The sequence below is a fragment of the Lonchura striata genome, chromosome 4 (assembly GCF_046129695.1).
Source record: "Lonchura striata isolate bLonStr1 chromosome 4, bLonStr1.mat, whole genome shotgun sequence".
In the NCBI taxonomy this organism is placed as follows: domain Eukaryota; kingdom Metazoa; phylum Chordata; class Aves; order Passeriformes; family Estrildidae; genus Lonchura; species Lonchura striata.
Genome location: NC_134606.1, coordinates 32,350,739 through 32,600,766, shown reverse-complemented (window position 1 = coordinate 32,600,766; position 250,028 = coordinate 32,350,739). Strand labels below are relative to the sequence as shown.

The 250,028-nt window shown below is 39.0% G+C and overlaps 4 protein-coding genes, 1 long non-coding RNA gene and 1 pseudogene across 7 annotated transcripts; 2 read left to right on the top strand and 4 right to left on the bottom strand.

Moving 5' to 3' along the window:
- Positions 1–32,064: 32,064 nt before the first annotated feature.
- Positions 32,065–51,459, bottom strand: DCTD (dCMP deaminase). 2 transcript variants are annotated; one of them, XM_021545767.2, is made up of 6 exons: positions 51,377–51,459; positions 47,280–47,385; positions 45,821–45,956; positions 36,948–37,064; positions 35,287–35,383; positions 32,065–33,376 (listed from the first exon to the last, which is right to left on the bottom strand). In XM_021545767.2, the coding sequence occupies exons 1-6, from the start codon at positions 51,409–51,411 to the stop codon at positions 33,298–33,300; spliced, it is 570 nt and encodes a 189-aa protein (XP_021401442.1). In that variant the 5' UTR covers positions 51,412–51,459; the 3' UTR covers positions 32,065–33,297. The 2 variants fall into 2 exon arrangements, with proteins under 2 accessions (XP_021401442.1, XP_021401525.1); XM_021545850.2 differs by having other exon boundaries at positions 47,280–47,382; positions 51,377–51,451.
- Positions 51,460–90,839: 39,380 nt separating this feature from the next.
- On the top strand, positions 90,840–186,411 carry WWC2 (WW and C2 domain containing 2). Its single transcript, XM_021545461.3, has 23 exons — positions 90,840–91,168; positions 125,543–125,652; positions 137,913–138,116; positions 139,106–139,182; positions 143,729–143,808; positions 146,490–146,619; positions 147,287–147,433; positions 148,417–148,490; positions 151,843–152,085; positions 156,770–156,859; positions 157,774–158,381; positions 161,810–161,933; positions 162,751–162,831; positions 162,915–163,001; positions 166,144–166,336; positions 167,921–168,091; positions 168,887–168,999; positions 170,008–170,200; positions 172,181–172,345; positions 174,834–174,926; positions 176,009–176,251; positions 181,667–181,794; positions 183,741–186,411. Exons 1-23 carry the CDS (start codon positions 91,038–91,040, stop codon positions 183,805–183,807), a joined length of 3,552 nt encoding a protein of 1,183 aa, XP_021401136.2. The 5' UTR covers positions 90,840–91,037; the 3' UTR covers positions 183,808–186,411.
- LOC116183618 (uncharacterized) lies at positions 180,993–223,968 on the bottom strand. The gene is made up of 3 exons (XR_004148280.1): positions 223,937–223,968; positions 219,541–219,730; positions 180,993–181,051 (listed from the first exon to the last, which is right to left on the bottom strand). It is a non-coding gene; the product is annotated as an uncharacterized LOC116183618 (long non-coding RNA).
- On the bottom strand, positions 186,971–187,879 carry LOC144246101 (claudin-22-like; annotated as a pseudogene).
- Positions 189,116–189,769, bottom strand: LOC110484931 (claudin-22). The gene has a single exon (XM_021555933.3). The coding sequence runs from the start codon at positions 189,767–189,769 to the stop codon at positions 189,116–189,118; it is 654 nt and encodes a 217-aa protein (XP_021411608.1).
- A 13,217-nt stretch (positions 223,969–237,185) lies between the features above and the next one.
- Positions 237,186–241,997, top strand: CDKN2AIP (CDKN2A interacting protein). 2 transcript variants are annotated; one of them, XM_021545255.2, is made up of 3 exons: positions 237,186–237,430; positions 237,526–237,656; positions 238,373–241,997. In XM_021545255.2, the coding sequence occupies exons 1-3, from the start codon at positions 237,204–237,206 to the stop codon at positions 239,905–239,907; spliced, it is 1,893 nt and encodes a 630-aa protein (XP_021400930.1). In that variant the 5' UTR covers positions 237,186–237,203; the 3' UTR covers positions 239,908–241,997. The 2 variants fall into 2 exon arrangements, with proteins under 2 accessions (XP_021400930.1, XP_021401018.1); XM_021545343.2 differs by having other exon boundaries at positions 237,322–237,430; positions 237,526–237,625.
- Positions 241,998–250,028: the final 8,031 nt, after the last annotated feature.

The window sequence follows — 250,028 nt, the reverse complement described above, 5'->3', positions numbered from 1 at the left end:
AGGTGAGAGATTTGTATTTGACAAGGGGCGGGGGGGGGGGGGGTAATGCCAGTTACCACTGCCACTCTACTGAGGCATTTCTAAAGTGATGGTTGAAAGACTGTAAAAGAAAAAACACTTCATAAAATAACAGTTAAAGTTGTCTATGAGAGAATAGGCAGAGAATCAGACGACAAAATGCTTGAATTCTGTTTTCAGAAAAAAAAGAAGGGAAAAGCTTCTGGAAGTGTTGATAGCTTGGTATACTGCTATGGCCAGAAGGGCAAGCTATGGCTTTACATATGGGCAGCTTGAGAACCTTTATGAAAAAGAGGAAGAAACTCGTGCATAATTCTTTGGGGATGGCAAAGCAGAAGCACTTATTAGAAACAGCTTCTAAGCAGCTTATTAGAAGCTGCTTATTTGACACTTATTAGAAGCTGCCAAGGTTAAAAATAAACCAAAGCACGGAGCATCATCCCACAGCATGAACTGAACAGCACAGACACAGTGATATCATACCCCTAACTGCAAAGCCACATCCAAACCCAGCAAACTAATCAGCTTTTCATCTACAATCAATCAGTCCTAAGGACTAAATAATAAAATACAAGCCTAATAAAATTAAGTTGATCTTTACAAACACAAGTTACTGGGACTCAGTTATACAAAACAAAACAAAAAAAAAAAGCCAAACTAAAACTGATAAAAAAGGAAATGTAAACCAGTTAATTGATGCATATATGCCAATTCTTCCCCCTAAGAAGAAAGGAGCACGTGGTCTATAGCTGTCATGCTGACAGAGCTTAAGACTTCATTTTTTACCTCTGAAGTTTTTAGCTTTGTGACAGACTGACCACATAAAGCAAATTTAACTGTGTGAGTACCTCAGCTAGACCTATTCAAAAAGTCAAAATACTAATAATAGGTACATCCCTGCTCATCTCCCCCCAGCCCATTTTTCAGCAGAAGTAACATAAATAAGGATTCCAAGTCTTAATTAAGTGTACCATGGAAAGCTGAGAAAATGCAGCTTTTCTGTTCACCCATCCCAGAAACATGAGTGCTTGTTATGGACCACTAAAAGTGTCTTAGGCCTTTCAGGGTGAAGAGATGGCGGAAAGGTTTGTTTGTTATGCCATCTCCTAATCACAAGATAGAATAGTGGCAATTGCAGGTGGCACTGTGAGGGACAAGAACATGTCTGGTGCTCTGGCACAATCTGCCCTGCTTTAATAACCAGATGTGCTGGGGACAACAGGGTAGTGAGAGCAAAAGGGAAGTGAGCTGCCCTTACGTGGTCTGAAACACAACAGTGAGAATGAAGTCACCCAGTACCACACAAACAGTGGCATGAGGATTATCAGTTGCAATATTCTTTGCATGCATTTCTTTTTTAAAAAAATTCTTGGCCTGATTTATGGCATCACAAATGTATGCAATTCTGAGCAGTGCAAGCATGACAGAAAATGCAACAATAAGATAAATATGCTAAATATAGGTCCCCACTTCTAAACAAAGCAAGCTAAGCAGTAACACCATCCCTTTCTTTAAGTACATGAGAGACTTATATGCAATTTAAAAGGCAAAGAATAAGTATGATATGATGGCAACTCATTAAAGTGACATGTTGTCACAGAACCTGCTTTATTGCTGGTAGACTCTCTTGCTGTTAATTACTATAACTTTATAGGTAAATTGAGTAAACCTTTTAATTTCCTAAGTTAAAATTCCATCATTGAGGAATATAAATTTCTAGACATGCATGCAAATTTTTCCCTACTACTAAATAAGTCAATGCTATAGTAACATAATTATGCAGCTTAGAGTTAATGGTTCCCACAAAGCTGTCTTAATAAAGCCTTTTGGGATTCAGGAGGAAAAGGAGGAAATTCAGAAACTAAGAACAAGGCTAGAAGGCAACAACATGTTTCAACTGGCTCTAGTTACTCAATCACACTTAAGCTGTCTGAGACAGCAGGGTGAGTGCCATGCATTACAGAGGCACAAGGGAAAATTGTTTTCCCAATGCAATAAAATATTTCCAAATTTCAAGCCCAGGAATAATTTTAAAACCAAAATTATAAGAATGGCTATCTAATGAACAATTAAAGTTACAGCAATAATAAATAAAATTAAAACAGCATAAAGAAAGATAATAGAGAGATCAGTTAAGTAATGCAAATCTGAAAGTAACTCTATAAAGGCATGTTAAAAATGCTGTAAAAAAAAGTATGAAAAAGTTAATCCATTGTTTGCAGCTAAAAACCACTTTGAAAAAATGAGCTGGGGAGGGTGTGGGTGTACAAGCCCATAATGCCAGAACCAGGTATTAGTCACCAGCTTACACAATGATGGGGAAGTACATATTAAAAAAAAATAAAAAAATCAGTCACACCAATATCTGCAGATGACAAAAATCAATGGATTGTTGAATAATGGCTAGGACAGAGCAGTCATACGGAACAATATGGATCACTCACTGAAGTGAGCCCATTCAAACAAAATGCACTTTAATACAGGCAACTCCAAAAGTAAAATATGTCAGAATAAGAAATGCAAATCTTGCTATGAAAGGTACATAGCTGCCTTTGAGAAAGCACTGACTGGAAAGAATGAAGAGTGCATAATAGATAAATAACTCATTGTGAGATTTCAGTACAATAGTAGTGACAGCAAAGAGCTTTTAGGGGTGGAGAAGCTTAATGAGATTACTGGCCTTGTTAAACAAGGGAAATAGGAAGGCAATGGTATCTCTGCATATGGTGAGAGCAATACCACTCTTCCAAACAGTCCTGATGCATTCACCATGAGAGAGAGCACAAGGAGACATCACACATAAATCTGAGTCTTGGAAAGATTAAAAAAAAAAAAAAAAAAAAAAAGGGTGCCATGACAATTGTGTCAATTGTGTCCAAATGCTCTCATTGAAAAAAAAAAACAAAAACAACTACCACGTTGTAGCCAAGTGCTTCCAAACAGGAAGGAGGGAAGAGAAAGTGGGTGGGAATGCAAATCTGGTAACTAACTATAGAAGTAGTTTCCAAAAGCTTTTGGCAAAATAGGAACTATTGGAAGTACATGTAATGGATGCAGGTGGGATGCAGGTGATGTTGAGTTTAAACTAGATTACGGGACTATTCATTTAGCCGCACAGAAGACGTCAAAGTAAAACCTTTAGAACTCTGGTAAATTCCAGGCCAAAGGGTTTGGGTTTATCTTCTCCTTATCATCTCCCCTTTAACAACCCTGAAATATCCAAATTTAGTTGACACAGACCAACGCCAACAAACATTACCCTAAAAGTTTCAGTTCTTTAAACAGCGAGTGCAAGGCTGAGGCATTTAAAAACATCCCTTAGTTTGCTCAGCAGAGATATATTGTTCTATTGCCTTCTATAGCAGCTGATTATTAAAACTAACTAAAACAAACCTCACTCTCTAATAACATAGCCGGAGCAAATATGCCCGCATGTTTATGTTTTCAAGTCATCCAGAGGTAAGTGTTTAGGTTAAAAAAAAAAAAATCAATCAAACAAACAAAAATTTTAGAATAGTAAAATGTTGTCTGCGCCAGCTCTGCCCGCACTCTGCCCTGAGCGCACCTCGCCCTCAATGACCGGCACTCACTGCCCTCCCAGGCGTTTCACGCTCCGCCAGCTCCGGTGCGCTGGGACACCCGGTGCTTTACCGGGAGCTGCAGCAGCCTGCCCGGGAGCAGCACACCGCTCCCTCCGCTGCGAGCCCGCCCCACAGCGCCCGGGCACGGCAGCCGGCACGGCGTCCGCCCGGGACCTGCACCAGCCTCGAGCCCTTCGCCATCAGCGCACTGCCCCTCCGCCCCGAACGCGGCAGCGCGGGCCGGGGCGGCGGCGGGCACGGCTCCTCTCGCTCCTCGGGCCGGGCCGTGCCTTCCCCCGGCTCCTCTCGCTCCTCGGGCCGGGCCGTCCCTTCCCCCGGCTCCTCTCGCTCCTCGGGCCGGGCCGTCCCTTCCCCCGGCTCCTCTCGCTCCTCGGGCCGGGCCGTCCGTTCCCCGGGCCACGGCACCGCCGGCCGGCCGGGGCTCGCGCGGCCCCTGGCGGGCAGGGGAGGCGCGGCAGCGGCCGGCGCGGGGGTCTTCGCCGCCATTTTATCGGCTCGGTGGGGCCGGCGGAGTCCAGCAATGTAAATAAATAACTTATATGTACGTACACACGTAAGTACACACATACTGCCTTAAGGTGCCGTGTCCCCTAGCAGCACCTCGTGCCCACCCGCAGATGGAACCCGGCTGACCCGAGCGGGGCAGGCGCGTCCTGCTGAGGCAGTGCCGCCCCGCTCCCGTCTCCCTGAACGTGCCACTCCCGCGGGCTGGGCGCTGCCGGGGCTCCACAAGGGCAGCACCACAGTGGGCGCTGCCAGCCCCTGCTCCTCCTCAGACCAGAGCCCTCCCCTGGGCAGGTCACCCCATGGCGAGCAGTAGCTCAGATTACCTTGTTCCTTCTCAAAGGTAACAAAAGGGTGCCAGCTTGGCTACTCACACATGCATTTGCTAAAATATATAGGGGTTTTTTTTTCTTTGTTTTTAACTGCACAAAAGGTGTTTTCAGATGGATTTCATCTGCAGCCAGTGAAATGTACCAGTGTAGGGGAAAATTGTTTCAAACGAAGCCCAGCCTGTTTCTCGGCCCGCGGGCAGTGCCACAGCTCCGCACAGTGCTGTGCTGGTAGCTCGGGCAGTGGCTGCGGGCAGGAGCCACCCAGCCAGGACAGAGGGGAAGAGACCGGTCTGGCATTGTGCAGCAAATCATGTGTGCACATGCCTGGAAAGTTAATTTGTAATTTTTGCTCCTTAATAAATCAAGACGGATGCCCCTATAAATCCTGCTCCTCAGGAAGGAAGCAGAAGGGCAGGAACTGCATGGAGTAGAGAACAGGGCTATTTTTCTTTTCACTGCCAAGAGCACATCGCTGACACAGTGCTGTGCTAGGTCAAGCCTTCACCCTCTGCTAAGTTAATACCAACAACTCCTTCGTCTAAAGGGCAGATAGTAGCAGTGAGACCCCCCTTGCACTTTTCTGCCTTTCTTTCCTCTCATTGCAGTAGCAGTAGCCTCTGAAGGAGCTGCACTAATTAGTTGCTATTACACTTCTTGGGTGGCTGGAAGAACATACTGCCTCTGACCTCATGCTTTGCAATGTACCTTAACAGCTTATTACTGCTATTGCATGGCAGCAATGGTTCATTTTATAGTTACTTTGAAAGAGCCATTCCTCCAGTGCTGAAAAATAATCTAAGACTAATGCACAGTCTCTCCAGAAGACTGCTGTTAAACTGTCTATAACCAAGTGTCCAAACGCTGTACAAAGCTGTTTCATTTGCTTAACATCGACTCACTAGCAATTAATATGCCTGACATAACAGCACACTACAAGGCCCATAAAATCTGTAGCAGTAGGGGAGTGAAATGATTATAACTTTTTTTCTTTTTTTCAATAATACCAGACTGCAGTTTGGGCACTGTAATCTTTTCAAAGCAAGAAGCTGAGCTGCATTTGAACAGCTGTTGTTTACTGAAGCAATAATTAGCAAGGAACAACTAAAAATACCTGCTACCTTCCGCAGCAGCTCAGCAGACACTTGTACCCTGTACCTGGAAGCAGAGAGGCTATCAGCTTCGTATGTCGACTATACTTACTAAAAATCTCACCTAACTACTTTAAAAAAGGAAATATTTATAATGGCAGCATCTGCCAGCCTTATGCATACAAGTAATCCCACTGAATTCATCATGAGCTGGGAAGCACAGACCACAGCTCATACCAGATGTCCCTAACACAGTGGTTTGCAGCTGGTGAGGGACAGCACATGCTGCATGTAGAGGGTAGGGCATTCTGCAAATAAGGTGTTGAGCACAGTCCTTCTCAATGTGCTCTAATGGCTCCAGGCAAGGTCAAGCTGCACGCCTGCTCCTGAGACTGAAACCTTTGGGGAAGTATGTCTGCAAAGCTGTTTGCAAGACTCCTGGTCTTACAAGACTTTTTTAGGTTAGCTTGACAGAGCAATGGACCAGCAGTAAGAGAGAGCAAAAGGGCTGCAGAACGCAAGGGAGCAAAGCAGTAGGCACATTGAGAACGGACCTCCTGATTCCACATCTGGATGAAGGCTAGTGATCTCTGTGTTTGCAAGCCATCCAGAAGTAGCACTTTGTTTCTTGATGAGGTCTTGCTGCTGGTACACAAAAGCTTGCAACCAGGAATGGAGCCTGAGTGTTTCATGTTTCCAGCTCTCATGCTTACCACTTATTTACTGGCAATAAGGGTATATGTATACATTCCCCAAGACTGAATGAAAACATCGGTATAACTCCCAGATAAGGCTCTAAAGAGGCTTTAGCTAAGCTATTGTAATTGCCTGCTCCTATCTGAAAGGATAGTCACATCCCTTTCACCCATCTCTTCCCAGCCAAAGTCTTCCATTGCTTGTGCCAGCTCTTACATCAGATCTGAATCTGTTAGATCCTAAAACCCTACTTCCTAGAGATTAATTCTCCATGGGTCTTATCTCTCTGGTATGCCTTCAAGCATGACTCTGGGCCTAAGAAGAGGACAGGAATGTGCAGTCAGGCTTGGTGTGAAAAAGAGACAGAAGCAGAATCTCACTGACCAGAACCAGTTTAAGCAGCTGTTCCGTAACAGTTTCAGTCACCTGCTCCCTCTGTGGCCCAATAAACATTTAATTATTTAGTTGAACACAAAAGTTTGAGTTAGCCATACCTCATACTAGCAGTAGCATTCTGGAGTTCTCCCCATTGGAGCATTAGAGAGAGAAGTTTAAGTCTCCAGTCTGTCAGAGCACTGAAGCAATCTCCAAGGACCCAGGGAGGACTGCCAGCTGAACTAGAGGAAGCGGGACGCTCTGCAGATAGACGTCTGCCCTGCTCCAGAGATTCATTCTCCTGTGTGAGAAGACTCACCTGCCAAAACTGATAGGTACATTTCCACTAACAGTTGTCAAATCAGTGACTCCTGACTAGAGAAAATAAAAACATTTTGACAGAAAATGCCTGACCAGCACTACACAATAAGTCAGAAGCTGACTTAACTCATTACACCTGTAGTGCCTTAGAACTCTGTTTTCTGGCTAGTCAAGGTGTCCTTTTGAGATGGAGTGCTGATGTTAGAGAGAGAGAGAAGTGAGACAGTCAGCCATGAGCTTAAGGAGTTTCAGTTAAATGAAAGAAAATACACTTCAAAGTAAATATTTTGTCAGAATTACTTTTTTTTTCATATTATTAATAAATGATAGCTATCACTTCTGTCATTGGAAGTCCAAATAGAGTCACTGAGTAGAGACCAGATCAAAGACCAGTACAGTTTCACTGAATGAGCTCAGCAAAGTAAGAAATGGCAAACAGTGGTCTTCCAGATTTAGATGATAGGAACCTAACTGTCCTTTCAGTGAACTTTACCACCCTAGAGCTGCAACTGCAGAAGTTCAGTCATTTTAAAATAAACATGGCATAAACATAAATGTAAATAAAATCAAGTCACAGCATGCCATACCTTTCAAGCCTATTAAGACATACCTCATGTGGTGCTGCGAGACACAAGGCCAAATGAGTTGAGCAATCCAAGAAATTAAAAAGTACCCTCAAAGTGGCTGGTGTGCAAATCTGGAAGCAGAAGGAATTTGTATTTCCTCATTCCTGTTGGCATGTACATAAATCACTGCAATTACAAAGAAGCACCACTATTTTTTTCAGAGCCCTATTTCATTTCTCAGTCAGAGCAGACAAGAAACATTGAGCCACAACACTATGGATGTGATGTTAGGTGACAAAGAAAGGGAGATGTGGAGCTGGCAATCCATAGTTCAGAAAGGCTGCTGAGCTTGGGTCTTGCACCCCACACATTGCATCAGATCACATCATGCCTTAGCCCACCAGAACACGCAGCCATATGAGCTCAATTAAAAGCGTATCTTTACACAGGAGGTACAAGCTGTAATGGTGCTGTAAGAATTCAGGTGGTACAAGTCCTATCAAAGGGTTCATACAGGTTCAGCTGCTGTGACTAATGGGATTTATGCAACCTTTGATCAAAACATTTTCATTGCCAAAACATTTGTACTGTACAAAATTTGTAAGACCAATTAGGATCTGACAAGCTATCCACTGAAATTTATGGATAGAGTTGCAAGGTTAGGAGTTAAAAAAAAAAACAACCAAAGTTAACTGCATATTACACTCAAAACCTTCCATTATTTATCAGTTAACATGAACAATACAGTGGTTAATGTTCAGATATATCCCAACTCAATATCCCCACCATGAAACTGCTTGTGTAGTGGATCTTTTTAGTCTTCCAGACCAGAAGACTTACACATAAGGGGAAAAGCCACCCAGCTTAACTCCCTGGCTAGAGTGACTCATAATGCTGGTGCTGGAGGGGAGCAGTTTCTCTGCACCACATTGCAGGCTTGGGACTTCAAAAGACCTTGCTCTGTAAATTTGCTTCAGGGCTTGTCTGGAAAAAGCTAAAATCATTACTCAAGATCATGTTGTGGCATATGCACCAAGCCACGGGTCAGGTGGAAAAGCAAGAGGATGTCCTAAAGCTGGTGACACACACAGCCCAAATAGGAGACCGAAAGCAAAGTGGGAGAAAAACCCAAAAGGAAGTACTAACTAAAGGAAATGCCATTGATTAAACAGAACACCAGTGGCAAGTAAAGGAGCAAGAAGAAATCCTCTGTACTTCAGTGTAGAACACAGGAGGCAATGTTGCAAGGGCTGGAGCAGAGAAGGATGGAGGCCCTGATCTTGCAAGCAGTCATGTTCCAAACAGGACCTCCATCTGCCCCCAGGCACTGCCTGCTCTTCCTAATATATCTCCAGAAGATAAAAGGATAGGCACAGGTTGAAGACCAGGGGTCACTGATCTCCATTACTCTGGCTATAACCAGAGTTACAAACCTCTGTTTGTCATTTCCAAGCAACTTCAAACCTCCATGGAAATAACAGAGGAACAGGGTCCTTTTTTCTAGTCTTCAGACCACCAAGCTTTTCCCTTAAGTGCTTTGCAAATGCCTGAGAAGACCTACATACACTACATGCTCACAGGAGCAGCAAATAAATCTTGTTAATGGTACCTTGATAATCTGCATGCCCAGAAAGAGCACTTATTACTTCCTCAGGCCAAGAAGCACCATCTAACAGCTTTCTTCTAATTTATTTTAGGACATACTCTCTAGCTACTCTTCTGGGGAAAACCAAGGTGAAACCGGTTCCCTCCTACAAACTTCTAATTCAGGCTGTAATAACTCTGGAGCAGTATCTGTCTGTGGCATTACCCTAGGCCTAGGTGGAAAGTTTCCTGGGGTGAAATTATACAATTACCAGCCCACTGCTCCCACTAGGCGAGCTGGCCCCAGAAACAGCAGTGAGAGGCTCCTGGGACTGCCCTAGGTGCCTTCCAAGACCACAGCTCTTGTAGTACTTCATATCACAAAGGCAAGGAGGAGGTGAGAACAGCAGAAGTTCCTAATAAAACTTTGTTCTTTAGAAACATTGCCCTTTGAAGTGCTCATAACCTTGTACAAAAGAAGCCAAGCTTTATCCCTCTTTTACTGAGAGATGATAAGAGTTACAGGCACAGCAGGCCAAAAGCAGAGTCAAGAACCAGATCTCAGGTCTCCCAGTTTCTACAGACCTAATTGTGGGAACAGGCTGTAGTCATGGGAATAATCTCATAAAGACAATATCTCCAAAAAGGCTCAGGTGTTTTAGCACTAATTCCAAAACCATTTCCACCAACAGCAGTGGGACACTTGAATGCTGATGTAATTCTCATGGAACTTAGGTTTGAAACAGGATCCACAGGTCCTTGCAAGAGCCTCAAATGTTAGCTTATATTACAGCTGCCTTTCAATGAGCATTCAAGCCAGTTTCCAAATATCAGTTTAGAAGCTTTCTTAGCAAGACATGTCTTCAGCCAGTCAGCACATGCTCTTGGGAAGTTTTTCACTTATGTGAGATCCTCTGGACAAAGAGGAGATCTTCAAAGGGATAGCAGTGTCTACTTCTGATTAAAAGCCTAGTTTAGTATGATTGAACACCACTGGGTACATCCTGTATAACATACTGCTCAGCAGTGCATTGAACATTCAGAAAAAATAGGGGTTTTGTCCTGTTAGGTTTTATGAAATTTAGTATTTTCAGTGGTTCTTTACTAAAACATAAGCATTTTGCAGTCAGCAGGCAGCCCTGGACTGACTGTTCAGAAACAGCCATTCCTGCTCTATGCCCCTGTCCCAAGCATACAAGGAGTCATGGCAAAGATCCTCCTCTAGTTTTCCATTGTGGTTAGAGTGGTTGGCAGTGGTTAGCTGTCAGCAGCTTTCAGAACTTACAGCAAGTATTTGGGGAAGGCCAAGTCAAATTTTATTGTCAGTGTTGAATTCACTGCTGCATTTACACCTCTACCATTCAGTGCTGCGCCAAAAGCTGTGCCACTGTAGCAAGAGACCACGTTCCTCACATTTCTGAACAAAGTTTTGAAAGTTGACACAAACCACATCATAAAATAAGTGACCTATGCTTCTGTATTTTAAGCATCAGATGTGATTTCCTTGTGAGCTGCCACCAAAGTCTTCCTGGTCTCTTAAGGAACCTGCCTACCTTGTTCTTCCACAGCAGAAGCTTCAGTGCAATACCCTGTGCAAAGGGTGCCTTGTTTCATGTCTCTGTCTGCCCCAAGGTTATCAAGAGTCCAGCCAGATCCCTACATCCCGCAGCAGTGCTGACTTCCTGAGTGATTTGGGGGGCTGTTAGCAGCCTGCCTGCATGTTCATGTAATGGACTGTTAGGAGAGCAAATCTCAGATGAAGTATAGATGTTTGTTTTATTAGCACAGATTTTTGCAACACTTCTCTGGGGAGGAAAGTGGGAAATATCTTCCCTGCAAATGTGTCTACTATACAGACTAAGTTGTAAGAGCACATAAAAGCTGCTGCCACTGCTTAGGCAAAAATAACAATGGTCTAGACATGAGAAGCCAGGAGAGACATTTGGTACACAGTGAGACTTGGGTTAGCTACAGAGCCTGACACCTAATAGAGAAAGGGCCAATGAAGGCAAAAAAAAATTACCTTGGGAATCTCAGTGTTGTTTTTAAACTAGAAATGTTGCCTGTTGCCAGTGGCCTTTGGTGTAGTGTTCACTGTGTTCATATGGTAGCTATTCATTGTTGGGTAATTATCTTGTTTTATTTTTCTACTTATTTATTGAATAAATCAAACTAATACAATTCCAACCCACGATTGCCATGGGAACACTCCAACAAGGACAGATGCAGTCTATAGCTGCAAGGAAAGAAAGCAGACTTCAACATTATTAAATTATCCACGAGACAATCAATACAGTTTAACACAAACAGCCCTTGCAGGCTCTGAACTAACTATCCAGAAGGCTCAGCCAGTTACTTTAGAGCCTCTTGCAATACCAAACCTTAACAACCACCACCTCAAGTTTCTGTAAGGGCAAGTGCTCCAGAATGCAGTCTTTCTTGCCTTTCCCTTGTGTCCTGCTAAAGGGAATCAAAGAAATCATGTAGTCTAGTTTTCCACCCCATAGAAATGACAGGTATTTTTCCCTCCTTAAATCCAGTGGATGTGTTGAATCCTTGTTCTAGCATTTCCAGAACTTTCATTGAAAATTTAGTCCTAGTGAAAATAATGCACTTAGAAAATTTCAAACAGCTTCTGAAAGCAGAAATCAAATCAATTGCAAACAAATCTAAAAGGCTGTTTAGCTTAACTTGGTCACTGTCTCTGCAAAGATTGATGACAAAGGACAAGAAAATAGAAGGCAGAGAGAGGAGAGGAGATTAAAGCGATAAAGCACCTACAAAGCTCATAGCAATTTTTTCCCTTAATTTCCTCGTATTCAAGGTAATGCCACTGAGAGGAAGCCAACAAAAAGAATTACATGCACTGCCCAGACTGTGTTTGTAAAAGTCAGTCTCATCAGTCCTGAGTCTTTCTGTCACTGGCAGTGAGGGCTGTCTTTCTGAACACTGCAGAGAGAGAAGGTGCCAGGCATTTGATTAAACCAGATCACAGTCTCCCTAAGTCCCCCAGCTGGGAGCCATCTGGCAGAAACTCACTCTGTGCAGGTCATCCTTTCTATTGCAATGCCTTCCCACCTGCCAGAGTGCTGTGATTATCCTCCCTGCTTACATCCCCTTAAATTTGTCCCAGCAGTGCTGACAAGACCCCCTCACCCCTCATTTCCAAGTTAGGAATCAGACTCATCTTTCTGCACTGGGAATACTAAGCTCTCTTTCTTTATTTCTAGTCTTCTTTGCATGACAGTTTTTCAGGAATCAGCTGTATGATTGAATAATTCTTATAAAAACTTCACAGAATGAAAGATAACATTCATTTCCTTTGCTCCCTTCACCCAGACTCTGCCTGGTTCTGGGATTCACTATTTCATTTCCAGTACCTGCAAATATCATCTCCAGTCCCTAGTGACTACACTGTTTCTGCATGGCAGAACTGCAGCACCGAATGTGCAGCTTCAGAACAGGCAGACACTGATCTCCCCTATTTTACTAACCTTCCCATTCCTTTCCTCTGCCCATGTTCTGCGGCAGCAATTTGATGATTGTGTGGCAAGATTTACATTTTTATACCAATTTAGCTAAAACCAGTGACTGGCTCGAGGAAGGCAGACTGCCCTGGGAACCCTAGGAAGGTGCTTACTTTCTTCATTGCAATGAAGATATTTAGTTCAAATGAGGTTTGTCAAGTAGATAGAATGCAAAGAGCAGAACAGAGCCAGTAATAAAAAGCACTGTTAAAGGGCTGTGAAATTTGAGGAAGCATTGATCTGGAATGTAACTTTACAAGGACTTCTAGCCTCAGCCTGGAACCAAAACCCAAGCCCTGGAAAGCCTTGAACTCTGCAAGTTCACATCTGGGTCCAATCAGACCACTCAAGCCCTTTTCCATGCAGAGGCAATCTGAAAGGCATGTGGTGTGCTGGGGAGACAAACCACAGATGTTTATTGTACTCTTGTGCCCTTAGCAATTGTTTTAATGGGTTGGAGCTCCTGGGAGGCCATTTGACTTCTGTTCCTTTCTGTGATGTTCTCTTGCAATGCTGACTGTGCAGAAGCCCAAAGCTGTCAACAATCTGCTTCCAGCGTTACTTCAAGCAAAGGAAAGTGAAGTGACATCTGATCTGCTAAGAGAGAATGGGGAGGAGGGGTATTTTTAAAATATAAACCAACAAAAAATCCACATGGAATCAATATTAGAGTCGATGCATTCTATCTCTAGAAAGCACAGCTTAGTATGAAACACAGGTTTCCTTTTTCTCTGTTGCAACAACTATATATTACAAAGACTCATACTTACTTTGCCAAGACCACATTGTCAGTAAGTGTTTTGAAGCTCTGCAATAATGATTTTTGTGCAATATTGCATTTTAATAATTCAAATAAACCGTGGAACATTATGATCTCTACAGCTAAGTAAATACTTTGTTGCAGCTCTAGCCTTGGAAAGCATCATCCATTTCAGTGGAATGGTCTCTTTGCAGAAAGGAGCATTTTGGAACCACTCTTTAGCCTTCACAATGAGCAGCCCAGGCCGCTACTATCTCCTCCAGTCTGTGCAGAGGGGAGAATTTATGTGTGTGAAGATCATAATCATGTGAGAATTTAAGTTTTCTTTTGCTGTCCATTATCCTGCAACACCTGTGCAAGCAAGAGGATCCATCCATACCTGTCAGGCATTTAGCTCCTTTATTTTATTCTTCAATCACCACAATACAGTTTGGAACTAGAACCCAGACAAAGCCTGGCTGTTCAGGCAGGAATAACACCATGGCATTTCATTTTTTAAAGGATGCTACAGGACCTTGGTTTAAAACAGAGAGTGTGAACTGTGGAAGTTTCTGGGGTGAGGTATTAGTTCTAGCCATGAGTTTCCACAGTTCTTCTTACATCCAAGGGTCAAACTGGGCAGAGAAGGAAAGGGCCTTCCTTCCTCTTTAGGACAAAGCACAAATGGTGAGAGACTGAGATACGCTTTTTAAAGGGCACTAGTGAAGGATGAGTGGATCAGGAAGAAAAGAAGGACTCAAGGACAGTGGAGGTGACGAAATGCTACAATTTCACAGGAATAAGGAGAGCCTTCCGGGAAAGAAAAGAACTAGACAAAATTAAAAAATAAAATAGAGGTCAGGACTGTAAAAAGAAGTGTGATTCCTCAAAGGAATTGGTTTCAGGGGGAGAAGAGTTATAGAATATATCGCTTAGGCTAGAAAGTACACTAGGGAAGGCTGTCAAACATGAATGTTAGCTATGTAAAAATATACAGTTGGTATTGTTCATCTGGACTAACATATGGCACACAAATTCCTGGATCTCCCAAGTCACTGTGAATTTGACAGACTGCTTGAAAAGCATGAGGATTTCATTTAGTGTTCACCTTAAACACAACCCTTTGAGGCCACTGAGATTTAGATAGCAATAAAAGTGTAAATTCTCACAAGGTGCACAGAGACTCATTTCTCTATTTGTACTCTAAAAAGTATGTTCTAGTATTATACTACTAAAATTTGGCAAGGCTGTCTGATCTATTTATAATGGAACAGTAAAGACAAAGGACATTTTCTAATCTGCTAAATCATGTAGCCCAAGGATCTCTCTACTGTTCTGTGTGTAGTTTTCTACAACCAACCCTCAAAAGATAAGGTTAGATTAGATGGAATATTATCAAAATCAGAATCACTAATGTATCTCTAGAAAATGAAAGAAGTTGCTGTCTATGAAAGTGTTACAAAACTACTAAACTGGAAATGGGTGGTTGGCTACAATAAATCAAAAATTAATAAGACTTTCAATCTAGATAGTTTTTTATTTATAGCAGAGAACTGAACAGGCTAATATTTCTCATTCAAATTTACATAAAAAGGTTCTTTACTGACTTCTAAGACAAGCAGAGCCCTGGTAGGTGCAGACTTAATTCCCCTGTCTTCTTGGAAGTCAAAATAGCCATGCTTTTGAGGAATGTGTTGCTATGACAAACAGCAGAGTCAAAACTACTCTGACAGGTAGAAAATTTGCATTTCCATTAGCGGGGCCTTTGTCAAATGAAATCCCTAAAGGCAGTGAAGAATGTTTGTGGAAGGAAAATGCAGTGTATTAATTTACCCCCCCACCCCCCCCACACCCTGAATAGTTCAATGAACCATAAGTTAAGATAAAAGGTAGGAGGACAATATTTACATTCCTGATGTTCATGCAATAAAGGGATAGTAATTTATGCATGATTTTGTCACCAGATAGCCCAGAAAAGAAATTATGTAGAATAGCTTGGCTGAGCCACTATTCTCTTCTAAAAAACCTGGCCTACATGCCCAAAAACTTGGAAAAATGAGCCAAATTTTTACCTTTTTTTTAAAGTTTATCAAAATATGGATACACTTCAAAGGATAACACCTAATCTTTTTGGCTGATGTCTTTTAGAAATTAATTAAAATATTATTGATTTTAATGAAATTACTATTCTTTTATGCTCTATGAACTCTGGTTTTCATGGATGAAATGCTTACTAGAAATTAACAAATCATCAATGGAATTACAGATAAAACAAAATACTATTTAATATGAATAAAAATGTCATAAATTTGTTCTAAGTTTAATTTGGCCAGCCTTTAAAACACATCAATACTTTCACAACTAACCCTCATCATTTTAGGATGCCTATATCATCCTGCATTATATAGTTCTTCATTTATATCCAGATATTTATCATCAAAAGTCACTTTCTTTTGGGACCAATGGAATTAAATTCATGGATTTAGCATGAGGAATACCAAAAGAGAAAATATTTTATTAGTTAATGTTTGAGCATTTCAGGATATCTTTGAGCATTTCAGAATAATATATGCATTATTTAAACTAACTTGGGAGCATACAGAATGTATATTTTCAAATCTTACTGGTTTATCAGCATGTTTAGCTCACACAGCCCATCCCATGAAGAATTGGCTCCTTCCTCAGCAATACTTTCCCTTCTGACACCCCTTCCTTTATTCTGGTACACATGGCTGTACAGCATGCTAGCTGAGCTTATTGCAGTCCTTGCCAAAATTTACTTTAGCTTATCTACATTATTGTTATCACGCCATGCTAGCAGTTTGCCTGAACTTCTGCATTCAGATGTGGAAACAGGATCCCAGCTCTGAGTCATTCAGGGAGAATATTTTTCATCTGTGAGCACTGTCACTAGCTATAGGAGAACCTGCAATCTCTTTACCATTTCAGCTAATGAAAGTACATTTCTTTCACCAAGAAGTCTTTTCAGAAACAGCTCAGATATTTACATGCTCCTTTTCATGCAAAACTCCCATAGTGACTCTATTGATCACAGCTCAGAGAAAACAAATGCCAAGTAAAATTATAGTAATTCTTGATCATGCATACTTCTAGCTTATTCCTCCTCCTGTATACAGTCTGTGTTGGCACATGGCCCTATGTGGTGCTTGTAAATCATTCCTTCAAAAGAAAATCCCAAAACTTCATCTCAGTCATATTAGAAAAAAGATTACGAGTTAATGGGCCTCAGAAGCATAAGTCTTAATAATTTCTTCTGCAATTGGATTTCTGCTGTGAAGTCATCTAGGAGCTTTCAAAAAATGCTTTTCTTGGAATAAATGAATATGTTGTTTGACCATCACATCCTTCTCAAAAAATCACAACCCTACCAGAGTGACAGTGCATTTTACAAACTGCAATCAGTATGTCTATGACGAAGCTGTACTTTCTTCATGCTGTATCTGCCTAGATGAATTAAAGAACTGAGAGACCGTGCACACTGGGTAGGGTAGCATCCTATTATCTATTTGTCCAGAAACAGGTGCAAATTGCTTTCATTATGTTTTTATAAAACACTGGGGTTTCTACAGCCTCTACTAAGTATTACTTTCTGCTTTGGGCTCTTTCTGCCTCTGTACTAATTTATTCCTGCCTCACTAACTTTATCGATAGCAAGATTTTTCAGCATTTCTTTCTTAGTTTACTCCCCTTTTCATACAGCAATAAATATTATTCAATTCAACAAATGCATACAAATTATTTCCATTAGAATTTTAATCTACTTTCAAAATGAAAGAAAAGTTTTGTATAAATCTTTTCAAATTACTGGAACATAAATTCAGACAGGGACATCTCCACCTAGGCTGGGGAGTTCACAGCCTGCTGTCCTCATTCATAAATTAATTGAGGTCTCTAGCTGCTGTAAATGAACAGTGCATCCTGCAAAAGATCATATCTGTCAAGATTGCAGATTGGTTTCTATCAGAGTTTGCAAAAGTCAGAGCTCACAATGCTTTCATTATGTCTAGGAGTATGGCTTCCTAACTGGAAAGAAATGTGTTTTGTTCTGTTGGGCCAAGATTTACAGAAAGCAATTTTCCTCCATGCTCCAGTTATGACAAAACTACTGGAAAATGTCATTTTATGATTTCTTTTATTCAGTCACTTTTTTACTGACAAATATGTATTTTTTCTGCTCCATGTGTATGCACCAACTGTGACATTTAATGGCCAAGGAAGGTTAATCACAGGTGGGCACATATCCCCCTTGGATATTGCAAGCTGTACTGCATTCACTGCCACTTATCCATTATAGAGTAAGCATGGCTTTAGCTGACTCACACAACTATCTGTTTTGTATTACAAATTCATACATTTTTTTAAAGGCTCTGTAGGATTCAGAACACCAAACAACACATCCATTAATACCTCTTAGACATCCTAAATTACATTAAGGTCTTGACAGTGTGAAGAGAGTCAAAGGCAAGGTGGATAACACTGAGTCCTTAGTTTCTTTCCCTTTGACTTTGCATTGTTAATCTGGAAGCATGTAAGGGGTGGCGTAAAGAAAAGAGAACATCAGTTCATAGAGTTTGGGAAGCAGAGATTTATTTAGGTTTGGGTCTTTTTTAATCAGTGCCATATTTGAGAATGATGTCAGGGACCCTTTACACATAAATGCCAGTTTGTAAGAGATTGAAAATTAAAAGGAAGGTAAGACTGGCCAAAACAGCTCTTAACACAGGTGAGTAGAAGGAAGGTCTATTTCAATTTACAGGTAAGGTACTAAACCCCAAACACAGCACATGCACATATGTCCTTCCTCACTTCTGTTGGCTGTGCTGGACCTTCTCTCTTCACAGGTGAAGCTGTAGAGGAGGAACCCACAAATTGCCTGTATGTCAACTTTCACTTCTACCTCCCTAGGAGAAGAAAACTTTCCTTGCTGGGGTATGCCGAGTATTGCCCAAAAACTGAGCATGACTATTCTCTGGAAGCAATAGAAAGCCATCAATCCATCATACCAGCTCTTAAAGACAATGGGGAGATTTGCTACAACTACAAACACTGGTCACAAAGAGGTCCTGGTGATCTTGGTACACAAAAGAGTAATGAGGAAGGCCTAGAAGGGGATGCTATGGTATTTTTTTTTAATACACACACAATCTTTTAAAGAATGCAGATTATTTACATGCTAATGTTCACCTACTTGTTAATCTCTGTTTAAAGGCTTCTGCCTTAGCCTGATAGTGCCAACCAGTGAAAGGTGGCTGCCAGCCACAAGAGCTAAATACATACTTGAAATTAATTACTTACTTGGCAGGGTCACCAATCAAAACAATGGGGGAAATCAACTGTTTTATTAAATACTCAGTATTTCTGACCTGTCATACGAGTGACATTTGGTATCCCAATGTCATGATGATGCCCCTTCCTACCACAAGACCACCACATTGTCACACCCTTCTCCAGGGAAAATACTTCCAGGTGGAAACATCAGCAGTTATCCTGGTAATCTAGTTTATAAGGCATTTAAAACAAGTGTTTTAAATGTACAACTGCTTTGCACTGGGACCAAAGAGCAGGAGGAAAATTTCAGGCTAGAAGTTTTATTGCAACAAACTACAGACGCTTGAAGATGTGGATTACAGTGGAAACTGTGGTAGCATGTTCCATAGCAGAGATAATTCAATACAGTGCAAAAAAAAATCTCTCCTAAGCAAACACTCATGGCAACATTTTCTGTTTTATCAGCTCATGTCTGATATACACTAGCATATAGGTATGTACAATGCTCCACTGAACAGCAGCAGGAAAAGGAATAAAGAAAGAAAAAAAGTCAAATCTTCAAGTATCTGTTAGTTTGGAATACAAAATAAAGCTAGAGATTTTTGTGCAACAATGGTTTGGTCCCCAAAGCTGTGTTGCTGCTACAGGTTTGCAGTGACACTCTCAGAATAAAATTCCTCCACATATTTAATTATCCCCCTTTTTTTATTTTACCATACTTAGCCCCATAAAAATCCCTTGTTACAGGCCTCTGAGCCAAGTCATCCCCTTCTATAACTTCAAATATTTGAGAACACCTAGTGCCATTCAGGCAACATTTAAAGGGGTTACCCATTTTGAGTTCTCCCCTCAACCCTGGGTTCTTAATTATCTTTGCACTCTCAGTGTATTACCTGAAGCACAAACTGCCCTAAACAGGACCTTAGCACCAACCAGTGTGCAGGATACCTTGCAGAACAGTCCTGTGAACTTCTTTCTTCTCCATGACATAGTTCTTTTAGCTACTGAATCCCCTTGCAAACTCATCTATTGTGTTCTGTTGGCTAACTCTTACAGTACTTAATAACCTTTTCCTATATTTCTCCTTTACAGAACCTTTCAGTGTTTCAGATGGTTTTTTCCCAGATGCAGTAATTTTCTTCTCTCTTTTATCAGGGTAGAGAAGAGTGGTTATGGAGGCTTGCAGTGAGGCAAGGCAGACTTGAGGACAATTACTTGTGTAATTGCCCTCAATTGCCTGGAGCAAGACCCAATCAGCCCAACTAATCCTCACTCATGCTGGAAGTTTAACACAGCTGAATGTCATACTTTCCACAGACACAGCTGATGAAAGAAAGGATCGCCCTGGCACACTTTGGACACATTAGCCTCATGTACCACTTTGGGTTAGAAGTGTTTGACCTTGATTTGTCCACAACCTAAGAAAAAAGGGGGAAAAGTCAGGGAGATTTAATGACCTTCTTTCCCTCCCTGTCCCCTTTTCCTAACGATTGGCTGTGAATATTTTTGGTATTTACCTTCATGTAACTAAGTTGCATTTTAAATAGACCAAATCAAACTGAAATTTTGAGACAATCAATGGTGATGCAGCATAGTAACCAAATAGTAACTGCTTGAGTTTGCAGGAACATAATCCCAGTAATATGCTTTTATATGTTTGTTCATCAAACTGAGGGGGGAAGTGGGTGTTAACTGATACAATGCTGATCCCCATTAAAGTGTCCACTTAAAGGTACCAGAAGTGTATTTGATTAGATTGCTGACAGTTTTGATGGTCCAGACAACTCCCCTAATGAAGGCTATGCCTACCAAAGGGATCAAGACCCCATCAGCTCTAGACCCTGGCATCAATCCCTTCCTACCTTGTTTTCAGCAACACTCTCATGGTGATACCCATCTTAGTAACTCAGAAGTTCTAATGATCACAATGCAGAGGTAAGTACAGAGTTATACGTAAAGCAAGAAATTAGCTCTATTTTTTTTTAATTCAGAGGTAGTTGATGTGACTACCATGACATTTTTATTAAGTTCTTGCTTAAAAGGCCTTAGAGGAGAGATGTAAGAGGAGAGCTAGCTCACACAACTGGTGTGTGTGTTTTTGTCCTTATAAGCATTCTTTGAAAGTGGCAGAGAAAGGGATTTGAGGATCTTGATCACTAAAACAAAACAAAAAATTAAGGAAGAGTGCTTTATGCATGTGTCTGTATTGGGTTTGTGTGACAAGGCTTTGGTAGTGGGAGGGGGGCTACAGAGGTGGCTTCTGTGAGAAGCTGCCAGCTTCATCTATGTCCAATGGAACCAATGCCAGGCAACTCCAAGATGGACCTACCACTGGCCAAGGCTGAGCCTATCAACAACGGTAGTAGTGTCTCTGGGATAACAGAACTAAGAAGAGAAGGGAAAAACCCAAAATGACAAATTGAAGCCAGAGAGAAGAGGGTGATATGAGCAAGCAGCAGCTCTGCAGACACCAAGGTCAGTGCTGAAGGGGGGAGAGGAGGTGCTACAGGTACCAGTACTAAGATCGCCCTGCAGTCTGTGGGAAAGACTATGGGAGGCACCTGTGCCCCTGCAGCCCATGGATATCCACAGTGTAGCAGGTATCCACCTACAGCCTGTAGGTGACTCCATGCTGGAGCAGGGGAATAGCCAAAGGAGGCTGTAACCCTATGGGAAGGCCATGCTGGAGCAGGGTCCTGACAGAACCAATGCACTCATGGAGAGAGGAGTCCATGCTGGAGCAGGTTTTCTGCCAGGACCCCATGCAGGACTCACACCTGAGCCATAGTGCACCCCATGGAGCAGACCCACACTAGAGCAGTTGTGAAGAACTGCAGCTTGTGGGAAGGACTCACATTGGAGAAGTTCATTGGAGTCTCGCTACTGTGGGAGGGAGCCCATGCTGGAGCAGGGAAGAGTGTGAGGAGTCCTTCCCCTGAGGAGGAAGGAACAACAGAGACAGGGTGTGATGAACTGATCATCACTGCACCGCTGGCAGGGAGGAGGTGGAGACTTGAGAATAAAGCCTGAAGAGAAGGGAGGGGTGGGGGAAGTTGGTTTTAAGATTTATTTTTCTTTCTCCTTATCCTACTGATTTTCCCGAGTCAACTCTCTTTTGCTCATGATGGTGACTGCTCCAGGTGAGTGATCTGTCCCTGTCCTTATCTCAACCCATGAGCCTTTTGTTCCGTTTTCTCTCCCCTATCCACATGGGAAGGGGAGTGGCAAAATGGCTTTGGTAGGCACCTGGTGTCTAGCCAGGTCAACCCACCATGGTACACTAGGAGTATCAGAGGGATTCTTTGTTCAGGAAACTGAATTTCTTTATCGGGCGTTTCCTACTATTGCTATCTCTCTGATAACATCATCATCATAATAACATCCTCTTCACTGAAGCTCCCATCCATAATTTTCAACAGAAATAAGATTCATGAAGCCAAATTTAAGAAATTAATCTACACCCTTGGCTGCAGATAAACAGACTGGGACACCATCCCACTTCAGGAGCCTGTATTAAAATGTCCTAGCAGTAGAACAGAAAGCAAATGTTCACATCAGTGCAGGTAAATTCTACAGTATGGAATAAAATTACAAGAGAAAGAGCAGTTTCTTAAATACTATACTGCACTCATTTAAAAGCAGAGAGGAAGGTGGAATTTTAGTGCTTTATTGAGGGAGCATGTAGACCCAGCTTTCCTGTGACACAGACTACACTAATCACCAATATCCAGCTCCTAGCAAGCAATTAATCTCTCTCACAATCTAGCTTTTAAATGGAAGGTGCTTGCTCCTTCTAAAGTTACTGGATTGTGTTCTCACAATAAAGTTAAATTACATAAGGAGTATCTAGAATACTTCCACACAAAATCAATGTGAATTATTTTATATTTTGCTTTCTCCCTCATAACTTGCATACTCACACACCAGTCTATGAAAGTTTGTGTTCAGTAAGAACACAATTTCAAAAATCTACTTCTGCCTCAAGGAAAATACTGAAATATATTCTAAGACAGAAGGAATTCTATTTATCATTTTTCTTCCTTATCTTTTTGCTATTTAGAATATTTGCATGAAAATGGGATATTTATTTCCCAAGAGTTCATCAGCTGCTCCTGATAAGATATAATTTCCATGGATACCAATTGTATGTGATGTTGCAAGCATATGATGAAAGGATATGGAATAAGGAAGAGAAAAAATCAACTGCTCTACTTTTTGATTATGCTTTTGAGTAACTCCATAAGCAAAACCTAAAACTTTATCTAATCAACTCATCACCCACAAAATAACTTACTCAGTCCCTCTTCCTTCCAAGCCCTCTTGGCAAAAATATCTGCACATATTTAAACATGTTTAGTCTTTTAAATATTATCTGCTACTCAATGAGAACAAAACTTCAGAATTTAGAAGGTGACAGATGAAAAAAAATATTCATTTTTTAAGCTAAATTTTAAAACTTGTTAATTCAGAAATTTAAATGTTAGATGTCTCCATTAAGAAGTCTTGGTAAGATATTGCTTTCAGTAAAATGACTAGTAACAAAGAATTATTGTTACAATAAAAATTGATCAGAAATATCAAAAGGAAACAGCAAGTTTCAAAATATATTTGTTTCATCACTAGGTACAGCTATTTAATGCAATGTGCCTGAACAACAACAGAAGACTGAGTTTCTTCACTGTCTGATGAAGATTTTGATACCCGTGTCTTTTAAAAAATCTTTTGAAGATTATGTTATCTTTTGTTTAAAGCCATTTCTTTTAACAGGTTTTGGATGAACAAGTTTTCTCATTTTGTAACTATACAAAAAACATTATTCAGTTAAGCCTGATCAGACTATGACCCTGGCATTTCAATTTAGCTGAGAAAAGAAATGTCTAGAAGCAAATGGCAGAGTACAACTGTAGTCTCCATTTATCCAAGGAGCCCCGATGTTATTCACAGGCAAGACCCTGCAGTGTTTTGATGTAGTGGTACTGTGTATGACCCATACAGATGCAGGAAGAGAATCATAACTATAAAGCCTTCACCATTTTCTATGATCCCTCTTTCCAATATCTCAAAGGAAAGGAGATGTTTCACAGGGAGGGAAACACATAGATAATGAGGTAAGAAACTTGACCAGAGCCAAAGGCCGGGCTGGAAGCAGAGAGGGGTCCCACCAGAGAACACAAACTGCAGAGGCACAGTCCTGGTCCAAGGGTGGTCAGAGCACTGCAGACAGGAGCACCAGGAATGTCTCAATGTCTTTTTCCAAGCCCTAAAAACATCTCACCCAGCATCTCTCAAGTCACTCCTTAGTTACACTTTGCAAACAGAATCAAAGTTCTCTGTGAGAAGCTAAACTGTCACCAACCCCTCGGAGTTCTCACTAATTTTGATTTTGTCTATCCCAGGCTCAAGCTGAAGGCAACCACAACAAGCCTCCTTGTAGCTTGCAGGGTCCTGCCAGCAAGGCCATGCAGTAGCTGAGAAGACAATGATGTTAACCCTCAGCACTAGCAGAGGGAGAGCTTTCCCCCTCTGGCACAGAAGGTCCTGCTGCTCAGCCCCCAGGGAAGGCATGGTCCTGCAATTTTGTAATTTCCTCCCAGAAATTGAAAGTCAAAGTATGCATGCCCTGCAACACACGGGGACAGGGCTCCAAGTATGCAATTTCTATTCAGTCTACTTCCAGTGGTCTTAAAATCATCTCTGGGTTAGAGATAAACTTTTTTTTTTTTTAACTTTGCTCATCTGTCAAGTCTCATTGCCTGACATCAAGGAGATCAATCTGCCTTCCTTAAACACAACTCCTGGCTCTTTTGAGAGGCTTCCCTTTTTAGATGTTGGCCTCCTAAGTTCCTCTCCACAGCCTGTCTCCCCTGCTGCATCCTTCAACAGAATTTTTTCAAATCAGAACAGACAACCCAATGTAGGCTGACATGCTTTTTGCAGCACTCGCTCCTCACATCTGAATGTTGCTGCCCAATCTGCAGGCATTCCAGGGCAGCACAGCAGAGGACAGCAGGGACCAGAGGTGTCTGCTACATGTGTATAGGCATGCACACTGGAAAGGACTCTTTTTCTGCAGTCAGTAAAAATGACACGGGTGAGGAAGTTCCTAAGCATTACTGCCAGAGATTTTTAAGTACCAGGACCAGACGCCACCTGTGGGTTTAAAAAAAAAAAAAAAAAAAAAAAAAAAAAAAAAAAAAAAAAAAAAGAGAGAGAGAGAGAGAAAAAAAAAAAATTCCTGCAGATGTTATCAGAATCTGCCCTCTGTGTCTTTTGGAGATTTTTCTTTGGAAAGAAAACACATTTGGGTGTGTAAATGCATAACCTGCTCTCCCTTGAATGCCAAATTTTCAGAAACATCATTCCTTTTACTTGATATTCCTCCTCTGCCTGAGGTGAAGTCAGTCAGCTCTGCATGCTTGATATTGGTACTTTTGCCTTAACCTTAAAAAGTGGTTGAATTAAAACAAAAGTGAAGCTCAATTCCACACAGGTATTTTGACTTTATAGGGAGTTTCCCATTAGAGAAAACTGTGACCTGAAACAGCTCTCTTTTGCTCTTCCCCAGTCCATTCCTAGCCCTTCTGGGGATAGGTGAAAGAATACCTTAGTTACTTCAGTCTAAGCTAAAAGTGCATTTAAAATCAATCCTGGTAATGTGTAGCCCCACTTGAGGGCAGAATCTCAAATTGGAATATTTATTACTGAGCTGTAAAGCTCTGTTTTCTCAGACTTGTCAGAAAGGAGATATTTGAATGCCAGTAGGGACATCAGGCTCCATCTCTTTATAGACCTCGGGTCAGGAAGGGATGTAAGTACATCATCAGCTTTAGCCCCTTTAGCCCCACTGACTTAAAGGATAGTTAAGCACATATTTTTTCTATCATGAACAGGAAATGTGTAGTGCTATATTCATCTTAGCTGCAAGGGGACTATCCAAACTCACTTCTACAAGCTACCTAGCTCACAGCAAAGGGTAGGTGCTGCTTTTCTTGCACCGTATAAGCTATGATCAACAGAAAAGGATCTGGCCAGAAGTGAACAGTGAACAGCCTATTGAGATTTTTGTTCAACCCAAATGTATAAAAGTACTATTTTTTTATGCCACAGCAAGAACTATCCCTGGCATTTTTCCTAGTGGAAAAGGACCTGGATGACATCTGGCTGAACATGAGCCAGCAATGTGCATAGGTGGCAAAGAAGGCCAGTGGCATCATGGCTTGTATCAGGAATGGCATGGCCAGCAGGACCAGGGCAATGATTGTCCCTCTGTACTTGGCACTAGTGTGGCCACATCTCAAGCTCTGTCTTCAGTTCTGGGCCCCTCACTGCTAAAAGACACTGAGGTGCTGGAGTGTGTCCAGAGGACAGTGAAGCCGATGAAGGGTCTGGAGCTCAAATTTTATGAGAAGCAGCTGAGGGATCTGGGGATGTTTAATGTGGAGAAAAGGAGGCTCAGAGGAGAACTTCTGGCTCTTTACAACTACCTGAAAGGGGATTGTAGCCAGGTAGTGTTTTGTCTCTTCTCCCAGGTCATAGGTGACAGGACAAGAGGAAATGGCCTCAAGCTGCGCCAGGAAAACAATATATTAAGGAAAGTTACAGAAAGCGTTGTAAACCACTGGAACAGGCTTCCCATGGAAGCGGTAGAGTCACCATTCCTAGAAGTGTTCAAACAATATGTGGATATGGCACTTGAGGACATGATTTAATAGCTAACATAGTGGTGGTAGTTCTAGGCTGGTGGTTGGACTTCATAATCTTAAAGATCTTTCCAACCTTAGAGATTCTATGATCAATGACCTCTAGACTTGTCAGTCCTAGGGTGCCTAGGATTCCAAAGGCACAGGCTCAGGCAGATGTGTCTTGCTGGGGAGTGAGCTGGTTCACCCATGCTCATACAGGAGCATTTCCAACAGGAAAATGAGCCAGCATGAACAATGAGGGGAAGGGCAGTAGGGACATCCTATTTCTAGAGCCATCCCACCTCAACCACGGTGTTGCCCTAGAAGAGGTGTCCCTCAGACGGAAGTGCTCACCATGGCTCCCACTATTCTCAGCACAACATGACCCTGCAGAGGCAGCTGTAGTGCTGCAAGACCCCATATTTCAGGGAAGGGCAATTAAAGGAGCAGAGACCTACAGCCCTGCCAGGTGAATAATGACCCATGGCAATGCCACTTCTGCCACAGTTCCCTCTTGGCCATATTTCTGTAGAAATCCCTGAAAGGAAAGACGCTCTGGAAGAGATGACAGGGTCTGCAGGAAGAGACAATGAGAGGATGTAAGAGAGCAGGGAAGGGAGGAGAAGACTGTAGTCTTCCATACACCTGGAAGTCACCAGGGGCCACTGCACTGTGGAATCCACTGGTCAATTTTATTTTCAGGTTAGAGATGTGGCCCTCAGTGAGATACAGCCACCCTCCTTTGCAGTTCCCAAAGTCACTGTCCATGGGGCTCCCACAGCCTCACAGAGGCTGTAGTCCAGCTGCATCCAGCCTACACAGGAATTTCAGCGTACTCCCACAAACCAACCACACACATGCTCTACAGTGATCTCTTGTTGACCAGACACACTAGGAACACTTATAAAGCCTGTCCAATTGAGAAGAAAATTACTCCAGCTAGCACAAGAGAAACAGGGATTTGTGGCATACATATTCCCTAACCACTTTGAAAACTCCTTCAGTTTAGAACATGATTTTCTGACATACTCAGACTCTCCACCTGCCGTGTTACTCCATTTATTTTTCACCAAATCACAGGGAGATTCTTTTCCCCTACCCTGCTTTCAGACAAGCTTCCTTTGGCCTTGCAGAGCCTGACAGGTAACAGACCTGTGCAACCACACGCTTCTTTTTCTCTCTTCCTTTCACCCCCAGACTTCAACATCCCGTCACAAATTTATTTTGCTGTCTAGGACTTTCCAGTCTCCCTGTCCTTCCCCTCAGGGCAAGTCTCCAAGAACCGACCAACACTCTTTTACAAAGTGTTTCCACACCTAATTAGCGCCTGGTTTTTCTCCTCTGGAAGCTAGATAAGCAATGTTACAGTAACAAGTACAGACTAAAGCATGCATGATATGGCTGTTTGTTACAGTGTGGTCTCCAGTTGTCAAAGAAATATTTATTCTCCATAAGATTAAAAACAAAACAAAACAAACCATATCCAATATAATTAAGTACAGTCAGTCACCCTTGAAAAAAGAGAATACATGGAAAACAAATCCTGGCATCTGAATGTGAAGCTCTTAAGCAAAACTTGTCAGTGCTTCAAGAGATAAATATGAAAGCTGTACCACAAAAACACTAGAGGCATTATTAGTAGTATCTTTAATAACAAGAAAAATATTAAAGTGCCATATTGTTTACAACACAAAATTAAAATTTTAATTTTAATCAGTCCTGTTTACCCAGCAACATTCTGATTAGCAGTCAGAGCTGATTGAACAGTGGAGGAAAGAAAACCCTCTCATAAGAAGATATGCCACATAAAAGTCTTCTGCACGAGTCAACAAGCAGCAACAGCAGTTACACAGCCAGCTAAAGAATGTACCCAGGTCTCTGGCAAACCAAGACACAACTTATGTCTCTGAAGCAGTGATTTGAATATATTTCCTTTCCTCTCCTTTGGTACGGGAAGCCTTCCTGAATATTTGCATGGCAGAATTGACGTACACATTAGCTTGAAACAATAAAGGAGTGGGGAGGTACAGAACTGAGTAAGAAATCCCAGGAAATTGTTAGCAATTTCTTCTTTATTATGCATATTTTGCTGCTGGAGCATATTATGCTCATTCTCCACAGGGCAGGGTTTTTTAAGAGCACAGTATATAATGTCAACAACTAAAAATCCAGCACATCGAGCTTGATTTTCTGTCTTTTGTCTCATATTTATCAGGGGGACTGCCCTGGGAGAGGTAAGATTTTCCAGCACAAATCTTGAAGCATACAAGACAGAAGTAGTAGTTTCCCATTCCAACCCCTATGCCTTAATTCCTCCTAAAAAGAAAAAAAAATCCCAAACAGGTAGACACACAAAACAAATGATGGTAGTTCATGTACCCTGTCACACATATCTAGCTCCGTTTTAGGTATTGCCCTTCTGCTGCTCAGTTCAGAGCAGGATGGTGCCCTTCTCGCTCCTTATCAGAGTGACAGGCAGCAGCCCTCCCACCACAATTATCTGGCGCTGCCTTCCAAGTATGGAGCTGCCCAAGGCACCTTCCTCCTGGGATACTTCCTCAGCAGGGAAGGGGTTCAAAGCTCAGCCTCATCAGTGTCTTTGAAGCACTCAGACGACATAAATCCACTGCTTCTGAAGATGAGCAATGTTAGGAAGCAAGCTGCTGCGATCAAGCTCTTATTCCAGCAGAAAAAAAAAAAAACCAAAAAAATCAAATACTGCAATCTTCCATAGCTTGATTAACCACATGCTTCATTAAAGATTTCACTGCTGTTAAACTAAGCTGTAAATGCCAGGAAGGCACTTTTTTTTTGAAAGAGACAGAAACCATTAATGAATTTTTAGGTTTTTTACCCTCTTTCCCACTCCACCACCCCCCACTTTCCTTCTAACCAGAAAAAGTAAACAGGTGCATTAAGTGTAAAACACAGAACACAGATTTAAAAGTTTCATGTAAGGTTTCTCAGTCAGCACTGTATGTTTTTGTACTGTGCCTTACAGTAGCTCCCAAGTCTAAAACCATGTAGCAGATGCAGACTTGAAACAAGTTTTACCACTCTGTTCTCAAATCAGAGAGTTTTACATTAGCTAAACCTGGATTTTAAAGGGAAGGGAGATAAATCAGCTAAAAGAAGCTATAGTGGTACAAACCCTTTGAGCCAACACCACTGAAGAGAGAAAGAGTTGGTACCTCACAGTTTCAGCCCTCTATTATATAAATCCTTTTCTTACCCACAACTGAGAAGAAACAGCTGCAAATAAATGGCCTTTCAGCTGTGGTCACTTCTGTACTTCCTTCTTAAGTGCTCCCAGTGCAGCAGCAACCTAAACCAACCCTTTGGATTATTAGAGCACTGCTGCTTGCTCCTTTATGAGTCTCATGCTGCTCCACAGCCGTTTCCCGGCTCCCTAAAGCCCACCTGCTCCCCACAGCCCCAGCTGCAGCTCATAAACTTATCCCAGGCACCAGGTGAGAATTAGCCCCAGCCTCCTGCAACTGCTGCTTCAGGGCATCAGGTGAGGCCTCTATGCTAAGCCCTAACTCACTCACTTGCATGAAGACTCCTGTGACCCACCTTCAGAGAGAAAAAACAAGGGTGGCAACCCAGAATTTTAATTCATTTTGCTGGTTGTCAATAGCTTAAAATCCCTGCAAGAGTAATTTTGGTAGCTGATGAACTACTGCAGCTTCTGGAGTTATGTACACGGAGCTTTTAGGCTGAGCTATTGCCAGTGTTATCACAGGCTATCTGAGAAATCAGAGCAACTATACTGGTCATAGCACACTTTTTGTAATAGTTGTAAAAATATTCCTAATATACAAAGCAATAAACTGCAGTCAGCGATAAAAGCTCCAAAGATGCAGATTGTGCTTTTACTCAATATGCCAGGCTATGAAACCCTTTCTTAAATGAAATTTATGTAGATAAGATTGTCAGTTCCTTGGGTTTTCTGACAAGGAAATAGTCTAATACTTATAAGGAAAATCTAGAAGCTGGCAGGATTTCGATTTAACAGTTAATATATTATATTGACCTGGTTAGGATCTCAGCATTGTATTGAATGTGACTTCTTCCAGTTAATGATACCAAGGTAACTACCAAAGTGCTCCCCAGAGTCTCCTTTCAGGTTGCTGCACCAAGTTTTTCAAGCAATCCCTACTGAGGCCTGAGCCTGCAGTCAGCTGCCCTTCCCAGCAGGCTGGGGGATGGCTGCAGTGGGAGTAGTGTTGGCAGCCACAGAAGGACCTGTGCAGTTTCACGTGGGTGAACCATCAGGCTCAAAGGGCCAACAGTTCAAAGTCCAGCTGGAGTAGTGGCTGGAGAAATGAGCTGATGGAAACTTGATGAAGTCCTGCACCAGGAACAGAACAACTCCCAGATGGTTGAGTGGCCACTGGATGGAAGACAGCTTGAGAGGACAGGATCCACCTGCATCCCTGCATGAGTGGATCCTGTTGCAGCGCCTGTGTCACAGAAGAGCAGAATCAGTGAGCATCAAGAACTGGAATGGCTGACCACAAAGGCTGCAGAATCTCTGTTCTTGCAGACACCCACCTGGACAAGGCCTGAGCAACTGGATCTAACCTGTAAGTCAATGGTGCTTTCAGCAAAAGGTAACACTAAATACCCTCTAGAAATCCTTCCACTCCAAATTGTTGTATTCATCTCAAACTTGAGTTTCAGCAGCAGAAATACATTTTATGATATTTTGCCATTTTCTTTGTTTCCTCTACCAAGTGCTCTTTATTTGGAAGTCCTGAACCAATGAAACAAAACAAAACAAAAAAAAACCAGATAAGCGTATAAAGTTCTGGACATGCACAAAGTAAGGATCAAAACTTCTTTAGGATTTTCTCCAAAACATTACCCTCAAACAAAGCGCACAGTATCTCAAGAGTTGTACGTATGCTTTTTCCCTCTACATAAAGTTGCCCTGGAAATTTGAGTCCTCTTACTGAGGACTGAGTCAACTGACCATTACTCTGATATCTTGTACATGCACCTCTATCAGATCAAAACCTGATCAGAACTCTAAAATCCTATCCTTTTCTCAGCGCTGTTTTTTTGTTACACAAGCAGCGGTGTCCTGGGGGAAAAAAAGTTTATAAAATAAAAAATACTTCCCTAAAAACATCTGGACATTGGTTCAAAAAACTTCAAAGTTTTTACGCATGTTACATATTCACAATATCCAAAGCCTAACATGAAACACTACAGTAACTCGAATCACAATGCATATACATTTTAAATCTGAACTTATATTAGCAATTATATATGAAGAAAACAGTAATTTTGCAGCAAAACCCAAAAATTCTGCTTCTTCTCTCCCCTCTGTCCTATTGTCAGACATGGGTAAGTCAAAATGCTTTTACTTACTAATTCAGACCAAAGAAAAAGATGTGTATAAACTGGCTTAGTGACATTTTATTAAAGTAATTTTTCAGATTTCATGCTCCCCCCACACACATATGTGCAAATTTCTTCTTCTGGCACTAAGCCACAGACCAATTTTGACATGGAAAACAGCTGTAGGAAAAAGAAACTCAGACATTATCTTATAAATGGACACATAATACATTACAGTGATCCCTTTAGTAGTCAAATGGTCCATGAACATTATATTTTATGTAATACCACAAATGCACAAAATATGCTTTCCATATGATTGCAAAAACAAGCAGCGCTCTGGAGCCAAGTGCATGACTTAATATTATAATAATGAGTCTACTTCAGTGTAGTGGATTTTAATAAGACTTTAATAATACTGGTATGAAGCCAAATTGCATAATGTCCCAACATATGAAACAAAGCTTTTGTAGAGAAAATAAAAGCTCATTGAAGTATAACCACGTTAAAAAAACCAAAATAAAACCAAAAACAACAAAACAAACAACCACCAATGTTATCTAAACAAAGCCATTAGGCATACTTAATTTTTAAAAATCAAATTAGAGAAAATGAACTCAAATCTATTCCCAGATCTCAAGATAAAATTTTAAAGGATATTATTCTAGGCAACATTTATGAAAATGGAGGTACTATGTCAGCACTGGGAAACAAGCTAACACCATAATTACATCTTTTGGCACAGATATGGATATGGGTTGAATTTCCAATTTCTCTCACAGGACAAAAAATGATTCAGTTACCTTACAGGTGGAGTTTAAGACTGAGCTATGTTGGATTATCTAAGAACATCTTAGACCAATAAATTTATTTTCTTTTACGCATGAAAACAAATTCAGTGTAAAAGTCCCAGAGGTAAAGCACCAAATTATTTGCTCCCTCAAGCCCCTTTAATTCTGGAGTCTTGAGGAAAACAAGGATTTGAAATCACCTGTAAAGCTCACTCAGGCATGGACAATTCTCAGAACAGCTTTCTCTCTCAACCCTCCCCAGGTATGGCAATGTCAGATAGCAATTAAAAGAAAAATCAGCATTTCATTTGCTGGGCAACAAGCAGAATAGCACACATTCCTAAAGCTGTAAAATCTTTAAAATATTTTAGTATTATGCTAGTTGGAAGATTAGAATTTGTATGGATAACATTTTTTGTTCTTTATTAGGGTCAATTGTGAAGACCCAAATATCCAACAGAGAGATCAACATCTATTAGCATATTCCACCATACTACTGGTTACAAGTTGTGCTGTTAAACTGAGGCTAAATCTATGCTGACAGCCCACCAGAGCATGTGGTGATAAATACAGGAAGAATCAGAACAGTTTTCTTTATTTACATTGTTTCATCTATGTGTCTCCACTTTTTGTGTTTTGATAAAGGCATAAAAATTTTTCAAGTAGATTTAGATTCCACATGACAAAATGAAGTAAACAGGACTTAGATTTCTTATAAGTCTACTTTAGCTACAGAAACCATTAAAAAGTTGCAAGTAACTTTAAGATGAAAGACATTAGCAGCTTTTTAGAAAAGGATAATCACACTCTTCTAAAGACTTAATGACACATAATTCACAGAAGCTTTTGACTTGGTCTGCTGTTAATTGAATCAAAGTCGATGATGATCTTGTTACACTTTGGCTTGAATTCCCTAAAAAAAGAAAAATACAGATATTAGTTAGTGAGTAGTTAAAACATTTTGCTTGCTTTAGTTCTAGCTAAATTTTTGAAGGAATAAAAAAACCACAAAAAACACATCCTTGGATTCTTGTAGCTTTCTTCTCTATGGGAGCCAATTATAGTGCACCACACTGAGAGAATCCTGGACAAGAAAGACTAAGACAAAGAGACACATGGGGTGGGTTACCCTGTACATTCTTCAGCTATTGGAATTTATAAATTACCCAGGAGTCAAAGGACTTTTACCAACTTAGCTGCAGGTGGTGGCATAATGTTACCAGGTCTGTGATTTTTGTTCATATATATTAATATTTCAAATATTTTTAATATATATTTAAAGATCTAGGTACAGATGTAGGTATACAGAAAAAAATGCTTAAATCTTCTGTAAATATATGCATATAAAAAAGATACATTTTGATAATGTTGATATTTTGATCAATTTTTTCCTGCCAAGTTTTAGAAAAAGACTTTCAAGCTTTGTGTCAGCATAATAGAATATTCTTTGTGGAAGGGGAATAGATCACATTATGCCATACTGGGTAAAACCCAAACTAGTTAAGAGGGAATAATTTAAAAATTGTAACTTTAGAACTCTAAAATTAATACTGCTGCAAAATGTTTCCTTTTATTATCATTACAGCATCTGCTACAGCAATTAGCAAGGAAGGTATACAGGGACTGAGCATATATTTTCCAGTCTACCAGTAAACAAAAGATTATGCAAATAGTGTGGATTTAGTGCCTAATTAAGCTCTGCAGTTCAGTTCAAGAGATTCATTAAGTACCACCTACATCCCCAGCAATCGATACAAGGATAAGTAACAGTCAACGCAGGAAAGCACATGCTGCTGACCATGGAAACTCTGAATGCTTTGTTCTGAATAGCAACCTGAAATGCAAGAAACATTTCTCACCTTGGAGAAGTTACAAGATTTGACTTGCAAGAGAATGATTTATGCTTCTTAGTCAAATAGTCTTAGTAGACAGGAATACACCGAAGGACTAAAACTGAATTTCAAGTACTGCTGTGTTTTTCCATGGATATTTCTTAGCCCAGTAGGTATCTTTCATCCTAAAATTTTATCTGTCAGAATTGTTATGTTTGCAAATTTTTCAAAGTATTTATATTAATACTGTAAAACTTTTTAGAGTTGCAAAGCCTCCCTGACTACATAATTAGCCTCACCCACAGCATGCTGCTCCCATCAAACTCGCTGTTGAACAGACTGTTTTCAGGTATCTCTGTCAGTGTCTTTAAAAACCCCACTCTTGAAACATTTTTCAGCTTATCATTAATCTAAGGCAAATATTCCAAGTTTTACCCTCTTCTCACCTAAAAGATGACTAAAGAAGATGAACAGCTATAATTACTAAAATTAATTATGGGTGGCTTGTTTGACACTTTCCCAATTGACAACAACAAAAAGATTCTGAAGTGTCAATAAAGATGGAGTAATCCACAAAACCAACGAAAAATCAGTTGGTTGTTTCAGTCCAACACATATGATCACAGGATAATTCAGGTTACACGTGATTTCAGGAGATCATTTAGCCCTACCTCCTGCCCAAAGGAGGGTCAAGGAAGATTCTCCCAAGTAAAATGTAATAAATAATCACCTCCTTGGCGATTTCACTTGCATCCAGGAACAAAATGTGTCATGGACTATTTTATCATACAAACGTTTCAAAATTGAACTCTAACCATACACAAGACAAAAGAATGGTGCAAGAGTCCTTCTACAGAGCAAGCCATCTACAAACACTACAGAGGAACAAAATGCTCCATGCTGAAAGAAGAAAAACATCTGTCCTAAAGTTGGTATCTTTCACATCCCCCTTTTTTCCATTCTAGAGTAAAAATAAAGTTAATTTTCTCACCTATATATAATACCTGCCAAATCAAACATTCGCCGTGCAGCTGTCATTTCTGTAGTGTCATGATACTTGTCAGACATGAAAATAACTTCCTTTATGCCTAAACAAGTCACATAGAAAAAATGTTAGAATTACACTGATAAAAATAGTAATGTCTGGTGCACAAAATCAGAAGAGGCAGCATCCATCCACATGCTCTACAACTCCTTGGTACGCCTCTACTCACAAATGTATGCTGTGTAAAATTGCTGAAAGATCTTTGCCTAAATCACTTAGGAAGGGGAGAAATATAAAGGCTTCAAAAGAGAATTCACAAGCATTTCATAGCTGAACAACATCTTCCTGTGTTTGCCAGACAGCATGAATATCAATACATTGCAATTTAGTGGTGACCTAAGTGCATAAGGAAAAGGATGAGTGACTACATTGAGAACAAGCAGCCAATCTACCTTGAAGACCATTTGATTTTGAGTCTGTAAGTAGGAGAACTGTATGCAGCACAAATGCAGAATACCATAATCTTTCCCTCTTCACCTGTGGCAGCAGCTCTCTGGCCACAGAGAGCAATTGGCACAATATTCCCAGGCATTGTCCTGGGGAAGGCTGTGAGAAGATCAGAGAAAAGAATGATAAACAATTCTTATCTTCACTTGCTGAACCTGTTGTTGAGAACATAAGGAATATGTTATGGAGATTTGTTTACCAAAGGGTGATTTCTTAATTGGCCAATGGTGATGGTGTTTAATTGAAGGACCAATTAGGTAAAACTGTATTGGACTGTCTGTAAGGGCGATGGGTTTCTTAATGAGTACAGTATAATAAAGTGATGGATCAGCCTTCTGCACTCATGGAGTCAATGCTAATTATTACCTGGCCGGGGATGCATGCTACGACACTCAGCCCCTCTTGATTTCAAACCATACTGAACCAAAATAAAGAAGTGTTCTGTTTACTGCTTTCTTCCTATACTCCTGTGGCCATTAGTAGTGGGAGACACTCCCCAGAACAGCAACCCATGCTGGGACTGCATGACTTTACTCAGTGAGCAAAATACATGCTACTTTAAGCAGAGATTTTTACAAAATTGAAGCCTGCTGCAGATACTGCCTAATCTCAAAAAAGGAGACACATTTAGGTCAGTACACTTGGTGCAGTGGCACAGATTTATAATAATTGTAATGAAAGACATAATTAAAGTAGGATCATAGAAATCTTATGACATTTATGAGCAAAAATATTTTAAAATCTTCAAATATCTACTATGCATCACATTCAAATTAAAATTTCATGTATATACTCCCAACAGACCTTTTGTCATGCAGAAGTTTATTTCTTTCTGCCCTACTCTATTCAATGTGCCAGAGCACAGTAAAATTGACAGTAATTATATGCAAAGCCTGTGTTGTTCTTTGGCAGCTCCTGGTCTAAGAAGTTACAAACCTAAATTAGAAGCACGTTTAGAATCACAGTAGATGCAATTAGCACTGGAAAAATTTGGCACCATTCAGATGCAAAAAACCCCCACAAGTAGCATCTTATGAGGTTGACAGTGCAATTAATTTAGATCTAACATCAGCAATTTAACATTGAATACATCTATTAGAAGATGCCAATGAGCAGGCAGCATTGCAACCCTGAAAAAGTAAGCTGGCACTACTGCTTACCTGCCTGGATGATGAGTTTTGCACATTCATTACATGGAAATAAGGCAACATACATGCTGCAGCCTTTCACATCAGCTGAGTTTTTGTTCATGATGGCATTCAATTCGGCATGGCACACTGATTAAACAAGGGAAGAAACAATTCATAGCACTGATCATTAAAATAAATTGGTCAAACCAAATTTAAAGTGTTACAATATAACTGCTTGCATTATTTTCAAAGGCAAATAGCTTGCACAGCTTATCATAAAGGGCAGAGAAAGAAATAAAAGCAGAAATACCAAGATCAATGAAGGTCAATTGTTCTGACCAGGCTGCTGATTAGTAATGATATCATTAAGTGCATTAGCACTGCCATTTGCTAACACCTATTGCAGGCAACAAAGCCGTAGGCTCTGGGCCAAGCCATTGCAACCACCCTTAGTGAAGCAATATCTCACAGCTTCACAACTCTCTGGAGTATCTAACTGCCAGTATAAAACAGCTCATTTATGTGTTTACATGCACAGATAGGAACAGTCTTATGGCTGCAGGAGCGCACTGTGCGCTCTTAAAGGCAGCAGAATCGCCAAGTAAAACTGAGCAACTCTATCCTCTGGGTCTCAGAATGGCTCAGCATTGCTGCAGGATTCTCCCACCCCCAGAATACACAAGACACAATTGGCCATTAAAACATCCAGCTTCAATATTAGAGTGACTTTACTGCTCATTAAAAGGTGCCAGACTTTGTAAGCATGAAAACAAAGTCCTGTATTTCTCCATGGATTTGGGATAGGCCAGGTAGCAATGGACCATCCTGCCTTACTCCACCATAACACAATAGCCCTTTCAGGACAGACAGCACCAGTGTTTATAATGTACACATGAGCAGATTATCTAACGTGTTACCAATACAGCTGAGAAGAGCACAGTTTCTGTGTTGTCCACAATCAAGCTCTGAAAAAAACATTATGATCTCTGCAAGAACTTCCTGTTTACTCCTAGGAATAACAGCAAGTTGCATAATTTATATACCTACCTACTAAGAAACTGCCTGCTGCCCTGACTTCCTAAACAGATGCTGAAGTGTGGTGTGGGTTTAAGATCATTTAGAGACCTACATGTGCAGACAACTTTAAGAGGTTTTCCACTGCTTGTTTTGAAGAACAGATTTTTTAAAAAGTAGGTTTTTTTCTCCCTTGTGCCCATGTGCCCATGAAAATTAAAACAGACCAAGTTTCACAGCACAACTTCATAGCAAACTTAGTGCTATATGCTGACCTCTGTGTGAATGATCTCATCACACAAATAACTGACTGCAGTACCTTCAGCACACAGGAATCATTGCTGAATGGAAATGTTTTCCATATGTGCTACATGTCTACATGGAATTTTCTATACAACAGCTAATGCACTACAAATTTACAGCCTAACTTACAGTACACAAACTTTCCCATGCAAGCAAGTCACAAAGGACTAAACACTTGCAAAAGAAAGCTCAGTATTGGCTTCTACCATGCCCATGTTATGCTATCCACATACCTTCTCATAACCAATAAAGCCAGTAACCAACACAAAAAATAGGAAATTGAAAAAGAAAAAAACAACCAAGAGCCAAGAGCCATCACATTAAGGCTTCTTTCATTATTTTTACTGTTTCCATTGCAACTGTTACTGGGTCACACTGCATTTCAAATATATGCCATTAAGTGTATGAGAAATGCAGTTACATGAATCTATACATTTAGAAAATATGTTGAACTCCAAGTACATTACTAAGTTGCACCAATCTTATAAAGCCTTTACAATAAATAAACAAAGAATTATTTTTCTGGGGCTACGGAGGACTGAGTAAAAGAGTGACATAATTTCAACAACTAGAAGTAGGGTTTATGTCAACAGGACAGAAACATCACTTTTAAGTTTCTTTGAACAATATATTTGTGTTCTAGGCAGCAGTTTAAAATATGGAAGGCATCCAGAAAGAAGGATATTTTCAAAGGCTCCCAAAACTAAAAAAGAAGCAAAACCAATGCCTTTAGTAAATATTTTTCATTCACTAAAACTCAGAAATCTTCAGCTGTAAAACCAGACAAGTTTCATTATTAGTACTGCAACAAGTTTCCTTCCTGCACTAATGAGAGAAAAAGGTTATTTTGGCAGGCTTCTACAAACTTTCAACAACAAACCTCTTCCCAAGCAAAAACAAGATCAGGCCAAGAATAACTTATAGAAGATAATCAGCAGGAGCAAGGGAAAACCATAAATTTTGCCTCTTGACCATCTTCACACAATCTAAAGTTTAGAAAAATTACAACTATCCCATGTGGCCAGAAGACGTAGAGACAGCAATAAGAAACAGAAAATCATTCCAAGACAAGAAGTACTTAAGTCTACAACAAACCCAGCATGTTTTCATTTCAAATTGAAAATGAGGGTTATTTTTTCATCTGCCTAACCAAGTATTTCTTAATGAACTTACTGCAGAAACTAGTACAGGACCAGAACCTTGCACTGATTCCAGATGTCATAATTTTCCATCCATTATTACTTTTTTAGTCTACTGGGCCATTAAATACCAATGTCTCAGTTGCTGTGATTTGAAAGTATATTCTGGGGAACTATCATTACACTTGTCTTTGTTTTATACATCTCCCTAGACATGTGCTACTTATAAAGGGTTATTATGCTAGATGGTTCTTAAGAAGGTGCTGGCATCAGAGAAGTATTTTTAGGCTTTGTCCCATCACTCTTAATTCTCTCTTACTCATATTTATCCCTCTCTGATAAATAGGCATTGACCAGGTAAGATAGGTCTATTACCCCCAGATTTTTCTTACAGACCTCCCCAGCTTTTTTTCTTAGAGACCGAAAACAAATCCAGATGTCCAAAATCCCTCTTTTTAATTACTAACTAGTTTAGATTTGGGGTGTTATGAAGTTTTCTAAGCTGTTAAGAGCTCTTGCTAATAGTAACAAATTGTTCTCTCTGAGATAGTAAGAAGCCAACTTAAAATAACCTTTCACAGGTGCACAGTATTCAGAACTCTGAAAACTGTATCTTTAAGCAATTCTTAGTAAAATTAAGAATTTTTACAATACCCTATGAGGGGCTTGAGAGCTTTGGTTTTTAAAAAAAGAGTATTCACATGTAGCTGACATAATATCAAGTCCACAACACTGGTTTCCATTCTGGAGAAGTAGCTTGAAAAGTATTCTCAAAAGGCTTCATTAGCTGAAGAAATAACCATGCAACGAGAAGTTAAGTGTGTGCTCTGACATTCCCACCACCTGCTACTAGGTTCATGAGAGTGGAAAAAAAAGAAAAAAAGCCAATAAATGACTGCTTCATTACTTGTAGTATTAACTGCTAGTGTTTGTCTCTTCTCATTGCATGCTGCTTTGTGTTGCATAGCTGAGGTAGCACTCATCCTTAAGCTCACCTGTAAACAAGAGACCCCTGTTTACCCTATAAATAGTAATTTTTCAGAATTGAACACTTAACATGAGCATGTTCCCAGCGGGTTGCAGAGTCAGAAATACTCTTCTTACATTCTAAACGTGTTCTGACTAGCAATTTCATGAGAACCACAAGACTAGTCAAGGTGTTTAATACAGTTTAAAGGCTTACATGCTTGATGAAGAGCATGCTAGACCACCGTAACTTTAAAGATCTTTTAAAGAAGCAATCAGAGGAAGGGCTGTGGAGAATGACTTTTTAGTGCTATTAATTACTAATTGAGCCAGACTAAGAAATTTGCTATCCTTTACTTGCTGGAACTCTGACACTGAACACACCAAGAATCCCAGAAGGTATCAAAACATTAATTTAAGGAATGCAGTCTGGAGTGACAACCACTCGGGGCAGTGGTTGATGAAACTGGAATTTGTAGAATAACAACTATTTTTTTCAACCTTTTTAAAAGCATAGGGATGGTTGCTGTTCACTTCATTAAGGGCAGGCAGGACACTGATGGTGGGCTGGCACTACCCTCAGCCCTTCCTGCTGTTCTCTCTCTCTCTCTGTATGCTGGAGAAGCAGCTGCTGTGGTCAGGACACAGAGGCAAGGATAACAGCAGCAGATTTGTTGGGAGGCCTAGCCTCTTCAGACTGCAGTAAGAAAAACAGAACTCCAGCCTCACTGCTTTCTTCCACAAGAACTGGGAAGTGAAGATGGGAACAACTCAGCCCATTTATGAACAAGACAAAACTTGCTAAGTCAGACCAGAGAAACACCTCTCAAAATGTGAGCAGCATTAGCTAACCTATCCTATTTCAGTTTTTCCCATCCTGCTACAAGTTGGTTCTACTCCTAACAGAACACAGAAGTGTTTCTTAGCAGGGAAGTAGAACAAGAGGAATTTTTGTTTCTAAATCTCTAGGCTTTCTACAGATTTGATGTATGATACCAGAATTGGACACAAATCCATGCAGTATGAGAGTGGCTGTAAGTGGAGACCATCTCCTATAGATCCCCTTTCCAGCTGAAACCTCATCTTTGCACTGCCAGTTGGAGAGAGAGCATCACACTTCTTCAGAGTGTCTTATCAAATTTTGTGCTGTCAAAATAACAGCTTCTACAAAACTAACATTTGCCTGAATATTGTTGAGTGTTCATTTCTATGAAAAATTGACAAAAAGCTCATAATCCTAACACAAGGAAATGTTGATAACAGTTTGTTTCATTTTACACAGCAGGTACTGTTCAATTAGAGTATACTTTTTGCTACAGCACATATTTTATCATATTTGAACCTGTATAAATATTTGTAAGCATACTTACTCAATATTTTCTGTATTGCTCAGAGGTTTCTAAATTTGCCAGTCATTTTAATTTAAAACCCTTAATTAGAGACTGGTTGTCAAATGGATGTTCTTAGACTACAGTGGAGACAGAGGGCATAACAGGAGCACAGCAACTAGATTTAGTGGGAAGATTTGCATTAATAGGACAAAAATGTAGTATTTTAAATGACTGGTGAGAGGAAACTGAACATCAACAAATCTTCAGATTCATCTAACAGAAACAGAGGGCACATTTTTGACTCTGAAAGACAGAATTTTGCCTAATTACTAAGAAGCTTCTGCACATAGTACTGAACACAAAGCTTAGGGAAGAGCTTTTAATAACATCTTAGTAAAACTAGCCTTCCATTTCTCTCATGTGCACAGACACATCTCTGCTGCTGTTACTGACTGGCAGCCTGGAGCCAGTCCCAACATAACAATGACATTTTGATTTTGTGCTAGAAAAATGGTACTCTGCAAAACATTCTGTGCTTTCTGATATAACAAGGCTATACTGTTCAAACATACACAACTAGAACGAAGAGCCTCCATCCACTTCAAGAGTCTCATAAGGAATGCACACTACCAATACACGTGATCCATGTCACTATTCCTGTGATAACCTAATGCCTTGGGAATGTTTGCATCCTCTACGGAAAGGTGAACACTGGCTACCACATTTTGATGCCTTCTCACAGTAGCAGCTCAGGTTACACCTGGATTTCTTCATCAATCACAGCACTGCCCCAAACATTGAACTGAGCAGAATCCACACTTGAGGGTGTGAGATAGATGCACACAGTATCTTGCAGCAGACATAGGTAACCAGGCCAGTGGTGAATTTCAAACCAACAAGTTTTAAGATACAGCAAAATTCAAGAGTGACTGGACTTGTTTAACCTCACAACAGAAGTTCAAAAGGCAACTGTTACCAGTCAGTGCACAGGAAGGAGGAAAGATTAACCACAGTGAATAAGAAAAACTAAAATAGCATTGCTAGCATATGCAAGAACCTGAAAACTAACCACAGATAAATTTATTGAGCTCCAGAAGAACTGATGGATGCATTGATCCTACAGCTCTGATCAGATTTACTGTTTCATGACTAAAAATCTTCTGATTTCCACCCTAAATTTGTTATAGGATCACCTAACACCCTTCTGCAAAGATCGCCTCTGGGTCCAATCCCCTACTATGTGTGTGCTGCTCAACACAGACAGGGCCAGGGACTGACCCCTGGCCCTGAGGCCAACTGGCACAGACTGGTTCATGCTCATCTTCGGGCTCCCTCAGCAACACACTGCCCTCAGGCCTCAGGTTCCTCACGCTCCAGAGTCCCGTGACACCACACAGTTATTTTGTATGACTCAGTTCAAAGTGCATAACCAAGTGAGAAGACTTTTATGCAGCCCACCAGAGAGGCATTTTCCGAGCATGAAACGGAGTATGTGTTGCATATCTGCTAGCACGCCTGAGGGAAGGAGGAGGGTTAAGCACACCATCTCAGCAGGCTTTGCATTACAGGCCTATACCTGATGACTGTTTTCTTTGCAGTCCTTTTTCCACCCTGCCCTCTGGAACACCACTGGAAGAGCAATACTGAAGCTTTGTTCTGGAGAAAGCCAGTAAGAGTGGTGCAAAACACAGGAACCGAGCTAAGCGTTTACAGCTAACCCACAAGAGTACCCAGGACCAGGTGGTCAGCACTCAGATCCAACCCCAGACCTTTTCTGTAGCACTGCAGATGCATGAAGTAGCTCCAGAAGACATCTTCCAACTTAGTGTGGTGGCACATGCACAATTACCATCAGTTTCAACTAATAAGCTACACTGTAGTGATGAAAGTGCCATCATTCCCGTGGTTAGCTAATGGAGCACATAGTAAGATTGTACTGTCTCTGAACAAGACAGTCAGGAAAATGCAAGGATAAAAAGTTCAATTTACACAAATGCTGTGATGATTAGCAAAAGGAGAAAGGAAAAATGACAGTTTAATGAGATTTTAGCAGCAATTCTACGTGTCTCTGCATCTACCAGAATTTTTTTAAGCCGAAGATTTTTTTTTGTATATATACTTGTCTGGTCTGTCAACTGTGCTATCAAGATTAATAAGAAATTGCTAGAGTTTAAATGATCTGTGAATTACAAAATAGGTTGTTTATTCATCACAGCAGACACTTTGTGTTACAAAGTTGTGATTTTTTTAATGAGATGAAGACTAAGATAATGGGGGGAAGGGCAGTAGTTAGACCAACTCCTGGAAATCAACTCAGCACTCCAAGCTGTTACTACTACGCTCATTTTTTAAACATCACATGCTCCACATCTTCTGCAGCCACAGTTAACAAAAAGAAAAAATTTCCCACATCGTCTTGGACAAAGAATTCTCACAGTAATTTTAGTATAAACTGGTCAGCTTAGATTTGAGTGCCTGGAACATACGCCAATGCCAGAGACCACCCACACTGATTTTAGCTCAGAACTGAGACCTTACAGCAGCATAAAAATTCAACCAAAATCAATATTCTGTTTTCAGTGCTTTATATTTAATCAGTGGGCTAACACTTGTTTCCTCACCCTATAAATAAAGAGCAGTCATATTAAGTTGTACCATTATGGTCACAGCACTATGTGTAAAACTGGTGGTTCAGAGCAGACTTCAAATTTGGCAGGAGAAGACTTCAAATATGGCCCTATATTGGGAATACACCTCTTACAAAAAATAATATGAAATGATCTCAAACTTAATAGTTACCATTAGAGGTTTTATAATAAATTGGTGAAGTGAACAAGGACAAAGTACTGGGGTTTTAAGAAGTCAAAAATATCAAACTGATGAATTATGTGCTGAGCCACTGCATATCATCTTTCACTTCAATGCTATAGAAAACCACAAAACGGATTTTAGAAAGAGCTCTGATGAGCTCAGGCTATGTCAAAACTAATGCAAGTTTAATTTCTCTATCACACCAATTGTTAAAGTTACAAGTAAGAAACAGAAATAGTAGGCAGAGATAAATTCTAGTCACTGGAAAAGGGTTAGTATTCCTCTGCAAAAGGTGAACTCTTGTGCTGACTTTCCCCAGCCCACGCAGGGAGAAGGAAAATTTCCCAAGAATCTGGTTCTCTCTTTTGTGTTTCTCTACCCTGCCATTCCTGAGCTCAAGACAGGCTCAGATACAGCATAGGATGAAGAAGCTCCTGTTTTTTCTGTGCCTGCAGCTTCTGCTGCATTGGTGTCACACACAGAGGTGCAGCAGAAGCTGGAGTGGGTACAGAAAGATGAAGGGGGACTTAAACACAGGGACTGTTTGGTCTCTTACCAGTTTTAACCAAGGTCTCTTACCCACATTGGAGGTCACAAGGCAGCCCAGTCTCCTTGGTTCCTGCAAACCACACCTGATCCAGAAAAGTCTGGATAGTCTACTGATAGGTCCCCCAAATTTAATGGAGGGCCCTTTTAATAACACTTACAGAAGGCCAAACTATGCCTACTGCAAAGACAAAGGCAAGATCCAAAGCAGCACTAAACCACATTTACCATGAAACCATCCTTGCTCTTCATTCCTTTTGGCCATTTAGTAAGTGGGAATCAAATCAGAGGCCGAAATAAACAACAAAAGTCACCTCACCCATAGAAGGGTAGACCCACGCACAGAGACTTCAAGTCAAATATTCAGGTTCTTCACAATATATACAACCTATGCCATCAACACCTGAAATGGAAATTTCCCACAACTACTGGAGTTTATAATTTTAATACCTATATTTTAGACCCCATTACTTGTTTTGCATATACACACACTGTAATTTCTGTGGAGACAAACACACAGAAGCAGCAATTACCTGCATGCACTGCAACTGTGTGCTAATGAGCTGCTTCATATTTCCAGGCTTTCACTACCCAATCCAAAATGGCTAATATTTATGAACCTATTTCACCAGGAAGTCAGTCCTTCAAATAGACTGTGATTTTTATCCTGGTGTACCATATATGGGCACATTAACATTATCAAGTGAGTGGAATAAAAATCAATACTTTACCAGCTGAACTTTCACAGATACAGACATCACAAATCTAACCTGTCAACCACAAGAAGTCTTACCATAAGGATATTTTGTGTCTAGTCTATTTGCTCCTGTTCTTGTCCAGGGTAGTACATCATCACTGCAACCATTAGGCATCCCATTGTAGCCAATTCCAACAATCTTGTTTTCTGAATTTACAATGCAGGCACCAACCTAAATAAAATCAGATTTATATAGCATCAACAGCATGCAAAAGAATGTGTCGACAGTCAAGATGAGACATGAATAGTCAGTCCTATGATTTTCATTTAAAAGATACAAGCTTCACTTAATATATTAAGTCACACCATCTAGTGAGCAGGGCTACACTTGCATCCAACTGGTGGGGCTTTGAAATAAGTCAGGGCAGATGTAATTCTGCTAACCCTTTGGTCATGCTGTTCCCATCCAGCCTGCCAGCACTGTTCCTTGTCTGCTTATGAAATAACCTAGTTCAGGGAGCAGAAACAGCACTGAATGAACCCCAGTAAACACCAAAGTTCAGCTACCCAAATTAGCTTTCCCAGCAGCAGTATGAGCAAAAGAAAAGTTATGAAAGATGTAACAGAAATACAAGTGTTGGCTTATGCAGGCCTCACAAGACTTTGTGGCTTTTTGCAATCATGCACTAAAATTCCAAACCTTTTAAGTCTCATCGTTTATTGCTTCAACCTAAATCCACAAAGGGACTCTTCCTAAATAATGATATGTGTCCCATTTTTATGTTTGCTGTCCATATTATCTGTTGAAATTGCAATAGTACTAATTTTAATTCATGCTCAACCAGTCCTTGGTAACAAAACTTTAGCCCCAAGTGAATAACCTTCAAAGAGCTAAATGCTGTAATGTACAGAAGGAAGTGAACAGATTGTTTTTCTGGAGTTTTCTTCCTGTTTTTTTTTTCACACAAAAGAAGTCTAACAGGATGACTGGATCCTGCAGAATAGCATGTTTCATGACCTGTTATCAATCACCTGAAATCAATATTGAACAATATTGAACAGAGGCACATGAAACACATGAAAAATGGAAACAGACAGTGAAGACAGGGAACAGGGGATCCTGAGGGAGGAACAAACTAGAAGAAAACTCCAGTCAACTCAATAACAAATTCTCTTACAGGTGAGGAAAAGAAACTTGTCAAATGTTGTGTCTTAAAAAATTATAACCTAAATCTTCCAGAGGAGTTTTATTTTTATCCTCCTCTAAAAGTGACTATATTTACTGGAAAAGGAAACAAAATACATGTGTCATTTTAACTTCCTGATGAAAAGATGATTTATAAAACTCCAAGCTACAAACGTATACAGAATTATACATGTGAGGTCAGGCCCAAAAAGAGTATTTCTGTAACAGAAGGTGCTGACTAGGTTAAAAATTGAATAGCTATACACTGAAATAACTTTTATTAAGAAATTCCCAAAATTGTTACATGTACATCTGATGTGATAGGCAATATAGATTAGGTTATCTTATTATTACATATTGCCTTCTTACCTGAGAGCTTGGATCTTTGCTTCTTTGTGCTGACAGAAAAGCTACTGCCATAAAATATTCAGGCCATTCCAAATAATCCTCTCTTTTTTTGCAGGATGCTTCACTGCTGAAACAATAGTTTATAGAAAAAAATAGCCATCAGCAAACACCACAGACCTAGAGTTACTACAAATTGTATTATTTTAATGTGCACAAGATTAAAGCAACCAGGATCAGAATGTGGCTAAGACCACATATTCACTAATATTTTGATAGTAAAACCATCAGTTTTAAGTGCTTTCCAGGAACTTATACATGCAACATTTCCTTTCAAGGAAAAGGCATCCAAGCAAGGTTGCAAATTGCATTTTCAGATAAGAGGGCTGAGATATTCAGAGCACTGAGCAGTTCAAAGAGCAATTTATCCTTTATAGATAACACTTTGTATATTTCTAAGGTTCGGGTATATCATGTACTGCCATTCTTCTCACCCAAACAACATAATCTTTTTTTGATGACTGTGATAACTGCCAACTTCTAATCTAAGTTATTTTGTACTTCTGCTTACAACAAGTGCTCAGTAGCATCCTATTTGGTAACTTCCTCTGCAGGCATTAATTTCTGACCATATGGTTATCACTATACATTTACCTCGTTACAACATTTACCACCAAAGATCTGAGGCCATTCCAAGAGTTCCCTGCTAGTTTTCTCTTGAGATTATGTCTTACGAAGCCTTGTGATAACTGACAGGAGACAGGTTCAAGAACTTTTCCTTTAGATATAACATGTAGAAGTGCCACAAAAGGTAGCTTCTTTCCCTACCCTGCAATGTAGATTTGGGGGAAAGAAGAAGGAAAAAAGGGTGATACATCATTTTCTCTTGACTGCTTATGGGTGATGGGTGAAAGCTGTTCAGACAGTGTAAGACACAACAGTGGGATTTCTGCACTTTTCAGCTCAAAGAAAAGAAAGGCAGACACCTCTCTCTCCACACATACATTTAAGCTTTGAAAATTTCAAACAAAAGTTCAAACTGGAAGAAATTTCCCCCAAACTCACTCACCTATTATTGCTACAACTTGAAAACCAAACCAATGGAACATCTCAAATACAATTATCAGCCTATCAAAATACAACAGGCACAGTATTTTTCTTCTTGGGCTCCTCTTACCAAAGACTACACAGGTTAAGACCAAGATACCCTTCTTGTGATGTACAGCCATGCACAAAAATACATCACAGGTAACTGCAAGCAGCAAGACATCTCTTAGCAACACTAGTACTGGCACTTTCAGAAGACAAATATTAGAAGGCAAGTGTTTAGTTAATAATTATTTTTATAACTAAACCCATGTATTAGAGGCTTGCAGTTAGCTTGTCATAAAGAGGTTACACTCTTTGAGTGAAAACAATGATAAAACTGTACTTTAGAAACCTACAATATGCTATTTACCAAAGATAAATTGCTGGTTTTGAATAGTCTGTATGTGGCACATTACAAGTTAGCAATTTTGGCTTGTTCTTGGAATGAATGAGGATCACCTTTAAGGCCACCATCTCAAAGTAAAGAGGGAAGAACACACACTCCTGATGTAACCCTCACACTTAGACAACACTGTAAATAGTGCCCAGAACTGTCAGTTGTCAAAGCAAACACACAAATCAAGCATGTGATTCTAAAAATGCCCAAACTGACTTGAATCACTGTAACTAAAGGGTTGGGGCTATATCCTACCAAGAAGGAAAAGCGCTCAGAGAAAGAAGAGATTAAAGACATACCCTCCCACCACTCTGTGCCAAACTGAACTTTGACAGGTTAACTATAAAATCAAGAAAATGTTTCAGTTATACGATTATTTAAAATATCTCCAAAAAACTGATTTACAAAATTTAAGCCACAAGTGGATTTTCAGTGATTGCTCCTGGCTAAGTGTCATTTACAGTCATGTCTTTGCAGAGGGATAAAACACAATGAAGAACTACACTGAATAAAATATTCTGGGATAAGGGTCCCAGAAAGATAGCAGTACTCTGAACTAAGAGGTCATGAGATCTCCTTTTGTTAAATTATTCCCTAGCAACTCTACTTATTCAAAACATAACAAAAGCTAGTATTTACTTTTCTAATAAATACAGAACTGTATGTAAGGAAAGGTCCCTCAGAGCACCAACTTCACAGGGAGAAGAGGATATCTAAAAAATAAGGGGAAGGCTTACATCAAAGAGAACATAAAAACCCCCCAAAGCCCTTACTCAATTACTTCTACTTAACATCACCGTGTTTGGCAAGACAATTCCCTCTTCTCAGTGCACAAGAACTCAAGAGTGTGAAATGGGTATAAACCACTTATTTTCTGATTGAGCAGAAGCCAAGGCCTTTGGCTACCAGTCAAGCACGCACACAAAAAGAAGTTTATGGATTTGGGGCAGCTGATAATCTTCTTTATGCTCATTTGCAAGTTCCAGAATTGCATGAATGAAAGCTACTCTAGAAAATACTATAGCTAGCTGTAAAACAGGCAATCAATGCTTGCCCTTAGCATAACCCATAAGAACTTCTGAACAAAAACAGAAACTGAAAGCTTTGAAGAACACTGCTAAGAACAATGGGGGAAAAGAAAAACCTAAATTTTAGAATAATTAGTAGTCTATAGAAAATTTGTAAAGGTTATTTCAAGGGAAAATAGAGAAAAATATTATATTACTAGAGAACACTGCCTCCCTTTTCAGAACCTTTTCATCCATCTAGGCTTCAAGTAAGCTGTGACACCTTCTGAAAAAGGAACAAATGTGATTCAGCTACTTAAGAAAATGGTCTACCATAATGAAAATTTCTTTTGAGACTCCTAAAACAGAATTTATAATCTCAAATTTTTTCATACAACAATCATGACCAACAGCTATACAACAATGTTGCACAGCTGGAGGACTGAGGTGGGGGGTATCAGATCAACCTCCCACTTTTTAGAAGTTTTTCCTCTGCTTCCTTATCTTTGATATCATCTGCATTATGTTACAACTCTATTCGAGCAGCATTATTCCCCAGTATCATGTATACTACTGAAGACCGACTATTGAATACTTTGGCATTGAAATCACAGGTTAAAAAAGGAAGTGTGTATTAAAAATAATAAATAAATATCTTCAGCTAAACTCTTGTTCCCCAAAAGCCAAACAGGATATGGGCTCTTGATGACCTTTAATACAAACTTCCTCTTAAAATCTCATATTTTATGATCATTACTAGATTAAATGAATGTGGGATTTCCTTTACTTGAGACGTCTCATTTTTCCCCTCATATAGGTACTGAGATAGGGTCATTACATATTCCGTACTGGGAGGGAAGGTTTTCAAAGAGAAAACTCCATATTTCTTACAAAAAACAATACTCAGTGCATTGCAAATTAATTATAGTCACAATTTTCTTGGGAGACAACCCATCAAACCTGTAAATATAAACAGCGTGTATGAATACCAAGCCTCAATTAAACAGTGTACGAACACTTGCCTTCACTGAACGTACTTCGCTTTTACAGAGTCACTTCTGACTTTAATTAATTGCCTATTACTCACGCAGGTCCTCATTTCCGGAAATAATGAGCACAAGACACCCCGCCTCTTTTTCCTCTGCCAGCGATTAGGAAACCCAAAACCAGCCCATGCCCCCACCACGGAGCCCTTGGGGGCTTCAGGAAACGCTTGCCCACCGGACGGGTTTCCCCGGCACGGCGCGGCCGGCGCTGCCCGGAGAGCCCCCGGCTGCGCGGACCTTCCTCTCCTGCCTCTCCCGCCCGTCCTGGAGGATCCAGCTCCTCTCCCGCCCGTCCCGGAGGATCCAGCTCCCCTCCCGCCCGTCCCGGAGGATCCAGCTCCCCTCCCGCCCGTCCCGGAGGATCCAGCTCCTCTCCCGCCCGTCCCGGAGGATCCAGCTCCCCTCCCGCCCTCGGAGGCCGGGCTGCTCCGCCGCCAGGGCTTCCCCCGCGGGCGGCCGCGGCCCGGCCCGCCCGGGAGGTTCAGTCGGCCGGCGTGCGAGGGCAGCGCGGCGGCGGTGGGAGAGGGAGCCGCGGGCCGGCGGGCGGGAAGAGCGTGTGAGGCCCTGCCGGCACTCGCGTACCCGCTCCGCTGCTGGCCGCGCTGCGGGCCGCTCATCCTGCCGCGGCCACGCCGCTCGGTGCCTCGGCGCGGGCGGGCGGGGCCGGGGGCGGGCCGGGCGTGCCGAGCCGCGCCCCGAGCGGCCCGGCGGGAGCCGCGCTGGGATGCGCCCGCAGCGCCGGGGGCTGAGCCCGCTGCCAGAGCCCCCGCGACACCATAAACCAGCCACCTGCGTGTCTGGTCAGCTTTCTGACACGTGCTGCTTCTGATGCTGTGCTTTGACACGAGCATGCGGGTTTTCGCCCTGCTCATGCTCTTGAGATAAATGCTATTTATTAAGGCTTGCCATTAACAGATTAAAACGTCGAAAAATCTGAGGTTTTATTTATTCTCTGGATATAAAGTTGATGTGGAAATTGAATTATGGTTTATTTGTTATGCTTTATATACCTCCAGCTGTTGCTAGGTCGTAGAAGTCTCCCAGGATGCACAGGTTGCTGAATATTATATATATATATGTGTGTGTATATATATATCCCATTACAGTGCAAAATAAGAGGTATGACAATAAATGTTAAATGTTCGTTTGTGTTCCTTGTGTGAGAAGCTGCCTACCTTGGCTGGCTGGCTGCCACTAGCGCCATGCCTTTGTGGAAGCACTCAAATAGGAGCAAGGTACACGTTTGCTCCATGGGGCTGCGAGGCATCAAGTGAAGACTGCCCAAACTCAGCCGAATGTGACCAATTCGGTTCCCACTGGAGGCAGAGAGAGGGGCAGCGAACTCCGTGATGGACAAAAGGAAAACACTTGCCTTTGATACAATCCCCAAGAGGAGTCTGTGTGCACAAGCCATGGGTTTGCACTGCATGTGAGCTGCGCCACTGATCTGAATGTGGTCAACTGACTTGGCTGAGAGAATGGTTTCCTGCAGCCTGGTCAAAAATCTTCCTCTTCATCCAGGAGGATGCTTCAGGTTGGAAAACAGGACATTTTTGGGAAACTGGGTACACAGCAGTCCCATCTCAGGAGCTGTCTTTATAACTCCTCCTTACTGACCATATGCACACCAAATTGTACAAGTTAGTACACCAATAGGAGTACAAGAAGACGGCTAAGCCAAGGAACCTGCCATGCTCATAATTATTTTTGAAGCTATGCCAAATCAGAGATCCTGCAGTGATCAACACAGAAGAGCATATTGCTAATATGTTTTCATATTAAGATTGCTATATCAATCAGCTTTTTTTTTTTTTAGACAACTGACAATCTATCAAATATGAGAATGTTACTTATTTTCACAGATATTCCTATTCAGTTGTAACCAGAAAACTTGGCAAAAGCAACCTTCAACTGACAAGTTTTCCAGCCCTCAGAGTGGGAAAACATAGCTATTTCAGTTTGCAAGAATTCTATTGGCATAAGTTCATATGGACAACAAATGTTCATGTATGGTTTGTTAATGAATGAAAAGGAACAATTTAAATGCAAGAACAATAAAACAAATTTAATGAAAGTAGCATCACTCAGGAAAGCATGAGCCTGAAGATGAAATTAAAGGCCTGACAACAGTTGATCATGAAGACAGTTAAAGAGCACTCAATTAATCTGGAGAAAAGAAAATAAGATAATTCTGTTCAAAAAGTTCTCTACTATTTGTGTGTCTGTTTCTGCACTCTTGAAGTATGAATTAAAATTGTAGCACTACAATTATTCATGCCAAATTTGTTATTTTTCATAATTAGGATTCTGAGGATAAACCCATAACATCTAACTACTACTACGACTACAGCAGTGATATACGGCCTGAGGAGGAAAACTTCTGGTGGAATTTTAGTTAGTAGACTCCTATAATGTTGCTAAGTGACACATCTTCTGGAAACCTTGCTACATTTTTATTTCCCCTAGGTTTTTTCAAAGAGTTATACTGAAAACTTCTCTTGTGGCCAAGTCATGACTGTTCCTCTGACAATGCACCATTGTACCTGACATAACAGCCTCTTTCTTTAAGCACACATGAGAAGAAGGGTACCTTCTTCACCTGGGCTAGGCAAGATTTAGGCCAGGACTAACTTCTCTGGCTGTTGCCTGCTTTACAAAAGCAGAAACCACCCTGGATCAGCTGTCTGAATCCTCCTCTCCATTAACTCTGAGATCCAGAAGCTTATTTGTACTTTTCCGCTGCCTCAGAACCATTCAGATCTCTGTGACAGAACTAGAGGGCTCTAACTCAAAGCCCCTGTTATGACAGACAAGAATTCAAATAGGCCAAATTTCTTTTGAATTTATATCTGAAATCTAGTCCTGTGCTTGCACGTTCCTCTCTTGTTCCATAGAAGGAGGATGTATTTTAAAAAGCTTCAAGTATCTCAGGTAATCTTTCATAAGTTACCTTTGTTTGTGTCTCATTTCCTAACAAGGTCCCGAGTGTGGACTATCATGACTTTGCTGGATAGATGTCAATAAACAATCTGAGCTGATTACAAATACTTTAGATGCTCTTATTAACAAAAAGTGATACAAGTTTCAAAGACATGCTTAATATATAACCATCTGTCAAGTTGCTTATATTTTTAGCTTACTTCTTATGAAATATTCACATCTACCTTTTGTCAATTTTGATAAGACCAAACTTAGTTGAGTTTGGGGAACCCCCAGTTTACAGACCCCCCCCCCCCCACACACACACTTTCTTGCTGCTTGCCAACACTCTTTTAACTTTGCTGGCAAGCAAGATCTCTCCCCAAATGTACCATATGTATAAGTTGTTGCTCAGAGAGTAATGTCTGCTATTTGGCAGAATATGGAGCATGCAATTTGATACTCCACCCTGAAGTCAATCTCAAAACTTAAGGGAAAAGTAAAAAGAAATTGCTAATGAGCTGTTGTCTTTTTTTCTAATAGAAGGAATTTTTTGGGAACTAATTACTAAGTTTGAAGAGAAAGACAAATAAATATGACACTATGTCTTTGTATCTTCTCTATCTTACAGAGAAGTGATTGCTCTTGGAGAGAATAATTTTCACAGCTAGAGAACATTACTTTTTAGGCAAAACTAATCTTCTAAATATTTTTCCAAATAGGAATTTCTACCTGAGTTAAATTTTCCATCCAAACTTCCTTACAGTCTGAGGAGCACATTAAATACAAATGCAGCTGCTGGTATATGCTGCAGTTCTGAATTTCTATAGATAATCTAATAAAGAATATGACACTATAGCTTCCTCACTGCTCAAATAACATTTGTTGCAATGTCAGGCTTTGTACTGTGAACAAAGTCCTATTTTGGAACCCCCTTGCTGGAAGACCCAAACAGAGTTAGCTGCAGAAGCTTGTTAGCAAACCAGCCCATTAATAGACTGCAATCAACTGTTATATTTTTATATTATATTTTTATATTATATTGTTATATTAGCATTTTCTGTAGGGAGCATAAGTATGTCAGAATTACTATAGGATTTTTACATTTAGCATGTAATTTTTTATACTATGCAATTTTGGAATTACTTATTCATAAAGATGGTAAGAAATGCAATTTATTACCAGCCTTTGATTAAAACCAAATAGGATGATGTAATTGTAATTAGGGTGCTGATAGAAGCCTGTCACAGATTCAGTATTTTCAAAATCAGATGCCAAAATTCAGGACATTGAAATCTGTGTTTAGATGCCTACCTTTTTTACAGATTTATAAGCATTGAATGCCAGTGATTCTTGTGTATGGTGAGTACCTGTCAGAATCAGTCAAGCCAATATGAAGGTATTTTTATGCTTTTCATGTCCTAATAGGAAATCATTACTCTTCTCTATTCTTAGATTTTGATGGCTTCTTTATTAGGTTACCTTTCTATAGCATCTTTTCCTTGAAAACTAGAGTCTAGTTTTTCTTCCTGTCCAAGTGAAATACTATCTTGAGTATCACATTCTCAGTCTTCCAGAGAAAATTCTGCAAAATTCCCCAAATTCAGAATTTTTGCACTTTATTCTGTCTGGGATCAGAAATGAATATATAAATAATTCTCTTTAAACAGCCTTCTGATTAATTTTTAAAAGTACACAATTTTTTATGTCACATAAAAATTTTATGGACATATGGTGATTTCCTAATTTTGACTGTTTTCTTGTTTTATTCATACTTATGGTTGTAGTTATAGGCAAATATTGTCTTTGCAGTACCTTGATCACCTTGTTTTTTTCTTTGGTATCAGTATATTCTCCAGCTAGATTTGCTCTTTCTGTATGCTGTGTGTTAGTTACTGACATTTTCTCTGTTTGCTTTTTCCTAATGTTTGTATCTGTCTCTGACCAGCCCTCTAATTTTGAAACTCCTTTTGCATTCATACTCACCCTTGCATCTGAATCCCATTTTTATGCCATCTCATACAATTTCATACCAAATCCAAAACACAGCACTGTACCAGCTACAAAGAAAAAAATGTAACTTCATCCCAGCTAAAACCAGGACAACTGGACACAGAAAGGTGCTAGAAAAATAGAAGATATTGCCCATGATCTTTTTTCCTATCTCCATCCATAACTGGAAATCACAGATAATCTTGCTAAGTTGTCCTTTGGAAAGTAAACTGAGACACAAAGTCTTAAACTACAAGTCTTCTGGCAATCCTAGTGATTCCTTCCAAAACATGAATTTTCTTCTTCACCCACCCATACTAGTCACAATCACATATACTCCCTAGTTAGAAGCGAGAAATTAATTTTCTGCTTTCAGTATAAAATTTCACTTTCTTGGCATGCTGCTTCTGGACTCAGCAGCTGCCTGCATACTTCACAGCTTTCTATTTTTTCTGTTACCTTCCCCTTATTTTTCACGGCTATTTTTAATATCTAAGAAGAATATCTTCTATTTCTGTCCCTTCTGATTTGGCAAGATTTTCCTGTGATGATGTAGTAGCTTTTCTCACTACATCATGAATTTTCCCCAAGACCCCAAATCTCTTGCAGTGTATCAACTTGCAAAAACTCCAACTGGAAAATAACATTATCTGTAATCATTACATCAGATACATTCTGAAGACAGAAATTTTTACTCTTCCATACAAATGATATTGAATACACTTATCCCTTCATATTTGGGCAAAGTAGTTTGCTGTTAGTTTTCTTTTCTTCTCCTGATACAAATTCCACTTAGACTTATCTTTTGTAATTCAGTGGAACTTCTGTTCAACCTTCTTTTTGTTTATGATAAGCTTTAGATTTCAGCTATAGAGAATTTTCTATTTTTATGTATAATTTCCTGTCATTTATCTTAACTGTATCTTCAGATTTCATTCCTACAGGGTGTTAATCTTCATATAAGAGCTGCTATACAGGATAATTTTCTTACATCTTTATATGGGATTTAGCATGGAAGGTTTAAAGTAAATGTGCTAAATCTATTCTGTGGTAAGAGATGAATTACCCCTTCAGCTAACCTGTAGACTGGGGCCAGGGAGGAAGATAATATCTCAGTATTCTCAGATACACTGGCTAATTAAACTAAGTTAAAAAAAATAAAATGAGCTTTTGCACTCACTCTGGGTTTGTCCTGTGTCTCACCTCAGCATAATGAAATCCCCTCAACCTAGCTGCCTTTCAAATTGCCAATATACCCAATTCCCCAAATTAGCATCAAATGCATTTTCCTTCCTCAGTGGGAGGATAACTGCTCTGTCCCTAGGATGTAACACCAAGAGAACAGTGAGACACAAGGCACCTTCATTTTGTAACATCATGAGTGTTAGCTTGGCATCAGGGCAGAGGGAGCTCAGGTGCCACTATCATATTATATATGACTACTTTTCATCTCTTCTGCATTCTGGCTGTTTCCTAACCTCATTGAACTAATTACACAAGAGCAGCTAACAGCCACACTGCTCTAACTTATCAATAATGAAAAGTGAGCTGGAGCTGTCAGGAAATACATTTGACATCCTAACTTGGAAGAACAGGAACTCTGTGCTCTCTCTGTAGATATGAGGGGAAATATAACCATTAGTAAACCTAATTTATTTCATAAGCAGAGTTGACAGCATGATTCCTTTTCAATATTTCCTGGCACTTTCCTATTATGAGATTCTGCTTTCAGTTGTCTACATCAGACAAACATGATTTGTTCAGACTGAAATAGCCCAAGCTGAGCACTTGCTACTACTAAGATTATTTTTTTATCTTTCAGTTTGTATCCATACTTTTTATGCTATTGTAACTTTAAAACCATTATAAATAAAAACACATTCACATTAGAAAGACATTGACTCAGGCAAAGACAGTATACAGTAAATGAGGAGTTTTAGCATGGAGCCACAGCAGCTCTGAAGCTATAGAAGAGACGATTAGGTAAAGAAGGCAAAGAGCAGGATGTGATTTTTGAAGTATGGATCATTAAGGAATTCAAAAGTGGATGGGCTATAGACTGTGGAAAGGGAAGACAGACATTAGTCAAGATTTATCCAATTCTTATTTCTCAGAATACAACAGAATGTTTTTAGGGTTCAAAGTACTGAAGAAAAACTGTCTTTTGAAGCCAGCCTTCACAGCAGCCTAGGGAGATAAAAAAAATTAAATAACAGATGTGCTTTATTTTTTTCAAAACTGAGGAAGCAAAAGTGAACTGATATACGATAGTACTCCTTTACAGAAAAGTAAACTAAAAAACTCTCTATTATTTCTAAAAAAACTTCATAGGTTCTACAGGGAGAGTAAGAAGGAGAACTCCAAATCATTCTGCTGGTATATATGTTCTCTGTGTGAGCATTTTTATGCAGAAGATGAATGCCTTAAACAGGCAAAAATAAAAAACAGGCCAAAAATCCTAAGAATTTTATGAACTTTGTGAAAACTGGCTACGCTTGTTAGGACAACTTTTTAGAATATATATGTTTTTTGTGTAATGTCTGTTCAATTGACTTTAGAGGTATTTTAAAGGATTAGGGAACAGAGGATTCTTATTGGAAGATATTCTATGGGTCAATTTCTTTGTGCATTTTATGTTAGAAAATTCCTCAGTGTTTTCAACAGCACTTCAGCTGATCTGCAATACAAGAACCTGAAATTAGCACACCGAGATCAATATCGAGCAATATTTTGTCTCTGAAAGAAATTCACTCTGACAGAGAAGAGCAAGAGCAGTGTAAGGAAACAGAGACTAGCTAAAAAGCCGAATACAGAAATCTCCTACAAAGCAGTACAAATTAGTTGATGTCACCAGAGCAAGAAAACCATAGTGACAGAACAAAATGTTATCCAGGTTCCAGAATACTTTATTATCACCACCCTAGGTCACTAAGCTTCACAAGCTATATCCATCAAATTTGATAGCAGCATATATACTCACAGCTGAATCTAGAAGGTGCAGTGCTTTAATGTACTAATGATGTACATTAAGACACCTGGGTTCAAAGTCAGTTTATGACAGGAACAAAATGAGTTTGCTGGTCTCAGCCTGCACTCTAGTGGACAATTGCACATAAACCCAATCCTGAGAAGAACCCCAAGAATTAAATTTGTTGGCCAAAACATATGGTGAAATTCATATTCTCTGTACATTATTAAAAAGAAAATATCTTTGCTCTTTGTGCTATTCTGAAACACTGCAAGATGAGACATTTCCATCAGCATGTCTTTAATACTGTGTTCAGTATTCTTGTTACCAGGATTTGAAAGAATACAATGGAAGGAAACAAAGGCAATAAGATGCTTCCATGTTAGGGGGAGAATGGAGACATGCTGACATACTGCCATAGTAGACATATATAATGTTTATGAGTAGGTAAAATATTTTTCTTTATTTACCTTTTCTATAATAAAAGACACTGAGAAACAAAAAAAATTTGACACGTAATAATGATAAAAAAATATTTTCTTGATACATAGTTAGCCTATAAACTCAGGTCTGAAAGACATCTTAGAGGCAAGACCTAAACAAAACTTTAAAAAATTTATGCTGTTACCTGAATAATATGAATAGCAAGGTAAGATAGTATTAAAGGGACTCAATACTAATATGAGGGACTCAAACGCTTGTGATTCAAGATATAAAATGTATTGCCTTAAGCGTGGGCAGAAATTATACCCACAGATCTTTTATTTCCTAAGTGTATTCCATACAATGTTTACACATATTTTGGTGGGCAAGCAGTAGAATGCTGAAGTCTCAGATTTGTGTAGTCTGTGGTATTTCCTATTCGAATAAATTAGCTGCAAAATGTTGTCTGAAACTCTAACACCACTTCAAGTCATTGCCCTTTATATTATTTAACTTCTTATCAGTCAAGTGAACCATATAGATACCCAAGCATTTACAATTAGTCAACTACAGAGGCAAAGTAAAAAAAAATTATTATCCTGTCTTTTCAAAATTTTTTTTAAATATTAAAAAAAGTTTGTTATCACTAGCTTAAAATTGACCATTACATATTATATATATATTATATTAATATAGATATACATTACATTAACAAAGTTTTTTAGAGTCTTGTGATCTGTACTAGTCCAAGCTGACCTTTCCCTTATTTTTCATCATGTCATCTACCTCATTCATTTTTCTGGAGTGTCTGAATACTTCTACAGCTTACAAGCCTACATTTCAAGATCAAGATAAATTGAAAATTCTTTATTTACACAAATAAAGTTCACCTTACGGTGTGGCTACAGTTTAGCATGTTTAGAATTCTATATTTCTAGATTTTTCATAATTAAGAAGCAGTCTTTGTCAGTCTTTTAATGACAGAGCAGTCTTTCTGACTGTATTCTGATTCCAAATTTAGAAAGTCATCAATTTTTGTAAAAAATAATATTGTCCTTAATTTAGTGAAGAAATGTACCTCCAGATAAACTTTAAGATGCAGTTTATCAAATACGAATTTCCTATGTCCTCTAAGTTACTATTATACTATTTATTTATCAAAACTCTTACTTCCATGGTGTTTTCATAATTACTACTTCTGATTGTTTTATTCCCAACCTTCTGATAATTCATGGTTTTCCGAAAAGTTGAGCCAATAAATGTTAGTGTGAAAATATGAGTTGTCATTTACAAAGCCTGCACATTTTTTCTAGATTTTGTAGATAAAAAGTGAATTTTAACTACTTTTGAAAAAGTGAATGAAGTGAATCTGAAAGCCTGTAAAATCACAAGGCAAACAAAGCCAAATTTTAATCTCTTGTGGAAAGGAGCTGAACTCATAAATTCTGCTTATGCGAAGACAACAATATGCTTCCATGAGTAAAATCTTGCTCCAAAACTAAGTTTTAATGGAATAGCTTGACAAGAATAATTTCTTTGAAGATAAAAAAAAATAATTAGAAATGTTAAATAGGACCCAAATTTGTCAAGCATAACACAGAGGAATTAAACAGCTAATGCTCAAATAACTTCAAAAGAATTTGAATTATGCACTTAAATTCAGATTTGTGGCATGAACGAAGATAATTACCACGAAAACAGAAGCTTTTGCAGTCAATAACAGTCATTGGACTGAGTTTGTCAATTTTTCTGAGCTGACAAATGAAAGGTGATAGCTGCTGAAATGAGCTGTGGATTATATGAGAAGTACTATGGTCTGTAAGAGCTAATGCTTTTATTCTCAAAGTCTGAAGCTGAAAAAATATTAATAAAACCATTTATATCTAGCTAGTTTTAATGCATCAAGTACCCAGGAAAGAAAAGTTTATTGATAGAGGTAGTCTTTGTTTACACTTGGCATTAAACTCAGCTTTCTAAAAATGTTTTTCTGCTCTATTCTCCTGACAATTCAACAGCAGGAGGACCAAGAAAACCTTGTCAGAAGTACCAGCTGCTTGCACAGCAATTTCTGTTGTACCCATGACCACCCACTGGCAAATTCTAATGCACAGAACAAAAATAAGTAAGATAGCTAGAGCTCAAAATGAATAGTGCAGGAAGTGGGATATAGCAAGTGTACAGACAGAGGAGAAATCCCACCCATATACTAGTAGTGCCTCACTGCTACAGAATAAATAAATAAAACCCAGTATTTACGCTATGCAAGATCTTAATCTTTATTTGTGATCTTACAAAAGAGCTTAAAATCCTTTCCTTTCTGCAGAGCAGAGATCTGTGCATACTAAAGCAGGAACATACTGTAACCATGACTATATATTCCAGGGATATAAACCACTGAATGACAGCTCAGGATCAGTCAAAGCTGATCAAAGCCTCAGGAATTTTATCTCCCCAAATTCTGTGGGAGCCCACTGTGACAAGCTTATCTCTTTGATCCCAAATTTAGAATATGTCAAAAAAGGTTAATCCTACATGTTTATTTTCACACTTGACAATATTTTTTTAAATTAAAATGGTAGGCAGGACCCAAGCTTTCAGTTTTCAATTTTCTCACTGGTTTCTCACTTTCACTTGGGAAGTGTCATGGCACAGAGAAAAGTTCTAACTTTTGAATTTCACCTTTTGGCTGAAGTATTTTCATCTTTTCCTAAGGTCTTCAAAAGGTTTCTGAATTGGTTTTCAGAGAAATATGAGTGTTTAAAAACCTTAGAACAAAAGTCTTAAAAAATGCCATGGAAAGGAAGTGAGAAGAACCCCCTCCTGTTACTATTTTTACACCTCATTATTTTGAAAAGTTTTTTATTTTTTAATGCTGTAATTTTAATGCTGTAATTTTCTTAGCCGTGGTACAGATATGGTATAGATTTCCCAGACCATGGTACACATTTCCCAGACCACCTTGGGTACAAAGGTATGGTGCATCCAGACAAGCCTGAGCAATGCATCTTCTTATGAGCCTGACTGGCAGCTGAGTTACCCAAGGCTGATACTCCCTCATATGAGGCTGATGAGAGGGGAACTCTACACTTTCCTTCTGCTCAGTCTCGTAATCATTCACTGCAATCTCATGGTTACTTCTGCACAGAGGCCTCGATACTGAGCCATTCCCTTTGGCTCTGCTGGCCCCGGGTGTGCCAGACTTGTGACACATCTGGGTCATGAGGAGTTGTCCCTGGTGCTTTAGCAGGGAAGCTCAAGGCATATCTACAACCTGACTGTGCACATCATCACTTTCACTACAACTGTCATTCCAGACATGACACCAGTAAGAGTGACACAAAAATACGATTCAGGACAACTGTTCACTAAAACCTATAGTGCTACAAGGGAAGGAAGCACAGGGCAGCTGCATGAATAGCCATAGGACTAGGAGGAAAACAGCAAGGGCAAGAAAGCACACAGAAAGTCCTAGATGAGCACATATTTCCCCATATCTCCCCACATTTTATTTCTTTACAGATTCATCTCTGAGGAAAGGAACCCTGCCAGGAATCTCCTTGAAAAACCTCTAGATTAATCATGGTCAAGGAACAGCTAGGGGCTCACATCCAGGCACTTCCTCCCTACAGCTCTGCTGTAATTCAAAAAAGAGTAACAAAGTAAGAATGAGGAAATTTGCCAAATGAAGAGAAGGGCAGCTCAGAGTCTCAACTCTGTACAGGTTCCCACTAACCTGTTTAAATACATACTTTCTCTTGAGAAAGACTTCAGAAAGGGCAAAGGAAGCTGGTGTAACTAACCAGCAGGATAAGTAAGGCTGTTAGAAGCAAAAATCTATCTTTGAAAAGGCTGAAGTTATGTTCAAATGACACAAGAAGAAAGAGTTACAAACTCTGCAAGGTTAAATGTGAAAACATAATAAAGCAGACCAAAAAGCATCTGAAGAATACCTAACAAAGGAATCAAAACTAATAACACTTTTCACTACAAAACACATCAGGAGCAGGAGGTCTGCCAGAATCTGTAAGGCTAGTTTGTTTTCATGGCATAAAAGAGTACTCAGAGAAGTCAAGGTCATTGCAGAGAAGCTAAATGAACCCTTTGCATTGGTGGTCGCTGTGGAAGGAACTGGGAAGATTCCAAAATCAGTACCCTTCTTGGCAGGGAACTCATCTGAAGAGCAGTCTGAAATTGAAGAGATTATGGAATAAATAGATAAAGTGAAAATCACCAGGAATATATAGTATACACTCCAAATTTCTAAAGGACAAAAGAGCTGAATTACTCACTGCAGGGTTTAACCTATTGCTTAAAATTGCTTTGCTTTTGGAAGGCAGAAGACGCAAAATCAATTTTTTAAAAAGGTTCCAGGGAAAGTCTGAAAATAGTAGGAGTCTAAGTCTGATGAGTATGGGATAAATTACTAGAAACTTTGATAAGAAACAGAATCAGGAGACACCTGGATATATCTTATTTATTTGGGAAGACTTAGCATTCTGTTGAGGAAGACACTGCTTTACAATTCTGATAGTTTTTCAAAAGAGCCAAAAAAGATGTGGATTATATAGACATGATGATATTGATACAGCATACTTAGATTTTCAAAGGACATGAGTTCAGGTTAGAATTAGGATTTTCTAAACCCAAGTGCCTACAAGGGTTGTGAGACTGAGGGTAGAAAAAAAACACCACCAAGACAGGACTTGGGGATGCTGGATTATAGGGAGCACATTATGTGAGGGCATCCTAAGCAAGTTCAGCATGGTCTGACATAGGCCTTGGGGCAAGACTAAGGAAAAATTGCTCCAAAGAGCATGACTTGTTCTCAAATAAAGGAAAAAGCACAGAAAAGCAAAGGCAATGATAAACCGTGTTATTTTCAGTGCTTTCAGATGTAGCTTAGTAAATAGGATTTTGTCAATACAAGTAAAAGGCCAGACACTGATAGCGACCTGATAGTGCTGGGTTTCAGGAGCTGTCTGGGCTTGTCTTCACATAGGCTGATTTTAATTTGGGTTGTCTTCTGTGTGTGTGTGTGTGTGTGTGTGTGTGTGTGTGTGTGTGTGTGTGTGTGTCTGTGTGTCTGTGTGTGTCTGTGTGTCTGTGTGTCTGTGTCTGTGTCTGTGTCCGTGTCTGTGTCTGTGTCTGTGTATGTATGGCAATCACCTTGTGGTCAAAAGGGTATTGCCTACCTGGGTTGACCACAGTCTGTGTATACTTTACATGGTAAAAGCACAACTATCCTTTTGTAAAAGTGGCTTTTTACATTGAAAAGAGTTGTGGGGAAAATTTCAGACTTGAGAATCATCCAATCATCCAATGAGAAGGATGCACTGCTAGTGGATGCTAGTAAGAAAACCCAGGCAGATTCCAAATCAGAGGAGAAAGAAACTCCTACTGTGAACGTTGAAGTCTTTCCATCAAAGGACCCAGGAGGCCAATGACATGTCCACTTCTGAAGCAATCTTTTTAAGGATGATGGAAGTTGTTAACCTTAGGACCCACTGGGACATGCAGGAGGTGAGTACAGCCTCACAGAAAGTAGGAAAAACAAAATTTATAGAAACAATTTCAGCTGTATTGCTAATGTATTTTTTCTGCATTAATGCGGTAAAATGTACCATTAAATTATTAAAACATTAATAGGATTAACATTACTTTTGTACCTCCTCTTTTAGTGCATGATTCCTTGGGCTAAAGAGCCCATAGGATTTGAAAGTAACATGAGTACAGCCTCAGGTTACAGCACGTCATAAGGTCTAGGTTTAAGGTTTGAAAAACTAGAAAGCTTACAGAGGGTGATGAGGCTGAGGGTAGAAAAGGGACTCCAAAGAAATGCAGGACATATGTCCAGGAGATTCCTAGGTAGAACATTATTCAAGGGACCTTAAGCATGCTAGGAGGCTTCAGCCTAAGCTCAGTATTAGCCTTTGAAAAAGTTCAGAAAAGATGGTTGAAAAGAGTTCTTGATTCAACGTGGAAGAAAATGACTGGGAGAAAAAGACCCATCACAAGTTATGAAATTTATGTATTTATCTCAGAAGCAATATCTGCTGTATTGCTCTTTATAAAGTCACAGAATCGTCGAATCATTTAGGTAAGAAAAGACCTTTAAGATCATCAAGCCCAGCCATAAACAACTTCCAGGTCCACTCTTTGAACCTGAGCTCTGGCTATGCTATCATTAAGGTTTATTTCAATACAATCCTGACAGGGATGTGGAAGTAAGAACTAGAACACCCTGGGAGTAGAAGGCAGGCTAAAGGACCCTGCATCTATCTAGACAATAATAGCTTAAAAAGGGATGCTTCCTGGATAAGTAGTTGGTTAAAAGAGCATCAGAGTAAATGGTCAGTATTTAATGGTCAGTAAAAGAGGTCAAAAGTGGAGTTTCACAGTGGTCTGTCTGAGATATGTTTTCAGGTATTTATAAATTATTTTGAAATGAGAGCCAATAATGAGATAACAGTGTGTGCTGGTGATACCATAAAATTAATACTTCGTGGGACAAAAGTTTGTTGGGAAGAACTGCTGCAGTGCCAGAGACCAGTGAAGCCCCTAAACATACAATACAAATTGTGTCTCCTTTAGAAGGGAGTGAAAGAGAATATGCCAACAGGGACATCTGCTGGTCCAAGATTATGTAGAGGAAGATACCAGCTCTGTCACTTCACTATTTGGCCCCCAGTTATAACTGGTAATGGGTCAAGGGGCTTTGGGTTTACATAGTCCAAGAGATCAATTGTCATGATGGAAGTGCCCAGGGGCCAGAAAGCCTCCAGAGCAATGCTGTATCAGTCAGTGTGGTAAAAGCATTAAGTCACATGAATGGCTGGAGACCCAGCCCTCTAAGGCTCTACCAACTTGTGCAGCTGGCTGTAGTGCTCACATTTATGAAACCATACTTTGCACATAGAACACAACTATCTCTGCACGGAGAGTCACAAACTTGGGCTTTACTTTTTGGATTTCAGGAAGCCAACATTGAAGATGCTTACATTTTTCTCTTTATTTTTGTCATTATTTAAAATCTGTATCCACTAATAAATCACAAGGAACAGAAATACAAAGTATGCAAGGAAAAAATTTTGTTGCTGACAAAGTTCTATATTACCTTTAACATGTCCCCAAAATTTTCAGTGAAGTAAAACACAGAATATGGCAAAAGTCTCAAATCAGACTTCTTTTCACCATGAATCACTGTGGAATTCATTGGGGTTTCAGTCGCAAGACTTCTTAAAGGAATTCCAGTTTTAAATATATAACAGCCTAATAGATTGGAACAGTAATTCTTCTTCCATCAAATTTAATGGGTACTTTTTAGATTTCATGTGTTTGTGACATTTTTGCAGACTCATAATTCTTTTGCTATTTTCACATTGCAACAGAGTCACACCCCAGGGTACTCTTTGAAACTGTAACTGATGTAAAAACTTGACTGCCAGATTTTCATGCACAAAATATATGTTTCAGGACATTTTAAAGTATTTTGTGAGAGAATCTACTTTGCTCTCTATTAGGATGTAGTTCATTTCTGTTATGTGAAAACATATTTTCGCATTGGGTACAGTACCAAACACATTGCTTTATGTACTGTCTGCAAAATGTTAACTATTGCTTATGGCACTATGACAGGTATATAAAAATACAAGAGGAACATTTCTATTTTGGTAAACTGCCCAGATCTTCCACAAAAATAGAATATTTAATAGTTTGGTGTGAAGATGACCAAAATGGAAATCATGCATAACAAACTAGCTTTGTTTCTTTGGGAAAATGACAACAAAGGCAGACAAAAATAAAGAAGCATGTATTTATTCACTAGGATTCCAAGGAAGCTTTTAATCCAGTATGTTATTAATGAGCAGGGTAAGAAGTAAGGAAGTAATTCTCAACTGGGCAACAAACTGGCTTGCTTTCAAAGTCAAGGAATGGCCATAAATGTGAAAGGAAGCTGACCAATGCAGAGAGCTTAGAATTAGATCCACATCTTCATCTCACTAAAGAACTGGACAACTGACAGAGCTTCAAGGTGTGCAGTTTCATGTGTGAGGAATACAGGTAGCAGCTGATCATGAACAGAAACAAGGACAACATAGTTCAAATTCAGTGGAGGAAAAAAGGTGGATATGTATATGCTATAAAAATGAAAATTTAGAATGTATAAAAGTAAGTATGTTAAAAAAGAAGAGAGATTATGCCCTAAATTATGGGTTGTACTGAGCATGTCAAATACCTTGTGGTGTTCAATAAAAAGCTTACAACATCAGGTAATTAGATAAATAATTATATTAAATTCTGTTCAAACTATTTGGTAAAAATGTACAATACCATTAGTCATTCAATATCTGGAAGCAGCTAGAAAGGCTAAAAACTATGTACAGAAGATGGAGAATGCTAAATCCTCACAGTACAAAGGAGCATGGCAAGAATTGAAAACTACAATATTAGTTAGAATCTGTTTCAGGAAGACAAAGATTAACACTTCTTTCCATCAGTTTACATGTTTGTCTATGCAGTGTACTGGTAATTATGCCAGCAGGCACATCAGTGATTGATGGAATTGCAAAATGCATTTTACTCTGAGAATTTTCTAGTTACTGCCAAAAAATCAGAAAGAGTAATGGAGGCAGAGGACAGCCCTTGTTGGAAGACTGCTGTGATATTTCTAGGAATACAGAGAGATTTAGTGCACTGTATTTCAAAAGTGCACTAAAGTGCACTATTAAGCACCAAGTGATGTTCTTTGTTGCTATACTCTCTAACCAGTCCAGTATATGCTAAACTCATCACTGGTGCATATATCCTTGCACTTTGAGTGCTGCAGTGTGAATTCCCTCAGCCTCAAAGTGTGTATTCAAGAACTGTGAGTGGAGGCAGACCTATTGCTACTAAATCCTCAATTTCCTTAAGTCACATGGGGATTTTGTCTCTCACCTGCCTTTTCAGTTTCCACATGCAGAAGAAGAATGAGTTAGACAAGATGGCCATAAACTAAAACATATGAAATTCCACCTCAACATGGGGAAGAACTTCATTACATTGAGGGTAGCAGAGCACTGCCCAGGGAGGTTGTGGAGTTTCCTTCTCTGGAGAGGTTCAACCCACCTGGATAAGTTCCTGTATAACCTGCTCTAGGTGACCCTGCCTTGGCAGTGGGCTCAGACCAGATGTTCTCCAGAGGTTCCTTCCAACCCAAACAATTCTGTGATTCTGTGAAGATAAGGCAACAGAAAGTGTAAAGTCCACTTCACATAGAACTGTACCCATTAGAATCAAGATAGCTTATTCTTTGACAACAGCTCCTAAATAAATATTTAACTGAAGCTGAAGCAAAGAAATAAGTGATGCTACTTGAGGAGCTCACAGAGGCACTAAGCTTATTCTAAACATAAAAAGCAGTAAGTGGCCAACTCAGTCCATAATTATAGATGGTTTGTGGATCCTTGCATCTTTGCATCTGGGACTAATGCTTGCTCTTAGGTAGACCTCTTTGTTGAACTGCACTAGATAATCATCTTGCTTTGTTATTCTAACTTTTGTTAACTAGATTACAGCAAGGCAGAGTGAAACCTGCACCTTTCCAGATGCTCTAGCCTGTTTCTCATCTTCTGAAACTCAGAGTCAATTCTAGTCACATAAAACTCATTCTGCACTCTTCAAACTGTTTTTTCATTGATTTGTAATCTGAAGATCTTAGATCCCTGTATTCTGCATCCTCAAGCCAAGCTAACTGAAATCTAGAGGATGAAGAATATGAGGTTATGGCTTGAAAGAGATGCTTCATTGCCAGCCTCTATCAAAATAACATCTACCTGTATGACAGAAAATTCTGGAGGGAGAGATGTAGGAGAAAGAAACAAAAATATAATCAATTATTGGAGGGAAAAAAAAAAAAAAAAAAAAAAAAAAGACAATCATACCTGGTCACTACCTTCAGCTTCATCCGCAAGATCAGTTACAGCATAAAACAGACCCTTCCTCAATGACACAAACCAAAATGATGCATACATATTTCCCCAGTATTTTTAGGGCAGAGGTTAAATGATACCATACCTCATTATTGAAAGGATTCAAATACCAAGATACTAAATGCAGCGTAAGAAAATAAATAAAATAGAATAGGTCTTTTTTTCACAATGAGTTCTAACCTTCACTACATAAAGCAATGTCTTGCTACTGATGTCAAATACCTATGGAGAAAATTGGATTGAAAGCAGTGATTGTGAGGGATCCTTCCTCACAGGTTTTTTTCTGGAGATCAAGGTACTGAGAAGAGGTACTTGTCCCATCTGAATCCTTCTCACAGCAAGGGCATGAACTAATCTCTGCCATGCTGGTGTTGGCCTTTTTTTAGCTCCTCTATGTTGTTAAACCTAAGTGGATATGGACAACGCTTGTGGTTTTCTTTTGTGATTCTTTTGAATTAGCCTGTGGCCGTTCATGCTTAATTCTTAACACATCTTAGATATTTTCATCATCTTACTGGGTGATGGTAATAAAAAGGTGCTGTCAAATGTTCTGATGAATCTTAGATCTATATTTAATATCTAATATTTTCATAAGGCATTTTTCCTCAAAGCCTTTCAGATATCCACCTTCAGTAGGTTCCCAGATTTTGTATCCACACATTAAGATGCAAACTATCCCTATTACCCCTCCTTAAAGCAATCTCCTAACTCTTATTTTCATAATATTGTCAGCGTCTAATTTTGAATGCTCATTTTGTAATACTAATAACCCTTTTTGGTAGAATATGTAAAATAGAGCAATCTGCAGTTAGCACAACTGGCATCAGTGGCATTACTCCTACTCTTGGTGAGTACAATGATGAATACAAATAGGCCCAATGCATTTGAGAATAGTTTCTTGGGATTCTGTTCTGGACAATTTTCCATTTAATTGTTTGCTTTATGAAGCTTTCAAGATATCCAGAAATTTTTTATAAGTATTTCTAATAAGTTGGAAGAAATATAATAATATATTTAATAGGCATGTACTGAATGAAGCTATGAAAATCAAATTAGGGTAGAAGCCAAAATGGAAGCAATCTCACCACTGTACAATAAAAAAAGGGACTTACTGTGTTTTATATTATTATATTGAAAAGATTTAATATGTTATGTGTACTTACTGGTAGCTCATTTATAAGTAAATGGTCATCAGCTATGGTGGTCTTACATTATTTATGATTCTCCACATCATCCATGTAAGCCTTAATCAATAAATCATCAATACCTCACTTCTTTATTCTATGGGATCTAAATTATGTAGCTTTATATACATACATACATACATTCATATGTATATATATATATATATATATATATATATATATATATATATATATATATGTAAAATGCCCAGCCTTTCCAAACCCATCAGAAGTAAACTTATTTCTAATCAGTAGAGATGCATGCATTGCTTGGGAGCTGTGACTAGTTCTATATACAGAGCAAGGAATTTTAATAGCATAAAATAAAATGGCAGAAGTTTGTGCATTCAAACTTTGCAGCCTTAGAGCTTCAAAGATGAATGGAACTGGGTCCCATGTTTAGGAAATGGTTTTATTTTATTGGGAATTGTGCTCGTGTGTCATGAGAATAGAGAATGCTCAAGATCTCAAATTTTAGATGAGAAGAAAAACGCTGTAAGTTAAGTCTCTCAACTTACACCTGTAAGTTGATTCTCTCTTAATTCCTGCAGTAATTTTAAAAGGATAGAATTATGGAATGTGTTACTACCACAAAGTATCTTCTCCTTCTTGAATTTGAAAGATTTGCAAGATTTGAAGTGATTGAAAGGAATGATAAAACTTAATAAAAACTGCTTTTGTTTTTCAATAAACTGCTTTCTTCAGGAAAGTGAGATGGTTAATGACAACACTAAATGCTGAAGGTACAGCTTGACATACTTTCTGTAGTGAAAGTCGTGTTGGGCTTGTAGTAGGCTTTAGGCTGAATGTTTAACTACAGCCATACTTCACCCACAGGCTTGAATGGAAGTTCAGTTCACTTAGGAATTTAACTTTATTTCAAACCACAGGGAAAATACCCAACCTTTAAGACTTCTTACTATTACCCCTAAACTTATTTTAAAGGTGTCTTTTGAGAAAAACTAATCCATTAATCTGAATGACAATTACTACTGTTCTCAAAATGAAACCACTTAAAGAATCTGGGTGTTCTTATGGAAAAGTTTAAAACTATTATACTTCAAATTAAATTTGAATGTATTACATATTGAGTTGCCTTTTTCTTTTCTCCCAACGATTTTAATTACTAGTACATTTGCATGAAAATAGGATCTTTATTTCTTGAAAGCTCATCAGCTCCTGCTGCTTATTCTTCATTGTAGATATCACATGCAAGGGTTAGATCTTTAGGTGAGGTAGAAGCAAGAGCAGATGCGCTTAAAAGAAAGAAAGTTTTTTATGCAAATACTATTTTAAATAAAACAGAAGGGGATAAAAAGTGAAAATACATGCTCTGAAAGCAAAATTCCAATATCTCTTCCAGGATATACAGATGTCCCTCCAAACAAAAGTAATTTTAAATTTTAAAACTAATTATAAAATATGAAATATGAATGAAAATATGAAACCCTAAAGAATTTTACAGCATTGCTTACTCAAATTTCTCTTCTTGATACTCATGCCTTTATTGTACAAAAAAGAAATAGGAGACCCAGGCAGACAGGTTCATTTAAACTCTCAAAATAAGACTTTTCCTATAAAAGTTTCTTAGTTTTGATGGTCCTTTCTGAATGGCTGATTTCTACTTTCATATTGTAAAAACCAGCAGCCAAATGCTTATTGAAAAAACCATGAGCAGCCAATACTGAATGAACACAAACTATAAAGTATTTATTGGTTTCTCCATATGCAGATTCACCACATGTATTTAACAGCACATTTAATATAAGACCCCTACTTCTGCATCTTGATAATGTAGCTTGATTCCAGCTACAATAAAACTGAGTATGTGAAAGAGTAATGAGAGCCTGAGCTGTAGCTGAGCACTACAGGAAAAGCCATCAAAGGCTCACACACTGCTCTGCTTTAAAAGTGCTATTGTGCTCTACTCAATTTTATTGAATATTAACTGGTCTTCAGATAGCTCTGGCTATTGAGATAATAAATGTGGCAATTATGTTTGACAATCATTGCCACTGCCTGCAGCCTATCTGGGAAGCACCCTGAAGTTCATCACACTCCAGGCATCAGACTGGTGATGACAGTAAATGAGCTGTTATTCATCAGGTATTCCAAAGCTAAAATATTTGTCTCTGTAAATGTTTTGGAATGACAAAATGACATGAATGATTGTTATGGCCAGATCCCCAGCCTGTGTAGGGTAAACTATGGGCACTACTGCCTCTCTGATAAAAGAGGGCACCACTTGGAAGGAGAAGGGAAAAGGGAAGGGGAAGGGGAAGAGGAAAGGAAACAGGGTTGGGTTTATAACACGAGTTCTGCTAAGAAAAATACATCTCTGTCAAAGCTCTGGAAGTGGTATTTAGCCTCATTTCTCCTGGTACAGAAAATGGCAGAGAGGCAGAGGTAAGGCCCAGAGAGTATTTTACCTGCAGCCAGGAAATATTGGCAGTGCACTCAGATAGTTGGATTCAAATATGCAAAACAAATGAATTGCTACTAATAAAAACAAAGCACAGAGTCCCTTTTACATTGTTTTATCCTGTTTAAAAGACAAACATTTGCATGCTGCAAGCCTCAAATGGATAAATGCTACCATGAGAACTTACAAGCCATCTGCTAGCTTCCTAATGAAGCCAGTAACTATTATTGTTTACAGTTGAACACCGGGGGTCATGTGTATTTGCTGTAATGAAAGAATCAATGCATCACTGCAGATGCTAAAAGAGAACTTTTTTTTTTCCAGACGGCTAATTATAAATACAATAAAGTAGCAAATTAAAAAAAAATCTGTTCATTTCCATAGAGAAATTGTACTTGGCACACCAATTGCAAAACACAGCACTGCTCTGTTTTCTAGTAGTCTCCACTTGACAGGCTCAGCGTACAGAAACAGAATCACAAAAAGTTACTCTTCAATACTTAACAAATAGCTCAACACCAAGGGGTTCTAAGCCCCTAATGCTCGATCTTTATAAACCTCCTACATTATTTAATTGTATTGTTTATCTGAATGTAATGATGAATTGTGCATTAGCAGATATTGCTCTGTTGCTGTTTCACTCTGTTTTTCTTGCTCAAAGAAGACACATGATATATGAGAATTTGGTTGAGCTATTAAAAATATCCTGAAGTTTCTTGGCTTTTTCAAATGTTTGTTGAAGAGAAATTGACACACAGCAGTAATACAATTAATTTCTAGTTTATGATTTAATCATACAAAAAATAATACACTTACAAAATCTGACAAACTAATATTAATTCCAAAAATTTAGCAAAACCAAAAAATAATTAACAACTGGACCTCCATACATGACAGAATTCTACATTTCATTGAAAACAAGATATTAATTTTAAAATATTATTAATGGCCTTTATTTTCTGTAAAAATATTATCTTGATTTCAAGAAATTCCCTGAAGCCTGTGAACAAGAGACCTTACTTGCCTTGCTGAGTCAAAAACCTGCAAGTGACTCCTCATTACCCTCTGATACCATCAAGGCCATGACACAGCCTTCTTGCAGTTTGTATTCTCCTCATACCACTTGCAACATACAAAGACTGACATATCTATCATATGGGTAAAATGCAGTATAACATAGTGGCTAGATGGGATGCAATAAACAGGAAACCTGCATTATTGTACACCACAAATCAATAAACCCATAGGAAAGAAAGGGAACAAATAATATTCCACCTTTACAATAATAAATACTTGTAGCAGGTTGTACTCAAGGCAGAAATGAAGCAAGCTGTCAACAGGACAATTCTACTTCTTTTTAAATTTTATCTTCATATTGTGGTGATGGCCTAGGAGAGCTAATACCAGTAGAGCAGAGTGGGAAGAGTTCATTAGTGAGGTCAGAGAACCCAGAGGAGCACCGCTGTATGGGAAGATGTATTAAGTCTGATGCTTGGGTACACTGCTGCACCCTGCCAATCCTGCATATCACCTGTTCCCTGCCTCACACACCTGCTTGGTTGGATGGCACTGACTGTGGGAGGTGCAGGGCTGGGAACCCCAAGGAGAGAGCCCACTGCAAGCCCTTGCTGAGGTCCCCTCCTTGGCCAATGGTCACACCCTGGGCCCAGCACATGTGGGCAAACCTGTTGTGTGAATTGCCACGTGTTTTCCTGAGGAATGCACATACACCAGCACGTGGCCTGAGATGCTGGGTTAAGAGAAGATGGAGGAGCCTCCTGAGTACCCAAAGCTTTGCATCGCTTTGCATTGCCTTATTTTGCCTTGCCTGACTTTGCCTTGCTTTGCTTTGCTTTGGCAGACCTCACTGAACCCTCCCAGACAAATATCAGTAAAATTATCTGAGTGACTGGAGCAGAGAAGAAGATGAAGAGAATAACTGTCCTTGTTTCAGCTGGGATACAGTCAATTTTCTTCCTAGTAGCTGGTATAATGCTGTGTTTTGGTTTAGGATGAGAATATTGTTGGTAACACACTGATGTTTAAGTTGTTGCTGAGCAGTGTTTATACTAAGCCATGGAATTTTCAGCTTCTCACTGCACCCCTCCAGTGAGCAAACTGGGAACAAGAAGCCAGAAGGGGACACAGCTGGTACAGCTGACCCAAACTGGCCAAAGAATATGGCATCATGCTCAGTATATAAACTAGGGGAAAACTGGACAGAGGCCACTACTCAAGAGCTGGCTGCACATTGTTCAGGATAAGGTGAGCAATTGTACTGTTCATAACTTGTTTTGTATGTTATTATTATTATTTTCATAGTAGTTATTATTATTTCCCCTCCTTTTTCTTTCCTATTGGACTGTCCTCATCTCAACCTATGAATTTTATTTTATTTTCTCCTGCAGTTCTCTCTCCCATCTCTGTGGCAGGAGGTTGGTGAGCAAGTGTCTCTGTGGTGTTTGGTTGCCTGCTTGGTTAAACCACAATGCCCCACCCAACATGGGGCACAAAGGGTAGATGTAACAGGAGATCAGACTAAAGTGTGTTAAAACCAATTTCCTATGAGCATTTATGAAATTTTTTAATAGTTGCTGGCCACAATGTTGACTTAATTCCTATCAGAGCTGTTGCACTTATTCTCAGAGTTGTGGTATGTACCACTTTATTTGCTGTGTATGTTCCCAGTTGTGCTGTTTATCACCTCTGGGGCCTGGATTAAGGGTATAATTTTGTTGTACTTTGTAACACTGGTTTATGATAGGATAAAATTACTGGCCGTGAAACTAATCTAGTATTTTTACTCAGTATTACCATCATCTCAGTACTTTGGGAGCCATCTCAGAACTATTAATAATTACACTCTTTACCTCTTCAACTCAGCACTAATCTGTGGGAAACACAAGGGAGGACACTTTCCCCTGCTCCTCCACCTGCCCTTTCTCCTTCACCTTCCCCTTCTCGTCCAGGCTAGTTAAAACAGCTCTTGAAAATTTTTTAAATTCTCAGGATGTTCAAACCAGCACATTCCTGTTGATATTTCTCCTACTACTGAATAAGTTTCAGGTCACATTTAAACAACTATTTAAGACTACCACCCACAGATCTCCCCCAAGGCTGGATAGTTATGAGTGGAAGGGTATGGGGGATAGTAAGGGCAAGTACCTTGGACAGTGCAAACCTCCAATGTTTCAGAATTTCACTTCTGAACAAGTGAAGAATACGAAATAATTAGTAAAATGTTTGGAAAAATTATGCCATCACCCTGACCATTCCAGGGAGACACAGCAATATGCTGGGGACTGGCCCAGGCCAACCAAGCCCTGCTCAACACTACTCAGCACCTGCAAGGGGAAAAGAAAGTGTTTGGATCTCAGGAGAAAACAACAGGTCTTGCAGCTACTCCAACACCTGCAACATGCACTACAGCTACTCCAAGCCCCCTGACAGGCTTGAGTAGACACAGGCATATGGCTACTCCAGCCGTCATGACTGGCACAGCTACTCTAATCTCCATGACAAGCACTGCAACTGAACTAGAGAGCAAACCCTTGCCAGTATCAGCTGCCCAATACACAAGAAGAAATGCTGGAAGCAAAAGTCAACTCATGTAGAAAAGGAAGAAATTCTTCCCTTACTAAGGGAAAAAGTGACAATGCAGACTACTCCAGAGCAGTACCATCAGGAGAACTTGAGAAAGATGCAGAACTCATAAAGGAGAGGGTAACCTATCCCCAGGTGAGATGCAAGATATGTGAAAAGATTTCAGCCCTCATCCAGGTGAGTACATTGTCCCCTCACAGCTTTTATGCTGGGATAACCTTGAAATTAGAGGGTAGGAAAGCCAGACAGCTGGGATCCTTTCTAGGGAAGAGGGCATTGACAATGCAGTAGGAAAAGGGACACAAGTACACAGCTTCTGGAGCTGACACCTGTCAGACCTTATGGAAAGGTATCCCTTTAAGAAAGCTGTTGTATATCACCCAGACAAATGGAGAAAAGTATGTGTGGAAGTTTATACCGAGCTCAACACCATCCTATGCCAACTCATTGTCAGCAATGACCTAGAGAGACAGAGAGGGACAAACAGTGGGTGAATTTGCTGTCCAGCTCTGCCAATACAAAGAAAGTATCTCTGCCTCATTAAGGACTTATGCTTCAGCAGTGGAGAAACTGCCCAAAAAACTGTCATGTGAATTCCAGCAATTAATATATTCTACTCCCCACCACTATGGACCAGTATCTCAGCTACGAGGATTCTGCTCAAGAGACAGGGCAGAGTGACTACACACCATGGGTCACATGGATTTATCTGCATTAATTCAGAGAGGACACAAGTAAAACCAACCGCAACCCTAGAGGGACAGGTAATGTGAGTTGCAAGAGTGCTCAGTATATCAACTAGGGGGAAAGCTGGCCAGAGGCCACTGCTTGGGAACTGGCTGGACATCTGTCAGTGAGTGGTGAGAAATTGCATTGTGCACCACTTGTTTTGTATATTCCAATTCTCCTATTATTATTATTATTATTATTATCATCATCATCATCATCATCATCATTATTCCTTTATTATCATCATCATCATCATTATTCCTTTATTTTCTGTTCTATTAAATTGTCTTTATCTCAACCCATTAATTTTACCTTTTTTTCCCCCAGTTCTCTTCCCCATTCCAGTGGCAGGGGAACAATGAGTAAACAGCTGTGTGGTGTTCAGCTGCCTGCCAGATTAAACCACAACAATAATTTAATTTCAATTCCTACTCTGGAAACATTTCCATCTTCGTGAATTTAGGTGAATAACTTAATTTATATGTCTTAAGTCTCTATTTCATAACATGTCTGAGATAATATTTTCTTCCCCTTACCAAAGGCAAATGTCTATGAACATACTTGCTTCCCCAAGTTACAGTAGAGTCAGTTGCAAGAATTAATTAGTTAATGTTTGCAAAGTGTTCTGAAGGCAGAAAGCACTCTATAAATGCTAATTATTAAATCAAAGGTTTATCTTACTTTATTAGCAAACCACTAACAAATAAGTTACATAGCTGTTGCAGGTTGGAAAAAGCACTTTTACTGTCTAAAAGATATAAAGGTTTTAATTAGCAAATATTTTGAATGCACTTTGCTGAGGAAAAAAATGCTAACTCTTAATACAGGTTTTCCCTAATGTAAATGGCTACAAAATACGAACTCCTTGATGCTACTGTAACTTCTGCATATATTATCTAAAGTTTTGTCCCATGGCAACAATATTTTTATTTAAGACACAGTTTTTGTAATATTATGAAAAAATTGTGCTTATGTTTGTCAAATAAATGTTTGGATGCAGCAAGAGATTAAAGGTATCATTCTTAGCAGAGAATAGCAAAACCTAATGTATTGTCAAATTATACATATATACACTTACCATTATTTTTTGCTCTTTAACTTAAAATCATATTTTGCTAAGTTTCCAAGCTTCTGCTGAATCACAAGGCTCAGCTCTTCCAAACACTGTACTGTACCTGCACATGCGTCCTGCTACCTACATGTGATCCTAGCACAAAAAAAAAAAATCTAATCTTTTTAGCTTAAAATCTAAGCATGCAACAGATTTGAAAACTTCTGCGTAGGCAGTCAGAAAGACTGAATTCTGAAAGTGGCTCAAACCTTCTGAAACACTGTAGAATCCAGCTCTGCACAGTTTGATCCTGCCAGGAGAAACCTTTTGCTCACCTGCTTGTGACACTTGTTTCCCCTCTGGATGTAATCATATAAACTTGGGTATAATAATAATATGTTGATTTATTAAGTGTAATAATTAATGTACTAATGTAACTGGTTCTGATGCATCCCTTTCCTACACATATTTTTAATATACACTTTCTTGTAGAGCCTTCCAAATGATGCTATTATTATTATTATTATTTCAAAATTATCAGATAGTGATCAGTATTTCTCAAGTACCTGGACTCATGGTTTGAAAAGAAATTTGAAAGTAGATCATGATAACATACACTACAGCTACTCCAACACCTGCAATGTGCACTACAATGTGCATTACATTCCCCATTGTAATGTCTGCCTGTGACTGTAGAAAAACAGAAACCTTGAGCCATAAGGAAAGTCCTATTAGCCTGTTTTGCTGAAAGAGAAGTGTGACAAAATCGTCCCTACTTAAAGCTCTGCTGATTGTGGGAGGATAAGGATACAGCCAGCCAGGCCCAGTCAGTGAAGCAATGCAGCCTGGCTGCTGGGGCCCCTTTCTACAGTCCAGGAGGCAAAAAAAACCTCCTGCTGTTCCCAGTGCTCTCAGCAGGAAAGAGAGGTCCAGGTGTTGCTCCTACTGAAATCAAGGGTCTGCAGCTTTCCAATGCCACAGCCTGGTGGCTCCAAAACACCCAAACACACCTGGGGAAGGCAGGAGCATGTGTTCATTAATTTGAGCCATGAATCAAAACTTCATATGGCAGAAAAATGTCCAGAAAATTTTATGCTACAGGAAAGGGTTATGTCCATTTCTGCGCTCTTACTATAGCTCTTCCAGGCAGATGGGGAGTCAGAGCAGGAATGTCAAACCTTTATCTTGCATCAATTTGTCAAGCTGTCCCTTGAAGGAAAGGTGACTGAGATTTTCTGGAAAGGAGGAAGGGTTCAGGGTTGGGGACAGGAAGGGCCATCTAGGAATAGATGGGAAATGAAAAGTGTCCAGGAGATTTGTCAAAATGTTAAAGGGGTCCTCAGCAAAAGAAACTTAAGATTACTGAATTTCTCTAAGCCCAAGGGGTTTTGATTGTGTTTTCTTGGGTTGCAAATTTACTTTATAAACCAAAAATTATGATATCTTTACAAATCAATTCTAGACTACCTAATAAAAAGTTCAAATTATTTTGTGGTTAGCTAAAAATTGCACATTGTGAAATAAATTGTCCATGAGATAAAGCAAGACCAGCAGGGCTCAAGTAAGGTCTTAATGATATTTTTGTTGTTATCGCTATAACTATTAGCCCTTATTAAAAAAAAAAAATCACAGAAAATTGCAGAGCCATTCTGGAGAAAGTTTATGGATTTTAATATTAATGGATAATATTAGGAGTACACTAAAATTTGTGAAAAAATAATAAGAATCCCTTTTAAAAAATGCTAATACTACATTAATTAAATCAAAATGGATTCAAGTAAAATAAATGCATACACAAATCCTTGCTTGGAAAACCTTAAAATGTACATCAGCTTCCTCAGAATAATTCTGATGGTATCAGAGCTCAAAAATACAGGTTTACTTTGAGTCCTGTGTTTGGACTTTGTGTAGTTTAGTTTTTCACATTCTGGTATCACAGGAGGTATTGTTCCATTCATGAATAGCAACAACAGAATCAGACGTAATGTTGAGGAAAAAAGGCAGAAATACTAATGGTCAAGAAATATTTCTGTCTTGTAGCTGGGCACATTAAATATTAATAAACAACGCTAATAAAATACTTCCTGACAATAAATTATGAAACAGTTGGAGATGGCACTGGAATAGGCTGAACTTTGGAATATGATGCCAGAAGTAAACAATAAGAATTCAATAGAAAAAAAAAAGTGTTATTTAGGGAAGAAGTATACAGGTTATTGGTAGAGGAGGGTGCCCTTTGTCCTGGGAATCTGTCTCAGAAGAGGAGCTTCAGTCACAGCAGCAATTTTTGCACACAACTTCATCCCATGAGATGGTGTAACAGAAGGAATTAATCCAGTCTACAGCAAAATAAAATGGAAACTGTTGCAGAGGGGGATAGATGCTTCCTATCTCTGTATCTGGTATTAATGTAACTACTCATGGGCAATTAATTCTACTTCTGACATTCCAAAGAGAAAAGAGCTCCTTTAACTGGAGTGGAGTCAGAAGAAAGAAATGAAAATCATTAAGTGTCTAGGAAGTGGGCTTTACAGGGAAAACTTAACAAAGAAGAGATTAACAAGTTATTTGATCATATTATGTATGCTTGCAAAATAGAAAAATTCATTTCCACTTTTTCAGGATGAGATTTAAACACGTTTGACAAAATACAAAAGTGAAGAATTCTGTGATGGAAACGGTATAGCTTTGCTTAATTCTGGTACATAAATATTAAAATCTATGGAGGTTTTAGGATGCAAAAATCCTCTGCTTGACTTGTTTCAATTAAAAATTCAAAAGTTACTAACATTCAGCTCTTTGGGTTTCTTGGAATCATTTGAAGGCAACCTTCCTATTTGGTTTGATATTCATTACCCTTGCTTAGTTTAGCAATGTATTTTTCTTTCTATTGGTTACATGTTTGTTTTCAAAAAAGCCTGCTCCTGTGACTTGTCCCAGAACAATTTGCTTATACAAGTACATATTAAATATATGAATAGACTAACTACACATTGAGATAATCTCAGATTTCAGAAATAATGTGTAACAATCCAAGTAGATTATATCCCAGTGCTGGTCAGGAAAAGCAAGGCTTTCCAGAGGTGAAGGAGCCCTGCTGCACCCTGGAATTGACACAGTTTGCACTGCACCCAGGCTGGATGCCATTTGGAATATGGGATCAGGTTAAGAATTCAAATAACTAGACTAGCAGGACTTTGCTTGGTACTGCAGAAGTATCAACTGTCAGGTACTGCAGCAGAGAAAACAAAGTTCTGATGTGCTCATTACCCTTTGTCCTTCATTCATCATAGCTTGGCTTTGGTTCTATTCATTTTTGCTATTTCTTAGTTTTCTGAAGGTCCTTCAGTTCAGTATTTGACATGGTTTCAAAAAATATGACATGACAAAACATCATAGTTATTCTGTCATGATGGTTTTGTGTATTTAAATATATTAATCCTCTGTAAATAAGTAAAAGGTTATGGAAAAGAATTTTAGCTCTGCAGTCTAGTTTTTTTTATTTTACTTTAATTTGGAAATGTCATGGTTCACTGCAAGCTGACCAGAGTGAGCTTAATGGATTAGAATATATTATTGAAATGAGACTGCTAGAGCAGTATATTGCACAGATGTGGAATACTGTGAATGTGTTACTGTAAACTCTGTTGCATTAAAAGGCAGTGTACCATTATTTTTTCTTTGTTGCCTTACAGGAGTATGGGCAGGAACAGCACTGCAAGTTCACTACAGCAGAAAAGTATTATCTATTTTCAGTTTTTCTTCATTTATGTTGATACATCAAAAAAGAGCTCTTAAAGATAAATACATAAAAGCCTCTTTCATGTGGTATTATGGACACAAAATGTGCATATATGTGCTTTTGAGATTTTTATGCTTTTTTTTCTTGTTGTTGTTTTTGGGGTTTTTTTTGTTTTGTTTTGTTTCCTGGAACATGATTTAAGGATTTACTTTATTCAAGAAAATGTCTTTTCAAAAACAACTCATCTCCTTCATTGCCTCAGGGTATTTCCTTGCCTTTTCTTCCCAAAATAGAAGCTTGTGTTTTAAAACCACCTAAAATTTTAAAAATCTGGTTTGAATTGGACAGATCTTGATTTTCTCTTAACAGCATCTTGGCACCTGTGATTAACAATGTTACACATAGCTTGAGAACAGCTGGTTCCCTGAAAACAGTGTAGAAGGCACGCCAATGGGAAGGGTGTCACCAGCCCTCAATCTCCAGTTGCTGCTTCTTAGAGTCACAGAATCAGCTGAGTTGGAAGGGATTCACAAGGATCACTGACTCCAGCCGCTGGCCCTGCACAGGACAACCCCGAGAATCACATTACGCATCTGGGAGTGTTGTAAATGCTTCTTTAACTCTTTGGAACCACCAAGTCTTCTTCCAGCTCTCACAGCTAGAGTCTATTGGTGATGTTTTAAGGCCACTGCAGGATGTGTAGCATATTCCCCTTCACCTAGAGCCTTTCCTGAGCAGAACCCAAGCTAAGAACTCCTGTTTTGACTTTGGCTGTTTTTCTGGCAGAATGGAATGGTTTAAATGACAACCCCAGCCACTGACTCGAACAGCAGATGTCACTGTTGGCAGTATGGTCCTTTGCTGCCTGTGCACAGCAATAGGTAGAGAGAGACTACAGCCACTTACAAGACTTCCAAGAAGTGGGGGTGTGGGGATCCTCCAGAGAAGGGAGCAGCAAGATTGGTACAGGTATGACAGTACACACTGGGGGCACAATGACCACCAGTGATAGATCAAAAATCACCATGGATCCTGGTTTAATGATAAGGGGTGAAACTAGATTGAAGTTGTACCTTGTAACTTCTGTATTTTGAAGATATATTCCACTTTATTTCCTTGGGGTGGAAGACCTAATTCTGCAATCTAAAAGAAATGCCCAAACTTACTGTTTCTGTGTTACTGGAGTGGGAAGCACACTGTTGCATAAGAGTATTGAACTTCTTTCACTTTTATGTTTGGGGGAAAAAAGGTGTCCATGTTTAAGTGATCAGAATTTCTGAACCAGTATTTGAAAACATCATTTTTCTTCTTTATATTAACCCCCACACACTTCAAACTGCTTTAATTACTGAACATGGCATATGGAGTTGTACAGTCATGTATTAATGCTCCTGTGATGATGTCCACAACACCACTGACAGCTGCAGAGACCACAATCTTGAGATAGTTTATCACTTGTTCTGATTGTCTAGAGAGACTAAAAGCAAAGCATCACTGATTCCAAACATCCAGTCGCTTGCTTGCCAGGGCATCTCTGACCTACAGTTCAACAAGCCAGTTTGCAGTTCAGCAGTTTCTTTGGCTTGGTATGTTTGATTTAAAAGGCAATCTTTTGTACCCTTTAAAGATGTGGAGAAATGAGCAAACAGAAATCTCATGAAGTTCAGCAAAAAAAGAAAATTTCAAGGTCCCGTACCTGAGGAGGAATAACCTCAAGCACCAGTATACACACCAGGCCAAGGTGATACAAGGTGACTGAGGAAGGTGATCCTTGTCCTCTACTCAGCACTGGTCACATCTGGCATGCTGGGAAAAATGATGGGCTTCCCTGTGCAAGAGTCCAGCAAAACACCACACAAGGATGATTAAGAGACTGGAGTACCTCACAGGAGTAAAGACTGAGCAAGTAGGATTCTTAAGCTTGGTGAAGAAAAGGCTCTGTTGTATCTCATGAATGAACAGAAATGCCTGAAGAAAGGATGCAAAGGAGATGGAGCCAGGCTCTTTTCAGTGGTGCTCAGTGACAAGATCAGAGGCAATGACCACAAACTGAGACAAGGAGTTCCCCTCTGAACATCATGAAACACCTTTTTCTTGTGAGAGTAACCAAGCAGTGGAGCATGTCGACCTGAGAAGCTGGGGAATCTCCATTCTTGGAGATACTACAAAGAATGCCTGGATATGATCCTCAGCAATTATCTCTAGAGGGCCCTGTGTAACCAGATTGAACAGGATGACCTCCAGGTGACACCCTTCCAACCGCCATCATGCTGTAAACCTGTGATTCCTTTGGTATAAGCATCAACTATATATCCCTTTGCTTTCACCTTTACAGAACAGCTGATAATCAGCAACAACTCTGACATTTCATAGCCCAAGGATTATGCATTTTTTAATATTTAAATGTTGCAGACTTTGCCTAGATTCAAAATATTTTTTAAATTCTTGCTCAGTGTAATATTTGTATGGTATTGGAAGCTGTTTCTTTATTAGTGTGTTTCATTTATGAACACACAAGTACAGCCAACTACAATTTGTGCTTTTGTTATGTTTTTCCACAAAGAAAGTCAAAGGAGAGAACTTGAAATTTTGTCATGTGTCTTGCATGTAGACACAACCATTTCATTACACACGCTTGACCATATGAAATTGTTAACTTTTATACATATTTTACCTGGGAATAAGATAAAAAAAATGAATTTTTGTATGAATTATGTTTTCCTTGTGATAATAAAGTTTACCCCAAGCAATTTTGAAACCACATACTGAAATCATAAAATTAACATAATTCAGTTCAATAGACTCAGTTCAGGAGCTGAAAGCACCCAACATTCTAATACCTACTCTATTTCATATAGGTATTTTTTACTCCATCATGTCACTTAACAGAAATCTTTTTTTGATGTGCACTGAAAAGTGGACATAGTAATATAATGTTGTGTTCTTCAAACTGTTTCAATCATCCAAAAAGTGCAAACATTGGGATTCTGGATAACCAGACTAGAATGAAAATTGCCATGGAATGATTCATACAGTTCAGTAACATCTCTAGCAGTCTAGAAGTGCTAAATCATGGTATTGATGGATCAGTTCCATTTTTGCTATAAATTTGCACAGATTGATTTTATTTTTGCAGTGTGCACAGTTTTTTATTTTAGCGTCATTTAGCAATAAGATAGGATTGAGGTTCATTTGTTATTGGCTAGGTCAGACATCAAAATACTTCTGATTCATGCAAAGAAACTGTATTTTTGAGGGGAAAGAAGAGATGAAAAGTGGGTAAAGGGGAAAAGAAGCACTTCTTTATATTAGAGTGTGGCAAGTCTGTACTTCTTTGCATTTAAAATACAATTTTTCATTTGTTAGAAGAAAGGTTCCCTAAGCCTCTCCATCAGACAGAGAATAACTTTTTCTTCTGTAATGCAGATGTTAAATACTCTATTAGTCCAGTCTACTTCATTCACTGCACAGTGCTCCTCAAAGTACATGGATAATATAGAGAAGAAATGTACTTCAGGTTGCTATTGCTAAAACACAACATTTCATGTTTCATCTGTTTCCCCCCTTAAATTCAACACAGCAAACGCACACTAAATGCTTTCTTCTGAGGTGGGAACACTTAACTCCTTGCAACAGTAGAGAGGGACTGTTAAAAGCATTATCTCTGTAAACTTGTGAACTTGAATACTAGTTTATAAAACATCTTTAATACTTCAAGAAATTAACTTTTGTTCACTGCCAAAGGAGCTGTTATTGACAAGTTCCTCCATTCTTCCCTTAATGCCAATGAGCAGTTGTGGCAAGCACATTTCTCTCCCTCTTAGGATTTTTCATAGAGGTGTACAATAGAAAACAATTTTTATTTTTGCTCTTTGTTTTTTCTATATGGAATGTGTTGGAGAATTGTTTACCTGGAGTAAGTGCTTGATTAAATTCTAGTAAGGATTGTTTGAGCCTGATGGCCAATCCAATCCACCTGTATCTAGACTCTCGAGAGAGGGTCACGAGTTGTGTTAAAGTCAGAGAAAGTAATATGTAGTTTTAATATCCTCCTTTTATATAGTATATTAATGTATTTTAACACAGTTATAATGAAGAAATAATTCAGCCTTCTAAATCAAGTCAGGCATTGTCATTTCTTCCCATTGGGTTCACCTACATTTACAATAAGCAGTATTCCTCTACTGCTGGCCAGCTTCTTTCTTACATGTGGCCAAAATAGAAGACCAGGCTCTTGGGACCCTTTTTGGCTAACCAGACATGCTTTGTGGTTTTCCAAAGCCATTAGGCAGCAGTGAATATACAGAGTAATTCCACAGATATGACGAAATGTAGGAAACCTAAATCTGTGTACAAGTATCAGAAATACACAAAAGATACAGTGAGACTGTTACTATGGGAGATTTAATACCAAGACAGCATCAAGAATGTTTTGAGGATATGCATCAGACACTCATTTGAACGTCATCAGTCCTAGGGATTTTGTAAAAACCAAAATTTTCAATCTTCTTTTCTCTTTGTCCACAGAAATTTCAGCAGTATAAATCAGACTTAACAGAATTGATTGTAAAGTCAGATTAATGAATGGCTTGGGGGGAGTTTGAGAAGATTTTACCATGAAAGCATTGCTCACATTTCCATAGCTAACTTTGAGACAAAGCTCATATCATATCATTTCCATTCTAAACTTTTCATTTTCTACTCCAAACTTTTAATCAGACTAACACTAACTTAAAATCATTCTCTGCGCTTACTTTCAGATTCATAGTATGTCTTGACTCAAAACACATAATTGCTCACTACTTCCTCCTATGTATGCCTGAAAAAAAAAAAAAAAAAGAGGCCAAAATTCTGGGAAAAAAAGGGCTAGTGTATTAATTTGAAGCAAAACTTGGTATAGTCTTTTTCCACTCATACTCTGGGAAATCTTTGTAGACCTGTCTAAGCAGCAAGCTGTTCAAATGGATGTAAGGGGATAGAGCAGGCTTTGGAAAAACAAGAAAAGCTGGATGAGCACAAACATTATCTGCCTCCATCGATTCCGTAGAGCTTCATAAATTCAACCAGAAACAGTATTATTCAAAGATCTTTTACTGTCAGATGTATACATGCATCAGAAGCTGACAACAGTAAAAACAGCACTCGTCCTCCTTTCCTCCCTCATGCATATACAGAGTTTTTCTTTGCAGGACTTTTTAAACACTTTTTAAAAGTAAAAATCTCACTGCATATGGGAGAAATTTTTGTGTGTGGTTTTTTCTTTGAAAACATAGCTGTCAGATAAAATTCACTGTTACTAAATAAACAAATATTTATATAAAATGCTGATTACTTTTTAGAGTTCCACAGTAGCTGCATGTGACAGAAGTCGGACTGATTGAACATATTTAGTGGTTTAAGTGTTAAAACAAACCCCAACGTAACCAATATATATTTTCAAATATTTTTATCAGATGCTTCTAGAAATTAATTCTGTTGCCATATTTCATAATTCATCTATACTCAAAATCTGTGTGCAAGCAGTGAAAGCTGAAGTATGGAAATTTTCAGGGAAACTGCTGCAGCTCCTGCTTCAGAGCCATTTGTGGATAGTACAATTTAGAGCTGTAACAGCTGTACATTTCACCAGGGATGACATTCCAGTGGATCAAATTAAGGGAGTCCCCTATTAGGGAAGGACAAGGTACAAACACAGGTTTATTTGATCACAGTCAGTCCCAGGAACAGCCTTATTATGTAAAAGCAAGCAGAGAGTACCAGGAGATTAACTACATTAGCAAAGACTGGAGTGGGTATGTTTCTTGTTATGCGACAGGATACAGGTATAGGCCTTTGAAGATCTCCTTTGGATACAGCCATTTCCATACTTGTGTTCTGAATTTTCACATAGACATTTTTTCTTCTAGTCAGCACAAAACAGTTATGATTCTAATTCCCTTTACCTCAATTCTTTAACTACTCACTAATTACCATGGGAATGTCTTCAGGCCACTTATGCATATGCAAAGCACAAGATAGGAATGATTAGCTCTTTCACATTGATTACCTCTTGTTATTTATCATACTTTTTGACAGATACTTAAATCATGCCATAACTAAATTGTTCTGTGCTTTTGGACACCTCCTTCATATGAACCCCTCTGTGTTTTGAATAAAGCATGCTTACATCTTCTGAAGTATGCTGTCTTATGTAATTAAGCCAAACAATCCGTGGTATGCTGTCAGCTGACAATGTCAGCACAACATGCTAGGCAGGTTATCTGTTGGAATGCAGGAGGTATACTTGAAAAAATACCTTCAAAATGCCATATGTTCTCACTGGCAATATTAAAGGTCTGTTTACACAAATAATACCTACTTTTTGTCCATCTGATGTCAAGCACTGTCATGCCTAAGTAGTCCTAAACTGGCATTCTGGACTGTAGACTCTAACAATGGATGGAAACACAATGAAGTACTCAAACAATGGAAAACAGAGGGAGGAAGGGGAGAGCCTAACACCATGCAGCAGTTTATACTTCAGTGCAAGCACTTCTGCATATAGACACACAAGCATATATGTAAAAATTAGACAATTATGCAATGACTTCAGTGTAGTCATTTCCAAAATTTAAGAACTACAATTTCCATTTATTTATGATAATAAAAATATGGGTGTCTTCTTATGAGAAGTATTACATTGGTAAGGATGGTTATAACTCAGATCTACATCCATGTGGATCTCATCTTACCAATAATCAAAGATGTGGGTCTGCCTGCCTTGGTTGTGACAGAGAGTAGGAACTGAGTATTCCCTTAGGTGCCATGACTACTGTTGCTGCTACCTTCAGAGGAAGTATTGACACAAATGATGTTCTGTCTTGGCATTACAGATGTTCTAATTTTATTCTTTCTTTTGTGTGAATTATTTAGGGACTAGGAGTACAGCAGGCCTGCTTTTTCAAGATGAAAAAGGCTATATTGTTATAAAAGCTCCTGGTTAATGCCAAAGGTAAGTAACTGGCAGTTGGTTTCAGAAAGAAATGTATATATATCCTCTATAGATTTTTATCAACTTACATAAAATGTCTTATTGATAATGCAAACTGAACTTTAAAATGGAAAAGGAAATTCAGTTTATCCTGTCCCACAACTGCCACATGTAATTTCTCACTATGGGTCAACATCTATAAACAAATTATAAAATTGAGTAGATGGTTTAGAAGGACAAAAACTAAATGCTTGGTTAATGTGGGGATGGTTTTTTACTGATGGACAAGAAAACTGTCCCTTACAAACCAAAAAGCTCATTGAAACAATATTCTCACTGAGAAAAAAGGCATCTGTCTCTTTAATAGGCAATGATCCTGCTGCATTCCCAAAGCAGCTCAACTCTTATGGATATCCAGAAGTTACCATAGCTCAGTTTTTCTCCACTGTTAACTACCAGGACCTTACTTCATGTATGAAGTACAGTTAATGTACAGTTTCACTGCACGTTACCTTAATACAAGAGATGTCAAAATCTTCAAAAAAGTCTGGAGAAGGGAGCCATATGGGTCATTTGGAGACAAGATGGCAGAATAAAATATGTAGAATGACTAAAATAATACAGATCTTATGTGTACCTGGCAATTAGCTAAATTAAAATAATATCTTGGTACATTTTCATTTTTTAGGAGCAGACCCAATAGTAGGACTTACATAGCTGCAAATTAGTTACTTCAATGCTTGTCAGATATGTGGCCTCTGAAGTGGAATCCAAAAACTTGTGCACAGAACAAGTCCAGTACTTAATAAGTTTAAATTACCTCAGAAGAATAATTTATAGAGCTGAATACTAGAAAGCTATAATGGAGAAGATAAACAGACATTAAAAACAAAACAAACAAAAAACCCCAAAAACCACATCCCTCCAAAAAAAACCCAACCAACCAAACAAAATGAACCAAACAAACAAACCCACCCCAAAACCAGCTCTGCGTTTGAGACTTCCTCTCCCAGGAAAATCTTGTTACTTAAAACCAGTAACTTTAAATGAAAAGAAATAAACCATTCTAGGAAACAGGGACTTGAGTTACCTAGGAGTTCTAGCTGCTAAACTAAAGAGTCATATTCCCCCATTGATGCTCTACTTTTGGTGCCAGATCTTGGGAATCAGATACACATGCAAATTAATAGAGCTCATTAAGTTACCTTCTATCAGCTGAACCATGGTAACCAGCCTGGGGTACTGTTCTCCTATAGCAAATGAGAGGTAAACACTCAGTAACTCATACCTGGTGTCTATACTTAATGCGACTTAGCTGCTTGCTTTTCAGGCCACAACAGTCCAGGACACTCACGGCATGCACATATGCTTCACTGGTTCTGTTAAAAAACCCCAAACCAACAAACATACAAAAACAAAACTAAAGACACTAAGTTTAGGTACTTTCATGGTTAAAGAGGGGTTCCCATTTGTATTTAAATTTTGAACTCAAGTATTTTAAATAACAAGGTCCTCTTTAGGAACCCTTGAGCCTTACTGGACTTTAGAGAGCGTTCACAAGGATGTTAAGGGGCGCTGGCAGACCTGAACGGCTGGGAGAGGGAACTGGACACCGCCCCGACTCAGGGCACGGAGGCAGCGGCAAAGCTGCCTTTTGCCAGGGCGCGTTCCCCGCGCTCCGAGGGCCAGGACGTGCCCCACGACCAAGTGTCCTGCGCCACCCGGTGCAGGGCCGCAGCAAGTCCGCAGACAAAGAACGGGACGCGGCGGTGTCCGTCCCGCCGGGGCGCTGCTGTCCCCGCAGGGCGGCGGGGACGCGGCCGGAGCGCCCGGCCCCCGCGGGGGCTGTCCCCTGCCCCACGCCGCCGAGCCCCCGGGCAAAGCTCGATGGAAGCAGGCGGGTCCCGCGGCCGGGGCCTGCCCGGCCCAGCCCAGCGGGCAGCGCGGCCAGGGTTAACCCTGAGGAATGCGGCGGGAGGAATGTGCATGCAGATGAGATGGATGCTAATCTCATGCTAATGAGCGGCTGCCGCGGCCGCCCGGGGCTCAGCCGGGCTCCCCGCGCCCAGACGGCAGCTGGGCTCCGCCGGCAGCTCTGGCCCGCCGCCGCGGCGGCAGCCCGGGCATGGTGGACTGAGACCCGGCACAGGGCTTCCCTGGGCTCCCGCGAGCCCCCGCTCCCGGCCCCTTCCCCGGCCCGGGTCGGGGCTTTTCCCGCTTCCCGGCTTTCTTTCTGTCCCTATGGAGCAGCTACCCCCGCCGCCCGACCATGCCTAGGAAAGCGGGGAATGGGCAGCTTCCCTTACCCGATGGCTGGGAGGAGGCGAGGGATTACGACGGCAAAGTCTTCTACATCGACCACAACACCAAGCAGACCAGCTGGATCGACCCCCGGGACAGGTGGAGCGGGGCAGGGAGGCGGCGGGGCCCGGGCGGGCGGTGGGCTCGGAGCCGGCAGGGACGGGCGGGGCCGCGCCGGAGGGTCCCTGGGGACGGGCGGCGGGGGCCACAGCGTGCGTGCTTCCCACAGCACGGGTACAGGCGTGTTTCTGAACCTGTGCCTTGAGTTGGTGTCGGGGCGGGGAGGGAGGAGAAGCCTGTGGAGCTTCTCTGGGAGCGGCCGGGGGTTGCCGGCATTTGGGGAGCTCCCGACAGGTACCAAAGTTTGCGAGTCCCTCCCAGGCTGGAGGCGCTGGCTCCTCACCCTGCGTCTTCCCCGGGCGCCGCGGAGCGGGTCGCGGAGCATCCCAGGCGCCGGGCCCTGCCGTGTGCCCGCTCCCCCGGCCCGCCGGAGCGGTGCGGGGCTGCCGGGGAAGGAGCCGGGGCAGCCGGAGGCCTCGTGTGCTCGCTAGGCCTCAGCGAGCCCGAATCCGCTCGGCCCCCGCCAGCCGCAGTTTGCTGCCCGGCCGTGCTGAGCTCTGTGAAGCTGCTGTGGAAGTGCTGCCGCGGGGGAAGCGCCCCGTGAGGAGAGCGCTGCTCGGCCCGGAGTGCCCCGGGAGCTCTGCCGGCTGGGCACGGATGCTGGCTCTCTGCGTCGGCTTCAATGACTGTTTTTAAGAGCTGGATCACAGGCGCACAAGATACCTGGTGTAAAGCGTATCTTCTGTCCCAAGTGGTGCTGAAAAGCAATTATAAATGAAGACCTTGGTTTCTATTTCTCAGGTGAACTTAGAAAAGGTGGTTGTGGTGAAGCTTGCTGGCTGCAAGTTGCAGAGGGAAGCTTTGACCAGCATCATGTGCTGTGCAAGGCCTACTGCTCAGTCTTACTTGCTATTACAGCAAATTCCAGCAGTGGCAAACTTCATGCTTAAATTTCTCTGTACTTCACAACATGTTAATTACCTTGTAAATACCAGTGAGAGGATAAGACTGTGTTATTTATTGCACCTGGCATTTTTGTTCGGTTTTGTTTTATGCAGGCAGTATAAAACTTGTCTTTACTGTCTCTAGAAATAGTGGATATGAAGTTTTGCTCAGTTTTAGACCTTAAATTTGTGTTTTCAAAGCAGAATAGAAGGTGGTGTGATTGAGATAAAGCAAAATGTGATATGGAATGTTCTAATACTGCCTCAAATGAGTAGACTAATTTATTCTGTACTATAGTATACTACTAATACATTCTGTAGTCCTGAAAAGTTCAAGACTATTCATATTTGATGGTAAAATTTGAGTCTTCACTCTCATTAACAGAGTAGACAGTGAAATAACACTTGTGTCTTTGCCATCCTGTAGGGATAGGATAAATATTGTTTCATTAACACGTTACAGGTGAAAGGGAAACCAAGTCCTGAGACCTTACTCCCTTAGTTCTCATTACAGATCATAAAGACCTTTTTCAGAAGAGTAGTGTTTGAAATAATTGTTAACCTGTGTCAGTCATACAAAACAAACAAAAAGGGATTTTGCCCTAGGTATCTAAGAGAATCCATGCTTTAGTGTACATGGCTCAGCTGTGAAGCTGAATTGCCTGCACAGAAGAGAGACTGACAAGCTCATTTGATGTGCAACTTGCAGTATTTGTATTTGCAATATCTCTGTTCGCAGTCTGTATTTATACTGGTGACTTGTTTTGGAAAAGCTAATAAGAAATTTGTTAAAGTCTTGTGATGAATTTGCTTTAGATTCAGTTTTATCTTCCATGTATTTAAAGAATATTCATTTGGAAACCATACAGAATATTATTTGGGTTTGCTGTCAGAAAAGTTGAGAAGTGATTTTCCAAGTTTGTCAATACAATAAAATCTGGATTAATGTTGTTTCTAAAACTTACAATAAATTGTCAAACTGAAAGTAATGGATTATAAAGAATGACTGAAAACATGTTGCCTTGTCTGGTGATACTTTAGGACTTTCTTTTCCCCCAACTATTTTCTCTCAAAGAGATCACAAAGTTTTCATGATACACCTGTGGAATATTATAGTACACAGGCTTCTAAAGTGTTTCATTGGTAAAGCAAGTGTAAAATAGATAAGTTTTTACTGACAATATTCCTTCTGCTCATGTTGCACTTCATTCCCTGGATGATAACATAGAAAAGTCATGTTTGATGTTCTAAAATAATTTTTATCCTCTTTGATTTAGAAGATATAAATACTGAAGACTAGTGCTGTGAGACGTTAGCCATATGTTTGTAAACTGCCAGGTGTATTTGAGCACAGTTAGGAACTTTGTTACTGGTTTAAAATATTCACATCTAGAAATAAGAAGGCAGTTGAAAATGCCATATTTGAAAGCTTCTTGGAAAATTGTGCTTGTGGTTGTTATGTTTTTTAATATTTTTTTCTCATGTTCTTTTCTAGAACATGCATTTGTTACTGCTTACATGGTACAGGGCTGTTAATACAATTGTAGCTTTGTGTACAACTATGCAAAAAAGCTTACATCAGCTTCAAGCTTGGGACTCAGTTTTCAGATTTGCCCCCTTTATATATCTGAATATTCCCACTGATCTTAGAGAATCTCACACTTTCAACAGCAATGTGACTTAGCTTGTGTTTTGGGAGCACTGTGGAAGCTTAATGGTTTTTAATGTTTTGCAATGTTCACCAGTGATTTTTCTCTCCAAACACTTACTGTTCTGTGCTAATTTGTTTTAGAGGCTAGTGGCCCAAAAGAAGAGGACAGTTTAAGATCTATCATTCAGATAGACTGAGAGACATAAAGGCTAGAATGTGAGAGTTGTAGCAACATTTTCAGTCACTAAATATATAGATTTAATTCCTCTGTTCATGACTCCCTCAAGCTACAGCAAGCTGAGAACTTGCTGGTCATGACAGTTCTTCTGGAACTGGCTTATTGTAAGCAGGCAAATAACTCAAAATATGAATTTTGTTCTTCTAGTACTTGATGAGAATATTAAAAGAACTATGGACTGAAGAGGATGAAGCAGATGAAAAGGGGAGAAAGGGTTCGAGGAATGCATTATTTTTGCTGAAGTTCCCTTGAAACTCTTTCAAGTCTTGGAATACTGAGTAATTGTAAAGTATTGCTTTGGGTTTTTTTTCGTGATAATTAATAGGGGCTTGGGGTGGGACAGGAATTTAGAAAAGAATATTTTTTTTCCTGTCATTCAACACATTTTAAGTAGGCCTCATGTTTGTTATATTCGTTAGTGGAACCAATAGAGTAAGCATCAAGGAGGAGTGAAATGGCAGATGGGAATATCAGTAATCTGAATTTTTCAGCATTGGATGATGCTTGGTTGTCTTACCATAAATTCAGGGCTTTTGATATCTTGGTTTCTACATAATAAATAGTTCAATGCACACTGTTGATCACCATTGACTCAAAACATATATTTTTTTTATAGCTTGCCTATAATGAGTTCTGTGTCACAAATTCTGAAGCTTCAAGTGATATTCATTTAAATTTTTATCTGCACTCCTGTCCCACTCCTGTCAGTGGTAAGGGATGAGATGCTATGAAAACAAAATTATCCTTTCTGTTCTTACTTTGCTTTCCACTGAGGACTAAAATATTTTAAAAATCCATTTGTACATTTGAAATAGTTTATAGTATACTTCTGCTAAAATGTTTTGAGAGTACTTGCTAAGTGTATAACTAAGAAAGTGTTTGAGAAGCATTGGATGTGCAGAAAAGCAGAGAACTTTACAAGTCAAGAAATTGTGAAAGAGTTTGTTTTGTGAATAAGGAATGCATTGCTGCTTTCATCTTTTGGGGAGGTGAAAACACTACAAATTTTAGCATCGGATTCTGTAATGTGTGCTAGATTTGTCTGAATTAGAAAATTTACTAGGTTTCAGCAATTAAATGTCATTTGCCCTTTTTCCATAGAAAAGAAGAGCATTTTATTCCTTACCTTTTCACTGGAACTTGCTTTGTCTTGTCTTGTGAGCAGCAGAGACTGTGAGGACTGAAGATACTGAAGGTGAAGTTATTTAAGCAGGGGAACTTCCATCCTGTCTCTTTCCTGGGCATTGCTGTAGCTCAGGGGTGCATGGTAAAAGACTTTCAGTCTTCACAGCATAGAAGACACTGGGCTCGTTAAAGGTAGCAAATAAGAGGAAAGCAGAAATGAAATAACATGGTGAGAGGCATCATCAGAGATTAAAAAATACATTTGGATTGATTCTTTCATGCACGTAAGAAAGCTGTGCTGTGACAGATGAATAAAATAATAAATGCTAGTTATTACAGTTTGAAAGAGGTTGATCTTAATTCTAAGTGCTGACCTCAACACTGATCATTTACCACTGCAGCAACTACCTGATAATGGCCTTTCTTTAGTCTGCTGCTTGCTAAGAACTAATTTAATGGCAAACCATCACTGCTTTCTCACATAATTTCTTCTGTTTGCTAGTAAGTGAGGAAGGAATGAGGGTTTCGTGTTTTTGATGGTGTGGAGCTGCTAAATGATTGTTTCAACATACTTTATGAGCCTTAATAAGCAATGGTCAACTTACTCTTTTGAAAAATCACTAGAAGAATCCTTTTATGGCACTCCAAGATGTACAGCTTGAAATAATCCTATAGTGAGATAGGGCAACAATTTTTTTCCCCTAAATATCTTTTTCTTCCCTATTTCATTCTGTAGTATCATTTGCTGGTTTTTATCCCAATTCCACCTAATTTATTCCTACCTCCTTGTCTGCTCAGGAATGTGCATGCTCCCTGTAAAACTGTCTAGTATCTCATTCTGATTTCAGTGACAGGTTGAGGACTACTTTGACTTAATTGATCTATATTTATTCAAAATAAAACCCATGATGCAAGTGCTGAACATGAAATGAGAGACGAGCTGTGTCTGGAGTTCTGACATCTTTATTTGTTTATCCAGTGTAAAGTAGAATTCTAATATTGCAGGGTTACTATAGCTGTGATAGCATCAGACAGTGTTAAAATACAAAGTGATTGTGTATGTGAGTTTTTTAACCAGTCTGTCATTTGCACGGGGCTGTGTTGTTGATTTTAGCATTAGTGAAAATGGCTATACTAACTCCAAGATAACACTTTTATTCTTTATTCCTCTGGAAGTGATAGAGCTGCACTGTGTCTTTCATCTCGGGGCATGTGAAGTTAACAAGTCAGGAAACGTTGTGGACTATTTGCTTATGTGTGCAAAGTATGTGCTGCTGGTCACAGCCAAGAACTGTGACCTGGTATGTGAAGTGGGACAAGCGCTATAGGCTGTGGTTTATCCAGACCTGTGTCTGTAGTACTTGCCTACTAGAGCTATTTCAATTAAAACCTATCTCGACTTACAAAATAGTCGAGTTACAATGGTTGTCATGCACAGCATAAGATTAATGAGAAGTTGTACACGTGAAGGAAAATAGTGAGAGTTAATATATACATCAGATATGAAAAATTATTTACAACTTTAGAGATCTGTACAGATTGCATTAGGAGTTTTTGATTTTTTTTTTTCCAGTTAAATAACCAGTCTTCAACTGTTTGGTTAAAATTCTGTGCTTTGAACGTGATACTAAGGTTATTCTAATAAGATAAGATGATTTCTCTACTTCCACTTATGAATGTTTGTAACATCAATAGATGAGTTGAATTTTGTGAAAAGGGTCTTATTTTGGTTTTTTGCTACCTTCTTCTTTTTAGCCTAAAAATGTGTTACAGATATATGTGATTTAACAATTTATACATCACACTGATGACTGAAAACTGGACTAGTCAGTACTCCTGGAAGTAATGGAAAAGATTGAAAATGGATAAAAAAAAATTTACATACAGTAGTATTTCCATGGTGATACACTTTCAGAAAGGCATGAATAGAAATTATGCTAAGATTCCACGACTGTTATGCTGTGGTATTTAAGTTCTTATGGATTTAAGCTACCTGGAAGGAGAGTAGAAAAGTATTCCAGGAGGATAATGCAGCCTACTGACTCCAAGCTGGCATGGTTCTGCTTTCATGTCCTCCTACTGCCTCCTAAACAGAGCCCAGGAGATGATTTGCTTAAAATGAACCCCATTGTTTTAGGGCTGTTTTCAAGCAGAATCAGCGTGTTCTGTTGCTGACTGGGTACTAATGCTAGTGTGAGCAGAAGGCAAGTCCAGAGCTGGGAGCACAAGGGGGCAATGGTCCTGTAGAAATTAAGTTGTAAGTCAATTGTCTTAGGTGTCCATTTCTGTTGTTGGGTGTCTCCATTGTTTTCTTGTGCACGTCTTTGTGTTCATCTTTTCTGGGTGAGCCAGCAGGAAAACTGTGACAGATGTCCTGATTCTAAATATGTTTTCTGCAACCAAGAAACCTTTATGATGTTGCAGAATTTTTTACTGACCTTTTAAAATTTTGTTGCTGTGAAGCTTGTGTTGAAGAGAAATTTTGTCATTGTGTGGTTGCAGAATTAGAAGCTGTTGTTTGGGAATGTGCTGCTGTTGACAATATGCTTATGAATAGCTAATTTCTACTGTTTATGAAAGAGATAAAAAATTCTTTGATGCATTTTGTTCCTGATTATTAATAAAATGTGTTTTATGCTCTGGTGCAAAGTGTCTCACCAGAATGATGGTATAATTCAAGATTTTTAATGTCTTATTGTGTGAAGCAAAGGGGAGCCATTTATCTTCATGCCTTTGAGGTCATCATCTGTATGGACAGCTTGACTTGTCCTTCATTTGGAAGAAGCAGCTAGTGGCTGAAAAGAGGAGTTATGTGTTATAGTTTTCCTTTTGTGTTTCTTCAGTAATTTGAAGGGACTTGCATTGTGGATGTAGGTTTTGGGTCTTTTAAATGGCACATATTGAGTATTGATGAAGACTCTTGATCTTCCCAGTGACTTTTTCTGTGCAAAAATGTTAGTAATGGTGAAGTTCCTACCTGATGAAGTCAATCTCTGACTCTTGTTTTTAAAAGAGCTTCCTGGGGGAGAGATTCCTTCCACCCTTTGTTTAAGCATACTTTTTAAAAGCTAATTTGCTTTTGGATTTTTTTTTTGTTGGTTAGGACTTGTGGGCTAGAGGCAGTCTGTCAGTTTATTCTGTGAACTGAAACAATCATTTGCATCTTATAGAACAAGATCAGATGCTGTCCTTTGAACTTGGATACTGTTTGTACTTGAAGAAAGGCAACTTTATCTCATCAGCTCTGAATACATATTGTATTCAAAGTAATTGTGTGCGTATGTAAAGACACATTATCTTGGGACAGCAAACTTGAACTTCTGTATACTCTTGCTGTGCGCAATACAATATTTCAAGTTGGACCTGCTTTGATGTCTGTGCTGTTTTTCTCAATTCATGAAATAAAACTTCAATCTTTATTTGAAAAGCAAAAAAGAACAACCTACTGGAGTGCCTCCTATAACATGCTGATTGATTTGGTAAACATGCTTTCAGTATCTAGAAATATCAGTATTTTTTGACTTTTAGTGCAGGGGAAAAGATCTAGGAGAATCTGTATTTTGACTAAACTCTGTGAGGACACACTTTTTATATTAGCAACTTTCTCCTTGTTAACGAAGGAATAGTACTTTGGACACCTGTTGTTTCTTTTTAAAGTACTTTTAAGTGCTAAACTGCAATCTTGTCCAGATAAGCCTTATTTTAAGGCTTATAGATCTGACCAGTGAAGAAGAATTGCGCTGATTCAATGCCTGGCCCTTTGATCATAAGAGATTACCTCCCTCATAGAGATAGGAATGTCTGCCTGGGAATTGGGCTAGGTTTAATCATATGGCAGATGAACTTTTGATAGTCTGCAAATTATGTACAAGCACATCATGCCATATGGCAGAAAATATGCCCAATGCATGATGAATGTCGCCTGCCTTTTAGCTAAATGGCAGGCGTATGTCTTAGTATCATCTTGTCTTGATGGGTTTGACCAAAGCACAGGTGTCCCCTGTTGTGTAGCTGCATGGCAGTGGTTTTATTGGGATCACACTGTGGAGGAGCAATTCTGGCCTCTTCTGCCTGTCACTCACTAGGACACTTCTGGGCCAGGTATTTCCTGTGTCGTTCCCTTTCTCCTTCCAAAAGAGGAGATATGACCCACTTTGGCTAAAAATGTGGGCATTTTAACTTTGCTCACTGTCTGTGATGTACTGCAGAAAATTGTCGGGGAAAGACATTTATTCTTGATAGAGAAACAGTGGAATTTTTCCCTTTGTCTAGTACCGTCAATGGTTAAACTGCAGTGTAGCCCAGAAAAGTCTGTCTCGTCAGAGGCCATGATGATCTGATCTACAATGAGTACTCTTATTCAAAGCCCAGTCCCTTCATTCTTAATGCACATTTTCTGATTATGCAAAAAATGTCTATGTAGAGTTAAACTTTTTGCCTCTCCACCAATGTTAACAAAATGTCTCTGTGAAAAGTCTTAATTCCTCTTAGAAAAGCAGTTAAAAACCAGTTTGCATCAGAGATGTGATTCAGATTTATGTGGTAGATTTTTGAAATGCTGTTATTAGCCAAATAACTGTATTTTTAAAATGCTGTTATTTAGCAAGTGATTACAGTGTCATCCTGTGGTTTGATTCATGTTCCTGAGCCATTTTGACTGTAGCCTGAGCAGAGCCTGACCAAGGGGTTGCTGCTTTTGGCTTCTGTTCCACAAAGTATGCTGCAGAGACCAGTCGTCAGTGGAGAAAGATTTATAGTGCAGGAAGGCTGAAACAGCTGGGAGATGAACTACACAGGGAATATTTGGATGTTATTCTTAGTTTTGGGAAGGCAATGGGAAAAGTAGGGACATCCAGTGATATCTAATAGACTTTGCTTCTATGAAATAGACTGTGGTCACTACTGCTTATGAAGCTTCTTTGACTTAGATTTAGTCTTTGGTGGGTTCATAAGAGATGCTAGTGATACCAAGTTTGCTTGTGAGATAAGTGATATTTTTCATAGATTATCCACCACTCAAGTGTACTTCTGTTGTCATATGTGTGTTGTTTCTTGGGATGTGATTTAAATTTTAAGACATTTTGTCTGTCCTGGTTTGCATTATAAATACCTAGTTTGAGGCATCCCTGCATAGGTAGAGCATGAAATAATCTACTTTTATTTTTTTTAATTTTTTTTAAGAGAGACAGAAAAAAAAGTCTTTCTTGAGAAACTCAGGAGACTTCAGAAGTTTAGGAGCTCAAATTTCATATAGGAAGCATTTTCTCAGTAGAAATGTATTAACACATTACTTGTGTTCTTAATTTATTGTCAAAACTGACAGAAGTCACGATCTGCCTAAGGGCTCTAGGAGACTTGATAATGGTTTTGTGTACTCTTGGGAATGTATTTCCATGTGTATCTAAGCCCTCTGTCCATCCAAATCTGATCCCCCTATCCCCAAGACCCAGTGTATGTTCAGTGTAGTCACATATTGCAGAAAAGAAAAATCAAGTCTTTTTCAGTTCATTCTGTTAGTGCTGTCTTAACATATCCTCATCTTGTACAGTAATTTGTAATAAATTCTAAATTATGACCTTGAAGATGTTATTTGTGACTGTATTTTTTCTGAGGTTTATTTTACTTACATTCCCAGTAATGGAAAATTTTATTGTGTGCAGGATCTAATTCAAATGGTATTTTGGGTCTTTTGTTGCTCGAGACTTCTAGTGTGAAGTGCAAAGACTTGCACTTAATCCCTCTTTTTAGTTTGGATGGGATTGTACAGTGGAAATGAGTTCTAGTTTGGAGTGCTATGGGCTTCTCTCAGAAAGATTTACAAAATAAGTTATGGTATGAGTTTAAGGCACAAAACTACATTCAAGAATGAACAGTGACAAACTGACAAAACTGGCATTGGAATGTCCATAGGATTGAAGTAAGATTAAGAAAATGGAATAGTCCTCAGGTGACGTGATCTCTGAGGGTCTGACTTGAATTTCACCCTTCTGAAGTTATAGTGTTCCCTTTAATTTATGGATTGAGTAATTCATTAATTGGTTTGAAAAGTAGACATATGGAGAAACCCCAGAAATCAGTGACTTCTTTTCTTTATTTTTGTGTCTTAGTGATTCTGTCCAGTAGGAGTTTTGTCAAAGTTTTTCGTATTTCCCACATTCTTTTGTGGTTTGCAGCTATGTTTTATGCAGAAGTGCCTGGCTGAGGTGGTGCTTTAATGGGCTCCAGTGTGAGGAAGGATCATTTGGAATGGAAGTGTAAAATATTTAAAATATATTTGGCTTAAGCACTGAGGAGTAAATGGGTATACATAAGAAAATGCAATTCAAGGCAGCAATCTGACGGGGAGTTGACATGACCTCTTTCTGTCACATTGCAATGTTTGAAATGAACTGCTAACACATTTACAGTCATTCTAATGAGTAGTAGAATGCTGTGGATGTGAATAATCATATGAAGCCTCTACAGGACATTCCTGAAATAGTGTTTAACTGTCTAGAGATATTATGGGATGCAGGAAAGTATACAAATACCATAAGCCTTTTAGTCAGGCTAGCCTGGTCAGTGGTTTACTACTGCAGCAAGTAAGGCTGACTATGCAGGATGATTTAGCACGCAGCAAACAGATGTTCTGTTCAAGTTTCTGATCTCTGCATATTCTTTTCTGGTTTTTTGGTTGGTTTTTTTTTTTTTGTGTCTGTTATTGATAATGCCTAGATATTGTATCTACTCTTGGAGAGAAAGTTAGTGAACTGAAGTTTGAAGTTGGTTAAGCAGCTGTTAGCTAAATTAATGATGCTATGGTCTAGAAGATGAGTAAATTGCTGATAGTAAAAGAAATTATTATGGTGGTTTGAATTTTGGGTTTTTGTTCTTGCTTTTGTCCTTGTTTGTTTATGTGGTTGATATTCTGGCTCGCTTGCTAGCATGACTTAGAATGATGTAAAATGAGCCCACAGCCTTTGTGCTGTAGCAGGTTGCTGATTTGCATTCAGGACCTGGCTGGCCTGTTGGCTCATACATGAAAGACATCAAAACTTTATTTTTCCAGGCAAGATTTGGCAAGAAAATGAGGACGAATGTAGAACAGTTAGGGATTTTTAATGCAAAGCCTTTAGAACCTCCTAGATTTGATATTTCATGTCTGTTTTTTTGTTTTTGTTTTTTTTTTGGTTGGGTTTGTTTGTTTGTTTTGTTTTATTGGGTTTTTTGTTGTTTGTTTGTTTGTTTTATCCAGCCAGGTTTTGGTGAAAAATTGTAATGTATCTTTTTGCTGGCCAAAGTTCTGGTGCCTAGTATTTTAAAAAATGTATGAATAGTATTTTAAAAAAGAAACAGCAACAAAACAAACTCATAAAATGCCCTGAAGTAATGTTCCCATAATCAACACTTATGATTAATCATTTAATCAATTTAATTAATTTTTATTTTATTCTGAATTTGGCTGGTGTCCTAGTTAGTTAAGCAGCTTCATCCAGCTGCCTGAAATTCTTGAAACATTTTCACTGCAGGTGTCTGATGTTAAGGGATGACAGTATTTAAAGAACCCTTCTCGTGGCAGAACTTACTGAGGTAGTAGGTCACTGCTTATTAAGGTAATAGGTTTCTAACAGATCTGTTGAGAATAAACTCAAGTTTAAATACCTATTTTGTATAAAATAGCTACTTTTTATTTGAATTTTTAAAAATGGCCAGTATTAGAACTTTGTCCAAATGCCCTCTTTTTATTTAGGTGTGGTAAGTACCCATCTGTTTAAGACTTGCAGAAATGTTTAAAGCTGATGTTGTACTGATGATGAACACAGTAAAATTCAGATACCATGAAAGATTTCATATGGCCTTGATGGTGGTGATGTCCTGATGAAGATTTTGTTTACATAATAACTTAGTGCTTAACTTTACACATGAGATCATTGGATACTTGTAAAATTTTTGATGTGCAAGAAGCTTAAAGAGTCTCAATTTAAGAATGGTTGCATCTAAACAGAAGTATGAGCACATACCCTGGAAGTCTAGTCCCGTGGTCACCTGAACTGTAGTTCTGACCAGAACAGGTCATAGGTCTCTTTTGGACCAGCTGGAAGTCAGCTTTGAGAGCTGGGAGCAGTACTTCAGCACGTTTCACTTCATTATAGTGTCCAGTGGCCCAGGAGGTTGGAAGCACTCTGAAACCACACTTTTCCCTGTTGAGATGTACCCAAAGAACATTACCTCTGTATTTGTCCTTGGAGTATCTCCTTTGGCTGTGAATCAGCCTGACATCACTTGATGGTGAAGGGAAAAAGGAATATCGAGATGGTAAAATCTTTCAAAGTGTCCATTCCTATACTGTGTGATATTTTGTCTTTTCAAGAATGTTTACACTGAAGTCATAGAATTCTGATCACAGAAGTCTAATCAAGGAGCATAAATAAGATTCCTGCTGCAGCGTACAAACTCGTCAAGGTCCAAATGAGGCAATTTAGGGACAAATGGATTAGCTGTAAAACTATCCTAAGAATATACCTGGTAATAGAATAGAAATCAGATATTAAGTTGGAAAGCAGAAGAGTGGGCAGACAGTCTATATGATGAATAAGTCTTTATTTTTAATATTTTTTTTTAAATAAAAAGAAGCAAGGACAAAATTTTACAAAATCCATGTTTACTGTTTTATTTCAGAGAAACACAGTAGTTCATTACTGTATTTGAGTTCTACCCATTTTCTTGAAATATATTTGATTTTCATGTGAAAACATACATTTCTTTCAGATAATAAAATGGTTCATGGGGCAGTATTTAACTGACACTGCTCAGTTTTGGTGGTCTGATGAATTAATGAGAGAGAACTGAGGCTAGTAGACTCTGAAGTTTTGAGTTTGTGAATAAAATTTTGTGCTCGTGGCGGCTGAAGGGGTTTCCCTTTCTATGGTTTGCTTCTTTTTGATGCCAGTCTTCAGTCACCACTACAGATCTGTTTGTGGAAATTTGTTGTGCATCAGAGTAGAAGGGTTTAAAAGCAGCAAGAACAAAGATGAAAAAAATGCCATTAAAGATCGTAACAAAAGTTTTTAGGACTTCTGCATCAGTGAAAAGTCAATTTAACTTAACTTTTTAAATAAAAGTTATTCCTATTTTGAGAAGTTTGATCACCTGAACACAATCCCTGCACATTGTGGAGACAAAGGATAAATTAGGTATAGAATGTGTACCACATGAATACTGACCTTGGTCGTCCATACAAATGTTAAAGTAACAGCAAGCAACTGATTGAATTTTTTTCAATAGACACCACAGTCTTAATGTGAAAATAGAATTAATACTATTCATTGTATTGAAACTGATGGGCCAATATATAATCTAATCTGCATCCCAGAAGAGCTTTATAAATGGCAAATGGAATTGCAATTATTTACTGCATCAGAAAAAAAAAAATTGTCAGTGTAGCCTGGGATTTGTGGGCAAACACTAGAGTAGGTTCCCTTGAATGCTTTTGGGCATGACTCAGAGCACCCTGTCTGGTTTCAGAATTGTCCTGCATTGGACAGTAAGTTGGGCCAGACAACCTTCAGATGTGCCTTCCCTTCATTTTTTACAAGGCATATGTGGGTAAATGCAGCTTTATTAGTGTTAGATCATCTAATTAACTAGTTATCATAATTTTGAAAAGGAGACTAGTTTTAGCAAGGTGAAGTGTTGATGTAATCTATGTAAATGCAAGCAAAGTACTTCTTACCCTACCCAATATGAAGTCCTTAATCCCAAACACCTGTGCCTTTAAAGGACAAATTACATGATCAAGTAGCTGTGGAACAAGGAGACTAAAATGTGCTGTATTGGAATGGGAATTAGGAAGGTGGTTGGAGGTTTTAAGTGCTGTTTAGCAGTGTAATAGAAGTAACTCAACCACTTCAGTAGTGTCTAAAAAGATTTAAATCCTCAATTTGCTGTAGCTATCAATTCTACAAGCAAAAATATAGAAATTAAATTTCTTTGTCACTTTAAAAAACAACTCTGCTCTGTTTGATATCAATGTAGAACTCTAACACCCTGGAGTTACTGTGTTCTTGTAATAATTTGAAATTTGGTGAGGAAAAGATGGATTACATGTAATGATTGGCTTATTAAAGATATCACTGTGTGGGCTACATCATTTGCAGCATAATGTTAAAGTTACTACTAAATGTACTAGAAACATCTTATTCCTTCAAATGTGACTTTGGAAGAGACAGCCTTTTAAAGTTTGTTCCAGAAGGCACTTTGAAAGATGGATGATTGAAAACAACTCTCCTGAATGGCACCTTGCTGTACTTCATAGATCATAACAGCTTTTATTCACCACTGTGATTGTTTTTTAAATTACTACCTGTGGATGAATACTTGAAAGAATTGGTCTGCTGGCTACATACTTGGTTTGATTGAGGGCTATCTTGAAGTTGCCTTTAAATTACATGGGGTTCTTGATGATCCTAGCATTTTCTAATCTTTTTTGTACTACGTGGTCTGTTTTGTACTACATTGTTTCTTAAATTCTTGCAATTTTAGGAAGAATAGTAATTATATCTTTAATTTATTTTTGTTTATAAAAAGGTAATTTCAAGATAAGATGTACAGAAAATCTTTAGGAAACGATAGTTGCTGCTTATTTTGCATCATTCTTTCAATGGAAGTCATAAATTATGTAATGAATAATTATTACACTAATAGCTGCTGGTGGACTGGAAACTGTTTAATTTATAGGAGATACATTTGTTATAGGGATAGCTCCAAGTGATGTTCAGAACAGTGGCATACAAAAGCAAAACTGCTTTATTAGTTTATTGAGAGTATCAATAAGGCAGTAGCATGCTATATGGATATTTCATTGAACTGTCGCTAATAAACCAGGCAGGAGAAAAAAGAAAAAAATTAATGTCTGAAGACAAACTGACAGTTGAAGTTGGTTAAAATATTTAAATAAACCTTTTTTTTTTTTTTTCAGAAGTTACAGTGTTGATAAGTCTGTATAAAATGTTCCATTCTCCAGTTTTGATGAAAAATTTGTGTCAGAGGCTCTTTTGGGAGTGTAAAAACTGGGAATATTTTATTGCTTGTTAGCCAGTGTAGTGGTCAGGACTGTGAAAATGTCAGATTCCAATCCCTTTCTTGACTCTGAATGGCTTGGTACTATTGAAAAGCCACCTTCCCTGAATGAATGAGATGGAAGAGGTACCTCAGCATCCCAGTTCTGTTTCCTGAGCTCCCAAAGCAACAAGAAAATCCAGTTTCCAGTTTTGAAAGTGGATCAGCTTGAAAAACTTGAGGGGGGAAAAGCAGACAAATAAATAAAAAGAAACAATGCTGTTGAAATTCCTGTGGAATGTAATAATTGTCCCTTAGATAGCAATGAGAGGCGTGCCTCTCGCTAGAAGCATTTAGCCAATCAAGGACTGTCTGTGATCTATATAAATTCCTCTCAGATTTTTATCAGCTGCAGTTCCCAGCTTCGGCTGCCACGTCCAGAATCCCCTCTATTCCTAATATTTGGTCTTTTCTCTTTACATTCAGAAAAAGCTGGACTGACTAAGCAGCAGATAGGAATGTGATGAAAAGTGTGAGTCTTAGCCTGTTGGAATATATCACTCTGTGTGAATAGTATGGAATAAATAAAAGGTAGGTTAGGGTGATGGCAGCTGGAGAATGCAACATTTTTCAATGCTTTGGAATCCACAGTACATTTTAGCTTGTTGGCAGCTTAACAACACTGCTAAGATTGGTAGTGACTGGCAGGAGGACGGTTTGTGCTGTTTGGTTCTTGCTAGGTCTGCTTTTTGGACTGCAACAGCAAAACAGAAGGAAACAAAGACATAAAGGTCAAGTCTGGGGTGTTTAAGTCTTTGTATTGTCCTAGTGGGGAGTTTGCAGGCTACAGACATCTCTTCTAACCTCAGCTGAGGGATTTCCCTGACCCCTTTCTACCTCATTTGCACCTAGTGGCTGCAAATCATGCTCTGCACAAAATACTCTGTGCCACTTTGCTCTTCTGATAGATGGACTCGGCAGCATTTCTGCCTAGTGTGTGTATCACAGGAGCAGCACACCACATGAATCTTCTTGCCTGTGTCCCTCCTGTCCCTGCAGCTATCCATTCTGTGGCACACTCGGCCATCCATAAGTATTTGGGCCATTTATAAAGGAGTTTGGTTATAGCATAAGCATAGGAAATGTCAGTACAGTAAAGGCCCTTTGAACATCTATTAAACTTCCTAGTCAGGTTTGTGAAAGGAAGAGATTTTGTCTTCCCAAAGCCCAGTGAAAGAATGAAAAAATGCCAGAGCCAGCTTTTCTCAGCTGGCACAGTGGATTGCCATGCTCCATCAGCCAGACTAATTCTTTGGCTGCCACTGAGGGTCACCAAGCACTGCTGCTTCCTTGTGTATCTCCCAGCAGCTGGCTTTAGAGAGACAACAGGAAGAATAATCCAGTCATGGAAAAACAAGGAGAAAAGGCTAGTTACTTTGCAAACTCTATTTGTCTCTGTTGCACAAGGCCATACATTTCTTCTGCAGATTCTTGTCCAAGAATATTGGTTTCATTAGCAGAAGTTATATATGGTGGTGCTTGGGATTGGGTGGGATTTTTTTGGTGTTTATTAGGATTCCAGATAAAAGATGGCTGCTGATATGAATGGATTACTGAAAGCAGCGATCACCCCAAGACAGAATGTCTTGTATGTGTGGATACAGAAATGCTAATAATTACTGAAATACTGTAATGTTAAAAAATAATCAGCTCTCTTTCTCCCCTGGTACCTGGAGACTGTTCGAGTACCATTTGATAGAGGTCTCTAGTTCTTGTTGCTATTTATGTAAACCAAACCAGAGACCTTGTTACAATTTGTTTATTGCAAATGCAAATGATAGAAGTACAATGAGTTTAATATAGGGAAAGCAGTATGGTGAAGGAGAGGAAATGTGATGGGCAGAATGAAATCCTTTTTGTATCTGTAGCATGAAGCAATGAAGTCAACAAAGAAGACAGGACTTGGACTCTTTCACTTGGACTACTAGTAAAGAGCAGAGTTTTCCCACTATTTCTTCAGGGTAAAAAACCAATGAAACACAGAATTTGGGTTGGGAGAGAACGAATTACCATATACTGAAAGCATCAGTGAAGAGCTATGCAGATTGCATTTAAGAAGGAATGCAAATGCTTTATTTTATTACAAATCCTGCCTTGCTTCCTTATTGTTTTTACCTACAAAAATTTGGTTCGTCCTACTATGGCCCAGAAATAGGTGCTTGTTATACTGACAACTCAAAGCATGATTTGATCAACTCATAAGTGGGTTAAAAATATTTTCAACCAAATTTAAAAGAATGGGTTTTTCTTTAAGCAAGCATGTAGTGCTGATGATTAACTTCTACCTTTTCAAGAACTTGACGGAAGATCAGATCTCTCTTTTTATGGCTGATTTAAATCCATCATTATTCTGTCTAGCAAAATTCCAAGTCCACCTTTGAAAACTTTTTTGAGAATTATACTTCCCTACCCTAGGTAATATATGCCAGATCAGGAAATTCCAGCTTCTTCTCTTAAATTTACTGGGGAATTCCTGGAGTCTAAAACTCAGAAAACAGATTTTTACTGGACTGTGAATAATCACGGTCTTCTCTTTCTTCCCTAACCTTTCCTAACCACATACTTTCTAAATTAGAACTTTAGCCATGCTGGATGCCTGCACATAAACTAAAAAAGAATTGCATGGATTGTCATGAGCTTGGAAATCTGTCCTCTTGTTAGTCAAACTCCATGCTCATACACATTCTGACTGAATGTTAATTTTCCTTGTATTTGTTTTCTGTACATAGTATATTGAAAAGCATTGAAATGCAGGCAGATATCCAATGGTATTTTCAACAAATGAGAAGTTTGACTCCTACTTAATTACAGTGTGCCAACTTTTAAACTTTCTAGTGCTTCTGGAAATTGTTTTAGATGACTGATGTTTATAGGATGAGAGTCAGAAGCCTAGCCTCCAAGAAGATACATTTTATTTTAAAAGCTTGAATGATACATGAAGTAATTTCCTAAAGGAACCTAAGGATATTATGTAGAATTGCAGGAAAAAATAGTAGCTCAAAGCATTAATATTTATGTTAAAGATTTTTCACAAAAGCAACTGATGTAGGTAGATTTATGAGAGATAGTAAGAGCTTTCCATTGATAAATTGAAAGAGAGTACATAAGTAATTGGATAGTAGAGATTTGTATCTGGACTATATCTTAAGAGCAATCTTCTCTATTCAGTTTAAAAGAATAATAAATGGAAAATGGAGATGTAATGGTTATCTTGGCAAGGAGTGACCATATTTCCACTGGATGAGCTAATGCTGAGGTTTTTTCATTACTCAAACTGTATAAAAACTTTACATCTAACAAAATACTGAAAGTGATTTTTATGAAGTATTAATTTAAAAATACTGTGTCTAAGAAATTCCAGAAGTCTAAAATTGCAGTGTCCTAGTTCAGCTGAATTTATTGAAGCATTGCTTATATGGCAACTTGCCTCTTACAGTACAAAAGATGCATACAGTGTGGGAGATTACCATTAAATCAATTGTTTCTGCTTAGGTGTTGTTTTTCTATGAAAGTGCCTCTGCTCAATATTTGAGACAGCATTGTAGTTTTTTATGTCATTGGCAATTATTTTTAAACTCTCTCCTTATGAGCACCTCATTATCTTAAAAAAATGGTCAAAATGCCTAAGGTGAAGGCTCTCAGAGATGGGTGAAATTTTTTGTTTTGTTTTGTTTTGGCAAGCATGACAAAAGTATTAATCATATAAAAAGTTTGCTTCTAGCCCTGTCCAAGAAGGCTGCCTTTGACTTCAGTGTAGATACTTCCTTGGTTTGTCCTGTGAAGTTTTGTATCCTTTGCAGGATTGGGCAATTAACTGAGTTACATTATTCCAATTTGAAATTCAAGTACCCAGTAGATCAAGGTATTAGAATAAATAGAAATTGTCCTAACTGCCCAAGCATTGCATTTCATAATTCAACAGCAACCAGTTAAGATTCATCGTTAGTCAAAAAAACCCTCATCCTACTAAAATCAGCCTCCTAACATTTACCACATGAAAACTTTATGAAGCAGGTAAGCATTCCCCCAGTTTTGTTTGCTTAGTCCTATCTGTCTTATTCTAATAGCTAAATCATAAAGAGGAAGAGGAGGAGGTGGAATCATGTATGTTGCAGCACTGCCTTTGATCTCCATCAAGAACAGGGGTTTCAATGTCTTTTAGGAACTCTGCTGTTTCATGACCAATTCATACCAATTTGAATTCAGACTGCAAATGGTTCCACCCTTTTCCTTGTATTGGCATTTTTACTGTTAGGGAACTGGTTAGGCAGGTAAATTGGTTAAAAAAAATTAAAATTCAGTTTTTCCTCATAGTTTTTGCCTTTGAACTGACGTACTGTGGAGTCATAAGAATGCCAGAGAAGAGGTATGAACATGTAGCATGGAGGAAAAGCAGAACTCTGACAGCCAGGTTACATCAACTTAAATTGTTATGGAACTGCAGTATTTGATGTGGCATTAGGATGGTGCAAAAAATCATTTTTCTCTATCAAGTTACACAATGATGAAGTTTTAAACTCCAAGAAACAAAGGCATATGTGTGCATATGGTTTGGAAGTGTGGCAATAGCAAAGATTTAAAAATTATACGGAAAACACATGGTCAGGCGTGAGATCAGAGTTACTCTCATACAATCAGTCCATTTAGTTTCTCCTACCACATGCCTATCATCATGGCGAATTTTTTGTCATTATATTCAATTTAAACTTGTTTCAACTCATGTCTGTTTTCTCTCATCCTTCCACCACCTTAACCCTTGCAAAGAGCCTGACAGTCATCTCAAAAACTTCCTTCTAGGTAGGGGCAGGCTGCTGCTGCATCCCTCTGAAGCCACCTCTTCTCCAGGCTGAACACCCCTCAGTCTCTTCACTTCAGCTTGGTGCTTCATCTCCCAAGCATCCTGGTAGCTTTCCCTTAGACCAGTTAATTTTGTTGATGTTTTTCTTGCCATAGAAGATCAGAACTGGATGCAATAGTTGAGATGCAATCTAGTGAGTGCAGAATAGAGGAGGTGATCACTTTCCTTGAGCTATTGGCCATACTCTTGCTGATAGGGTAGGCTGTTGGCATTCTCTGCATCCAGGGCACTGGTTCACTGACAGCTCACTGCTCACCAGGGCCCAGAGCTGCTCCCCACACAGTCCCAGCCTCTACTGCTGTAAGGGGTATTTTCTTCCTGGATGCAGGACTTTGCATCTGTTGATGAGTCTCTGAAGGTTCCTGTTGAGCCATTCCTGTAGCCCAGCTCTATCTGAGCAATGTTCATGTCTTGACTATGTTGATTGTTCCCACCCTGCATGGTGTCATATGCAAGTCTAATGCCTTTTCCAAATCATTAATACAGATTTTAAACAGGACAGGTCCCTCCAACAGCCCACTTCTTAGTGGCTTTCAGGTAGAATCTGTTGACCACCAGTCCGAAGAAAGTCAGTCATGATGTGCATTGCTGCTGTTGCAAAACTAGGACAGATTAAGAGAATTGGGACTGTGTTTTTAATAAAAAGTTGGGACTAGCTATGACTTCTTTCTTACTCAAGATGGAACTCAAACTTGTTTGTCTCTTGACTAAGTTAGCTTTCCATTCTTAGTAAAATTAGATTTTGACCATGTGTTATTTGCCAGAAATGGGATTCATATGAATCTAAGAAATGTCAACTTGAAGAAATACTTCTAAAAAAAAAATCCTTTGTGACTATAATTCAACATAAGCAAAAAAAAAAGTTAGATAAAACTCTAATGATTCATTATAAATGGGTTCAATAACTAAATAGTTATTAACTAAGAATACACTGAAGAGACTTCAAGGATATTTTTGCTTATGAGTTACAATGATCACAATATTCTCTGTAGTAAGACAGTTTTAAGAATACTTTCTAATAACATCCAGTTTCAAGTATGTGTCTTAAAGCACAAGACCAAACTACAGTAGGAAAATGGTTGTATCTGGAATATCATATTTATTGTCACTGTGAATCTGTTTTTTGTAATTTTTGTCAAATCTGTTTTTGAAAGCAGTTTTGATTTGATTTGTTGAGTATACTCAACAAAATGCAATGGCAGTGAGGTCCAGCTATGATTGTGCATTGTGCAGAACTTCGTTTTGAGCTTACTCTTCTGTACTTTCTGCATGTGTTTATTGTAGCATGAGAAACAGAGTAAATGCTGCCTGTGCCTTTCATGGGTTTGGTATTTTCACTCTGTAAGCAACTACCAAGATGAATGGCATTAACCTGTTCAGTTATGTTAAATTCTGTACTCTGCTTGCCATTGCCCACTTTCCTCTGTATGTTGATCTGTAGTTTTACTTTCAACATGATGTCATGGTGCAGAAGTACAGGGGCTACCAGAACTGAATGCAGTATAAAAGGTGACCACACAACATTTTAATTGTGTGGTGGTATTTTCTGGTTTGTTTTATATTTGTTTTCTCATAAATTGTAAGTAAGCTGTTCAGTATTTCGACTTCTGCTAAATGTTCAGCTGATTCAAAGAGCCATCCATGAGGAGTTGAATGACTTCCTCAGTGGTGCTGGCAAAATAATTGATGTCTCTTAGTCTAGTACAGTGGTACAACATCTCCGCGCAGATTTTTGTAAAAAAATTGCTCCTTTTTTAATGTAAGTGTTAGCTTAAGAAATTGAGTTTGAAAATACGTAGAATAGCTTCATTGTGTTATTCTCATCTTCTTTCCCCTTCTCACATATGTTTTTACCTTGAAAGAGAGGACTCGTAAAACATGGCTGTTACCTACTCATAGACATTTTTTGAATATTATTTTGATGTTTGTATGCTTGTTTGAAGAAATGATAATTTACTCTGTGCTGTTAACAACCACAAATAGGGATGAGATTTTAATATGTACTATGTTCTCGGAAGTAATAATTTAACCTGGTTTAGAATAATATTTTTAAATCAGTAATGCAAACTGCTAATAGAGCTGAAGGGAGTGCATTTTCATATTTGGGAAAGTAGACAGCTCTATTTGAGTCAGTAAGTAGAGTATTAACTTGTCTGGAAACTCCAGGTTCCCTTTTATAGAATCTCAGATAATTTCTTAGCAATCTTTGCAAATTACTGCCTTGGAAGTACTTCCCCTGCTCTGAACAACTTTGTGCCAACCACACTTGGTAAAGAGGGATGTGTGAGAAGCAGTGATATGCTGAGGGTAGAGGAAAGGCTTGTAAGTGTTCAGGGAAAGGGAACCAAAAAGGATAGCTGACCTGAAAGGGGTTTAGTCAGTTTGATGTGAGAAGCAGGAGCTGATTTTTTTTTTTTTTTTACTTCCAATAGAAGGCCGTGCTTCAGTAAATAGTGTTTGTGTTGTGTTTCTGCTAGGAACTGATAGAAAATTTGCTGCCTATGTTACAGGTTTTGAGGTAGTTTTTTTCATGCAGTTTCTGGGAGTGGGTGTGTGCGAAGGAAGTCACAGCAAACTTAGGCGTTTCCTGTTGGATAATTCTAACATATTTCCCATTCCTCAAACCGTGCTGACACTGGGAATAAATTCAATCTAAATCTTGAAGTCAATTAATATTGTGAATAAAGAAATGTAAAAACAGTAGAGAAGCTGAAGGAACTCTGCATTGATTTTGTTTAATGTAACCTTATTTTCTGAGTATCTCGGAGTATATGAAGAAAGGCAGTTTAAAAAAAGGATTATGAACTAGAGTTCTTTGTATCAAAATTATTAGTGGGAGGGATTACATGTAGGCTAGAACATCATCTTATAATGATTTCTTATAAGAAATCATCTTATAATGACAATTTTACATTGCTGTAATCTTACAGTACCCTGACTTCATTATCTTGCACCTTTATGTTAAAGGTTAGATTTGAATGAAACAAATGCTTGCTACAGCCCTTACTTCTTAGTTCAGTTTTGTGCAGTTTTACTAATATATGTTAGCCCTTGACTTCCATCACTCTGCACTCAAGAATGATTTTTCTAGAGTCTCTCATCTGTGCAAACAGCTTAGTTTGAGGGATCTTTTTGAACCATTTGCACCAAGGGTTGGCAGACTTTTTTATGATCTCTTACGAATATTAAAATACAAATATATTGTCCTTTTTCTCTTTAGTATTATGTTGCTTGCAATTTTATAAAATCAGTGCTGTGTTTGTTCATTTTACACATAAAAAATTGTTGACACATTTTTAAAGATTTCTCCTATAGCATCTGGAAACAGTTTACCAGAGACCAGAGATCCGCCAAGTGATTGTGTGCCATTTGAGCTCTGATCTAGCTCAGTCTTTTTGCAACAGGAGCTTCATTGTACTGCAAAACACAGAATGTTTCATGAAGTATGCATTGAAAATTGTTGCAAGTGGTTGGATGAGAAGCTGGAATCAAGATATGAAGAATTCAGTATTGAGAACAACAGAGTGGGGTGCAGTTTTGGGGTCTGTAACTGAAATGCAGAGACATTGGACATATTAAGTTCCCTTTTCCCTGGTTCTGGAATGGTTGGTGTACTTGGCTGAAGGGCTTCACAGTGCTGAAGTTGAATGTCTGTGAGGTTATCTCAGATGTTCAGATGGATAGTACTTTTTGAAAGTATTAGATTTAGGTTTTCTGCTACTGAAATTGGTAGCACTCCTGATGAATTCAGTGGGAGGAGAGTTAGGTGAGGAGAGTCTTTAAATATCTTCTCTATAAATCCAAATGTCACTTAAATGCAAAGGTTTGTTTGCAGAAGTGGAGTTTACAGAACAAAATTTTCAAAATAATTTTCTGTAGCTGATGAGTAGTGGGGTGATTTGGACTATCATTACAGAAAAGAGGAAGGGGGAAAGTTAGAAATTGGGAAGATCTTTTAATGCTGATATTAAATATAATAATTTTCTGTGTTTTGACTGTGTTTCTTCTTGGAAATACATTTATCTTTCTCATATTTCATTATCACAATAAAAAAATGTCCTAAATTTAGCCCTAACAATATGCCATGAAAACTGCTTTTGGTACTTTGTGCCTGACAGCCAAGATGACAAATCGTTAAAATGAACAGAATAAATGTTTTAATCCTCTATCATTAGTCTATCTGTTTTGATTAATTCCTAATAAGGTGTTCTAGTCTATGGACATTGTCTACCTGTAGTTTGTTGTATCATACTTCTACAAAACAGTAAACTTCTGGGTATGGATTGGTTGCTCCTATTTGCATGTGGAAATTCCTGCAGAGTTTGTGCCATTCTTTGAATTTCATGAACCAATGCTTGACTGGATTTTTTGTGGTTTGTTTGGTTTTGGTTTGGCTTTTTTTTTTTTTTTTCCCTTATCTTGAGTATTCTTAAGAGCACATCTTCCTATTGTAGGAAGAATATTTGCTAGTAAATATGCAAAATGAAGAGCAGAGTGGTACGTGACAGTAAATGAAAACATTTCAAATTCAAGTTTGCATCCAGAGATTGGAGGATAGGGAACACTTAAAATTGCTCAGAAAACAGCATGGCGTTTATGTAATAAAATTAAAACTAATAGCTAAGTTTCTTAACAGTGCTGCCAATGGATGATAACATTTTCCCTCTAACAACAGTGTACAGTCACGTATATATAAATAACCTATAGCAACGCTGCACATAATAGCCTTTTCATAATGTCACTGCATTTGAGCTTTCCAGGGGAATGCGCAAAGGTCATGTCACTGGTTTATGGCTGTGGAATTATCCGTGTGCCAGGTTATGGTTATCAGACATTCCTCACATTCCAGGTGTCTAATATTATAGTGCTTACATGCCAGTGCAGGACCAACTGCTGTGTCAAAGAAAAAACATTCATGGTATTACCCATTTCCATTTCTCTGCGGTCCCCTTTCCCCCCTAATCTTGCAAAATGTCATCTTTGCACTGGACTTGGCAATGTTAAACAGATAAATTAATTACAAATAGCGATTTGGTTGGAGGCTTTGCCCTATAGGAACAAATAGCTAGTATAGTATACTGAGCTGGCAAATATTGGTTCTCCTTTTCACTTTTATTGCCTTCAGTGGTGAAATAACGTGGTAAAATGTATAGCTGAGTTCAGTGTGGGGTTTTTTTCTTCATTGATGGGAATTGTGAAGTGGAAAGCCAAAACAATTTATCATAATCAAAAGTAAAAGGAAACAAAAAACCAAGCCAGCAGGCAGTTTGACCTGGTCCTGCAACCAGTGGGTGTGGATCCCTTCCTTCCCAAATGCATTCTTCCTTTTCTGGGTCACAGCTATTCAGTTCATTTGCCTTTTCACAGAAGCACCTGTGAGGGGACAGAGTGAGCTGACATTGAGCTAATGCCACGGCTTTGTAGCTGGGAGGAGGCAGTTATGCTCGGTTTCCTTGCTGGTAGCCCACTTTTATGGCAGTCATTAACATGCACACAGCATCTCATGGCAAGCTGGGAGGCAGAACACTCCCTCTACTCGCCTCCCCATGTCTGCTGCCTGCTGGACTGAAAGCTTACCTTGTGTGTTCTCTGCTTCCCTCCTTTAGAGCGTGTGTGTGTGAGAAGGACATCAGTTGCCCATTTTGTGTGGGTTTTTTTCTGTGGAGGAAGCAGGCAAGGTCTTTGGATGACCTGAAGATTTTCATCCTTAGCTTTTCTGTATTGTATAAACCCTAGGGAGTTTGGGGATGTGTAGAACTTTTGAACATTGAGAACAAGTCTTTTAAAATAAATTAGAAAGGTATTAATTTTTGTTAATATATTGCAAGCACTTAATTTCTGATGTTTTTACATTACACTTGCAAAACTGCTAAATGAAGTAGGAAGGTGTTTTTTGGAAAATAGATCTTAGGGACCTAAGCTCCCCTGCCATGGATTGGGACATCTTTCACTAAACCAGATTGCTCAGATCTCTGTTCAGCCTGGCCTTGAACACATCTAGGCATGAGACATCCACTGTTTCCCTGAGCAACCCGTTCCAATGCCTCACTACACTCACAATAAAGAATTTTTTCCTAATATCTAACAAAAACCTAGTTTCTTTAACTTTGAATATGTCCTTTACTTGTCTAAAGCTATAGCATTGATTCTGTAGAGATTTTGTTGTTCAGCTATTTTTGCTGTCAGGTTTTACTTTTGAATACTTGCGCTGCTGTTAAAATAAGTAGATTCAAAAACTTTGCAGTTATATTTTTGTTTGAAAGAACTTGCTCTCTTTGTCCAATACAATTTTTGTAGTAAAAATTCATAGCTGTATTGGCTTAAACTGGTTATGCATAATAGATATTGGAAACTAAGAACTTTTGTCAAGATTCCTGGGTTTTCCTATATTGTTCAAGTTTAGTAAGTTATGTATAAATATAGTGAATTTAAGACTTTTTGTTGTAGTGTGGTTGCAGTACAGTTTGTTGGTTTGTTTTCATCCTTGCCCTGGCAGTTTAATATTTAACTGAATTAAGAAGAGCTGGAAAACATTTGAGGAAGAGTACAGTTTGGTCTTGTAGTTAGTGCTTGTCTTCAAACCCCATCATTGGTGAGATGCAGGACTTGCTGAATATGTTGGACAGTTTGTGCGGTGCTATACAGTGTAGAAGACTCTGAGTTGTCTGCAGGAAGGCAGCAATCAGATCTGATGATGGGCTGATATTGCTACTTTACATGGTAGTTGTAGTGCACTTGTCTCTCTGGAAGGCTGACTGGAAACTGAGACACTCTTCAGCACACTGTCCTTTTCAGCAAAGCATTTCAAAAACACCTTGAGTACTCTGTCTAAATTACAGAGGAGAAACCACTTATTCAATACTCTAAAAAGGTTTTTTTAAATCCCAAGCCCTATGAGGACAGAAAAAGATTAGTTTTATTTCTACTTGGACCTTGTATGCTTCCTGAATATAATATTCTGTTTACCTGGGTTGGTGGCTAGCTAGACAAGAGTCCTTTAATGGAAAGTGTCTTTTTCAAAGTCTTAGATATGCTCTGAGACATCATTGAATGTGGTATAGCTATGTGAACACACAGCTCACTTGTAAATGGGAGATATAGTAAATCACTGTCAGTACAAGTTCAGTACTGGAAACTAAGTTTTTGAACTTGTTAAATAGTTGTGAGAGCCTGTTATCCAAGTAGTGTGTACTCCAATAATGTCCCTCCATTCTGGGTAGCTGTGAGGTAGAGAAATAATATATGTCTCTTAGTATAATTCTCCATCTGCATGTTTGTACATTTTTCTTACCCAAGGAAACTCTGTAAAACCAAAAAACATATTTCTTTAAGGTCTGCTCTGTGTTTTAAGTATTCAAGGACTTAAAAGAATCACAGGATAGAAATTACGAGCTATTAAAAGTGGTACTATACCTCTATATTTTTTTAGAAAACTAGAGTCAGTGCTTATTTCAAGTTTCTATTCTTATACAAATTTGAGTGTTCTACCTCTCTTTCTATTGCCAAGAGCGAAATGATCTGAAGTCTGGAAAGTAAGTGACAATTCATGCAGTATATCCAGGAAATACTTGCTGTTGGAGCTAATAAATCTTTGTCTCCAGAAAATGTATAACTGCTGTGAGTTCAGTATCTGCAATTAGTTTTTGAGTATCCAGTGGTGCAAAAAGGTGAAGGTGCAATACTGTTGACTGTTACATATCCATTCTAGCCAGGAGAGTAGCTGTGAACATTTGACTATAAACCCATACAGTTGTGTGCATGTGTGTGTAGTACAAAGCAAACACATTAGTGGTGCACATGCTAGTGTCTGCAGGCATACATTCAGTGCTACTGAGAAGTTTAATTTAATGTTATTGAGACTATCTCATCATTAAGAAAGAGTTACATTTAGTTTGAGCTATTAGTGATTCTGTTTTGGCATGGAAAAGGTAACATGCATGTTTGCCGTATTTTGAGCACAGGCATTTGTTGACATTTGGTTGCACACATTTTGTGAACAAGGTAAACATGCATGACCTTATCATAATTGTTTATTTTACACCACTATTTCAAGCTGGGATTGCGACCATGCTGCTTCTTGTTTGATCTGTTCTACTCTGGTATTGATGTCCACTTAGTTACTCTTTCAAAATAATACCTGTAATAAAGTGGCAGTATATCTTAATAATACCCTTATTAAATGAGAATGTACCTAAACAATTCAAAGTTTGTACAGAATGTCTTGGCCTGCTATCTGAATGGGAGGCACTACTGTGTTAAGAACATGATGTTTAGCAGCAGAAATCCTGTTGACAGTTGTATGAATGAGATTTTTCAAGAGAAAGATTTTGTGTGAGATTTGCTAGTCATAACTTGCAGAATTGAATCAACAAAGAATATGGCAAAAGGGTGTTTTGTGGGCAAATTCTGCCCCTTTTCACAGGTAAACAGTCTGGTTACCACTTTTTAAAGTTAGGAAAGAGACTACAATATAATTAATACAAAGTAAATGCATTTTGTCACAGCCTTGGCCACTGTAATTTATAGAAAAGAAAATGAGTTCCCTATACAATATAATTTTCACACCGTTAGTGACCTTGGCCATAGGGAGCAGCAATGTCTCTAACTCTGACATGCAATGTGGAGCAGCAGCTGCATTTCTTTTGCTATTCTGTGGGCACTCTGCTGCCTGCTACAGAATTCATCCCACTTAAATTTAGTTACCTTTGCACACATTAAGGATTCTTGCATTCAGAATCCTGTACTCACTAGGGAAAGAGGGAAACCTTCAGGTATCAAATAGATGTGCTGACTCTGCCTCTCTAGGGAACCTAAAGGAGCAATTCAAGTTTGGTAACTGGCTTTTTGAAGTTAATGGGATTAATTGCACCCCTGAATTTTATATAAGAAATTTGTCTTGAATGCCTGAAATGAGTAAAATCCACATTTGTAAGCATATTTAGTATGAGATTAGAATGAGTGTTTATATACTTTTCAAATAATAATGCCTATAGCATTTGAAAGTTGGGTAAGAATTGAACTGATTTTGAGATCCAACTTGAGTGCTAAATTCCAGAGGTTTGGTGAAGAATTGAGAATATATTTCTCCTTTAGTTGATTAAAAGTTTACATTTGCTTCTCTCAGGCTATGGATCAAAATAAGAATTAAATACTTGCACTCATCCTTTTCCAAAATAAAAAAAAAATAGTTGATGCTGATTTTATGTTACTGTTCTGTGTAATTGTGCTGACTGAAAGTGCTTGAATGAAACTTTGTAAACTGTTGTACTGGTGGGTATTACTGTGGATAAACCATCTGTACACCCTTTTGTAATGGTGTATGGATTCCAGATAAATGTGCATGCAATTCTTCCATCACTGGATTTCTTCTCTTACATTTTAATAGATTGCCCATTCCTGCACACCTGAATAACAGCTTATGTTTTGTCTTCTCATTTCCTTGAAGTTTGGAGAAGAGGTATATTTTCCAGAAAAATTTCTGTCAAGAAAAAATACAAGTACTGCATTGTAAAAGAACTAATGTGTAATATACATCATCATACATGAGAAATGAATGAAATTTAATCCGTACAACATTTCGTATAAGTGTCACACAGAATCTTGCTGCACAACAAAGCACATGAGTTCATTTTGGGTATTTGGAGAAAGTTCTAAAATGCACATTGAAGTTGCTATAGAAGTTGCACATTGACCCTAGTTACAGCTGAATTCCAAACTACAAATCTTGACTGGAGGTCAAGTACCACACAGCAAAGGAAATGGTCTTGGAAGTAATTTTGAAAGGCATTAAGATGAACCTGTTAATAATTCTCAGGTATTTGTGTACCTCTTACAAAACTGTGTTTTCTTCCTTTTCTAACTTTCTAACTGAGGAAAAGTAATTTCAGGTTTGAGTGGGGTGGGGTTATTTTTCATGTATGAGTCTCTTGCCCCGTGCCCCCCTCTGCCATTTCCTGGCATCTGCCTACTGTAACCTTCGTCTTTTTTCTATTGATAAAGTGGAGTACTAATCACGTATAACTTATGTTTCATTATTAGTTTATTTAATCCTGAATGGATTTTTGAGAAAAAAACGAGTCAGAGAAGGAATGCAGCAGAATCCAGCATTTCTCTTGCATAGAACAGTTTGTGCAAAGTAGTGCGTGTGTATACATATATATGTGCATACACATTTTTAAGAACATGCGTCCTGATATTCTCAGATCACAGAAATGGAAAATATCATGGGCTCTCTGTATCTCGACAGAAATATAGTTTTATTGCTATATGTAATAAATGTCTCATTTTTTGTGGACCCCACTCTTGGAAATAAGCCTGTCTTCTACGTATTTCTGTGATCTGGGGACTTCAAAATGTGATTTACATTAAATAAGAAAATTGTCCAAATGAAGCAGTATTTCTGCACTGGCAATCTATCAGTCTGCAGTTATGGTTCCATTTTCCAGTGTCTTCACCCTCATTGTTTTAGAGCATGGTGGTCGTAACACCAAGACTGTGGGTTGCATCCCCATGAGGGCCATTCCCTTAAGAGTTGAATCAGTGATCCTTGTTGAGTCCCTTCCAACTCAGATATGCTGTGGTTCTGTGATTCATTATTAACTTTAGCTGCATGTACAGACTTATTCTTACAGACATGGCCATAGAACCAAGAACATCCATTCATGATAACACATATATCATTGCAGAATCTGCATTTTAAGATCTTAGCCAGCTAACTCTGTATTTTGAAAACTTTAAAGAAAAATGTGGATTTGATGTGATAATAGAGATCTTCAATTTGTAAACTGTATTTGTCTCCTTAGTCTCCCCAAGCATCCGTAAAGTGATTAACATAATCATGCATTGCTTACATAATGGAATTGCAGAATGCTTCCTGGTTTTCCTTAAAATAGCCACTTTTCCTCATACACACCTGGCTCGTATTCACTTAGGTTAAAAAAAAAGGCACCCCTAGGTGAGAATACTTAAGCTTAATGATACACATTAAAGAAATCCAAGCCTTTTATTAACTAATTGAACTTCATTGGATACTAAACGTGGACTTTGAAGTCATCTTTAGAGTACTGACATTCTTTTAAGAACATCTAAATGTATGGCTACAAACTGAAACTAAGTATTATGAGCTACCCTTAGAATATCAGTGCCCAAGACATGCAGCATTTAATCCTCTATTATGGTGCAATAAACCTCATTTTTCTTGGATGATGTTTAATGAATGTAATGGCAGTCCATCATAAGTTACTTCATAGGTTACTATATGTCACAGATAATGATCTTCACACAGACAAGATTCCTTCAGTCCTTGTTCCTGGATATTATTTCCTGTCCAATTACATCTCATAACTCTGCTTTCAACTTTTGTCCTGCAAATGTTCCCTTGCTTCATGTTGTGTTAATTTCATCCATTTGTCATATGTATTTTGAAAGTAAATAATGGTTATGTTGAATTCTGAGGGCCATAAGCAATCAGGTATCAATCACCTTGTGCTCATTGCTGTTCAATTGTAAAATGATGCATCAGGCTCAAAAACTGTATGCTATTAAAAGACTCTGGAACAAAAAAGGGAGTCATGGGAATGTTGTTCTTTTAAGTAATTGTCATATTATTATGTACAAGCCTTCTCATGTTTAAAAAATCTACTCTGGAACAGTTCTGACATAGTTCCGATCTTAAGGATGCAATGTCCAAGCATGAACCAGCAGAGCAGGATTCATAAAACAAATTGTCCTGTACTGCCTGTCTTTTTGGACCTCTGTCTCCCTCTTCTCATTTTGTTTAAGGTCCAGTGTAGGTCACTCAAGGACTTTTCCACAGTGTTTTAGTGTCTCTAATTTGTGGAGTGTCTGGGATGAGAGAATGGCTGTTACTCATTCCCATCATATCTGGTTTCAGACAGGTGAGAGCACCTGGACAGAACATTTGCATGATCAGAGTCAACGGTGGTCTAACCTAGAGAATGTGCTGTTTATAGTACAGAGTATTTGATTAAAAATAAAATTGGTATAGAGGGCAGATGAAAAGTCAGGGTTGTACTGGGCTTATATCCCTCCTGTAGAGGTGATCTGAAAATCACGTCATAACTGTTGTGGTGTGTAACTTTGGTGAATGTATTGAATGTTTATTAAAAACCATCTGGCTGTGCTCATATGACTTTGAGTTCAAACTATGATTTGTATGTTGCTATGTGGCATTTACAATATTTTTTTCTACTTGAACTACATGAATTTTGAGTTAATATTATAATGTTAAGGCTAAGTATGACACTGAACTTTAATTTTTATTCACTTTGTTTCGCGAACATCTACACTTGTAATCATATTTGAAACAGGACTTTTTCACAGATAGGTATGCCCTTGAAGTTGGCACATCTTGTTCACATGACTAACCAGACTCACCAAAGCACTGTTGCTTTTACATGATTGAGGCTTCCTCTGAGCATTAGTAGCCTGGGAACTCATTGACATGGATGCCCTGTGTTCAGTCTGCTGCATGCTGCTTGCCTGAAATCATGCTTGTGTTTATCCTGGATTTGAAAGGCTTCTCCTGTTTCCCTAACTTTCTCTCTCGCAATCACTATTTACAACAGAACAGTAATCTTGGAAGCAGTGCTGGTGATTATAAGTAGGCAGCATTTGGGCAGGTGTGCTTGGTATGGCAGCATTAGGCAGCTGCAGCCAGAGGGCCAGCTGTTGGCCAGCTGTTGGCCTGCTGAGCAGAGAGGAGGAGCAAAGGTGGCAGGTCAGAGCTGGGGTTTCTGGGGAGTCCTTGGAGCAGCCCCACTCAGAGCTGTGCCAGTGTCTGGATTTAAGGATGCAGGTCAGCAGTGTGAGAGGATACAATACATAGGCTTGGCTTGCTACAGACCTCCTCTGGCCCTGGAAATCACTGGCGAGTTGACAACCTAATTGTGCTGCTTACAATCTGTATTTTTGTATCCTGGTGATCCAAATGTAATTCCACATTGCTAATTTCATCTGTATTTTATAATAGTTTTGGTGTGTTTAGTGGTTTAACATAGCAGTTTATAAGTGGCAATAAATTAGCAAATTTGTGTTATACTTGCAAATTTGTTCAGAACTTCAAATTAAGTGTTAGTAATCTTCACAGGATTACAGTGTAAACTTTGGAGAAATATGAGGAAGTGGATCCATGCTTGCAATTTAAAAAACAAATGAAAAAGGAATCAATATTCAAAATGTTTTGAATCCCAAGGGCTTTATTTGTGATTTCTGCAACCTTTGCTTGGAGGAATACTATTCAAGTTAAAGAACTGATAGATCATATCCATTGATGATGATGGTGATATAATCTTTATTATTAAATAAGGATTATAGTGGGGCAATGATTTATAAGTTTTCTAATTTGTGCTATAATTTGCTTTTTACATCTTCATAAAGAATTCAATATTTTTGTAAAGTACTTTCTATCTGGTGTTTTGTACACAAAATCCAATTCACTATGTAAAAGGTAAAATGGACTATTCTTTTCTCTTTCTTTTCTCACAAAAATGTCAATAAACCTGTTTCTTTTGGTCAGGAATTAATAAGGAAAAAATCCTGAAACATATAAATTAGCTTTTTATTTGTATAGAATTTTAATGATGAGATGAAAAAACAGTTTTAGCTGATAAAACTTAATTAGCAATGAGCAAAGGATTGCTGCCTGTGTGTCCCACAAACTGCTCTTCGTCATGTCACTCTGGATTTTTTTTTGCACTCTAGATATCTACTTAATCTTATTGTCACTATGGCAACAATAAAACCTTAAATCTCTTGTTCTTCCTATTAAATATATCATTATGTTAGAGATGGCATTTATCTGTGACTTTAGCAACAGGAAACTCAATACTAATTTCTTTTTTGAAAAAAGGACCAAAAGATGATCATGTCAGCTTTGTCAGCCTCAGCTGGAAAAGAGTCCATGTATTATATTTATCACTCTAGTTGTTATAACAAATAGGTGTTTTATTATTAAATTAAAAAATGTTAATAATCTGTCTTCCTGCAAAAGCAACATGTGAACATTAAGTGTTACTTGTAAAATGCCTGCTCTGTGCACACTGCTGCTTGTTTTATTCAAGTGCAGGGATTGATAAGTGCTGCTAACTGCATTTTAGGTAGCTGTATTCTCTTTCCTGACTTTCTGTGGTCATTAGAAACAGTGATCTTGAAATCTTGTGCTCTCTTCACTGACTCAAGGTTGAAGGGTCCAGTTTTCCTGGGGATAAATAGGATTATAGATACTTTTTTTTTTTAAGCTGTTGGTTGTTGTTTAGTTTTAGACTGTCAAATGTGAAGGGTGTTGCAGTGGATTCTCACTCAAGTTCCTGTACTGAAAAAAATTTGCAATAATATGTTCAACTTCAAGAGGAAAAAACCCAACTTGCTCTCCTTTCTCCCAGCTATGTTTCTTTAGCTTCTGTCATAATAGGAATTAATATGAATAAGAGATAAATGGCAGAGAGAAAAGCTGTATCATTGGATTGTTTCCTTGTTGTAGGTTAACAAAGCCCTTGTCGTTTGCGGATTGTGTTGGGGATGAATTGCCATGGGGATGGGAAGCCGCGTATGATCCCCAGATTGGTGTGTACTACATTGACCACATAAACCGTAAGTACTTTTTGGTTTGCCACGTTGGTTATAAAAGACAACTCATCTTGATTAGAATCCAAATGCTGGGGAAAATTTGCCCTTTGGTATAACATTATTTGCTTTAAAATATTTACAGGAAAATTTGGTACAAAATGGCTACGTGTGTTTCCTTGTATGTTTCAAATTGCACAGTAATTATGTCTAAACCCTGTAAAACTAGCAAAATGTGTAATACAATGCTACTTAGGCCTACTGAAATGAATATATTCCTGAAAGCATTTCTATTTTCTCTTTATGTGTTTATTACTCCATATTGATATGTTTTTCTATTTTCCCAGAAATAGTCTTTAACAGCACAATAGCAAAGGTTCTATTTGAGATCAACACCTGAATCTAGGTACGTGCATCTGTGCTAGCAGTACCTATACTTACCTAAAAATTAGAAGGTATCTAGAGGCATTTCAGCACTTAAAGTTAGCAGAGGCAACTGCACAAGGTCAGTGGGTGTGGCATGGACAGTAAGAGACCAGTTGCCTTCTGAATGGCATCTCAAATGTAAGAGCAAGTGAATCCACCCTGCCTTGTCTATGCCACTTTTGCAGTCACTCGATCTCTAGTCAGTCCAGCTGGTGTAATGTAAAATGTGATGTAGCTGACTGGTTGGCTGTCTGCTTTGCAGATGAGATGATTTAACCTCCTTTGGTTGGGTTGGACTAGAACTCTGATAACTGGAATGGGGCATGAGATGTCAGCTATGCTTGTTGAGCGCCTGCATATAGACACCTAATAGTGAACTCTATCGCACCCAATAACCTAATTTGTGCTCTTACTTAGAAAGCCTTGCTTTGCAATGACAGTCCTCTGATCTTACATATAGCGTTAGACACTCATGAACCTTTAAATATATAAGCATCCTTGGTTAAATTCAAAAGGTGAAGGAAGTAAAGGGTTTTCTTCTGAATCTAAATGCAATGCAATTACTTGTCTCTAAATTCTGCTTTGGCCAAAATTATAGGGCATATGCAGTAACATTTTGAGAGCCAAATTGCATTTCTGGGTGTTTTGAGAGTGCTTTTAGATCACTGTGCCCTGATAATTATGCTCTTTTTATTTTATGTATGTTGAAAATTTTTAATCAGTTCTAAAAACCTCTTGTAGCTTTGTTGCCCATTGGCTTTTTTTTTTTTTTTTAATAATTTAAATGTTTTCTTTACTCTTAAATGTTGTTCCTATGCATTGAAAGTGAATTCCTTAATATTAGGAGCTATTAGTGGTTTGGAATTTTGGTATACTTAAAGGTAATTTCCATCCCTTGTTTGTTCAGTAGTGCACTTGATTCCTCTTACATTAATATATGTATTCCTTTGTAGCGATTTCAGTGAAACTTATTTCGTAAAGTGGTGTATTTTAGTTTTGTACACTGTATTTTGCACAGTGTTTTGGTGATTGTACTCTTCATTTGCTGGGTGGTAAACTGCCTAAGAATCTTACAAGTAAGTCATTTGTTTGATGCACCAGATATGGAGATTATAACTTGTACTTCATCTGAGTAGGGTATGTGCAATGTTTTGATGCTATTGAAATCTCTGGTATGGCAGTCACTTGAAATGAGTGGAGAAAAGCCTTTCTAGAAAACAGTTTTTGTGTTTGCTTAGTGCTTTATTAGTTTTGTAGCAAGTTAGATGAGCAGAGTATGCCTGTTTGGATTTGAACTGTTGCAATTTACTGTCAGGACAGTGGCAACATTAGAACAAGGAAGACTCTTACTCTTTTGGAAGTGGTTTTGTTAATTTTCTCTGCTACCGGACAAAGAAGCCAAATGAGGGAGAAAAACTGTACCTACTGCTAGGAGGAATAACAAATGGATAGATGCCTGAAAAACAGGTTACATAAAGTAGAATTTCAGGACTCATAAATAGCAGCTTGAGGGATAGCACCTTGGGAAGAAATCTGCTCCCATGTGTTAGGTAGGAAGAGGTGACTAACGATGCTTCATGTTCACCGCTGTCTGGCTGGATTTATTTCAGCAAAATGTTTGAGGGAAGGCCCACTGAGTCTCTCCTTTTGCATTCCATAATTAATTATTCTGAACAACTTCTGTATTATCTGTCCTTTTCTTCATTTATTTTTCTAGTGTTGTTCCTACTGTGTGCCTCTGTGCAAAGCTACATTTGATCCAACTGTGAAGTTTCAGGTTGTCCGCAGGACTTGGACCAGTTTTACTATGATATCTCCAATTTTGTTGCATTTCTCAAACCAGCCCAGTGAGCTATGGATGAGCAGGTTATTACTCATGGTTGTTCCCTCCTTTTCTGTAAAAATTTGAGGTTGAAAATGTTAAGGGTGGAGTTTCCATTAAAGATCAGATAGGTACTTGCTGCAGTGGATATTGACAAAACTCCCCAATAATTTTAGAGGAAGCAATACTAGACTTCACCTTGCAAAACTTCTGCTGAATTTTTATAAAGTAATTTTTTTCAAAAATTATGTGAATCAATGTACATATTATTTTTTTCAAAATACTTTCCTCACCTGCGCAATTATTTGTCTTGATCTTTTTCCTTCCCTTCTCTCACATAAACCTGAGAAAAGCCTACTCTTCTCTTCTGTAGAGGGTTAAGAGCTGTCTGTGAGCAGTTTGAGAATGTAGAACAATCCCTCAGATTCTTTTGGTGTCAATATGTTTAGGGATAATTTAGTTTTAATATAATCTCACATTTTCTGTATTTTCTATTTTTTTTTCCACCCCCAAATACAGTTTGGGTTTTTCAACAGCCTTAGAGCTTTCTCATCATCCTTTTGGATGATGTAACCCACTTTGAAAAGTACTGACTGAGGTCATTATTTTATGAATATATTACCCCAATTAGGAGTTTAAATGGGATGCTTTCAGCTTCAAGGGAGACCAGATTACAGGCCATCTGGCAAGGCAGAACATGCATATGATCTGTGTAGCTAATACTGTAAGAACTTAAATACTTACCCTGTGCCTCAGTAGCACCCTTTGTTAGAGGATGACTGAAAGGATATTATTTGGTAGGCAGGGCCTGAGGAGTTTGTTTTGTGTAAGATCCTTATTACTGTGGTTTGGGAGAGGCCAAAGATTTTATGATTTATGCTGTTGACTCCTATAATCATTATTGCATACCTGTTCTCATGTGTTCATCTATTTCAGCTAATTTGCTAACATTTACTAATTTTTGTAAACAACCTAGTTAGGAACGCAAGGCAGTACTAAAAGTAACACATAAGTATTACTCCACTTTATTTCGTATATCTGCAGGTGAATTCATCACTTTCAAATTTTTTCCAATTCTTCTGTAGGGTTTTCCACATAAAGCATTAAGTGTCTGAGATGTCAACATTTCTGTTCTCAGAGCTCAGATTTGCAAACACCATTAAGCTGATATAATCTTTGAAAGTATTGGTCCTGCTCTATTGCTACCTCTATCCTTTTGTTCTGTCTCTGCAATGTTTTTGCTTATACTGCCATGAACACTTGCATGGCCAGACAGTGAATCAGATCAGGGAGCTGATTCAAGTTGAAACTAATCTGGTATTGGGGAAAAAAAAAAACAGTTGCTATTTGTTCTCCTTTCCACACCTCTATTTATGCAAGCACGGAAAGGAAGGTGACCTGGGGATATGAATGAACAGTCAGGTGGAAGACATGGAGGATAGCTACTTTTCATAGTAGCAGTGGTTAAAATTTTGAAATTACTCCCTTGAATTTTTATCTATTCCATGCTAGAAAACAATTTTGACTTTGAGGCTGTGATTTCCAGGTGCACTTCTCAGGTGGTGGTGGCAGCTGAAGTAGCAGTCACTGCTTGATCCAGTTCCTGTCCCCACACTGTGTCCGCATGAGGATATGCAGTAAACATGAACAACAGGGAAGTGCTCTTCTCCCTGAGGTGTGTTTTCCACCTCCTCTGCATTCCCCCAGCTGCTCAGGTTTTCTGATCTGGATTAGTCTATGTATATTTAGATGAACAGTTATGGAGATAATGGCAGAAAGAAAAGGAAACTTCTGGTTTGATGTGCATGGTCTCAGGGGATCCCGTACTGTGACAAGTTCTGCTTTGCCTTCAGCAGCCTATCTGTTCCTAAATAACTTACCCCATTTACTTTCAATTCTTATCTTCGCAGATAAGTTTCAGGAATAACAAGGCAAGTGGTTATTTTCTTCATTGCATTGATCTAGTTAACTCATTACACAAATACTCTGCTGTTAGTAATGTTTAGTGGCAAAGGTAGCAGAATGGCAGTGAGTGACAGCATTTAAAAGATTATGACAGGAAGGAGTAGTTTTTCCTAGCCCTGTACTAAGTATGATGATTATTCTCTCTGAACTCCCCAGCAGTTTTTTTCAAAATGGAGTTGGACAACTATCTTCTCTGCTTCTGCAGCTCCTCCCTACTTAATTTTAACTGTCCCTTTTGGAAGCCTGAATGCATCTTTGCCAGAAACAGAAACAGCCTCCTATCACTGTTTCATTCACAAGGAAAAGGGAAATTAAGTCAGTCATGCTAAAAAAAAAAAAAAAAAAAAAAAAAGAAAAAGTGAAAATACTAGCTATTTACACTGTTTCAAACTTGCAGCACAATGTTTTAACTATAAGAGTTCTATTTCTTGTTGTAATCTTAAAGGTTTTCATGCTAGTTTATGCTTGTGCAACTTGTGGACAGACTGCTCTAGCCTGGAAGTCTAGTACATCTGTATCTATGAAAGTAGGACAAATTGATTTTCAGAAAAGGACGAATCTTAAAATCCCACCATGAGTCTGTAATTACCAATAGCTTGAGGGAGTCAAATGGCATATCATCACAAATGTGCCCTGTTTGTTCCCATGACCTACCACCATCTTCTAAGCATGTGGTGGCATGCAATCAATTGTGAAGACTCTTTGCTGTCAGCAAATGCACATGGCAGACACCCAAATGTGATATGTCTTACCCTGAACCTTTTTTGTAGGTATTTTCTCTGCATTCTGGCTGTAGGAAGGAATTAGAGTAATCTTGTACATGCTGGCTACAGAAGGAGGCCTCAAGTAGTGAAGGCTCTGGATAAAAGATGGTTTTACCTGCTGGCATTTATGTAAAGATCAGACTTGCATCTTTTTTTATGTCTTTGGCCTGCTAGCCTTAGCAGCAGAACATTACCCGCTTGCTTGATAATGTAAACCAAAATCCTCAAGAGTTTCTACTGCATTTCACTTTGAAATATATAAGCCTATTCTGCCCAATTTCTAGAGAAAACTAATAGTAAAAATATTTGAATTAATCTTTTTTGGAAATCTGCTCATACTTGGAGAGTATAGCTGGGAAAAGTTCTCATTTTCTCTTATTGCCCAGATTCAACTACAGAATTATTTAATGGAAAAGTGAAGAAAGGGTCTGAAAGAGAGGGGTCACTTTTCGTGTGAAAGTTTGATGGCAGGAAACAAACTGTAGAGAAGTCAGTTTTGAACATACTCTAAATAATCTAGTTTTCATCCATGTCTCTCTTTAGAACCCATATTCCATTTAATTGTATGATTGAATGTGATTTTCTTTGAGTATCCAGCAATATGTTAGATCATTTTTAATATGTCATCTTTTTGGCTTGTCTGGTCTTACTGAAACTGCTGTCTCTGTAATATGCAATTATTTATTTTTTATGTACCTATTGAACAAAAATGTCAGTATGAAATGATGCAATATTTACTTGTGAAACCTTCCACAAATTTTTGAGTACAGATTGCTTTTATTGTTCAAAGTTGAATTGCAAGTATTTTAAAAAGCTGGGGGCAGGGGGAGAAAGGAATAAGGAAAAAAAATTCAGAAAGCATTTGGCATGTAAACGATAAAGTGCATTCCTTAAGACAGTCTAGTAACAGTTATTCTCCCTGAAACTAGCAAAAGTACTGAAGGATTGAAAGCCAGTTTGTTTATCAAGTAATGTGAGATATACTTGTAGAATAAACATATCCATAGTGATTACTTAATGTTGTTGATAAAATTGCTTTCATCAACTCACTTAGCTAACTTACACTATCCTGTGATAGCTGGTATCCAACAACATTTTTCCTCTTTTGAGATTGTATGTCAAAGGACATGGTTTTGTTGTACCATCTTGAGACATTTTTGTGTAAGTTACCATTAAAATCTTGATTCTCCTTTGCTGTGCCTGGCCCTAGTTTGGTTTGCCCGCACCCTTAACCAAGAGCTTGCCCTTAAGATGCAGTAGGATGCTTTGAAGGTAATCTTCTCAAACCACCTCCATGGAATAGGATATCATCCTGCCAAAGCAAAATTATTGAGGACTGTTGAAAAACCAGTCTGTATTTAGCTTGCACACTTTCTTCAGCAGCTAGGTTCAGGAGAAGTTCCAGTGAGGAGGGATCCTGAATGTAGTCAGTCAGCTGTCGTGTTTAGGGATTTGAGATCTAAACAACTCCCTTGAAGGTGGTGTTTGTTTGGCTGGAAGGGGTAGTCCTGCAATTATTATGCAAGATAATCAGAGATGTCAGGTGTAGTGGAGTTATGTTTCCATCACTTGCTGTTTCAGGCAGAGAAATTGCCATCTTGACACAGAGTATTGAGCTCAACCATGACACGGAGCAGGTCTGCACCAGTCACAGCTACCCTTTTCAGTGCTCAGCTACTGCAGTTCTGTTGCCTCCTGACTGGTAGTCCAGGTTTCCAAGTTTAGGAGTATTCCTGGAAGTTACTATGTCAGGGAGAAGGTACACAGTATTGGTGAGTAAATCCATATTTAAGAATGCAATGGATTACTAGATCTGTAAGTAGGCTTACTGATGCCAGAAAAAAGATCTTTCCCTGGCTGGGTTGTTCTTTCTACTTTGTACTGGCTCATTGGACCTTTGATAACATGTCACAACTCACCTAACTTACTAGCACATGATGTGTCTCCCTTCATGTCATCTTCTAGAGACAAGTAGTGTTTGGGTGGGCTTAGTACATCAGATAGACTGTGTGGATTGAGTAAGTACCAGACTGTGTAGAGAGAACCTGTGAATGTCTAATGCTGGGGACTGTGGGTTTGATGTAACATGGTAGAAACCATCACTGACAAAAAAGAGAGCTATTACACAGCTCCAGCTGTGGCATGCAACTCTCTCCTGTTTTCCTTCCTACAGAGCTTAGGTCTCTGGTCCTCATTTCTTTCCAGGTCAGCTGATTTCCCTTGGAATAGCCTCTCTTCTGAGATGGTGATTCTCCAACTGTTACAAACTGAAATAACGTGGGCATATATTTAAACAGATGAGAGTTCTCTCTTCAGAATGAAAAGTGTGTCATTGTTTTGTCTCCTCTTGGTGTATATGTGCTCTCCTCAAGTAGCAATCTAGCATATCTGGCTTGTTTTTTTTAAAGGTACTTCTTGAGAGGATTTGTTCTCTAACTGTGTTGCCTGAATGCAAGTGTGTCTGACTGAACACAGTTTACATGTGTGCTATTTTAGAGCCAGTTGACGCTGTTATTTTTTTTGGCAAGGGGAGATGTTGGAAAACTATTGCTTCCATATATTGTTAATCCTGTAGTAAAATGTCCAATTCTCTTATGTCTAGCAGTGGGGTGTCAGGGAGCCATTCCCTTCCCAGTGAGATTGTCTAGTGGGATTGTAATTCCATTTATTTTAGGGAAATAAGATCTACTGCTGATAAAGTAATAGTTTCCATCTGTTTAAGTAGACTGTAAAAATTTGGCAGAACTTCTTGATGGCAGACTGGAACGTAACATGTGAAAATATCTCATTTTAAAAAATTTGGCATGTCTGACTCTCACCTGTATCCAATGTATAATATATATCCTATGTATAATTACAAAGACAAGCATAACATTGCTGCCCTTGAAGCATGATCTTGCCAAAAGAGCAAACAGAACTTCCAAAACATAAAGTCAGTCCTGACATTTTGATTTTGAATTAATTGTTCTGGCCAGATTTTTTTTTTCTGAGTATAAGTGTATCAAACTTTGCTGGCAGTGAGCCAGGAAGAGTGCATTTCATGAATAGCAGTGTGATTAAAGCCAGCACAGCTTCCTCTTCTATGTTACAGGGCTGTGTTCATTTCAGTGACAGGAACGTCCTTGGGTGGAGTGTGCCATCTGCCATTTGTGTGGTTCCTCTGGGTGAGACCACAGAATTTCCCCCAGTGTGGGTAGTCACCCAGACCTTTAAAAATAGGAGGAAATAACCTGCTTGTTTATTTGTGTATTTTAATAAATTTATTAAATTTATTAATTTATGCACTTGCAGTAATTTGTTTCAAGTTTAATTAATTGGTTTTAAATTAAGGTATCTTAATATAATTGAGTATTTTTGCTTTGGAAGAACCTTTGCTTACTTGATGCTATATCCAGGTCAAATTAGAAATAAGTAAGTTGAGTATTATGCACACTGCCATCCTCTTCTTTCTGTTACTATGGGTCATTATTTTTGCATTGTGATTGGATAGAGAAAGTTGATATACACAATTGTTTTTTTAGTCTAAGTTGTGTTCTTCATAGAGCCTGATGAAGCCTACTTGTTTAAAGATCCATTTGAAGTAGATTCCTTTAATTCATACCTAAGTTTATGCAGAAAATGTTGGAGCGGCCCTGCCAAGAGGAGGCAGTTTGTTCATTTTCCACTGTTGATTATTGAAGTCCAGTTTGCATTTTCTAGAACAGATGCGGCTCTATAGCTCAGTCTAGCATTCATTACCAATGCTCACTCCTCACCTGAGGAGCAGAAATAACATCTTCTGGCTAGCTGGCAAACTGCTGCATTATTCGTATTTGCTGCAGACAGGGTTATAGGGCATCCTTTTGCAGTCACCAGTGGGAACATTTATCTGCCTTAGAAAAGAAATGAGATATCCCTACTTTATTTTACATTAGCTGTTGAATAATAACAGGAGGAAAATGTTTGGATGTTCTTTGTGGTTTAAATCTCACTCTGGTTTAAGCATGAAAGGCTTCACAACTCATTTTCAAATGTTCAGGAAATTTTTCCCTCAATTACTTGCATATAACTATCCCAATAATAGTCTTGTGTGTACAAGTTTGACCTCAACAGGAGGCGCTTGAAACATTCTTGTCCAAGGAAAAAAATCCATATCTTTTCTGAGGCTTTACTCTGAGAAGTATAAATGTTTGTTTTTGAAAGAGTGCTGCTTTAAAAAAAATTATTGGCTCTTGGAAGGTATATGTGCTTAAATGAACATACTTTTCAGTGCTGCATTTCAAAATGTAGTGCTACAGAACCAGAAATATCATCCATAGTTCTGTCTTTGGGGTTTTTTCCCTCTATGGAGTAAACCTACAGATCAAAATAGAGATAACTGAAAAGTATAGATAACAAGCATATGGTACTGTTAGACAGGCACGTGGTTTTACAAATATACATACATACATACATACATACATACATATATATATATATATATATATATATATATATATATATATATATATATATATATATATATGAACAACTTGGCAGACAAGAGAGATGCATTTTTGGGTTTTCCAATTCATACTATTTAAGAAGAGTACAGAGTAAAATTCTTCAGAGTTTTCTGTTTGGTAAAAGTTGAGTACAATTCTAGGACAGTCATTCCTACTGCTTTGCTTTTTCCATGGTAATGTATTTTCACAACTGAGCACTTGTTCCAGAATAAATACATGCAGTTAGAATTCACTGAGAGTAATTTGACCAGCCAATGTACTTACACATGCAAATACTCAAACGTTGGTATGCTTAAGTTAGTGTGCATTTTTTTTAAATGCAGGGTCACCTTTAACTCATTTATGACTGTCAGTATAAAAGATGCTAGTTCATATATTCATAGTACTGTTTTGTACTTGCAGCTTGGAGACACAAAAAGGAAATGTTTGTATTTGTCAGCAATGGCAAATAATGTGCTGTCGATCAGCTTTGTCCTTCTCTCGCAGTCACAAGGACAGGGCATCTGTAGGCCACGCTTTAGAACTCTGCGGGCTACATTTGGTCTTTGGGCTGCACGTTGAGCAATCCTCACTTAAAACCTACAAAGCAATTACCTACAACATGCTCAAAGATGAGACCTTCCAATCTTGTAAGATTATTTGGTGTCTGCTGGTTGTACTCTTAAAACACAATCACATCATTACATTCATCTAAAAAACCACCATAACTGCATTTATCGTATTTGATCATTGACCCATGAGAATTCTGCTTCATGCTCTTCAACCTGCTTCACAAAAAAGGACAACTCTGGAAACCAGCACTTCTTATCTTGTGTAAATAACTGTGAATGTGCAGTGTGTTAAAGCACAACAACAATAAGTGGGCACTGATAGGAACATGTGTTGACCATTTAGGAGAGAAAAGGTATTGATTTGCTTCTTTGTGTGCCCAATATCTTTGTGTGAAAGAGCAGGTGGCTATAAACACGGATGTATGTGTATGTGTGTCTGTAGCTATAGTTAGATTTTTTTGAGAGAGTGTTCCTGTTGGGGTTATTGGAAAACCAACTGTGTATAAAGCATTTCTGCTTTAATCTTTTATGTGCCACGGTTGGGTTTATGTGGGTTATACTCTCTATGCATTCATTGTGCACATCCAAGAAATGCCTTTCCCAAGTAGAAATGTCATATTTGTAAATGGTGGAGGGAGTGTGTTTGTGTATTTAATTATTTTTAAATGCATCAGTAGTTCCATAGAGATTGTCAGTTTAGGATTCTACAGGGTTTGTTTTATGGGATGCTGCTTTTTCTTTGTATGGCTTTCTGTTATTGTGATATTAACAAGAGAAAATGCTTTTGAAAAACAGGTAGTTAGTCACTATTAGAAATTGTTATTAACCAGATCTTGTCCTTATCAGCTTTTGCTGTTACAAAGTATGTTTTCTTACATGAAAGAGTGCCTTCTTCCAAGAGTGCACTTCATCTGCAGTTTAGAGCAATCACGTTGGTTCGGCTGCAGTTCTTTTTTCTCACCACATCTTCAGCCACTTGTTCCCATTTTCCCCCCCTACATTGATTCCCACAGTAAAGCAATTCAGAGGACTAAAGTGGCAGAAATCTAACCCAGAGAATAAATGTGCCTCCTACTTTTGCAGAAAAATTCTGAAGCAAATACTTTACACTTAAATATTTTGGTACTGAATGTTACCTTTTATCTCTGTAGATCTATGCATATTTACAACATGTAACTTAGGAAGAGTGGTGCACATTTGCATTTAGATTTCAGACTTCTCATGGCTAAGCCTTATGAGAATATTTTTGTACTTAGTACAGCTTTAAAGGAAGAATATTTATCGTACAGCTTCAAAAAGTGCTGAACCAAGTCAGGAAATATTGACAAGCTTGAACATTCAACCATATATAATCCTCTTTGTATGTTTGCATTAGAAATAAAATCTTAAAATCTTCAGTTAGATTGATCTTATGTCACATCTCTGTTATGTCTGATCCTCTTGTCTGTGTATCCTGTGCAAGTCTGTGTTGTATGTGGCTGCTGGACTTGAAATGTTACCTGAAGCTCTTTGTAAATTAAAGGCTCATTCCAGCCTAGTCATTTTTATTACCTGAGCAGTCAGTGAAAAGAAGGAGGCACCTCAAAAAAGCAGTTTGGTCCCACATATCTTGGGCACCTGCCTTTGAGAGCTGGAAGGGCCCTCTGAGGGCAGCCCTGTCTGTCTATTGGCTATAAAAGACAGTTGTGTGTTGTATCAGATGACTAGCAGGCATAGGGACACAGGTGAGGTGAGCTGGAGAGTTAATGATCTATTAGTTCCATTACAGGGGGAAAGATAAAATTGTTTTTATAGAGTGAAAGGAGAGAGATAACCACTAAAAACATGAATAACATGACTGTGAAAATAATGAAGTGGGGAGGAAGGGAGTTGAAAAAATGTAATAGCTAAGATTGCTTTTAGTTTTTGTTCAGAAATGCATTGTTTAAGATGGTGTTGAAAGACTTTGTTGGTCCTATTATTTCCAAATACTCTGATGCAAAAGATATTTTCTTTTTGAGTTTTAGGATGTTGCTAATTCAAGGTTGACAACAGGGGAGTGATCTGCATAAGCATTTGCCTATTTTACTCTAATTTCTAATTTTGAAACTGATCCCTTGAATTCTGTTTCTTACACATGCTGTGGTGGCAGAGGAAGTGAAGCATCTGCTTAGTAACCAAAGGCAAAATATGGTTTAGACTGCTCTAACTGTGATTTACAGGCAAAGAAGCAATTTTAGTTGTCAATGGGTTTCAGCAAAGGTCTCTTTAAATAATTTCTTTCTCTTCTATAAAGAAACAACACAAATAGAAGATCCCAGGAAACAATGGCGGCAAGAACAAGAGAGAATGTTAAAAGATTACCTTACAATAGCCCAGGATGCTCTCAGTACCCAGAAGGAGCTGTACCAGGTGAAAGAACAGAGGCTAGCGCTTGCACTGGATGAGTATGTACGGCTGAGTGGTGCCTACAAGGAAAAATCAAGCTCTCGTACAAGCTGTAAGTACAGTAGAGAACACAATGTAACTTCTTTGATCTCTGCCTTGCAGGGGATCCTGTTTCTCTTTAGGAGAACTTTTCAAGGTTTGCTAGGACCGTCTTGTATACTCTGGCTTTTTTAGAGTTAGCATCCCTACATTATTTATTTATTTAAGATAAATATATTCTGCTGGAGATAATCCTCTTCTCTGTGATACAATTGAACTCCTTTGAGCCATGATTTAGAACAATTGGCTCTGAAATGTATTTTATCATGCAGTTTGTTGAGACAAAGCTTTGCCAAATCTACATTCAAGGTGAATAGGATCTCTTGCCTTCCTGGCTGCATGCTGAAATGACCCTTCAGTGTTGACAGGTGTCTGCAGTAGACCAAGAAGGGAATGTGTTGCTGATTTATAAGAAGAGCAGACAGTAATTTTGTAGCATGTGTGCTGTGACCAGGGGTGGAGGATAGATACAGGGTGTTGTTCTGGGCAGGGAATCAGCATCTGGAAAAGCACTGTCAGAGGCCTGTTATTGGCCAAACACCTCTGTTAGCAGTAGTGTATGAAAGGAGCATGTACTTCTGTGGAAGAACTGAGTCTGCCAGATCTCTGAGACTTCTGAATAAATAATCTGGTTTCCTGAGATCTCCTTAGAAATTACAACTTTCAGGAAGAAAGTGATTGCAAGATGGCTCAGCTAGAAGAATAGGAACAGAGTAAGGAATAGGAAATCAGGGAGAATGAGGTTCTACTTAAGGATCCTGGGATAAGTAAAGGGGGAGAGATACCATATAGTGGTAGGGGGGAAAAGGGGGGAAATTTTGATTATTCAGTAGTTATTGCCATGCTGCAATGATGACTACTCTATAAAAGGCTAGATTTTAAAGCATTATATGTTTTTGAGAACATTGTAGGGTTTTGATCAATGTGGATTCATTCAAGGAAGGGACTAATTAGTGATCTGAAAGTACTTAAATATTTGTCCTTTTTATCTTTTTTAAAAAGTGTTTTCAGGCTCTTCATCAAGCACAAAGTATGACCCTGACATTCTGAAGGCTGAAATCTCCACTACAAGATTAAGGGTGAGAGTCCTTAACTCATGTTCATTTGGATTCTGTCTGCCAAGTTTATGATTAAAGAATAAACATAGCTTGAACTAGCAGATGTATCTTGTACCCTGGTACTGAAACCTCTTAATATTCTAATGAGATACCATTCAGAGATTTAAAATTAATTTTTAAAGCTGTCTCTGGTGCTTCCAGATAACACTTTTTAGGGAACCTTTGATAGATATTCTAATTAGATGTAGGTTTAAATAAATATTATAATTATTTTTAATTGTATGCCTTTGTTTTCTGAAGGAAGAGTAAAAATAGAAAAGTAGTAGGCTAAGGTGAGCTGCAGCTAGATGACTGTTTTTACACAATCTTTCTTCTGTGAGAAATGCATCATTAGCTGCTTGAACTGCCTCAGAAGTTTCTGTTGGTTTTAAAAATAATTTTCAAAATTGGTGCGAAACCCAAAATAGAGCAGTTCAGATCAAAGGGTGAAAGTCTGTGTTTCAATTTTGAAATTGCTATTGAACACAAATCCATTATTTGGTCAGCTACGTTCAATATGGTCAGTAACAAACTCTATAGAAAGAACTTTCATTCACAGGTTAGTCCCTAGTGATTTTATCTTGAATGGGGAAGAAATGGTGTGGAAGACATTTAAAATATCTGTAGGAATTTAATTTATTTCAGCTGTGGCATATAGTACTTTATGGATAGTCTAAACTTTCTGTAATTAATTATGAAAATAATTAGATCAAAACTCACATGTTAAAAAGACAGCACCTCACAGCACAAGTCTTCCATGTGGGCTAAAACACAGACTCTGGGGGAGCAGAAGCAGCACAAGTGACAGCATTTACTCAGCTCTTCCTTTGCCCTCTCCTGGTTTGTGCACAGAGCAGCACTCACAGAAGCCTCAGAGAGTAACATCTTCCTTCACCTGCAGTAAGAGTTGTGATTAGGAATCTAAACAATTAATGTCTGAAAGGAACTGTGGAATAGCTCATTAAACTTTTAAAACCCAGTGTAAATCAGGGATGGAATTCACTCTAAAACTCATGTCTGGATGTTGCCCTCCTGACTACACCTGTTTATCCTTACCAGTCTCGATTTGTAGTCCCTTATCCATTAAGGCAAACGAATGGTGATCAGTGAAGGAACTTACTGAAATGCTGGAGGTGGGAAGAAAAATTTTGTAAGCTCAGTAGGGGGAATCAAAGGCAGTAAGGACCCTATCAGGAACAAGAAAGAAGAAACAAGGCAATAGCTTCTTTCTAAAATTAGTGGAGCAGCAACAGATGTTTCCTTTAGCAAGGCAATCAGCAGTATATTTAGGAAATGGACAATATTGTTGAAGACCAAAACACATGATGAAATTTACAGTCATCTACATGTCAAGTGGGGAAAATTCGGGCATGGTGCTATGCTCACTCATTAGCATTGACTGCAGATCTAAATATTGCTCACCAAGGTGAGAGTCAGGTATGTTTATCACAGTAATTTGCTTTTTGGAGGTGCTTTCCTCTCTTCATTGTTTGTTGAGTCAAGGAGCCTAATATCTTGCTGGTTCCCAACACCTGATTTATTGGCATTGCATAGTCCTGCATACGTGCCTAAAATAGGTGACCTGAATCTTGTCTGCAGAGTTTAGAAGGGTGCAGTCCAAGAGTATCTGTATCAGCATAAAGTGTGTGGTCATCCAAAGCCACTGGATATGAAAATTGAGATAAGAAAAAGTGGAACCCTGTGATGCTAGGGCTGGAGAGTGGTTGTCATGGAAGATGGCAAGAGAGGTATGGCTATTACCACAGTTTACCCTTATTTGAATGTTTGAAGATGCTTGCTAATGCGCTAGCTTTGGGCATTTTGCAGTATATGCATGCATGGACTTAATGAGAAACAAAGTCATTAGTAAGCTGCCAGCCAGCTACTTAGATTTTCCACTTTGTTAGATCAGTTGTACTAAACCTATTTCTTTGTCTGACAGTATCTGAGGCTTACTGGTATCATCAGGTTAATGGTGGCTGGAGGGGGGAACAGCATTCGAGGAAGTTCTGAATTGGCCTTTGGCCTTTTCCTTGTTAGCTCTGTGTAATGGCCACGTGTGTGGAGTCTTCTGGATACATAAACTGCCTGTTGTGCAATAGGTCATGGAGAAAATATGACAGAAATCAGACACCTGTTAAATGAAATAAGGAGAAGAAATATTTTTATCACCAGACTAAAATTGAGGGATTGCATCCTGCAGTAGACTTTTTGAGTGGGGCCATTTGGGGTCTTAATTAGCAATCAGCAAGATAACTCAAACAGCACAAAGCATATGTGATCACAGTAAATTTTATGCACATGCAGCAAGTGAGGTAGGAAATGCACTTTTATAAAATAACAAGGGGTGGAGGGACTGGGGAAGATGGCCATGTTGTTCCATTAGGATTTGAGTGCTGGGAATAGAAAGGGGTTAGCACAGAGCCTGCTTGAAGATGTGGTTACGAGTAGGAAAGAGAGATCTGTCAGATGACTGAAGATGATGTGCAGATGAGGGTGAATGTTAGAAAAAATGAAGAGTGGTGAAAAAGCAGGAATTATATGAAAGTTTTGAAGGAGAAGACAAGGAGCCTAAGAATAGTTTAATGCAGGGATGATGCAGTAAACACAGAGGCTATATTACAATGTAGGTCACATCCTTCTAGGATAATGCACCCAACTCACATTTCTTGATAATGAAATGATGATGAAGTACAGCAGAGGACACACAGAAGATGATCTTGAGGAAAAATGTAAGAGTTTATGAGAGATCCAATCTGAGTTGAAATCAAGTATGCCTTCTGTTATTAATATAAATACACATTTCTGATTTTGAAGGAGACAGAAAAATTCAGACTTGTTTCATATTTTACACATCACTTTAGCTGGAACACAGAGGTGATATCTGTTCATTTTCCTTAACCTTCATCAGAACACTTGAGAAATTATTCTTTGAGTTTTCATACTAGTCAAGGAGAAAATAGCTGAGGAGCACTGAATGTATACTTGGAGAAATTGTCTATTTGTCATGCTTACTATTCAGTATGGTCAAAATAAAAACAGTTTTCTGTCAAGTAAAGCAACTAGTGATGATAATATGATAGTTTCCAAAAGCCTGAACATAACTCCTCATCCAGAGAACAGATTTGGCTTTGAAGAAAATGGAGATTAAAAGCATTTTATTTCTGTCACAGAAAATACATTAGCCAGAAACTGCAAGATGGAATGTTGAAGTATCATTCACAACCCCCTACAAAGACTGAGTAAATCACTAGCTATTTTAGAAATGTAAAGCATTTTAAGTCTCTTGGAGAGCTGCAGCAGCTGCTGGTGCTGAGCACTTTTAGTTACCTGGCATGCTGAGAATCATACTTTTTAAAAAAAAATCAATCTTTAAAATTATTATTATTTTTATTTGAAGAATATCAGCAAGTAGGAAGTCTAAGGGGATATGGATACAAAATATCTTTAAGACATATTTTCAAATTCATTTCAGTAAGTTCATGATATTAGTATAATAAATTTTTCAAGAGTTGAATATCTGAGGAGCTTATAAAAACAAGCAAGAATTTTACAGAGGTGACAGCAGTGGACTTCTGGCTTTTCCTTTTTTCACCTTAATGATTGGAAAATCAGAAAGCCTAACAATATCTGGCTAGTATATAGAATTCAAATTTGCCAGCTGTAGATGTATAAATACCAAAATCTTGGACTCCACACTTGAAGGAGGCATTTGTCTCTATGGGTATGTTGATGATTAATTTGTGTTTAAGTACATTCATTTTTAGGTGGTTCCTAAAACTTTGTTTCATACATTTGGGAAATATGACATTGAAAATTAAATGGAGGATTTTTAAATTTAATCTTGATTAATAAATATTTTGTAGTGTACTCATATCTGCTGACATCTCAAATAGCAATATTAAGGTTAAAAAGAATTGACCATGCAGATTTAGGGAAAAAAGGGAATAGACAATGTCCAAATGTCCAAAGACATTTTTATTAAATAGGCACATACATTTGTGATTCGCATGTCTTTAGTGATTGTTGTATTTGGATTAAATAAGTGTGAATTATGTATTTTGGGATCCAGTGTCTGTAAAGCTTTAAAAGAATGGATGGTTCCTAGCGAAAAAAAGAGTCCATTTTGTCTTTTACAGTGCAAATGACTGAACAGCTTCCAGGAATTATAAAGTGAAAATATAATAAAACTAAAAGTAAACAGGCATGTCCCTGTAGGACAGTTGGAATGCATGCTTAACAAGTGAGAAGTAAATTACTTGTTAAAGTTCTCTCAGGTTTAATAACACAGTGTGGTATCAATACAAATAAGGAATGTGATTTAATCTGCTTGTGTCCCTTTAATACTAAAGCATGTTGCCCACAGACATCAGGAAGAGATAAGACCCTTTTTTTTAATGTGTGTCAGTAGAGCAATTTACTCTTCTTCTCTCATCTGATGTAGTGCATACTTTAATTGTTTAAAACCATGTGTTCCATCGTTTAACAAGAGGAATTTTCTAACTCTTGCTTTGATTTAACACACAAGGTTAAGAAGCTGAAGAGAGAACTCTCTCAGATGAAGCAAGAGCTGCTGTACAAGGAGCAGGGCTTTGAAACACTGCAACAGTGAGTAAATTAAAATAGTAGGAACTGACTTAATTCAGTCACCTGATTTCTTTTCTTTGACATGGAATTGAATCTGTTTTATCTGAGAGAATTACTGTGGAGAAAAAGGAGAATCTAATAACTCTGTTAGGAAATGGGAAATCTGCAGAAATGGAAACCCTTTTGTGCAAGTTAACATAAGAAATTTGTCTCCCCTCATTGTTTTTTTCATGAGGTAGCTTGTGTTACAAAGAGGAGAAAAAAAGGCAGTGGTCAGGGGTCCCAAGGACAAAATTAGCTGCTTTGTGTGTCTGATTTAAATTTTCCTTTTAATTTTTGAAAGGTACTTAGGTCTTTCTTTCCTCCTTCCCCACCTATGAACTCAAAAGAAAGAGAAAGGTGCTGCTCTTGGAGGTACAAACGGTACACAACTCTGCAGGGTTGGAAATTAGCCACAATTTGAGGATTAGAGACCCGCCTTTCTTTGTTCCAGTTGCTGGGATGCCTGGTGTCCAAAGGGCTGATGCTAAACTGGGTGAGCTTTCTGGGTATTTAACCACTTAGATTAGGGAATTAATTTTTTTTTCAGTCTAAGATCTCCCTGCTGCTCCTGCCTTACAACATTAGGCCCTAAAATATTAAATGTTACTGGAACTGTCACCATAAAGAACTTGCTGCACAGGAAACCTTGCTAACAAGTGTGTTTTCTTGAGTAATGTGCAGAGGAATTTATTAATGCTAGCTGTTTTCCATGTTGTGGTATGCACCTGTACACTAGGGATACACTGCCACAGTAAAATGCTGAGCTGCTTGCCCTTAGTACACTAGTTCCAGTAGCAGAAGCAATTCTCAGCACATTAGGAAGATGCCAGTTAAATCTCTGTCCTCCTTCATTTTGACTAAAACAAAAATGTAAGATTTACCTGTTATTTAAATATATACAGGTGAGCAAGGATAGTTGAATTGAACCGTGAATCAGATCTCATTTGTAGTAAAATTTAGAAAAAAGACATATTGATTCTAAAGCTTAAGGTAATAAAAACTCATGCTGCTGTCCCAGGATTAAAGGTTAGCCAATCATGCTGGTTTTATTATATTAATTCAACAATGAAGTATTGTTTTAAAGCAGCTTGCTCACAAGCCATTTTGATAGGAATCCAAAGCTTGTTTCAAAAACTGTCAACAACATTCGACAGAAACACAATGGACGTTTTTAAAATCCAGTCAGCCACTTTCAAACAGTACTAATCCCATTAATTTAAAACAGGATGATGGAATATCTTATAGATCCTTCTTGTCTATCTTAATTATATACAGAATAAAGCAATTTATTAATCTTCAGAAGTAGCAATTTGAGTGTGGTATGTCATATTACTAGACAGCATGTGGTGATTTACCCAACTGTTCATTCATGATCCCAATTGTTAGTCTATCCTGTATCTATTTGACCTTAGCAACCTGGTAAGCTACTGAAAATTGAGAGTTGTCAGACAGTAAGTGCCTGCTTATGAAAGAGTTTGAGGAACTTTCAAGCTAAAATAAATATATCCTTGAATAGGAACGACTGCCAAGTCACAGAGGTAATTTCCTTACACAAATGCCATTTAGTTTTCACAAAAATTGGAATGCAGAGAAAGGAGAACAGACACGCTCACAGCTTTACAGACTACTTTAGAACTTGGATATTTTTGTAACCAAAACTTTAAGAAAAATAGAATACAGTTACGGGTGTTTTGTACAAATTGCTGTTCTTGCTGGGGATGCTCATGATCACCTCTGGTTTGTTCTTTCCTCACTCACAAGGCTGTTAACTTCCAGCAAAGATAGTGCATGATGATAAAAACCAGAAAACCAATTGTACTATACAATAATGTATTCTCTACTAAATGCTTGATTTTTATCAAGATGGCTGTTGGTTGGTTTTAATTTTTGAAACACAGCTGCACTGCAATCATTTCCATGATGCTATGAAATACTCTGTTAAAGTAGAGACCAGAGAAATCTGTTTACAAATTGTAGTTCTGGAAGGAAATATGGAAATACAAAAATTAATCATCTTTTTATCTCTAAGTTTAGGGTAGCCTTTTATTATTTTCAGGTTACAGTTTCTAAAATCATTGGTAGTTCAAGAATTTAATGAATTGTCCAATCTATGACATATGGTATTAATTATCCAGAGATTTTGTGAATAAAGAGAGCCTGGTGACTGGCTAAGCAGAACAGCTGTTCCAGACAGCTAATGCCCAGGATTAGGGTGAACTAGAGGGAAGCTGAGACAAGAATGGTGCTGGTTATGTTTCTGCTCAGAAAGGCTGATTAGTACCAAAAAGCCTGTCTGCCTGTGTCCCAGTGTGGGTTTGAGTGGAAGGATACTACTTGAAATAAATTCTGCTTCTGTAAGGAGCACAAACAGTTATTGCTATGAAAGGTGTATCCAAAAGCTGTTTTATGCTACAGAGAGTTATGGTGGGAATAGGAATTTTGGCAGTATTATCAGCAATAACTCTTTGACATTTTTGCCAAGGATTAAATTGTATTTGAATGGAGATTTCAATGTCATTTTTCCTTTCCATGTCTGTTGAAAGAAATGGTATCTCACCTCCTTCCCTTCTGTTCTCTAACTCTGCTTCCGCCTGAAGTAGAACAGCAGAGATACTAGTATGGTTTCCTCTGTCTGCTATTAATATTCTCTCCTTCCACAGAATTGACCAAAAAATGTCCAGAGGCCAGAGCGGGTATGAGCTGTGTGAGGCCAAAGCCATCCTGAAGGAGCTGAAGTCCATCAGAAAGGCGATCAGCTCAGGCGAGAGAGAAAAACAAGATTTAATGAAGGTATTTTGATTGGGTAATGGAAGTTCTGTGTGGATTTGTTTTAACATGACTCACTTCCCTGATGATAAATACTTTGCATTTTATACTTTTAAGGGATTCTCAAAACTCTTTGAGCCAAACTAGTATTAAAATTAATTTTCTGAAGCCTGCGACATTCCTACTTCAAAAAGCTGCTCTGTGTCAGAGCATATAGGTTTTTTTGGAACTTGAATGTAAGGTACGATGCATATGTTACCCCTAAAGCACAATTTAGAATAATGGACAAAGTTGATATATTCTGAGATGCCTGACCTTTTTGTAAATCAATGAAAGTTTTCCTAATCTAAATTGTCTTATTTCCATTTTTGAAAGCAGATTTCCTTTTTGGTTTTTGGTTTTGTTTTTTTTTTTCAGAAAAAAATCATAATTGGTTGATAAATTAAAAAACACAAAGTCCCAAAACAGACACAAACCCAAATGATTAGCTTTTACATTTTCACGTGTGTTGGTCACCCTTAGTGTCTCCTACCAATGGCTTGATTAAAAGGATGGGTGGCTTAATGTGAAATAAACCCAGAATTTTCATTGTAGAGTCTTTTATGTAAATATCTTTTGAAGATAAACTGGTATAAACATGGTAAAGTGCAAATGAACTTTCATGCCACTTCCTTCTCTAATTCCTGGACAGAGTCTTGCAAAGCTGAGGGAAAAATTCAGTGTTGACCAAACCACTGAAACATCTGAACCAGACTTGAGTTCCAGCTCTGTAAACTCACAGCTATATTTTCCTAGACAAACTCTGGATGCAGGGTCTCAGACTGACATTTCTGGTGAGGTGAGCTTTTTTTTTTAAATTTTGTCCAGTGTAAAGAGAAATCTGAATGAAGAGGGAATGCTACTGTTAATGGAATTGGAATCAAATGGTTGTTCACTGCTGCAGATAACATATATATGTATACTTGTTTCACAGAATTATTTAGAATCACTCACACTTGAATTACTTTTCTGATTTTTTTGCCCTTGAATTTTAAATCAAGATTCAGGTGAACTTTATACATTCGTCATGAAGCATTTATGGAAAATCTGATTTAGTCAAATGGTTCTAGTACAGTGAAGATCAGGAGGAGAAGTGGATAGTTTTGTTTTTTGTTTTTTTTTTCAGTCTGTCTATGGGGTATGTTTCACCTTACAGACCTATTGAATATGAAGATGAATTAAAAAAAAAAATCAGGAAAAAATATCTCAGAATTCAAATGCACAATTTCATTTCACACAGCTGAAAATAAAACCCTGTTTCACTGATATTATATTTTACATACATAGAAGTCTGTTTAATTTTGATACCTTCTTTGAAGCTAAGTTTGTAAGAAAGAGAGTGCACAAGATTTTCCAGATAAAGAGCTTGCCTATGTTTTGTAACAGATTTATTAAAGTCTAACTTTGAAATGCACTGTCATAGTTCTAAATTTTGAGTTCAACAGAATTCATAGTAGATCAGAATTTTCAGTGCAGTCGCTGTAAGAATTCTTTGAAAATGCTCTGTCTTTACTTTGATGGAATATTGGTGCTTGACAGTACAGCAGCTAAAACTTTATTCAGTGGCTCAGGAGAAAACAGCACTGTTTTGTACAGCAGGGTAGATGAGAACTAGGCATTTAAGAGCAAGTGTGGGGCTGGCTGCAGGGGCAGGGCAGTAGTTTTATTTTTCTTTAAGTTGTAATTTTTCTAGCTTTTGCCTGGGTTTTGTTGGTTCATTTAAAAGCTTTGCACGGTAACAAGGCTGCTTTTTTTGTTTGTTTGGTTTTGTTCCCTCGATAGATTGGAGCAAGAAGTAGATGGAATTTAGCAGAGAAGGTCAGACTCAGTCTGCAGTACGAAGAGGCCAAGCGGAGGTAATGGGGTCGGTGGGAGTGTGCGGCCGCAGCACCGGGCAGGGAAGCTCCGGTGCCCGGGGAGCTCCGGTGCCCGCGGGGCGGGGGAGCTCCGGTGCCCGGGGAGCTCCGGTGCCCGCGGGGCAGGGGAGCTCCGGTGCCCGGGGAGCTCCGGTGCCCGGGAAGCTCCGGTGCCCGGGGGGCTCCGGTGCCCGGGGAGCTCCGGTGCCCGGGAAGCTCCGGTGCCCGGGGAGCTCCGGTGCCCGCGGGGCAGGGGAGCTCCGGTGCCCGTGGAGCTCCGGTGCCCGGGGAGCTCCGGTGCCCGGGGAGCTCCGGTGCCCGCGGGGCAGGGGAGCTCCGGTGCCCGGGAAGCTCCGGTGCCCGCGGGGCAGGGGAGCTCCGGTGCCCGGGGAGCTCCGGTGCCCGCGGGGCAGGGGAGCTCCGGTGCCCGGGGAGCTCCGGTGCCCGGGGAGCTCCGGTGCCCGCGGGCGGGGGAGCTCCGGTGCCCGCGGGCGGGGGAGCTCCGGTGCCCGGGGAGCTCCGGTGCCCGGGGAGCTCCGGTGCCCGGGGAGCTCCGGTGCCCGCGGCTCCAAGGCCGTGCTCGCAGCGACACCCAGCGGGCGGCACCGTGGCGCGCCCTGCCGGGGACTGCAGCGCCCGGAAACGCTGCGGCTGTTCTTTAGTGCTAAACTGGATGTGTTGTGAAACAAAATTAAAACACTGACAAATTACTGGCTGTTCCAGGATTGAGGGAATAGAGTGAGCTGGCTTTCTGAGGAAAGCAGTCGCCAAGTTATTTATGTCCATTATATCCTTCTTCATGATCATAATTTCACTTTATTATATCCCCCGAATGCTCATCAGTTTTAGAGTTGTTTTGGACTTCCAGTGCAGATTTAGTAGGCTTAATTATTTCTTTTTTTCCCTTGGGACTTTAGATAATTTAAAAACTTGTTATCACTATGGGTTGGCTTTTTTTTTTCGTTAGTTTAACTTGAGGAGAAAAGAAGGCAGGAACTGCTCTGCTGATGAATGTGGAATGCCTTTCAAAAAAAATTCTGTGGTGCTTGCCTGTGAAAGTGGTGCTATCTTGATGGATTTCCACAGCACTGAAAAATGGGCATCAGAAAGCAGAACATTCAGGGTTTGAATGACATCTTCTGGTGCACCAGAAGTGCTGCATAATACTGGGGCAAGATTTACTACTGGGATACTACTCTTGTGTAGTATTATTTTCTAATACTTGTCGGCAAATTATTTCTCAGCTATTCAGAAGCCTTCCTGCTTTTGTTGTGCAGGTTCTTTGTAATTTCAGGGAAATAGAAATCTAAGCACTATTCTGCACCCAAAGTTTTGGGGTTTTTTACTATGAAAAACTAAACAAAACAACAAAATAAAAAATAGCATTTTTCCCCTGATGAAAACTGTGCCTAGAATGCCATTTAATCTGAGATTTAAATATTATTTCAGTTGGAAAACTGTGGCGTGATCATTTAAAAAACTACAAAAATAAATTTGCAACTTAGAAGTACCAAGTAATGGCTTAGTTGTTTTTAGGTTTTAAAGGCAGGAGCCTGCATGACTGTTCTTTTGGCTAATTTCAAATGTATACTTCCTCCTACAGTGTACTAGATACCATCCTTACCAGTAACAACAGTAATTCTTTATATGCTCATCATGGATCATAAAACCTCATTGTATAATCAACACATTCATCAAAGAACACCAAGGCTATTGTGTTTGTTCAACATTGAACATGTATGATTTTGGCTCAGAATCATCACATACATAATGTTAATTGTCAGGTGGTCACTTAGATGGAGATAGGTGACATTGTTTCTCAGCATAATTGATCCAGAACCTGATAACCCTCTGTTTTGGCCGTGTCTTGATACCAAGAAGTCTCAGCATTGCATTTTATCTTTCTTTTGTAGGAACAAAAAAACTTTTTGAAGTAAGTCAATTTGCCACTTCTGTTTGGGGCATGAGGAAAAGAAAAAAAGGAGAAACAGTACAGTGCTCAGAGTATGGAGTACTGCAGCACAGGATCTTTCTTTCTCACAAATTACATAGCCAAGAAGATGGGTTGAAATTTCAGTGTATGTAACTTAGAATAATGAAGATACATACCAGTTTGCACATGAAGTTCAGTACCTAATTATACCCCTCCTCCAAGTATTGTGGGCAGTGTAACCATCACTGTAATTTAATAAGTGTTGACCATCTTCTCTGAAATACTAAATGTGCAAATTCTCAATTATTTTGTGGTAAAATAGTTAAGATGAAGAGAGGATCTTGTAAAGAGGATCTTGTAAGTGAATATCTCTACTTGAAAATTATCAGATAATTTAGACATTGCTTAGCCATCAGAATGTCTTGAAGAGGTGGAATGTTCATAGCTATGCTGAAGTCAGCTGCAATTGTTATTCAAAAAGATCTGAAACTGCATGCTGACAATCATATCCTGATGTAGAGAAGATCTGGCTAATATTCCTTTATGGCCAGTCCCTGACCTCCTAGTATTAACAAGTGGTGATGGATTCTGAATAGGGGTAGGATGAAATTGAAAAGGGAGAGAAAAGAAGAAAGAGCAAGGAAACAAGCAAACATCACCAGCCCTGGCCCCAGCATCAATCCATCTGATGAGGCATCCAAGGTCCTGGGCCACCTGTATGGGTACCTTTTTATACCCAAGCTTTCCCTGCCCTGAAGTTGCATTTCTCACTTTCTGTGCAAATTAGCTGTCATGAGCTGTTCTTCCAGACCTTTCTGGAAACAGGTTGAGGGCTTTAGGAGCTTTGGTGGTCTTGACCTCTCCCGCACCCGCCCCGCAATGGGAACAGCAGTTGCACAAACTCAAACTGTTGAGTTCATCTCTTTTCTCTGTAGGTAGCTACTGTTGGCCTTTTCCTTTAATTGTTTAGAAGAGCAACGCTTTTGTCTTAAGATTTGCTGAAGTGAGCACCTTGCTGTGATGCACATTCTTTCACCATGGCCATGTCTGTTTCTGAGGAGCCATCAGCCTCCCACAGCGCAGGAGAAATCATCATACTCATGAATGAGTAAAGCATGGTGCCACTGCTATGCTACCAGACAGATTGCTTTCAATAAAGCTTTTAATACCATCATGACTTCTACTTGAACTGGAAGAGGAGCAACTAATTTTTAATGCATGTCCATGTTGCTGCTGGCCTTGATATGTGGCTTGATTCTCTGGCATATCTGCTTTCTTGTGAAACAAAACTAAAAATAGGGCCTTGAGTATAAAATGTTGTTATATCCTGATACATTTCAAAATACTGTATCACTTGTCTCTTTCGTGGGCTTTGTGTACTGTGCTGGACTCAAGTAAATCTGCTTTGTTTTATTTTAGCATAGCTAATTTGAAGATTGAACTCTCTAAGCTAGATAGCGAAGCCTGGCCTGGAGCACTGGATGTGGAAAAGGAAAAACTGATGTTAATCAATGAAAAAGAAGAGCTTTTAAAGGAGCTTCAGTTTATTACAACACGCAAACGTACTCAAGACGAGCTAGAGCAGCTAGAAGCAGAAAGGAAGAGGCTTGAGGAAGAGCTGGTGTCTGTGAAAAGCACACCCAGTCAAGCACTCACTGAAAGGTAAGTGGCTGCTTTTTGCTAATATGAAATGCTGCTTTCTGCCATCGAACCTTTGTACTCATTGCAGGCCCTGAACTATGCCTTGATGGGCTGTTTTCCTTCAGTGACTGTTCTATGTAGGTCTTAATTAAATTTGTTATTAGCCCAATGGGCAGAAAAACAAAGAAGTCTTTAGTACTATGAGATAATGTGAACACCCTGTATCTGCTCTGCAGTATCAGTTGCTCTGCATTTGTTACCAGCATGAAAAAATGCCTGTGACAGATGTTAAATAACTGAGGAATGTCAACACACCATGGGAAGGCAATACATCATTCACTCTTTTCTGATAATAGCTGTAAACTGTTTGAACTCAGGTTACAAAGATTATCTTGATTGTTGTAATATCTGAAGCCTTTCATTGTGAGTTCTATTACGCACAAAAATGAAACCAAAAGGGAGAAAACCCCAAAAAGTTCAGATGAGAAGGATAATTGCTGCAAAGCTTTCCTAACTTGCTGCTACCTAACTAGTAAGTGAAGCTACTCTCCCAATAAATGGTTTTAGCCATATTCGGAGTTTGAGAAAATCAAAGCTGACTGTCACAGATGGACTTTTCATCAGCTCTAAGTGGAAATAAATTTAGAGGCACCTCTAGCCCACGTAAAATGCAATAAACACAAAATGTCATTGTGTGTATCAGTGTAGTATGCCTTACCTGAAGTAATACAATCAGCATTGTTTGGCTTTCTTACTTCCCTCTATTAGGGAGCACCTGCTGTTGCTCCAGCATGCTGTATGGCCAGATTCCTGTCATAGGGTTAGAAGCTGAGTCCTAAATTGTAGCTGAGCAACAAGGAAGTTTTTTTGTTTATGAAGTACAGATGTGTGTATTATGCAAGATTTTTAAAAATATTTTTAAACTTTATAATAGTTTAAACTGCACTATATTAATAATACAAATATGTTTTAGAAGAGGGGAACTATGTTTTCACATGAGAAGCTACCTGTCTAAGGTAAATTGAAGCTAAGATTTTGATAATATGCTGTTGTATAGCTAAATCTTGACTTAAGCTATAAATAAGTAGCTGATGTCTGAATCTTGTGGTTTGGGTTTGCTTCCATGCCAGAGTAAGTTCTGCACCTGACTGTTCTCCCATGTCAGATGCCAAACATGTTAGGTGCTGAACTTGGAGTACCAAGGGCAAGTAAAATTGTCCCCCATTGTCAAAAAGAAATGACTTTTCCATGCATAGTGACAGAATGAGTTGTTAGAGCTTCCTTCCCCCCCCTCTTTTCCTCAGTCTTTTTTCCTTTGATTTTTAATCCTGAAAATATGGAGTGTTTGGGCTTTATTTCCTGAAGTTAATGTACAGTATGTTGTGTACTGCTGCTTGAGGTAGCACTTACCTCAACCAGCAGCTGGATTGATTTTTTTTCTCTAGCTTCTGGATTGCTTTTTTGTTATTCCAGTGAATCTCCCGTGAATTTTAACTTCAACTGTTTATATTAAAACTGTCTCCTTTGATGATTTCAGAGCACATAAATTCTCTCACACAAGGCTATTTTGAGGATTATTTCTGGTTTGTCTACTATAAACATAAAGTAAATCTTTTTCAGAAGGGTTCAGATGTTGAAACTTTTTCTGAAATGTAAGTTTTAAGAAAATACATTTAATTGTATCAGATCAATCAGCAGGATTTTGTTTCTTGGAGATGAGGGAGGTTCTCCTCTGCATTCTCAGTGGAGGAGCCCATGCCATCTTCAAAATATTGTGCTATTGTTACATTACCATTTTCTTCTATGAGGTTTCATGAATGCCTTCAGTTTACAGTGTTTTCACAGGTACTGATAATGAAGCAGCAGCATAAGAAGCTGTGGATTGTGCCAGAGCTTAATGCAATGAGGTTCTTTCATTTGGTGTAGTGGTTTGGGTTTTTTTATTTCTAAAGGAAAAGAAACAGGAGACGTGCTCTGACTTAAAACAAAAACATTATAGCATAGCCCTGGGTTATTTTGGAGCAGGATGCTGAAATTGCCAGTAGTAGATGTATGTGGATTCAATTTACAGAAGGAGGGTGTAGATCATAACATATCAACTTCAAAAAGGCAGAGACGGGGCATATTCTGGCTGCTTTAAGAAGCCTTAAAGCAACTGTGCAGAAATAACTGGATTGTGGAACTGTTGAGAACTACTTGCTACTTTCTTGCCTTTGAGTTCCATTATTGCTTTAATCCTTGGCAGTATGTCTCAAGTAAACACAGCCATTTGAACAGGTCCATGATTTAAGTACTTGATTGTGCTGTTGCCTGCAAAACTGGCACCTGCTCTTGTGAATGTCACAAACATGTCCACCTAAGTTTGCATTGAAAGGTTAGGTATGTGCACTTTTATTTTTTTATGTCTTTTCTTTAAAGATTCTCTGCCCCTCTCAGTGATGTTACAATTTGATCAAAAGAAAAAGATATCTCACTAACACTGAAGTCCCTCCTGCAAGGAGGAGTAGATTAATTTAAATAGAATCGGTGCAAACAGGAGAGACCAAGAGACCAAGAGAGGCCTGTGTCAGAACAGATAACAATGATTGTTTAGGTGTTTACACAGGGGTTTTTGGATATTATAGCTCCTGCTTCTGATATAAAGAGGGAAGGTTCATTGTCTGAAAGTTTTGGAGGTGGGGTTGTTGTTTGTTTTTTTTTTTTTCCAGTTGGCCGGATGTAGAATGAAAACATTTTCCCTGAATCTCAGTTTGTTGTGAGATAATAAAATTACTTCCTGCATTTCCTCAAACTTCCACAAGTGATTCATCACTTGGTTTGTTTGTGATTTGTGACTAGCATCTTTCTGACATTAGCCTGCAAGTATTAAGAATTGTATTTAATTACTAGTAGATAAAATTACATCCAGGAAAGAAACATTTTTCAGATGCTAAATTATAAGGAATAAATTATGTTTATCAACCTCATTAAGAAAGTAAAAGAAAACAAACTGTTAATTGTGCTTTTGAGACAAAAAACAATGAAACCTTTTAGTTCAGTAGTACAAATTCAGTTGCTATAGAGTCTCTCGAGGTGGCTGTAGGTGTGTCTTTTGAGGACTGCAACCAGAGAAATTCCTAAGCTTTTTTTTTTCCTAGTCTTCTACCGTTGGTAGTTGAACACAGAGCAATTTCTTTGCCTCTTTATTAAGAAAAATATCATAGTTCACTACCGAAAATCCACAAAAGAGCTAGTGAAAAGCACTCTTGCTTGGGAAAAGCAGGATAGATTAGGCTTTAAAATAAGACAGAAAGTATCAATAAATAGTAAAATTATTGGAAAGAGTCTCTGATACTACAGATGAACATAGTTCCTGGTGTGGAAACCTGTGTGTATGTCTTACTGAGTGAAGAATGAAATACTGTGTATGCTTTTAACAGCCTTAGCAGGTATTGGCAGATGAACACATCACTGCAGTATGAGAGCACATGTGGTGTGGGCAGTGGAGTGGAAGTCACACCCTGGCTGACCTCGGGGTAACTTATTCACTTTTGCATAACCCAGATTTGCTCGCTGAATAAGCATGGGTGTAAGCAAGTGCTTTTCATGCTTTGCTGAATCAGGGACTTAATGTCTTTTTGCTGCTATCTGATGCTCAAAGAGAGTGAATTCTGAGCACTCTTGAGTATCTAATTCAGTTAATTCACTTTGTGTAAGAAAGCAATGGTTGATGTTTCTTGTTTCTCAGATTAGCGGCTGGAGAACTTGAGATGTATCAGTTGACTGAGCAAGGCCTAGAGGAGAATATAGTAATCCACTACTACAGGAGGATTTTAGCTGAATCCGTGGAAAGAAAGCAATTTATTTAGTGTAAATGGAGTGATAAAAGGGAATTAAAAGGGGGGGAAATCACTCTAAAGGTTAGTGAATCATTTCTCCTGGCCGAGAGGAATAGGAGAGTTCCCCATTTGGTGGCTTTAGAGCTGTTTAGATAACAAAGCAGAAGACAATAAATCCTGCTTTCTCATAAAGGTGAATTGATGATGAGCATTACAATGCTGTGTGGCTCTGAGGTGCTGACAAAGCTGTTGGGAATGTAGAAATCTTTACCAAGGACTCCTAAATACGGTCTATAATCTCAGAACCTTTCACTGAATGCTGCTTTGATTTGCTCTGATTTATCCCTATATAAAGATTCTGAAATTAAAGGGAGTGCTTTGATTTTAAACTTCAAATTATCAAAACTGGTATTACTAATACTGGTATTACTGGTATTAGTGTTCTTTTGGTTTTCCTGGTTTTAGTGGTTGTTTTGGTTTTTTCCTGGAACTATATTAAGTGAGGAGGGAGTCTGCAGTATGTTTTTTAAAAACTGTATGAGTGTAGATCTTATTATGTTGAAGTTGCAGCTATTTTCCGAGTGCTCATTTGTTACTCTTTTATTGGGTGCATGTTCCCTTTGGTACAGTGTGAATGTCCCAACCCTGTGCTTGCTTGTACACTCAGCAGGTTTGTTACAGTGCTTGGTATTCTGCAGGTAAAGTCACTCTGCTGAAGTAGTTGGGGTTTTATGATCATATCGAGACCTAAGACAGAATTTTGGATTTTAGTCACTGGCAACCTGATAAAAAAATGAGGGATCTACACTTTGTTTCTTTTTTATCTATAAAATGTTCTAGCCTATTCTGTAATGCTTTCCTGAACTAATATGTACATAATTTTGCAGATTAAAATTGGAGGAGAGAAGAAAAGAGTTGGTACAGAAACTTGAAGAAACTACAAAGTTAACTACCTATTTGCATTCACAACTTAGGAGGTGAGACTTTACTGCATGATATAAAGCCTGTTTTGTAGTAGACCTGGATGTCTCAACTTCATTCTTAGGTTTTTCTCTTAGCTGGAAGCTCAGCAAAATATATTAAAGTAAGAAAATGCAAATGTAATAGCTTCAAGCGTCTTGTCACCATGCAAACCTCGTGTACTTTTATAATTTCAGCAAATTTTCTAAGTTGATAGTTCTGTTATTGTTCAGTAAATATATTTTAAGTGTTTAGAAGGACCTGCTTGAATTATTTTTCCTGACATTTTTTCCCAGCAGTCCTCCAGAACCAAGGCAGTGACACTCAGTTTCTCTGGCCCAGCAGGACTCCCTGTCTCTTGTTATTAACAGGACAAGATTGCATGTTACAGCCTTTGTCCTAATTTCCACAGTTGGATTTACTGGGCACACGGAGCGCGTGTTGTCACGCAGATGGGAAGCAGTTCTGCTATAAGCTATATGGCATCCTTTCCAGGTGCTTGGGCAGCGGGTAGGCTGCATGAATTGCTCTAGAGGTGGCAACACTCCTCTGCTGTTATAAGCTCCATCTTGGGGATCCCTCTGCTGTCACGTTGACCACATAAGTACCCACATCAGAGTGGAGGTTTCCAATGGGATATAACAGCTGAGAAGGCTGCTGTTACTGCCAGACCAGTATGTCAAATCTGCTGTCTTCTCCAGAAGAAATGGGGTTTTGGCAGGTGGACAAAGGCTGGATAAATTGCCCTGGTAGTGTGCAGGTTGGGCACACTCAGCTAAGCTGAGTATAGATGCTTAAAAAACATAATGCCCCAAGCATCTTTTGGCTGTAATCTGTTACAAGGCAGTTTTAGTCAAGCTTCCTTCTCTTTGTTCTGTTTTGTGCTGGTTTCGTTCAGTAACACCAGCATGTGTTTGTGCTTTCTTTGCAGCCTCTCAGCTAGTACCTTGTCTGTGTCTTCAGGGAGCAGTTTGGGATCCCTGGCATCCAGCCGGGGATCTCTGAACACATCAAGTAGAGGGTCGCTAAACTCACTCAGCTCCACGGATCTCTACTATAACCAAGGCGATCAAATTACAGATTTGGACTATCAGTACAAACTTGATTTCATATTGCAAGAGAAAACTGGTTACATTCCTTCAGGGCCTATCACTACTATTCATGAAAATGAAGTGGTCAGTTCCCATGGGAGACTGAGTTACAGTGACTCTCCTTCAGCTGCAGACCACCCCAAATTGACTGAACCTCCCAAATCTGTGACATCACTGTCTTCCAGATCCTCACTCTCCTCCTTGTCCCCACCAGGCTCCCCTTTGGTTTTAGAAGCTGCATTTTCAGTGTCAGCTCAAAATTCCCCTCTGCATCACCTCACTACGGACTTCGAAGACTCTGACCTTTCAGGTGATTTTGCAGTCATTAGCTTCTGCGAGAACCAAATATTATTGGACTCTGAAGCCAGAGCAGGATCTCAGACTCCTACAGATGAAAGACATCTAAATGTTAGGCAGCCTCTGCATTCTCTACATGAAGGAAGTTCAGGTAATTAAATAAAAAATAGAATGTCAAATGTATATGCAACATGAAAATTAACAGTTGGCTCTTGAAATGAGGAGGTACCATGTGTAACTGAAGAGTATCTTGATCAGCATGCACTTGCATGTTCTCAGATACGTTACCTAACTTCTAGGTAACAGAGATCTGCAATCGCCCTGATTCTGTCCACATTTTTCAATAGCTATTTTAGAAAGTAAGATTCAATTGCAATCTGTCATGAAAACAATAACATAAAAACCTGAAGCTGGATTTTGAAAGCATGGAGGATGTATGGTGTTCCTAGGTTTTATCAGGATGTATGGATATAGAGCAAATACCCTCTGCAGGTTTTTTGATAACTTGAAATCAGATACTTTGTTTCTCATTGAAGAGTAAGTTACAAACTGACATCCTCAGTAAAAGAGGCTTCTGGACTGTAAATTATGTCTTATGTGTATCTAATTGTTTAAGCCTGCTGTCACTGAAAGATGTGCAGCTCATTTTGAATTGAGAAAGACAGGTGACTACATACCATGTAAGTTACAGTGGGAATTTCCCTATTTTTAACATGGATTTCACAGCCTTTAGCTTTTTATCCAAGTTAGAACAGAGCTCCTAAGTGAGTCTAGGCTCCTCTTGCAGTCTGTGGGTAACTTCCAAAAGAATAAGGCATCTTGTCCTAAAGCATACTTCCCTTTAAGGAAGAAGGGATGAATGACTGTGAGTTATCAAGGTATCCTTAGTTTCTAGTTTACTTTAACTTGGAGGTGGCTAAATTAGGTGTGATGAATTCTACTTCTCGTGGAAAATCCATGCAACATACTTAATCATCTTATTTTGTCAAACCCTTTGGCAGAGCCAGAATTTCAAAAATCCCAGCTGTCAAGATGGCTTGTGCTCAGTCTTGGAGCGCTCACTTTGCTGCCTTTTGTTAGGGCTGACAATACGTTGTGCTCTCTGCACATTTATCCTTTTCTATGTCATTCTGTGTCATTGTCTTCAAGTATGTTCCGAACCATTCATGTTTATGTTACACTCTGTTTTCTCAAGGAAGAACTGAGTGAGACAGATTTCCAGTAGTGCTGAGCACTGGCAGCCCTATTTGAAACCTGGTCAGTACCTGGCATTTCCAACTGTATTTCTGAGCTGGTAGGCAAGCAGCTAACTAAGGAGTTTGGTGTTTTAGAGAATAAACATGGTCTAGCTCTTGAGTATTGTCCACATTTGTTACCGTGTTTGAACACCTATGCTTAGAGTTTTCCAATTTTTAATAAAAGTACCATGTCATATTCATACAGTTATATATTTTAATGAGAAATTTGCTTTTATTTTTTTAATTCTCTCAAGGAACTGTTGTAACATCTGTTGTCTAATTAGATTAATTTACTACAGTACTGTGGTAATTTCAGTGTTGGCCAGAGCAATGTGGCACCAGAAGAGAAAGGTATAGTGTGCTTAGTACAAGCTGGGAGGCCCCACTCTGTTTCACTGTGTAGAAAGAAAACAAGAAATTGACTGATGTCCTAATGGTCTGAACCTGTAAAATGCAAAGTTGAAAAAGCATGGAAAGGGAATTTGTGGGGAGGGGGTCTTTTTGTCCTTTGTCTTTTCAGGATAGTGTAGCAAGCAGTTACTTTATTTAGAGCCATATTATAAAATATTGAAACAATAATTAATTTTCCTGCCTGTATTTCAGCAGCATATCCTTTCCAAATTAACAACAATTTTCAGTCTGTCTTTGCAATCTGTCTGCAGCTCACATAGTTAGACAACTGAATTCAAAATGGCTTGGAATTTGAGAACACTTTGGGCTATGTGAAATCAGTATTTTTTAATTATTATTTGTATAGATCATTATTTTCAAAGGCATTGTGTGATTCTCTAACATTTTTTCACTTTTTGAGGACCTCTTATTCTGGATATTGTCAGCTTGCCTTTTAAGTCTATATAAGTAGTTATGGTTTTAAAATGTAAATTGATTCTGTGATTCTTCATACTGATACTTCCTCATGTAGCACCATATGCATAATACAATTTGTCTTTAAACTTGTATTAGGGCTGCCAAAACAAGTATTTGAATTTTGAATAGCCAGGTATTAACTAATTACACTTCAATACCTCTGGTTTCCACAGTAAAATGGGCCTCATGGTGAGACTTCAGTAATTAACTGTGAGACACAGATCTGGGGTTTGCTCACTGTTTCTACTCCAATTTCATCCTTGAAACTGCTGTGATGCTGAATGGGAAGGCTTGAACAAACTCAGCCAGAGGCACTAAACCTGCATTGAAAAGTGCAGCCCACACACTTAGGTTTTTACAGGACTACAGATCTGAATACTGCTGAATCTTAACTTGGGCATAGACAAAGACTCAAAGGTAGTACAGCTCCTGTTGTCATGTAATCTGCACTGGCTCTCTAGATGCAGTGTTCACCTGCTTCTCTGGCTGTCTCTGACTTTCCTGTACAGGTGAATCACAGAGATATTTGCTCTTCTGCACATGTCCCTGCTGTCAGAAACAAAGTTGGAATATCTTGTAGTTCTTCCACAGTCAGTCTCTGTCATTGTCAAAGTCAATTCAGGCTGCCGTGGTAATTCCTATGGGTAATCAATAAATCATGTCATCACCTTCACCCTTCACACGGTGAGGGGGAAGGGAAAGAGCACTTCATCATCAAGGAAAAAGCATTCCTACTGCCATAAATAAAAGCACAAATGCAGCAATCAATCATCTAATCTAGAGCCTTAAATTTTAACATCTTAACAGGATGTAAAGTCATGATTCAGAGGGGGATGATAGTGCATACCAATATCCTCACCCCTTGGCAGATAAAAGGACTGCATAGGCCCTCAGCTTGCTGTGCTGCAGAATGTGGCTTCATGGCATGACACTTGCATATGAATGCAAGTTGAAGATTAAAGCTAAGTAGTCACTGAAAGCCTGTAGCATAGAATGTTTTTGATGATAGTAAACCAGAGAGGATTTTATTTCTAGCAGTTATATCACTGGGGAGAGGATATCTGTCTGGCTTTTGAATATTTAATAAACAGTAGGCAAGCACTTGGCATGTAGCTGCAGTGTTACCACAGTGCTGAATGTGAAGATGGCAAATACTGGTTTAAAGATCAGGAAAATGAGGGCTGATAATGAAGGATAATAACTAGCTCAATGCATAAGGGTGATCATAGGAGTCTATGTCTCTGGGAAGAAATAATAGTACATTTTCAGGTTCATCAGCCTGGTTATATCTGTAACCAGGATATGTAGGAACAGCAGTACAGCCTCAGAATGTTTAATGATATGGAACAAAACTACTCTGTGATACTCAGCTAAGGGTCACCGCTTTCAGCGTGACAACTTTCTAAGCTCTGCTCATCTCTCTTACTGACTATTAATCTCATGGACTAGTTTTCATTCTTTTTCCTTTTTGTAGGTGGTGATTTACCAAGAAGAACAGCTGGTCATCTGCTTGAGGAGAAAACAGCTTGTGTATCTGCTGCTGTGTCTGATGAGTCTGTAGCTGGAGATAGTGGTGTATATGAAGCTTCTGTGAAACAGTAGGTTTGAGTAATCATGCAAGTCCTTCCACCAAAAATTTAAATATATTTATGATCAGTTACATAGTACCTGCAGAAGTTGTTAATCAGCCCTGACTTTTTTTAGAAATAATTTGTAATTTCAGATGGAAAGGAAAGCTTATTTGGCAAACAGTGAAGTTCGATTTGGGTTATTTTTTGTGCTTGTATAACTTGGTTGAATAGCATTAATATATTTTTTTATAATCTTGGAGTTTTTTCCTTGCTAGAAGCATTCCCAAAAGCTTGATTTAAATTATGCAGGTTCTGCCATGTGACTCTATTGTCAATACTCAGAGTTACTATTTTTAATTATTGTTTCGTTAAGGATTTTTAAGATTGCATAGCAACTTTTTGGAATGTTTTTATTTTTAAAAAGAGGTTATAGAAAAGACATGAGAAAACTCTGTTGTGATGTTGGTATTAAAATAATCCAAGTTGAGGCTTATTGTTCACTGCAGTGATTAGGAAATAAGAAACATATTTGCTGTTATTTTTTGACCACACAAATTCTATAGGATTCTTCATACTAGTTTATATGGTATTGCCTGTAATCTTCAGTAATCAGCCTCAGGCCTTTCCAAATGATTGCTGCAGTTGTCAAACTATTCCAGCAGCAAGTGTCCCCAAAACAAGCACCGCTGATGTGTAGGCGCTGAAATTCTTATTTGGAGTGCATGCTGTAATTAAATTAGCATGTTTAGGAGAATGGATATATGTTCTGTGTATGCATATCTTAATAATTGCTGAAAGCTAACTGTAATTTTCCAAAATTTGAGTATGTGCCTGGTTTTCCTAGACCAAATGAAACTGAGGACACCGTATACAGTGAAGATGATGCAACAACTCTAGAGGCTGCTCAGGTACAAATAGGACTCAGGTGAGTGATCAGCAAAGGGAATATTTCTGTTGATCTATTAATGTGAATAGTAAACTTCCCTTGTGTTGTCCTTTCTTTGACAGATATGACCACAGCAATTCAAGTTTTGTGATAGTCATAGTACGGCTTAGAAACCTTCCAGCGTTTCCTGTCCCCCTTGGCTCTAAGGTGTAAGTCAAACAATCACTGAAGAAGTAGTGTTGAAATATAAGAGTATAATAATAAATTCTAAAAATTCTCTAAAGGAATTGGTTGATTTATGGCTTAAGAGCACTGAAATATGTACAAAACTTTTCAAACTGGTGTAGGATTTAGCATTGTAGTATTTATGTAATATGTAGTATTTAGTATTTGCATATTCCAGCAATGTTGCAAGAATAAGATGTTACCGGGAAATTTGTACATTCCACTAAACTGGAATAAAAAGGATTTTAAAATGGTGTTTTGTCTACTGATTCAAAACATTCCAGCTTTGTGAGTGCAAAACAGCTATGCCATAGTTACTAAAACCATTCTTTTGATACTTTGGCATCCTTTCAGCTCAGAATGTTGTCTTTTTACATTTAAGTATCTTTTTGATATAAAATGGTATTTCAAGCAGTATTTTATTTGTCTTTTAAGTGAGCTTTTAAAGGAGAGGGGTGATTTAATAAATTGCAAGTGGACAAGCACAGTCACATTGAGATACACCATCCCTAACTAGAGCTTGGGGGTCTGTTAAATTTGTTAAATTTGACCCAAGAATTAGTTCTTGGGTCAAATTGGACCAACATGCAAAATCTAAAAGTAAATTACAGTTTCAATCATATGTAGAAAATTAATAGAAAAGCCTGAATATGTTACCACTGAGTTTCTAATCCAAAATTCTCATCTGTATAAATAAGTACAGGTTGCCTTGGGGACACTTGAGCAAGATTTTTGTGACAGACTTGTAAGACTGCCTTAACCTGTTGAAAAGCTTAATAAGATTGGAGTAGGATATAATCATTCCTTGAAAATTTTGGTTTTCTTGCTGGTTCTTTTCCCTTTGTATCCCATTGCCTTAAATTTGATTAGCAGATAAATAGGAAGCCACTGGATATGGAAAGGATGCATTAAGGATAGAGGCCCAAGTGCTTGCTGGCTTTGTTTGTTTTTTGTAAATAAGAAATGGTTGTTGTACTACTATCCTTCCTTCTCTGAACTAGTCTTTCTCTGCTGACCTTCCAAGTTCACTAACATTTAGCACAAGAAAACAGAAAAACTATAGAAGAATAAATTGACGTAGGTGAGAGGAAAAGTAGATAATGTAGAACAGCAAAAAGATGGTCAGTTACATACAGCCAGATCAGAGCAGGCATCTTCTCAGGAATTAAAGTGTGAAGTTATAATTAATAGTCAAGAAGTCCTGACCTGCTGCTGCTAAAAGAGATTTGATGAAATTAAAGCTTATAAAGTTTATTAAATATTCAAAACAAGGAGGAAGAAGGGGCAGGGTAAAGGCAGGACCTTGCAAATAGCATTTTTTCTGTCGCTTACACTTGTGTGCATATATGAATAATCTGTACATATACATACAATAATAAAAATTGGGTCTGGAAAAAGTTGCTATATTATAGCTGCATTTCCTAGAACATCAGTTGAAAAAATTGGTACTTTACTGAACCTTTACACATGGAAGAAGAGATGTGACATGAGGTGTTACCGATACTGTAAAAACTGCTCACTTTTAGCCTAGTTAGAGCACAGTTGAAGAGTTACTGTGTCAGGGTCACTTCTTCATCAGTTGAGAATTCATAGGTTTGTCACAGTAAAATCTGATTCAGTTATTAACTCTTTAAGTTAATTTATTAAAATGAAAGTGTCCACTCCTGTACAACAAAGTGAGAGAATAATTTCTTCCACAATTTCTTTCTTTGTTTACCCTTCATTTGGCCTGAGGCCAATGAATTGGCAAACATTTGTTAAAAGAAAGTTCCAATGAACCACCTTTTAAACATACTTTTGATACACTTTATCTTTTATTCCTACATTTTTTATAAATGTTTTTAATTGCTTAGTCTGTTAAAATGGCTGTTTTCAGTAGACTGCCAGTTGCTCACCTACAGTTATATGAATACAGCAGCAGCATTACTGGAGTTACAAAATGGTACTGCTTCACCTCAGGACTTGTCAAAATGCTGGATACCTGCTATCCAGGCTATATGTGTGAACCAAACAACCTAGATTTTTCTCTTTATTCTAAGAAGTTTGGCATAACTGGGAAATAAAGTCTGTGCCCAAATTCAAGTTAAAAAATTGTGTTTCTCACAGACCTAATTTGTTGTTTTCTTTTTCACTAATGTGAAATTCAGTTTTTAATAAAATTAACAAAACTATACATGAAGATAGAAAATATAGTAGTAGTACTATAAATTTTGAGAGAAAAAGTATTTTTCATAATTATTTACATTCACCCACTCTTTCTTCTTGTTTTAGCCAGCTTCATTGCATTCTATTCTCCAGTGAATGTCATTCATCTTTAAAGCCAGTACCAGAAACAGACTAATAGATAGGCACAGAAAAGATGCCAAACTATTACTAGGCTCATTTGTGTGTATGAGAAACTGTGCAATAGGTAAATAGCATTTAAAATGTCTTTACTGTGTCAAGCTGCTACTAAAGTGAGACCTGCAAGTTAGCTAGTACAACTTTTATCCACATCATATCCATTCCTACTGGTCATATGAAATGAATGCAGTCTTGTAACAATTTCAAGTTACTCTCTGTGCTTCAGTTTAGGCTTGCAAGATGCATTCTTCCAAGTTTCACTTAATATGTTACGAATTGATCTTAAGCAGCTATGGCCCTAGGTATTTGCTTCCTTGCTTTCCTTAGTTTCCTGCTTTCTTTGGAAATTTTGTTTCATTTGTTTCCTTAAAAGATTAAAAGGCATCACTGCTTTTCAGTGCTGCTTGCATTAGTCAAAGAATTTAATTTTTACATCCATTCCAGTTCTTCTAATGTTTTAAAATTAACATTAAGGATATGTTTCCTCTCACCTGTGACATGATCTTCATTGTTTACTGTACTAAACTTGAATAGAGTCAGAAACTGCTACCTCTCTTGCTACTACTGCCTTACCAGGTACAAAAATTCCTTCTTGGGAAATGTTTCTGCTAGGGACAAGAGGAGTTCCTTACTCATCTTTTTCACCTCTTTTCCATTCCACTGATAAGTTACTGTTCCATTTTGTTGCTATGCAGTCCTTAAGTTGATGGGGTGAACTTCTCTCAAGTATCACCAGCAAGTGCCAGTTTAAACATAGTAAAGATTTTGTTTTGTTTCTGGCAGGTATATCAGAGTAGCAGTCCTTCCATCCTCCACTGATATCAGCTGTCTGTTCCGCACTAAAGTTCATCCTTCCATGGAAACCATTTTGTTCAACGAGATATTCAGGGTAGCCATTTCTCAAGCAGCACTGCTAGAGAAGACACTGAGAGTAGATGTTTGTGCTGTCAGTAGAAGTCGTCAGGAGGAATGCTTGGTATGCTATTTTATTTCTGGGGCTTTTTTGGCATGCATTTGTTTATAGTGTCCCTCCTTATTTTGATGGTCATGGCTGCTAAAATTCCACAGCACTTGGAGACAAAGTCTGGAGCATAACTTAGTTGTTGCTATAGTACCTAGAATAGTGCCTTTCTCTGAAACTCCTGATACAGAATCTAATCCTGGATGGAAGGTGTTTTGATAATTCTAACACTGCTTTAACCCTTTAATTACAGATTGATATTCTATCTTTGCCATTTTATATATAAACCCCCTTTGAACTTCAGTGCAACATTATTTTAATGCTAGATTTTAAATTAAAAACTGAAGAAGAGTCACAGTAAAAAAAAAAAAAAAAAAAAAAAAAAACGGGAGCAAACCCTCATTATTACCACTTGTCACAAAGAACACACTAAATCATACTTTGGACATTATTTTAGATTATATGATGGACACCTTTTTGGTCTTTATGATCTGTTGAAATAAAAAAGCATGACATTTATAGATCAGCCCATTGGAAGCTGTCACTTTAAATGTGTTGTTAATCGTAGTCATCACTGAATCAGTGATGCTTCATTTACTTTTAAATTGCTTTTGCATGGTCTGGTACAACTCAACTCTAGTTTTTCACCATGAGGGTGTTTAGTAGCACAGTGAGATTTTTTTCAGTTGCTACACACTGAAGAGATGCTGGAATCTGCTGGGGTTCATCAGCTCTGACTACTGTGAAACAGCCTTGCTTTCAGAATGTAGAAGTTAACTTAATTCCTAGGGAATTCCTGGAGAATGTGTTGGCCTTTTTCAGTATGTAAGAGTTTTCCCCCCGAGGAAAGGGAAGGGCAGCAGAACAAAAATGCAACCTCAGGCAGGATAGAATGGTGAAGAAAGGACTCAACAATAACAAAAAACCCCAACAAAGATGAAGACAAAGGTTATTTCAAAGATCAAATTAAAGACTTGGGAGTACCATCCCCAGCAGAATGCCCTGGACAACAGGACCAGAGTCTTGGCAAGAGCTATGTGTGCAGTCCAGTAGCTGTGGAGATAATATGCTTTGCCAAAGAACAGAGGATTTTCATCTTCAAGGCACAGGCCAAACATGAGTACTTCAGAAGTTTTCCCAGAGTACCAACTCAGTGGCTTTTCATCTTCTCCTTCCCTGGCTAGAGCAAGCAAGGTCATCTCATCCATTATTTGCCATATGCATGGGACAGCTGAAAAATCATGTGAGACTTGCTGTCTCACGAGCTGGTGCTGCACAGGTTTTCATTACTGAATGCTCTAGAGCAGGTGTGTGCAATACTGTGGTATGGTGTGGGGTGTGCATGTGGGGAGACATTTCTACAGACTGAAATAACAGATGGCAGAATGGACAATATGAAGGACATTTCCATGTACTTCTATTTGTCTATTTTAACTGGAACTGGAGGGAAATAGAAAACTGTACTGTTAAAAAGGGAATTAAGGTTGATGTCAAATCTTGGCTGCCTGTTTTCATGATAAGTACAGTAGAACGTTTTGTAGGAAACAGAACAAATTTAAATAATTTTTTTTGCCTTTTCCCTTTTTTTATTTTGTACAGGCTGGGACTCAGATCAGCCTGGCAGATTTATCACTTTCTGATGAGACCTGTACTCTGTGGTACAACCTGTTGCCATGCAAGCAGAGTCCTGGCAAAAAGCCCAAGGAACAAAATGACAAATACATGTTTCTATTAAGCAAGCAATCACAGTCATTGGACTCACTGGACTTGGTGAGTGATGAGTTGGCTATTACTGTGATAGCAAGAAAAAAGCCAGAGACTCCAACTGTGCCATTGCATTGTAGTTATTTGAATGTGTGAACTGCCATCCCTGAAGGTCCAAGGCCCCGTTTTGCAGGCACTTTTGTCTAGAGTGACTTTGTGTGAGTAGGGGCTATATGGGGTCTCAGATGGGAGTGGGGATATGGCAGATGCTTTTTACTGGATACAAGATTGTACTTCCAATTTAAAACCCTTCAGCTATGTTTCTTTTTAGAAAAAAATGTTATTGAAGAGCTTCCTTAAGTGTGTAATTTATTTTCATATCCATACATTAAAAATTGCTATTTATTAGCTATTTGAATCTGCATACGCCAAACCATTGCATTGAGCATGCTGTTTATGCAAAACATACTAACTCTTCTGGATAAATAAGCTTCTCTGCTTTAATCCCTTTTTAAGAGAGCTGCATAGAAAATGTAACTTTGAAAAGCACCCTTTTTTCACCTAAAAACATTACCAGTATGAGAGGGAAGATGAGAAAATACATTGAAGGATGGTAGGAGAATATTTGATTACATTGTCATTTTAAAACCAATTATTTTTCATTGAGATTTACTCTGTATAAAAGTAATTGTTCAGTGTGCTATAAACTGACAATTCAAACCCCTTGTCCTTGTGAACTGGGAGTCATTGTGTCCGCTGACATCAGGGAGCAGTAGGGTAATGCAGATATTGCAAGATTTGTCATTTTCCTACCTGTTATGTATCATTCAAGTCTGGTTTCATCTTTTTCTTTGTGATCAGGATGCTGTGTCAGCTCTGCTGGAGAGGACATCTGCTGAGCTGGAAGCAGTAGAACAAGAGCTGGCTGAAGATGAGGAGAAGGAACAAGAGCAAAGGGCCTCTGAGGAAGACTGGTAAAGACACTTTCCCTCCCTCACTGTTCATGCCTGAATGATCCAGTTCATTCTTCCTCTTAGACATTCTTCCTCTTCCTCTTAGTGCTGTACTTTTGGAGATCATAGATTCATAGAATGGCACGGGCTGGAAGGGATCTTTAAAGATCATCCAGTCTAATACTGCTGCTTTGGGCAGAGACACCTTCCACTAGACCAGGCTGGTCAACACCCCATCCAACCTGGCCTTGAAAATTTCCAAGGACAGGACATCTATGGCTTCTCTGGACAACCCGTTCCAATGCCTCACCACCACTGGAAGTGGAGTAAAGTCTTGTTCTCTTGTATGGTCAATTTATTCACATTATTTTAGGTTTACAGTCTCTTGGCTGTTCTACAAACTCCTACTACTAATGCTCCTCCATTCCATGTACATCTTCCTGTGCAAACACCTGGGTAATGCAGCCACTAGAAGTGTAGCAAAGTATGAAATAGTATAGTTCCATTAACTCTAACAGGCATGCAGTTAGATTTGAAAAGAGAGCTGCTGTCTGATAAAAGTCAGTGTGGGTGTACTTCCATTGATGGTCTTGTTTTTGAAGAAACTGTGAGTTTTGCCAAGGAACAGATTTCTTGCTAAATTGCTATTTGAGTTCTGTGATTGTACAATTTCTTAGCTGCAATGTAGAAGAAAAGACATGCTTTACTGGGGGGAAGGGGGGAGTGGCTTTTTGTGTTATGAACTTATAATGAAAGTCCTTCAACATTATCAACATTACAACTACTGAATATAGTGCAGTGCTGTCATAACAACCTTGAGGATGAACTGTAGTAGCGCTGGGTTTTGCTGGAGGCAGCAAATGAAATGGGCCTTCACATGAACTTAATGGAAGCATTTGGATGATAGTTGTTTTCACTGTCAGGAAAATGCATGCCTTACACATTAGTGCAAGTCTGGGCTTTCTGGTATCTTTCTTTGGTGAGCTTTTTTAGTTTCATAATAAGCCTGGGCTACTTCTGTTTATGCAGGCTAGAGATGCTCACAGAGGCCTCTGATGAAATTGTGGACGAAGAGCAAGGTGGCATTAAGCTGGAAGTAGAAGGCGACTGTAATGATGACATGGGGTTACTCATGGATGCACAAGAAATGAATGAAGACAAGAACAGAGAGAACAATGATGAGGCCCAGGAAAGCCAGCAGGCTGCTGTAGTTCTAACATTGGTGAGTATCTTAAAATTCACATTTCTGAAATATCTTACTATGTCAAAAATCTATTTCTGAGCAATTAATATGGAAGTCTGCTGCACCTATGCATTTACAACTGGATGTAGTGTTTGCTGTAGCATTTGTCAGTATGTATGTGTAATAAAATTGGTGTGGTCACTTCTGAACTATGAAGAGGACATTGGACAGACATGCTGAGTAGGACTTCTAAGTCCAGGATAATTAACCAAGACTCTCTATCTTCACTTTTTTTTTTGCATGTGGAGTACATTCAAAATACAAGAATAGTTCAATAGCTTCAGCTTGTGCATATTTAAAATATTTCTGCACATATGTTTCATTGTTTCCTTTTCCTTTTTTCTGATTCGTCTGCTAAATAAGGAAAAACACATGACAAGGGTCAAGATCTTTAAGCCAATGTAGGGATTTCCTTATTTTTTCCCCTTTTTGGTCGATAAATACAAGAACTGTCTTAGTAGAAAAAAGGACAAAATATTAATTAACAGAAAATTCCAAAATGTGTATTAAAACTGTGTATACTTTTGAACAATTGAGGGTACTGTTGTACCCACACACTGCATACAGCAAATTCTAATTCCATGTTCTTGATAACTGTCATTTTTAAAATTATATTCCACTTTCCTGAAAGCACTTTTAGCAAATGTTTAGTAAACATAACTCTGATGTGGTAGCACACTCTCAGAAATAAAATTTTTAGAATCTTTCTGCATCTTAATAAAAACACTGTTGCATGTTTTAAACCCACAAGTTCTATAAAATAGCAGAAGTAAAAAGACAAAGAGTGACATCTCGTTCCTTCAACTTTGTGACAATACAAAAGTTTAACATCTCAGTGGACTTGCTGGAAACTGTAATTAACTTCCAATTAATGTGGCAAGATGCCAAATGAGCTAAGGCTGTGGTATTAAAAGGACTGACAGTCTGCTGGGTAGCAAGTAAATATAGATCAAAGCCCTAACTCAGCAAGAGGAGATGGCAAGAACGACATGTGAAGGTTAGACACGCACACAAGTGCTTTGCTAAGCCTGGGCTGAGTGGACCCGGACAATGAGTGAAAGACAGCAGTCTGCACTGCAGAGCCAGACACAGCATAGATCTCTGTATGCCACATGCTCTCGGGGTTGCTGTTGTGCTATTTAGGTGACTATTTATCACCTGCACTGTTAAAACCATGGACCTCATCAAATTATCCAAGTGGAAGAGAAAGTCCCATTGCACATCAGTTACATTGAATGTTCCAGCTGCTGCAGAGCTTGGTCTAGCCCAGCAGCCAGGATGATTGCAGCATGGAAGTAAGCACAGGCTGTGCCACCCCTGAGGATGGGGCCACTTGAGGGACATGTGGGACATGTGGGACAACTCTAGAAGACAGCAGGTTGTGGTGAGGGACAGCAGCCTGCAGTGTCTTTTCCCTGGGTTCACAAGGCTGGTGAACCTCTGGAGATTGCATAAAGCAGCCCTGCTGCTGAGGCTTGGGGATGTATGGCAGTACATCTGGAAGGACCTGAGCAGTGTAACTTTCCCAGCTGCCCCCTTTCAGTGTGCACAGGCACCATCTCTGGCATGGCAGAACCTTGCTCTTCTGCAAATACCAAACAAAGTAAATATAAATGTGCAATAATCATAATGTCTGCAAATGGCAAAACAAAACATTACTTGCACTGTGTTTGCATCAAACCATCTGCCAAGCAGCAAAGGCCTTTCTGCAAAAACTTTGGCTTTACTGGCTACAAAGAGTACCTTCAAAGCCTCTCCACACACTCTTAAGCCTCTTGAGAATTTTGCATTTCTTTACTTAGAACAGCTTCTCTGTAAATGCACGATGCTTTTTGCCACTGGTCTTTTTCCATTCACCGCAAGGTAATGAGGATGCCTGTGAAGTCTGAAGGCACAGAAACTATGTGGGGGCATGTATCTGGTTATAGTAAGTCTTATCCATTAAATTCCTTTTCATAGGTTGATAAAGAGACTAACACTGAGGAACTGGTTAAAGGGAACACAGCAGTCCGACCCAAGGACAGAGCCAGCTGGAGCTCCAGACAGCGTCCTTTTGTCAGGAACAGCATGATAGTGCGCTCCCAAACCTTCTCTCCAGGCGAGCGGAACCAATACATCTGCAGGGTAAGAGGAAAGACACTTGGAATGAAGAGCTATTAACCAAAGAGTCATTTAACTTCTTGGGAATGAAGCACTAATGACACTGAGTCATGAACTGATTTTCCATGCAAGAAGCAGAGCCTGTGCTTTCTCTAGAGTCCCTCCCTATCTGAGCTGATGTATAGTAGAATTGACTTTCAGCAGAGTTGCATACTCTTGCAAAACACCTCTGCTAGGGCAAAAATACATCCTATTGGAGAGAAATAACACAGATGCCTGTGCTGGCTCTTTGCAAAAAGTGTTTCCCTGCATGTCAGCAACTCCAGCACTCTCACAGCAAAACAATTTGTTACAACATGAAATAGCATTCACTGTAAAATGCCATTGCATTACCATATTTTAATAATGCAACCATTTAAGGGTAACAGTGTGGAAAGAGCTCAGTCATCAATTTTAAATCTTGCTTTGTATCTCAACTGGTTTTAAACCTAGGCAGCCCAAATCCTGCTGTAATTGCATCTTTGAAAGATGTGCAAGCACTGCCTCGGGGCTGGGTTTTCAACATGGCTTTGGCAGCTAAGTTCTCCAGTCTCTCTAGATTTACAGTAGCATGGAAAAAGAAAAAAATATTTAAATTGTAAGTCTTGCTGCAGCTAAACTAACTATGAAAATCAAAATATTTAAGCCTAGACTATCAGCTCTATAGATTTTAATTACAGATACCGAAGAAAAGGTAGTTTATTTTTAGCTTTAGTTTCTACAGGTTATTCACACAAGTATGTTTTTTTAAAAAAAGTAATACTTATGCTTTAATTCCCCAATTCAGTTAGAGGCATTTGCCTTAATCATTTGGGAACATTATTGTTCATCACTTTTCTGTGATTCTTATTGGCCTAAAAAAAAATCTTTAGTCATTACCTACATACTTAAATAACTATTCCATATGCCCTCCAGAATGAAGTATAGCAGATTGTTTTCTAACAATCTTTACATAATTTGGATACATTATTGGCTGAATTCAGAAGCTAGCCTTCATCTTAGTTCCTGTGCTGGAAATTATTTCCTAAATGGAAATTGGTAGTATTGACAAAAAAATACCACCTTAGCCTGCTGCCTATGTAGGTCTTCAACAGGAAGTAAAACAAGTTGTTTTAGTAGCTTAGTTAGTGTAAACTTCAGAGGTTTTTGCATCTGGGAAAGCATTGGGTTTTTGTAGCTTTGAACACTGCTACATAACTGCTGCCAAGTGCCAGAATTTAAAAAAAAATTACCTTGAATAAACCATTCTGTTTCTCATTGTGTGTGGTATTGCCTGGAAGCAAAGTACCCTGTGAAAAGAACATGTTTGCAGATGTATCACAGCGTCAGAAACACTTGTTGCCCTCTGCTGGGGGCTCCAGAGTGGGCACTGTAGCTGCATCCCAGTTCACAAAGAGGGCTGAAGAGTTGGGGTCTCCCCAGTCCCAGTTCCCAGCTTGTACCATGGGCATATCCAGCCTTCCTTGCGTTATGCTGCTGTACGAGAGGAAAGTGCCTGTTGGACACACTCTGGTGAAGTGCTAGCTGCTCTCTAACCAGAAGAGATGGCCTGGCTTTAAGAGAGCACCTCTGATGTTACAAAAACAGAGATCTTTGAGGCCTCATGGACAGAACCAAAGTCTGTTGGTGCTTTGGAAAATGTCCCTTGAAAAGTGCCTAAAGAACATTAGTGACAATGGCCACCTCTCTGTATAAAGGAGTGAGCTCCCAGTAATGGCTCATGGTGAAAAGACAGATTGTCTCTCAAGAGGTGTACTTTGTACTGCAAGTGGTTGTATTTCTGACCCTCAGCTCCCAGTCAGCCCTGTGTAAGCACACTTTAGGGCCCTGCCTTTGCTTACTGAAATGTTAGCAGAATGATTCCTTTTCTTGTCCTTTCCTGAAGAGTTGAAATACATATTCTGCAGAGAGATGCTTCTGACCACCTATTGATGCTGATACACCTAACAATCATTCTGCACCGATGTGTATGAAAAATAAAGTTATGAAGAAGCTACTGTCGAGCTGTGGCACATAATTTTAAGAAGCAAGAAGTGCTTCTGAAGGAAGCTGTAGGCACACCTTTGCTTGTTACAATTAACAACAATACAAAAATACCACTTGTTGGACAGGTGCATGTCTACAGTAATTTGCCTTCCGTGTAGTAAATTTGTTAAAAGCCTGCCCTAGGTAAGTGAAATCCCTAGTTTGTATCTGCAACCAGACAATGATTTCTCAGTACTTAATAACCATAGTTAACTTCCTTGCATTCCTAAAGAGCCTTACTATTCATTCAGTAAGATCAATGGTTGTCTTGCTGTAGAATTCTAATTTTAGAGTAGATGCTTTTTTCTAGTTGCAGACTTATTAACTTTATACTAAGAATACGACCTACGTGTATATAAAGGCTAAGGTTCCCGGACTGGTTCTACCAGTGCAGGTGTATTTGCATATGAAGGTGCTTTATGTCTGTTTGTTGTGTACATTTTGGCAGTTGAATCGCAGTGACAGCGACAGCTCCACACTAGCCAAGAAGTCGCTCTTTGTGAGAAACGCCACAGAACGGCGGAGCCTGAGAGTTAAACGGGTATGTGCTGTGTTACCATGACGTAGTTTAAAATGAAGCTGGGGGACAGTGGGAATACCAAATGACATCAAGAATATACTTTATTTCAAGTATTTCAGCAAAAGCAACACAAGTACCACAATTCTGCCCTGTAGTTTCATGTTGAAATATCAACATAGTGGTCTAAGTCCAATATCACCTCCCCTCCAACAAAGCCTGTGTTGTTTTAGTCATGGCTTGAAGCCAGCAGCAAGATGCTGATGCTCAGCATCATGGCATTTCTCGTTGAACTTGAGTTACTGTCAAAGGGATCTGTGTTAAAGAACGTGACACAAGGTGGCCTATGCTGCACAAAAGTCAACACCAGCAATATACATCTTGAGTAAATTTTGGTGAAGATTTCAAGGATTTAGATGTCCTTTTAAAGGGAATTGATGCTCCACCAAAGTACTCAAGTAGCAAAAGGATTGAAGGACAAGAGAGTAAGATTCTCTGGCATGAAATTCATTCTTACATTAATTTAGAGAGTTATATTTTAATCTTAATTGTAACTAGAAAAATTGTCCTTTGGAAGCCTTGTTACCAGGATGTAGGATACATTTTGCATAAGAAAGTCTGGGATACTGAATAGTCCAAGATGGCTTCTCCTGCCTGACTTACTTAAGCAAAATGTCATTGTGAAAGGACAGTAAATAATGTGAAATATGCTGAAGAAGTGCATGTTTACAGAGTTTGTAACATTATGTGTTTAGTTAGGCCTTGAAAAAGCAAATATTTACAAAAATAAATAAGGTAGTTAGCATCTGTGGGGAATTCCATGTAGTGTTGTGTCTCCAGCAGTGTCACCCCAGGGATCAGAATGGGTTTTTTGTTTTTAACCTTAAATATATCATTGTGCATTTGGTTGGAGCATTTATTTTTAGCTAGTGACTAAATAAAAATTCCAGGATAGGTGAAATTTTTTACTTCAGAAAAAAAGACTGATAAATGCCCCCCCGCCACCATCCTCAGAATATCTGAGCTTTTGTAACTGCAGTATGTCAAACCCTCCAGCAGTCTCTCCAGGTATTAATTTTTACTGTTCTGTTTCCCAAACGACTCAGCCTGTTTGCCAGCCCATCATGCGAAGAGCTGCGCAAGAGTGCCCCATGCGCACTTCCCTGGACTTGGAGCTGGACCTCCAGGTGTCACGCACAAGACAGAATCGTCTGAACGATGAGCTCCGGGCCTTGCGGGACCTTAAACAGAAGCTTGAGGAAATGAAAAGTAGAGGAGAGGCAGAACTTCCTCTGTGTGTGCTAGAGGATGAACGTTTCCAGAAACTCTTGAAACAAGCTGAAAAACAGGTATGAGCAGCATTCACATATGTGTGAGTAAGTATGCCCCTGCCTTTGATATAAATTTGTTACAGAATTTGTTCAATGACTAATTATATCTCTGAATTACACAGTGTAAACTGTTTCTTTATTGATCAATACTGCAACATTAAACATAGAATTTGAGGTAACATTTTCCTAGCGCCCTCTAAATACTTCAATAAGTCACATTAGAAATTCTATTATTTGGAGTAATAGTTATGGTTGGTGTAGTAAAATAGCATTTACTTAAAACTTAATTTAGAATTCTCACATCCTAGCCATGCTTTTACAGACTTGGATGTACTTTCTGTCCCTCAGCATCAGCTGCTTTGCAGTATGCACAGAACTTGTAGCCAAAAGATGCTTGTAACAGGTGGAAGAGGCAATTGCCACTACTTAGAGTGGTTGGGCCATGGGGAAAAGGCACTGGCTTATTTCTTCATGTAGGACATTCTTGTTCTAGTTTTGGCAAAGGAAAGCCAGATTCTGTTCTCTATATGATGGTCTCTCAAACAATACAAGTATATATGCACTGCCATAAGGTAGTGGGATGCTCCCACATGATTAAAAGACAAGAAACAGGATAGAAGAATGAGATTCAACAGTGAGAAATTGGAACATGGAAAATTCCAACAAGATACATAAATAAGTTAGATGTTGTGGAGTTTTTATTAGGTTTTTTTGGGAGCATGTTTGGTTTTTAAAGCATTATGGAGATCATCAACTGGAATAGGGCCCTGGAGAGGTTGTTGGAGGCACTAAAAACTCAACCAAGTAAAACAAACCCACCCAACCTGCACAGTTGGAGGTATTCTAAATCTAACTGGTCAAGACCCTGACTACTCAACTCTGGCATGTGAACAGGAGGTTGGAGTAGACACCTTCTGGAACCCCCTTCCCATCCAAGTCAGTCAATGTATATCATATCAATGAGGGAAGGTTGTGAGTGACTGCCAGGAGGGATCTCTGCTCCTTAGCTCTTTATGGTTGATAGAGACTATTGTTTTGATACACCAGGTTATTCAGAGTTGTAAAAATTGAATGTTTTAACAGGGTGCAGAGGCCCTCCTCACATGTAAGAATTAGTTGTTGGTTCTGTTATTTTGGTTTTTTAAAACTAAATGTCAGTAAATAGCCTTGTGCAGATGAGGAAAGGATGATCCTAATATTTATATTTACAAACCTTAGCTCTTTGTTAGGAAATGTTGGGAATTTGGTACTCCACATACAAAGCAAAAACATCACAGGACCAGCAGATGTCAAAAAGCAAATAAGACAGGAATTGCTAAGAAAAATACTTGGAACAAAACGTATCATTGCCTTAAGGTCTAAATATTATTATGTCTGTACCATAAACAGTTCATTTCTGGTTTCCCTTTCAAAGTGAATGATGAAATTACAGAGAGTCAACAAGGATGGTCAAGGGAGGAAACAACTTCTGTTGGAACAGCAAAGGAACAGCTAAGTAGCTACAACTGAAGTCCATACAACCATGAGTGAGGTGGAAGAAAGCAATTAATCATGGTCTTGTATTCTCCAAGAAGTAGCAAATTGAACAGATGGCAAGTTAAATGCAAGCAAACATAGCATGACATTCAGAAGCTGTAAAAATGTTTTCAATACAACATTGAGTGCTGCAAGTTTGCATAGGTTCAAAAAATTATTAATTTATGGATTGGCTAAATTCACAGTAGAAAAATTCATGTAATGGCACCACATATTTCAAGAAGTCCTTGACTGATACCATAGGAAATTAAACTTCTCCCAGCATGCTCTCCCAGTTCTACATTTATGTCCTGTTGTGTCTTCTGGTCCCTCTTTTGGCATGTATTTTTGGCTATAGTTAGGCGAGTACTACAATGACTATAAAACACTAGCAGAGTTTAGGGTGAACATTGATGAGTGTTCTGAAAAACATTGGACAAAATGGTGGAAGATAGTGCATGTTTAAACTTAGTGTAACTGTATGGTTTTTACCATATGAATTCATTATATTAATTTGATCCAAGCTTTAACCCATAGAAGTAGTAACCTATAGAAAAGAAGCATAGCTAAATTTATGTGGCATTTCATAGTTTATGTCTAATACTGGATGCAAGATAGAAATTATATTTTCTGAGTGTTTAATTTAAAACTACTCCCCTTCTAAAACTGTTCCCTCTAGAACAGAGTATGCCTCTGCAACATTTCATATTATGAATCCTTTGGATTTGTGCTTTATTTCAGCTAGCTCTTCCAAGGCAGAGGGTAGGTTTGTCACATTTTGTATGGCTGGTGTCAGTGATCAACACCGTTACACACACTGGTGAGGAATAAGGGTAATAATACACATTCCACACATTCCTAAAATATATGCAGGCAGTAGCACAGCATTTAAGTCCTCTTTCCCAAGGTAAAAGTCAGAGCAATGATCACAGTCACTCCACCTCTTTGAAGAGTGCTTACAAAGTTTCTAGAAATATTTCTGCCCTTAAAATCATTGCAGCCTTCCCCTGCAGAGCAAAACAACCCTGAGAGTGCTGTACTGTGTTGTCAGTGTTTCCCCTTGGGTTAGCAAAACACAGCAGCCTAGAGAATGTTGTCATAGATTATTTCTTAGATCCTGCAGGCATTATAATGGCACAGACTAATGCAGCAGCTGGAAACGCCAGAGAAATTGAGAGAGTCTCAAGTGAAAAATGAAACTGCAGATGTGGGGGATGTTAAAAATCAGTGGGTGCTTGCTAGCACAGTTAGTTACTCTGCTTGAAGCCAGATCCACAGACTCCATACCTTCCCTCTCATTCCTTCCACACCTTCCTAAGTGCAACAAGCATGTAATGCCCACTAATACCTGCAGATCAGGAAGTAAAGATAATTCAGTGCACCAGAAGCATTTTCTCCTGTTTACATTGGATATTTGTGAGAAATCATACAGTTTCAAAGTCTGAGTCTTAAATCCTCATACAAGTAAGTTTTCGGACAACTAGTGTCCTCTGAAGTACTACTGCTGTTTATATCCAAAAAAGATTCCTGTAAATATCTTCTTTATTTCTTTTTAGTACATCATTTATATTGAGGTAATATGTAACCATGTCATTTATTCCAATAAGTATGTCCTTGTCCCAGCGATTTGGTGTTTAACACAGTTAGTTTTTCTTTGGATTAAGTTTTTTCTATACAAAACCCATGGAAGAACAAGGCAGGAAATAGTATTTCAGCTCTAATTTTGATAATGTTTCTTCTTTGTCATCTTAAACTAATTTAAGCTTAAGCTAAGCCCAGATAGAGAGATTCCTATCTGACACTTACATTTGGTAGATAAGTGTAATGAATGAGTGTTTTCAGGTCACTTACAGAATCTGAGATCATCCTGTTGCCAGGGTGGGGGGTACATCACCACAAAATGTGCCAGATTTTGGGACTTATTGAATGTCTGGCCCTTGTATTAGTGTGATTTTCTGTATTTTATATAAACCACTGTAAAAACATAATGTAAATATAAACCTGGTCATGTACATACCTTCTCATATGCATATTACTAGAGACGTTGGGCTGAAATCCAGGTTTCTCTTAGAGCGTCCTGAAAAAATTAATGGATTTAAAAATGAAAAAGGAATACATTGTAATAGAGAGTATGAAAACAGGTCATCTATGCTCTTCAACCTGAAACATAGTAATCACAAGAATCTCACGTATAGTTAGGGAAATAATAAAATTAGAAAATTTTGAAATATTGTATGTTTAGTGCTTTGATGGTAAATATTAATTAGGGAAGCTAGTAAAACATATGGCCAGTGACATCTGTAAAATTAATTCAGACATTACCAATCGTAGATTGCAAATTTATGTTCACTAACTAATAAAGCAAACAATATTTATAGATTAATTTAATTTTAAAATCATAGCTATTTTGGAGTTGGAGACTGAAGAAGTTAACAGCAGTACAAGCTGACTGGATTTTGAGTGAGTTTTTGAAAGGGTGGTTCTCTTTCATGTAAAATACTTTCATACAGAAACTAGAGTGTGTTTCAACAGACAGAGGGTACCACTATCCTGCTGTGAGCAGCTTTCTTATAACTACCCAGTATGAAACTGATAGTATGGAATAGCTCTTTTGAATTAGTTGGTTTTGTTGTTTAGGAGTCTACTGGGTTGAATTCAGAAATGAGATGTGAACTTCTAAGTCATAAACTAGCTTTGAAGATTGCTGTTTCAGGCTTGCAAATGTATTTTAATTTGAGGTAATGAACAGCATTTTCAAGTCTCTGAAGATCAAAAATTAAAGTCTCTACAACTTTATAGCTGTTTAAAAATGTGAACTGCTTCTATTGAAATTTGATGGCTGACAAAATTCAAAATAAAATAAATAATATTTGCCTGACAGCCTCTGCAGTCTAGAAAAGCACTCTCCACACCATGAACCCCACATGTGATGTGGGTGACAATGCATTTGTTATAGAACTCACCTGTGTGTGAAGGGGAATCATTTATCTAAGAATTTCAGGTGGCTGCCCATCTAAAAAGAGTCACTGTTCAAATTATTGGATATTCAGAAACCCTTGATAAAGTTTTTAAAGCCAAAGCACAGCTATTAATAGCAGCTTTTTGCTGAAATGGTGCATGGCATAACTGCAGCTGTCCTGTTGATGCTTCGTAGAAACATAAGTAATAGAGCTGGCACTGTACTGAGGTACAGAAATTCAGTCACTTACTGTGGGGTATGGAGCTGCTCAGCAGTGCTCACGCAAAACCTTTGATCTCCTGTTACCACTTGTGCTCTGTTCACTTGCCTTGGCTTTTACACCTCTGCAATGCAAATGAAAGAAGTGAGTCTCGTGCAAAATAGGTTCTATGTCATGAATAAAGGCACAGAAGTTCATGTTCCTTGCTAACATGGTCAACAAAACCTGAAAATGTATTTTGAGAGCACACCTACCCTATTTTTTCTGTCAGTCACTTTAGAGTAGGTATAGGCAACTTTCCTGAGAGCTTCTGTCAGGAAATAAAAGTATTTTATATGGGAAGAGAATCTGTGGCTCGCAGTTCTAAAAAGATGCTTGGATAGACAAGTGTTCATACAATGTTAGGTATTGTCTAACTACAGCTCTAAGAAATACCAGTATTTACAAAACCTAGTAGCCACCCGTGAAGGCACGGAATTTGCTCTATTTATTTTTTAGGAAAAGCCCCATTAGCTTATTTTGCAGTCATGGCTTAGGCTTGTAATGTCAGTCTTTTATCTTGCTGACCTTTTACATAGGGATTATCATAGATTCATTTAGGCTGGAAAAGACCTTTAATATCATTGAGCCCAAAAGTACTGACACTGCCAAATGTTTTCCTCGACACAGAAGCATCTCACTTCTTTGAAACAAGTAATTGTTGTTTATCAGCAAAATACATTTGTTTTTCTTGATACAGGCAGAACAGTCAAAAGAAGAGCAGAAACAAGGTTTAAGTGCTGAGAAATTGATGAGGAAAGCTTCTAAGGATGTGTGCCGGCTACGGGAGCAGAGCCAGAAAGTGCCACTGCAGGTGCAGTCATTCAGGTATGGCCTGTTCTGCTTTTAGTGCTCTTTTTTATGTAGTGAAGTAACATGAACTTTTTCTAGGTATAATCAGACATGCTCTGTAGTATTAGTAAAAAGTCCACATGGCTTTGACTTGCCAGAAGCATCACAGATTTCTAATATGGCTCTAAGTTGGAGTTTCAGAGGGCCAGGCTTCGGGGACCTGCTCTGTGGCAGTTCAGAGGGTGGTGAGGAAGCTGAGTGGAATGTCACACCCCCTGTATGACATCTGCTGTAGGCAGGCACGAGTCACACACGTGCCTGACCTCACCCACAGCAGGTTGACAGTGAGCTTTAAGTCGTAGGAGCTCTTCCAATGATGGCAAGGGCCTGAAACAAATTGCCACTCAAGGAAAAACAGGACAGGACACAGCTCATCAGGAAACTCATTAGCCACTACTTGTGCCTTGCTCAAGACTTAGTATTTAAGAAAGATCTTGAATCCCTCCTCTGTTTTGTTTTCCTTCTCTTTTGGGTTGTGAAACAACCAATTAAGTGTTCTTGCTTAGCATAAGACAGAATGAACACTATTTATCTTAAACCGTAATTCTCACTGGTCTAAATTGCTAAAAGAATGGCCGCTAAGTGGCAGGGCTTGCAGCCTGGAGGTTACACTTCTATATAAAAATAAATCTACATCTACTGATGGAAAAATACAGTGCTTGCTCTTACACATAGAAACAGTACTGCAAGTTATTTTTGGTTTGTTTTGTCAATTACCACACATTTTTAAAGTTTGAATTTTGGATTACGTTATAGGAAATTTAAGTCAGCTGCTGTGACTTTCTTCTTTTTTTTTTAACCTTCTTTTGTGAGCAGTTGGAGAAATCCATAAGCAAGTAGGGGCCTGTGAGGCAGCATGTATTGCAAACCATAGATGCAGAATCAAAGCAAGAGAGAAAGAAAAGGGGTTCCTCAGCTGTGTTACAGCTGAGTTATTTATCTTCAGTTTGAAATTCAGAGCATCCTGAAGATTTCACTTTTTGTGCATGTCTTGAGAAAGGGTTTTGGTCAGTTCTGGTCATTTAAGAGTCATCACAGACCGACTGCTGCCTAAATCTACAAGAACGTGTAATAGTGCCTTAAAACCCCATTCAGGGTATCAAAAGGCTCTATTTTTCTTTATTTTCTAGTCACTACACAACTAGGAAGAGAAAGCCAATTTAGGTTGATGTTGCTCTCTGAGCTACTGTTCTTCTTTGGAACTCAAGCTTCTCCAGTGGAAAACATGGTTTAGTCTTCTGCATAAATACTTACCTCTGGAGGCTGAATTGTGCATGTCTTGCTAGTTGGACTTGTTACACTGCTGTGGCCTCAGGCTAATCACAGAGAGACATTTTTAAAACTCTCAAGAAGAATGACTCTTCTGAGCTTTAATTTTTAAGCCCCCAATACTTCTCTTCTGCTTTCTAGTCTGCTGCTAGGCAAGCCTATGTAAACTCACTATGCTTCAGTAATGTCTCGGTTCATAGGTGACAGAGACAGTAACAGCACAGCGGAAGCAACTGGAGAATGGGTTGACAATTCTGCTTCTCTGAGTGTTGCCCAGACATGACTGTTCCCCACTTGGCCTTTTCCCATGTCAGGATGAAATTATTTATTTTACCTTCTCATCCCCCTACTGAAAATATCATCATTGAAAATGCAGTGACTGAAACAATATTTCAGTCTTATCATTGCAGTTATTAATGAAATACTGGTATTTTTTCTCTTTCAAAATTGGAACTGCTTTTTTCATAAATCTGCATAAGAAGACAATTTTGTCAGAATGCCACATTTGTTGTAAATAAATTTTCTTTGTATTTTCCAAACATGTGTTTTAAAGAATTATGTCCTAATAGTAGCAACTCTACAGCAGATGACATTGGAATCATGCCACAAATGGTAAAAACAATCCCTTGTTTTCTTTTCTTTTCTAATTTCAGGGAGAAGATAGCATACTTCACAAGAGCAAAGATCAGTATACCAGCCCTTCCAGCTGATGATGTATAATTATACATTTTCATTGAAGTGTTTTTTCCACTTGTTCATCTTTTTTCAGATGAGCTTTGTAGTTCCAGTGATGTGCTTTCAAAGATCTTCTATTTTACATTCACTATTGATATGTTTATATGTAAAATACAGTGAACTGAATTGTTGTAAGCTTAAAAAATGACAAAAAACCCCAACAAACAGAAAACCAAAGTAGATTAATTTTGGTATACTGATGCTGATTTTGTACAGTTTGTGTGTATTGCATCTGTGTTTTTATTTTGTAAAGATGGAACAAAGGCACAAAGGCAGTACTAAGCATGTATCCTGTTGAACTGCACTGCATTCAGAAAAATTATGTTCAACAGATAATTGTTTATCTTTTCATTACTTTCATGTGAGCAGACTGTGAAAATGGCTGTTCTGCCATGCAATACTTTTGTACAAGAGTGTAACTTTTATAGTTTAAAGTTAACCACAAGCTCTTTTCCAAAACATCCAGGCTGCCTCACAACAGCTGCTGATTAGATTTATCATCCACGATGTAATTTTGTTTCTGAAAATAAATTTCTTCTAGTTTTGTTTTTTTATACTTTGTAGGAAGACACGGAGTTCAGAATTTAGTTTTGTGAATGTACAGTACTTTAACCTGCACTAAAAGGTTTCTTGCATCTGCGGGAGAGTAAGAAAGTCAAGGCAGACAAGTAACCCTAAAAATTTACCTTGAGACTACCAAAAGGGGCAGCTGCTTTCTGAACAGGATGAATCAAATTCATAATACCACCATTGAGATTGGAATAGTATACCCACTGTGCTCTTAAAACAGAGAGTTTTTCTCTGTTAATTGTTTGTCCTAGGGGGCTGTCTGATTGCCAGCTAGGAATACATGAAGGAGTGTGCTAGGTTTACAGATCTGAAGATGCATCATGAAAGTATTTATACCAGAAAAAAAAAATCTCTGACATGCTAACTTAGATAACAGAAGTTCTATTGGTAAGGTAAACCCTTTTCTGAAAAAGCTTCTTACTAGAAGTCTGCATGAATTTTGGTACAATAAATAACAACTTTTAAAATACACAATTGACCCTGCATGCAGTTGGGAGTGCACATGTTTAATGAATAGATGTGAACAGCTTGTTTCAAATATGGCTTACATGCTTCTTCCCAGCAGGCTGCTTCATCAGAAGGCAACTTGGATGCCTTCTATTAGAAGCTCAGAACATTGGATGTAGGTGTTCAAGCAGCCCTATCTTGGTAAAGCAGTTGGGTCATCTGTGGATACTGTGTAAGTAGGTGGATATTGCAGAGAACAGAAATATTTCTTTTTCTACTTAGTATGTTGCACTCAGATGTATTTCATTCACTGGCTACAGTATTCTTCCCTAAGCAACAAATCACATTGCATGACCTTCATCTTTCAGAAATAATGTAATTACTTGATGAGCAAATGGAAACAATATAACCAAATACAGTAGCAGCTGTCTTAGATTCAAAGTGACAATTCTGTAATGACAGGTCTGTGTAACACCCAAGGGTTTTCTTATGCACAGATACATCAGTTCACTGAAATACAAAGCCAAACATGCTATTCTGAGCAAGATGAACACCCTTTATGAATGCCCCATTTGTTTTTTGTGTCATGGGTTTGAGATAATATTCATGTTTGAAAGGTCAATTAAAAAAAATCTGGAATTATTTAATGTAGAGGTAAAATTAATGTTGACAGTTTCAACTTCTCAATTTGATTATATAAGGTATATGTTTGTAGGATGATGTTTAGAGGTCTACTTTATGATTTTTCTTTTATTTATTTACAGTCTTATTTATGTTCTGTTTAATATAGTTCAGTTCTGGCCATAAAAGTATTTGTCATTAAGGATGCTATTGTGAAAAATACTTAGAGGTGTTTAAATTCTTGCCCAGTTAGCTGGTTTTTCTCAAATGTTGAATAATTTTCAAGAAGAAAGTATTACTGTCTGATTTGTAAGCATAAAGTGAAGTCAAAACTTGAGTATTGCTGGCTTCGGCTTACAAAACTCCTTTAAAAATGAGAGACAGACTCATGCTCTTCATTTTCCAGATTGGTAAAGCTGAACATATTTACGAGCAGCTTTTAACAATTCTGGGTTTGGAGTTTGGGGTTTTTTTACTAATTCAGTGTGTCACACTTGAAACACTCAATAGAATAAGCTAAAATATTACATACAAATAAACTCCCATCAGTGTAAAGTGATTAATATTACTCTTGAAGTGAAATTTACTCTGCACAGCAGGGTGTAACGAATGTAATCAGTTGTATTGCCAGCTACCAATGTCAGTGCAGTTGAATATATCAAAAAGTAAATATTGCTGGTACAAGAATATTTAGCCAAATGAGCAAAGTTTAGCAGAAATTGTAATAGAAAACAAATAATTTTAATATTATTTTTCTTTTTACTATTGCTATGTTTATACTGTATTAAATATCAAATGCTCAGGACTGAACTAAATATTTAATCAGGTTATATTCTGAATGTGTTTCTGTTCTAATTTTGTCTGCAAGAGTATGCAAGTACATTACATAGATTAACTTGTCTCTGCACTTTTCATGTGTTTCAGTGATTGGAAAATACATTTTTTAACATAGTTCTTTTCCAGACCAGTGTTTTATTTAATTGTTTTATTACTCTTCTATCTCTCGATATGGTCATTGCAGAAACAGATGGCTGCTACAGCTTTGTCAATGTAAAATCATGGCAATTTAGTGCAAGTTCACATCAGTCACTGACAGCTGTAAGGATAAGTTATATGGAAAGTAATTCATATACTTGAAGTTCGTTCTTTACATTCATGAAGTAAAAGCTACACCTGCAATGAACATTGTTGAATCTCCTCCAGACAACAGCTCATTATTGCCCAGAAATACTGGCTTTCCTTAGAGAGAGAAAGATTGGGCAGGGATAGAGGTTGTCGTATTCTGTCTCTCTCATGATAGAGAATCTTGCGTTACATTACATAATGTCTGAGAACATTTAGTTTACTGTAAGTTATACAGGCCAACAAACTTCATTTAAGGTTGAACTGCATTAGGTTTTTGTAGTGCATGGTGAACTGGCGATACAAACTCTTTCAGACTTCAACTAACATTTTTTTTGTAAAAAATACATAAGCAGTCCCAGTAGGAGTTCTGCCATTTAAAATATGCTCATGTCTTCATGCAGGCCTAGAGATTAAAAATTTTATACTCACTCCCCCAAGTCATACCACAAAAAACAAAATCTGCCATTGATTAGACTTGGGAGAAATACAGTAATGGCTTAGATTGCCATAGCTCATCATTTAATGTAATTAAAAATGGAAGTAAGTAGTGATTAAAGGAACTACTCAGTAAGAAGGATTCCCACCCCCACTCTTGTAAACAGTAACCTGTCTGTTCAGGTCTTTGTTTCTTACTGTAATGCAAGCAAGATGTCAGAAAACCTGATACCTGCCCTTTTTTAAGTCTTCCATTCCTAATTTCCATATGCTGATGGGCATCTTTTATATCTGCCATTGGATACTGCTCTTGTAAGTGATGGTCAGGTGATAAACAGATTGTGGAGAGGAGTAGAGATTCCCCTAGAATTAGAATAAATCCACCAAACAGAGTGCTGAACAGTGCATCCCCTAATTCCTATCTGGGCAGAATCTCTGGGATGCCATAATTCCAAATCTCCTGGATTACAGCGTAAGCAAAGGACAGGGTCTCCAGACATCACCTGGAGTATTCTTCCAAGTAGTAAAAGCTTTTCTTATCTTCTGCACTCTACCCTCCATCTTTAGACAGTCCAAACTAGGACCAGAGATCACAAGGCTCAGGAGTCCTAGTCCATTTTATGTAGCTACTAAAATAATGGAAATCTTGAATTCTAGGAAAGAATAGAAATCTTTACACTGTGTTCCTACATCATTTGTCAGAGTCCTGTGCTTCAAAGCTCTGGTGCATTTCTGTCTAAGTTGAGATTTTTCCAGCCTGGTAAGTTGTTACAGGTATCAGTTAAATTCCTTCCTAGCACAGACAACAGAAACCCAGCTAACAGCTGTTAAGCAGCCTGTGTTTGCTTGCCAAGTTCATTTTTTGCAATCACAGAAGCACCAAACCATTGGCTTTTGCAGGCACTGTGCAGCTCAGTTCTTTGTCATACTCTGTCATACATAAGTACAGGTTAAAACAATGCTCTATGAAGCATGAAATACTTCTCCCCTCCCTCCTGCTTTGTGTTGCCTGGTTCCTTGTGCAGTGTTTAGGGGACTGGGATATGGAGTGGTAAAGCAGTGGCAGAATGGTGTGGCCACACCTGGGCTGACTTGTCATTAGTTTTTGGTTTGTTTTTTTAAGAAAAGCATATACTTGGTTTTCCATCAATCAGCTAAAGCATTACAGCCATTTTGCTGATTTTGGCATCTCACATTTTGTTTTTAAGTTCTAATATCACATTGATGCACTTTCACTTAGAACAAATGATACTGCCTGCTTTGTGTACAGTTAAATGTCATATGTTTAATATCAAATATATAGCAACATGTTCCAGACATGACTGAATGGAACTTAAGGGACCTTGGATAGGATGCATAATAACTCAAGACCTGTGTCAGAGAAAGATAGGCTTTCAAAGCAGTATTTCTGGTTTTTAAAGCAGCATTTCTCAGCCTATTTTTGGTGCATAAAATATTCAGGTGCCAGAAACACTTAGAATAACTTGTATGGGCAGTTTAATGTGGCAGACTGGAAAAACACAGCTTGCTGGATCTAAGCACCCACACCATCACACCCCATGCACAAAAAGACAGTTGCAAAGCTTGCTACAATTTCAGAAACCTGCTATTTCCAAATACACAGAAAAACCATTTGATGCAATGCAGGTATTCAGACTGTTCAGGATCAGAAATCTCTTCTAAGTTCATATGTCACTGTATCAGTCAAGTGGAAAACTGCAACAGGGAGTCAAACTTTGGGGCTTATTTAACTGGCTACATAAAAAAGGAAGCGCATTTTGGTTAAAATCCAAGCTGTAAGACAACATGCATATTCATTTTCAGGATTTTACAGTGCAGCTAAAAAAGCAAAAGCACCTTTTCTTTGCAGTCTGTGATCACTTCAGCATTTTGCTGCGAAACAGTTTTAAGCAGTTCCACAGATGAGAAAACACACCACCTTCCAATACCAGTTTATGGCGAAAACAGACATAAATTTAGGAAATCAGCTGGATAACAAAGAGTCCTTTGAATTACTACTGGAACAAGCTTCTGGCTTGCACTAGGGTTTGGAAAAGATAGGGCAGTATTGCTGCACTGCTTAAAACCTCCCATTTTAAGGCCTTGTTTCAGTTTCCAAGCATTGACACTGATCCTGCTGTTCTGCTACTGCATAATGGACCGGAGACTGATGGACTTCAGTAGAACAGATTGTGCAATTAAGTAGGGATCCTCCTAATATAAGACAAAATCCAGCAAGCCAGCCAACAAACAATGCTTCCCCAAAATCCCACCTGGGAACAACATCTGGTATATTCTCATCCCAAAATTCCTGGACTGTGGAGTGGGCAACCCAGGAAACTGGGACAATAGCTGTAATCCCCGATATCCAGAAGAGCATTCCTCCAAACAGCAACAACCGTTTCTTTTGTTCCTGTTGTCCTTCACCAATTTTCAAACAGTCCAACCCAAATCCTGAGAGCAAAAGGCCCAAAAGCCCTGATCCATTGGAAAAAAACATCAAAATCCTAGAAATCCTGAGCTCTGGAGGCAAAGCTAGGAAAGAATCAAAGTCCTTGCATTGCATTCCGCCTTCTTCCTGGACAACACAAGCTTGCCAGAGTCCCATGGTCCAGATCTCCAGTTCATTTAGTTCCAAGTTAAGGTTTTTCCACTGTGGTAGGTAGGTGGTGAGACAGGACAGGACCCATCCCAACAGAGAGACCAATATGCCACTTAATTGCATCACTGGTTGATAGACTAAGGCCATTGTAAGAGCAGAGTCCTGAAAGCTTGAGGAGAAAGGTCTCCCCAGCAGTTCTGTACCAACTGCTACCTTAAGTGATGGTGGAAGCTGTGATGATTTTAGGTCTCTGCTGCCCCAAATATAAGTCCTTGTTATTAACCCTTTGCAAGCTCTGAAACACTTTTTTGTTCTTCACGAATATAAAGTTTCACATAAAGGACGAAGGACTTCACTAAACCATGAGTTAGGCTTTCTGATAAGGATTTGATCTGTTACCTTCCAATTTGCTTGGTAAAATTATATCCCAATGCCTGATGATTACAAGCCTGAGGATGAACAAAGAAGGCTCTATGACCCCTCACCCTAAAACACAACAGAAATCTTTGTGCTTCAATACGGATTAATTAGATTTTAAGTGGTGATAAAAAGGCAGCTCTGTGTGCAACAGGACTTCATTGTAATAGCTAAATTTGAGATTTCAGGGATGTAAATCAAGGCCTTGTAAAGAAAGGTAGACTGTTTGCCTATAATCTTTATTCTTAGGCTTCCTCAACATACATAATGGCTTATCTTCCACTGCCCTGTTTTATGTACCCAGCACTGTAAAAGACACTTTGTAAAAGATCCTTATGTTTCACATTTTCTACATTCATTTCTTTTAAAATGGGCTTTGTTTTGACAGACTCTTAAGGGGAAAAGGAGACGGGTATGGTGAAAGTACCGTAGAAAATGAAATCCTAGACATCCTCTCCACCATAATGAACCTGGGCAGATCATCAGCCAGCGTAAACTTTACCTGCCCTAGGATTTCAGCAACACCACGGTAGCAGCTTACACCAGCTCAGTATCCCCTTTCCTAAAACCCATGTCCCAGATGGCATACAGAGTATTCACTTAGTATCTAACAACATTTGGCACTCAGTGCTCCCAGGGCCAGGAATGTCTAGCACACCTTTCTGATCAAAGCAAGATACCATTATGCAATTACCCCATTAGGAAACACTGCTTTTTCCTGCTCTCATGTCAGCTAACTTTGTGCTTGTCTACAGGGTCAGAAGGAGATAATCTGTTTGCTGTTTCCCTTCCCACATGTAACAACAGCACAGCCTGTCTGAGAAGGAGCTGAGCAGCATGAAAACATCCGCATGAGTATGACCCAATGATGTTTTCCAGTCTTTCTTTATTTCATTTCCTAGATGTGATAAGTTATTTATCTGTGTATTTTAATTCTCAGTTGCTCAAAATGGGTTATGTGATGGGAAAACATAACACTGATTTTGAAGGTTTCCAAAATCCTGAATCATTATCGTGTGTATCATTAAGGGTATCATTATGAACTGCCACTGTGAGATGATCTCTTCTTCCTCATTTTTATAGAGAGTTTAGAATTCAAACCCTTGGTTTTTCACAAGTTGTGAAGAACCAACAAAAAAAAAAAAAAAAAAAAAAACCAAAAAAACCAGAAAAATCATCTATCTCCCTTTTTCTTTTGTACCAACCCATGAGTTCAACAGCTTATACTTGATCACAAAAAATTACTATGCACTGACAACACTGTGAATAAAGTGTTGCAAGATAGCTTGTAACTTTGGCCATCCACAGGGCAAAAGAAAAATAAGACAGATCAATCCTGCATTCATTCATTCTCCAGACTGTATTTTCATATTTGGCAGTGTTGTTTCTGTCCCCCTTTTCTGTTCAGAGCAGGAATGCTAGTTCTGGAAATCCTTGTGACTTTCAATGAGAACCTCCATAACACCCTTTGAATAATTTTTAAGATAAACAGCCATGACTTAGGAGTGATTCCGCTTCTTCAGGGGCTACATGCTTATCTGACTTTAAAATCACAGTTACTGAAAGACTATTATGGAAGCCTGTTGCACTTCTCTTGACTCTGAACATTTAGTATTTTCTTCTCTGCTCTTAATTCCAACAGTCCACATAGTCTGAGAGCACAGCATCCAGCCTGTGAAGTCCATCCATTTTGCAAATGTTGACTACAACGGGCACAGTATACCAACCTTTAAATTATTAGTAAGATCTGCCAATTATGTTCTGCAACTTACTATTAACAATGCACTAAGTTAGAGCAGGAAAAGATTCCTTAACGCTATTCTGGATAAGATTATATGCAATTCTTGTTCTTTTGGAGGAGAGGAGAAGGTAACACTCACCTTGGCACTAGGATAGTAAAAGAGTCTGAAATGTTTTACTTGGAATTTACAGATCTTACAAAAAACCACAGCTGAACTGTGTACATTCTTAAGTCAGTTACTGCCTTAGTCTTATCTCCCTTGTCCTTCTTTCACACTTCCCCACTGTTCCTTCTTTTCTTTACATCTAAAAACATCTCATTCTCAGAATAATTGTATTTGGTGGACTTGTTCCTACACAGAAGGTGATGTGTCAGAGTTACTATAAAGCCTAAAGCGATAGAATTGAGCTTCCATCAGTTTCTGTCCTACTGCTCAGAACAACTGGAAATAAAAGCCCAGGATTTAGTTACAATGCCATGACATCAAGCATCTGCCAGCATCTGCACAGCCTGAAACAACACATCATCTCAGGGGGTTTCAGTGGAGATGGCCACTGAAAGATGGCTCCCAGGCCAGCAGGGCAGGAAAGTGCCTGCCAGGAACTTCAGCAGCACGAGTCCAATCACAAGAGAGCTGCTCCAGGACAGCTCTGCCCCTGCTCCCCTTGTCAGCCTCTGCAGCAAGCACTGTACTTGTGCAACACAGGCTTGTCAAGAAGAAAATGAAAAGCAGGTACAGTTATCACTGACCAATGTGCTTTCAGGTAAGGAAGTGAGGATGGATTTAGAGGGAGTTTTGACTGGGTTTTGAGCATTTATTCCCCATTCCTTTTTCTGTATAGACTTTAAAGTCTGAGGTATGTAACATACAGGGATACCAGTCTACAGAGGCCTATGCAGGTAAAATAATGCCTGAAGAATACAGCACAAGTAATGATTAGGTTCATACAGCTTCAGCAATACTTTTCAAGTACCAGAGATCACATTGTTCATTCAAACTAGCTTCAAGCATCATTTTGCAAGTTGATTTTGACTAGACTAAAGCAGAATCAGAGTGGTCAGTGTGCATATCATTTTACGTAGCTAAGTGCACTAAATTTTTACTCCTCATAAAACCATTTCAGGCTGAACACAAGGATTCTGAATCTCACTGCAAGTTATACATATTCTCTTTAAAAGCTACATTAATCCTTCTGGGAACTCCATGGCCAGGGATAGATACACTAATACTTTAGCCCCTGCAAAGAGTAGTAGAGAATTGTTGTCTTTACACAGCTCTGGAGCCCACACAATTACCCCAATTTTTAATGGTCATCATAAGTGAAAAGAAATACAAGGTTTACCACTTTGTAATCTGATTAGGCAATTTAAGCCCCCAAAAGTAGAATTATGAGACTTGCTCTTTCCTACACTTTCAGTTCCTTTGTAAGGCATGTTCATGTTGTGGGCTTGTTTATTCTCCTCTAGTGGTCCAAAAAGTGTTCATCTGAAGTATGATTGTCCCCAGCAGCATTGTCCAGCCACTGCTGTTGTTTTGCTAATTTGAAGATAGTCCTGCAGTTCCCTGATTTTTTTGTTGTTGTTGTTGTTGCTTATTTAAATATCAAGTATTTTCTTGAATCATTCACAGGTCTCTCAATTTTAAGATTCCTACCTTATAGACATATATGCAAAAGATGGAAATAAGAGCTAGTGTATAGAAATCTATGGCAGAATCTCAGTTACAGCCAGTAAAACAGCTGCTGTCAGAAGTTGGCAATGTAGTGTCTTCAGCATCTTATTAGGAGTGATGTAATTCATTCAGCTTGGCAGTCTTTTGCTTTTCACCTTGAACTGGAAGTCCTGGGAGTTAACATTCCCTTACCCAGCTAGGAATCCATTTCTTTGTGAAGCTAGAGCATCTTTTGGGTTTTTACAGACAATGTGTTCTTCAGAAACCACAGAAACACCAGAAACACCAAGCAAAGAACACAACCCCTACTGCTATCTATAAGGATTTACTCTAGTCTGCATTTAAGTGAGATTTGACAAAAATTATTTGTATTGGTAGAGCTTAAGGTTTCAGGGTCCTTCAGAGAGCATCACGGTACAGAAATCGACTTCTCTCTGAGTATCTCCAAATCTCCCTGTGTGTCTCCAAATCTTAAGAGACATAAATTTCACAAGAGAGTGACAGGAGGTACCTTTTGACCTCCTAATGATGTGGACTAATCTAAATTTTATTTCTTTATTCCTAAAGTTAGTATGGTGGTGGTTCTTTTTGAGTTCCTCTGTTCCCTTACTGGAATTACAGTACCAAGTTAGACACAGCCTCACACAGAGCTGGAAGGGTAAATGCAGTAATGTGAGAAGTTCTGTGAATCAAAGCAACACAAGGTCCACTAGTACTCCCCACTCCAATGTATGAGTGGCTTCTTCTTGAAGCCTAGTGCAATCCACAACAGGAAGCTTTAATTATGGGCACTTAGAAGCCATTATGAGAGTACGTAAGAGGCAATATAGAGAGGGGTATGCCAGTTATGAAGATAATGACAATTTCCATCTTGAAAAGGGAAAAGAGAGTAAACACACACAGCGCACGGTGTCATTACACTTTTACTAAAAACTAGACTCAATACTTAGAGGTGATGATTTATAAGATGGCATTGTTTGTTTCTGTATTACATCTGAAGACACTGCCACTCAGTGAATGCTAAGACACTGCTAGAGCAAAATCATAAACCCAAACAACTGAATATTTTGTGGATAAGTTAGAGCAGAATGGGACAGTCCAGCAGAGACAAAGAAACTTATCACAAAGGCCTTAATACTTCTTCTGATCCACCCCCACCAGTGCAGGCAGCAAGGACACCCCAGCAGTGCAGCCCCTGCAGATAGTTCCACACTGCCAGGGCCACCACAGAGACAGCTGGGCTGGGCTGAGCACAGCAGGAGAAGGTGAGGACACAGCACCTTCAGGAGAGTCAGGAAGGGGCTGCAGAAGCCTCTCAAGTGGGAAAAGGGTACAACCATCACTGTCCTGGTTTCAAAATGGTACCCTGCTTTTCAGTATTGTAGGGACTTTCCAAGCCTGCATACCTTTCCTCTTCAAACACTGGTTGTAGTTCATTATGCAACTTTAGCAAGAGCCAGTTACACATGCAAAAGAAATGTGCTTCTGTGATTGAAAGACCTTGCTAACAGTTTCACTTCTGTAAGATCAATCAAAAGCTTGAAATAGGATGTCATGTAGGACTAATGGTAGTTGCGCAAAATCTAGAAGGGAAAGGCACTGAAAGAGTCAAGCACAGCAACATGAAACTGCTGATTCCTGCTTTAGGGACTTATTCAAAACATTGAAATGAGAGAGGGTAGATTTGCCATCATTACACTGGAAGAATAAAGCATGTTTTAAGGCTCAGTACTTCAACCTTTGCAAAACTTTTCCATCACCATCCCAATCCAGACTTCAAAGTGAGGGTTGACTGGGTTAGAAAATTAGCCTTGTTCTTCAGGGAATTATTTTAGATATACTGTCAATATAGGAGATTACTGTAAGTATGAAAACTCATGTCAGTTGAGCAGTGATTGGAATGTGATTTCCTTGAATGATGGAAGTCTAAGAAACTAATTTCTGAGCTGAAATGTATGCTCTTATTTAATGTGAAATATATGGGCTTATTTATCACCATGCATCCCTCATTGGGAGATTCTGGATTAATAGAGTGTTACAGATATATATTTCTATAATGCTTTTCATTTCACATCTTCAGGCAATTATTATAATAAGCTTTCTCTCATTTTTTAATATATGTTTCTTATTATCAGTAAACTTATGAGAAATTACTTATAGTTCCCAGGTGAACTTACATAGGAATTGTTATTGCATGACAGTTGGGATTACAAAGGTGATACAGACTTGCTGACCGTAAATTAGAAGACTGCACACACCTTTTAACAGCAATCTGGCCAGAATGTAACATAAACTGTAAGTCAAGAAGGTGTGGGGCACCTACAGCATTTTGCTCATGTGCCATATTGAGACTTGAGGGGAAGAAAGAACCTGAAAAAAATTATTATTTACTGAAATATGATTATTCCTTACATTCTGGTGGATTAAATTGATTTTTCTCTTTACCTTTTAAGGCTTAGAGAGCTAGGAAACGCAGAAAGGGAAGATCTTTCCTAGCAAGCAATTGTTCTCTCTTGCATTGCAATATCTTTTCAGTTTAAAAAAAACACCAAAAAACAACTCCAAAAAATCAACCAAAAAAAAAAAAAACCAAACCAACAACAAACCAGCTTTTCTTCCCTTTCCTCCCTCACAGGGTTTCATTGGAATTTAATGAAATCTATTTAAGCAAACCTATTGTTTAAAGAGTCTATGACATCCTGTCATTAACAAATTAAACCACTAATATTTTCAGTATTAGTTAAAGCTTAAATATACAATTTACTCTTGTCCTCTGCCACATTCATCCTTACCTCCTTCTCTCTACTCCCTCCCACCTTCCCTACTTTACATCAAGAAAAGCTGAAAGACTCTTCAGGTTCCTTCAGCAGGGCAGTGAGGAGGGAGTCAAGCCAAGGTACGTGCCCATGGCTACTCTGGTGTAAAGAATGGATATATGGAGGGAGGGAAGGCAGGACAGCAGTTTTCTCCCTTCACTTCATCAATTGCAGCTACCCAGCAGCACCCTCAGAGTCAAACACTGCCCACAGAGGTGAAAGGGGTGAATCCACCAGCGTGTGTACATGTACTGCAAAACTGGGTATAGCTGAGACAAGCAAGAGTGCAGGAGTTCCAATGAATACTGCATGGGTAGATTGAGACAATGTCTACCCACGTTTCATATCAGCTCAGAGAGAGAGGAATCGTGGACACCGCTAATATGGCGCCTCTGCAATGGTTATGGGATAGTTGTTTCTACTTTTACTAATTGATGATGATTGTGTCTTGGAAAGGTACTAAGCACCTGCTGCAAAGTATCACACATTTTCCAAACATGTTTGCATAGAGGTGAAGGCTACTTCCATCCAGGGCCTGAAACATTTAAACAGAGAATGCTTCATCCTAAAGGAAAGTCAGTGAAGACCTTTAGGTTCTGACTGCAGGAAAACAATTAGGAAGATGATTAAAATTGTTATTCCCCAATATGAAGATAACCTGTGTTCACCTGAGCAGGCACTGCTTTGATTCTTTGGCCTATCACAAGACTTTAAGTTTACACAGTACTTGACTGAAAAAGTGATTATTTTGAAATATACTCAAGTTTTTGTATTATTTGTACAAAATTCCATGTAGAAGAAGGAAGTAGCTGCCTGAATTAAAGGACTGCACAAATACATGTTACTGAGCTTGCTATACACCTGCAAAGCTACATTCACTCATACAAGAACAGCAGTACTAGGCTAGGACCAGCCAAAACTTTATCTAGCCCAACAGGAAAAGAATATAAAAACTTGGTAAGGATAGATTGCTGTTGTGTCCATCCTACAGTGTAAAAATCTCCAAGTCTGGAATTTAAATCTAACTTTAGGGCAGAAGTTTCATTAAAATCTTCCCTGATTCAGAAATATTGTGAACAACACCATCTTGTTGGTATATTGGCATTTTGGTGTCTGGATTTTGGCATTTACATTTTGGCAACAAGAGTCTAGCCCTAAAAATAAAATGGAAAAAAGTGAATCATCTCAACAGTGGTCTGCTTGAAATCTAGTATCTTTCACTATAAGATATGATCTAAATATCACTTTTTTTTTCCCTTAATAGAAGGATACACTCCCAAGTGAACGCACAAATGAGTTTCCTGTAATATTCTGCCAGATGCACAGATGGCATGAGATGAGGAAAGTGCTCCTTGCATCAAGTGTGTGATGATTTTCATAAAGTACAGGTTCAGTGGTTAGGAGCAATACATCTGTACTCATTTAAAACCCCTTTATACTACAGCATATTAGGATGCTTCTCTTTATCTAATTATCACTTATCCACAGGACAATGATCACAGAATTTTCTGCTATTGTGGTAAATGATAAAATGGGGCACCATATCCCTCCAAGAGTGCAACTGGATTTCACTATCTGACCCATATGTCCAATTATACAGACTGTAACCCACAGGAACACCATTGACAGCAGGTTGCTGAAATGCTTTTAACCAGGGGAGTTTCTCCAAAAAGTAAATTTTTGGAGAAACTCCCCTGGTTAAAAGGTAATTTGGAGAAAGCTTCCATACAAATTCAAAGAATCAGTAAAAGTCACTTTTGTCCATCTCTGTCTTGCAAGACTAAATGAAGTGAATGACAACTAATAGACAGTTACTTAGCTTTCCTTTAAAAAAAATCTCTGCTGAAAGAATAAATGCAGCCTTTCTAATAAACCTGTTGTAATGAAGCACTGGCTTATGGATTGTATTTCCTAAGGCCATGTATGTGTTCTCACATTTGATCCTCCTTTTGTAAGCAACACTGAGAATCAGAGGGATGTGCACTGTCAGAAGGATGGGCACTGTCTGCTCTCTAACATACAACTTTCCTCTTGCTGCAATCCCTTAAAGGAACTAGCATTTTTTGTTTGTTGTCATCATTAAATCATATTCAGTTTATGATTTGCTGTAATTTTTAATTCTGGTCTAATATTCACATTTCTTGCAGCACACATGCACCCTCTGATGATGTCGGTAAGACAAAGCCCTTTCCCAGCTCCTAGCAGATGTATGGAAGATGGGGATCATTACCCTTCCTCTACTCCCTGCTAGAATCCCTCCATGTACCATGACAGAAAAAACTTTGTCTCTCACCTCTGCAAGCAGCCACACTTTTAGAAATGTTCGCTGAACTCCTTATGGAACTCTTACTTCATCTCCACAAATGCCAGCCTTTTTGACATTTCTGAATCAGAGTTAAACTATGTCCAAATTGTGAAAAGCTGGAAATGAGGTGGGTTGAGAAAAGGACCAGAAAAAGATATAGCCTGGGAACATCCGATTAAAGATCTGCAGCTGAGTTCCTAAATACTGTGAGGCATAGTGCATATGAGAAGAAAAGATGTGTCAGTATGTAGCTGTGGCACTTTTCCCCACTTAATAAAAGAGTAGTTACATCTCTTTGATTATTTTCTAGAGCACAGAAAACCATAATGTGGCCACATCATGTTCCACAAAATACAGCAAATAAACTTCTCAGGCTTGTACAGGAGGTTTTGCCTCCAGCCAATCTGGGGTAGCCCAAGCTGCAAAGCCAGGAATCTTCATGGGGCTGAGGACAGCAGCTGCAATGAAACTAGTCAGAGGAGGGAACAGTTTTTATCAGAGTACAGCAATCGTGCTGCACCACAGCCCTGAACTCCAAATGCAACAGCATCTTTTGACACACTGCTGACTACAAAGCTACATTTTTTGTGCAAGACCAGAAGTGGGCCATAGAAAAGTTTTCATGTTCCCATGCAAAAAGATAACAAAAACCCTGTCTCTTTTGTCTTTTGTATGATTTAGCTTTCTATCAGAGAACAGCAGGACTGAAAATACACTGATATAGCCTGCTAAGTGACCTAAACAACCAGTAACAGAAAAAGATCTTTGAGTGTGATTGAAGATACTCAAGTTTCAGTAGATGGATCTATAGTGTCAGGTACTGCAGCACAGCCTGGGACTGCCACAATCCCCACTGCCAGTTGGAACAGGAATTAAAGGCAGAAATTAATGACTCTTGCAAATGAAACAGAAGCGACAAATGCATAATTTGGGAGTTCCCAACAGCTCAGGGAAGAAGCAATGACTGATAGAAAGCTAAGGGCTGCTGAGAGCAGCCTAGCATTTAATCAGTAAAGGAAGATTTACAGTCAGCTGGGCAAACTGGGACAAGAAACTGTCTATGGGAATATGCCTCACAGAAATGCTGCAAGCTAAAGCATAAAAACATCTTTGAAATGCTATGTATATAAAGCATTAGACATTAATATAGAAAACTTCAGACTCTGCAATGCCAGTGCATCTGAACCAGATTAAAACCTAATTTATAGAGACATATCTAGGGCCCTGGAGGCAAAAATTAAAATAATTTAGATCACAAAGCAAAGAAACACTGGTGTTAGAATTTGGTATGAGAAGTAGTTAAGGGAAGGGGTTGTCACAGGATTCATAATGCGGTTTGTATCTACATACATCTTGAACTGCCTTTGACTACCTTGCTTTACTTTGATTTTAAATGGAGGCCAAGGGTGTGGGTTGGAGAATCACGAGCTCAAAGAGTTTCAACTGAAAACATATTGACAGCCCCAAGCATTAAGAAAAGTCGTCTGTTACCCAGACACACACACAGGGCCAAATCCAAGAAGAAGCATTAAGAGCATGTATTACAGCCATACACCAAAGTACTGCTTATCCATTGTCCTATTTCTGTCATGGACTGGCAGAACAACAAGGTAAGGAGATCATGCTATATCATACCCTCAATAGCTTTTCCAGCTTTCACATAAATGCAGGTCAGGGGCTTCCTAAGTCTAAAGGCTGTGTCTTTGCATTTAATGGCTTGCTCATCAATTGTCCAAGCACTTATTGAAATTATGTTTAACTACAAAAAAAAAAAAAAAAAAAAAAAAAAAAAAAAAAAAAAAAAAAAATTATCTCAGACCAACACTACAAAAAACTCTTGCCTGTAGAAGTCTTAGTGAAAGATGGTCTCTTCCCGCTCTTTTAAAATCAGCACCTAAATAAGTTTTTGTGCTCATTTCCCTTTGAGAGACTAAAATGTATTAGACAGCAAGACATAATAGGAGGACTTTCTAGTTCAGATATCCTAGCAAGACTATTCAAGCTTTCACAAAAATAGCCAGAAATATATATTTAAATAATGCCCATAGAAATTAAACATTTAAATATAAACACGCATATTCCTTCTGGTATTTCATTTATTAAAAAGAAAAAGATGCAAAGCTGTTCCAATTTCCTTTTTTTTTTTTTGTGAATCTATGCATCTGCTTTACTTTCAGAAACTGAATGCTGTTTCCATTAGCCTCATCTATCCTTGAAGCATATAACTTACAAACTCTTTCTTGGTGTTCTGAACAGTGCTTTGTGCCTTCTCTTTGTTTTGTAATGTGCAAAGTAAACACTAATATCCCTCGAGACAGACTTATTGCTTCTATCGAAGTGACAAGAAACTCAAAGGTAGCATAAAGTTATTATATAATAAAAATCAAAACCATAAAGTCAAGTCAGTCTTAATCCATGAGAAAAATAAAAAATATATATAGGTAAATAAAGAAATACATAAATAAAAGCATGAACAAGTACAGTTTACACAGCTGGCAATGAGAAGACCTGAGCTTAAGCTTGGACCTCCACACAAACTGGACTGCTGAGAAATCATCACAGTTTACAGTCTGTATTCAGTGGGTCTATAGACCAGGGAAAGCAGTATGTAATACACAGAACATGGAGGATGACCAATGGCTGGAAGACAAACTCCAGACTTCTTAACTCTGATAATGGACATACTTTTAAGAAGCAATTTAACTACATTTTCTGCCAGTACTTTTTTTTCGTTCACCTATAAAAAGGTGAGCAGAAAGAACAAAACAATTACTTGAAAAATACTTGTACAAGAAGAAAACTATAAATGCATATTTATAAGGCAAATAATTTCACGTTCGAAAGAAAAAAGGCTATATTGAATGAACATTTTAGTGCACAGTACTTTTAGCAATAAGTCTGGCACTGTCAGTATTCTGATGAGGAAAGTGGTCCTAAGGGTAGATACATCTAATGACTGTAGGAGAACTGATAGTAGAAGAGAATTCTTTGATGTTTTATTTAAAAGTTTTGCTCAATAATTCAATAAAGAGATCCATTATAAATCAGGAAAGAGTAAGAACATGCCAAAAGTACAATCCAGTAATGAATAAAAATCAAACCTACACAAGGATAGCAAGTATCAGTAATTTAGGCAGCACATAATTCACTACTTAACTCTACCAAATTAAGTTATCTGGGGTATAAACCAAGATGGATCTAAACAGTGACCCTGCTGTAACTGCAAGAGTGAATAGATGAAATGTACACAGCAGCTCCAATATTTTCCTTAACAGACATACAGTGGTCTAGTTTTTTTGATCACCTACTGATGCCAGATCTTTTTTCAGGATGCCAGGTGAGGCAAAGGTAAAAAGGAAAAACAAGAGGTATGTGTTTTGGTTTTTATATCTTTTTCACTCATCTCTGACCAAGTACTGGCAGCTCAGATAGGTATCCAATGCCTATTAATAAATTAAAACTATGTTTTGCACAAATTTCAAGAACATGATTCATCCCAAAAAGGGGATATACCTTTACTTTGTAGAAAAATATGTTGCTTTATTGCTCCTAAGTTTCAAAAAGAACATGCTGCGTAATAGGATTAGATTTCTAGAATGTCTGGTGGACCTTCAAGGACAACTCATTTTCCCCTTATGCTGCCTGTGTTTAGTCTCACATACAGAAGATTAAAAACACTAAATTCTTACATTCCAATATACCTAGTCATTCTGTACTTCTTAGAAGGAACTACAAAATGATTCTGCACAAGCTCATGAGGAATCTGCGAGCATCATAGAAACCAAACCAAATTAGGTAATTAATTTCCACAGAGTCTTCCATCAAAACACTGTAAATATGGACATTTCCAACAACTCAGCATGTTGCTACATTGCCATTTGTCCATAAATTCCAATAATACATAGCTCTGGGATACCACTAGAATCCTAGAGAGTAAATAACAAGTGAGCTATGAATCTCAAGCCCCATAATCACAGTCATTGTTACCTATCCCCTATCTTTGAATCTTAAAGATTTTTTAAAATTGCATTAGCTGTTTTTATTCTTGTGCCAAAATAAGCAATTCTGAATGAAATTACACCTTTTGGTGTCAACTTCAGCTGTAACCCTGTTATCAAACATCACTCTCTGTAAACAAGACCTCCAGGTAGAGGGAAAAAAAGGAAAATAAAGAAAAAGAAATAACAACTTTAGGATCTCCTATTACAGCAGCAACAGCTCAACTAGATATAGAGGGCTAAGCACTCTGTGCTTCCTTCCCATGAAGTAATATTGCCAATGTTTCTTTTATTCCAGATAGTCCTGATTGTCCCTTTAGAATACATCATAATTGGTCCCAGACGCTCCTCTGTAGGTATTGATTAATAGTAATAATAGAAATCTTTCTTTCTGACTCTGGTACCACTGAAGCACCCAAGGTCAATATCAACACAAACCAGAACTTAGAAGAACATGACAGTGGTAACATTTGCAAGGATACAAGATTTTGTTTTAATCAATCTCCTACTACTTTATATTCCTAATCTGAAGACAAATGCCACTAGGTTGATATGTCTTCAGGTAAAGAATAGCTGCTTTCATTTTATTATCCTAACAGGATTGTGAAAAAAAAAATCAATTAAGAAAATCCATGTCTCTAAAAGATTACTTAGGAACAAGCTCTCAGAATTCCTTATGCTACAATGTCAGGCATAACTCAGAAGCCAGCTAAAATGAGAAACATAAGCCTAAAGAACTAAATGCAAGTGAAGCAAAATTAAACCACCTCTTGTTAAATCTCTGTTTCTTCTTACTTCTGTAAAGTTATAGTAGAACCCTGTTCTGCTTACATATATGGCAATGGAAGTTAGCATTTGTTATACTTGCCATTACCTAAATTCCTAAAAGTCAGATCTGACAGTCATCTAAATTGTGTTAGAAGTTCAAAAATAAAAAATTTGTGTTGTAAAGGGTTGTGGTAACATCTTTGAGCTTATTACAACTCTAGTGTTGGGGTTTTATGCTAATGTTGTTATTGTATCCAGATACTCATTTTCAGGAAGGCTAGAATAATTTACTGTACCATGAACTAGCTCTGACTTGCCAGATTTACTTCTTCTCAAGCAGACCTTGTTCTTTTAAACAAATCACATAAAAACATCATTCATATACACAATGTCCTCTGTTCCTACATATTTGAGCAAGCAAAGCATAAAGGCATATTTCTGCATAACCATGATCAATCATTAGTAAAGTGATGAGCAACCATTCCAGACAGTTTGCCCACAAATAAGTTCCCTCTCTACTTAAATAAGAGACAGTTAGGAGGTTATTTCCAGCTACAGATTATGTGTATTCATAAACAAAACCAAATTGTTACATATCTCAGAGAAAGTTACAACTGATATTAACACTATACTTACCTCTCCTACATTACAGTTTCTCTTATGTCACGACCTGAGATGAGTGTTTTCAAAGATTTTCAATTAAATGTAGCTTGACTTCTTCAGCATCTGAGAGACCAACATTTGAACACCTTTATTACGTAGCTTACAAACATTTTATTGCTAGTGCAATAGTGTGCCATGAGCTGATGGTTATAGCTCTAACATGAGAAGGGGCATATGGGCTCCTGTCAGACTATTCAGTTTATTTCATCCTTACAGCTGTTATGGAAGCAAATAGAAATTTTAGGTAGAACTCTCAAAACTTGAATTGGTTTCTGGATGCATAGCTATTTATGCTAAAAGCTTTCATTTAAACAAATACCTTAGTGCAGTTGGCACAACCAAAAGCAACTGAGAGTTTGTTTTCCCTTTCATGATACGACTGCTCAGTGATCCTTCACACAAATGCAGCAGTGCTTTGAGACATGCTATGACAACATACAAAGTGTTAGTGCCTGATCCTCAGGACTTTCAAAAAGAAAGGTTTAAAATCTTCTGTAACAGTTTTCCCGAGGACCTGATGAAAAAGCCACATTTAATATTATCACCAAAGCTCACTGGGGCTCCAACCAGTGCACAATAAAACTGGATGCTGTGCTAAGTAACAACACTTGCCTCAGCTTTCTCTGGTCTTTAGTTGGGTCCCCATTCCTACCAGGAGCACAGCCCATGATCAGATGGAAAGCCTGAGGCTACTTAAAGAAAACATTCATTCTCGTCAGCTTTCTGACAGCTTTTAAACAAGCAGATTAAAACTGCTTCCAACTTTTGAACATTAGAAATGGTCTCAGCAAAAACAGATCTGTAAGGCACAGAAGGCTGCTGGCAGTGAGTAACAAGTTGAATCAATGAAATTTACTGCCTCGCCATCTGATGGAAGAAAACACATTTCTTCAGACTGTAGCAAATAGATGCAAATATGTTTTATTCTAGCAAAATATTTGTTTCATCACATCTGGAAAGATTATAGCATTGTTCCTTTCCTTACCAGCAAATAAAAGCAGCAGCCTGGTAGTACAGGCACAGAAGATTCATGCCTGGAGTACCAGCTTATGGAATCCTGCAATTTCATCCAAATCTGTGCTTCCAGTTTTTGATCAAACACAGCAATGCATGCCCAAATGCACAGAAAGCCTCATTTAATTACTTTAACAAACACATACCTCTTCTTCTCTGTGCCTCGGTTGTAACCTCAAGCCCACTGCTAGACCCACAGGATATGCATGCCTTCCAAAAATGAGCTCTATACATTCCATGGGCTCAACCAACACTGTTGCTCTTCAATACATGCACTATGTTTATCTACAGTAAAGCCTGCTTGCTATTGCTTCCAACACCGCTCTACAAGGGCATTTCCAAACATAGAAGGGCTTCACAGTTTGATGCACAATTAAGTTTTTAGGACAGAATGCTCTTATGAATTGAGGGTGCCCAGGAAGATTCTGGGTGCACTTGTCATCAGCACGTATCTAGCAACCAGACTCATCCTATGAAAACACATCTGTGCCCAGACAGGAGTATTAACAACCAGGAGGAATAAGTGTGATTCACATTTCTATTAGCAAGGTATTAACTTGCTGTAAATATTAACTTTGCTGTAGTTTAGACAGCTAAATGCAAATTAATGGAAAGCTTATGGGAACATAAAGAGACTATGCTCTTAATGATCTTCTTAATACTATCTTTCAGCATACCAGTGGGAATTATGGAGAGATGCATTGTGAGATATTTCTAGTGCCATTAGAGCCTTTAGACACACAGATAAAAGTATAAGATGCCATAAGTATGCATAAGGAGGATTTTAGTAATTCTTAATAACTTCTTAATTATAAAAGTGTTTCTAATACAATTGTTTCCAGCATGTAATTTAAATCTAATCTTTAAAAAGAATAGAAGTAATGAACCGGTTTTATTAGGATTTCTTATTAGAATATGTCAGTTCTTCAAATTAGTAGAAGCTAATATTTCAGTATCTGCCATGGTAGAAGATAAATGGTTAGAAGACAAACAGCAATGATTCTTTGTTCAGCTATGTTCTGTGAGAGGAACCAAGTACCTTTTCTAATATATGCCACTTAGAAGCATTAAGAGTGAAGAAAGAAGAAAATTTCCATTTATAAATTAGTAGGGAAAAAGCAGCTGAGTAACTTTATAAGGTAAGACAAAATATTTGTTCTAGCTATAAGGGAGACCATTTTGTTTTTGCAGAAGAGATAATTGTTCTAGACAAGAGTGGGATAGATCTTCCCTAAGTAAATTAAATGCTTCCTTTAAAATTACATCTAAATTGAACCAGAACCTGGCAAAGTTCCACCTGCTAACATGCAAGTTCAAAACAGTAGCTGCTGAGATTACTTATGTTGCCTAAATTTAGACCTGTCCAGTGCAAGAGTTTTGTGACAAGGTTCTGCCCTTACACCACAAAAGTATGATGAAAGATATGCTCTGTGTCATGGGTAATAAACTCTACAGCTACAAAAAGGCCCCAGGTAACCAACAGACTTCCTCACAATGCCATTATAGAAACAACTCATTAGCTTAGAAGAGAAAAACGTACATAATTTTTGTCTCTTTTAGAGAGTTGAAGATTGTTAGAAGTATGCGGACAGAAAAACCCCAGCTCTCTTACTTGCACTGACTGGTGAGGTACATGAGGAATATACCAATAGACCTTTTAAGTCACAAACTCCAGGTTCCAGTAGGCCTATGAAGCAAACAAGACAGTGGTAATGTCAGCTAAGTTCCCAGTCTGTCAGCTATGTTTCATGTATCTCTTCTGGAAAGCAGAGTTTCAAAAGCCTCCATCTCAGGCATTAGAAAGAAATCCATAAGCACTCATTCCACATACCTCGGTGGAGACAGAGAGGATACTGTTTATGAATGCCAAGAAAAAAACAAAAAAGAACAGTCTCAGAAACATGAATACCAAAACTATGTAGCATCTACTGCCCTGCCATAGGCATGCATGTACCTTGCTACCTCTTTTTTTTTTCAGGAAGGAAAAAAGTTTAATGCTATTTGTGGGGCAAGTGAACAAAGGTATCAATATCTTTCCAAGAAACCACTTTTCCCTTTGTTCAATCTAATCTCTATGTGCAAACAACAACTTTCCACACCAGTGCTGCCATAAAAATCCTGCTGGACTGTGCAAACTGGAGCCTCAGTCAGGTTTTAAGTGCAAGCATCACAAAAAAAAAAAGTGAGCCTCCTTCTGGGTGCCCACTAAGGCCTTGCTGCAACACTTCTCACAGGAAAGCACAAACTTCTCAACTCTCACACCCCTTAGCAAACACCACTGCAGATCAAGTAGGTCTGCTCCTCTCATGGCACAGTTCTCTGCAGACCTCCCATTTGAGCCCAGCCTTTCCTTACTCAAAGCACAAACCGCAAAATTTCAGCTCTCAGTTTGGTTCCTCCAGCTCCCTGCTTCCTCTCAGTTCATGTGGATTGTGATTTTCTTGCAGCCAAGCACTATCACAAACTATTACATGAGTTTTCTTCTGTCATAGGTCTTTCCCACCCACCTCCTCAGCTGCCTCCACAGGTTCCTCAAACCCCCAGGCACAGCTTAGCACTAATGAGGCTAACTAGGCTCCATTAATCTCCCTTCCTGCTAATTAATGGTTATACCTCTGCAGAGCCAATGCCACAACAACTTCCCTTCCCTGTTGTGAAAAGAGGGCAGACTTCAACCCCTAATGTGTACAGAAGACATTAAGGAATTCTTAGGTTGCATTTTATGTGGAAGAAGATAGGAAACAGACTGTCTTCTGCCATCACAAAGATTTGTAGTGGTTTCAGAAAAACAAGGTTTTTTGCTTTGAGATGGACTCTTATGCTTTAAAAACCTACAGGAATAGAATCAGATAGACCTGTTCAGTCCAGAAGAATAAATAGTTTTGGTTGTTCAGCTGAGATCAAAGAGACACTATTCAAACTGATTTTGACCTCTGTCCCTTAGATTTCAAATGAGTGTCCCAGTTGTTTGTATATGCTTACATACGACATGGACTCACTTTTGACTAGGAATGCCATTTACACTGGAGAAGTTTCCAGTGAACAGCTATGTTTTTGTGGAAACTACTGAGTTACCATACTAGCCCTCCCAACAGCAAAGAAAACCACTTCCCTCTCCAACAAAACATAAGATTTTTGTCTTAAATGCTGCAAAACTGAACACAAAGTACTCATGCCACCACATATCACTAAGTTCAGGAACAGCAGTGAGGAGCTGCTCCTCAACCCAGTATGGAAATACACCATTGAATGGCCCAGTTCTTAATTTTTGCATGTAAAGGAAGTAACCTCTACAGCCTGGTGGTTAGATCTGCTCGAGGAGGGGGCACATGGATTTCAGTCCTTCTTTTGGCAACTATCGTATGTCAACTACTTGGAAGAACCAAGCTCCCTCACCTTCCCTTTTCTTTGGGAGTCCTCTCACCATCAAGTGACACACTCACTCTTCCTGATCCAAACCATATTTAATCATTTCATGCAAAACTTCAGTAAAGGGAATTCAGTAAGCAGAATATTTGAACATTTTATAGCCTCTCAATTAAGGCATTGCATTTGGAATTCCTGCAAGCAGTAAATTAAATGGACTTTGTGCTCCTACGGCCTGCATTAATGCTCCAATCATTAAGCTGTTGGATAAACAAGGAGACAGTACAGGCCACTCTTCCATTTTTCCTACCCTAAGAAATAAAATTTTCTATGTCAACTTCATTTTAAACACAAACAAAAAATACGCAAAGCAAGTCAACCCAGCAAGCAGCAAAATATTTTTTTCTACCCCTTCTCTACCTGACCCTTCAGACCACTGTGTAGGAATGTGCCTGTGTCACATAGGTCACCTGGGTACCCACACCCTCTGAACATCCATCCCTTCCAGAGACACTCACTTCTCTTTCCAGACTGGTATCAAAATTACACAGTTAAGTATGAGTCAGACACCCACAGATTGGTTTATTAAGTATTGTGGCTGTTCTCCCTGCCCTGTAGAATACGCCTTGCTCCATATTTCCTCTCCTAAAAAAGTAACACTGTTCCTGAGCTACTGTGTTTTACATGGACCCTGAGCTCGTTACATCCAGAATGGTGACAGGATTCATTTCCAGTTATGAAGGACTTACCTCATTGTTGAACATCATTGGGACCTATATAGATGAGAGAGCTCTCCAGCACCACTAAGTCTGAGACACCCTTGGGCATAGCACATGGTCCATGGAAACTTTATTATCAGAGAAGCAGCACCAGTGGGTTACTGGTCCTTCAGTGCAAAATTTCAGCTGAGTGCAAATTTTAACATCACATACATAAATACCACTTAAATCCATTGGTAGATCTAACTTTGGGCCTTTAACAAAAACCTCAACACTTAACCTCAGCATGTGTATTTCTCTTTTTGCTGTTTTGTTTTCCCATCTCACCTGGGAATTAAAAGAGCCAACAAATTTACAACAGGGCTGCAAACCAAAGTTTGGAAATTAAAAAGACAATTTGCTTAATATCTACCCCACTGGAATGAACCCCAAATTTCTCTGGCATTTATCCTTAAAGCAAGCTTGACAATGGGGCAACACAAGGCTGAAATGCTCAAAGGCAAAATTGTTCTGAGATAATCGGTTTATGCTCATTCCCAGAGTGTTCCAGTCATTGTGTGCCCAGCACAGACTCCCTTCCCATGCTAAAGGACAGCAGGGCTCTGGACGCTTACTGCTCGTGACTGGAAGTCTCACTCTATATCAAGATATAAGCCAGCAAATCTGTAATGAATCCATGCCAGTGCATTACAGTGCAGGACAAAATAAAAAACAATGCAGACTATAAATTCATAGGATAGCTGCTTCCCAGATACTGAAAACATCTAAATGCTAGTTTCAAATCTGTGCAGCAGGTTCCTTGACTAACACTTGGCTCTCAATAAAGAGATTACTGTGGGATTAAGCTTTACCTTGGGAGGTAGAAAAGAAACAAATCTCTAATTATCTCTGCTCTTGTACTCTGGCCATGATTTCTCTTTCTCTGGGGAAAAATAAGCTTTGTACTCTCTAAAGTTTAATGTGTGTATTCTTTCAGTTTATTTTAATATATTTTAAACTATTAATAAGGTAACTTGTAACTTTTATCTTCTAGTTTTTACTTTCTAATATGAATAATTTTTGTGATTTTTCTTGCAGCATATACACATGTTCATGCGAAAAAGTCCTTTCATAAATATTTTACTCTGTAACCTGAAATTCCCTTTTATGTATGGCCTAAACCAATTGAACCACTGCAGGAGAAGGAATTTTCGATTTGCAATCATGCAGTTTACTTTTTGTTACTATTTAACCAAATTATTGACAAATATTTGCAGGGCAAACTGCCTGTTAATGACTAAACACCATCAAGAACAGAAATAACCTTACTCATATAGAGAGGAATGCCATCCAAGAGGCAAAACTACTATCTTGTTCTTCCTCCTAGGGGCAAAGCTGAAGAAAACTAATTGAGGAAAAAAAACCCACAGAAATCTTGATCTAGAAAATGGCTATGCTGAGTGAAGAGGGAAGGAAACTGAAGGACCTACTTTCTAATAATGTGAGAGAAGATTCAGTATGTGATTCTGAGATGAAAATTAGAAGTTAACATCAGGCTGGAATTGCAGTTTTAAATAACATTAGAAAAACACATGAGAGAGTGATTTTGGTAGATTTGATGAAGAGGAATGAGAAATGCAGAGAAATTAAGAGAAAAAAATAGAGAAATGAGGGAAACTAACAAGGCATCACATGGAGGTATAGGAAGATAGTAATGAGAGGATATAGAGAGAAACATGGATTGTTGCATAAGACAGATAACCAGTTGCTGCATATGCAGAAGAAAATAGAATCACCAGGAAAATTTATTAAGCTATACTAAAGAAACAAGCTAGAAAAGGAAAAAACCAACATGAAAAATATAGAAAATACTAAGTTATCTGTACTAAACCTAATATAAATTTCACAGGATATTGTTTGATTTAGAGGAAGTTGGGAAGGTTCTACAAAATGTTTTGCTTTGTATTTCCCAGGAAAACAAAGTGTCCAAATCACAATTTTCCTGAACTATTTCTATTCTGTTAAGAAAAGTAGAACAAAATCTATTATGCCCAGTTAAACTGATTTGATGTTTAGTTTGCCTAACCAATCAATCCCCTTATCTGGGGTTAATCTATAACTGAACTTCTCCTGGGTGAATTGTTGCAGAGTTTCTAGGGACTTATTGTTCAACTACCGCATTCTATTCAACGGATTAGTTTTCCCAAGGAGAATTGCAGCTTTCCATCTGCCAAAACTGTTACATTATACAGTACTTGCAGGAAAATCCATATGTCGTGGGACATATCACCTAAACAGACACCCAGTCTATAGATGAAAATGGGTATAGGCCACAGAACAGTTTCTTTCATAGATTCCCCATTTCCACTTGTAGTCATTATTTGCTACCAGTCCACAGTTTTGCTATCAGACCATGGTTTTCTATTTCCTACTCTCACGTCCTTTCACACCCAAAGATATTTTTCTAGGCTCCATGCTCTACACCTCTTTCCAAATTTCTGCCACCTTCTTTCTGTTTCCTCCTTTATTTATTAGACACTGGCTGCTAGACAGCCTAATATGTCTCCAATGAAAAGTAATATGCTCTCCTTGGAATTTTGGGCACATCAGCCTGTCCAGGAATCTTCATTCTCAGATGGCTGTCACTCAGAGCCTTTTCATGAGCCCACAAAACAGGCCTCCTGGCTGATGCTAATTAAAGGGTCAATAGAATATGTCATAAAACGTTAAGTCCTTGGTGTATGCTGGCACAGAGCACACATCTTCATAGGGTTTAAAAAATAAATAACATTTTTCAATTATGTGTCATGATGTATATGCCCAGGAATGTAATATGTATGTATACCTGATGTATACCTGTTGATGACAAGAAATGCTTTCAGCTTCCACTGATTTTTCCCTTGTCCCTAGGACTTGCTACAGATGTAAACAGATTTCCAAAAATCTATTATAAAATATATAGCATGTACAAAAGAAATTAAGTGTTGGATCATAGACCAATCGTAACTAGATTTCTTCTGTTTTGTTTTCTTTTCTTTAAGCAACTTCATGTATTTTACAAACTAAAGAAGCCTACATGTAAAATTAGCTTTTATGTATTGCAAATGTATAAGTCATTTTAGCCCTTCCTTCTGGAATCAACAAACCTCACAGGAAAAACCTTTTCAAAGCTTCCCTCCAAGGAACATTTGTGTCTGAATTATGAGAGACCTAAAGGATGAACAAGTCAAATGTCTTCCAAATCCTGAGTAAATCAGCTTTGTGTTGGGGAGGAGTTGTTTTCCACCCCCACAAAGGAATTTCAAAGGTGTGAGTTACTCAATGTACTTGCATTTTTCAACAGAAATAACAGATGTTCTCAAGTTTCTCCAAGCTGTGATTCCAACTGTTGTGCTGAAAAAAGTCATGACCTAGCTCTTACAAACATATTAAAACTGATTTTTTTCACTTTAAATTTTATTAGCCAGTTGCTTTGCCTATTTATACCTTTAAACATGATGATTTCAACGACAAAGGGACTCATCACACCCTAATTGAAATTAATGTCAGCACTCCAACTGAGTGCCAGAGTCCTTTACAAACACTGCCAAGCATACTCAATGAACTTATGTTTTAAAGAAGTACAATATTTGCATAAATTCTAATGTCCTGTGGTACTGAGAATACCAAAAAACAGGTATAGGAACTACAGAATTTAATCAAGGATCTGTCCCTTTCTAATTATACCTCAAAACTACAAGATTAGACCTGCCTTCTCCTTATTTTATAAAAGGTATTATTAGATTACATTGTTTTAATAAAGCACATATGAACCAGTGATGCAATCATGGTATAAATCTCATTAACTGCTAATTTAGAACTTGACTAAATCAAGTTCACAGTGGATAAAAGCACTTTTAAAAATACACAGCTATCATTTCATGTACATTTTAGTCCACCATGTCCCCTACCTTTGAGCATGGCAAGACATAACACGATGTGTAATTTCTGAGTTAGACCTATACCAACTGGTGACCTAGTGTATCTAAGGAAAATGGCAATACCTGATCCCCTTCCAAAACCTTTGCACCATGGGAACCCTCATGTGAACTTTTCTCTACCCACCTCTCCATATTCACAAAACTCGCAGGATTCCAACTGGTTTTGATATTTAAAAACAATTTTCTTCTCAAACTAGACATATAAAACTGGTAACAATGGATGAGAAAAAGACTGTCACTCAACAACTTTTTTGTGCCTCAGTCTTCAATGGCAACATCTTTTCCTACACCTGTGAAGTGGGTGGACAGTGGGGAAGCAAAGTCCCTCTGATTGTAAAGATCAAGTTCCTTCTGAGGAGCCTGAATGTACATAAGCATGTGGGACCCAATGAGGTACAACCCAGAGTCCTGAGGGAATTGGCTGATTCTCCATGACATTTAAAAAGTCATGGCAGTCAGGTGAGGTCCTGGGTGACTAGAAAAAGGGAAACAATACTGCCCATCTTTAGAAAGGGTAAAAAGAAGGACCGTGGGAATGCCCATCTCTGTGTCTGGGAAGGTCATGGAAGAAATTGTCATAGAAGCTGTGCTAAAAGCACATGGAAGACAGGAAGGTGATTTGAGACACCTAGCATGGCCTGACCAAAAGGCAAGTCTTGCCTGACCAGCCTAATGGCTTTCTCTGATAGGGTGACTACATCAGTGGACAAGGGAAGCTCTACAAATGTCATTTATCTCGAGTTTTGTAAAGCCTTTTACAGTCTCTCCCACAACAGTGTTCCCTTTAAATTGGAGAGAGAGGGATTTGATGGGTGGATTAGGAATTAGCTGGATGGCTGCAGGAGTCCCTCAGGAGTCCATACTAGGACCAAAGCTATTTAATATCTTCATTAATTACATAAATGAAGGGATCAAGTGTACCCTCAGCAAATTTGCAGATGACCCCAAGCTGAGTGGAGCTGTTGACATACCTGAAAGATGGGATGTCATTCAGAGGGACCCGGACAAGCTCCAGAAGCTCGGCCATGGAAATCTCATAAGGTTTACAAGACCAAGTGCAAGGTGCTGCACGTGGGTTGGGACAATCCCTGATATCAAAACAGGCTGGGGGACAAAGGGATCAAGAGCAGCCCTGCCAAGAAGGGCCTGGGGACGTTGGTAGATAAGAAGCTAGATATGAGCTGGCAATGTTCAATCATAATCCAGAAAGCCAAACATGTCCTGGGCTGCATCAAAAGCAGCAGAGCATGGGAGGTGATTCTGACCCTCTCCTCTACTCTGGTGAGATGCCAAAACTCCACCTGGAATGCTGCATCCAGCTCTGGTGTCCCCAGCATAGGAAGGACATAAACCTCCCGGGAGTGAGTCCTGAAGACAGATGCCAAGATGATCGGAGGAATGGAGCACATATCCTATAAGGAAGGCTGAGAGAATTGAGATTGTTCATCTTAGAGAAAAAAAGACTCTGTGGACACCTTCTTGCAGCCTTCCAATACCTGAAGGGGGCCTACAGGAAAGCCAGAGACCTTTTATATGGACATGTAATGATAGGACAAGGGGGAATGGCTTTAAACTAAGAGTAGGTTTAGACTAGATATTAGGAAAAAAATCTTTACAGTGAGGGTAGAAAGACCCTGGAACAGGTTGCCCTGAGCAATTGCAGATGCCCCATTCCTGGAATTGCTCAAGGTTAAGTTGGATGAGGTTCGGAGCAACCTGGTCTAGTGGAAGGTGTCACTGCCCATAACAGGGGGGGTTGGAACTAAATGATATAAATAATTAAGGTCCCTTGCAAACCAAACCATTCTATGATTCTATGATAAATTGGTCCATATATTCAGAATTTGTTATGGACAGGTTGATAGACAAGTAGCATGAAACCAGGTAAAACAGTAATGTTGCACAAAATTGATGCAGCCCATTCTGCCTGACAGACAGACCCTAGAAAGTAATTACCATGGTGAAATCATTAACTAGTACTGTATTAACTCTGGGGAGCTCTGCAAACAAAGATTCTCTTTTAGTTTGTCAGAGACACAAGAGAATAGTATCTTTCTGTTCAGGATTTATGGGCTGAAATACTAAAAGAGTTTGTTATCCAAGTCGGACAAGCCTATAACAGTAAAGCCTTCACTTAAAAGCTCTGTTGATAACACTAGTCACTTGTTACAGACATAGTCACAATCCAAAGAAACTTCCTTTAACACAATTCAGGTTGCACTTCGTTACTTTAGGAGATATCAGATTATTACAAGCCACTAAAAAGTGTTTTAATTTTGTCTTTCTCATAGCAAATAGCACAATTTTTAGTTTAATAAAATTAAATACACAATGCCTGTATTATTATAGTATTGTCTCAATCAAAATATACTTTTGAAGAAAATGAAATGTTTTGACCGCTGACAAATGAACAGATCTTACAAAAAGTAATTCTGTATTGATTTGTTTCCTACACTCACCAACCAAATATTCAGGGCCCCAGCTCTCTACACATTCATGACTAAAAAGACAATAATGTGTAGCCTTTGAGACTTTTTCCGGTAAAGAAGGAGAGAGTCTTCCTCACTTGTAGTCAGAGATTTTGTCTGTGTGATTTGCTCATAGAATGTCTATGTCATTTGAATGACTTAAGTCAAAGACCTTTTCACCATGTACCTGGTAGAATCAACACTTAATACCCAGATGAATAACAGGGTTTGCAGCTTGGGAATCAACTCTTCCTGAATACTAGAGTCACCTATCTATAAGTGATTACTGGGTGTATATTCCACCTTTTAAAATCATAAATACTCTGAAACTTCATGGCCCGTCATCTTCATTAGCCAGACTAGTAGACAAGTAAAGAGACATTTTATTATCAGTGCTATTTGTTCCTGAATGCTAGAAAAAAAATAGTTTTGCCTTTCACTGACTGCATGGAGAAATTACTAAGACATCTGCTGAGAATTGTACTGACATCAGAGATTAAACTTTGTATAACTTAGCATCAGTGAATGGCATCAGGGACTCATCACAGCGGAACTGAAGCTCTCTTCTCATCTGGCATATGTGTTCGCACTACTGAGGGCTCACCCTTATTGCGGGCTTTAAAAGTAGTTTTCACCCTTTCACTATTCAGTCCACAGATTCTCTTGTGATTAGTCCAACAGCATGAAAATGATAGCTGGATATTTTTAAAGGTATATTTATCCACTGTGCACTGGATGGAGTAATGCCCTGCATTGGGCTCAGCAGTCCGTGAGCTTTATTGCATGGTTGCATCACTGATTCATTCAATTAGAAACCTGATAATACTTATTTTATAAAATACAGAAAATGTGACTACCTTAGAGTTTTGAGGTGTAACTAGAAAAGGGCAGATCCTTGACAAACTGGTTTGATTCCAGTGCCCATTGTTTGGTATTCTGAATACTTCAAGATGTTAGACATTATGCAAAGACAGGGCATTTTTAAACTACAGGTATTATAAGGTAATAAAGTAAAAACACAGAAAGGAGGCATGTTGCAGGGAGCTGTGACATGGCAAACAACCATATAGAAAATACTTTTTAAATTTTTTTGCTTCCCATACATCTCTTTAATGCATGCTGCCACACAGAATAAAACAAATGTCCTACATAAACTAGTGTATTATGTCAATAGAGTAATGTCTATCAAATGTACTTGTAATCTTGCCAAAAAAACAATATGAAAGCTATTTGACAAGACTCATTTTTCCTCAATAAAACACAGACTTTGTGGTCATGAATGAAAATGTGATCTTCTAGCTGCTAAATATCGAAAGCATGTAGATCTCATTTCTCTAGCTTAATGATATCTTAAGTCTCTAAAAATCTTAAATTGCATACCCTGACTATTATTCTAATTTCTGCTCCAGTCTTAACCCTTTAAATTGGTTTTTGAAAAGTATAATTTATAATAGAATATCCTTTACTCTATATTATTTACTTTACCTACACATGAGATGACAAAATAACATGATTTCCAAAAAACAGAAACAGGGGCAAATGCCATTTTATATTACCTCTCCATAAAACAGAATTTTGAAGAACCACTCACAGCTCCATGCTAAAAGAAATGTGGCCAGATGTTTGTCCAGGCAGCACTGTGGGTGACTTTGACTATGATCCTGGTAAGGGACCTGTAAATCACATCACCATGCCCCCATGGCTCCATGCTGAGCATGGTTCTCACTGAGTGAATCAAACAGAATGACTACAGCCCCTCAGGGTGCATTCTGGTAATTCTACTAAGCCAGTAACAGTCATCTGTCAGAAAAGGCACCGTTCCAGTCCCCCTCTTTGTCTCTTAGTCCCTGCGGCAAATTTACGCCTGGAATCCACAGACTTAAGCAACTTTGGTATGGCAAATTAAACAGCCTATGCCGAAACTACTCCCTGGAAGTACCTTACAGACTTAGAAACAAGACAAATAATTTGGTTTACTGTATTTTTGTTGTTAATGCTAAAATTACACCTAAACCCATCCTCACTGTAGCTTGCACTACAGACATAAAACCAACAAACTATTTTGCCTTTGAAGTGCCTTATAGAGAGAAGGTGAGCAAGTAGAGGTTATAACTGTTTCATATGAAAAAGCATCTCCAGCAAAAGAGTTATGTAGCTATACTCGGACTCTGACGAAGCTCGAGGCAGAGACTTGATGGTTGAAAAAGCAGAGAAAGAAAGGTTTAGGGGTATTACACAGATTTTGTGCTATGCATAATCAGCAGCATGGGTGAAAGCATGAAAGTGAATGTACAATACTGCCTTAAAATACTAGTATCTTTTGTATAATGGCAATGAGGGAAACTTCTTGGTGATGTAGATTAGACATGGCTTGAAAAGGAAAGAGAAGTCAGCTGTATCGTATATATTTCATGCAGTGAAGAAATGGAGCCAATGGCATTGTGCAAAAAAAGAGTGACAGGACTGGAACAATGAGCTAAGAAAATGACTTTTGCAATTGAATAGAAAGACAATGAAAGTGTTTTTAAGTGCATATATGTTATGCATATATCTCCTGGCAGCTGCTTTTCTTGTGGGGGTAGAGAGACCATGGGAGCTAAGAAGAGAAGATAAGCCAAGCATACCTGCAAAAGTTAAAAAGCATTAACAAGACAGACATCAACTGTTGAAAACAAAGCACAGCCCACAGATTAACAACTTGAACTGTTTTGGATGAGAAAAGAGACAGCACAAGTGCATCTAGCATTAAGTGGACTGTAATTAAATGTCAGAAATACTTGTAAGAAATCTATACAAATCTGAGTCTGCAGTCTAGAAAGCAGCAGTAATGAAGACTATCTCAAAAACAGTACCAATCCTGACACACTTAAGCACAACTGAATTCAAGGTAACCCAGACACTTCTTGGTGTTTGCTTTCTTAAAACAGAGGTGAATCTCAATTGAGTTCAAAGGAATTACAATATATTTTCTGTCTTTCTCCCAGTGTCTCTACAGTTTCCCACTGGGACTTAAAAACTGTGAGCAAGCAGAGATGAAGGGCAAGTCTTAAGAAAAGGCTTGTCTTCTGCCAGAACTCTTGAGCACTGATTTGGGATACAAAGAAGATGTGGATTTGGATTAGCAGGCTACCCATTGATTCTCCCAGCATACTGAATCCCCCTGGATTGTAAGGGCCCAGATATAATATAAAGAGTAAAGGAATTCCTGCTTTGTCCAAGAAAATAACTTTTATTTTCTCATTCTGTCCAGGTGGTGTTCTGCCATGGAAAAGGGATTTGCTGTAAGCCTTTAAGTGTTGTACACTGACCAAATTTTTCTATTAAAAAGTTCCATGTGGACATATCAGTCTACAGCACACATTTATGAAGACTCAGGAGACTTACAGGAGTACTTTCATGCAGTGATAGCAACAAATACTATGACAGCTAGCAAAATTCAGCTGTGAGCTGCTAATTATTGTGTGCTCCAAACATCTTTCACATACTAAAACCCTCTGCAGTTGGAGCTCTGCAGTCTCCAAAAGGTTTATCTGGAGTTTAGCCTCTGGAGGCTGTGGGGAGAAAGGGAGTGATCCTTCCCTGACTAATTATGTAGCTTTATCTGCCTTCTCAGATAGAAGATGAAATGTCAGTTTTGAGAGCTTTTATATTTTGGGTTTTTTTTTCCTTTTTCATATTTAAAAAAAATAGTTACTTGGTTTTGCACTTATTTAAATAAAAAGCTTTTTAACATATAGGGCTCTACGAAATGATCCATGATTATTTTCCCAGGAGGAGGAAAAGTTGCCTGTGGGATAATTAAGTGCTTGCAAATAGCCTGATGGTGTGAGCCCAAGCTGCATTCAGCCTGGGAAGAAATAATACCACTCCAGGTTGCCTTATAGTGGGGAGAAGTGCCATCTTTCTAGCATGGCCTGTAAGGAATCAAAGACAGGATTACCCTGTGATACTAGCTAACAGCACTAGTAAGATGAAATAGTCCTGTAAATCTTTAATATTGTACATACTATACCTTGTTAGGGTTTTCCTCCTTTCCTTTTCTAGGACTGGTATCAATTTGTGTTTCCCTCTGATCCTCAAGTAGTGAACTTCTAAATACACAGCCAGCAGGTCTTGCAATTAGACAGCTCTTCATGGCACTCCGTCTGGGTTGTCTGGCAGGCTTTCACACAACACTGTCTTCTCAGCATAGTAATGTTCATCTGGTTTTGGTGGAACACAGTTACTTGTAATATCTTTGTTTTCTACCTGCTAAATGCATTTACTGACAAACTTTTCTCTAAATAATAGCATAGCCCTATATTTGGTCTTCGCTTCTTGCCAAAAGATTCCCATTCACTGAGTTATGGTATTGTCACATTGTTTTAATTCTCTCTACACTGTTTTCAAATGTAATTTTTTTTTCCTTAGGAAAGGGGGCTTTGCTTCCACCATCTTGTTTAGGTTAATTCTCATAATTTTTAAGCCACAGTTCTGCATTTAAGTATGAGGACAAGAGAAAAAAAAAGGTACACATACAGATTCATCAGGAGTTTTTATCTTAGACATGTTTTATTGTTTTACTGTATTCAGCAAATAGAAAACCACAAACTGGGGTATCAGCAGTCAAGTCTGTAGCTTATAAATGGAATTAATAACATCATAGCCATAAATTTAATATTGTGCTTGTGTTGTTGCCAGCTCCCTGATCTCTGTGCACTTACTGTAGAAACAAACCTCTGGTGCTGGCCCAGAATAAGAATGTGTTTGGGTTTTGCCCCAGTGTTAGGTTTTGAGTTCTGTCTTCGGTAATTAATTACAAACCATTGCTCCCAGGCCTTCCTCTCTATTTCTGTTTTCTAAAGAGCAGCTCCTGATTTTGTATATAGGATGATTATTATTTCTTCCCAGGTGTATTACCTTACATTTATCTATATTAAATCTCATTTATCTTTCCTCTGTCCATCTCTCAAAAGTTTTCCCTAACTTTATTCTCCAGTGAGGAGAGATGCTTTCTCAGAGCTGCTTTGTTTATGCAATGCATTGCTAGAAGTGCGTAATAGGTAAAATAATTGTGTATCACTTCTAGACTTTTCATTTCCTCTTTTCTGCATTCCAGTTCTGCTCCCTCTGATGTAGTCATTGACTTCAATTCAATCAAGAACAAGCATTTAAAGAGCTGGCCCATTGTTTCAATAATGGCAGTAGTCCAGTTACTGAAATTTCTTAATCCTTTGTTTGGATTAAATTTCTTGTTCTCTTCTGAAACAAGCATGGGGAATGAGAGAAGAGATTAAACTATATTACACTGCATCCCAAGCCTACAAAAAGGAGTTCATAAAAGTGATTTGTAAATAATCTGTGTCTGCGGGTTTTCTGCACCTGAAGGAAGTTGTGTAATTTCATGCCAGCACTTTCATCTTGGCATGTTTGGATTAATTTGTGTTTCTGCTGTATCCAAGTTTGACTTTTAGCTGACAGATACTTGGTTCTGGGCTAGCTTTTGGCATAGCAGCCCTAGTACTGTACATCACCATTGATTTGTACCCTGACATCTCCCAAGTCTTCTATAATTCTCTCTACATATCAGCAAAATTAAGATGAATTAGCTAAGAGCAACCCTTTGGGTTTCAGATAGCCTATGACAAAATCTTGCCCAGGAAGTAGATTTGCCTGGTCCCAGCCAGAAGTCTAACTGAATCTAAGCAAGGCCTTCATACAGATGAGAAAGTGAATCTTTCCTACCAGTGTCACTTGAAATGTTCTTGAAATGTTCTGTAGATGACAAGAGTTGCTGCAGTAGATTCTCAGGGGTTTGGGAGTTCATGCTCCCTTCCTGGCTTTGGCACTAATGATCGTGCAGTCCCGCAGGGAGCTGGCTCAGCAATGGAGCTAATTAATTACTGTAGACAGGAGCTCAAAATCTAACATTGTTGAAAAATCAACTGCCTGTGCTGTTTTGTCTGCAGCTGGTCTCTAATGGCTGCATTTGGGGAAAATCTTTAGCACAACTAAGAGAAAAAATGCTCTTTTTCATTAACTCTCACTCTGCTGTTAAACTAATACAACAGTAAAGCATGGAATAGTACCAAATGTAACAAATTAGAAAGTGGCTAACTAATGTCAAATTAGGAAAAATGAGTTCTTAACAGTTTTAACACTAGGGTACTCTTAGCAAAGGTGCAGCTAAAAATTTAAGACTGGAAGAGACCTCAGCCACTGAGTCAGTCCCTGCAAACACAAGCTGTTATTCAATAATCACGGAGTCCAGAATGATCCACAGAATATTGACCCTGCATGTTTACATACAAGACAGGTCTCTTTCATCATTTTACAATAATCTTAAGACCTACTGTGAACACAAAAAATCACATCAATAATATGCTTCAGGAAACGAACAAATGAAATCATGGACATTGTCCATGTCTGAGGACACAGATTCCCAATCCAGCCTTTCTCCCTTCCCCTTCTCACCACATGTACCAGCACACTAGCATCAGGCCACGTCACAAGTTTAAAACACACTGTATAAAAGAGTGATTCATTATCAGACACATCATCTCCCTGGAATCAGTGGAGAACAAGCAGGATTTTTTGGGGTTTAGTTCAAGCTTAGTTCTGGGCTGCCAAACTCCCTGGGCCAGCCTCCTGCTCAGCTGCAAAAATACCAGATATTTGACCATGATAGCTCTGACTTAGATAAGGATAAACTGCTATGGAACAGTACTTCAAGATGAACTTTCTCATTGCAGCAAAGTCAACTAAATGGTTAGCTGTCACTGAAAAGAGCAACTCCATACAAGTCTGTCTCAACTGGCACTGCTATTCAATAAACTGTTCAGTAATTACTTTTTATGGTGAGGTTTGTTTTCTTCTAGTTCAGCTTGCCATGGCCACAAGAAAAATGGAAATGCATGGCCAAGGAGGAGGGGAATGATCTCACTTTTTTTGTACTGGCAAACTACAAGCATTGTGATTACATTAGAAAGCTGTGCTGCATAAGCAGTTCCCCTTGAATGCTCTTATCTGCTCTTTTACCATTTGTGTGCCAGCATCCACAGTCATATAGCCTACGTTAGACAGGATCAATGTCTAATTAAACCCAAAAAAACTGGAGAAGTAAAAGGTTTCTCCTTCCTGATGGCAGTGTTCACTGATTGAGCTCATATTAGAGCTGAAAAAGATTTGCCTGTCTGATAGTGCAATAAGAAAAAAGATGTGGTAGATAAGGAACTGGAGGAGCTGTGGAAAAAATTTTCAGATTTTCCAAGGAGGTCCATTCCCAAGTGAATGTTGGCAACAGTGTGCATCAAGCACAGAGCTGGACTAGATGATTTGCACATATCCTGCCCAAATATTTCCATGATTTTATAATTCTCTACCATAGGAATTAAAGTCATACACCTGTACTCAGAGCAGTTTTTGTACATGTGCCAAATGAGATAAATAAGTGCATTTTAAACTTCCACAAGCTATTAATGACAATGTTTTTCTTACCAGCTTTGTATGCGTCCAGACAAAAGCCAGCCAGCTCTATTAAATTTCAGCTTTTCTTGGGTAAAACTCCTAACTGGGTGCTATTTCCACTCCCCTGCTGCCCAGAAAAATAGTCACTCAGAGCTTTCACAGAAGTCTACCACTATATTCTCTCAGTGCTTCTTCACCCTTATTCCTCTTTTATATCTTCTACTCTGTGCACAGCAACAGAATAGTTCTCTTCCTAATGTAGAACCTCTCCTACAGGAAGAACAAAATGAACTCTTCACAATGTAGCCTTTCCCTCTTTATTTAGCAAAGGGGAATTACAATTTCTATGTATTAGATGGATTTATAGCTCATCTAAGTATAGAAAAGGAATGTTGTATGCAGAAGGTCTGACACACATTGCTCCTTTAATCTAGAGCATGCATTAGGTAGTGAAAACGCACATGGAGAATGCAAGTGTCAGACCTCCACAGCTCCAGGCACCTTATCTACCAATCTATTGACACATGCAATGTATTAGCAAATGTCAGCTGTAATACATAATAACTGATTTTCCTCTGTATGAAAAAAGGGAGTAACTATTAGGATGTGACCTTGCTCTACACGTAGCATCAGAAAAAGCAGTGCCCATGATTCAAGAAGGATATATAAGCACTAGAAAAAAAAAAATCAGGGGCAGAAAAAATGATCCAGAGGTTGAAAAATAACAACTAAGGTATAAGGCTTAAGACGTTTATTAAATCTGTCAGAGAAGAGTGGTGACTGGATCACTGCACCCAGATATACACACATGGAAAAGGTACCTGATTGCAGGGTGAGCTTTTCAGTCTTGCAGACAGAAACATAAAAAGATATAATGAATGGAAACTGGAATCAGACAAATTCAGGATGGAAATTACATAACTTCTTAGCAGTGGGAGTAACTAGAGATTGGAACAACTTACCTGAGGAGGTGGTAAGTCATCATTGCTTGGAGTCTTTCAGGCAAAATGAGGTATTTTCCCAAGAGACATATTCCAGTCCAACCTCCAGGAAATCTCCTGAAAGAGATTAGGCAAAATGATCACTTGTTTACAGTCTACCAGACAGGAAGCTTTTTCATACAAGTCTATAAATGTACCCCAACAAAGTGCCTGCTATGCTGTTTGAGCTGGGGAACTGAGGCTGGGTCTACAGTATCAAATTCATAATGTCCCTTCTGAAAGAAATAGTGTCCTTGTATCCCAGGCACAAATTTGATTTAAATATTTATCATCTGGTAGCAGCAGATGGATTTTAAAAATAAATAAATAATTTTTTAAAAGAACAGAAATCAAACATATACTGCTTATAAATATTTACGTAGTTTTCATGGATAATGTTGGCTTTTGTGTTTCTCTCTTTAAAAGCATTTTGCCAAGTGCCATGACTTTAAAAGTCAGAGATATCTAGCTGTGCATGCATATATTTTCCTGGCAGGCACAGTGAAAAAAAAAACAACTAATTGAAGATAACATCAAAAAGAATAAAAAAAATTAAATACCCAACTTTTGATTACTTACTCTTTGTTTGCCTTTTTCTAAGCAATATTATTTTTTTAAATCTATGTTTCTGTTATGAAGTGGTCACTATCACTGCCATTCCTCAAATAAGAAAAAATTGGTTGATGACATTATAAAATTTACAACAATTGCTCAAATCTTCAGATAAATGGATCCCACTCCGTGACATTAAACAATCTACAAAATGCCAGGAGCAACTATACCAATATCAAAAAGCTATGAATTCTCATAATTTTCATTATTTCACAGGTGTCATGTCTTAATCCATTGTGTCCAAGTATATTATGCAACATAGTTGCTTGCTGACTTGCCATGGGTCAATTATCATAGATTACAGCACTGTTTAGGTTGGAAGGGACCTTGAAGATCAGCCAGTTCCAGCTCACATGCCACACACAGAGACACCTTTCACTAGACCAGATTTCTCAGAGCCTCATCCAACCTGATCTTGAACACTTCCAGGGTTGGGGCATCCACAGCTGCTCGAAGCAACCTGTTCCAGTGCCTCATCACCTTCACAGTAAGGAACTTTTTCCTAATATCCAATCTAAACCTAACCCCTTCAGTTCAAAGCTGCTCCCCCTTGTCCTATCACTACATGCCCCAAAAGTCTCTCTCCAGCTCTCTTACAGCCACCCTCTATATGGTAAAGGCCACAATCAGGTCTCCTCAGAGCCTTCTCTTCTCCACGCTGAACAACCCCAACTCGCTCAGTCTTTCCTCATAGGAGAGGTGCTCCAGCCTCCTGATCATCCTGTTCTCCTCTGGACTCACTCCAATTGGTCCATGTCCTTCTAATGTAGGGGACCCCATGACTGGATGCAGCATTCCAAATGGTGTCTCATGAGAGCAGAGTAGAGGGGCAGAATGCCCTTCCTTGCTCTGCCAGCCATGCTGTTTTTGATGCAGCCCAGGACACGTTTGGCTTTTTGCATTTTGGCAAGCGCACATTTTTCAGCTCATGTAATCTTCTCATCCACCCATACCCCTAAGTCCTTCTCCTCAGGACTGCTCCCAATCCATTCCCTGCCCAGCCTGTATTTGTGCCTGGGATTGTCCCCCCCCAATCCCCACACACACAGTCTTGCACTTGGCTTTATTGAACTTCATGAGGTTTGCACAGTCCCACGTCTTGAACCTGTCCAGGTCCCCCTAGTGCATCCCTTCCCTGCAGTGTGTCAACTGCACCAGAGTTTGGTGTTGTCAGCTAACTTGCCAAGGGTGCCCTCAACATCCCCCCTCTATGTCACCTTGCCAAAGGTGTTAAACAGCACCTGTCCCCATACCAACCTCTGAGGAGCACCACTTGTCACTCCTCCATTTGGGCACTGACCACAACTCTTTTGAGTGTGACTATCCAGCTGTATTCTTATCTGCCAACTGGTCCATCCATCAAATCTCTATACCTCCAGTTTACAAACAGGGCTACTGTACAGGACAGCGTCAAATGCTTTGCACAGGACCAGGTAGATAATGTCAGTTGCTCTTTCCTTATCCACCAATGCTCTTATCCCACTGTAGAAGGTCAACAAATTTGTCAGATTTGCCCTTAGTGAAGTCATGCCAGCTGTCACCAATCACTTGCTTATTCTCCATGTGCCACAGAATAGTTTCCAGTTGGATCTGCTCTGTGATCTTGCAAGATACCAAGATGAGACTGACTGGCCTCTAGTACCATACACTTTCCTTTCCCCCATTTTTAAAAATGAGGACTGCATTTCCTCTTTTCCATTCGGAGGAAATTTCACCAAACTGTCACAGCTTCTCAAATACAACGGATAGTGGCATAGCCATTTCCTCTGCCACTTCCCTCAGGACCCATGGATGTATCTCATCTGGTCCCATGAACTAGGGCACCTTCAGGTTCTCAAAACCTGATCTTCTAGAGCAGAACCCAATCTTCTTTCTTCTCCCAATCCCTGGCTTTGCCCACTGTAACTTGGGCACTGTGGCTGGAGCGCCTGTCAGTGAAGACTGAGGCAAAAAAGTTGTTGTGTACCTCAGCTTTCTCCATTGTGGCAGCAGCTCTCTGGCCACAGAGAGCAGGCACAGGCTTTCTCAGGCATTTTCCCAGGAAAGGCTGTGAGAAGATCAGAGAAAAGAATGAGACACGATTCTTATCTCCACTTGTTGCACCTGCTGTTGTGCACATGTGGAATGTGTCATGGAGATTTGTTTACCAAAACATGATTTCTTAATTGGATAGTGTTTGGGTTGATTGACCAATTAGGTCAAAGCTGTATCAGACTGGCTCTAAGGGTTACTGAGTTTCTTAATAAGTGTAGTATAAAATAGTATAGGATGATTGTAATAAAGCAATTGATCAGCCTTCTGCAATCATGGAGTCAATGCTAATTATTCCCCATCTGGGGGCCTGTGGTGACACTCCATATGCTGAATAACCATGTCCCATTTCCTTACAGACAGGGTCCACATTTTCACTAGTCTTTCCTAGTTATTACTGATCGCTCATGACATTCTAATCAAACCTCTGTCTCATCTGTCTGTCAAATGGAAATGAAACAACAGAGAGAAGTTGCCAGAATGACTACTTGAGATCCTTTAAAAAATATAAAAAAAGGAGAAAGATCTTGTAATACCCTTTATCCCATGGGTCATTCTGAACACTGCCTCTTGAACAATGCTTCTTCAGCTTACCTGGTTCTTACAAATAAGCACTAACCTTCCTACAAACATCAACTTGAATATTCAAATTTTGAAAGGATGCTATGTTTATAGATATATTAAACAGTTATTTAAAGACAGCAATTCTGCAGTCAGTGTTTTGGGAATATATTTGCCATCCAGTTATATAGACACAGAATTTATCTTCTAGTCATGATTGTATCTCCAATCTGAAACATAGCTGTGTCTCACTGAAGGGGGAAGGCAGGTCTCCTGATAAATGTACTGGAGGAGAATGTGCTTTGCTCTTTGTCATACTGCTCTCTGCCTCCATGACCTTGCAGCAGATACTCACAATTTCTATAAACTTCTGGTGACTGAAAAAAATTACCATCACCTTCTTTCCTGCTCCTCTCAGTACTTACACCCTTATTTAGGAAGTAAAACAGAATGGTTTTAAGAAGCAGCTATGATGGATGCCCATTATTCCACAGCAACAACTCAGAGCCTGAAAAACACACTTAGAAGTACATCTTCTATTTTTACCAAGAGGGAGGTAAACCCTGGAACAAAACCCATCTGACACATGTATGTGGCAAGTGCATCTGTTACTGAAGCTAAACCTTACAGGGATAATGAACAAGAGGCCACGAGCAAACAATTTCTCTCTCTGGATGCATGCATATGGCCTCATGCAGCAGTTCGTGCGGAATCCTCCAGCCAGGTCTGAACCAGACTCACAGGCACTGTGTATTTGCATGACCACAATGTTGTATCTGACCTAATTAGCACCATGTCCAACCTAATTAGCACCACATACCACAGGGTTAAGTACTTTTGGTGCAACAGCACTCATAGACAAGTCTACAGCTGCTGTCTCCTATTTCACATGTGACTCTATGAATATATGCTAAGTTCTGTACTCTGTTGTATGGTGCAGAGGTGCACCCTGTCATGTTTGTGTTGCTTGTTTGGTTTTTTTTTTATAGCAAATATAGATATTTGTATTAAAAAAATTAATTGTATAAACAATAAAAATATTTTATTGCTTCCAAGGCAATATGCTGCTTTGTTCACTGCTGTTTTTCTATACCATTTCAATTTAACTGAATGGGAAAAAGAACACTTAGCACACCAAGATAATAGGACGAAATATGTTTAGGATATGCTTCTACATGTGTCTAAAAAGAACCCAAACAGTAAAAACAGCAAGGTGAAAAGAAATCCCTAAATCTCTATGCTCAGCTGCCCATATAAGTGCTGACTCTCTGCTATCATATCTCTGGGGCACTAATTTACAATTCTGTAAGATGTTACTGTAAACTGCTTAGTAGCAATACTATGTCCATTTGCACAAGCATGAATGATGATCCAAGGTGTGAAAGCAACACACCTGATATTTATGTATGACCTTAGGGCAGTACATCTCCTCCAGGGCATAGCATTGGGAATTTTTTCTCTAAAAAAAAAAAAATTCTATTTAATCCCTCTGAGCTTCTCAAATAAACTGATAGACTATGCCTGTTTCAAGTTAACACATGGACACATCAAGTGTAGTAATGAAATCCAAAATTCCTACAAGCAACTAAACTGGGCATTATCTGCTGGCAGTTTACAGTATGTGTCATGGTAAGAGAAAACCTTGAAAGATTTTGAAAGATACAGCAATTGCTCCAGAGAGTGTATTCCATATGTTGAGGGTGACCAAAAGGACATCATTAACACAGCTATGAGAAAAGCAGATGGAGCAGATATGGAGACTGAGAGAGAAGACAGGCAATGACAGGAAAAGACAAAATTACAAAGTTGTGAAGTGCTTTGGTGCAATTGAGGCCCAAGTTGAGCTGACAGAGCACCCAGTTGCTGCTGAATGAGTAGCCTCCATGGGCTCTTGAAACAATAGCCAGGAAATCCCCCAGAAGAAGTGATGCTTCTGTGCTGGTTAGCTCCCACAGTTGGCTCACTTGGGTGAGATAGGCACCCATGTTGGCACAAGGGAAGGGACAGGAACCAACCCCTGCTAGGGGGTGAGGAAGGAAGTGCAGCACCACCCTGCCGACAGCAGGCAGCTATTAGCTTGGCTTATCATAAGAATCAGGTCACAGCCTAACAGCTGGCAACAGCCCTACATAAACCAGCACAAGCTATGGCTGCTCTGTAACCCTGCATCTCTCACCACTTGTCCCTGCTGCAGACCCAACTGCCTCATAGCCTTGTCTGGAGAAATAAGCTGGTTGTAAAGGCTCCTCTCCTCCCTCTCCTGTGCTATTTTTCAGCCAAATCGTGTTCCTAATCTGGGTTATCACACAGTTGAACAAAACAACTGTGCCAGCAAACCAGCGGGCATATCAAAGAGACAGGCATGGATGGCTGGGAGCAAAAACTGTCTTAGGCCAGCACAGCTGCCAAAAAAATTGTCAAACTGCACTCTCAGAGGGCTACAGGGTTTGCAGAGACAGGGAAATCTATGGAGATACACTAAAGAGGTAAGTACAAAAAGGAACCACAGAAATAGGCCAGGGAGATAAGTGCAAGAATAGTGTTTCAAGGGACCTTTTTGACAGGTCAGGTCAGGCCTGGAAAAAAAAAAAAAAGCTGTCATAAGCAGGATGAGAGATAACAAAAGCCCAAAAAGGCATATCTGTGATGTGAACAAAGGAAGATACTTTAGAGAAGAAAAGGAAATAAAATTCACATACTTCAAGATAAACAGGTCAAAAAAAGAGTGAAGTCAAAGATGACTCCCATGACTCCTACAGGTCTGACTGACAGACTGTAATTGTGTAACTTCCAGACAGTATTGCAAACTCCTTATCCAAGAAAAAACACTGGTCCTTGTGTAGGGACTGCAGATGGAGTTTCAACTCAGGAGGTTCTCTGAAACACTATACTACATTTCCTCAACAGGTGGAAGCTTTTAATCCTGAATGCCTTCCTATGTAGTTTTTTTCAAGTTAGCTTGAAAATTAAAATACTTGCACTTGCTCATAAGGATAGAAATGGACAGTATCAATAGCATTGCCATGTAGGACAAGGGTCAAAATTTTTCAGATGCTTTGTAAGCCTTTACCTAAGAATCCAGAATGGGCCAAAGCCACTTCTCTTAGCCTTTACCTTTGTTGGGGAAGAAGGGGTATTCAGATTCAGAAGCCTTGACTCTGCCTCTACTGGGATTTTGCTACTGTCAAAACATAGAACTGCAGCTACGAGTGTTTAAGAGCTGATTTTGATGACAAATTATTACATCAGGATGGAAAATGAGTCCGCATTTGTCTGTTTCAGTAATGGAATGAAAAAGTAAGCCACTCTCAATTTTTGGAATTATACCCAACTTCTAGAGATATATCCGTGCAATCTTGTCTCCTTCAGTGCCATCCAGTGGAATTAATGTGAAATATCACTCTTATGTACAGGGATGATATACAAAAATACAACAGCACAGAGCACACAAAATAGCTCTACATTTTCAGGAGGTGCTGTTCATACCAGGTAAATTGCAGGTTGTCAGAGATATTGGTATAACAGTAATGAAAAACAGAACCATGATTTCCAATAGCTGTAATTCAAATTAGAGCTGACATTGTTGCCTGTATTCTCAGGAAAGCTCCTTATATAATTTCTAAAATAGTTTTTTATGTCTGCAAAATATGCAGGATTTACAGAAGTCATACTGGTATAGCATGGTATAATGATTTAACAGCATCTGTTTGTGTAATCCTCCTATCCACAACTCAAGCCAGCAAAATATTATTTGTAATTTTGCTTCTCCTCTGAGGTATGAATAACTTGGCTGAAGGAGCAGCAATATCTGGATTTACACGTGCTCACATTATCAATAATACAGTATTTTTAGCACATATTCACATACATCTATATTGTATTACATATGTGGGTGTATGCAGACATATATACCTGCCATATACATATATACACACATACAAATGAAATGTAGTTAAGTTGTAGCCTCACAATAGATTCTCTTTTATATAAAAGCTCCTTGCCCTTTTAGTACTTTCCTGAATCCTCTCAAATTACAATGAGTTCATGCCAATATTTACATTAACATTCCTAAGGCCATTTTTCTGCTTTTTCCAACTCCAGGTTACAGCTGTGTGCCAAAGGCTTAAGGCTTCCTACCTAAAAACTCTTTAAAGGTAGCTTTCAAGATGGGTTTCTTCAACCAAATGGAGGTCTACCTCTTTTGTTCCTTTATAGGACACAGAAGAGACAAGAAAATATCTCTTACTAAATTAAAAAGTCAGAATATTTTCTTGGTTTTACTTACCCTAGCACATAACTATTGGAAATGGAAGAAAAAAAAGTAATTGAAATGCTAATGTCTCTGTGCTTGTGAGTTTTAACTTTCCTTTAAGTCTCTGTTCAAATCCCAGTGGTTCCTCTGTCAATGCTCCCCTTCCCATCAGAGCTTGTCCCTTTTCACAGAGTCAAGATGTGATTCTGTTTGATTTTGTCTACCAACGGGCTCTCATTCTTCTGGTTTCCTCACTGGCCTCCACGTCTACTCTCATATGGATTCCTTGTCTATATGTACTTGTTCCATTGCCTTGAATTCATTCTCCTACACTTCTCCTTGAGAACTTAATTTCCTTCCTCACCTAATCCCACTGTCCTATCCCTATTGATCTCATGTTAAGGTTTTCGACTTCCAACAGTTTCAGTCTTGTCTCCATACTTACTGTTTCCTTCCCTTTAGTCAGGACCTTGTTCCCTCACCCTTCCAATAAGACACACTCAAAAACCCATGAAAAAGAGAGAATAGCACCTTTTGGGGAGCACAGGGAATGATTTCCATCATCCCACTCAGTCCAGATCCACCCCAGCCCATAGTGGCAAACAGAGGTCTCTTTTGGGCCCACAACAGGGGAACATTTGACTGCAATAATAGTAAGGATGGCAGGGACACATGCTAATTCAGGAATGTGAAAAATTAATTTCTTCAAGGCTCATAGATTATCCTCCATGTAGTCAGAAGACCAGACACCCCAGTTCAGTTTTTTCTGAAAAATTCCAAGTTTTCTCTAGAGTATTTAGAACATAGAGCATTTAAGAACCTCAAATAGAAGATCTCCACAATAATTTACTCTAGAAAAAGTCCTTTTTTTCTTAGGTCATATTTGGTAGTAGTAAAGTCATCCTAAACTTCCATACTCAATATAGAAAATTTCATGCCAAGCAGTGGACTGTAAGCAAGTGGCATGTTATCAAAGGCACAGTTCAGTAAGAAAAAATTAGCACATGATATGCTACCTTTAGCTCTAGTTAAAGTTTAACAAACTTAAAGAACAACTGACAAACCTACTGTAGGCAGTTATATATGTAAAGTATAATGGATTACTAAATGTAAAATAGTATTTAAGTTAGTAATAAGAACATGTACATGTAAAATAAAATTATTATGACTTTACCTTCATTTTCACTCTTAGTTTTTATACTCTGTAATTACTCAATACATTTTCCTCAGCTGAGCAATCTCAGAAGAGTGGATGATTTTGTAATCCAGAGCTGCTTATGGTAGCATAAGAACAGTTGCATGACTGTAATGAAACAAGAAAACAGATCTACTCTAGTTTCCATTGACAAGCCTAGATAGTAATTAATGCTCTGCTAGCAAAAAAATTCTTTTGTTCCAAGGATTAGTTTACTCAACAGTAATGACTGCCACATACAGACACATCTCTGTGGAAGTGCTGTCCCTTGCCTGGGTAGAAGAACTTCAATGATCTGCTCTAGCAGAACACATAACATGATATCAGGAAACAGCAAAACATCTCTTCCCCATCCTTCTTCAAGCTGCATTTCTAATGAGCTTAAGCCAGAGCTCTCCAGTAGCTTACTTATTACTTATAGCAGGGACCAACCAGAGATGGTGTCCAGGGGATTTACTGTGCCAGGCCAGTAAGATTTCACTGTTACTGCCTTTCTGTGGAAATAACTCAGCTCTCTTTGCATTGCATGATGTTAAGAGCACAGTTCTCATATTAAGTTGAGTAGGGAATGTCACTATATATTAAACTTAACTGCACAGAACATAATTGAACTCAATGGGAGATGCTGCCCTCTATGTTTCAGTGGGACTTGACTTTGAAGAAATAATAATTCACTGGTTTATAAAGGCATTTATAAACTTATTATACAAGAAGTGCCAGTGCAATACTATGATTTATAGACACTGGTATGATTCACCTTGAGATTTTTGTTGTATCTTGCCAAAAGCAGCTATTATCAAACCCCAAATGACTCTTAACAACACTACTATTGACATGGCATTTAGAAGTTCCTTCCCTAGTGGGAACAAAACCATCTCTTTTCTTCCAATGTTGAAAATTAAATGCACAGCATTAACACCACCAGTGAGGTGTTTAACTTCAAAATTGCCTTTCCTGGTGAGAATGAAAATAGTACGTGCTTTGTTTTTCAAAATTAACAGCAGTGTTTTTCTCTCTTTTCTAATACACATACTTATCAACCTGAGACACAGTTATATCCCTTAGCACTAATAGAGTATTGCAGGTATACACCTATGCTTGTCTGTGCACAACATCCCAGACTCCAGGAGTAGGATTTATCCTGTTCCAGTGTGATTCAAGCACACATTAATAAAGCAGAAAGAATATGACTGGGAAAAAACTGTTAGGGAAGACAAAAGGCTCATTTTAAAGTAATCTTTGTACCAGTAACAACACATTGATGCAGTAGTAACACAAAAGAAAATCAACCCAAAATTAAAGCATGAGGTTCCAGGAAGGCATCAGACCAGAGAAGTTCCTCGCTACAACCAAAACCTGTTGTTAGCCATTCTACATGTGTGCAAAACTATTCCTGATTTTTCTCCAGAAGTCACCAATATTTGTGTTCACACATATAGTCACCAGGCAAAGAGGTGAAATGGCTCTCTGTTAATTTGTCCTCAATAATTGGACAAGGGTAAATTCTTCTAATCAGTCCTTTAGCCACTCTAGGACCAGATGTGCCGAGTCTCCAACACTTCCTAGAACAATTCTTTTTTTAGGAGCCCAGGACTCACAGGTGAGTCCATATAATCTTATGCACACAGGATGACTGGAAGCACTCACAAAGCCCTGAGGTGTGGAGTCCTACCTCTGTGGTTTGGCTGTCATTAAGTCAGCAACACCAGAATATGACTTCTGGAGATCCCTCTGAGTATTTGAAATGTTCCTTTCACCATCCTGTGGAATCTAACCCTCCCCAGCTCCCACTCTTAACTGGTATATGAGCAGCTCAACATGGGCTAGTCCTTAGTCCACTTGGCAACTCAGATGCTTGAGGAGGAGGACAGGATATTCTTGTCTGTACTGCTTGCTCTTCTCCTTCTGCAAGAGTACAGACAATTCTACTGCAGCTACTCAAGACTTTATTGAATTCCTGCTGTCTCTGAGGGGCAGATCTTAAGCCCAGGTCAAGTCTCAAACAACTTCATTAGAAAGCAAAATGGTTCATTGAAGAGCATAAACAGGCTGGCAGAATGAATGATCTTGACTGAGGTGCAAACTGAAATCTATGTTTGCCAAGGATTTCATTCACCCTACGTTCTAAGGTCTGTATGGACCATGAAGTCAGGAACTGTGGTATCACAGACTCAGAGGTCTAGGAGACAAACCCACCTCACCTTTAAGCAGAATCCCTAATGTGACACATCATGCCCTTCCTGTATTTGAGCCTGTATTACAGGATAACCACATGTGGGACTGATACAACAAATGCCTGGAAATACATGTGGTGATTACACTTTCTAAAATTTCTGACACTGTTTTGTAACAAACACATTGCTCCAAGACACCCACAGCAGAGAAGATACAAATTTTCTGCCCTTCTCTTCCTGTCAGCCCCATCCCATTCATTACTGTTCCCTTGCTCTCTGTCACTGAACTATTCTTGCCAATGCACAAGATAACATTGTGTGGCCCAACCAGGAAAGCAAAGCAAAAGCACTTCCATCCCAACAATGGAAAAAGAGCAAAAGGGCATTGGACTTCTTTTTTCTGACTTCATTTCCTTAATCCCTTCATTTTTGCTCTGTAGAGGCACTCTTAGTTAAACCGCTACATAACCATTTCCACAAAATAAGACATCTAGGTCATTAAGGAGAAATACTTCTTCCTTAAATGCAATCTATTCTGTAGTTCAGTTCATAATGACATGTAGGTGTTAAAAATTGAAAACTTAAGCAAACCCAGACTTTTAATTCAGGAGGAAAAATCAATACAGCTCTCCAGGGACAGCCCTTCGGAATTCAAAATTCTTTCCTCTTTTGCACTGACTCAGCAAGCCCTATCTTGGCAGACTGCAGCTTGTGATATTTTCACAGTGTGCTTATTACTTTTTCACAGAGAATTGTTCAAATTATGGAGTAAGATTTTGCAAACTAAAGACAGCCTACAGAGCTGCAAGAGCAATTAGCTGAACCTTTTGTAGGCAGCAGTCCTCATATAATGCTTCCTCCAAAAAGCTACAACAACCCATGTCCTTGCCACTACCTTTCTGTCACATGCCAATGTTGTTAAACCTGGAATATGTCAAGATTATTTTAAGTCAGGGTAAGTCTTTAGTGCAAGCCATCAGGAAAGGAGACCTAATAAGGGGAACAGGCAGTATTGCTTAGTCAAAGACATCTAGGAACTAAGACTTTAAGAATAGAGCAAATCAAGACGTTGATGTACATCTACGTACATTGCTAACTTGGCAAGTACTCTAGGCCCATGGGCCCATGTATCCTATACCTGAACTATCCTCTTATAATATTAAAATTCGTGCCTATAGGTCAAAATACCCCTGCCCAGGTGAAGACCCCTCCCCAGAGCATTGGATAGAAGTTAGCTGGGGTTACATAACTTGTACGGAAATTACTAACCAATTATCATAGAGGAAATTGCTAACCAATCATCACAGAAAGTCCGGAGGGGCATACTAGTTTGTGGAATACCACTGAGAACCCAGGCTTGTGCAATTCTGAAATAAATAATAATTGTCTCTCTTAAGTATGCAATTATTGTCCAGGCAACAAACCCAATTGTATGGACAACACTGAGGAGGAAAGGGGGAAAGGACCTGAGTGTCCTTTTCTTTCACCAATGGAAGATGATCTGTGGGTGCTGGTGGAACATGAATCAGCAATACATGAGCCAACAGTTTGCCCAGGTGGCCAAGAAGACCAGCAGCACCCTGGCCAGGATCAGAGATAGTGTAGCCAGCAGGAACAGGGAAAGGATTGTCCCGTTGTACTCAGCACTGGTGAAGCCACACCTCAATTGCTGCATCCAGTTATGGCCACTCAAATCAGGAAGGCTATTGAGGTGGTGGAGCAAGGCCACAGAAGTGAAACAAAGCTGGTGAAGGATCTGGAGCACAAGCGCTACCAGGAGCGGCTGAGGGAGCAGAGGTTGTTTGGAAGAACAGAAGCTCAGGGGAGACCTCATGTCTCTCTAGAATTACCTGAAAGGAGGCTATAACAAGGTGGGGATCGGCCTCTTCTCCCAGGCAACCAGCGACAGGATTAAAGGACACAATCTTAAGCTGCACTAGGGGAGGTTTAGGTTGAACATTAGGAGGAATCTCTTCACAAAAAAGGTTGGGAAGCATTGGAACAGGCTGCTCAGGGAAGTGGGGAGTCAGCATCCCTGGAGGTGTTTAAAGGAAGACTGGACGCGGCACTTAGTGCCATGGTCAAACGGACAAAGTGGTGCTCGGTCAGATGCTGGACCCCAGGACTACGAGGACTTTTCCAGCCTAAGTGATTCTGTGATTCTGAGGTAAAACACCAACTGATCCGCCACAAACTCCGACCTCAGCAAGCCTGGAAGAAACCAACGCGTACAGCAGAGCTTTTGTTCACGCTTTCCCCAGTCACAGTGCGGGGCTGGCAGCCGAGCCCAGGGCACCTCATTTGCCCGGCACCCGAGACGCGCCGAGGCGCGCACACGGCGGCGCTGCGCGGCCCGGCCCACGCGGATGTGAGCTCACGGCGGCCCGGCGGAAGCCGCGGGGCGGTGTTTCCGCGGCGGCGGCGATGGCGGGCAAGGCGGCGGCGGCGGGCGAGCCCCTCGGGCGGACGGCGGAAGAGGCGGCCTGGGCGGAGACGCTGCGCGGGGCCTGCGAGCCTGAGCACCACTGGCGGTACCGCCGGGAGTTCCTGCTGCGCAACGTGGGGGAGCTGCCGGCGGCGGGCAGCGCCCAGCTGCAGCGCCTGGTGTCCCTCTCCATGGTGTGGGCCAACCATGTCTTCCTGGGATGCCGGTGAGTCCAGCGGGACGCGCCGGGGGACGGGGGGGCGGCGAGGCGCGGCCGTCTGACGAGGCCCCTTCCCTCCTTTCCTCTTGTCGCCCCTCCAGGTACCCGCCGCAGGTCATGGAGAGGGCGCTGGAAATGGCCGAAGGCATCCAAGTGACCGACGCGCCTGTCCGCACCACGAGAGACGAACTGGTTGCCAAGGTGAAGAAAAGAGGCATATCAAGTAGCAATGGTTAGCAGATCATAGCTGTGACAATACATAGGAGTCTAGAAAATTCTTGTTTCTGAATGTTCTCGGTTTGCCTCGGGCTTAGAAAGTAGTTGAAATAATTTACTTTTTAAACTCCCGCTAATAGTTTCCTCTCTCTGTGCTATTCTTTTTCTAATATGTCTCTAAAATGGACATAATGTGCAGATAGTAATTTGGTAATGTAGAGCTGTTGTTTTGAATTTCTACAACTGGTGCACTATAATCTGACAACTTGTGCGTTGTGTTGTGTGCTGCTGTGCTCCAGCTTAAATACGTTCTTGTTACTTTGCCATTGTTGCTGTGTAAGAAACTGCGTTTCTAAAAGTAACTCTCAGACTTATGTTTTAAAGATGTTTTGTGACATTAGTAGACCAAATACACTTCTTTTATTTTTAGGTCAGATAACCCATTTTATGTATGTTGGCCAGTTTCGGTTTGGACTTCAAGAATAGAAATACATATTTGGGTCCAAACCAACATCTAAAATCTTGCATGAGTGTATACCGGATTTTGTCCAAAAAACTCAAAATCCTGAAATAGTAGGTTAATACTTGAAATGACAGTTCAAAGTATATTACTAATATATGCCCTTTAAATTCACAGAGAATATTGCTAAAAGGTTTTAGATTATTTTTCTCTACATGGATATTTCATAGTGCAGAAATCAAAGAGTTTCACATATTTTACCTGTTTTGCAGAAGGGGTAGAGGAGCCCTCCAAGAGACAAGCTGTTGAGAAAAGCAGAGACTCTAAGGATGTTGGAAAGAATGTGAAAACAACCAAAGCAGAAGGAGCAAAGGAAACAGAGAGCACCTTGCCCAAAAAGCAGGAAAAAGGTATTAGCAAAGATCCAGAAACTTCCCAGTCAACTTGCAGTTCAGATCAAGAAATGATCACAGTGTCAGACACAGAAACAGAAGGAAAACCTGCTAATGCTGAAAGTACTGCTGAGCAAAAGCCACCTTCATCTGAGAAAGAGCCAGGAAAGAAGCCTTGTTCAAGCCCACCCAAGGAAATCAAGTGTGAGAATGTGCCATCACCTGAAAAGAAAACTACAGGAAGTGTAGCACCGCTGGCTGCCGAGAGCACCCCTCAGGTAGCAGCAGCAGTGGTGGCAGCACAGCCACCAGCTGCCAAGAGCACCCCACCGGCAGCAGCTGTGGCAGCAGCAGTGCCATCAACCTCCAAGAGCACCCCACAGGCAGTAGTGGCGGCAGCAGCAGTGCCAGTGACCACCAAGAGCACCCCACAGACAGCAGCGGTGGCAGCAGCAGTGCCACCAACCACCAAGAGCACCCCACAGGCAGCGGCGGCGGCGGCAACAGCAGTGCCACCAACCACCAAGAGCACCCCCCAAACGAGTGCTGCGTTGCTGTCTTCCAAAACCCAGCTGGGTGCCCCAGCATCAGTGTCCAAGAACGGTGCTCAGGTGAGCAGCTCACTGCTTCTGGCCCCCAAGAGTGGTACTCAGGTGGGCACCTCCCTGCTGCTGGCTTCCAAAGGCCCGGCTAAGGTGGGCTCCCCGCTCCTGGCCTCTAAGAGCAGTGCAGAGGTAGCTGCCTCTTTGCTGGCCGCTCGGAGTGGTGCGCAGCCGGGATCCTCACTGCTCGCTTCCAAGAGCAGTGCTCAGGTGGCCGCTTCGCTGCTGGCCGCTCGGAGTGGAGCTCAGCAAGGGCCCTCCCGAGGTGGAGCTCAGGCAGGTGCTTCCCAGCTGGCCTCTAAGAGTGGCTCGCAGGCAGGTGAAAGCCCTGCGAAGGCTTTGTGCAAACCGCTGACCAGCGAAGATGCAAAGGAAAGACAACCGTTTTTCAACAGACTCTACAAAGCTGTAGCCTGGAAACTGGTTGCTGTTGGAGGCTTCAGTCCTAATGTAAATCATGCAGAACTTCTAAATTCATCTATTCAGTCTGTAAAAGCTACGTTAGATGTTGCTTTTGTTCCCCTTAAGGAACTTGCAGACTTGCCTCAAAATAAAAGCTCTCTAGAAAACATAGTTTGTGAACTGAGGTGCAAGTCTGTCTACTTGGGTACTGGCTGTGGTAAAAGTATGGAAAATGCCAAAGCAGTGGCTTCAAGAGAAGCTTTGAAATTATTCCTCAAGAAGAAAGTTATTGTGAAGATCTGTAAAAGAAAATACAAAGGTAGTGAAATTGAAGATTTGGTGCTTCTGGATGAAGAGTCAAAACCTTCAAATTTGCCTCCAGCTTTAAGAAATCCTCGTGAGATCTTGTAGGGGGGAGAATCACTGTTTGTACTGTGTATAATATTTCAATACAAGGACTGAAGGTTAATTTTGTACTTTGAAAATGTAGGCTTCCAGATATTTTGTATTTCTTTCTCAGTTTTGCAAGACAATAATAGTTCTTTCACTTGGTAGCAATTGTATAAAACTTGTTAGAGATGACAAGTGCGCATTTAAAGGTATTGCCTTAATATACAGCACACTAGTGTGCTGTTGTATTTGCAAAATAGTCTACCTATCTCTTCTATTTTTAATTAAACTATTAAGGTACAATTTGCTGTTTAAAACACAACGTTTTTGTAATTCTTACAATTTGATGGTAGTGTGCTCAATTGTCTACCATATCTTTTCTAGGCTTGTAGAAGTGTGTACATAGGGACCATAATACTTGAATAATTGAAAGTTTAAAAATTTCAATCAAAAAGTTGAATTATATGTTTCAGGCTTGTTGCTCATAATGTTCACTGTTACTCATACTAGGAGAGAAAGTAGTTGGTTGAGTATTTTTATGGGATGTTTTCATAACACTTGCAATATAAGTGACATCCTGATTTCATTTAACATTATGCTATCAGGTTAGACCCCATTTAATATCACATTGGCAAATTAGCAATTAGCAGTCAAGTTACAGCTATTTCGGCCACCAATACTGTAAGCAGATTTAATTTATATGGTGAAGTATCATTTACAGTTTTGTTTGGTACTTTTATTTCCAAATGAACATGGATTTCTATACTAAGTATATTTTGACTGCTACTAAAACAATAAAACCTCTGTGATAAGTGTCTAGAGTATTTTGGTTTTGGCTACTAAATATTCCAGCCATTTCAATAACATTGTAACACCTTCAGTAAAGCTTTACAATGAGTGGCTTCAAGGTATAATACCACAAGAATGAGTTGGTTTCTTTAGATGTGTAGCTGAAATACTGTAAAACTGATAGAGGGGACCTGTAGAAACTGTTGTAACACCAAGGTAAGCAAAATGAAAATGCTGCTGTCTGCTGGAGACAGCGAGTGTATTGTAAAGCATTCATTCTAATCAAGCCCTTCCTTTGCTACATTTTTACTCCCTGTACAGAATAGTTTGAGGCAAAGAAAGTGTGAGATTACTTTATATTTTCAATGTTGCTGAAATACCTGCACAAAATGCATGTTTTGGTATATTGGATAATGACATGTAATTGTGAAAACATAATGTCTTCAGTGCTATTTTGAATTAATCTTGTCTTGTTACAGTAGTTAGCATCATTTAGTGGTGTCCTTACACTTGACTGACAGATCCATTGATCAAGTGCTAAAGGAATGAATAGGAATTTCTGGGATCTCAGTAGTGCATATGTCCACTTTCAGTTATTTTGTAATTTTTAGGACTAAACCACAGTGGTGTTTACGCTGTACCCTGCGTGCTTTTGAACAGCAGTGGCCGTGCAGTCCATAGCACCAGAAGTATACAAGACACTCGCACTTCCCGATGGCTGGTTGAGAACTTCCTCCAGCTGACCCCTGTGCTTCTGTGCCCTCGGACGCCCTTCACCTAGTTAGATTTCTCAGAACTTCCCCCTTGGCATTTCTGGAGCACCACCTGGCGTTCGGAATGCAGTGTGCTAAATTGCGTCTCAGTGCAAGAATTGGTGTCTGCTTCTAGCACAGGGCAGCCTTCGTGCTGTGCTTAGGAGCTCTGCTATTCATGATGGGAAGGGTGAGATCTGTTTTCAAATCCTTACCCTGCTCAGGTAGACACATGTAAGGACTGTGCTTGTGAGGCAGGAGTTGTGTCCCGTGCCCTCTGCAGTACAGTTTTCTCTGCTGTTAATCTGGTCATCTCCAGATTTCTGGTTCAGAATTGCAGCACGTATTGTAATGTGAAAATCTATGTTTCTTGTCTGTGAAGCAGAGCTCTCAGTATTCACTGACGTCAAGGGGCTGTTAGGGCAACTGTGTTAAAAGGCTGAGGTGCTAGATGCCTTTTTGAAAATACCTGACTTAGAATTACTTTTTTAAAGTTTTTGAATGTTATTCCTCTTTGATGTTTGGTTGTGAATCATTAAAGAACAAGTCTGTAGCTACTCTTAACAGAAACTGAAAGCTGAAGCGTGTTATTTTTATTTCACATTCTGCATGGAAAGCAACTAAACACATGGATTCACATACAAATGAATAAGCACTGTTTGAGTATTCGAATGAGAATTTATTTACATTTCATTAGCCTTAGAGGAAGAAAGCAATTGAAAGAACTGTCTGTGGCAAGAAGTGTCTGTGTAGTCCTGTCAGTTCTAAAATCCTGTGTCTCTCCTCCAGGTACTGTCCTGGTCTCTAGGGACTGGGATGCTGGTCTTTAACTGTCAGACCCCGCTGATGAGGGCGAGGGAGAGCACCCGTACTTACACCGTAGGTGTGCAGAGTTGTCTCAGGAGGACAAAGCCAACCAACCAACCGAAAGGAAAACTGACCCTGTTTTTTCTACGGAAGTACAGGAGATCGCAGCCATCAGAAAGTGACTCCCGTTTCCTCTGGGCACTGGTAGCGCAGCTAAGCACGTAGGGCAGGGTCCGTGCGGTCAGCCGCCCGCTGGCTGCAGTTAGCCGCTGCCGGCTGCGGGCCGTGCGGGGTGCGGCGCCGCCGCCCCTGCTGCAGCCTGCGGCCTCGGCGGCGGCCGCCAGGCGGGGCTGGCGCGCCAGCCCGGCTCGGGGCGGGGCCGCGGCGCTCTATTTGCATAACGCGTTCCCGGGGCCGCTCGGTATCGCCGCGGCCGCCTTCCGCGGCAGCCCAGGGCCGTAGCGCCCTTCGGGGGGCGGCCAGGCCGGCTGCCCACTGTGCATCCCTGCGGAGACGAGCCGGGAGGCAAATGCAGGGCAAAAAGACACTCGCCCTGCCCTAGAAGGTGTCCTGTCCACCGCGCTTTATATAACGTCACAGGGAAGGGAGGCATGCCGGGATGTTCTGAAGACCTGCTCGCTAGGCCACGCACGGAGGACCTCGTTCCTCATGGGCCCCGCGCCCGCCTAGGGGAAAGTCCCCGGACCGCCGGCAGAGAGTGCCGGGCGCTGCCGCGCCCCCGCCCGCCGCCGCCTCGCACCCTCCCGCCAAGACGCCCGCGGGCCGAGCGGATGAGCGCGGGGCGGGCTCTCGTCACGGCCACAGATACGCAGGTAGCGCGGCAGGCGCGCCAACAGAACGGGGCTCACTCTCAGGCCATCCTCTTTTGCCGGGCGGGGCTCCGCAGCAGCGCATCCCACGGGACACCTCAGGCACGGGTGGTGCCTACCGCGGCCTAGCGCGGGCACAGCAAAGCGTGTGAGGCACCCGCTGCTTTCCCCAGTGGCGCGCAGGACAAGCGACCCGCAGCCCCCCTGCTGCTCGTACCCGCTGCGCTTCAGGTTCCTCCTGCCGCGCAGAATTATTTAGGTTGGAAGAAACCTTTGAGATCATCAAGTCCAGCGTTTGACTGGAAACCATCTTGTCAGCCAGACAAAGGCACTAAGTGCCATGTCCAGTTTTTCCTTAAACACCTCCAGGGACGGTGACTCCACCACCTCCCTGGCCAGCCTGCTCCAATGCTTGAGAGTCCTTTCCGTGAAGAAATTTCTCCTGTTGTCCAACCTAAGCACATTCAACTGGGGAGGCACTTCGGGTGGAGCACTTACCGGCCTGAAAAGGCTTTCCGTCCTTCCCTGCTCCGGGAAGTCGCAAGAGGCTAGATGGAAGCACTCCGCTGCAGGTTCTTGCACCCGCAGAGGTTCGTGGTGCACCGGCACAGGAGGGTTCGGTGGGAACCTGAGCGTGGGCACAAATGCTAGCACAGCACCGAGTACAAGCCACACTCTTCCAGCACAGCGGCTACTTACCCAGGCTGTGCTGTGCAGGGCGTCCCTACCCCCGGGATGCCCTGCTCCACCTTCTCTGCAGAGGGGCACAGTGCATGCACCAGTGTTATTTGCCCACTTTAATTAGATTCTCATGCTTAAACTCCCAGGGACTAACTCTACAAGATGCTGCTGCCCTGCTGAAAACTGAATTCATATCATTGTCACTGCCACTTTTGCCTCTAGTATGTCAAGCAAATAGCACATCATCATACTCTACTGAGACCTCTGCTGTATTACAGTCATGTCTGGGTTTAAAACATGACAGAAGAGCACTGGCAGAGATCCCCAAAATAACATAAAATTCGGGCATCTCAGACCCAAACAAATGGTTTATTACCTCACCCAAATTATCTTTGTTACTTTACGCTAAAAGCTCCCAAGTGGCTCAGAGACAATGCTTCCTTTTGGTTCATTCTGTCTTGGTATTTTTGAAATTCCTGTGGTGAACCCAGGTCTTTCTCTGGCTGAGCCTCAGACATGTGGACTATATGCAGGCACAGTACAGTTTGTAGACCCTGTTAGTTTCCAACGTCTGCTGTTCCTCTTCCAGCAATATCCTCATGGTGACCTCTTTCCAGCCATGTCAGAGCCCACGCTAGATAGAGGAGACCAGTGTGCAGAGTGGGGAGCACTTCTGCAGAGTTGGTGGTGTCAGCTCTGACTGCCTCACATAAGAGCCCTGAAAGGGTGTGCAAGGGGTTCAGAAACCACCTGGCCTGAACTGTCGCTTTGGTTGCTGTCATAGCCACTTGAACTACTTGAGTGTCTTTCTTTTCTCCTGTGATCCTGCAAGTGATCACCTATGTGTATGTGGGGAAAGAGAGATTTCAAATTAAAATGCTATCAAAGAACCTATCCCCAAAGAAATAACGAAACTGGGGCACAGCTCTATGAAGTCTTGTTTTTTTGGCCGACAAACTGTAATGAAATCTCAGTGTCCCAGTTTCATCTACTAAAAGGATATATCTAAAGCTGTATGAAGCACCTGCTATACAGGCTGAGGACCACAGTCAAGCTTGTGGAGACAAGCTGAAGCTTGTGTAGTGACTAAAGTGTGCTTGTTTTTCTTTTTTGGCCCTAAAATTGCACCACAGCACCTTAATGACTTGAACTGGTTCTGTGCATGTGTGAAGATAATGGTCTCAGTTGTAGGTTATGGTAAATCTTGGACTTCAAATTTGTTAGTAGGAGAGAATACATCAAACATCAAACTTCTCTTGCGTATAGGTTAAACTAAGCTGACACAACATGGCCTAGTGGTCCAGAGACTAAGGGGAAAAAGCACCCATTGAAAGAATTTTGATGCTGTCTCTCTCTTTCACTGGGCAAATTTGTTGCCTAGATTGTAAGTTGCAAAATACAGAGAAAATAAAAGCAATATCTGTATTTTTGAAGTTTTTCTTTCAGCTAAATTTTCATTTTTGCAATGTTTTTGCATAAGGTATAATATGCCATGCTCTTTGTTCAGGTAACAACAATTGATTTGTGTTTGTGTATGTGCCTTCTAGATGGTTCTGTTAGTTGCCACTGCCACAGCAAAGGTACTGCCATTGGGTAGGTTAAGCATTTCTAAAAAAATGCTGTCATGAAATCTGCTGTCAGGATGCATCAATTTCTAGTCTGTGATTAATTAATACTCACTCACAGATGAGCATTTAGGAAAACAGGTTTTATGCTGATATCTGGTAACAGTTTAAAATATGTAGCCTAATTATGAAAATGGTGCACAATAATTTCTGGCTACCAGCTATGTATTTTCCTTTTCTAGTAACATTCCTGCAACTAAAAAAGCATTTTCTGCTCCAACATCTGAGTCTGCAGCTCTTTAAAGTTTTCATTGCGACTGGTAGTCAAGTAACATGAACTGTCAAGCCCAAGTGCAAAAGGACTTCTTCTCAATATGAATGTAGAGATGAATCACATTGGGCAAAAGATATTTTGTCACTAGTAAGAAAACTGATCTAACCAATGGATTTACTAAATCCTTTGATGTTTTAAATTTTACATTTCAAATCTTCTGATGTCTAGCCTGGAGAAGAGACAGCTGAGAGAGGATCTTATCAATGTCTTTAAGTATCCAAAGGAAGGATGTCAAGGGGATGGAGCCAGGCTCTGCCAGGTGGCACCAAGAAATTGGACAAGAGGCAACATGCAGAAATGGATATATAGGAAGTTCCACCTGAATACGAGGAAGAATTTCTTTACTGTGCAGGTAACCAAACACTGGAATAGATTGCCCAGAGAAGTTGTGGAGTCTCCATCTCCAGGCAGATTCAAAAGCTGTCTGGATACAACCTGTGGAATGTGCTCTAGGGGAACTAGCCTGAGCAGGGAAATTGGACCAGATGACACACTGTGGTCTCTTTCAGCCTCACCTATCCTGTTATTCTGTGATTTTAACTGCAGCTAAATTCTATGTTCAGTCAGATGCTGTCTGTATTTTGACAACAGTCTTCCAGCCTAAAGCCTCCTTTAGTTTGAAGTAAATGCCATGTTTCTTATTATTTTGGGGAAGAGGATGTTTGAGAGGCAGGAATTTATTAATCTTGTTTAACCATTGATTTTTCTCACAATTACAACTGTATAATAAAGCAAATGTAAACTCTGTACATTGGTCATATGCTAGTAGTAAAGGGATAATACCACTTTTTAGTAACTTGGAGTAAGTGATGGCACTGAAAAAATTGCTTAGCAGAAGCACTGCTAGAAAACCCCTAATGCAGGTGATTTGGTGCTATAGGTGAAGATATGAAATTACTCTCTGGTGCTATTTGTAGTGACTTTTCAGTTGCACTAGAAATTAATAATTTCTACTAGGTTAGGATAAGCAGATTCCAAAGGAGAAAAAAAAAAATCCACACTAGGAGGGAAATAAAATGAGGCTTCCTCCTGTTTGTTGCAGTTTTAATGACATATGCTAAAACTCTGTCCAAGTCTTCAGGGGAACTGTGAAATTCAAAAATGGTAATCATAGGCATGTAATTACCCATTTTCACATACAGAGTGGAATTCATTTCACTGACTTCTGTGACAAGACATCTGGGCTCCCCTTACTGTCAATGGAGACATTTTTAGAGCAATACCTATTTATACTAAGATTCTCACTCCTTATATTTAACTGGACAACTCCCACCTTTATTTCCTGAGCTGGAAAGAAAAATTAACATCTGCATATGGGAAAATATTAATTATGTCTTAAACTATCACCTACTGAAACTTTCTGCAGGTGCACTGCCTGCCCTCATTTAATAATCTTGATTAAAAAGGTGCAGTTGTATATATTAGTTCCTCACAAAAGGAAGAAGTAAGAATGTGTTTTTCACATGACCTGTGCCAAGAAGCAAAATCACAGAAATGCACCATCCATGTCAATAGGTACCTCAGGCAATAACACACAAAAAATCTTCTATTATGCAAAAAAAGGTCCTGGTTATTTTCCCTTAAATTCATGTGGATTCTTCCACTTACTAGAATGAAAAAGAATCAGGGTTCAGGGTGAGGTAAGACAAGAAAGATGGTTACTAATTCAGTAAGATTACCTTGTTACCATTTCTAACTTGGCTTCCCTGAACATCATCTGCACACCTCCCAAGGTTTTTTCACAGGGTGACTGGTTCTAGAGCTGGAAACCAAATCCACCGATCATTTCTGCTTTGCAACAGTAGCTGAGGAAGAGGAGTTACTTTCTAAATGCAATTTCCTGGAGACAAAGGGAAGTGTTACTTGAGACACAAGTGGACAGATCCAAGTTGTAAATGACAGGGAATGATCCATGTGGTGCTCTCATTGCAGTGGCCAGATGCTGCCCCTCAGCTGATCAGCAGTGTCCCCTTCCTCTAAGAAGCTGCAGTTCCTATGCCAGCCAAGCATGCCCCATAGCACCTGTGAGAAGCTAGTACTTAAGGAAAACAGAAAGCAATGTCTGGCATTACAGGGAAGTATCTTTTTTGGATGACCTGATGTTAGAGAAGCTTTTGAGAATAGCTTACCTGGTCAAATACAGTAGTATTATTATGTGAAACAGGACAGGAATCATCTGCATTTTGAGGATGTAAAATGAGGATTATGAAAGATGAAAGGCAAAACTTCAATTGGGGAAAATAAAAGTTGGATTAAATTTCTGGAAATAATTTTATCTTAGTAAAATCTGTAACATAATGAGATCATCTTTCACAAAAAGAAGGGGAATACTCTGGTTGGAACTTTAAAAACCTATACTGGTAATTTATAAAGAAATAAAAACTGTTGGTATCTATTCTCCCTGAAAACTGGGATTAGTTTAGATTCATTTAGATTATTTTAGCTTTTACTGGGATTTATTTATTTTATAAATAAATATAAATAAACTGAATATAGGAGCTCTCTGTTACTTACCCTTGGTGGACAGCTACTGAGATATGTTTGATGCAATACACACTAATATCACATCCCTGTGTATATCAACCTCAAGCTGACAGTTTCACACTTAGCAGAGAGGGTTGGTGGAAATATATGGTTGTTCTGCCTGTCCACCTCTACAATTAGCAAGGTTTTGCTCTACCATGCAAGTTCCTATCTGCAGATTCTTCTCACATACAGACAGTGAAAGAAAGGACATAGTTGTTTCTCAGAGATGTCTATCAACCTGCAAACTTGAGCCCAATGCATCAGAATTCTCCTGTGCTTGCTCCTAGCAATTTTGAGGCATGAGCAAAGTGGAGAATTCAATCTGCCATTCTTGCTTTCCTTTACTCTGAGGCTTCAAATATGCAGCAAGCTAAGGCTTCTTTTTTCCTAGGGAAATCTGGTCCAGTGCCATTGTTGTGTTCTTATGGTTCCCCAAAATTTAAATTTTTATTTTAGTGTTTGAAACAGCAGACAACACTTAAATTCAGAAGTCATTAGCTATTCTCTGCCGTACCTTAGATACTGATTCCCCCATAGTGACAAACAGCAAGCTTTTAGCACAGAAACCACCTGCTTGTTCATAAAAAATATTATTAATTATTTTCTTGGCTCTTTCTTTACTGACAGTGCATACACAGTTTCTTGTCAGGAAAAAAAAGTTATGCCAAAATGTTTGGTTTAAATTCATACTTAGTAGTAATTAGCATTTAATTTTAAATAACATGTTAATTTTGAATAAACATTTTTGCTTTATTTTTAGTGCTCTGTAGGGGAATCTCCTATTTCATAGCTTTATTTCTTCATGAGATGGCAGAATGTTACACCCATTCAAACTTACTAAAAGCAGAAACACAACCCCTCAAAACAGCCAACACTTTTCTCAATAATATTGTATCAATTATATTAATCCAGGTCCTTTTCACTGGCATACAGGTAGTGCTTTTTGCCTGTACAGTAAGTGTTATTTGTTAATATTATTAAAAAAATTCAGTCTTCAGTTACTTCAGTTACTCAGAAGTGACAGCAATGAATGCTGTAAAGTGCCAATGGAAGCCAAGTGCCAATGGAAGCCAAGGTAACCAAGTTATTGCCACTTTCTATATGAGGCTTCGTTAACCTGAGCTGTAAGAGTGAAAAAAAAAAAAAAAAAAAAAAAAAAAAAAAAAAGCAGCGGGTTTTAGAGGTGTTACTAGAGGTGTTACACTGTAAATTAAAACTGTTAATTTTAAAATGAAGGTGCCCTCTTAAGAACATGAACACAGAATTACAGACTTCCTGTTTTTTTGGCCAGAGTGACATCAGCGTAGGGAAGGATGTTTTGAAAGTACTGTCTACAACTTTGTTTTCATTCATTTTTATGACCTTGCCAACACATTGCTGACTTGGGCAAAGCTGACTGATTGCAGCTACAATTACTCAACAGCTTGGACACAGACATATGCAAATCCCTGCCATGGAAAACCCCCTTGCCTAGTGGCTGCTTGACTTGGAAGTAGGAATGTTTAAATAGTTCTGTGAACTAGGGTCTTAAGAAAATAACACTTGCAGACTGCCATCATGTGAGACACTAATTTTCCTGTATGAGTAGCCATGGAGCTATTTGGCGTAGACCACACAGTGACAGAATTCCAGGAAAAAGGAGTCTGGATGGGATCCTTGGGGGGCCACCAAAGCAGAGCCAGCTTCACAGCCAAATCAGGTTGTGTCAGGCCCTATCCAGGGAGCTTGAAAAATATCCAAGAATGGAGATTATGCAACCTCTCTGTGCAACCTGTGCTGCTGTTTCACCACTACTCCAGATCATGCCATCCTGAAATGCTATCTACAAGATAAGTATGGGTACTCTTTTAGTGCTGGC

Coding starts and splice junctions, on each gene's coding strand:
- DCTD (XM_021545767.2), bottom strand. CDS start 51,411: ATGAGCGGCCCGCAGCGCGGCCAGCAGCGGAGCGG. Junction 35,384..36,947: donor AAAACTCATCATCCAGGCAG/GTAAGCAGTAGT, acceptor TGACTTGTTTAG/GCATAAAGGAAGTTATTTTC. Junction 33,377..35,286: donor TTGGCAGGTATTATATATAG/GTGAGAAAATTA, acceptor TTCTTTTTTTAG/GGAATTCAAGCCAAAGTGTA.
- WWC2 (XM_021545461.3), top strand. CDS start 91,038: ATGCCTAGGAAAGCGGGGAATGGGCAGCTTCCCTTACCCGATGGCTGG. Junction 172,346..174,833: donor GGAACCAATACATCTGCAGG/GTAAGAGGAAAG, acceptor ACATTTTGGCAG/TTGAATCGCAGTGACAGCGA. Junction 176,252..181,666: donor TGAAACAAGCTGAAAAACAG/GTATGAGCAGCA, acceptor TTCTTGATACAG/GCAGAACAGTCAAAAGAAGA.
- LOC110484931 (XM_021555933.3), bottom strand. CDS start 189,769: ATGGCCTTAGTCTATCAACCAGTGATGCAATTAAGTGGCATATTGGTC.
- CDKN2AIP (XM_021545255.2), top strand. CDS start 237,204: ATGGCGGGCAAGGCGGCGGCGGCGGGCGAGCCCCTCGGGCGGACGGCG. Junction 237,431..237,525: donor CATGTCTTCCTGGGATGCCG/GTGAGTCCAGCG, acceptor TCGCCCCTCCAG/GTACCCGCCGCAGGTCATGG. Junction 237,657..238,372: donor AGGCATATCAAGTAGCAATG/GTTAGCAGATCA, acceptor CCTGTTTTGCAG/AAGGGGTAGAGGAGCCCTCC.